Here is a 288,358-nt window from a genome sequence, read left to right as displayed (position 1 = left end):
GCATTTATTCATTTATGCATTAATCCATTTAGCATTTATTCTCTCATCCACTTTGTTAACAGAATTCTAAAAAGGTTCCAGGATTCCTACTTTTGTTGTGCACATTTTCTATAATCGCCACCCTCTGAATGTGTCAACGTGAGAAACACCCAAACCTGTAAGAATTTTTATGAGTTTATTTGAGCCAAACTGACAAGTTGCTGGGTAGCAAAATCTCAATGGATTGAGAAAATTACTTGGATAGTCCAAAGGTATGTTATCGGGTAGGGAAAGACAATGGACAGGCTCCAGTAAGGTGAAGATTGACCTTTGTTAAAGACAATGGACAGGCTCCAGTAAGGTGAAGATTGACCTTTGTTAGGGAACAATACTTCCCTAGGACGTGAGTACCGGCTATGAACTGCTTTTGGTAAGGAGGTCTTAATCTCAGACCATTTTATGTGGTTACTTTAGGTCTCTGAGTTTGTAAGGCCATCATGTAGGCCTCCTCTGAGCTTGGCAGGTTTAGTATGTGGCCCCCTTTTCATGCACAAATGTGGCAGGGATTTGTGATTATGATGAGCCATCACTCTTGCAATTATATTACATTATATGACTGACTTCGATTTAATTAAAAGAAAGATTATCCTGTGGGTCTGGCCTAATCAAGCAGGCCCTTAAAAGGGACCGGACCTTTCCTGCAACTAGAGAGTTGATGGATGACAGTGTGAGAGGGCACATGGAGGGGGCCACCTGGGGAGGACTTGACGGTAGCCCTTGGGAGCTGAGAGCGGTCTCTGGTTGACAGTAAGAAGATGGGGACCTCAGTCGCACTAGAGCAAGAAACTGAGTTCTGTCAATAGTCTGAGTGATCCTGAATGAGGATCCTGAGCTCCAGATGAGCACACAGCCCAGCTGAACCCCGAGTTCAGCCTCGTGAGATACTGAGCAGAGCACCTAGTGATGCTGCTGTGGAGGCTAAAAACTATTAATACTTTTCTCCCGCCTCCTAAGTTCTTCCCGCTGGGCTAATAACCAAGTTAACAGAGACCCATTAACAGGAGAAAAACCATGCCCATGGGGAATTCACACTGGCATGAAAATGCCAAAGCCAGTGAGGCAACATTGGGTCTACTGGACATTTTGGACAAAGGAGAAAAGAGGGGGAGTGGGTATTAGATTTCAGAAGTGAGAATGGGTAATTTACAGGTAGTTGAGGAAGAGGGGAAGACACAGGGCAGGCAAATTCTTGCCGAGTGACTCAGAAACAATGGGACACCACGGGTCATCTGGTAAACAGACCCCTGCCTGAAGCCCTCTATTCACCCTCCTCTACGCTAAGGCTAAGGCGACCTCCTAAGATCCCCTGGGTTCTAAAGCAGGTTTCTCCATCAGAATCTCTGCAACGTGGGGAGGGTCAAAGGCTCCCTTTGAGTCTTGTTTCTTAATGAACAGCTTAAAATCAATATCTCAAACAGGTGGCTTTAGGGTGGCAGAACTTCGGTCCCTTCACTGCATCCGGACTTTTGTGAACTAGTATGTGGGAGCTGTTTCAAGTCACTACGTTTTTGATAATTTGTTATGCAGCTATAGGCAACGAATACACTCACAAGTCCTTACTGCTCACCATGGGATTAGGCTTGCAGCCAGGGACAGATGAGAGACAGTGCAGGTGTGGCTCTCCCCCGGGAGCTTGTTTTCTGGTCAGGGGACAGTGCCCACAGTGTGAAGTGCAGGCCAACTGGACAGGAGTCAGATCGTCTCGGGTTCAAATTCTGGCTCTGCCTTTTGTCCCCAGTCCAACCTTAGGCAAGTGATTTAAGCTTCCTGTGCTTCGGTTTTCTCATCTGCCAAACAAGGGGAAAAGTTGTGCTACAAAACATTCTACAAAGACTTGGGGCAGAGGGGAATTAAATGGGAAACCATCAGCCACGTGCTTAGTTTGTGCCTGGTATCTAGTAGGAGCACAGGAAAGGTTAGCTGGTATTTATTAATATTCTCTTCCGGGACACATGGAATCTGAGTGGGTGGGAAACCCAGGTCCTCATTCCACCCTCAGTCTCAGCAGATAAAGGAAATGAGGCTCAGTGTGTCTTGTTGGTGTTTATAAAAATGCCAGGGCCAGGACGAGAATGTGAGTCCTGATGCCTTGGTCTCTGGCCTCTCCCTGCTCCAAGCTGCCACCAGCTGGACTCAGTAGCCATGGACTGTGAGGGTGGGACTGTGGGGGTCGGGAGCAAGCATCCCCAGATGTGCCACCCTGGCATGCAGGTTATTTCCCACTGAAAGCAATTGGAACCCAACCAACTCAGGAAGAGGTTTTTTTGTTTGTTGGTACATGCCCTTGACCGGAATCGAACCCGGGACCCTTGAGTCCGCAGGCCTACGCTCTATCCACTGAGCCAAACCGGTCAGTGCTTGTTTGTTTGTTTACTTCCTCCTTTTAAAAAAAGAGATCCAGATAAAAAACCTACTCTCAGAAGGGAACCTGGGTGTCATCACCTTAAGAATTTACACCCTAGCTAGTGGAGAGGACTCCAAGCACCGGCTAGACTCCCCCACCCCTTTGGGTCCGGCTGTTTCTGAGTTGTCCAACAAGAATTTGCCTGCCATATGTGTTCCCTCTTCCTTGACTCCCTGTAAATTGCCCATTCTCACTTCTGAAATCTAAAACGCCACCTCCACTTATCTCCTTTGTCCCCAAATGTCTGATATACCCAATATTCCCTCACTGTCTTTGGAATTTTTATGTTTATGTGAATTCCCTGTGTGCACGTATTATTTTTATTTTGTCCTGTTAACCTCCTGTATGTTGTTTGGATTATTCAACCAGCCAGAGGCACGGAAAGGGGTAAGGGGACTGTTTCCCCAGCCGACAGGACTTAGAGGCCTTCCACATACTGTCCTCTCTCTTGGTCATTGACAGTGACCACTCAGTGACAATCATTAAAGCAAGGCATTTCTGAGAAACGGAGAATTAGTGAGCTGATTCAATCAATCAGAAGTTGGTCTTCCGCCCTCTGCCTCAGGCTCTTTTTTGTCCAATGTCTGGTGCTGGTTCTTCTGCTAAAGAGAGGATGGAATTTCCACTGGAAAAGATTGGGCTAATCTGAGCCCCTAATTAATCTAAATCTTATTCATGTGGCAGAACTTGAGCTGCATCTAGTCACTTGGATGAAGAATGCTTTGGAGTCTGGTGTGGATAAGGATGTAGGAAGTATAATATGGTCCATTATTTTTGGAGGATAATCTTGGCCACATGTATCAAAAGCCTTAAATTAGAAATATACTTGACCCAGGAGTTTTAATTTTAGTTTTTGAGCTATTTAACTATAAGAATGTTCATTGGAGAATGACTTATAGAAAACATTGAAAATAACCTAATGTCCACTGATAGGGGATGAGGAAATGATGGTAGTTCTGAACAATGGAGTACTTTAATCACTCTAATAATTAAAAATGACACTGAAGGCGAAAGATATTTACAGGACATTTAGTTTCAAAGCAGTGAGAATGTTGGTTCTGGAATCAGATCTCCTGGGCTGGAATCCCAGCCCCACTGGTTCATTTGCTGGATGACATTGGATGAGCTACTTAACTTCTTAAATGGGCATAATAGTTACATCATCACTCGGAGTTATTGTGGAAATGACATGAGATAATCCACATGAAGCTTAGCCCTGCCTAGTACCACACAGATACATCTTGGGGCCACTCTCTGGATCCCCACAAGAGTAAGCACTTGCTCACTAAACATTATTATTATTTTGATACCACTTTTGCTTTTAAAGACATATTGAAGGGACCAAAGTTTTGCTAACCTGGAGCTGCCTTTTGGGATATTGACTTGAAGCTGTTTATTAAAAAACAAAAGACTTAGAATCATTGACCCTTTCCCTTCCTGCCTAAGAGACTCAGATGGAAAGACCTCCTCTAGGAAGGGAATCTTAGGGTGTTGCCTTAGCCTAATTTGCATAAAGAATGGTAAACAGGAGGGCTTTAGGAAGGGCCTGTTGGCTAGATGCCCCCTGTGTCCCATTGTTTCTGAGTTGCCTAGCAAGAATTTGCCTGCCCTACGCGTTTCTTCTTCCTCAACTACCTGTAAATTGCCCATTCTCACTTCCGAAATCTAAGATTCCATTCCCGCCCTCCCTTTACTCCTTTGTCCAAAATGTCTTCTATATCCGACGTTGTCTCACTGTCTTTGGAATTTTCATGCTAATGTGAATTGCCCATGTACATGTATTAAAATTTGATTTTTCTCCTGTTAATCTGTCAATTTGATTATTAGCCCAGCCAGAAGAATTTTGAAGGTGGGAGGAAAAGTATTTTTTTTTTTTTAGCCCCCACAATATGCATGAGAAAGGTAAGGAAGAAATGAAAGCAAAATGAAAATGGTTATCTCTGTATGATGGGATCACATGTGGTTTAATTTTCTTCTCTTTCCTTATTTTCAGAATGCTCTATAATGCATAGGAAAAAGGTCTTTGAGAACAAAGGAGGGAGAAGAGAGTTGTTTTGGATTGTTGAAGCCCTCAGATAAGTTGCTTAGCTACTCCTAGCTACTTGACTGACTCGACTGAGGAGCACCTGAGACTGGGCAGGGTAGGGAGAATGGGCTAGGAGTTGGGCCCTGCCAGCCCTCCAGACCCACTCACTGGCCAAACTTGGAGGGTCCAACCATCCTCCCTAGGAGGGCCCGGGACGGGCACAGGCCTGGGAGCTTAGCTGCTCAGGGAAGTAAACTGACCTAAATCCAGGAGACAGGAGAGGCCCCAGTCATTTGTTTGTCTGCATCTTATCAGCCTGGCAGCCAGGAAGAAGCCATTACAGGCCACCCCACCCCTTTTCTGCCCTTGTGTCTGCTCCTGCAGCCTGATTATTCATTAGCATGTGTGACAAACTCCTCAATGCAAACTGAAGCTTTAAGCAGAACCAAAGCGTTTCAATCTCTTTGGAGTGACCGCAGGGGACTTGCCCAGAAGTGACTGACAGAGCGGGCTGGGTTGGGGCTTTGAGGGATCAGAGAGGGTCCTAGAGGTGCTTTCGTCAGATAGAAAGGTGAGAGAAGGGCCTTGAGTAGGTGAAGGGGGTGGGTCCCCACTGCAGACCCTCCAGCGGTTGGTTGGGGACAGCTGATAAGCTGGGGAGGGCAGTTGGAGCCACACACTGAGAAGGGCAGTAGGGCAGGGGCAAAAGTAGAGCTGAGGGGCCAGCTTTTCCTTTCCAGTGACTCTGCTGGCAGGCTGTGCGGGAGGAACCTGAAAAGGCACTGAAGCCTGGATTGGGCTGGTGCCTGGATTGGTAAGACAGGGGTTGGGGTGGAGTCTGGTTTGCTGCTGACCACAGCTGCTCCAGCTGTGTTCCAGTCTCTGCAGCAGGGCGGGGAAGGGCCCAGAAACAGTGCTGCAGGAAATTCTTAGGGAAAAATGCTGATTCTGGGCAGATTTTGAAAATATAATATGTACATATTGACTATTTTGACATTTTAAGAATAATTCACATACAATAAATGGCACCTATTTAAAATGTACGATTTCATAAAATTTGACATTTTTATGCACCCACGAAACCATCACCACAGTCATGAGAGGGAACAACAGATCTGTCGCCCACAGAAGTTTCCCTGTACCCTTTGCAGTCTCTGTTCCTCCCTGTCCTTCTTATTCCCAGGAGGTCACCAGTCTGTCACTGTAGATTACTTTGCATTGTCTAGAATTTTCTATAAATATAATCATGCAGTATACTCTCTCTATTGTTGGCTTCTTTCAGTCTAATGATTATTTTTTACATCAGTCGTGTTATTATGTGATAACTTGTTCCTTTTTATTGCTGAGTAGTGCTCCATTATATGGATATACCACCATTTGTTTACTTAATCACCCGTTGATGGATATTTAGGTCCCAGTTTTTGGCCATTATAAATAAAAATGCTATGAACATTCATGTATAAGTCTTTGTATGTACTTACGCTTTCATATATCTTGGATAAATACTGTGGGTGCTAAAAATAATACATTTTCTCCCACTTTCTAAATTCTGGCTGGACTAATAATCCAATTAACAGAGACAGATTAACAGGAGAAAATAAAAGTTTTAATGCAGGCACATGGGGAATTCACATAAGCATGAAAATTCCAAAGACATTGAGGTAACTGATTATATAAGACATTTTAGACTAAGGGGAAAGTGGAGGATGGGGATATTAGATTTCAGAAGTGAGAATGGGTGATTTACAGGTAGTTGAGGAAGAGGGAATCACGTCAGGCAAATTCTTGCTAGGTGACTCAGAAACAATGGAACTGGGGTATCTAGCTAATGGGCCCAGTCTGAAGCCTCTTATTTACCATACTTAATTCAAATTAGGCTAAGGGGAACATCCTAAGATTTCCTTTCTGAAGCTTGTTTTTCTATCTGCATCTCTTGGGCAGGAAGGGGTGGGGTGGGGAGGAATTAAAGGTTCTTTCTGAGTCTTTGTTTCTTAATAACCAACTTAAAATCAATATCCCAAAAGGCAAAACTTTTGGTCCCTTCATTGGAATAGCTGGGTCATATTGATGCCCAAGGGGTGAATCCCTGAGGCAGGAAAGAATTCAAGATTTGAGCCAGACAAGAAGTTAAAGTGGAAAAGCAGGTTTCATTGAGCAGAGGGGACAAGCAAGAAAAGCACACCATGGACAGAGCAGCAGACTCTCTCAAGAAAAGGAAGAGAGATCCCAATCATCTCCAGAAGTTGAGCTTATATCTGTCTGTAATTTCTATGGAAAATCGCTGGTATGGGGAAATAGAGAGTGGGAGAAGGTTGAGATTAACTTTAACCTTTACAGGAAATGTACAAGGTATATTTTGTGGCCTTGTGATTTCCCTTTATGATGTGGGTAAATGATAAGGGGTGGTTGAGTAGCTACTGATCAATCTTTGCAGGAATTTTCTTTGTCCAGAGGCTCTTCGTGGTCTGTTTGCATTTCTGGACAGCTGGGTTCCATGTCAGGCAGCACGGAGCAGGCCCCTGTCTTTGATTTTAGTTAATTTATATAGTTCTCATGCCCCTCTCCTGTGTTAATATAGTGAGCATATGTTTAACTTAAAAAACAACAACAACCTTCCAAAGTGGTGTTCCATTTTACATTCCCACCAGCAAGTATAAGAGAATTTCACTTGCTCCACATCCTCTCCAACACTTGGTATGGTCACTCTTTTTTGATTTTAGACATTCTAATAGATGTGCAGTGGTATTGCTTTCAGTGGAAGTGGAGTTCTTGGGGGTGATTTGAAGAAAATAATTTCCTGAGGTCCCCATGGGAGGATGGGGTTTTGTGGAAAGTTTTATTGATGATGTAAAATTAAGGGAGTTTCCCTCCAAGGGCCCATCTCTGTCCATCTCGCCATGGAAGAAGTCCAATCTTATCTTCAGAAGGGCCAGAATTAAGGCCACTTCCCAGAATTTTTGTTCCATAGTAAAGACCAGTCCAGTTCATTGTGTTTCCAGCTGTAGTCCTTTGCGTGTGTGGTCCACAGGGCCATGGTCTGCTTAAAGCCATATGGCTATGGAGAGAGAACGCACACACACACACACACACACGGGCACATGCGGATCACAGAGCAAGAGAGAGCAGGTGCACGAGAGCAGGAGAGGAGTTTTAATTTTGTTGGCATCCACATTATAAATTTTTTTCTAGAATGGATCATGCTTTTGGTGCATTATCTATGAAAACTTTGCTTAACCCTTAGTCATAAGGTGTTCTTTATATTTTCTTTTAAGGTGTTCTTTATATTTTCTAGTTTTTTTTATAGTGTTGGGTTCTACATTTAATTAATGTCTGGTTGTGATATGACATATGGGGCAAATTTCATTTTTCTTTCCTGAATTGCCTTTGCACCTTTGTAAAAAAAATCAGTTGTCCATATATGTGTGAGTCTATTTCTGGATTCTCCATTCTGTTCCATGAATCGATTTGTCTGTTTTTACACCAATACCACACTATTTAAATAGGTGCAGTTTAAGAATAAGTCTTGAAATCAGGTAGTGTAGTACTCTAATATTGATTTTATTTTTCAAAGTTGCTTTGATTATTTTAAGCCCTTTGTGTTTCTATATGTCTTTTAGAATTAACTTTTCAATTTCTGAGAAAGTCTACTGAGATTTTGATGGGGATTGTGTTGAATCTGAAGATCAATCTGAGGAGAACTGACATCTTTAGATACCTAAAGTCATCTTAGATAGTATTCTGAAGGGGACCAAAAGTTTTGCTTTTTGGGATATTGATTTTAAGCCATTTATTAAGCAATAAAAGCTTTTCCCGCCTGTTCCTCTCTTCCCCCAAGTGCCACTGGGCTGCACTACACTGGCTCCTGGCTCCGGGCTCCTGTGGCTGCAGTTGTCTCCTTCCAGCCGCCATCGTGGTCATCTACAAGGACCTCATCAGTAATAATGAGATGTTCTCTGATATCTACAAGATCCGGGAGATCGCAGATGGGCTATTTCTGGAGGTAGAGGGGAAGATGGTCAGTAGGACAGAGGGTAGCCTTGATGACTCATTGGTGAAAATGCCTCCACTGAAGGCCCACAGGGTGAAATCACAATCATCACTGATGTTGATGTTGTCATGAACCATCATTGACAGGAAAGAAGCCTACAAGAAGTACATCAGAGATGACATGAAACTAATCTAAGGGAATGTGCTTGTGGCCTAAATTCTTTGCTGTATTAACTTTCCCCACCCACCTCCTTTTTAGCATTTCTGCCTCCTTTTTTCTCCCGTGTGCTCCTGAGGTTAAGGTAGATTTGAGACAGAGCTTTCTGTTTTTTTGTTTCCAAAAGCTTTAAAACTTTAAGAACAGTATTTGAGGAAGGAAGGATTTTATTCATACTAAAAACTAAACAAACAAAAAAGCAAAACTCAAAACAAAACACATAAAAAAACAAATAAACCAAAAACACCCTCAACAAAAAACAAACAACTACAACAAACCCTACAAGGAAACCAAACTTCCCAAGGTTGGAAGTAGCAGAGTGCCCTCTTTCCCACCAGAGCTACAAAGGAAGGGCTTTGCTGTGGGTCCCTGCTCCAAAGGTGGCCCAGAAGGGGGAGGGAGAGGCGTTCTGCAGATAATCTTGTGGACAAGAACAAGGATTAGCCGGTGATCTGGGTGGAGCCACGACTGAGACTGATGGGCCCAACTCCATTCCCACGTTTGCCCTCCATCTCCTTCTCCTTCCAACATGGGCCCTGGGAAGGGAGAGGGAACAGTGGTGTCTGCTGAGGTGGCTTGCAAAAAATAAAAAAATAAAAAGGAAAAGGAAAAAAGAAGCCCTGATTCATAGCACTTACTGATCCTGTGGTATAATTACACCCACTGGGCTGCTTTCAAGCAAGCAAGGTGAGGTCACCTCACCAAAGGCAGCATTGGGAGGATCTGTGTGCATCCTTTGAGCTGGCTCTGATACACCCCTGAAATCCTCCCAGAAATCCCCTTGGAAAGACCAGAAATTGTACTTCAAAACACATTCTAATTTATTTTTCTTGCCCACCTGATTTATGGACAAAGTTGTATCTGTTTCTTAATCTAAACCCCAAGAAAATGTCTGACCTGGGATTTGAACCCAGGGTTACCTGGCTTTGCTAGCCTTCTGATGGACTCTATTCTCTAGGCTGAGGCACTGGGTGGGTGGTGGTGGTGGTGGTGGGGGGGGGGTGCTTGGCCTGTGCTGTCTGAGATTCTACTCCCATCTCTCACTCTTGCCCTTCCATGGTCCTATGAGAAGGATATCCTTGGCTGGGTGTAAGGCAGCAGACGGGCATCCTCTTCAACCATCCCACTCTTTGCTCTAATCAACATTTCCCTGGAAATCACGGGGCCAGTTACTTTCAGATTCTGGACACAACCACCTAATTTATGAACATTAGGTAAGTGATTGCTGGCTAGGGTGGGGTGGGTGGGGTTCTGTGGGTCCTTATCTTGTCTTTGCAGCTCATTTTGCCTGCCCAGCTGTCCTTGCTTTTGGAAACTGGGAAGCAGCACTCACTTCTCATGTTCACTGTGCAGGTAATTTAATCGCCAGGGAAAGGCCAAATATGTGGCATTCATGCCACCATTTCTCTTCTGTAGGCGTATGGCTGATATCACCAATTAATCACAAGATTTTTTTCCTGCGGAGCCCAGAATAGGCCTCATAAACCTCAATGTTGCTTTCCAGGAAGCAATTACTGAATTTATTGAAGGTGATGGGGGCCACTTAATAAGCTCAAATGCTGTCTCACCTCCAGCCTCACCCTTCTACACCCGCTTTGTGATGCTGGGGCTGAGACTCTGCCCACCAGGGGGAGCCAGAGGGAGGCTGCCAGGCTGGAGGACAAGGAAGGGACTTGCTCCTTCCTGCTGCTTGTGTTGTGAGCATCCCAGGAAAGCTGCCTTCACTTGGGCTCCAGCTGTTTCTTCCAACACACTTGTAACCCCAGCTTCCTTGTGCCCCTTAAGAGACAGGACACCAGCCTGCCAGCCCCTTGCTCAGACATTGGAGACTTGCCTCTGTGGGCCCCTTGACCAAGCTTCCATGTTTTAATCATTCCCTTTGGGCCCTGGCTGTCGGGGAGGTAGCTGCTTCCTGCAGTTGTTACCTCCATGACAGCTTAGAGTTCTTTTTTTTTTTTTTTTTACCTTTTTGGTTACCTGGTTAGCAATTCTTTTTTAAAAGTATATATTTTATTGATTTTTGAGAGGGAAGGAGAGGGAGAGTCAGAAACATCAACGATGAGAGAGAATAATCGATTGGTTGCTTCCTGCATGCCCTACACTGGGGATTGAGCCCACAACCTGGGCATGTGCCCAGACCAGGAATCGAACTGGTAACCTCCTGGTTCATGAGTCAACACTCAACCACTGAGCCACACCCGGCGGGTGGTTAGCAATTCTTTATATGAAATTCTGTCAATTAAAATAGCTGGTATGATTTCCGTCCCCGAACTGGAGCCTGATGGATATAATGCAAACAAAATAAAACCTATGTGGCATCCCTGGACTGGAGCGTTAAGGCCATGTAGGCGACCAAAGCTTCTGCTACATAAAACTTAAGTCTGTTCTATGGTCTCAATATAGCACAAACCTAGCTCCACAAGCAGTGAGGCAAGATAAAGCATAAAGGCTCCCGGACAACTTTGCCCTCTTGGTTGAGGTATCCATATGGCAGGCTACCCTCCCCAGTGCACCAATGAAAACTCAAACTTTGGAGCTGGGGTGAGGGGAGCCTGAGAGATAAGCCTCCTCACCTTAGGAAGATGAACCTGAAGATCCCTACAGAAAGGGGAAGGGACTTGACTAAGGTCACCCGGCAGGTACATGACCCCAGGCCTCCTGCACCCCTGGGCCTCCTGGAGTCACCAGCTGGTTTGTAACTTTGCCCATTTAATGAGTACCTAGCTTAAGATGAAGGTCATGGTAACCTTTTTTTCTCTATTTATTTACATCCAATAAAAAAAGAGAAAGACATTTATTTCTTTAAATGTATAAAAATGGTTAAAACACTTGTTCTTTTTGCTGAAAATGCCTGATCACTCAGTGTAAATGCACTACCCCCAATTCTAGGTTTATAAAAAATAAGCTAATGTGGCAGTGTAATATAAGAGTATGCACACCCCTAAGTGCAGCTAGGTGTAAGATTGTGAGTGAATTTTTGGACTTTGCTTTCCTGTAAAATGGCAATTATAATCATATTTACCTCACAATGTAAATAATGGGACCAAGTATTCCCTTAATAGATGGGAGATGTTGATGAATGACTTTAATGCTGGTTTCAAATCCAGTCTCCACTCCCCTCCACCCGAATTGGTCTTTTTAATTCTGAAATAAGTCTTTTCTCCCTCCCTCCCTCCCTCCCTCCCTCCCTCCCTCCCTCCCTCCCTCCCTCCCTCCCTTCCTTCCTTCCTTCCTTCCTTCCTTCCTTCCTTCCTTCCTTCCTTCCTTCCTTCCTTCCCAGTAGCACTATTCCTGGCATAAAGCCTGAGCTCAGGAAGCACCGGAGATTATTACATTGTCAGCATCAGCATGTGGTGGGGTTTTTTTAGAGCTCTATCAACTACAATTTCCACCCAATGAGATAGTTGAGGCCATTTCTTTGGGGGAATGAGGACTCTTCCTCTGTCACCACTTTCTAACCCTGGAAAAAGTCCCTTCTGGTGACTGAGCAGGCCAGCAGATCTCACAGCCCTAGAGACCCATCAATGGGGCACTGAGTGTGGGGCCTGCTGGGCTTGGCCTTCAGGAGAAAGTTTCCCTGAAGGCAGTCACCCAGACAAGCTGGGTTCACACCCAGTGATGACCAAGCATTGAGGCCACTGACACCTTTTTTTTTAAAAAAAAATATATATTTTATTGATTTTTTACAGAGAGGATGGGAGAAAGATAGAGAGTTAGAAACATTAATCAGCTGCCTCCTGCACACTCCCTACTGGGGATGTGCCCACAACCAAGGTGCATGCCCTTGACCGGAATCGAACCTGGAGCCCTTCAGTCCGCAGGCCGACGCTCTATCCACTGAGCCAAAACAGTTAGGGTGCCACTGACACCTTTTATGTCCCATACTCTAGGCCAGTGGTCGGCAAACTCAGTCAACAGAGTGACAAACAGCGGCTTGTGAGCCGCCGTTTGCCGACCACTGCTCTAGGGAAGAGATGGCTGGGAACCCATCCTTGGGTCACCTCCACCAAACTCTCCCATCATTGATGGTGTCCCTTTGCCCTGGAAAACAAAACCTAGGCCCCTTGACTTTGGGTGACCAACATTTCGGCACCATCTTTGAAGCCATGATCTGAATTTACAACACGAGCGTGAAAGACTGTTTCAGGCTCTGCCCTCTTTCCCATGTGGTCCAGAGTCAATCACTCTAATGGCCCCTGGGCCAGCACTGCTGTGGGTGACATGCTTGGGCTAAAATATCCCACAGGAGTTGGAATCCCAGAGGTAACCCCTAGCCCAATATGAGCATTGTAAGCCAGCATTGAACTCCAGCCCAGGGAAGCAGCGATAAAGCTATCACCCCATGCTGGTGGCACTCCTCTGAGGGACTTTCTAAACTGGGCACGTTGTGAATAACAGTGGACTTTGTTGACAAAGCTGGCTATCAGTCAAGAAACTCCATCCTCCTTGGTGATATAAGTGACTATGTGGTAAACCACTATTAAAAATTTATATCTGTTTATGGACAGGTATAGTCTGGAAAGCTCTTTGAAGGACAAACACAAATTATTCAGTCACTCAACAGTATTTATTGCACCCACTCTGTGCCAGGCAGAGGGCCAGGGGCTAGGCTTACAATGATGAAAAAGACAGGATGGTCCCTCGTGGAGCTTACATTATTGTGGGGGACACAAACTAGAAACACGTGAGCAAAGAGTTGTTACTGTGATTAGAGTTATAAAGGCAACACATGAAGAGCTCAGTTAGCTAAGAGGGTGGTCGTGGTGGATTTCAGGTTGTTGCTCCAGTTGCAGTGCTTGTGGCTTTGGGATTTTACTAAAAAGATGGAAAATGCGGAGTAGTGTCAGGGGATAGGCGTTATTTGAAGCAGGATGCCTCTTTAATACACTGGAGCTTCTCTTGAAGAAAGTAACCAGCAGGAAGCAGTGGCGACCCCTCCAACGCTCTGGTAAGTACCTCTTCACAACCTCTACTGTGAAACCAAAGGGGTGGTTTCACCAGAACCCTGAGATAAAAATGGACCTCTTTCGTGCCTCAGATTTTGCTGATGGGGTTGTAAAGTGGTGCAACCTTTTTGCTAACGTTTCCCAATATCTACCAGGAGTCTAAGGGTAATCCTTTCTGAACCCAGCAATCTCCCTCTGGATAATAATCCCCCCAAGTATTCAGAATTGAGGACAAAAGATTTCTGATAAAAATATTCACTTCAGGATTGTTTAAATGATATAAAATTGGAAACAATGGGGACAATGTAAACAATTATGGTATATTTTCATGATAGATTATGGCACATTTAAAATATACATATATTTTTATTGATTTTTGTAGAGGAAGGGAGATAGAGCGAGAGATAGAAACCTCAATGATGAGAGAAAATCATTGATTGGCTGCCTCCTGCACGCTCCCTACTGGGCATCAATCCCACAAGCTGGTCATGTGCCCTCACCAGGAATTGAACTGTGACCTCCTGGTTCATAGGTCAACACTCAACCACTGAGCTTGCTGGTGGGCTATGGTACATTTTATTTTTTAATAAATCTTTATTCAGATTATTACAATTGTTTCTCCTTTTTCCCCCCATAGCTCCCCTCCACCTGATTCCCACCCCACCTTCTGCCCTTACCTCCCCCGCACTGTCCTCATCCACAGGTGTATGATTTTTGTCCAGTCTCTTCCTGAACCCCCCCATACCCCTTTCCCCCTGAGAATTATCAGTCCACTCCCTTTCTATGCCCCTGATTCTATTATATTCACCAGTTTATTCTGTTCCTCAGGTTTTTAATTCACTTGATGTTTAGGTTCACTTGTTGATAGATATGTATTTGTTGTTCATAATTTTTATCTTTACCTTTTTCTTCTTCTTCCTCTTCTTAAAAAATACCTTTCAGCATTTCATATAATACTGGTTTGGTGGTGATGCACTCCTTTAGCTTTTTCTTATCTGTGAAGCTCTTTATCTGCCCTTCAATTCTGAATGATAGCTTTGCTGGGTAGAGTAATCTTGGTTGTAGGTTCTTGCTATTCATCACTTTGAAAATTTCTTGCCACTCCCATCTGGCCTGCATAGTTTCTGTTGAGAAATCAGCTGACAATCGTATGGGTGCTCCCTTGTAGGTAATTAACTGTTTTTCTCTTGCTGCTTTTAATATTCTCTCTTTGTCTTTTGCTCTTGGCATTTTAATGATGATGTATCTTGGTGTGGTCCTCTTTGGATTCCTTTTGTTTGGGGTTCTGTGCGCTTCCTGTACTTGTAAGTCTATTTCTTTCACCAGGTGGGGGAAGTTTTCTGTCATTATTTCTTCAAATAGGTTTTCAGTATCTTGCTCTCTCTCTTCTTCTGGCACCCCCATAATTCTGATGTTGGTACGCTTGAAGTTGTCCCAAAGGCTTCTTACACTATCTTCAAGTTTTTGGATTTTTTTATCTTTTTGCTTTTTCAGTTGAGTGTTTTTTTGCTTCTTTGTATTTCAATTCTTTGACTTGATTCTTGTGTTCCTCTCGTCTGTTGTTGGGTCTCTGTATAATATTTTTTATTTCAGTCAGTGTATGTTTAATTTCTAGTTGGTCCCTTTCCATATCTTCGAGGGTCTCATTATATTTATCAGCCTTTTCTAGGATATTCTTTTTTTTTTTTAAATATTTTTATTGATATTTTACAGAGAGGAAGGGAGAGGGATAGAGAGCTAGAAACATCGATGAGAGAGAAACATCCATCAGCTGCCTCCTGCACACCTCCCACTGGGGATGTGCCCACAACCAAGGTACATGCCCTTGACCGGAATCGAACCCGGGACCCTTCAGCCCGCAGGCCGACGCTCTATCCACTGAGCCAAACCGGTTTCGGCAAGGATATTCTTGAAAAGCCTTATAACTGTGGTTTTGAATTCTATATCCAGTCGTTTGTTTTCCTCCATTTCTTTCATTTGAGATCTGTTTCTTTGTCATCACATTTTCTCTGCTTCCCTGAGTTGGTAGGGTAGATTTGTGTGCTAGGTTTCCTATGTGGCCCAGTGGGTCGGCCTCCCCAGTTAACCTGAGGTGGACACTCTTGGTGCACCCCTTTGTGGACTGTGTGTATAGCCTTGTTGTAGTTAAGTCTTGATTGTTGTTGGTATCACTGGGAGGAATTGACCTCCAGGCCAGTTGGCTGTGAGGATCAGCTGTGTCTATGCTGGGAGAGGTTTGGTGCTGGAGACAGCCTTATAGGATTAGACTTGCCAAATTGCAAAAGCCTTTGTGCTCAGCTTGGATGGGGTGGAGTCTCAGGAGCCTCCAGATCTCTGTCTTCCCTGGCTCCCAAGTCTCCGCCCAAGAGTCCAGATTCCCCCTGCATAGCGTGGGTCCCCAGGGGCTTGCCTGGAACTGGGGTTCAGTGCAATCAGAACTGGGGTTCAGTGCAGTCAGGAGCTTCTGACTCCCTTCTGCTAGGGAAAGCCTGTGGCAACCTCCGCAGTCCTTGTGCACACTGGCACGAGCGCCTCCAGACCTCTGCCCGCTGGGGCTCCCCCGGGTCTCTCCCGGGTCTCCGAGTCTCTGGGTGCCTTTCTCTCTACCTGACAGTCCAGACTCCCCCTGTATGAGCCTGAGTCCACGGGGTTTCGCCCGGAACTGGGGTTCAGTGCAGTCGGAACTGGGGTTCAGTGCCGACGGGGGCTTCCTTCCCCCTCCCGCCAGAGAAAGTCAGCCAGGCTCTCAGCCGCCCTTCCTCTCTGCGCGCACAAAGACCCTTTGCCGTACCTCCAATTCTCTGTGAGCTTCTCTCTTTCCTTCTAGTTGTAGAATTTCCACTCAGCCAGCTTTCCTGTGGTTCTGGATGGTGTCCGTTCTGTCTTTTAGTTGTAGTTTTGAAATTGTTGTGCGAGGCAGCAGTTTAGGTGCTTACCTATCCGCCATCTTGGTTTCTCCTATGGTACATTTTTGATGTATATCGAATCCTGGTAAATGTTCACTATATAAGTTAAATTACAAAAGCAAAACATTAAAATATAACAAAAACAATAAAAATGGTATTTTTATCAAATAGAAATCTATGCCTATGGAAAAGATTGCAAATGTTATTAGTGGTTCTCTCTGGGAGGAGGGAGTCAGGTGATTTTCATCTTCCTTAAACCTTTTTGTGTTTTCCCAAATTATCCTCAACAATCATGCCTCATTTATAATGAGAAGACAGACACTTAAAACCTGGTCTTAGGTTTTAAAAAAAGTGTGTTCACTGGTTATACTGCTCTGCTAGTTCCTCACCTGGAGTTGTCGAGGCTTGGAAAATAGGAAAGAGGAAAAGTGAATCTCCCCCAGGAAAAGTCCTGCGGGCTCTGAACCCCACGAAGGCTTGTTCCTCCCTTCTCTGCTGCTACTCACACACCTTCTGGCAGCAGTGGGAGAGTCTGCAGGGAAGAGCCAAGGAGTATGCCCCCAGGCCCGCTGGCCAGCCCACACTAGTGTAGGGGAAAGACGCAAAGGGACTGAAAGAGCAACGCTAACCTTGAGTGCTCCTCTGTGCCGGCCACGGTGTTGTGTACCACCCACCCCCGTCTCCTGAATTTGTTGGTGCATCTAATCCTCACAGTGATCTTATGAAGTTGGTACTGTTTTGCCTCCTATTTAAAGATGAGGATACCAAGACCCAAAAGGGGAGTGTGCCCCATATCGCACACCTAGTGGTACTGTCAGAATTCCGATCCACATCTGATGGTGCTAAGTTGGGGAGCAGGAAAAGCAATAACTGGGAGGAGAGAAAAGAAAGACAAAAAAGGGAGAAACCCAATGTGGGTGTGAGCAAGGGGCCAGTAACCAGTAACCGCAGGGTTCTCTCCACTCCGAAGAGAGCACCACAATGGGGTGCCAAGAAGCAATTTGCAGGAGGGGAAAGAGCACTACCTTCCCATATGTGGGCTTCAAGGATGCCAGCATGAGCCTGGACAAGGGCTTTTTCTCTCCAAGAGCAGCAATAAAAAATGAAAAAAGAAATTGCTTGTGACTGAGCATGAGTGTTGGTATTTGAGAAAGTTTTTCTTAAAGGTTAAGAAAGTTTCTGGAGCGATTCTGAAGAGAACTTCTGGGCATCTTCAAGACTTCCCAGGTTGATAGCAATGTGTTTTATTCCAGTTTCACTTCAGAACAGATGGCTTTTCTGTTCGGTGCTGCAGCTAGGAGAGCCCCTAGAGCTACCCTTATGCTCATCAGCCTCTATTGAGGTTGGTTTTGGCACCAAGATGGAACACAGATGGAGAGTGACGGGGGAGGTAAGAGGAAGAGTTTTCAGAGGTTTCTGAGTAAAAGAAAGGACAGAGAAGTGAGAGGTTTCATGTGAAAGGCAAGGCCTGTTCCCAGCAATAGAAGAAGAAATGGTTACAGGAAGAAGGGGGAGATTGCTGTGTGGTGTGAGCCCCACAGGGGAAAGAGGGGACCAGTTCTTCATACCTGTCACCAGTTGGCAGCACTGGCACAATGCAGCTTGGTTGTGTTTAATTTTTTAAAATTGATTTTAGAGGGAGGGAGAGGAATAGAGAGATAGAAACATCGATGGGCTACCTCCTGCATGTCCCCTACTGGGGACTGAGCCCACAACCCCAGCATGTGCCCTAACCAAGAATCAAACTGGCAATCTCTTGGGGCATGGGTCGATGCTCAACCACTGAGCCACACTGGCTGGATGAGAATGACTTTTATTATTTTTAATGATTATGCTGCAAAACAAAATGTGAGGGGTATTGCTACTATTCTATCATGTCGTGTTGTCAGAAAAATGCACCCAACCCCCTGAAACTTAGTCATTTGTTGTTTGCTCTATGAATTCGAGCACACATTATTTTCCAAATGTGGTTCATAGTTTCATTTCTTTTAGTTTGATTTCAGAGAGGAAGGGAGAGGGGAAGAGAGATAGAAACATGAATGATGAGAGAGAATCATTGATCGGCTTGCCTCCTGCACGCCCCCTACTGGGGATGGAGCCCGCAACCCGGGCATGTGCCCCTGACCAGAATCGAACCTGGGACCCTTGAGTTCACAGGCTGTTGCTCTACCAACTGAGCCAACCAGCTAGGGCCATAGTTTCATTTTTAAAATCAGTCTTGGTCACTCTTTATTATATCACTAGTGGCCCGGTGCACGAAATTCGTGCACATTAAAAGGGGATTAATTAGAGGAAATAATTTAATATTGGTATTTGCCCTTTCTCTATAATAGAAGTGTCAGAGATGAAAGAAAATTAGTAAAATGTATATGAAAACCTTCCTCCTGTCAGAGTCTGGGGCGCACCACACAACCCAGAGTCAAGTCTCTGCCCACCCACATGCGCCTCAAAATTGCGTGAGACCCAGACCCAGCCGCCCCCCCGCTCCATTGGCCTAGATCCAGACACGGCCAGTCCCACCCTTGTCAAGCCCCGCTGGGCAGGGGGCATAGCCTCAGGTCCCCTGGCCTGGCGTCAGGATGGGGGGTGTGGCCTGAGGTCCCCCATCAAGCCCTGCCAGGCGGGGGGTCACAGCCTGAGGTCCCCCATCAAGCCCCACCGGCAGGGGGGTGCAGCCTCAGGTCCCCCATTAAGCCCTTCTGGGCGGGGAGTGCGGCCTGAGTTCCCCCGACCCAGCACTGGGGGTGCACCTTGAGGTCCCCTGTCAAGCCCCGCTGGGTGGGGGGCACGGCCTGAGGTCCCCTGTCAAGCCCCGCTGGGTGGGAGCGTGGCCTGAAGTCCCCTGTCAAGCCCCACCTGGTGGGGGGCACGGCCTGAATTCCCCTGACCCAGCACTGGGGGTGCACTTTGAGGTCCCCTGTCAAGCCCAACCAGGCAGGGGGGCGCAGCCTCAGGTCCCCTGGCCCGGTGCTGGGGCAGGGGGCGTGGCCTGAGGTCCCCTGTCAAGCCCCGCCAGGCGGGGGGTGCGGTCTGAGGTCCCCCAGCCTGGTGCCAGGATGGGGGTTGTGGCCTGAAGTCCCCTGTCAAGCCCCACCAGGTGGGAGGTGTGGCCTGAGGTCCCTAGCCCAGCACCAGGACGGGAAGTGTACCTTGAGGTCCACCATCAAGCCCCGCCAGGCAGGGGGCATGGCCTCAGGTCCCCTGGCCTGGTGCCGGGGCGGGGGCACAGCCTGAGGTTCCCCAGCCTAACACCAGGGTGGGGGGCGCAGCCTGAGGTCCCCTGTCAAGCCCTGCTGGGTGGGGGCACAGCCTGAGGTCCCCTGTCAAGCCCTGCCGGGTGGGGGATGCAGCCTGAGGTCCCCTGTCAAGCCCCACGGGGGTTGGGGAGGGCGTATCCTCAGGTCCCTGCTGATTGCTCATTAAGGCTCCATATGGGAACTTGGCCTCAGCTGTGGGTGCAGCCATCTTTGTGATGGAGTGATGGTCAATTAGCATATTCCCTCTTTATTAGATAGGATTATTTACTAGGAAGTTTTAAATCATGTTTAAAGAGGAGGATTCACTTTAAGTATGATAATTAAATGAGTTTTTACATGTAAAGCATATAGACCAGTACTCTGCAATTTTAGTTATTATTGTTATTAAAGGTTAATATTTTAGCACCAATTATACTTGGATAACATGTTTAACATTTGCTCATACTAACAGTTACCATTTATTACATACCATTTATTAGACACACTTTACATATGCGGTTTCATTTGATTTTTACAACTCACACTAGGAGACAAATGCTATTTTTAGTCCCATCATAGATAAGGAAACTTATGATAAGTAGTAACCTTGAGTCTCACAGCTGGAAAGTGGAAGAGCCAAGATTTGAATCCCAGTTTGACTGCAAAGGCTAGACTCTTTCTCCTTTCTTTTCCTTTTCTTTTGCTTTCTTCTTTTGAAATTATTATACAAAAATCTTAAATCCTATATAATAAAAGGCTAATATGCAAATTGACCAAATGGCAGAACGACCGGTCGCTATGACACACTGATCACCAGGGGGCAGATGCTCAATGCAGGAGCTGCCCCCTGGTGGTCAGTGTGCTCCCACAGGGGAGCGCCGCTCAGCCAGAAGCTGGGCTCATGGCTGGCGAGTGCAGCGGCAGTGGCTAGAGCCTCTCCCACCTCTGCAGCAGCGCTAAGAATGTCCAACTGCGGGGAGCGGGCCTAAGCCATCAGTCAGACATCCCCTGAGGGCTCCCAGACTGTGAGAGGGCACAGGCTTGGCTGAGGGACCCCCCCTCCGCCCCCCGCCACCAAGTGCACAAATGTCGTACACTGGGCCTCTAGTATATATATATATTTTTTCATGAACCCCCCCAAATAGGTTTTCTTAACTTAAAAAAAGAATCAACTTGGAAAAAAAGTCAACTTGAGGCCAATCTTATTTCATCTGTACCTCCAATCATCCCTCTACCTGCAGATCATTTGCATAAAATTCCTGGTGTTGTATCATCTCAGCTGCAAACATGTTAGTGTATATTTATAAAAGACAGTGATATTGTGGTTGTGTTTACGTAAGTCCCTCTTACACCTAAAACAGGATAACAACAAAATGAATCAACATTCATACAGTCTTTGCAATTTTCCCGAGTGTCTCATAATTTTAACATTTGGTTCGTTTGAATCAAATCTGCACATTGCATTTGATTTGTATATTCCTCGCATCTCTCTTATTCTGTAAATTTCTTCTTCATTTTTTTTCTTGAGATTTATTTGTTGAAAAAAACTAATGTTTTTTTTTCTGTAGAATTTCCTGCAATCTGGATTTTGATTATTTCTTCCCCACAGCTCTTTAGCATATGTAAAATGGTTATTTACTTCTTAAAAAAACAACATTTTAAGAGCTTCTACTGTGTTTAAGGGGCTGGGTTCTCATCCACCTGCTTCTATCACATATCAAGCTTAGAATCCAGTGAGGGGCGCAGACACTAAGCAAGCAAACAAACACATAGGAAATTTTACTTATGTTTACATAACATATAAGTATGTATTGCTTATGATACAAATACAACTCTATTTGGTCTTTATAACATTGTGAAGTAAAAGGTTTTCTATTAAACCAAAGAAACCATTTGCAATGTCAGAGAAAACCAGACAAGCTTCAGGTCTTCCCTAGCATACCAATTACATGTGACCATGTGTGGGGGTGGGCTTGAAGGGGAAAGGGGGAGGATAAGGATGGGAGGGTGGGGGACTGTCCATTACTATCTCTGGACTCTGGTATCTTTAAAATGATAGGCTTTGATGAAATAAGTACTTTTTTAATCTTCTTAGAGCAACGGAATTCTTTTATCTCCCTTACATGCTCTCTCCTGCCGAATTCTAGGATATGAGCCAGGTAATGGTTGAGTTGCCCTGGGTGAAGCAGGGGGCAGCTGTTGATCCCCAGCTGTTAATCTCTCACCACTGAGGACATACACTGAGACACATCTTTAGAACCCAGGTCTCCATGCAGCAGTTAGGAAACCACTGGATTGGGTAATGGTTGATGTTCTTCTAAGCATTACCAAACCATGGGAGACCTGGGTGAGCAGTGCCTGGGTTTCCTCAGCGGGGCTGGAGCAATATGTAATTCTGTGTGTGTGCGTGTGTGCATGTGTGAATTTATTTCTCCAGGGAAGCCTGACATGCCAGCACTGAAATGCTCTAATCTAATCCAACCACTTTCTTGTAGTCAGCCCTCCTTCATTGGCAAGTGACAGAACCCAAGACAAACCAGCTTGTGCAAACAGGGAAATTATTGGTACCTTTAACTAAGCAGTCCCTGCATATATCTGGCTTCAGGCCAGGGGTCCAGGCAGTACTATCAGGATGCTTGCCACTTCTCAGTTCTATTGTCTTTGCTGCTTCCTTGTCTGGCACATGTTCCTCATGGTGTGGCCGCCAACAACTCTAGGCTTACACTCTACCAGCCCAGAAACCTTCCTGGGAAAAGAGGGCCACCTCCTTCTACCCTCATTGGCCAGTGTAGGCCTCATACTCAGCTTTGAATCAGGAGAATTCAGAATATTGATTGGCCACCTTGGGCTACTTAAATCGTATGGGCAGGAGGATTCCTTAAGAAACATTGAGGTGCTGCTCCCAGAAGGATGGGAAATAGCTTCAAAAGATGAAACTAGCTGGGTTGGCGTGGCTCAGTGGTTGAGTGTTGACCTATGAACCAGGGGGTCACGGTTTGATTCCCGGTCAGGCCTCATGCCTGATCTCCATTGTTGGGCGTGCAGAAGGCAGCTGATCAATGATTCTCTCTCATCATTGATGTTCCCATCTCTCTTTTCCTCTCCTTTTCTCTCTGAAATTAATAAAAATACATATTAAAAAATCTGGACTTTGGATGCTTTATGGTGATATGTGTAGGAGGATCTCTAGACAACGTGACCGGCACAGTGACCTGCTCTGTCTCTAGCCCACACCTGTCCAGGTATTTCTCCTCTGTGGCTAGCCCTTCTGTGACTGGATCAGGTAGCTGCAGCCCCAGCCTCACAGCCAATCAATTGAAGAGCAGCCAGATTGTGTGTGTGTGTGTGTGTGGCATCAATGCGACATTGAAAAGTGTTGGTCAGTAAACTCTGGGGATTTTATAGCATCTCTAGAGAATGTTAAACTGCAGGGAGGAAAAGCTGTCTAAAAGACAGTCAAAAATGTCATTAAAAAAATGAAGTCATCACCAGGGCTCTGCAGTTCTTGGTGCTACATTCCAAGCCCAAAAGAAAAATACAAAGCCAAATATTTGAACGAATGTCTTTAGCCTCAGACACCTGGTTTGGAAACACACCACCACCTGTGCTGCATTAAACCTGCGAAAAACCCAGGACGGAAATACAGTGTGTGAGGCCAGAAGAGGGTGGGCTCCTGGATCCCTTAGGTCAAACAGCAGGCTGTAAAGGAGTCTTTTCAAAACAGACATATTACTGCCCAAGATTGCGGCCTGCCACAAAGGAAGGCACACACAGCGGCTGTTCTCAGCAAGAGTTATACTATATGGCTATTAGGGGGAATGGGAGCAGCTTGATTCTTGCCAATGACAGGAAATAAGGTCAAGTAAAGATAACAGGTCTTTGAATTAAAGAGGCTTTAAAAACACATCCTGGCCTCACGGCTTTAGTAGCGAATGAGAATTATAGAATGAAGCCTCGGGTTTTCTTATTCCCTTTAAGCTAGCTTCCTAAAACATGTCCTTTCCCCGATGAACGCGAAGGAGACACTAGCTGCCTCGTGCCTTCGGCTTGTTTATTCTCTTTCTAAACAGAGCGCACTGTTGTGTTGCCAGTGAGATCTGGGCTGGGATCACTCCAGGAATCAGAAATCACAGGTAGCGTGTTTCATAGTCTTGGTGGTAAATCCCTTCCTTTTTAGAGGTTGAGCCTGCGTTACTTTCTAGGTAAAGGGGAAGAGAACTCGAAGACCCCAGGGGAGTGCGCTGGTGTATCTCTATGTTGTCATATTTTTCAAGGACAAGATATCCAAACAGGCTCAACTTCATTCAACAAGACAGAGCAGCAGCTAAAAACCAAAACAAATATCAAAAGGTTGTTTGTCACATTGAGAGACACCTGGTTGTTGGGCTGGGTTCCCTGGCCTGTTGTTCAGACTGAATTTATTATGTACCCACGTTGATTTTCTTCCTCCCTGGGTGTGTGTGTGTGTGTGTGTGTGTGTGTGTGTGTGGCGGGGGGCGGGGGGAGGGTGGAGAGGAGGGTGCAGGAGAAAGGGGAAACTGAAGTCGAACAACCAATCATAACATTAAAAAAACGCAATCTGGTTAAGTCAGTGAGCCAACTGGTTATTCTACAAATAATCAGCTGGTTGACCCAACACGACCTCTTCTGAGGCTTGCTGGCGTTGGTTCTGGTGCACGTGACTCTAGGTGCAGGAAGCGCGCAGATTCTTGGTGCTTTTAGGGTTTTCGTTTCTGATAATTAAAGTAGAGATAAAAAGGGCTTGATTTTGACAGGGAAGCCAGGACTCCCCCCTAATATGAATGAGAGCCACTATTTATTTTTTTTTCGGGATAAAATGTTGCCTTGTTATGAGAACCACTATTTCTTGGAGCCGTCTAGGGTGTGGCACTCAGAGAAGTCAAATGAGAGAATTTGCATATTTGCAGGATTTGGGGTCAGGGCTGTCTCTGTGCTGGTTGTGGATCCTTAGGCAAGTCATTATAGTCTCCAAACTTCAGTTTTCTCACCTGGGAATACTAATTGATAGTATTTACTTGTTACAGGATTAAATGAGATCATCCAGGGCTCAGCCTGGAGCCTGGCGCAGAGTAAGGAGAAGTTCTGGAGATGTTTCCTGTTCATCGTGTTATCACTGTGATTTCTATAGCTCACCCATGCTCTCATTGGTTCCATGGAGAGTCTGTACATCTCTAAGTTTCAAAAATATTATTTCTAGAGAATGGTTTGGTTCAGATAGATCTCTGGCTCCATGTTTTTTGCCTGCATTAAAAGCATAGTTCTAGGTTCTGGAGTGCTTAAAGATTTGCAGTTGTGTGAAATAACTTTTCTGCTTTTTTACAAAAGCAATTCGAGTTTGTTGTTTTTTTTAAAAAAGTAAATGAATATTAGTGTAAAAGATGAAAATGATTGGTAATTCTATCAGAGATGACCACTGTCCACATTTGGGAGAATGATTATTGCACATGTTTTGTGACTTTTCACCTAATTATATATCAAATGTCTTTCACATCATTAACTAGTCTTCAATGTCATGTGTAATGGTAACACAGAATTCTATCCACCGGGCATCTCATTTATTTTTGCAATGCTGTTATGGACACTCAGACCCTTTCTAATTTTTCCACTATGGAATAACATCATTGTTAAACTCCAAATCACCAAATTCCAAGATGCGGTTTCCAGCTATGGGCCTTCATTTCACCTCTGCCTAAACCTTTAGGTTTTCCCGAAAGTTGGAAATCCTCTAAATCCCCAAATAGCACCAAGGATGCCCCTTCAAAAGGTTGGGAAGTTAAATTCCTCTCTCACTCCCCAGAGAGACCAGGCAAAATTGGGGTCATTTTCACAACAGCTATTACTTGTGTGAGGTGCTCCAAAGGGGCTTTCCCATCCTTTCACCTTTTCTCCTAATCACGGGCAATTTCCTCACTTCAGCAGCAACCCCATCTTTCATGGGGATGCCAAAATGCATCATCCAAATAGGAGGTCCCTAAGGCCAGGGGAAAGTTCACACACGTGTGTTCTGTGCAACGCTCTAGCGCCTTTAGACAATGCCTCACCTTCTATTCTTGGGCAGAATTGACTGGGTAAGGCCTTTTCCTGTTTAACTGGGATCTGGACTCATTTGAAGGATATAGACATGACTTCATTTGAAGTTGAAGACAGGTTGTTTAATACAGGAGTGGGGATTTCAAAGAGATTTGGATGTGTGAGATGAGCTACTCAATAAAGAGATATGGCTCAGGAGAGCATGGGAGGGTTCGTGGGAAATTTGGGTTGGCTTCCCAGCCCTAGTTAAGACCTAGGCCAATGGTTGGCAAACTGCGGCTCGCGAGCCACATGCAGCTCTTTGGCCCCTTGAGTGTGGCTCTTCCACAAAATACCACGGCCTGGGCGAGTCTATTTTGAAGAAGTGGCGTTAGAAGAAGTTTAAGTTTAAAAAATTTGGCTCTCAAAAGAAATTTCAATCATTGTACTGTTGATATTTGGCTCTGTTGACTAATGAGTTTGCTGACCACTGACCTAGGCTAGTCCCCGGCAAACGTGTCAAGTAAGTGAGGGTTGTCTTCTGGGTCACACCTTGCCTTTCACTGCTCCCAAGCATTTATGAGCATCATGGATTTCATGGGGACCTCTGGCTCCCACAGAGCCAGCTGCTCAAGCCACCTTCTAGAGAAGGGCTCATTGCAGGCTTTTTCCTTTCTGCTGTCAGACAGTCCTCTGTAGGGACATTAAGTTACTGTAAGGATAAAACACCTTCCTGTGATACAGCTGGTATTTGGGGTTACTTAGAATGAAGAGTCACCAGTAGAGGAGCCAGTGAAATACAGGAAACTCAGTTAAATTTCAGATAAACAACAAATAAATTTTTTTTATAAGTCTGTACCTAGAGTACACAGTGTCTTATATCTATAATTTCTCTTATCTTTAAAAATTTCTTAATTTTAAAAATCTTTTTATTATTATTATTATTATTTGATTTCCCTTGTCTTTTGATTTGTTTCTCTCACCTAATTTGAAAGTTTTTTTCCATCTTGAATCTTTCCAATATTCTGAAAGGAGATTCAAAGAAACAGGAACTCTCTCTTATCACTCCTATTTCTTTGCTGTACCTAATAGTTAATTAGAGCACGCACTATAACAAGGATAACTGGCTCTTGAACCAACCAGGTTTGAAGTGCGTGGGCCCACTTATAGGAGGTTTTTAAAAAATAAATGCAGTTGACCCAGCATATTGGCAGGCTTCCAACCTGAGGATTCTACCAACCAGGCATCTACAACAGTATTTTTGCATTCCCAATTGTGGATTCCCAACCACAGATGGAAAAGTACTGCTTTCAGTCCCTTGCATCTCAGATATTCCTAAAATTTTGTAGATGAGAAGAATGAGATCCAGAGCTGTGCTGGAGCCACTGGCTTGTGAGAGTGGATTGCTAAAATTTCAAGAATTTTGTAATCTGGTTGTTAAACACAGCCATTATTAAAAATAAAATTACATGCACATAACTAAATTATAAATAGTCTATTTAGTAAGTAAACAAATATCACAAATACTCAAAATTCATCGCTTCTCAATTATTTTACTGTATTTTACTATCATTGAAGCTCTTGAGGTTATTAGTATCTATTGCATGTGTATGGTGGGAATACTAGCAAATGATGGGCTATTGCATGCATCTTACCAGTTTTGTGTTCAACGTGATGTTAACGCAGATATTGATGATAGAGTGATGTCATGTTACCTAGAAATCAGCTGCGGTGGAACTATTTACACCGTGGAAATAAGCAAGTAATACAAATTAGGGCCATGTTTTACCATTGTTAAATATTTATACCACTGCATTTATACCACTGTAGAGAAATGAAATAGCTAAGTAGCTTATGCCAGAACTGGAATTGGAATCCATTTTTCCTGACTCTATCAGGGCTTTTTGGACCATGTGTTGGTGTTTTTAAAATCCTTACCTAACTGGCATACCCTAACACCTATTAAAATCTCTAAACAATCTTCACCCAAAAGCATTAAAGTGTTTATAGGCTTTTGGGAAAGTCATAGAACTTTTTTTATTTTTTAAAAATAAATCTTTATTGTTCAGATTATTTCAGTTGTTCCTCTTTTTCCCCCCCATAGCTCCCTTCTACCCAAATCCCACCCCACCCTCTGCCCTTACCCTCCCCCACACTGTCCTCATCCATAGGTGTACGATTTTTTTCCAGTCTCTTCCCGCACCTCCCACACACCTTTCCCCCCGAGAATTGTCAATCCACTCCCTTTCTATACCCCTGATTCTATTATATTCACCAGTTTATTCTGTTCATCAGATTTTTTATTCACTTGATTTTTAGATTCACTTGTTCATTTGTTGTTCATAATTTTTATCTTTACCTTTTTCTTCTTCTTCCTCTTCTTAAAGAATACCTTTCAGCATTTCATATAATACTGGTTTGGCAGTGATGAACTCCTTTAGCTTTTTCTTATCTGTGAAGCTCTTTATCTGCCCTTCAATTCTGAATGGTAGCTTTGCTGGGTAGAGTAATCTTGGTTGTAGGTTCTTGCTATTCATCACTTTGAATATTTCTTGCCACTCCCTTCTGGCCTGCATAGTTTCTGTTGAGAAATCAGCTGACAATTGTATGGGTACTCCCTTGTAGGTAACAAACTGTTTTTCTCTTGCTGCTTTTAAGATTCTCTCTTTGTCTTTTGCTCTTGGCATTTTAATTATGATGTGTCTTGGTGTGGTCCTCTTTGGATTCCTTTTGTTTGGGGTTTTGTGCGCTTCCTGGACTTGTAAGTCTATTTCTTTCACCAAGTGGGGGAAGTTTTCAGTCATTATTTCTTCAAATAGGTTTTCAGTATCTTGCTCTCTCTCTTCTTCTGGCACCCTCATAATTCTGATGTTGGTATGCTTGAAGTTGTCCCAGAGGCTCCTTACACTATCTTCATATTTTTGGATTCTTTTTTCTTTTTGCTTTTCCGGTTGGGTGTTTTTTGCTTCTTTGTATTTCAAATCTTTGACTTGATTCTTGCAATCCTCTAGTCTGCTGTTGGATCTCTGTATATTATTCTTTATTTCAGTCAGTGTATGCTTAATTTCTAGTTGGTCCTTTTTCATATCCTCAAGGGTCACTAAATTTATCGGCGGTTTCTAGAAGATTCTTGAAAAACCTTATAACCATGGTTTTGAACTCTATATCCAGTAGTTTGCTTTCCTCCATTTCTGTCATTTGTGACCTGTTTCTTTGTCTCCGCATTTTGGCTGCTTCCCTGTGTTGCTAGAGTGGCTTTGTGTGCCAGGTGTCCTATAGGGCCCAGTGGCTCAGCCTCCCCAGTTACCTGAGGTGGACACTCTTGGTGCACCCCTTTGTGGGCTGTGTGCACAGTCTTGTTGTAGTTAAGCCTTGATTGTTGTTGGTATCACTGGGAGGAATTGACCTCCAGGCCAATTGACTGTGAGGATCAGCTGTGTCTACGATGGGAGAACTTCTGTGCTGGAGACACCCTTATGGAGCAAGACTTGCTTCAGTGGGGCTTTGGTGCTCACTGAGTCTGCCCCTTGAGTGTGTCCCTTATGGATCTGAGGAGTTGTAATCTGGATGGTCCCCCTCTGACCACTGGGTACACTGGCTCTTGGATCTCCAAGGAGGTGCAAGTTTAGCCTCTGCCTGAGGCCACCCAGCAGGAGGTATGGAGAGATCTGCAGATTCCTCTTCTTTGTTTGGGGTTTGGAGGTCCCTAGATGAGGCCCAGCTGTGACACAATGCAAGCTGCTATGGGGCTTGGGCCTTCTTTTGGAAGTTCTGGGGCTCTCTGACCCAGCTGCAGTTTGTTAGGTAATTTTAGATTGCAAAGGGCCAGGCCATTCATATGCAAAAGCCTCTGGGCACAGCTTGGGTGGGGCGGGGTCTCGGGGAATCAACAGGGCAGAGCAAACAGCTATGGCTGATCGTCAGCCCTGCCCTAAGAGGCCCCCTGGTCTCAGTGTCTCACGGTAATCGCTGCAACCACTTCTGAGAGAAAGCCGCTCTCAAGTTCCGCCCAAAGCCAGACAGTCCAGTTTCTCCCCATATGAGTCTGGGTCCCCAGAGTCTTGCCCGGAACTGGAGTTCAGAGCAGTCAGGAGCTTGTGTCTCCCTCCTGATTGAAAAAGACAACTGCGTCCTCAGTTGCCAGCCCTTTCCACGTGCACGCGCCTCTGTACCTCCTCACTTTACTTCCACAGCTCCTCTGAGTCTCAGTGTGCTTTTCTCTTTCCTTCTAGTTGTAGAATTTCCACTCAGCCAGCCTTCCTGTGGTTCTGAATGATGTCTGTTTTGTCTTTTAGTTGTAGTTTTGAAGTGGTTGTGCGAGGCAGCAATTTCAGGTGTTTACCTATGCCACCATCTTGGTTTCTCTTCAAAGTCATAGAACTTTTTTCAACAAGCATTTACTGAGCACCTGCTGTGTGCTGAATATAAGGAGGGCAATGATGGGTAAGACATAAACAGTGTTTTCAAATAGTGGGCCAGACTGTGGGTCACAGAATCAATGAAAGCCCTCAAGTCATTACCTTGTATTAAATTAAATAATATAAATTAATTAATATATACATATATGACATAATATAAAATTTTTATTAATATATTATGTAAACTATAAAGATATATATATATATATATATATATATATATATATATATACACACACACACACACACACACACAGTTGTTTTACTATCATATAGTGGTCTACACTTTAAAAAATGTAAATAGGGTCCTATAGTAGAAAAAGTTAAGGGGAGCAAAAAGTGTAGTAATTGAGAGCATAAGCTTTGAAGTCACACTAACTTGGGCTCAAGTCCTGACTTGATTCTCTGCTAGCTCCATGACCTTGAGGAAATTAACTTCTCTAAGCTTTGGTTTCCTTGGGGGAATAAAAATAGTAATCACACTGTACAGTTTATTGGAGGATTAAACAATAGTCTATATAAAGTGCTCTATGACTGGTATAGCATGACTGAATAAAGGTTTAGAGTCACACTCAGTAAATATAAGCTTACAACAAACCTTGAAGAAATAAGTCTTAAAAGAGAAGAATATTAGTTCTCTGGAATTACAAACAATTCATGTACATCCGAAGCTTGAATTTCTATGTAAATCCCAGTTTACTGGGGGAATGGTCACATCCAAACTTAGAGTGGCATCATATATGAGCTCTTTGCAGACACACAAGGTGCTCTTAGGTCTCTGTTCTTGTCCTGGTGCCCCTGCCCACATCCTCTGGTGAACTGACCCTATATATCATATCTTACTTATTCCTCACCTCTCCCTCGCTTCTTGCTGCCATCTCGCTTCCAACCCTGGCAAGTCACCCAAAGTGCTCTTACACAGGCCACCACACATTTTCAAATTGATCCTTTTATGGTGTTTGACACTACAATGACTTCTTCCATCTTTTGGAAAGGTTTGGCCAATTTAGCTTTTAACGTTATGTACCAAAAGGTGGAGAAAGTGAAGGAAGGGAGGCTTGAGTGAAGAGTGGTAAAAATATTTGTTAAAGATGTCTGTTCACTTTGATTTCTTTTAAGAATGAATATTACTCTCAGAAATTTTAGAGTGGAGCCTTGCAATATTTTTCAGAAAGGGAAGTGCCTTTGGTGGACATTACCAGTGGTGCCTTACACAGTCAGAATTATTTAGAGTTACTCCCATGTATACCGTGTGCTTCAGTCCCCTTCTTGCAGCTCAGATATTCTTCTAAGTGGATAATTTTAGGCTGAAAGTTATTTTCTCTCAGCACGTCAAAGGTTTTATTCAACTGTCTACTGACTTCTGTCGTAGAGAAGTCTGTCAGCTTAATTTTCATGCCTTTGAAGGATTTCTGGATACTTTGAACATCTTTTCTTTTTCTAGAATTTATCCTGCTTTGACTTCATTGGCATTTCTGAATAAAGGTTTAGAGTCACATCAATTTGGGAAAATTCTCAGCATTCTCTCTTACCTCTTCTGGATCATTAGTTAGTTGTCTGTGGGACCTTCTCACTATCCTCTTGTTTACTTACCCTCTCTTTCACATTTTCTCTCTGTGTTGTCTCCTGCATAATTTCTTCACATTTACTTGATTTCTTTAGTTGTGATCTTTTCCTCCCTGTGGTTTAACCCTACTATTGAATTTTAAATTTTAATATCTAGAAGTGACAGTTGGTTCACTTTCAGATCTGTTTTTTATTTGTAGTCTTGATTCTTTTATTTCTTAAAACTGTATTAGACATTCTTATTTTATGTTTTGTATCCAACAATTTTAATCCCAAAGTCTTTATGAATTGGGTTCTGTTAGCTGTTTCTGCTAACTTTCACACTTGGGGGCTTGTTTCCTTTTATGTGATGTAATTTTTTTTATTGTGAACTCATTTGCTGAAACTCTTCATTTGACTTTATATTTTTATTTATTTATTATTTTAAAAATTGATTTCAAAGAGAGATGAGGGAAATGGAGAAAGAAAGAAAAACCAGTGTGTGAGAGAAAAGTGGATTGGCTACTTCTGTACACACCCTGACCGGGGATTGAACCAGCAACCTGGGCATGTGCTCTGACCAGGAATCAAACCCGAGACCCTTCAGTGCACGGACAATGCTCCAACTGAGCCACACCAGCTAAAACTCTTTATTTTAAATAAAAATTTCCTTGCCCTTTTCTTGGGCAATGCAGGTAAATACAATTTGTGGCTCCAAACCTATGTGTGTAGCCAAATTTGAGTTACAAGGTCTCAGGGAAATTTTATGGTTATTTTTGTAATTGTTAGCTCCATCGAGAGCCAGGGCTAAGACGGACGGTTTTCTTTGTTGTCTGCCATAGTTGGGTGGGTTTTCTTTTAGTTCACCTTTTTCTTAGGGCGCAGACGACTTGAAGCCTGGCTTTATGCAGGGTGGTCCTCCAATATGAGATGCCTGAAGATCCACAGAAGGCCCTGTGTTTGGGCAGTGATGGCAATAGTCACTTAGCTCTGGTCTCCTGCTTCAAACTTGGAAGCTTAGCTCTCTATTTTAAAGTGGGACTTCTACATTTTGTCTAACATTTTAAACTTTCTTTGTAGCCCTAGTGTTTCCAGACAGCCAGGCCACTGTAGATGAACCCTGTGTGCATTTCTTCTGACGGCTGACACTCTGTGCTTTTATTACATTGTGTAGCTGTTATTTTTTGCTAGCTCCAGCACAATTAATTTCTGACAATGGAAACCAGGAGAAAAATGGAATTCCCTTAATGGAAACTTATTTTCTAGGAAACTTGACTCTTTCCACTAACTCTGCAATCTCACTAGCTTACATGGCAGTCATTCGGCATGTATTTTTACCAAGCACCCAGGACTGCTAAGTGATGGCAGAGCTATCTAGCAAACATAGGGCACCCCTCCGAATTGGTACAAAATTCACAAGCTAGCATTATACTAGTAGACCCCCATGATGCTTGAATAGGAAGGGACAAAAACCTCTCCTTGACTAGCTTCTCATTTTCAGATGAGTGGACTGGTGGACAGAAAGAGCATTTCATTCAAGGTCACAGGCTGGTTGGCAGTGCCTGGCACTTGCCTTTCTGAGATTAATGCAGAAACTCATTATCATATTTTTAAAAAAATTTGCTTGTGAATTCATTCAGACTGTTGTTTACTGAACATTAATTGAACACCTTTTCTATGTCAGATCCTAGAATGCCCTTTAGCTAGGAGGTACTCGGTAAATGGGTAATATACACACATATTTGCCTGTATGTAAAAACAGACCCTTAACTGCTTATTAGTATCTCTCTTCCCCCACCCTTTACTCCTACCCCAAAGTTTTGCTACAACATTTCACATATAAGTGAAAGGGTCTATGGCTGGTGGGGAGGTGAATGATGGAAAAGGAAAAGCCATTATGAAGCCAATGGGGGCACGGGTAGGATTGGTTGAGCTCACAGCCTTTATTCTTGGGAACATGATGCAGGGAAGCAAAGAAATGAGTGAGAACTGACCCCTGGCATGTATCCGAGTCCTGCCACTGCCGCATATTAGTTGTTAGACTAGCTCAGTGCCTCAGTTTCTTCCTCTTGTAGAACGGGAGTTACTACTACTGAGCACTAAGCACTTAAGTGACACTGTCCTTGCCTTTGAGAACATGTGAAAAAGAGTCAGAAAAGGGATTTCCACAATGTCCTAAGTAACAACAACAACAACAATCACCCTTAACCCATAATGCCAAGAAATCCGTGTGGCTCTATTGCGCTAGGACTGATGTTTCTGCAGCCTGGCTTGCACTGGCAAAGATCAACAGTATTCCTCTGAGTCCAAGTGTTGTTGTCTTTTGCTCTTGTTCCTCACATGGAGGCTACTGTCTGGCCCACTAGGGGGCCAGACACTTCCATAGAAGTTGCACTTAACAATGAAATCATAACAGCCTTAAAATATCTTGAAGCTGGGAACTAGCTTTTGCCAAACTAAGTCCTGCTGGAGTGTAGAAGCCAACACAAATAAACAACAAGAACAACAAATATCTTGACACCGCAGGAAAAAGCCATCGCTCATTGTTGCATGAATGAAGGGATCCAACTCTGCTCCCAAAGATAACTCAGCTCATTCAAAAACTGTCAAGGGCCATTTTTCACTTCAAAGTTAGGTTTTGATCTCCTTTCCAATTCCCACCATGGAAGCAGGATTTCTGGACAGGTCCATTGAAAGAGCTAATGTAGGAACTGAGTAGCTGATGTGGGTGGGGAATTGGCTGGCTGGGTGGGGTATATGTGTGAGGGTGAGCTTTGAACACCCATGGGCTACAGGAAATATGGGGTGAGATGAAGGGTTCTCCTGCAGTAAGAACCTCTTCTGCCCTAACCGGTGTGGTTCAGTGGATAGAGCGTCGGCCTGTGGACTGAAGGGTCCCGGGTTCAATTCTGGTCAAGGGCATGTACATTGGTTGCGGGCACATCCCCAGTAGGGGGCGTGCAGGAGGCAGCTGGTCGATGTTTCTAACTCTCTATCCCTCTACCTTCCTCTCTGTAAAAAATCAATAATAATAATAATAATATATATATATATATATATATATATATATATATATATATATATATATATATATATATAAAAACCTCTTCTGCCTCATGCCTGGAGGGTGGCATCCCAGCTGGACCTGTGCTCGGTGCAGCCTGATCTGTGCCCCACTCTGAGGGTAGGAAGAGAATTTGCTTATTGAGGAGGGTGAATCAGATGCAGAGGCTGCAGGCCGTGGGCTTGCCCTGGCTTGCCCATCTTCCTGGCAAGACAGGCAGTTATTAGAGGCTGGTGACGACTCCCTGTGTATGGGGACAAGCTGTCTGCATTTCTAGGAGCCGGCTCCTTCCTAAGGGGAGAGGAAGGTGCGGGGTTGTGGAAGGGTCCAATTATTGGCAGCTTTGAGTGAGTGTCTTTGAGTGAAGACCATGTTGTAGAATCAAACTTGGCATTTTTAATTAACATAAAAGACTCTTGGTTCTGACAAGTTGTGTGCATGTATAAGAAAGGAGGAATTCTCTCCACACGTGCCAGGGAACGACTCCAGAGCTGCGCTGGCACCCAGTCTTCTTGGACAGTGACGCATGGGCAACTGCAAACACTGCTTTTATAAATGCGGTTTTCTAATTAATTTGTCTTTTGAATGATACTTTTATTCAACTTTTAAAGGATTCTAGTATATGTGCTGCTGAAGGGAGCACAACTTTCTTTAGGGTTTAAAAAAATCTTTAATATTACTATCAAAGGTAGCCATTTCTGCTAACATTGTTGTAATCAGATCTGAGGGGCTAAATGAACCATGGGCATCTTCCCTGGACCAAATACCTGTGACAGAATAATTTCCCAAGGGATTTTGGGATATGTATGGCCCCGCATTACAAGCTGGAAAACTGGCATCCACATTACAGGGTCTCAGGGTGAGTCTGTGTTTGGTGGCTAGTGGTTGAAAGGACCGTTCTGACCTTGACCTTTGAGTCAACCAGTGAGCTAATGCCATTGACCTAGCACTGTGACTGCAACAACAAGCAACTCTGGATTTTGGAATTCCATCTGACTTCTAATCCGAGTTCTGCTATGTACAAACTGTGTGCCCACGTACAATTGAGTGAACCTCAAGCCTTATAAAATGGGTACATACCCCTTTTTCACAGGACGGTGGGGAGGAGAATAAAAAGATAATGTATATAAAGTGTCAAATTCAAAACTTGACAAAGGGAAAATCAATGACTGATAGTGTTCTAATTACCTCTACACTTTGAGGTCCATCTCACTTTGAAAAAAAGGGGCAAATCAGAAAGGCTGCAGGTTCTTTCTTTTTTATTTTCTTCCTTTGTTACCACCCCGCCTTTTTTTTTTTGGCTTTAGACACAGAGAACAATTTGATCCTCTTGAAGTAGGTGATGCCCAAATTTACACTCCAACCTTGACATCTCTTCTAGCGGATTCAGGCTTACATGGAATATTAAGTTCTTTCATGTTAAACGTAAAGTGTCCAAACATAAAACTCATCTCTGCTTCTGTCACCCCAACCCCAACAAACATGCACCACCCCCAACTAGTAAACTCAATTTTCCTTTCCCACTTCTTTTTTTCTGTTAATGGAAACACCACGTTCAAGATCCAGACTTAAACTTAGAGGCAATGATCTCTGTCTTCTCTTTGACTTTCATCCTCATCCAATCAGCCTATGGTAGAACGTGTTGTGGAGGCTGTTCATGTCTTCTCATCCCATCCCGGACTATAAACTCAGAGCCTTCTCTAACTCTGGCATTGGCCTGTCCCATCCACCCTGTTATTGTTTGCCCTCAGCCTCCTACCCCTCCCCAAGTCAGTGCCTCCTCAGCTTCCTTTATGCCATGTTCCTGCTCATGATCCTTCAAAGGCTCTACATGGTCTACAGAAAGATTCCTTGGTTTTTCTGCTCTACCTTCTCTTTCTGACCCAAAGTCTCACTTTCTCTGCTCCAGGCATAGATGCCTACTTACTGGAACTTTCATTTCTTTCCCCAGCCAGGATCTTCCATATTCCCATCTATGCACCTAATCCTGTAGTTCCTACCTAGTCTAAGGAGGCCTTTTAGACTCTTTATCAATTGTCTGGAACCACAATCCTTTGTGATATTTGAATACTTCCTTCAACATGCATTTCTTATTCCATTCTTGAGGCTACTATCCTAGAGTAAAATAAAATATGACTTGTCAGATGCCTCTAATAACCATGATGGTACCTGGGAGGTAATGCAGTTTAGCAGTTAAGAATTTGCTGCTCTGGGAGAAACCAAGATGGCGGCATAGGTAAACACCTAAACTGCTGCCTCGCACAACAATTTCAAAACTACAACTAAAAGACAGAACGGACACCATCCAGAACCACAGGAAAGCTGGCTGAGTGAAAATTCTACAACTAGAAGGAAAGAGAAAAGCTCACAGAGAATTGGAGGTACGGCAAAGGGTCTTTGTGCGCGCAGAGAGGAAGGGCGGCTGAGAGCCTGGCTGACTTTCTCTGGTGGAAGGGGGAAGGAAGCCCTCGACCGCACTGAACCTCAGTTCTGACTGCACTGAACCCCAGTTCCGGGCGAGCCCCTGGGGACCCATGCTCTTACGGGGGGAGTCTGGACTCTCGGGCGGAGACTCAGGAGCTGGGAAGGCAGAGGTCTGAAGGCGCGGTGTGCCAGTGCGCACAAAGGCTGCGGAGGTTGCCACAGGCTTTCCCTAGTGGAAGGGAGTCAGAGGCTCCTGACCACACTGAGCCCCAGTTCTGACTGCACTGGACCCCAGTTCCAGGCGAGCCCCTGGGGACCCACGCTTTTGTGGGGGGAATCTGGACTCTCGGGCGGAGACTCGGGAGCCGGGGAAGGTGGAGGACTGAAGGCGCACGTGTGCCAGTGCGCACAAAGGCTGCGGAGGTTGCCACAGGCTTTCCCTAGTGGAAGGCAGTCAGAGGCTCCTTATTGCACTGAGCCCCAGTTCCAGGCTAGCCCCTGGGGACCCATGCTCTTGTGGGGGGAGTCTGGACTCTCGGGCGGAGACTCGGGAGCCGGGGAAGGCAGAGGTCTGGAGACTCACGCGCAAGGGCAGGGCTGACAAGAAGCCAAGACTGTCTGCTCCACCCTGAGACTCCACCCCATCCAAGCCGAGCACAGAGGCTATTGCAATTTGGCAAGTCTAATCCTATAAGGCTGTCTCCAGCACCGAACTTCTCCCAGCATAGACGCAGCTGATCCTTACAGCCAACTGGCCTGGAGGTCAATTCCTCCCAGTGATACCAACAACAATCAAGACTTAACTACAACAAGGCTGTACACACAGTCCACAAAGGGGTGCACCAAGAGTGTCCACCTCAGGTTAACTGGGGAGGCCGACCCACTGGGCCATATAGGAAACCTAGCACACAAATTTACCCTACCAACTCAGGGAAGCAATGAAAATGCGGCGTCAAAGAAACAGATCACAAACGAAAGAAATGGAGGAAAACAAACGACTGGATATAGAATTCAAAACCACGGTTATAAGGCTTTTCAAGAAAATCCTAGAAAAGGCCGATAAATATAATGAGACCCTCGAAGATATGAAAAAGGACCAACTAGAAATTAAACATACACTGACTGAAATAAAAAATATTATACAGAGACCCAAAAACAGACTAGAGGAACACAAGAATCAAGTCAAAGAATTGAAATACAAAGAAGCAAAAAACACTCAACCGAAAAAGCAAAAAGCAAAAAAAAAAAAATCCAAAAAGTTGAAGATAGTGTAAGAAGACTCTGGGACAACTTCAAGCGTACCAACATCAGAATTATGGGGGTGCCAGAAGAAGAGAGAGAACAAGATACTGAAAACCTATTTGAAGAAATAATGACTGAAAACTTCCCCCACCTGGTGAAAGAAATAGACTTACAAGTCCAGGAAGCACACAGAACCCCAAACAAAAGGAATCCAAAGAGGACCACACCAAGATACATCATAATTAAAATGCCAAGAGCAAAAGACAAAGAGAGAATATTAAAAGCAGCAAGAGAAAAACAGTTAGTTACCTACAAGGGAGCACCCATACGACTGTCAGCTGATTTCTCAACAGAAACTATGCAGGCCAGATGGGAGTGGCAAGAAATTTTCAATGTGATGAATAGCAAGAACCTACAACCAAGATTACTCTACCCAGCAAAGCTATCATTCAGAATTGAAGGGCAGATAAAGAGCTTCACGGATAAGAAAAAGCTAAAGGAGTTCATCACCACCAAACCAGTATTATATGAAATGCTGAAAGGTATTCTTAAAGAAGAGGAAGAAGAAAAAAGTAAAGATAAAAATTATGAACAACAAATACACATCTATCAACAAGTGAACCTAAAAATCAAGTGAATTAAAAACCTGAGGAACAGAATAATCTGGTGAATATAATAGAATCAGGGGCATAGAAAGGGAGTGGACTGATAATTCTCAGGGGGAAAGGGGTATTGGGGGGGGGGGTTCATGAAGTGACTGGACAAAAATCATACACCTATGGATGAGGACAGTGTGGGGGAGGTAAGGGCAGAAGGTGGGGTGGGAACTGGGTGGAGGGGAGCTATGGGGGGAAAAAGGAGAAACAATTGTAATAATCTGAATAAAGATTTATTGAAATAAAAAAAAATCAATAAAATATATTTTTTTTTCAAAAAAAAAAAAGAATTTGCTGCTCTGGCAGGGGAGGTGAGGGGCGGGGGGTGGGGGGTGGAGTTAGAAATAAACCAAAGGACTTGTATGCATGCATATTAGCATAGCCAATGGACATAGACACTGGGGTGGTGGGGGCTTGCCCTCAGGGGTGGGAATGGCTGGGGGCGGGGTCAATTGGAGGAGGAGGGGAAAGAAGACATATGTAAAACTTTAAACAATGAGAAAAAAAACACACAAAACCCGCCCCCCCTCCCCCCCAAACAACAACAACAACCCAGCTACCTTTGAGCCACAAAAGAAGAAGAAGAAAAAAAAGAATTTGCTGCTCTGGTGTCAGATAGATGTAGGTCCAAATTCCAGCTCTACCATTTACTAGTCACATGACCTTGAGTAAGTTCTTTAGCCTCTCTCAGCTTCTGTCCCCTCATCTGTAAAGCTGAGTAATAGTAATGTGTACTTCACATGGTTGTTGTATGCGAAGGGGATAATGCAGTGGCTGGCAATCCATAAGTGTTCAATAAGTGCTATTATCTTTTAATTCTTGCTTCGTTTAACTTTCCATGTCTGGTTTATCAGTAATGAAGACTGAATGTGATACCAATTTTCTTTCTTCTTTTTTTTTTATTGTCTAAAAATTTTACATATGTCTTCTTTTTCCCCAACCAATTTTCATTTAGATCTCTTTATTTCTTATGGTTGTTTGAGAGAACTTTCAGATTGCTGGGATTCACTCACTCTCTGCCATTAAAAAAAGTGTGTGCGGTCTATGTGAGTGTTTGTATATGTATGTGTGAAAACATACACTTAAATTCACACTGTTCTAGTCTAGCTTTGCTGTGTTTAGTGTGTGTTTTTCTCTCTTTCCCACCCTAGATATTTTGGGCTTGGGTCTGTTTCTAGATCTCACCATAGGCTTGTTTTTGGAATATAATCAAACCAGAAGAGCTTTCCTGAAAGGAAAGCCACTTGCATCTGATTTACCTACGTTTGACGCTGGAGTTAAATCCTCAGGAATCCAGCTATCACAGTGAGCTGCAAGAGAGGGCCATTAGTGATGAGCTTTGCTGTTTTCTTGAAAATCTACTACCTTTGTTTCTGGGCCATTACCCTGGGCTTGTCACAATGGTTCATGTGGTTCACTTACTAGGTAAGTTCTAGTTGTAGATAGATAGCTGGGCATTCAGAGTGCTTGCTTTGTTGGCACTTCTTAGGTTCTGGGAGCTTTAAACATAGATGTTTAATGTATAAATTTTAATTCAATTCAACACATTCATTGAGTGTTTATTATGTGTCAGGCTCCATGTTAGGTACATTCTCTGGGAGGATGAGACACTTGTATGTAGGTACTAGGGTGAGGAGTGAATGCTACACTGGATTGTTCTTCCCCCTTTATCTCCTTCTTTGCTTTCCCTTACACCATTTCCAGCAGAGAAAAGGAGACTTCGTGAGGAGGACAATACATTCGAGTTATTGCCAACGTAAGCAGTTGTCTGTTTTCAACTGTGGAGAGAATAAAAGATCTGGTACCCATAGGGGATGGAGGACCTCAATAATCTGCTTTATTCTTCCAAATGGAACTAATACCCTGAGGGAGAACCAAGGTGGTAGGAAAGACCCAGGTGTTCATGAGGGGGGAGGAAGAAAAGAGACTGGAGAGGAAGCAAGGGAATCCAGAGAGGGACTTTAGCATTTTCTTTCAGTCACCATCATTGGAGGGCTGGCAACTCGAGGGTTTGGGAAGCGGGTGATTGAAGAAGCTTTTGTGGGTCTCCTGGCCAGTGCACTGTGGCCACTGTGGGAATGGGCCACACTCCTACTGTTCAATTTCAGATAACACCTTACTAAGGGCTGGTCATGTCATTCTTCCTTGAGCCTTTCCCCCAAACTGTTACTTCAGCTATAGGTTAACATTTCGTTCTAGTTCTGTGGCTTTGGCTAAGCTGACATGGGTGGGACCTGTGAAGCTCTTTGAACTTCCACATCTGAATTTTGGGTCTGCAGGCTGACTGCTGACCTGGGTGGAGGGTTCCTGAAATGCAGCCCCTCACTGTCCCTAGCCCTGCTGTCTGCCTCCTTTCCACAAAGTGGGTGAGCAGACTGCTATGGGCCCAAAGCTTCTCCTGGTCTCCTTAGGGAGAGCAGAATGGTCTTTCCTGAAGGATTTCTTGTGGGGAAGATGCCTTCTTCTTTGGTTGCAGGCTTTGAGTTAGACTGTCCTGGGCTCTTGTTCAGACCCTGCCAGCTATTGGCTTTCTGGCTTGACACCTCTGGCTGAGGGAAGAATAGGTGTCTCCAGCCTGGAACAGGCAAGGAGCATCCACCCAGTTAGGGGTGAAAGAAGAAAAAGAAGCAGGAAATGGGACTAAAACAATAACTAGAACTTGAATTTATTAAATAATAACAATGAGAACAAGAATTAGGAGCTCTTCACTATTTCGTAAGCCAAGGAGGAAGAACACTGCAGGGGTGTGCATCTTCCAGATTGCCTGCGGTGCCAAGCAGTCCAGAAGGGAGGGGGCCTGAGAGGGGTGCTGGGCGGTCACCAGAGAACATGGACATTGGAGGGTGTGGCCCAGGGAAGAAAAGCATATGTTATCACTCATGTGGGGTGACACTCAGGAAAACACAAATAAAAAATTGAGTTGTTTCACTAGGATTCATGCCCCAGGATTTACCACTGAGATCTGAAGCTCATGAGGAAACCCATGCCAGTGCATTTCAGGTCTGTTAAGGAGGAGTCTAGCATATGGAACAAGAACCCAGCTCGGAGTCAGATGGCACATGCTTAAATTCTGGTTATGCCACATGTTACTTGTGCAACGTTCTCCTCTCTACGTCCTAATTTTCTGATTGAAAAATGGATAGAATAATTATACCCGCTTTTATTGTTATTGGGAGAATTAATGGGTTAGGTTCTATAAACTGCTTGGCCTGGGAAGTGCTCCCCAAATAAATGGCAGATATTATTATATTAAGTTTTAATATCATCATGCACTCATCAGCAAACATACTGGTTGGGTGTTTATGTGTTAGTAATTCCTGGTCACACGGGGCCACCTTGCCCAGGCTCCAGAGTGAAAGCTGCCTCCTGGGTGTGCGTGCATAGGTGATGGCAGGAGGTATAGGCTCTGCTCTGGAATGAGACAGGGCTTTCTTTGTCCCCTGCCAGAGACGGCAGCATAGACTGAGGCCTCTAGGGAGACTTCCGAAGAAGAGCCTGTGGCGATTTCCACAAGGGAGTAGGGTGTTTGGGACTGGGGTGGAGATAACCATCTCCAAAGGGCTTCTGTATGCTCCGGGCACAAAGGTCTCTTATCATAGAATGTAATGGAAAGTTTTCTTTCATGGACCATTTAGGAACACTAAACTAGAGGCCCAAGTTCAGCTTATTGATTGGGACCTGGAGGGGAGACTTGAACTTGGCTCACCATTTACCGTTTGGACAGGTTAAGTTCTGTCTGATAGCCTGGGGAGGGGAGTCTCCAAAGGGAATCGGGCTTGAGGGAGGACCATGGAGTCGCGAGAAAGTCACCTGGAGCGAAGGTGTTTGGCAGAGGCAGTCAGATTAAGCAGCGGGGCTAAGAGGAAGGAGGGGTCCCAGGTATGCATTGGCTCCCTCCCCAACTCTCTCCCCAAAGGGTGCTCTATAAGAGCTGCGTACTAAGGTGAGAACTGTCTCTTGAGCCCAACATCTCTGCTGTGGGGACCCCAGGGAACAGGAGAAGATCCTGGAGGCAGGTGATCAGGGGAGCACAGTGGCAGCCCAGGCGCTGCCCTGTGGGAGTTGGGACAACAGCAGCCACAGCAATCACAGGGCAGTGAGGCAACACAGCCCTGAGCGAGAGGCTAGATTCATGAAATCTGAGTTTGCACCTCTCCATAAAGTACCCAGATTGTGGAGAGCCTGGCACAGTGCCTGGCACATAGTAGTTGCTCACTCAGTGAATGTTAGCCATTCTTGTTGGAAAGCAGTCTCCCAGGGTGGAACTCCTGGAGGGAATGGTTGGGAGTGAAAGCCTGGGGAAAGACTGGGCAGTCTGGAGTGTGGCCATAAATGTGACCCATTGGGCTTGCTGGAAGGTTACAGCAAGGGCATCTGAGCAAGGTGCACACAGGACCTGCTTCTGCACCAGCTCTCCCACCAGCTCTGGTCCCCATGGCCTCTGATCCTGGGGCTGGGCCCAGAGAAGACACTGGTGTGAATGAAACGCAGGGTCGATTTTTAAAAAAATATATTTTATTGATTTTTTACAGAGAGGAAGGGAGAGAGATAGAGAGTTAGAAACATCGATGAGAGAGAAACATCGATCAGCTGCCTCCTGCACACACCCTACTGGGGACGTGCCCGCAACCAAGGTACGTGCCCTTGACCGGAATCAAACCTGGGACCTTTCAGTCCGCAGGCTGACGCTCTATCCACTGAGCCAGACCGGTTTCGGCACACAGGGTCGATTTGTCTGTATCAAACTGATGGCTCTGATGTGGGCTTGTTCTGGGGTGATGGAAACAGTGTTCCTAAAAAGCCTGACCTTTCTATGTGCTTTGCATCTGGTGCAGGAGTAAATGTTAGGACAAACCTTGCTTGGTTTCCTGCAAACTGTTCTAGTAGCGGAAAGATTACTCTCCTCACTTCTCCATGATGGCAGCTGGTCTCCCTCCCCACCTGCTGATGTCCCCTTCCTGTGGAGATTCTACTCATCTTTCTTTTTTTTTTTTTAAACTACTTTTTAAAAATATGTGTATTTTATTGATTTCAGGGAAGAAGGGAGAGGGAGAGAGATAGAAACATCAATGATGAGAGAGAATCATTGATCAGCTGCCCTCCTGCACACCCTCTACTGGGGACGGAGCCCACAATCCGGGCATGTACCCTGACCGTGAATCGAACCCTGACCTCCTGTTTCATAGGTCGACGCTCAACCACTGAGCCATGCTGGCTGGGCCTACTCATTTTTCAAGGCCCAGCTCATGATGGGATAAATCATTCCTTGCTCCCAGAATTCTTTATTTATGCATTATACTTGCTCATTATCCCATTTATTCTGTAATAATTCATGTGCCTCTGCTTCTCTCATTGGGTTTTTAGTTTTTTGTAAGCACACATGTACCCATGTGTGTCTTAGTCATTATTTTATCCCTTTCATGATCATGTCATCCATACTAATAATAGAGGAATATGAAAATTGTCCAGGATGCCATCACAGTAACGACCGAACAGCAGGCTGTGTGGGGTGACCAGGCCGGCAGGGGGGTTAGTAAGGGACGACCAAATGACTGAATAAGCAGGCTGCGAGGGGCAACCAGGCCAGCAGGGGGGTTAGTGAGGGATGACCAAACGACTGAACAGCAGGCTGCATGGGGCGACCAGGCCGGCAGGGGGGGCAGTTGGGGGCAACCAGGCTGGCAGAGGAGGGCAGTTGGGGGCGACCAGGCCATCAGGGGGGACAGTTAGGGGCAATCAGGCAGGCAGATAGGTGAGCAATTAGGAGCCAGCGGTCCTGGATTGTTAGAAGGATGTCCAACTGCCGGTTTAGGTCTGATCCTGGGGATCAGGCCTAAACCAACAGTTGGACATCCCCCAAGGTGTCCCGGATTGGAGAGGGTGCAGGCTAAGCTGAGGGGACCCCCCCCATGCATGAATTTTGTGCGCCAGGCCTCTAGTATTTTATAAATATAATTCAAAGTCCTGTGATGTAAATAATATCATTATCCCCATTTTGCAGATGAATAACCTGAGGCTATTTGCAGATGAATAACCTGAGGCTAGTGAAGTACCTCGCCAGGGTCAGTCAGCTGGTGGGTAAAGGAGCCAAGATCCAGGCAATTCAGGGTCCCAGCCTTACCCACTACACTCTACTAACTTTTATGAGAGGAACCTAAATATTCCATGAATGAATAGGGTCAGCTTTACAGGCCTTGCTCAGAAGATGATCTACAATACTTACTCCTGCCATTTGGAGGTGATAGCCTATTTCCCCTTCTGAAAGGACTATGTCCAAAAGATTGCCAAGATCAGGATCTTCTTGACTTGCCTGTCATTGCTTATAAAACAAACAAAAAAATATTGCCAAAAAAAAAAAAAGAACAAGTCATATAGTGACAATGCTGCTTCATCCTTTGCACAGACAGGCTTCTCTGGGATACTGGATAAACCAGTGAAATTATACGCCTTCCAAGTTGAAAGATTCTGAATAATTCTGATCAGCATTTGGGAGGTGTTTCTTCTCTCTTCCCCCAGCTAACATTGCAGTTCCTCTTGCTGAGTAATTTATCCTGAGACCTTAATATATGGGGTCTATTAATGTCTTAGAAAAATGTTCTAGTAACTCATTTTCTCTTTTCTGTTAAAGTCATTGAATTGAATCAACCTCTCAATGAAACTCTTTTAAAATTCATTAATAAAAATGTTAGTGCATTACCAGAGTGCCATGATATCCATCTAGATTTAAACATTCATTGGGAGGAATGATTAAATGCCCTTATGAAAATCAATCAAACCTGGCCCCCAAGCCTTGTCTTGTAAATAGTGTCACATACCAGCCACACTCGCCTCTCATCTGCTTTTTTGGCACTAAATTCAGTCAGCTGAGACAAAGCGACCATGTAAGGAACAGATTAAACTAACATCCATCAAGGTGAAAGATAATTATTACTTGTGTCAGACAACACCTGTTTTTGCCACATTCCTCAACTGAGTTAAACTTGGAGACAGGCTAAACTTTCCACTGAATTTTCCACTTGACAGTGGCTCCAGGCGGTGTGTCTGCAGAACACCCTGGCTATGTTTACATTTTGAGGCAGATTAAAAATGTCATCTGTGAAATATAACCTGAGACATCTCAACCTGTAATATATTAACATATACAAATATAGGGGCGGAATGGGAGGCCGGCCGAAGGAGGAGGCAGACCCTCAGCTGCTTCAGGAGCAGAAATCTTTCATCGGACGTCTTTCACGGTGTCAGCCGTGCACCCTGTCCGCAGGTCTTCAGACTTCCAATCGTGGCGTTGTTGATCACTCTTCACTTCACAGTCTTGGGACTATTAATCATTTCTCAACAGCTTGTGGTGTGTTCTCACCAATGGAGAGCCACAAGTCAGGTGCCCTTTGGAACATGTGAGCTCGGGGTCTCCTTTTCATGGTCCCATTTCCATGCCTGTGATGCTATTTTTACCTGAGAAAGGAATCTCTGACCTGGGGCCAAAATCTAAAATGAAATGTTTTGTTGTTTTTTTTTGTTTTGTTTTTTTTGTTTTCTAATTGAAGAGTGACACTGGCGAGGCTACTGCAGAAGTGCTCATGTCATTGCCAAGTACACTGTTTAGGTTGTCCCTTGATGGAAAGCAGGAGAACAAAAAAGAAAGGGAAGGCCTTGGTGCACTTCCAGATGTTTAAGCTGGAACACGTTTTTGTATGTGTCCAAGAGACAGAAGTAGAAAAAAGGAGACTCTGTTGGCTCCCGGCTCAGGGGGGAGGTTTTGGACCCTGCAGCTTTTCTGGGTGTTAATCTTACTCTTAACATCTGTGTTGACTTCAATCACTGTTTCTTTTGACTCACTCTAAATACAGGCTGCAGCCCAGCTGAAAGTGGCGGGGAAGGAGACTTGAGGCTTCCCTGTAATACAGGTGTAGACACTAAAAGGCATTTAAAATTCTTAATTCTTGGGATTACAGTAATGAGTGTTGTTTTTAAACTCCTGTAGTCATCTCCAGCTTCTCATCCTCCACGTGCACTCAGGTTCCAAGCTCTCTGATGGGACTTGAATCTGGTCCCTCCTCTGATTCCCCTCCCGCAAGACACCCCTTTTGCTTCCTTTCATACCTTCAGAATCCCTCACCTGGGCTGTTGTGGGAACCCCTATCCTTCTCCATCCAGTCTCTCCCCTGTCCCATCTATCTTCTGTGCACAATCATTTATCCCCCACACAAGTTCCAAAGTCACTTCTCTGTTAAAAATATCTAATTCCTCCATGCATTTCTCATTCCTTATTGTGACCTTCAAGGCCTTTTGTAACCTGATCTCAACCTTTTTAAATGAGCTATGCCGTTAGGATGCTTTCAGCTGCAAGTAACAGAAACTGCCACTCAAGTGATACAAAAACGATTATCTCATGGTACAGAAAGTCCCCTAGCATGGCTGACTTCAGGTTATTTCAAGGACTCAGTGATATTGGTGAAGAGCTAGGTTCTTTCCACCTCCCTTCCAGGCATCACAGCCAGACCTAACAATGTACAGAGGGAGAGAAGAGGAAGGGTTCCTCAGAGCCCCCTTCCCTGGTAGATTTTCCTGTCTCTCCCATTGGCCCGACTGGGCTCATGCTCACTCCCCAGTTATCCACTAGTGAGAGGTTGGCATCACCCTCAGGCCAACTAGTCCCTTCCCACCCCAAGTGGGGAGTGGTGCCAGCTTCCCCTGAGGCACCTGCCTTTAAGGGGTAAGAGGGGGGACCTGAACAAAACTTCCATCTTGTTAGGAGGGAATTAGGCGGAACTGATGCGGGAAAGGTAACACCCAGTGTCCACCACCAGGTTTTCTGGCACATGGAGGAGTTTACTGTTTCCTCAAGACACCATGTTCTGCCATAGCCTTTGTGTTGGTTCTCAAAAAATGCCTGGCTTCCCCACTTTTTTTCCTGGAAAGCTCTTCTACATTCTTCATGACTGCATTAGTTTCTCAATGTTGCTGTAACAAATTACCATAGACTTTGTGGCATAAAACAACACACATTTATTATCTTACAGTTTGGGAGTTCAGAAGTCTGAAATGGGTCTTTCAGGGCTAAAATAAAGGTGCCGGCAGAGCTGTTTCTAGAGGTTGCCTGCATTCCTTGGCTCATGGCCACATCATTCTGACCTCTGCTTCTGTCATCACATCTCTCTTTCTGACTCTCCTGCCTCACTCTTAAAAGGGACCACGTGATTACTCTGGGCCCACCCAGATCATCCAGGATAATCTCCTATCTCAATATCCTTAACTAAGTCCATCTGCAAATTCCCTTGTAAGATAACATTGGCACTGGTTCTGGGTATTAGGACATGGACATTTTTTGCGGGGGAGGGGCATTATTTTGCTTACCACGATGACCTAGTGCAGTGGTCGGTAAACCGCGGCTCGCAAGCCACATGCGGCTCTTTGGCCCCTTGAGTGTGGCTCTTCCACAAAATACCACAGCCTGGGCGAGTCTATTTTGAAGAAGTGGCATTAGAAGAAGTTTAAGTTTAAAAAATTTGGCTCTCAAAAGAAATTTCAATCGGTGTACTGTTGATATTTGGCTCTGTTGACTAATGAGTTTGCCGACCACTGGCCTAGTGCAAATGCCACCTTCTCTGCAACGTTCCTAACTCCATTCCAGAAAGGTCACTGTGGTAGAAACATAAAGAAGAGATTAGAAAGAGGCAGGACATTTGCCAAACTTGGGGCACTGGTCTCAGTGCCACCTCTTCTGGTTGTCCAGGGAAGGCTGGATGGCAATGTTCTTAGGCCACTGCCTCTCTTGGACCTGCTCTCTGGGTATGTTCTCTCACCTCCCTCTTCCTGCTTTTTGACCTGACATTGAACTTCCTTCAGATCTGAGTCAGAGACTTCATACCCAACCCATTGTGGTTTGTGGAAGTGTTCACTAAAGGAAACAAAGAGGAAATTCTACCCACAGGACAAAGTATTGGCTTTATCTGTCCTCAGGTTACAATGGTTTTTCTAGAGTGAACTTTCTCTTCTGACCATATGCTGAATCCTTAGCCAGGCCTGGATTCTTTTCTATGGACAAAAGTAGTTCAAGTCTACCAGAATTTCTCTCTCTCTATATATCTCTCCTCAAATATTTATCATGCACCTATGAGCAGCATGGTGGACACCATTGCTGTGAGGCACACGATTCCCCAGAAACAAACCCTGAGATATGGAAGATCCTTCTCGAGTGATTTGTTCACAAGTATTCCTAGGAAAAGCCAGAATGGAGTGGGGAATGGGTTATGGAGGGGAGGAAGCCAACCAAGAGTGTGCTATCAAGCAAAGTCCCATAAAGGGTAACTATGGGTCAGTCACCCAGGGGCTCTCTGAGACATGTAGGTCACTCCCAGACTGTCCTGGTCATTGCTTACGGGCTGCCTCCAGGGAGACATAAATTCCCAGGCACTTCTGTTTCTCCAGGGCACCCAGCGAAAGCAATTCTGACAGCCTGAGGAGAGTCCTCCTTCAAAAGAGGCACAGGCGCTGCTGGGAATAAAAGTCCCCTGGGAGCCAGTGTGCCTGGAGATGGCTTTGGGATTCTCTGGATCCTCTTGGGATCAACAGACATTCTCTTCTCTACCAAGGAAGGTCCTGTGTTCAGGAATTTCCTTTCATAGGTGGCCTAGTCATCACCCCCCACCACACCCCAGCTGTCCCTTTTAGCCCTACTCCCACTCAGGACTTCTGTGACTCCCTGGTCTCTGGAGAAAGCTGATCTTCACAAGGTCAGATACCCTGGGTCGGCTCCTGGTCGTGCCATGCTTCTCGGGTTGTCCAAGCCTAGGAATCATGAAGGAAGAAGTCCATTTCCTTTCAGGGTCCTAAAATTACTTGTGACAATGTTCCAGTCACTTCGGGAAAAGCCTGTTTCCACCAAAACGACCTAATTGCCTGATGATGTGGATGTATTTGTCTCTGAGAGAGGCCAGGCTTCTACACTCTGTCTATCACTGTGAGCTGGCAGTCAGGCCAGCCTCCTGAGCGCCCAGGCAGAGGAGGAGGCTATTTCATCCTGTCTGTTCACATTGTCTCCCTTGAGGTTATCCCCTTGCTTTCCCATCCTTGTGGTTTGACCCCACTCTTGATCCTTCTCACTTAGTTTAGACTTCCCTACCACTCAGCAGAGGCCAGTTCTACATTTCATGTAGACAGTTTTACCCAAAGCTTCTAATTCCTTTCCCTTGAGGAGCTGCAGTCATTAGGCATTACATACATAATACTTGCTTGGGTACTGGCAAATGATGCTGTCTACTCAGGTGACCCAAATGGAGAACTTCCCTAAAACACATCATTGTTTTTAGTAAAAGGCGAAAGATTTATGCGATCTGAAGAGAAACCAGAGTATACATCATTGTTTTTAAAAATGCAATAGCATTTTTTAAAGTTAATAAGTATAACAACAGCTAATATTTGTATTCTATGCCATATACTTTACATGTATCGTTTCATTTTATTTTATTCTTTACCCCGCTCCCCAATAATCCTACAAGGTGGGAACTATTATTATCACCAGGTTAATGGTGGGAAGATTGAGGCTCAGAAAGGTTAAGTAATGCCACAGAGCTTGCAAAGCTGAGACTGGAATCCAGGTCTCTCTGAGTCTATGAAGCCCAAGCTCTGAATTATCACCCTATATTGCCCCCTACTTCATGGTGAGGAAGGAGTCTCTTACTCAGAATTGAGGACATTGAATAGGAAAGGATTTGGCAAAGGAGAGTGTTTCTTCAGAACTTTGGATTCCAATGCTGCTTAGTCATACCATGTATTAGATTCCCTACCCAAGATTAAGCAGAAAATAGGTTCTTTATCCCAAATACTTTTCAGATGTGTTGGCCACCAAAGCAGCCTCCATCACCCCAAAGTGAGTCACTATGCAAACCAATATTATTTCAATTGTGCTTTTCTGGAAGAGGGGCTTAGACCCTCCACATCTTTGTTTGTTTGTTTTAAGAGCTTTGCTAGAATCCACACCAGTAACTGGTGCTTTTGTCTGTTTGGCCAGACCGTGTCAAAGAACTACCCCTTCGTAGTTGCAAGGCAGGATGAAAAATAAAAGTTGGTTTGGGTTGTTTTTAAGCTTGGCCTTCTCAATGATACCAGTGTCTTATTAAGAAGAAGGGGATAATAGGTACTAGGTAAACAACTCACAGCATATGTTATACCTCACTTCTCTTTTCACTTCTTTTTCTAATTGAGAGTTCATGGCCTATTTTAAAAAATCTTGGGTCAACATTCTAAATTACCTGGTATCAACTCTTTTAAAACACATGTGGATGTCCCAAAGATGTCCAAACTTAATGTGTCCTCAAAACAATTTATCTTCTTCCTGAGTATATTTCAACTCATCTGTGTGAATGGCACTACTGTCAACCCAGTTACTCAAACCCAGAAATAAATACTTATTCAAACCAGAAATAAATACTTATTCTTCACTCCTCACATTCAACAAGTCACCAAACCTGTGATTTTGATTCCCATTTATCTGATTTCTACTTTTCTATGGTAATGTATGAAAAGCATAATATATCATGATCCAGTAAGGTTTATGCCAGAATTACAAGGATGGTTCAATTTTAGGAAATCTACCAATTCACTAAATTAACAAATTAAAGGAAAAACCATAAGACTGAAAAGCATTTAATCAAATTTATACCTTTTCTGTAGTTAAAAACAAATAAGACCAAAATACATAGGAATTAATTTAGCTAAAGAGATGCAAGGCTTGTACACCAAAAACTGCAAAATGTTGCTGAAAGAAATTAAAGAGAACCTAAATAATTGGAAAGACATCCTTTGTTCAGGGATTGGAGGGTTAATATTGTTAAGATGGCAATACTACCAAAAAGAGATTTTACAGACTGAATGCAATCATTATCAAAATTCCAGTGTCCTTTAATTTTTTGTGCAGAAATGGGAAAGCTGATCCTAAAATTCTTACGAAATTGCAAAGAATTTTGAATAATCAAAACAATGTTGTAAATAAGAACAAAATTGGAGGGCTTACACTTTCCAATTTCAGAATTAACTTCCCAATTTTGAAGTTACATAATAAAAACCAGTGTAGTCCTAGAATAAGGATAAAAATATAGATCAATGGAGTGAAATTGAGTGTCTGGAAATACATTCAACATCTATGATCAGTTTATGTTTGACAATGGTGCCAAGATTATTCAATGGGGAAAATAGTCTCTTCAACAAATGGTGCTGGGACAACTGGATAGACAAAAAAGAAGAAAGTTGATCCTTACCTCACACCATATACAAAAATTAACTTAATATGGATAAAAGACCTAAATATAGTTAAAGCCATAAAATTCTTATGAGAAAAACAGGACCAAATTTTCATTATATAAGATCTGGCAGTGGTTTCTCAGATACGACATCAAAAACACAAGCAACAAAAGAAAAAAACAGATAACTTGGATTTATCAAAATTAAAAACTTTTATACATCAAAGGACATTATAAAAAAAGTGAAATGACAACCTACAAAATGGGAGAAAATATTTGCAAATTACATATCCCACAAGGGTCTAGTGTCCAGAATATATAAATAAGTCCTGCAATTGAATAACAAAAAGGAAAGCAATTCAATGAAAAGATGGGCAAATGATTTGAAAAGACATTTTTCCAAAGGAGAAATGCAAATCACTAATAAGCATATGAAAAGACACTCAACATTCTTAGTCACTTGGAAATATAAATCAAAACCATGATGAGCCAAAACCGGTTTGGCTCAGTGGATAGAGCGTCAGCCTGCGGACTAAAGGGTCCCGGGTTCGATTCCGGTCAAGGGCATGTAACTTGGTTGCGGGCACATCCCCAGTGGGAGGTGTGCAGGAGGCAGCTGATCGATGTTTCTCTCTCATCGATGTTTCTGACTATCTATCCCTCTTCCTTCCTCTCTGTAAAAAAACCAATAAAATATATTAAAAAAAAAACAAAAAAAAAAACCATGATGAAATACCACTTCACATTCACTATGATAGCTATAATAATAATAATAAAAAGGAAAATAACAAGTGGTGGTGAGAATGTAGAAAAATTGGAATTCTTGTACATTTCTGGTGGGAATGTAAAATGATACAAATACTGTGGAAAATATTTTGGCAGCTCCTCAATAAATTAAACATAGAATTATCATATGATTCAATAATTCCATTTCTGGGTGTACACCCCAAAGAACTCAAAACAGGTGTTCAAACAAAAACTTGTACATGAATGTTCATAGCAGCACTATTCACAATAGTTAAAAGATGGAAACAATGCAAATGTCCATCAACTGACAATGGATAAACAAAATATGGATTAACAAAATATTATTTGAATAGAGTAATAAAGTACTGATACATACTACAACATAGGTGAACCTTAACATTATACTATGTAAAAGAGGCCAGATACAAAAGGCCATATTGTATGATACATAGGTATGAAAAGGAATATTTTATTTTCATATGTATGAAAAGGAGTATGAGTCCACATATCTGAAATATTCAGAATATGTAATTCCATAGAGACATAAAGCAGTTTATGGTTGTCAGGGGATAAGTGGGAAGCAACTGATTACTGGGCATGGATTTCCTTCTGGGATGATAAAAATGTTCTGGAACTAACGGTGGTGATGGTTGCACAACATTGTATATATACTAGATGCTACCAATAGTAAATTTTATGTGTACTTTTACCACAAAAAAGCAAAAATCCCAAAAGCAATAAAAATAATGGCAAATTTTCAATAAAATAGTTACAGAAGCTAACTTCCTCAAACTGATAAAGGATATCTACTAGAAACCTGTACTAATAATGCTAACTGATAGAAGTCTTCCCACTACAGTTGGGAATACACAAGGATGTTCTTATTAATCCTACTACCAGCATTGGACTAGAAATCTTAGACAATGCAATATGATAAGAAATAAAGTCCTTTGGCTCTTTAACACTGTAAAGGTTTTCAGTGTCCTCTGTGTGAAGGTAATAATTAAAGCCTCCAGCATAGGTGAATCCCAAAGGAGATATTGAAATGAAAGAATAACAAGAGGTCAAGCTTTAACTTTGAAAAATTCCCATGTATGAGAAAGTTGGGGCAGAGAATAAAGAATAAGAATCAGGAAAGAACAGAGGGAAAAAAAACCTAGCATAATAATGTTACCATAGAAGCAAAGGTTGGCAGTGTCGGGGGGAATTTCAAGAAAGTTATATACTTTTTTTTTCTTCAGAGAGGAAGGGAGAGGGAGAGAGACATAGAAACATCAATGATGAGGCAGAATCATTGATTGGCTACCTCCTGCATGTTCCCTACCGGAGATCCCGGCCATGTACTCTGATCGGGAATTGAACAATGACCTCCTGGTTCATAGGTTGACACTCAACCACTGAGCCACACCTGACTGGGTTCAAGAAAGTTATAAATTATACTAGAGGCCCGGTGCATGAAATTTGTGCACGGAGGGGGGGGGGTCCCTCAGCCCAGCCTGCACCCTCTCCAATCCAGGACCCCTCGGGGGATGTCCGACTACTGATTTAGGCCTCATCCCGCATGGGGCCTAAACCGGCAGTTGAACATCCCTCTCACAATCCGGGACCATTGGCTCTTAACCACTTGCCTGCCTGCCTGCCAGCTTGATCGCTGCCTAACCATTCCCCTGCCAGCCTGATGACCCCCAACCACCCTCCCCTGCCAGCCTCATGACCCCCAACAGCCCTCCCCGGCCGGCCTCATGGCCCCCAACTGCCCTCCCCTGCTGGCCTGATTGCCTCTGCCTTGGCCCCCACCACCATGGCTTTGTCCAGAAAGAAGTTGGATGGTAGAAAGATGTCTGGTCTCCTGGTCTAATTAGCATATTACCCTTTTATTAGTACAGATGGTCAGGATATAAATTCTATGGAGAGGTTAAAGAGAACAAAAACTGAAAATGCCATTTACGTTGTCCAGTGGAGGCTATTGGTGACCTTTGGGAAAACAGCCTTAGTGGAAGGAGTAGGAGCTGCCTTGAAGGTGAGCTGGGGGAAGGGGAAGCCATAGTGGAGATCATCCTTTGAAAAGCTGGGTAGTGATTGGTAAACACTAGAAATGCCTGGCATGGCTTGTGTGGCGGGGGATGGATGGGGGCTTCAGTTTACCCATCAGCTCTATTAACCTTTACAAACTACTCCAAATATACAATTTAAGCAAAAGTAGTGCTGGCTCTTCAGAAAAGCCTCCAGCTCACTCTTCTAACAAGAATACGTCATCAAATCACTCATCTATTGAAATCCTGCAGCTACTGCTGTTGAGAAATAATTTAAATTGACTTGTTTAAGATGCCCATAGCATCTCTATCAGGCCACACGTTGAGCCCAGTACAGGTTCTGAATTATTTGCTGTGCTTGCTGATGAATCCAGCTGCACAGGGGCAGCAACAGGGGTAATAAAGCCCAAGCAAAAGCCAGTTGGGGGCAAGGCACAATTTCTAAAACTTCTCATTTTCATCTTTCTGTATGATCTGATCAAAACTGTCTGCAATGTGCATATTTTCTTTCTTTTTCTGGCAACAGGTACATTCTTATTTAATTAATAGATTAATTTATATTTCAACTTGATCCATGTTTTCTATACAGTGCCACATCAACAGCCGGTCCTGATCTTTGTGACTGCTTCAATGATGTGTTCTTATTTGTAGAATTCATTTGTAATACTTTTGGTACAAATGTTAGTAGTGTATATGACCCCTGGAGAGCAGATTGTAATAATCTCTTTTGGTAAAGAAATATTGTGCCCCAGCTTATATTTACACAGTAGATTTTTATTCTATTTATATTAAATATATATTTGGTATAGAATTCTGTAATGGATTCGTAAGTAAAATTGCCCCAATCTCATTTCTCCTCAAGAAATGCTAAGAAATACATGCCTATTTACTTTGCTGACTTTATGCACGATTACTCTTGTGGAATGTTCTCTCCACCGTTCTCTTCCTTACGCCATTCATCCATAGATTTATATAGATCCAGTTGAGCTCAAGTCATCCATCTTCCTGATGGTTTCTCTTACTTCCCCAAACTGTGTTGACCTTTCTCCTCTTCATGTATTTAACTTTTTTTGTAAATTGTATTTTACTTTTCTGACACCCGAGTTTGTGATGATGGCATTGATGCTATTGCCTGCATTGGCCTGGGAGCTTCTTGAGAACAGAGATTCTGACTCACTCATCTTCAGGTCCTCCATGCCTAGCTCTTTGCCCAGACCTTGGTTTCTCATGATGTATTTGTTGAATTGGATTGCATTGAGTCACGCTTATAGGGATACATGCAAAAAGTTATGGGAACACAGAGGAAAGATAGGCCAGGCCTCAAATTCTCCAGGCATGGAGAAAGGGTTTTCTTGACAGAAGAAACAATAAGGCAAATACATGGAGATAAGAAAGACTTCCCTAACAGGGGTCCAACAGAGGTTTCTAAGCAAGATATTGACATAATGGGAATTGTTTTTATAAAAGCTAACGCTAGAACTCTAATGTAAACTATGGACTTTGGGTGAAAATGATGTGTCAATCATTGTAGGTTCATCAGCTGTAACAAATGTACCATTCTTGTGGGGATATTGATAATGGGGGAGGCTATGTATGTGTGGGAGCAGGGAGTATATGTGAAATCTTTCTACTTTCCTCTCAACTTTGCTATGAACCTAAAACTGCTCTAAAGAATAAAGTCTATTTTTTTAAAAAATGTAACTCTAGCAGGGGTGGGTTTCTAATGGATAGCCTTTGTAAGATCATTTCCTTTATGCATTCCAGAAGTGGGGGGGCTAAATTTTTTTATTGGGCATTATGACTGTCAGTTGTCATAGTCCTACAAATCACATTGGGTCTAGGCATGGTCTTCTGAAAGAAACCAGAACTGAAAAGGAAGACCTTAGAATGTCAGAAGTTTGAGCCTAGAAAAATAGGTCTCATGTTTTTCAGTGAGAAGTATTAAAATGGACAAGCAGAGGGCCAGAAGGACAAGGCTGTATCCAGAAGCCACTGGCCAAGAGACAACAGAGAATTGGAAAGCATGAGAACAAAGGCAAGAGTATCCGTGAAGTTGGGAGGTTCCTCAAGTGGCCAGAAACAGTTTATTTTAGGATTACAGATGTGGGTGTTTAATGACTCTCTTTGTTGCTTTTAAGGGAATTCTTGAAAAAGCACTGTGGTGTGGACTTTAGAACAAATAATCTTCATTTCTAACACTTTCCTCACCATGTCTAGTTATATTCATTGGGTGTGTTTCTTAATTTCTCCAGTCCTCAATCTCCTAATATGTAAAATGAAGATAATGTTAACTCACACAATGGCACGATTACTTAAAATGTAGACATTTAGTAAAGTCCTTGAAAATAATATAGGAATTGTTATTATTTTTAGTCTACATTTAAAAATTTTGACTTTCCCAAGGGAGGAAGATGTATCGGAGTCTCTTGTCTTTAGAGAATTGGCATGTTGTACACTTAGGAAAAGCTGTTCCTTTGCCAATATGTTTCCTAGAGTGGGTGGGTCATGGTTCTCACGCTACAACTTGTCTGTAGATGATACTGCTGGTAGCTCTGCTCCCCACTTGGGTTGCCTGAGGGAGGAGGCCTCCACATAGTGTGACTGTGGGAGGCCTGGCCTTTGGTTTTGTGTGTGCCCAGTGTCTGCTGAGGCTGCTTCTGTTTGTGGCTTGGCCTCTCTGCTTCCTACTCCACCTATGAGGAGCCACACTGTCTGTTCTAGGAGCCAAGCCTGTCTGCTACCGTGGGTTCCTGGGAACCAGATACTTCCCTCTTCTGGGGAAGCACATCATCACAGCATGTATGGCCGCCACTGGGAAATTCACCCCAGCCTGAAATAAGACAATTTCAAAGCAGCAATATGGAAAGGCAAATCATGAACCGAACATATTCTGGTGTATCTACTGAGTGTGTCTTCCCAGCTCAGCCATGGTGGATACCCATAAGTGGGCAGAAGAGTGAGAGGACCTCAGATCACCATGAAGTCCTCCAAAGAGCCAGCTTATGGCCACAGATAATATCCACGCTATAGGTTTGCTATAATGATGCAGTGGTTCCTAGACTTAAAAACTATATGAATCATTAAACTTCATTATCATTTTGGGGTCTGATATCACATCAACATTATTTTTTGTCAATAAGACACTCAAAACAGAACATACCCAAAATAAAACTTTCATCACTCTGATCATTACTTCATAATAGAAAAGGGATTTTAATGCAAAAGGAAATCTAGAAAGAGAACAAATCAAAGTAAAGAATATTTTTAAAAAGTTTGACAACTTTCAGTGTCAATAATTGTAGACTAGGTAATTTGGATCAAGCTTCCTGCTGAGAATAAATAGAAGAGCTAAACAAATATATTAAAATACTTTTTTAAGGCATCAAAGAGACAAAGAGATAGTGAATAAACTACTGGTCCAAGATCCTAGAGAAGAAAGAAATCCAGAAAAATGGTCCTGGCATTTAGGATCTTTATGGAATCTGGATGAAGTGGTTGAGAGGCTGACCAGCACTTTTAACAGTCTCATGTGGCTAAGGGAACAAAAGTTGCAATTCAAGATCTATGAAAGTGGTTGGCTGACCACTACCCCTTTGGGTTGAGATCTTAAAAGGCTGCACCTTAGGAGTAAGAGTGAACTTTGGGCTTTTGAAGTCCAGCTTTGAATGGTATTAGTTATTGAAATTAGATTAAGGTAAGCCTGGATTGCTAGTGTTCCTATGCATCCATAACAAGTATGTGTAAATCCTCTTTAGGGGAAGATAATAACCTAGGTCTCAAAATAATTGCACAAATAATTTTCCAAACACAACATGTGACTCAATAAAAAATAACCAAGCACACATGGAGAAAAGACAACATGAACTAAAACCAGGAAAAACAACAGATAATAGAACAGACACATAGAGGCTCTAGATAATGAATTCACAAGCACAGACTTTAAAATAACTTATGTTTTATATTCAAAGAAAAAAAGGACAAGATTGAGAATTTGGGCAGAGATCTGGGAACTATAATAAAGGACATAGAAGATTTGAAAAATAATCAGATATAAAATCTAGAACTGTATAAAGCAATAACACAAATTGAGAATACACATGACAGTTTTTATAGAAGACACTAGAGGCCTAGTGCACGAAATTTGTGCATGGAGGGGGTCCCTCAGCCTGGCCTGCACCCTCTCACAATCCAGGACCGCTGGCTCCTAACCGTTCACCTGCCTGCCTGCCTGCCTGATTGCCCCTAACCACTTGCCTGCCTGCCTGATTACCCCTAACTGCTCGCCTGCCTGCCTGATTGCCCCTAATTGCTTGCCTGCCTGCCTGATTGCCCCTAATCACTCTGCCTGCCTGCCTGATCACCCCTAACCACTCTGCCTGCCTGCCTGATTGCCCCTAACTGCTCGCCTGCCTGCCTGATCGCCCTTAACCACCTCTGCCTCAGCCCCTGCCACCAGGGCTTCGTCTGGAAGGTTGTTCGGCTGTCCGGTCTAATTAGCATATTACACTTTTATTATTATAGATAGCTGAAGAGAGAATTAGTGAAATGGAAGATAGGTCCATGGAAAATATCCAGGATGAAGCATAGAAAAACAAAAAGAATAAAAAACACAGAAGAGAGGGTAAGGGACATCAAAGGTGAGAAGATCTAACATACATGTGTTTGCAATCCCAGAATTAGAGAGCAGAGAAAATGGGGTAGAAGTAATATTTGAGGAGATAAAGGATAAGAATTTTCCTAAACTGATAAGATCATCAGGCCACAGATTCAAACCTAAATAGGTCAAATATAAAAAAAGCTCACACCTGGATATATTATAGTATCACTGCTATAAACCAAAGATAAAATCTTAAAAACAGCTAGAGGAAAAAAAGATAGATTACCTACAAAGGAGCAACAATTAGACTGATATCTAACTTCTTAAAAGAAACAATTAATGATTTCTCAACAGAAACAGTGGAAGCCAGAAAACAATAAAATAGTATCTTTGATGTACAAAAGAACTGCCAATCTACTATCCTAAGCCAAGAACCATACGTTTAAGAATGACAATTTAAAAAGTTAAGAAAATAGCCGAAACTGGTTTGGCTCAGTGGCTAGAGCATCAGTCTGTGGACTGAAAGGTCCCAGGTTCGATTCCGGTCAAGGGCATGTACCTTGGTTGTGGGCACGTCCCCAGTGGGGGGTGTGCAGGAGGCAGCTGATCGATGTTTCTCTCTCATCGATGTTTCTAACTCTCTATCCCTCTCCCTTCCTCTCTGTAAGAAATCAATAAAATATATTAAAAAAAAAAGTTAAGAAAATATATTATCAACATGCTGCAAAAATGGGTATATAAAGGTACAGTGTCTTCAGGCAGAGAAAACATCACATCACATGGAAGCTCAGAAAAGCAGAAAGGCATAAGAGCAACAATAAAGGCAAATATTTGGTAAATCTAAATTAATATTGACTGTATACAGCAAAATGTAGGGAGAGTTAAAAATAATAATCTAGGCATACATTGTGGAGGAGGAGTTCATAGGGAAGGGGTAAAAGTATCAAGATACACTAGAGCCGAAACCGGTTTGGCTCAGTGGATAGAGCGTCGGCCTGCGGACTGAAGGGTCCCGGGTTCGATTCCAGTCAAGGGCATGTACCTTGTTGCGGGCACATCCCCAGTGGGGGGTGTGCAGGAGGCAGCTGATCGATGTTCCTCTCTCATCGATGTTTCTAGCTCTCTATCCCTTTCCATTCTGCTTTGTAAAATATCAATAAAATATATTTAAAAAAAAAAGATACACTAGAACTTGATAAATTAAGAATGCACTAGTATCTTATAATCTGTAGTATAGCCCCTAAAATATAGTCCAAGTGTATATATTTCCAAGTAAATGGTGGTATGGATGGAGTAATAAAACAATATTCCATTAATCCAAAATGAGAGATGAAAGGAGGCAAAAGAAGCAATCCTGAGAAAGAAGAACAAAGTAGAAGGGATCTCAATACCAGATATCAAGCTGCATTACAAAGCCACTGTTCTCAAAACTGCCTGGTACTGGCACAAGAACAGACATATAGACCAATGGAATAGAATAGAGAACCCAGAAATTACCCCAAACCACTATGCTCAATTAATATTTGACAGGAGGCAAGAGCATACAATGGAGTCAAGACAGTCTCTTCAATAAATGGTGTTGGGAAAATTGGACAGATACATGCAAAAATATGAAACTAGACCACCAACTTACACCATACACAAAAAATAGACTCAAAATGGATAAAGGACTTAAACATAAGATGGGAAACCATAAAAATCTTAGAGGAATCCACAGGCAGCAAAATCTCAGACATATGCCGAAGCAGTATCTTCACTGATACAGCTCCTAGGGCAATAGAAACTGAAGAGAAAATAAACAAATGGGAGCACATCAAAATAAAAAGCTTCTGCACAGCAAAAGAAACCATTAACAAAACAACAAGAAAGCGAGAACAGTATGGAGTTTCCTCAAAAAACTAAAAATGGAACTCCCATTTGACCCAGTGATCCCACTTCTAGGAATATATCCCAAGAAACTAGTAACACCAATCAGAAAGAATATATGCACCCCTATGTTCATAGCAGCACAATTTACAATAGCTAAGATTTGGAAAAAGCCTAAGTGCCCATCAGCAGATGAGTGGATTAAAAAACTGTGGTACAAGCTCCCTTCCAAGGAGCAGCAGCTGTGCAAGCAGCCCACCCCCATCTGAGGAGCAGCAGCTGTGTGAGTAGACTGCCCCTTTCCGAGGAGCAGCAGCCACACAAACCGCCTGCCCCCATCCGAGGACCAGCACTTGTATAAGCAGCCCACCCCCTTCTGAGGAGCAACAGATGCACGAGCTGCCTGCCCACATCCGAGGAGCAGCAGCTGTGTGAGCAGCCCACCCCCTTCTGAGGAGCAGCAGCCACACGCAGCCTGCACCTGCCCGACGAGAAGGAGCCGGGTGAGCGGCCCGTCCCTGTCCGAGGAGCATCAACAACACGAGCAGCTCACTCCCACGTGAGGAGCAGCAGCTGCATGAGCAGACCGCCCCCCGTCTGAGGAGAAGCAGCTGCATGAGCAACCCGCACCCGTACAAGGAGCAGCAGCCCTGCAAGCAACCTGCCCTTGTCCAAGGAGCGGTGCCATCACGAATAGCCCATCCCATCTGAGGAACAGCAGCAGCCCTGCAAGCAACCTGCCCCTATCCAAGGAGCGGCGCCATCACGAGTAGCCTGTCCCATCTGAGGAACAGCAGCAGCACGCAGCCAGCCCCCATCTAAAGAACAGCAGCCACGCAAGCAGTCCGCCCCTGTCCGAGGAGCAGCAGCCACGTGAACAGCCGGCCCCTGTCCAAGAAGCAGCGGACACGAACAACCCATCCCCATCCGAGGAGCAGTGACCTCATAATCAGCCCACCCCCATCCAAGGAACAGCAGCTATATGAGCAGCCTCCCCCACTAGCCAGAGGAGGCACCACTGCTGCGAACAGCACCCACCAGAGGAGCTGCTGCCAACTGAGAAGCAGCTGCTACCATAACCGCCTGAGGAGCAACCGCAGCCAGAGAAGCCACTGCCACCCAAGGAGCAGCCCCTGCACAGCTCAACATCTAGATCAGTCGGTGAGACCAAAAATGGGTAGACAAAGATACTCCCAAAGGAAAGAAAAGGAGGAATCGCCAGAAAAGCAGCTAAGTGAAACAGAAGCATGCAATGTGTCAGAAAAAGAATTCAGAATAAGGGTCATAGAGTTCATAAACCAGATGGAAGAAAAAATCAACATCTTATGTAATAATCAAGAAGAAATGGATGAAAAAAATCAACAATTTATGTAAGAATCAAGAAGAAATGAAGAGTGATATAGCTGCAATAAAAAGCACCATGGAAAGTTTCAACAGTAGACTAGGAGAAGCGGAGGACTGAATTAGCGAATTAGAAGACAGGGAAGCAAAACACAGCCAAACTGAATTGCAACTGGAGAAAAAAATTAAAAGACAGGAGGAGGGCCTAAGGGAGCTATGGGACAACAGGAAATGAAGCAACATACAAATAATAGGGGTGCCAGAACAACAGGAAGGGGAATAAGGGTTAGAAGACCTATTTGAAGAAATAATGTCAGAATACTTCCCTGATGTGGCGAAGAAAAAAGTCACACAAGCACAGAGAGTCTCAAACAGGATGAACCCGAAAAGACCCACACCAAGACACATCGTAATTACAATGGCAAATATTCAGGACAAAGAGAGAATCTTAAAGGCAGCAAGAGAGAGACAGAAAGTTATGTACAAGGGATCTCCCATTAGATTATCAAATGATTTCTCAACTGAAACACATCAGGCCAGAAAAAAATGGAAGGAAATTTACAAAGTGATGCAAAGCAAGGGACTGAATCCAAAAATACTCTCTCCAGCAAGGTTATCATTCAAAATTGAAGAGGAAATAAGGAGCTTCACAGACAAAAAAAAACCCAATGACATAGAGACCAAAAAACAATACAAAAGATCAATGAAACCAAGAGCTGGTTCTTTGAAAGGATAAACAAGATTGATGAACCTCTAGCCAGGCTCACCAAGAAGCAAAGAGAGAGGACCCAAATAAGCAAAATCAGAAATGAAAGAGGAGAAATAACAACAGACCCCACACAAATACAAAGGATTATTAAAAAATACTATGAACAACTCTATTCTAACAAACTAGACAACCTGGAGGAAACTGACACATTCCTAGAAAAATACAACCTTCCAAAACTTACTCAGGAAGATTCTAAAAATATCAATAGGCTAATAACTATGGAAGAAATTGAAGCAGTCATCAAAAAGCTTCCAGCAAACAAAAGCCCAGGGCCAGATGGCTTCACAGTGGAGTTTTACCAAACATTCAAGGAAGAACTAAAACCTATCCTCCTCAGACTATTCAAAAAAATTCAAGAGGAAAGAACACTTCCAAGCTCCTTCTATGAAGCCAGCATCACCCTAATACCAAAACCAGATAAAGATAACACAATGAAAGAGAATTACAGACTAATATCTCTCATGAACATAGATGCCAAAATCCTCAACAAAATTCTAGCAAATCGGATCCAGCAGTACATCAGAAAGATCATACACCATGACCAAGTAGGATTTATCCCAGGAATGCAAGGATGGTACATTATTCGCAAATCAATAAACGTGATACATCACATAAACAAATTGAGAGATAAAAATCACATAGTCATATCAATTGATGCAGAAAAAGCATTTGACAAAATCCAACACCCTTTCTTGACAAAAACTCTCAGCAAGGTGGGAATAGAAGGATCATACCTCAACATAATAAAAGCCATATATGACAAACCCACAGCTAACATCATACTCAATGGGCAAAAACTAAAACCATTTCCCCTAAGAACAGGAACAAGAGGGATGCCCACTCTCACCACTCCTGTTCAACATAGTGCTGGAAGTACTAGCCATTGCGATCAGACAAGAAGAAATAAAAGGCATCCAAATTGGATAAGAAGTAAAACTGTCCTTATTTGCAGATGACATGATACTGTACATAGAAAACCCTAAAGACTCCATCAAAAAATTATTAGACTTAATAAATGAATTCAGCAAGGTAGCAGGATACAAAATTAACGCCAAGAAATCTATGGCATTTCTATACACCAATAATGAACTTACAGAAAGAGAGACTAAAAAAGCAATCCCATTTACCATTGCACCAAAAAAGTTAAGATACCTAGGAATAAACTTAACTAAGGAGATAAAAGACCTATACATGGAAAACTACACGACACTGAAAAAAGAGATAGAGGAAGACATAAACAGATGGAAGAACATACCATGTTCATGGATTGGTAGAATCAACATCATCAAAATGTCCATACTACCCAAAGCAATCTATAGATTCAATGCACTCCCCATTAAAATACCAACGGCATATTTCACAGACCTAGAAAGATCTTTCCAAAAATTCATCTGGAATAAAAAAAGACCTTGAATAGCTACAGCAATCCTGAGAAAGAAGAACAAAGTAGGTGGGATCTCAATACCAAGATATCAAGCTGTATTACAAAGCCACTGTTCTCAAAACTGCCTGGTACTGGCACAAGAACAGACATAGATCAATGGAATAGAATAGAGAACCCAGAAATTGACCCAAATCACTATGCTCAATTAATATTTGAAAAAGGAGGCATGAACATACAATGGAGTCAAGACAGTCTCTTCAATAAATGGTGTTGGGAAAATTGGACAGATACATGCAAAAAAAAAAATGAAACTAGACCACCAACTTACACCATACACAAAAATAAACTCAAAATGGATCAAGGACTTAAACACAGGAAGGGAAACCATAAAAATACTAGAGGAATCCACAGGCAGAAAAATCTCTGATATATGCTGAAGCAATTTCTTCACTGATACTGCTCGTAGGGCAATGGAAACTAAAGAGAAAATAAACAAATGGGACTACATCAAAATAAAAAGCTTTTGCACAGCAAAGGAAACCATCAATAAAACAACAAGAAAGCCCACTGCATGGGAGAACATATTTGCCAATGATATCACTGATAAGAGTTTAATCTCCAACATTTACAGGGAACTCATGTAGCTTAATAAAAAGAAGATAAACAACCCAATCAAAAAATGGGCAACTGATCTAAATAGACACTTTTCGAAAGAAGACAGAAGGAAGGCCAAGAGACATATGAAAACCTGCTCAAAGTCACTAATCATCAGAGAGATGCAAATCAAAACAACAATGCGGTACCATCTCACACCTGTCAGAATGGCTATTATCAACAAATCAACAAATGACAAGTGCTGGCGAGGATGCAGAGAAAAAGAAACCGTTGTGCATTGCTGGTGGGAATGCAGACTGGTGCAGCCACTGTGGAGAACAGTATGGGGTTTCCTCAAAAAACTAAAAATGGAACTCCCATTTGACCCAGTGATCCCACTTCTAGGAATATATCCCAAGAAACTAGAAACATGAATCAGAAAATCCCTATGTTCATAGCAGTACAATTCACCATAGCTAAGATTTGGAAACAGCCTAAGTGCCCATCAGCAGATGAGTGGATTAGAAAACTGTGGTACATCTACACAATAGAATACTATGCTGTGGTAAAAAAGAAGGAGTTCTTACCATTTGCAACAACATGGATGGAGATGGAGAGCATTATGCTAAGTGAAATAAACCAGGCAGAGAAAGCTAAATATCACATGATCGCACTCATTTGTGAAATATAATGAACAATATAAACTGATGAACAAAAACAGATCCAGAGACAGAGAAACATCAATCAGAACGTCAGTCCTCAGGGAAGGTAGGGGATGGTGGGGGTAAAGGGGAGAGATCAACCAAAAGACTTATATGCATGCATATAAGCCTAATCAATGGACACAGACAACAGGGGGGTGGAGGCATGAATGGGAGGTGGGGGTAATGGGGGAATAAGTACACATATGTAATACCTTAATCAATAAAGAAATTAAAAAACAAAACAAAACAAAAAAACTGTGGTACATCTACATAATGGAATACTACGCTGCTTTAAAAAGGAAGGAACTCCTACCATTTGCAACAGCATGGATGGACCTGGAGAGCATTATGCTAAGCAAAATAAGCCAGTCAGAGAAAGATAAATATCACATGATCTCACTCATTTGTGGAATACTAGTATAATGAACAACATAAACTGATGAACAAAAAGAGATCCAGAGACAGAGAAGCATCGATCAGACCATAAAACCTCAAAGGAAGGTAGGGGAGGGTGGGGGTAAGGGAGAGAGATCAACCAAAGGACTTGTATGCATGCATATAAGCCTAACCAATGGACACAGACACCAGGGGGGTGAGGGCATGAGCTGGCGGGGGGGAGGGTAGGGAAGAGGGGTTAAGGACACATATGTAATACCTTAATTGATAAAGAAAAAAAAAAAAGAAAGGAGGCAAAAGAAACAAAGAACAAGAACAAGTAGGACAACTTAGAAAGCAAATTATAGAATGGTAGATTTAAACCCATATAAATCCGTTTATACATTCAATGTTAGTGGATGAAGTGTCCAATTAAAAAAAAAAAATTTGGCCTGGTTGGCATGGCTCAGTAGTTGAGCATTGACCTATGAACCAGGAAGTCATGGTTCAGTCCCCAGTATGAGGTGTGCAGGAGGCAGCAGATTAATGATTCTCTCTCATTATTGATGTTTCTATATCTCTCTCTCCCTCTCCCTTCCTCTCTGAAATCAATACAAATATATTTTACAAAAACCAAAAACCAAAATTAAAAAACAAAATCTAACTGTATATTGTTTACAAGAAACATATGTAAAATACAAGAGAGGAAGCCTGTTGGATCACGTGTGGCTGGTATGTGTGTGTGTGGGGTGGGGTGCGGGGGCCGTGTACCAATATCCTGGTTTTCAAAGGAGGAATAATAAAAATGTAAAAATAGGTAATGTTGTTAAGTGTTTACTAAAGGACTAGACGAAGCATTCTGTGCAGTTTATCTCAATTATTAGTGTCTAGCAGACTTTCTGGGTTAGCTTTCTGCAGGGCAGTCATAACAAGGGTGGTGGTGGGCACATAGTGATAACAGGAGTTGGCACCACGCCGCAGGAATGCTTCCTGGGCCCAGTTCCTCCCAAATTCAGGAGGGAATGTTTTGGTTTTAAAATAAAATCTCTGCAGGAAACAATTTTATATTTATTCAAGCAAAACAAATCTTCCTTCTCACCCCAGCCTACCAACCCTTACTCTCATACTCAATCAAAATTTGGGATGTGAAAGCAAGGAAATCTGAATGGCATCACACTGACTTGGCAGTCACGAGGTGGAAGAAGAATGAGCTTTACAGTCGGGGATTTTATCCTAACTGTGCTCTTGGCAGCTGTGTGATCTTGGGTAAGTCACTTAATCCACCTAAATTCAATTTCTTCAGTAAAGTGGGGGAAACCCTACCTGCCTCACAGGTTGTTAGGGTTAAATGAGGTCCTGTGAATGAAATGTCTTCTGTCTTCTACATGGAACTTTCCTTCTCCCCTTCTCCCCTGTGTGTAAGCCAGAACCTAAAATCTCAAATCTGAGATCACTTTTGTCCAAAATATGTCTCGCAGATGAGAAAACTGAGGCACAGAGAGGCTATATGCTAGCTGTGTGATCTTGGGCAAATTGCTTCATCTCTCTGGTCCAAGTTTCCTCATCTATAAAATAGAGATGGTAATAGCAGCCTCATTGAGTTTTTGTGACGACTGAATGAAAAAAAAAAAAGTACTTTAAGGGTCTGGCACTTGGTGGCCATTTGACACATCATAGCAGCTACTATTTTTTAAATGAATATTATTATTTTGTGAAGCACTTGAGGAGTCACTTCACTCGGAGGTATTAAGAGCTGGCAGGCTGCAGCCATTCCGTCACAGACCCTGGAAGGGTGGGTTATCCTGGGGAGACCTCCTCACGGGGTCAGGTAGAGTTCAGTGAACTCACAGAGAAGTTTGATTTTAGACGCTCCGAGGTACATCCACTCATCTCCTCTCCACTCCCTCTGCCTGTTATTAAACTGGTAGTTTTTACAACATCAATAAAGAACTTTCCTACCCAATTACCCCAGACAATAGGCTGAAAAGCAGTTTCGACTATGAAAACTTCGTGTTGGGTTCATTTAGATTGTTTTGCTGCGTCAAATCCTCACTTGAGTTCAAAAGTTCAGCTGAACCATGAACTTTGTAATTTCACAGCAGGCAGTTCTGCAAATATAGTGGAAAGCAAAAACACACACACTGTTTAAGGTGGGCTTGTCGTTTTGTGTATAATCTGGTTAGGAACGGGTGCACGTGAAAGAGCCCTTCAGTTACCGCACACAGTAGCACATCAAAAAGAAAGGGAAACAAAACTGAACCCAACTGTTCCTTGAGTTACCTGAGCTCCCAGGCTTCTGAGGGAAGGCACATTTGTGAGTAATCATCAGTGGACAAACTGAAGCCAGCTAATCTTCTTGATAAATTGTCAAGTCTTGTATACCTCTTGGTTTCAGTGGTGGCTTTCTGCCTGCCTGGGACAGACAGCATATCAAAACCAAAGGGTCATGACTTTACGTATTTGTTAAAGCTAGAATCCATGTTCTCATACAACTCAGGCTTGATTTGACCTGGGTACACAAGTGTAGGTGGAGCGAGAGTTTCACAGGAGTGAGATTAATGCTGGGCTTTCACTTGTCTATTAATAAACACACACACACACACACACACACACACACACAAACACACACACAAACAAGTTCAAGAACCCTCATTTTGTAAGCTTGTGTTTGTGCAGCTTACATTCAGGAGCAAAGCAAACAAGATAACAAACTCACTTGGGTTTGGATGCCGTTCAGCTTGTTCCCAGCGAGTCCTCAGTACCGTGGAACATGACTTCACATTGCATCAACATTTCCTTCCTCTGTTACCTGGAGAGATGTTTCTCATCGGTTTTTACGGGGCAGCGTGTAAACCTGAAGGGACGGCCCGAGGCAGACAGTTTGGGGCAAGGGGGTGGGTTGGAGCAAGGTGCATTTTTATATAGCAGCTGCTTATTCCCCTTTGCTTCCTGAAGGATTGGTCTGCAGGGTCATGAGAGGAAAGCTATGCTGGGGCATTTGTGGAAGCAGAGAGGAAGAGAAGGGGTGAGAAGGTCAAGTCCTGTGACAGATGGCTCCTCATGAGTTAAAGGGGACTGGCTTTTTGAAAGCAGGTTCCCTTTCTCCTGACTTTTATCTCAGAGTTGCCAGGATTTGAGCTCTGGCCAGCTCAAGACACTTTTCAGAAAAATCATCCGGTGGAGAAAGTCCGATGCTACCTTCTTGTCCTTATGATAGGCTTTTCCATGCAGGAATGTCCGTCCAGGTCCGTCAAGAATCGGTGACACTTTCTGTGTGTTTTTTTTTCCTCTCTCCCAGACATAAATCATCGCAATAAATTTAGTGCCTCCAACAGAACCACGACAGTAAAGGGGAAGAGAGCGGAGTGAAGACTGTGAGTTGGTTGACCTAGTTAAAGGTGGTCCATCTTCCTGGGGTGGAAGGAAAAACAAGGGTCACCGTCTTTGTGGCTGAATGAACCGGGCCGCTCAGATTTTACGGCCCTGCTTCTGGTTGACCTGCCCTGCTTCTGGTTGACCTGCCCTCAGGGTGGGGCTGGTTGTCTCCCGGTGAGGCCAGGGCAGGAGGGGAGTTGGTGGCATTCTCTTAAAGGGCTCCTAACATATGAATAGTGATGGGAGTTTTTGTCCATTCAGAAAGTATTTGTGAAGAATGCACTTCAGGGGAACAAGGAGGGTTGGTCAGGCGGAAGTCGGCTAGGAAGAGGAGGTTTCTGTGGGGAGACACTGGGAGGCGGAAGCAGGGGATGGGAGCAGAAGCCAGGTCTTCACTCCCGTCATGTCTGTCGAATGATGAGATGGGGATCTGAGTTCTCAAGGAACAAAAGTGCACATGGCAGTGACTCCAGAATGAAAGGGAGGCTCGTGGGAAAACAGGAGAGAAACAAGACAGCTGAGGGATCAGGCTGAGAAGGTCCGGATGGGCTGAATTTAGGGTGTGTCTGTGTAGGAGAAAGGAGGGTGATAAGCAGGAGGAGATGGTCTTGCTCACTGTGGCTCTCTGCTCTGTTCCGGTGACCTAGCTGCCTATAGGGATCTCACCATGACTTAGTGTTTAGGATCCCTATCAGCTGTCCAAATATCACCATAACTAGCAGTTACTTGTCATGTACTCTGTATCAATATCTTTGTATATATTATCTCTAATCCTTAAGCAATCCTGCATGGTATGTCATAGGATCTGCAGCTAATGACTGAGGAAACAGAGGCCCAGCTAAAAAGTTACTGGGATGGTCTGGGAGCCAACCTCCTGATGTTAGGCTTCAAGGGGGGAGGGACCTCAGTTGAGTCCTTGGGTGGTGGGGACAGAATTGGCTGCCATTATGGATGGCCATGGGCCATCCTGCTTGGGTGTGCACTTCCATGCTCAGAGATGGATTTGAAAAGTCCCAGGCTGTCCTGGGGTGATATCCTTGGCCAGGAGGGTCCCAGCTTCCTTCCTGCAGCCACAATAGGGCAAGGTTTTGAACCTGGTCTTCTGTCCAAACAGGACTTTGTAAAAAAAAAAAAAAATCTCTTTTTAAATGGACTCACTGAGTCCAGTTTAGTTTGTGATATATGTCAGTGATGAGAAAAACAAAAGATTAAATCAGGTTCTATTTGCTCTGTACTCTTCAACTTCTATTCCATTCTCAGGGTCATTCACCTGCCACTGTGGTGCTCTAGGTGCCCAGGCACCACGTTTAAATTGTGTGATCCATCCTCCACACCAGAGCTGACTGGATGTGAGGGCTGCCATGCGATAGACCTGGCTGGAAAAATAAGTGGAATCCTTTGGGAGGCTTGGATTTGGGAAACTGAGCAACAGAGTGAGTGTAAGGGGGGGAAATTGAGGCTGAAAATGCAGGATTTGGAGGAACTGAGAGAAAGGGGAAGCCATTCTAGATAATGAGAACAGCAAGTTAAAATTCACAAAGGTGACGGCCTCTTGGTCATGTTTGGGGGACAGTCAGGTGACCACTTTGCCCAGAGTGGAAGGTTGATGCAGGGGAGGGATAGAAGATGGGGAGGAGGGTGTGGCTCACATTGGAGGATTGGGGCAGACCCACAGAAGCCAGGTGAAGGACTTTGGTCTGTAGATACTGAAAATTAAGTATGGGGAGGGAGGCAGGAAGTATATTTTCAAAATATCAACCTCCCAGCAGTTTGCAGAAGGGATTGAAGGACATGAATCTGGTAACTAATTAATGTCTGACAATAATCAACTGTCATAATCACAGTTTGGTCTGCCTCTTAAGCGAACACAAAGATGATCATTATATGAATAACTCGTGTCTCTGCTGCCTCCCCTATTCTCAAGCTGATTGCTGGTTTCTATGCATTCACCACATATTATTTAGCACTTCTCCCATTCTAACAGTGCGCTTGTCCCTCTGTTTAGCACTGACAGCCTCTGCTTCATATAGTTATTTATATGTCTGTCTCCACCACGCTAGCACCTCCCTGAGGAATCCAAATCTTCAATTTGAGTCTGTTTCCTAGAGCATGCCTGGACTAAGATTACTGGAGCCAAGGAGATCTCTATCAAAGAAATAGCAACCCTGCCTCCTCGTTCCTGAACTTGGCTTCCAGGGTGGACTCTATTATTAAATAAATAAGATATTAACCAAATCAAACAACTTTTAATGACCCAGAAAAAATAATTCAATTCACACACACACAAAAGTAAAGAGAAGACCAGACGTCTCAGTAGCATGGCCCACGGTGAAGTCCGAGCATGCTGGTTGCACTGTGATTTCAGTTAATCTTGCAAGACTCCCATGCAATTTCCTGGAGAAGGTGGATTCCTGCCCTCCAGACTTGGTTCACATGGAGAAAGAAGCTAGAGCTCATCATTCCCTCCTCCAGTCAATGTGAATTGAACTTCACCGGGTGCCAGGCACTGTGCTAGGATATAAAGACCAGGAGAGCCTCTCTGAGCCCTTGGGGAGTGGGAAGGCAGATGGACCAACTAATCCAGGGGTACTAATCCGGGGCCCCCGCAGAGGCCGGTGCACAGTTTTTAGGAAAGAACCATCAGTGCTGCCATTGGTGGAATGCTGGGGCCTCGAAGGCTTCCTAGAGGAGATCAGTTTTGAACTAGGCCTTTGAGGATGAGGTCAGGTGACATGGAGGGAGGGGGAGAGCATTTTAGGCAGGGGACACTACAGGAACAAAGACACAAAGGGGCTTGGGGTTTTTTAAGCAGGGATGCTATTGGCATTTGGGCCAGGACTTCTATAGGACACTGCCCGGTCCCTCATTACACTGCGCACATTTTACATCTTTTCCCTACCTAGCATCCTGTAGTGACAACCAAAGCCTTCCAAACATTTCTGAAGGCCCAAGGGTGAGAGGAGTGTGTGTGTATGTGTGTGCCACCCTGTATGAGAACCACTTGAGAGCGAGCGAGCACCGCATTGTACATAGGCCCTTATCAGGAAGTTGGACCTCTTCCTTAGTGTGGGGAACCAGTGCAAATTCTGGACACGGGAACGATCTGGTCAGAGGGATCTGTGCTTGTAAAGGTCACTCTGATGTCAGGGTGAGGGGCAGATTGGAACAGGCAGTGGCTGACAAGTCCAAAGTAGATTCCCTCCTTCCTTCCCTCCCATTATTTGTTCTTCTTTTCTTTCTTTCTTGGGGATCTAGTCTTACCTACACACTACTTGTAAGTTCATTGCTCTCTACTTTTCCTTGGCCATTCACCTGGGGATTTCAAAGGATGAAGCCTCTTTCCCATGAGCTGCCATGCTTCCGGAAAACGCGTTTTCCCAAGTGGCTGTAGCTGATCGCAGCGGCCGTGTCCAGGTATGGTGCTTTGTCTCACCTTTGCAGTAGGAGGCAGGGTGATTGCACCTATTGTATGGATGAAGAAACGGAGGCTCAGAAGGCCAGATCTAAACACCAGGCTTTTAACCACTCTACTGTAGTTAGTGTCTGGGAAGTTTTGCTGGCATTTCACTATTTTTAAAATATATATATATATTTTATTTCAGAGAGAAAGGGTGAGGGAGAGAGAGATAAAAGAATCAATGATGAGAGAGATTCATTGATCGCCTGCCTCCTGCACACCGCCTCCTGGGGATCTGCTGCTACCCAGGCATATGACCTGACTGGGACTTGAATCCTGACCTCCTGGTTCATAGGTGGACACTCAACCACTGAGCCCTGCCCGCCAGGCTTCACCATTCATTTAAAAAACAACAACAACAACAAAAAACAACAGGCGGCAGTGTGGTACCCAAGGAAATACCCCTGAAAGATGGAGCTGGTTCCTCTGCCTCGCTTTTCTCTTTTCCATCAGCTTTTCGGGATACTGAAAACCACCCCTGGAAACCTCAGCAGGCCACCAGGATTTAGTTAGGGGCTTTGCTTGATATAAGAGCCCTTAGGCCTTCCATTTCCCCTTTGGGGGAAAATTATTTTACTGAAAATCACACACTGCCCCCCACATCTTTAGCCAAGATGTTCTCATTTTCTCGGAGCCAGAATAAGCTGGCAGGGTGCTAGAATCAACACGGGCTGGAACCCGAGTGCTTCCGCTGGCTGGGGAGGCAGAGAGCAGTCAGCAGCATCCCTCAGCTCAGACTTTCTCCCGGTCTGATTTATTGCTCCCGTCTCTCGCTCTGGCTTTTCGCTAAGATTGCCTTCCAAGAGGCCTTCTCGGCTGATCCAATATTGTCCATGTGCGTTTTCGCTTTGCCGCTGTTGACGGAGCGCTTTGGGCCCACGCCCTGTCCCCACCCACCCCAGCCCTATCTGCAGGAGCCATCTTCAGGCTGTCAGAACCCAGATCTGTTCTCAGGCTGGGAAGGTGGCTCCCATCCAAAGCCACTTCCGCCCCTTCCCCTGCTCAGGCTGCAGGGCGGCTGAGCAACCCGCTTCAGAGGCTTGCGGACCCGCCCAGCCTCTTTGAATCCTGACCCAGGTCTCCTAGTACGCTCCCTGGTCCATTGCATCAGAGATCTGTCGTTGCAAAATGCAATAATGTTTTGTCAAGAGACCAGAGTAGCCATTTATTTTGGCTCCTCCATATCGATTCAAGGAAATCTCTTCCCTCGCCTTTAAATGGTTCCTGGAGTCGGCAAGGGTTTTTGTGTTCAGACATTTGCCCAGGGCAAAACCCCTTCAATCCAACCCCACTGGATCGCCTTCGCCAAAGTGGGAAGACTCTCAAGCAAAATATCTTCCCCGGGATGAGTGAAAGACTCCTTTTAAAGATAGTTAATAAATAGCAGGCCTCTCTTTGGGAGTAATTTTTCATTTCAGAAGCCAAAGGATAGCCTGGCTTTGAAGACATACAAGCGTCACAGGGCCTTGGCGCTCTGGCGTTCCCAGCTTGAGAGGAGCTTGTCTGTGCGCCTCGCGGTCTCTCACATAGTTCGCATTTTCCTGTCATTGCAATGTCACTCCAGCTGCATTGTCTGAAACTAGTACTTTCATTTTTGACCTTTGCAATTTTTTTTCTCCTAGTGCCTAGAGACAGTGAAGCTGGACTATACGTCTTCAAGGAAAAAAAATTTTTTTTTTTCTCCTATGTTTCTCCAAATTGCAGGGCGTCTAATGCTGGTCTCAAGATCTGCTTGTATCAGCAGCTGCCACTCAATCCCTTTTCTTCAGGGTGGTGGAGAGGGCAGGCATGTGTGATTTGAAAGAATTCTCAAGATGATTCTGATAAACTAGAGGCCCGGTACATGAATTCCTGCATGGGTGGGGTCCCTCTGGCCTGCCCTGATTGGGCCTATTGGGACCAGGCCAGCCAGGGGGAGGGGCCATGGGAGGTTGGCTGGTCCCTCCTCTGATCCGTCCTGTTGGCCGCCGCAGTGCCGTCATAGCTACCGGTGGTTCCAGTCACTTGGCTTTTATATATATAGACCCATTGAGACTCTCAGGTCTAAATAGAGGCATAACAATTTGGCTGCTTTGTCTAAACTCACAGGACTCTCCGTCGAGGTTTCCATTCTGAAACCTCAATCAAACCATTTAATAGTTTCGATATGATCAAAATAGTTGAACTGGTTATGCATGGCTGTCTAAATATGGCTATAGTTCAAGTTCTTCAGTCTTTCCAAGAGTATGCTAAACTTTTGCACAATTCCCACAGTTTCCGCTCCATTGGGCTTAAATCCTTTGTGATAACTTTGGCAAACTGTTAACCATTTGGACTGTCAGGTTCTTCATCTGTAAAATGGAAGGGATATGCACCGTGCATGGTTGTGAGGATTAGAGGCAGGATATGTATTTGTCTAGCACAGTGCTGGGAATATAGTAGAGTACTTGGTAAATGACTGCTATAACCAAATCAGTGATTTTTAACCTTTTTCATTTCATGGCACACATCAACTACTAAAATTCTGCGGCACACCAAAAAATATATCTTTTTGCCAATCTGACAAAAAATAGATACAATTTTGATTCATTCACACTGGATGGCTATTGTTGTGTTGGCTGTTGTCATGTTTTAATATGACAATCTAAGGGAAAAGAGGTCAGTGCCCCTCCCTAACTAGTCAGGTACTGCACGTTTTAAAAATTCTTGTGGCTCCCTGGTTGAAAATTGCTGACCAAAATGATAATAGTGATATTTACTACTGAGAGTAAAACAGCTTGGTTTTTCTCCTCTCTAACACATCCTGATCTGTATGGGTAAGGTAAGCTGAGATTCCCAAAACAAGGGTGACAATCCACAATATATTGAGATTCTACTACGTGCCATGGTGTGGGGTTTGATGCCTTCATGTGCTTTCGTTAGTCCTCCTGTCTGTGCTCTGAGATGGCACTGATAGTCCCATTTCACAGATGACTACACCGAGTCTGAAGAGGCTATTGATGATTTAGTCAGGGTTCTTGGTTGCAAGCAGCAGATTGATTTAAACAGAGACGGAATTTATGGAAGAGAATTCACTGTTGCCAGACCTTTCCCTCAACAGGTATTTATTTGGTTCTGTATAACTATTGGTGCTTATAATAAACTAGAGGCCCGGTGCACAAAATTAGTGAAGGGGTGGTGGTGGTGGTGGTGGTGGTGGTGTGTGTCCCTCAGCCCAGCCTGCACCCTCTCCAATCTGGGACCCCTCGAGGGATGTCCAACTGCCCGTTTAGGCCACCGGGATTGGGCCTAAATGGGCAGTCGGACATCCCTCTCACAATACAGGACTGCTGGCTCCCAACCGCTCACCTGCCTGCCAGTCTGATCACCCCCTAACCACTCCCCTGCCAGCCTGATTGATGCCTAACTGCTCCCCTGCCGGCCCAATTGCCCCTAACTGCCCTCCCCTGCCGCCATGGTCATCCCTAACTGCCCTCCCCTGCCAGCCTGGTTGCCCCTAACTGCCCTCCCCTGCAGACCTGGTCCCCCCCCCCAACTGCCCTCCCCTGCAGGCCTGGTCCCCCCCACAACTGCCCTCCCCTGCAGGCCTGGTTGCCCCCAACTGCCCTCCTCTGCTGGCCTGGTCACCCCTAACTGCCCTCCCCTGCAGGCCTGATCACCCCCAACTACCCTCCCCTGCTGGCCTGATCACCCACAACTGCCCTCCCCTGCTGGCCATCTTGTGGTGGCCATCTTGTGTCCACATGGGGGCAGCCATCTTTAACTATATGGGGCAGCCATCTTGTGTGTTGGAGTGACGGTCAATTTGCATATTACTCTTTTATTAGATAGGATAAAATACATGTTAAGAGTGAAAACAAACAAACAACCACCACACAACCACAAACCACTCCTTGGTACCCAAACACATGAGAGGGGCTGCAGGATGAGGACCCCTGAGACCACAGTCTTTGAATCAAGGATTCATGGGATACTTGGGTGGAAAGCATTCCTGAGCTATTCTAACCCACCTCTTCCCCTCTGGAGGAGAGAAGTACATGGGGAACACCATCAACTGTCACAGGCGGACTGTATCACTCAATAGCCTCACCCTGCCCTAGAGTCTCAACTCAAACACTCTGAGGGGAAGAAGCACACTTCCTTCTGGAATGAAATCAAGCTAACAGGTAGAGCACATTGGGTACAACCTTTCTGGAGGGCAATTGGACACTTTTCAACAAGAGCTTCAAAAACATTTGCATCTTTGATTCACTAATTCGTCTTTTAGAAACTAAGCCTGGGGAAATGTGGAAAGAGAGTTTATGTTTCAGGATGTTCATTTATAACAAGGTAATTTATGCTAGGAAAATATTGGTAGAGATTTTAAAAAATATACACCTACATTCACGTATAGTCCTATAAAGATCCAATTAAAAATATACCAATGTCAACTGTGAGGTTATCTCTGGGAAGAATTACAGTTGCTTTTTAAATGATCCCTGACCCCCCTTGGGACTTCCAGAACTTTCTACAATAATTTTATAATTAGAAAAATAGTATGTATTAGTTTTTTAAAAATTCCTTCAGGTAATACCATCTTCAAAGAAACCAAGGATAAAGAAGTTCAACCAGTTTTCAGGGGGGAAGGGCCGTTCCATGCATCCCGAGGGGCCATCTGGGTAGAGGGCAAATTAAAACCTGAAAGTTTAAAGTCAATCAGTTTGTCTTCATGGGCCCTCGATGGGGAAAAACTTCAGTCATTTCCCTTGCCTGGCACTCTTGTGGTTAGAGGATGAAATCCAATCATGGGGTCAGTTGGGTTTATACATTCCATGGCAAACCAATTTGGCTATTTCTCTGCATTTCCCAAAAGTTCTCTGACTTCCTAGACAGGAATTGTGAGCACAGGGAGACCTTTATGCTGGTTCCTGCAGCACATCTGGTTTGTAGCATATGCCAGATGGGCTCCCTTTCATCTGGAAGGAGGGGCAGGAGGGGGCATACCAGCCTCTGTAGGTCCAAGGAACTTCCTCAGTGGAGGCTCTAGTTTTTGGTGAAGTGTTTCAAGTTAAGAGGTAAGTAGATCATGTTGAAGTCACAGTGTCCTTTAAATTTAGGAGAATATGCCTTTTATTAGAGTTTGCCCACCTGACCTTTAGGTTCATCCCTTAGCCCAAAGACATATTAGTAGATTTTCTGACACCATCTGCATTACATGCATACTTATTGAGCATCTATTATGTGCCCTGCACTGTGCTCTGCACTGACATATAGCAATGAATAAGACCGATGTGGTTCCTATACTCAGGGAACTCATTTTCACCAGCAAGAGGGCACACTGGGGACAGACTGCTGACTTTCTACCCTCACTAGCTCCCGTCTGTGGTTTGGTCTATACTTAGCCTCTGACTGGACCAACCACTTCATCACCTTAGACATGCTGGATTGGAAATAAAACCCTAGAAAAGACATCTGCAAGTCCAGTGACAGTGAAAGAAAAAACATTGCTGGATGAGGGTGAGTGACTGGGTGCATCCAGTGGCTGAGAAGAAAAGGTTAAGATGGTTGAGTGGCCAAGGGGAGAGGAACAAAAGAAGACAGGGGCTGAAATGTAAATGCCAGTGCAGCCACGTTGGGCTTTGGTGAATCTGCAGCATGGATCCACGTTCAATCACTTTCCAGGAATTTCTAACCGTGCTTTTGCCCACTATCCTGTTCTTGAAGATTCTTTTTATTCTCCATTTCTTGCTGAAATTCTAGGGGAAAGGAAGCCTGACCCATACTCCCCTGCCCCTAGTTACCACCGAGCTCCTCCTTTCTCTTACCCACCAAGACCTGCATATTCCTATTGAGGCACTTTCCTACACAACCAGCCCATCGCAGCCTAATCAGTGTCCCATCACAGGACCTCTTTCTCTAGAAACCAACAGCCAGAAGTCTGACCACTGCCATGCTCACAGTTCTCTGTAAGTCAACACCATCTACATTGACTCTGCGATTTCCTGAGAGCTTAAAATGCCTTTTCAATTCTTAAAGATAGATAAAACACTGCTTTGCAAAACTGTTGACTTTCATGTTTGGTGGCATTCTTCAATTTTATTTTTTTTTAAAGCTAATTTGTATAAGTTTTAGGTACAGAACCACTCAGGTTTCAGGCAGGAAACAGAAATAACTCCCAAATGTTCAAATTAGGAGAATTTTGGGAAAGTGTATATGGTTGAAATCAGGGTTGGGGGAAACCACATGGTAAATTGAGGCACTAAAGACCAGCAACAATGGGGAGTCATTACCACCTTTGGGCTGGAAGGGGCACAAAGAGGAACTGGCGTTACTGGAGGGCAGGGAGAGCCAGGGCCTTAGAAGAGGGAGCTGGTGGGAGCCAGAGTTTCCCAGGGAAGCATCCTCCTACTGCAATCAAATGCTTAAGCAGAATGGGAGCAGGGAAGAAACACCTCCTCCCACCTCCTGATCTCCATTGGCCACCCCTAACCAGAAATGAGGAGGCCAAAGGAGAGGTTAAGGCAGGCAGATAATGCAATCCCTAGGGGTCTGCTTCCTAGGACACAGAATGGGGCAGAAAATGGTAGAGAATGGATCAGGTGGGCCAGGGGTACATGGAATTCAGAGAATAACCAGCACAGGTACTAACTCTCTCTTTCATACTCAGAGTATGGAATTACTCAGAGCATTGTTTTCCATCACTCTTGCTAAATGTCATTTTAGTGGTCCAACCTCCCAAGAGTTGTGGGTTGGTGTTTTGTTTTGTTTTTCCTCCCATAAATGCCTTCTGAAAGTCATGGCTGGTTTTCCCTGTAACATTACCATTTTTACTTATTCAAAAATATTTATTGGGTGATCACTATGTACCAGACACCATTGAAAAAGGTCTCATTTGCCCCCCACCCATCAATCCTATTCATGGGGATCATTCCACCTCTCATTTTCCAATAAAATTCTAAATAATTCTTACCATTTGGACCAGTATTTATAATAACCACATCTGCTTTACTCTTTGGTAAATCTCAATTTTGTTAGCCTGTCCTGGACAATTGAACCCAAAAGCCTCTCAGGAGCTAACAGAAAATTTACAGGTATTTCTCTGGACTAGAATTCAAGTTATTGGTGGATATATATATATATATATATATATATATATATATATATATATGTATATTCTATATAATAAAAGGCTAATATGCAAATCGACCAAACGGCGGAACAACAGGTCACTATGATGCACACTGACCACCAGGGGGCAGACGCTCAATGCAGGAGTGTCAGTGCACTCCCACAGGGGGAGCACTGCTCATCCAGAAGCCGGGCTCAAGGCTGGCGAGCCCAGTGGTGGTAGCAGGAGCCTCTCTGCCTTTGCAGCAGCACTAAGGATGTCTGACTGACACGGGGAGTGGGCCTAAGCTGTCAGTTGGACATCCCCTGAGGGCTCCCAGACTGCAAGAGGGTACACCGGGCTGAGGGACCACCCCACCCCCCTGCCGAGTGCATGAATTTCGTGCACTGGGCCTCTAATATGTATATATATCAAGGGCAGTGTTTTTGGTTCTATAAAGAACTTCCAAAATAAAACTTATTCTTATTGAATGGAAATAATACTTCAACAAGAAAACAGTCCTTTTTAACAGTCTGCCTATATCAGTGACTTTCAAATTTTTCTATTGCAGCTCACAATAAAAAATACATTTGATATCTCAACCTATTCCATAAAATAATACTCATCATTACCTTGTTCGATGTATTCTGTTATTTTTCATCTCATCCCATCTCATCCCATCCATTTCATCCCATTCCATCCCATCCATTCCATTCCATTCCATTCTATCCCATCCCATCCATTCCATCCCATCCTATCACATCCACCCCATCCTATCCAATCCCTTCCATCCCATCCCATCCCATCCCATATCATTCATTCCATCCCATTCTATCCCATCCAATCCCTTCCATCCCATCCCATCCCATCCCATATCATCCATTCCATCCCATTCTATCCCATCCCATCCCATCCCATCCCATCCATCTCATCCCATCCCATCCCATCCCATCACATCCCATCACGTCACATCCCATCACATCACATCACATCACATTTATTTTTTTTTGAAATGCTGACAGTAACCCAGTAAATTAGTTTTATACGGTATTAATGGGTTGTACTCTGAAGTTAGGAAAACATTGGCCTATATAATATCTTGAAATTATTTTTAAAATAGACCCAACACTGGAATCTATATTTAAAGAGTGATTAAGATGTCCTAAATGTTTATTTTTTAGCCATCATCAAATATGTCAGTCTCACCATTTTTCTTTCATTTTAAGAAAACCAGACTGGTTTGACCAGTAGCTCTCCCTTACTATCCTCTCATCCCAATCTGGTGGGAGGTGGGGGCGGGTGGTGCATTTACTGCCTGTTTGGCTTGTGGCTGGAACTGATTGGTAGCCAAGATGGTCAGCTGTGGCTTACCAAACCATCTTCATAGACCAAGCCAGTATTTTTTGTTCATTTGTCTTAACCTGAAGAAACCTGCCTATGCTTAACTTGCCGTTGGTGGGGAAAAACAGTGCAAGGGGTCCTGGGTGGGCGCCTGACTCACTGCCGAGGGGTTGGGGTAACTTAGATGAGAATGGAGCCCTGTCCCACCCTGGAGACTATGTAGGAGGAGACGAGGGGGATGAAAATCACTGCTGCTATTCATCAGGCCCATACCATGTGTTAAGGGTATCTCACTTAATTCTTATAAATATTCAGTGAGTGGGTGTTATTACCTTCGTTTTAGGGCAGAGGGGAGTATTGCCATTTAGAAATCAGGGAAGGAGTTCTCAACAGAGCTGGCAATCACTTCTATCTCTTACCCATGATACCATTAACACTTCCTTTTTTGTCTTTGGTCTATCTGAAAAGAGGAGCAGGCAGAACATTATCTTGTTGTTGTTAGCAGAGGTTTCTTTCTAGTTCCTGAGGTTGCATTGGGAAAGAGGCCATCCCTGTGTTCAGATTTCTCAGTTAAAATTTAGAATTCCAGGTATAACACAAATAATTGGAAACTGGCGGACAGCTAATAGTATCATCCAGTTCAATAATAAAAACAACAGAATTCTAAGAACCATTGAAGACTATATTTGCTTTATAACATGGTCTTTATGAAAAAAACAAACAAACAAAAGGACAACTGAATTTCCAAATAACATACTTTTGGAATATATTTAATTTGTGATCTGGTGAATGTGTGCATTTAATGTACACAAAGTGTGATTCCACATCTGGTTGTGTTCTGCTCCCCCAAACAATAATGTGTTACATATTTACATGGCTAGAGGAAGAGAATGGGAAACTGTGGAAATAAAACAACATCGTCGGCTTGTACTATAAAAATTAGAGCAGATACAGAGATAAAAGGAGGGGGGGAAGGGGGGGGGATGCTTCAGGACCTTCCAGGAAAGACTGATGCTGAGACTTCCAGAAAGAAAGAAGTTAGCAGAGACTTGACACTCTGAGAACCAGGGAAGAATCAGTATGAATATTAAAGATATTAATTAGCCATCTTTTGGGCTAAAACGTCTCAATAAGTAATGTGTTAATATGCTTTGTAAAGACCACCCCTCGGAAACTGCTGGAAAGAGCCATAGCAGTAGTTTTATATCCAGATCGGAGACCAGGTGGGCCTTTTTGGTTATTAGGATTTTTCATTTTCTTTATGTGATGCTGTTACTGTTGTTTGATAAGTGAATTAACTAGAGATTTTTAGGCTGAATGGATATTCATCTGTCCTATATAGACATTGGTGAAGTATCTCTCTGGGCTTTAGCTTTCCAGGACTTAAATTGTCCATGAATTAACTGTTTTGCTCATTACATTTGCCAAAAAGAAAGTAAGGTGGATTGGTTGATGGTTATAACCTGAGGTGGGGGTGGGAATAGGGCTCCTTTTGAGATATGTCTCCCCCCAAATTAATGGATAATAAAATTACCAAAAAGAAAGAAAGAAAGAAAGAAAGAAAGAAAGAAAGAAAGAAAGAAAGAAAGAAAGAGGCAAAAAAAAATCATATAAAATTATTAAATATTTAAATAACAAGTAATACAAGTTCCAAAGTTCTGGACCCCCCAAAATTAAATGTTTGTCGTGCCTGGGAAGTAACATGTATCCTCAAAAATACAGTGGCTCTGGAAACTTCTTTTTGTGTTAATACTCAGAGAGATGCCCAAAAGAGTTGTGATCCAAACAGTTGAGGCCATGGTTCTCTGCAGACACAGCCTCAGAAAATTATTCATAAAGACTTTCTTCTTGGTTTTTGGCTTTGATAACAAAGATGCTTCCATTAGTCTTGACCCATTGAGGATAAAGAGAGATGGTCATCACCCTATATAGCCTCATTCCAGCGTCCAGCCCAGACATCCTGTTTTGGGGAGTGGACTGTCATGACTCTCTCTCTGTAAGCCTGCTGCTTGGAAGCCAGAGACCAAGAAACCAATATTTATGTTCTCATCAAAGTTAATATTAAGGATTAAGTAGCAATTCCTTGGTCAAGCCACACTATCCTAAAGGTGGGTTCTGGATTCCAAGCAAGTTCCATTTTCTTCCCTATCTGTGGTCTTGGTACATATATAGGAAAAAGGACAGAAAGCCAGGTTTGGGGCCAATGTGAAGAAATGCTATGTAGATACAAATGTAGGGGTGATTAGAAGAGCTGGCTCCCATTAAATAGGATTTGCTTTCTTCCAACTGGACATGCACAGGACTCGGTTTTTAAAAGAGTATTAACTTTTTTTCCCCCCTTTAAGCTTAGCCAGAGACCTCATGGAGGTCTAAACCCAAGCCAAGCTTGATCTGTTTTAATTCAACCACTGTTGATTTATGGCTTAGCAAAAAATGTCTGAGAATTTTTTTAAGCTAAAAAAAAATTGTTTTACCCTAACTTGACTCTCTCACATCTCAAATACAGCTGAAAGGATATTCCTCAGAATTTCAAAAGACAAAGCCATCTTTGGAATGGAAGGTAGTTTTGAAAGCTTCAAATCCCAGTGAGAAATCCTGTGATAGTTTATGTACAAGCAAAAGCAAACACATTGAAAGGCCAATGACACTTTAAATATGTTCATTTGATTCCTCTTGAATAGAGACTAGAATAGAAACAACCCAAGGCCAAAGGGGAGGCATGGAATGGGTTGGGGGCATTCTCAGAATTTGCACTGAAAAAAGGGACACAGACATCCTCTCTCTTCTTTCTTTTATTTCCGCTGTCTTCTTCTTCTTCCCGACCCCATTTCAAAACAAAACACCCTCAAAAATAAAAAAAAATCCCTTTATTATCCACAAGAAAACCATCGTGATGCATTTCTTAAAAATTATGTTTAAGTACAAAAACCATTATGATGCGTTTTCTTTTCTACCTGGCTCTGGAATGTATGTCATTTCACAATATGAACAGGAATTGGACTAACTGCCAACCATGAGAAGAAAACCAACACCAAAGCACTTGCCCATTCCAGCTCTAACATTTTATGGGTCTAACTCAGTTCACAAGAAGCAAGTCTTTCTCGGCCCTCCTAGAGCACTCTGCCTGGGTGGCATCATTTAACCGTTCATTAGCTGTGGGTGTATAGTTTGCACTTTGTATTTTCCTGTGTGAGCATCCATCTTTCCCATAAGATTGTAAGCTCATTGAGACCAGAAAGTGATCATATATTTTGTCTTATTTCCCACAGCTGTGACCTCTGACCTCCCTCCCAAGTTTTCACACATTAGCCCAATGACTGTCAGAGTGCCTGGCCTCAATAGAGCACACAGTAGGAACAAAGGTAAAGGTGTCTTTCTTCCTGATGCTGAGGAAGAGGCAACCATATAATTCCAGATAATTGCATTGTGCTCTTCTTCCTGAGGGATCTTTGAGAAGTAGGGGCCTTCTCTGCCATCAGGTATTTGTACACTGTGTGTTTCTCTACTAAGTGCATCTCCTCATGAAAAAATTACTGCTTATACAACAGCTCTGCTCATGAATGTTAATATACTTCCACTACTTAGATTGACTTGGCCAGACCTAGAATTACTGATTTTACTTCTAGTGCTTTAAATTCCTTTCATGGTTTTAGTTTTCCAACTTCATGACTGCAGTTAACTCCTCAGAGACCAAAGCCACATCTGTGCTGTGCATTAGCTTTCTTGCTTTAGACGTCATCCTGGTTGCATATCAAGTAATGGATTAATGGCAAGAAATAGAGCTGATCATGAAAACAAACAAAATAATGAACCAGAATTATATTTAAATACATAAAAGTTTGATTTTTGGTATATGCACTTTTTGCCCAAACATGATATCAGTGTTAGTAAGTGAATTCATAAGAACAAAATAGCAGACGTTTATTGGCGATTTGTATTATTCTGTGTAATGTGCAAAGTACTTCATAGGTATTATTTCATTTAATCTTCACAACAACTCTAGGCGTTGTTACTATTTGCAAGTAGGTGCAATTGCTTTTGAACCTGTACCTCCAGTATTCAGAATAATTCATTTAGTCTTTACATGAGTTTATGATGTTTTCGTGTGTATTTATCTTGTACTATGTGAAGATTTTGTAGTATTTATTATATATCTCATCTGTGTTTGTTATATTGGTTGCTGTAAGAAGAAAGTTCCCAAAACCAGTTGCTTAAAGAGCAAAAACGTTGACCTCTCTCCCATGTAAAGCCCAGGAGGAAGGTTTCAGGTTGACTGGTGGCTGTGCTCCACATGATCATTCAGGGACTTTGGTTCCTTCTGTATTTTTTTCTCCACCAGCTCCTAGTATGGCCTAATGTTAAGGCATCAGACCAGAAGTGGAATATACATTTCTACTTATTTTGGAGAAAACTTGGTGGCATGGACACACTTAACTTCAAAGGAGGCTGAGGAATGTATCTGGTGAGCAGCCAGGTATCTAGCCACAGTTCTTACTATGAAAGAAGGGATGAATGGAATGCAGTGAGTGGCTCACTATGACCACCACAGTCTTCAATAAATAGAGTGTAAACAATTGGAGAGCTAAGCCCATGTGTTATTCACACTTGTTCCTACCACAGGGTTAAACACCTGCCACAGAAATAACAAATACTTGACTCACATGCCAGTACTCCCTACTCGGAACTTCATGGCAGACATCACTAATCAACCATGGCACTCTTTCTTGCAGAACCTGGATATGCGCACAGAATCCTTTGCAACATGGTGCCCCTGGAAGCCATTGGCAATAAGTGGGAATTGATGCAAACCTAGCATTCCATTAACCCTTCCTGATTGTAGGTATTTAAATCCTATATAATAATCCTATATAATAAAAGGCTAATATGCAAATAGACAGAACGGCAGAACAACCGGAGCAACTGAACAACCTGTCGCTATGATGTGTGCTGACCTCCAGGGGGCATGTGCAGAACATGGTGGGTGTTAGCTGTGGTGGGATGGTAGAGCAGGTGAGTGAGGGTGTCAGACCAAGGCAGGCCATTGGTCACTGTCATCAGGGTGAGCCTCTGGTGGTTACTGAAAATTCTTTGCTCTTGTGCACCATGGTCCCGCCCAGTGCTTGCACCTGCAGCTGGCAGCTGGCCCTGCTCACACCCACTGCTGTGTTGGAGCCGCCACTTGCACCCGTTGTCAGTGCCCAGTGCCGGTCCCAATTGCTTAGTGCCATCAGTGGGTGCGAGCAGCGACTGCCAGCCCCAATCACCCCTGAGGTCTTCTCCACCTCAACCTGCTCCTGAGGGGTGATCGGGGCAGCAGCTGCTGCTCGCACCCACTGCTGGCACCGGCCCCAATCGTTCTGTACCGTCAGTGAGTGGGGCCGGTGCAGTCAGTGCGTGGGAACTGCAGCGGCGGAGCAGGGCTGCCAGCAGATAGGAGACTAGGGGCCGCAGTGGGAGGGGCCGGGCAGGGGCGTAGAGGATGGGCCAAGATGCGCCCCTGTGCCTACTGCAGCCTCACGGCCCACAGTTCCTTTCAAGGTACATGAATTCATGCACTGGGCCCCTAGTAGTGAATAAATGGAAGAAAACAACCATAGTATTGTTTTTTCCTTTATTACCACAGAAACAGCTATGTTGGTTGCTGTGGTGATTTCAAAATATGTCTGCAAACTCTTTGATGGGCCTTTTTCCAAAAGGTAGAGTTTAATTTCCCTTACCTTGAATGTTGGCCATTGGTGACTCAATTCTAACAAATAGAATGTAGCATAATGTGTACAACTTCTGAGGCTATTATAAAAGAGATACAGCTTCCACCCAACTCTCTCTCACCTTTGAAATGCTCTCTCTGGGGGAAGCCAGCGACCATGCCACAAGGACACTCAGGCAGCCCTCTGGTGAGGTCCATGTAGAGAGGAACTAAGTCCTCCAGCCAACAACCAGCCTCAACTCCTGGGAAGTGGATCCTCCAGCCCCAGTCAAGCCTTCAGATGATACAGCCTCTTACTCTTGCTCTAAGTACAGCCTTTTCCTCCTACACCCACATTGTATTTCTACAATCTGTCTTCCCTTCCAGTATATGAGTCATCCTCACTTCCCAAGGAAATCTTCCTGAGGCTGACTATCAGTTTCCCCAAATCCAGTCTCATTACCCTTTCTTCACACTTCAGTCTCTCATGCCCAAGGAACCCCAGTGCACCTGCTTCACCTGCCCCTGGATATGACTGAGAATATCAAGAAAGAGTACTGTAAGCATGATATTTACAAAACATGGAGTAAAACAGAGCAAATACCTGAAAAGAAAGAAATTAGTTGCCTCTGGGGTCAAGAATTGGGAATGGGGAGAGATGGAGCTTTTTTTTTTTTTAATATATGTTTATTATTTCTTTCAGAGAGGAGTGGAAAGAGAGAGAGATAGAAACATCAATGAAGAGAGTGAATCATTGATCTACTGCTTCCTGCATGCTCCACACTGGGGATCAAGCCCACAACCGGGGCATGTGCCATTGGTGACCTCCTGGTTGGTGCTCAGTGGGTTGATGCTCAATCACTGAACTATACTAGCAGGGCTGGAGCTGTACTTTATGATAAATCTATTTGACTTTTAAATCCTTTTATTCAGTGTGATCCTAATCTTATATATGTACTAATACATATTATATACATGTTATATTATTTACCTGCAATAAAAGTATAGAAGATAACACACAAAAGTCAACTATGCTGTCTCTTGGGAGGGGGAAGTATAGTTAAGTTTTAGCTTTAGTTTGCTACTTACCTGAGAATTCATGCTAGGGAGAAACTGCTATCGCTATTTCCCAAGTTGTGAGAAAGACACATTGGTTTATCATTATAAATGTTTTAAAGGAAGAGAGAGAACAGACAGGAAAGGGCACCTTTCTGAGAACCAAAAGAGCTGGTTCAATCCCAGCTATGCCCCTAATTGACTGTGATCTTGGGCAAACTGCCACCTCCCCGGGCCCCTGCTCATTGGCTATCAGAGCAGGATTGAAGTGAGCTCTAACTAATATCAAGGCTGACAGCTACCGTTTTCCTGGTACTTACTATGTTGCTGGCTCTCTGCTAGATGCTTTACTTCCCAGTGGTTCTCTAACTTCAGAGGGCATTAAACTCATCTGGAGGGCTTTTCAGAACAGGTTGCTGGGTCCACCCCCAGCATTTCTGATTCAGTGGGTGGAGTGGAGGCCTGATCATTTGCATTTCTAACAAGTTGCCAGGTAATGCTGATGCTTCTGATCCGGGGAGCACACTCTGAAGACCACTGACTTTGACTCCCTATGCATCATTTAAGATTTACAAAAGCCCTGTGCGCTATTATATTCCCGGTTGTTTAGATGGGGAAGCTGAGGCTCCGAGAGCTCACCCAGATAGTCAGACCTACTATCTGAACCCAAGACTTTTGGACCAGAGCTCCTGCTTTGACCACAGAGCATTCTGTCTTCTGAGGTTCCCTCCCGGCTTCAACTCCCTGTGCGTCTAGTTTATAAACAACAAAACCCAGACATCCAAAACCAAACCACACCTCTTCGGAAAACCCCAAGAAAAACCTGAGCATGTGCAGCTTTTGCCTGTGGGGTTAATGGGCTCCGAACCCAAGAGCCCCCCCGAGAGGGAAAGGGATAGACTGGGGAGCCGCCTGGCCTGAGGGTCTCACCAACGGGCTGCAGCCTCATTAAGGCACCCCCACAACTGCCTTGAACTTTTCTTTCCCTTTTCCTACCGTTCTATGGGTCTTAATCCCCAGTCATTTGGGTGGCAAAAAATAAGAAAAGTGGAAATGAGTTTTCTTCAATGTTGACTTTTCTTTCAAATTCATGACAATGTGGTGTCCCCAAGAATGGTTATTTTCTTCCCTTTCACCCTAGCGTGAATTCTCAAGTAAGTAGCAAATGATTTCAAATGCCTGCCGAATACAGTGGACGGCTGCCAGGAGAGAAGTGAAAATAAACCGGTGACAGGAAGTGTCACAGTTCATGGAAAGGGCAGCGAGGGTATCATGGAGCCAGCCGGACACTCTGCGTCCACATGCTGAAAGAGTTACCCCGACGGACTGGGCAGCCACAAATCTCCCAGTAATTCATTAAGCAAGGGGAAACGCTCCCAGAAACACTTGTCTCTTCTCCCAACACCCTTTGTCTTTTAATTTCCAAACTGCGGGTTCATTCCTATGTCAAGCAAGCCTGGGTGAGCCTCTCTGAACAACCCCCTCCCGGATAAGCACACTGCAGCGACCGACCGAATGCTTTCACGCTAAGCGTTTTAACAGGCTGAGGAGGTTTCCAAGCCTTCGCATCACAGATGGATATATGATCCGTGTGAACTACAAAGTAGCACCAAAAACAGCATGAGGGACGGTGGAAACAAAAGCGAATCCTGGGGAACTTTGCCCGGGAAAGGGATTACACAGCTAGAAGGGAAAGGATAGGGATTAAAAAAAAATTATATTGAAAGTTAGTCACAAGATAAAATAAGACGAGAGTTGAGGTTAAGCACATGAATGAATGTAAATGTGGGCTTTATTCACCTGCTTTAAAAAATGATTTTCAATGTAGCTAACAAAGCAAAATCTGACATACTGGTCTACACAATAGAGACACCTAAGGCAAGAGATCCCAAAATGTTAACAATAAAAGGAGAGGCAAATATATTAAGGCAAATGCAAATTAAAACTTAAAAGCAGAGTTGCAATCTTGATAACTGACAAGATGAAATTCAAACCAAGAAGTATTAAAGAAGACAAAGAAAGAGACGATAAGATGCTAGAGGCAACAATTACAATGAATGTACAACCATTATTAATACACTAGAGGCCCGGTGCACGAATTTCTTGCATGGAGGGGGGGCGTCCCTCAGCCCAGCCTGTACCTTCTCACAATCCGGAACCACTGGCTCTTAACCACTCGCCTACCTGCCTGCCTGATTGCCCCTAACCACTCGCCTGCCTGCCTGATTGCCCCTAACCACCTCTGCCTTGGCCTCCACAGCTGCAGCTTCATCCGGAAGGATGTCCAGAATGACGTCCGAAAGGTCATTTGGCTGTCTGGTCTAATTAGCATATTATGCTTTTACTAGAGGCCTGTTGCACAAAGATTTGTGCAATAGGCCTTCCTTCCCCTGGCTGCTGGCACTGGTTTTCCTCCAGCACTTGGGACCCGGGCTGCAGCAGAGCCAAGTCTTCAGCCTTCAGCCTTCAGCAGAGCCAAGCCTTCAGCCTTCAGGCTTGGTTCCAGCCACAGTGGAACCTTCAGTCTTCAGTCTTCAGTCTTCGCTTGGGTGGAGCCTTCAGTCTTCGCTCCGTGCCTGCATATGCAAATTAACCCACCATTTTGTTGGATTAATTTGCATACTCACTCCTGATTGGCTGGTGGGCGATGCGGAGGTATGGTCAATTTGCATCTTTCTCTTTTATTAGTGTAGATTATTATAGATATGCACCTTACAATAGAAGATGCAGGGGAAATAGACAGAAATCTAATAATTGGTGATTTTAATTCATGTCTCTCATCCAAGACAGATCAAGTGGAAGTAAAGATATCAGGGGATTGAAATACATAACCAATAATGTAGCTCCTGTAGATCTGAATCCCAATACTAGAAAAATACCTTCTTCTCAAGTAACCATACCTTGGGCCACAAAGAAACCTTCAATAAACTCCAGAGATCAGAAAGAATACATTCTGATCACAATACAATAAAACCAATAATTATTAACAAATAGGAAAGCACAATGACCACTCCACTTAAAACATAAAAACAGCAACAAACATTAATATGCAGGTGTCAGTCAGTGGTAGAAGTGCAACATGCCATTACAGAATTTCTTGAAAAATAATGGTAATGGAAACACAAATAACTCTATGGTATTCAGCTAATAGTAGGAAAAATTTAGCATGAAATATCTATGTTGATAAAAATGAAAATAAATGAATCATTTACTCCATTTAAAAAGCTGGAAATAAACAATAAAGTAAGCTGAAAGAACCTAAAAGAAAGGAATCATTAAGACAAAAATAGAAATCAATGAATTATAAATAGAACAAGAGAGGCCCTAGCGGGTTTGGCTCAGTGGATAGAGCTTTGCACTGCGGGCTGAAGTGTCCCAGGTTCGACTCCGCTGAAGGACATGTATCTCAGTTGCAAGCTTGATCCCTGGCACTGGTTGGGGCATGTGCAGGAGGCAACCAATTAATGTTTCTCTCTCTCTCCCCTACCCTTCCACTCTCTCTAAAAATCAAGGGAAATATATCCTCAGTAAGGATTAAAAAAACAAACAACCAACAACAACAAAAAACAACAAAATGAAAAAGAGTATGACTAATAAATAAACTCAGGGCTGAAATAATCAACAAGAAATATACAACCAACTAAATTAATTAAGAAAATTAATGACAAAAAGCATAGACACACTAAATTAAAAATAGTAGCAGTGGTGGGTGGGAAAACCCATCAAAGCAGAAGAAATGTAAAATAAAAGCATGAGACTTTGTTTTTTTTCAAATTCTATGCAAAAATACTTTAAAACCTAGACAAATGGATAATTTTCTAGAAAATAAAAACTTACTTAAGTTGATCCCGGTAGAGACAGATAGTCCTAACAGATCAATTACCACAGGAGAAATAAAGTAATTAAAGGTCTCCCCTACAAAAAGGCACCAGGCCCAAATGGTTTCACAGAAGAACTCTACCAAACCTTTAAAAATCAGATAACCTCAATGTTACTTAAGAGCAAAGAAAAAGAAGAAAAACTTCAGATAATATGAACATTAATAAGAATAATAACTTCAGTGGACTGAAATGTATGTTTATTTCCATGAGTTTAAAATATAGATACCAATGGGTAATGATATTAAAACAAAACAATAAAACTTGCTTGTCACCTGTAGAGGATATTAGAGATCTTTATTTTGAAAGTTGGCCATAAAAGAGAAAGGATCAAGCATTTATCTTTCTTTTCTTATCTGGACTGAATATCATGATGAAAGTTTGTTTCTCTTTATAGAAAGGGTCCAGCTAAAAAAATGAAACATACTGATACTTTTTAGAATATCACTATGTTGTAACCTCTAACAAAATTCATGGACCTGATCTATGATTATTAAAAGCTGCTCACTTCTCAACAGGACAGATCAAGAGATATTACATGTCTTCCAATGGAAGCCCATTGTACCATAATGCATTCTTGGCATAAAATCAAGCATGAATCTGACCAAGCCTCTAGAACTACGGATTTCCAAGAAACATACGTTCCAGAGGAACATGTGAAGTAATACCACAGGGATGCAATCAGCAAAATCCAAACTATAGAGACTCTATAGGACAAGTGATTCAATTTCTTAAACAAATAAATTGCAAGGGGTAAGAGGGGATGGTGGGGGAATCTATAGATTAAAAGAAATTGAAGAAACATTAACCAATCCAACACATGGATGTAATTTGGATCCTGACTCCAACAAACTATGTAAGATTTATGTGACAATTTAGGGAAATTTGGACACTGACTGGTAATATGATATTAAACACTATTAGTTTTTTAAGGTGAGATATTGGTATTAAAACTCTAAAAAAAAGAGAGAGAAAATCCATCTATTTCAGAGACACATTCTGAAATATTTAACGATGAAATGACATGATGTCTGGCATTTTCTCCAAGAGATTGAAGGGAAGAGAGGAGAGAATTAAATGAGGCTATTACAGAAAACTAGACTGGACAGGAGTTGGTGTTTAAGGAAACTGGGTGACAGAACATGGAGGTTCACTATACTATCCTTTTTACTTTTGTATGCTTGAAATTCTACAAAGTAAAAGTTTTTTTATTGTTGTTTCTAATTCTGGGTGATTATTATTTTCCCCTTATACTTTTCTGTCTTTTCCAAAATGTTCACACTGATAATGATTTACTTTAAATAACGGGAAACTGTCTATTTCTTGGAGGGTCCCTGCCCTGTTATGCCCCTGGAAGAGGTAGAAATGAGAGGGCCAATCAGAAGCCCAGCTTGACCAAGGGGGACTTATGCAGCAGGACTTATGTGTCAGGCCCATGATGGTGGGAGATTTAGACCATGGCCAAAATTCCATGTGACCTGAACCAAAATGGAGAAAGGAACAAAAAGGAGGAAGGGAATTTGGAGATGGGACTGGGGAGGGGAGGAGGGAGGAGATGTGGACAAAAAAGGACAGTTATGCCCTAGAACGGCGATTTTCAACTCGTGTACCACAATAATTTTTAAAGCATGCAATACCTGACTAGTCAGGGGCACTGACCTCTTTTCCCTTAGATTGTCAAATAAAAAAAAATGACGAAAGCCAACACAACAGCTGTCCAGTGTGAATGAATCAAAAGTATACTTTTTTTTTTGTCAGATTGGCAAAAAAATGTATTTTTTGGTATGCTGCAGGTTTTCAGTAATTAGTTTATGTGTACCGTGAGATGAAAAAGATTGAAAATTGCTATCCTAGGACAATCTGCAGTTTGAGTGCTGTGGGCTAGAGCAGACATTTGGGCAAACATCCTGGTTACATAGATTGGGGTTTCCCAAAGTGGAGTCTGTGGAATGCTAGCTCTTTGGGATATTAAATAGGTATTATATGATAAAGGGGTTCCATGGCAAAATTAGTTTGGGAAGAAATATTAAATTGGATTTCATTTTTGACAGCAAGAACATTGAATATGCTAATATGGACTCTGCATTTTCAAGAAGAGTAAATAGTAATCTGTACTCATCAACTTGGCTGGGGCCACAGAAACTTTTTTCTCAGGAGCATCATGCAGGATGCCTTCAGAGAAATGCTGAACTAGGCAATGGATCACCCCATTGGGAAGAAACCCACACAGCTGGTGGACGCATTCCATAACAGCATTGGAAAGTTCCTAATTTACATAATCACCATATATCTCCTTCCCAGGTCTTCCCTCTGTTACTAGTATATTGGACTTGCCTGGTTTGTGAAACATTTCTTGATGTTTATGCCATTTCTTGGAAATGACTGATGAAATCCTCAACATTGATTACACAGCTGTTAGCAAAACATTATGTAAACTAATGATGCTACAGGCCTAGGGCCACCTTTGGACATGTATCCCACCCCTCTCAACCCCAGCCTTCCCCCACAGGGGGTCCTCTCTCACAAAGTGTTTGTGAGAGAGGCAGAGACTGGAGTTATGCTGCCACAAACCAAGGAAGGTCAAGAAGCCAGGAAGAGGCAAGAAAGGATCCTCCCTCGAGCCTTCCAGAGCATGGCTCTGCTGACACCTTCATTTTGGACTTTATTGCCTCCAGACCTGTGAGAGAATAATTTGTTGTTGCAAACCACCCAGTTTGTGGTCCTTTGTTTGGGCAGCCCTAGGAAATTAATCCACCCCAGAAGGTGTACAGCCCCCACAGCTCCCCAGCTGCTTGCAAAAGCCTTCAGGCAGAACAGAGTGTAGGTATTTGAGGTGGTTGCTGTCAGTGGTTGGAAACCATCCCAGCTGTAGTGAGCTCAGGGGTAGGACACGGAGCAGGACAGTAGCAGTGTCTGCTGCCGTAAGTGTTCTTATTAAGGGAGAGGCAGTATGTCACGGAGAAGTGCATGACTGTAGAAGGCAGGTTCAGACCTCTGCTCTATCACAAGTTTAAGACTTTGGGCAAGTTACACAACCTCTGTGAGACTCAGTTTTCTCTATCGGTATCAATGGGCAATGAGATCCTACTTCACAGACACGTGGTGAATATCAATGAGTTCACTTTTACAAAGCATTCAGCATGGTGCCAGGCATATGTCACCATTCAGTAAACATCACCTGTTATTATTAAATAGAAAGCGTGCAGGCCTTGGAGTCAAACAAACTTGAGTTTAAATTTCAGCTTTGTAGCTGCCTGACCTTGAGCAAGTTACTTATTTGAATTTCAATTTTTCCATGAAGATATTAACACTACATGTGAAACTTCTGCTGGTTTTAACTTTTCTCCGCTGCTCTAGGAAACATCAAAAGACTGTCCTAGAGGTGTCATTCAAAGCTCCCCCTCGCTCAGGGCTATGAAGTTCCAGGGATTTCTGAAACCCAGAGCCTCTCCCTGTCTCCACTGGTAGAGCACAGAGCCCAAAGTGGATGTGTCCTCTTGACCTTGCTTTCTGACGCTCACGTTTCACCTTCTGTCTCTGGTATCTTGTCTCTACCACCTCCCCACCGCTCCACCCACCATCACCCTGTATCTGTTTTGTGCTCATAAAGCCCACATCCCCGACGTGACACGTAGAGTCTGGGCTGCAGCCCGGGCTGGCTGCCTGGCGGGCATTCCTTTGAGTAAGGAAAGGAAGCTCAGACGCCTGCCCATGCCTTTGTGTCTGAGCTGGAAACGTGGCCTCTGCCTGTGGAAACGTTGGCAGCAGCTCCGTGGAAAGGAACCAGAGACTGTTTCGGTGGGCGAAGTGGGTCGGCTCCTTCTCTAGCTTCTTGGCACACAGACAGCGAGATGGTGGAGGAGGTGTTGACTGGGATGACATTGGCTGTGACACCTTTCCAATCCCCACCTCACTCGAGGCTAGCCGTAAGTCCAGTGCTCTGGGGGCGGGGGCAGGGGGTAAGCAGAGGGGAGGATAGCCCCCCAGCAGTCCCTTTTATATGCTCACATGCTCCAATCCCCACTGTCCAATATGGTAGCCACCAGCTGAATGCTGCCATGGGACACTGGAAATGTGGCTATTGCCACTAAAGACCGAAACCCTACATTTTATTTCATTTTAATTTAAAAACAGATGCTCAATTCAGTTATTGGAAAATTTTAAAAAATATGTTTGGAACAGCTTAGGTATGTGGATCATACCTTTCACTTTTACAACTATAAATTTTTATGAAATTGAAAAACAGATTAAATTTTCCAATGAAAATTTAGCGTTCAAATGGAGATGTGCTGTAAATGTAAAATGCACACCAGATTTTGAAGACCTAGCATGGGAAGAGAATGTAGAGTAAATCATTATAATTTTTAAAATGTTGACTACTTGGTGAGATGCTAATATTTTGGATATATTGGGTAAAATAAAATATATTATTAAAATGTATTATTTCTACCTACTTCTTTTGAAGTTTTTTAATGTGGTGACTAGGAAATTTAAAATTATGTGTGCAGGTTGCATTAAATTGCTACTGGACAGGGCTGGACTGGATGCATAGAAGCATGAAACATGAGATCAGACGAGGCCTCTGGCATCATCTGGAGCTTTCTCTCGTTTTCAAGGTGAGAATCTAACACACAAAGGGTTTGCATGGCTTTCCCACGAACTAGAACCCAGACCTCCCCTGGCCAAGGCTGCACAGCAGCTGAGGCATCACAAATAAGCCAAGGCACGTGAAACGAGATCATGGATTGAAAGAGCGTGATTAGAATTACATGATGACAATATCATAAGTTGTTTCAAATGTGAATTGGTGTTTCCTCGTATTTTGGCCCTTTTCTGAGGAGTATCACAGAACCAGAAAGTATCCCCTGAGATTACTCAGAGGGGCAGACTCCCCTCTCCCCCAACATCTGCTTCATTCTGGAACCTGGATACCTAAGGCTCCTTCCTGGAGTGAGATGCCTGCTCCTATGAGGACCATTCTTCTCTCCAAGGGGGACATGCAGGAAGCAGGCTCAGGGCAGAGAGGCCATCCTATTGCTTTGGGCTGAGTATCTCCTCTGCTTCTTTCCTCGTTTCTCCTCCTTTTCTCCTTTCCCATTTCCTCACTTTTGAGGGGCAAAGACATCTGTATGATTCCAGGTGGGAAGAGGGGGTGGCTGTGAACACGGTTACAGAGAGGGCTGGGGGCGTTGTCGTCTGGTCTGAGGGTCCTTGTAGGTTTGGCCTTGCTTCTACAGTGGGCTGTGTGCATGGCTGTAACCTTGGGGGTGCGGTTGTGTATCTAATAGTGTGAGCTGAGTGCGGTGTGGCAGCGGCAGTGACTCTGAAGTTGGAGGTGTCCATCCCAGTGCCTGGGTGAGTGGGGAATGGACAGGAGTGAAGAGGCAATTTTGAACGTTTTTGGAGACCTATGGGGAATTTTGGGGATTGAGATTATAGTGTGAGGCTGAACCTCACAGATTATAGTTGTGGGTGTGGCTGTGTGTGCCCCTGGAGTACCAGTGTTCTGTGAGCTTTTTATATCAGGATTCAGAGCATTTCCTGTTGGCACCAAAGCATTGCAAGAAATTGCAGTGAAATTATTATCTAGTATCTTCCTTCCTCCTTCCTCCTCTCCTGCCCTCCTCCCTCCACCCCTCACTGCCCTCCTCTCCCGCCTCCATGCTTCCCTTCTTTTCTTCTCTGTATTTCCTCAAACTTACAGAGCTCTTGCTTTGTGCCAGGCACTGCATCGGGATTATTTGTCACTTGTCTTTTCTTCCCATAAACATACCCCTTAACGTGCCATGACAGTGGACCTCCTCTTCAGCAACTTCTTCCTGAAAGGTTCTTCACGGTAGGGATTGGGTCTTGCTCTGCCAGTAACTTGAGGTGACCTTGCTCTGCCCTGTAACTCACAGTGGCCTGCTCTGCCCTGTAACTCACGGTGGCCTGCTCTGCCCTGTAACTCACGGTGACCTTGCTCTGCCCTGTAACTCACAGTGGCCTGCTCTGCCCTGAACTCACAGTGGCCTTGTTCTGCCCTGTAACTCACAGAGGCTGGCACTCTGCCCCTGCCAGTAAGTCCTTGTTGATGATGATATGCTGTGGTGCCTCCTCTCCAAGAAGAGGGGAATGTGTGAAAGGACTGGCAGGCGGGGGGGCGTGACTGAGTGACTTGTTGGGTGGGGACAGAGCAGCTGACCAGGCAGGTGATTTGAGCCTGATGGCTTATGTCCTTGCTGTTTGTTCTCCTAAGGGCCCATCGCAGACCCTGGAGATGCCCAGCCAGGTCTGCAGTGTCTCAGTCATGGTGAGAGCCATGTGTGACCTGAGCCGGCCCCAAGGCCCTGGGTACAGCTTGATTGTCTCCATCACAGGAATTCTGGCACAGGCCTAGGCAGCCTGGCTGGCTGCAGACTCTCTCATGGGTCTCAGCACCTACCTATGGGCCCTGGTCCCAGAGGGGATCCCAGGACCTGGCAGAGGCCCTTCATCCAGCCTGAGGGCCAGCAGCCACGGACTGTGTCCTTCCCCCGGGACACAGTGTGGTGTAGCACACTGTCACCCTGTTACTGACTTCCTTAAAGGGGCTCCCAGGTGCACATGGGTCTCAGGACTTAGTGGTGATGGCCACCTGACACTCAGAACCCTGGCTGTCCCCACCCTCCTGGGCTGTGCCCAGCCCAGCTCATTGCCCACACCTGCGACCTCATTGGCACACCTGCCCTGATCCTCACAGATGGGTTTGAGAAGCAAAAGGAATTGCTGTCTTAAAAAAAAAATCCTCTTACAAACCTGGAGCCTGGCCCCCCATTTGCCTCACTTTGTTGCTCAACTCCATTTTCATACAGCAAGTTGGAGAGAGAGAGGGAATGTCATGGATTTGAAATGTCAAGAGACCCGGTGCCTCGGAGGCCTTGGGAGATCTGCAGCGCCACCCTGACCCCGGGGTGAACCTGGTGAACTGTTTCTGACCCTCTCTGAGCCTCAGGTTTCCGTATCTGCCCAAGGAGAACATCTTCTCAGTGACTGCACAGGGCTGGCATTGAGGTGAAGTGAACTAGGCAATGTGAATGGAGTTTGCAAAAGAACAAAAGGGAGGAAGGAGACAAGTGGTGCCTTGGCCCTTACTGTAAACCAGGAAGTTCGTGGACTGGAACTGAATTTGGAGCCGGGCTTTGGAGACTGGCGGGCTCCCTGACCTCCACCAACCTCCTTGGCCTGAACGGTGTGTCTTATCTTTCCTCTTGATGAGATCCCCAAGGGGGTAGCCTAGCCACCCTGGGGACTTTTGTGCTAAAATAGCAATAGTGTGCAGATGACTCCTGGGAGTCAGTGTCCTGGACTCCAAGTCACTACTCCCCGTGTGACTTGGGTGGGACACCCAAACCCTCTAGGCTTTCTGATCACAAGTATGTCTGTGACCCGGAATGGCCACTGCCCCCAGACACCTCCCAGGGTTCCCAAGGCCTAAATATGAAAGCAGGTGCCTTAACTTGACATTCATAATTCTTATACTCTGGCCTCAATTTACCTTTCCCGTTCTTAAATTGCTGCTCCTGCTGGCCTGGACTTGCCTTGTGCTCCCCGAGCCCTGCACTTTCCCCCCTCCACACTCTGTGTAGTGCACCCAAGGGGCCCGGAGCAGTGCCCGCTGCAGACTCTGTGCTCTGTAAAGTGAAGCTTTGATTATTTCTGTCTGAAGGGCCATGCTTGGTCTCAGAACCTGCCGCATCCACATTGCATGAGCCATGCAGACATCTAGGCAAAAATGTTAAACCAGACTCTACCAATCAAACACATCTAGATTGTGGGACACTGGACAAGATAATTGGCCTGGATTCTTCAAAGACATCTATGGCAGGGCAGACAATAAAGAAAAAAGATGGGGAAGAGTGTTCTAGATTTATGGAGACATTCCAGACTACATTGACAACCAAATGCAACATGTATCCTTGAGTGATTCCTTCCTGAATTAAAAAAATAGGTATAAAGAATATTATTGGGACAATTACAAGAATTGTCCAAGGTGAAGGGTGGGTTGTGGGAATGACTGTTTGAGTTCACCCAGCACTGTCAGCCTGTTGGTGGCAGAGTCAGGACTAGAACCCTACCCACTGCTTTTCAGCTTATGGCCACCATGCCAGGGGAACTTGAGGCTCACAGGAATGCCTGAAGCTCTCGGGGTGCCCTGAGTTATGGGTGACTTTTGGATGTTCCCCTTATCCCAAGGGGACCCTATTTGATGTCACATCCCAAATCCCTGACTTCCCTCTGAACTTGAACCTTCTAGAGAAATGAGAAAGGAGAACAAAACCACTGGACATCAACATCTAACTTCCTGCCAAATGCCACACTTGAATTCATTTCTGATCTACTTATGCTAACAGATTTAAGAAAATCCTAAAGTTACTAAAAGCTTTTCAAATTAACTTTTTATCAGAATAATAATTGAACACCGTTTAAGAAGTCAAGTAATGCTAACAAGCCTAAAACTTTAAAAAGCACTAACACAGTGAATCTTGTTTAATGCTGAGCCAAGTGGTGTACTATTATGACTTTTTTTTCTTGTATAATTTTTTTAGTGTCCTGGGACTAATTACTGCCCACTTTTTTCTTTGTTTAGATTTCTTTGAACCTTTGGCTAAGTCTTCCCACATCCTCTAATACAGCAGAAGTGTTTCTCAGTACAATTTTTCCCATTAGGAACACTGTCAGCTAGTCTCTCAGTTGCATATTTTCCCAGAGATGGTGCTTCGGGAGGCACCGCTTCTCTCACTCTTTCCTAGGACCTGTGGCTCTCCAGGCCTCCTGGCCACAGTTAAGGAAACCAGGAAAGCTTAGAAGCTAGTGCCAGCCCCATCTTCATTCTACCTTGAGTCTTGGGCTCCACACCCCTGTCCGGCCACCTTCCCTTCCCTTTCTCCTTGAAAAAAAAACCATGCCAACATTTCACTGTCTACCAAAAAGCAGTGTGGGGTGGAGGGAGGAGGCATGATATTATACTTTGCCTAGGCCCTACCGATGCTTTGATCTGACACTGTGATTGGATGGCATATCTTAGGCATAATTGTGTGAAATTTGGGTCTGGTAGTTGCTGAAGTAAATTTCATGGTATCCCCTGCATTTACGCACACCATCACATTTTACAGTAACCCAAAAGATTAAATCAATTAGGAGGAAACAGATTCTTCTGGGCATCCCCCAAAATGTTGTTATTGCATTCAGAGCCATACTAATAAGTGGCTGGTGTCGTGATTGGAAGGACATCCTGAAGAGCCCTCGGCCCCTGAAGATCAACTCTACTTGAAAAAGGCTGCCTGAATTTCCACATTGTTGCTCTATCTAACCCCTGCTGCCTGGTATTGAAACATGCTTCTCTGAGAGGGTTTACACTTTAAATCACACTCAGGTTTTTACTTTAGAAAGAATGTGTAGTAACTGTTTTCTAGAGAGCAGGTGGGTGGAGGGGAGTGGAGCATGCTCTCCCACAGGGCCACAGCTGCCATATGAATGGCCCTCCATCCATGGGCTTGTCAGTGGAGAGCAGTACCACGGCGGGGGGGAGCGGGGCGGGGGGGGGGGGGGAGGGCGCACGCAGGAGGGGAGGCACATCTGCAGGAACAGTGGGCACATTTCTCACACCCAACTCAGAGGTGGGATTTTCTGGCTTTCTTTGACAGAAAGGTCTACCATAAAGTAGACCTAGAAAGAGGTCTTTTCTTTCTTCCCTGCCATTAGCATGACCCATGAAAGTGAGGAGTCCAGTTTGAGCTGACTCATGCCCAGAAGTCTAGGGAGGAGGTCTTACAAGGATGCCAGCACCACCCTGTGGCACCCTGATAACACAGGTGTCAGTCCTGCTGCCAGAGCTGCTACTCAAACTGTGGGTCATGGCTGGACCAGAAGCTGATGTCTGCAATTGTGGAGCACCAGGGCCTGCTGGGCTTCTCCCAAATGTCTAATTAGCCCAGACAGGAGGCCGGTCCTCCAACTCAAACACACCCTTCTATAAAGAGGAGGATTCAGCCCTAACTGGTTTGGCTCAGTGGATAGAGCATCGGCCTGTGGACTAAAGGGACCGGGTTTGATTTCGGTCAAGGGCACATGCCCAGGTTGTGGGCTCAATCCCCAGTAGGGGGTGTGCAGGAGGCAGCCAACCAATGATTCTCTCTCATCATTGAGGTTTCTCTCTCTCTCTCTCTTTCTCCCTCCCTCTCCCTTCTTCTCTGAAGTCAAATATATATATATATATATTTGGGGAAAATTCAGGAAAGGTTCATTCACTGCTGAGGCAAGTTGGGTTTTCAAGATCCTACATGGCCCCTGTTCTATGCCATTGTCTTCATCTCTGCTTTTTCCCTTTCTCTCTTTAAATCCTTTTTTTTTTTTTTTTTGTCTCCCTTCATTTCTCTGTCTCTCGTGTTCTCCATAGATAGCTTTCCTTTCCCAAATCAAAGAAGCATTAAAACAATAGACAAACCCCAGTGCGGAAAGGTCTGGGCTGGAGGACTTGCATTAGCACTACAGATGTGTGTGTGTTTGTCTTCTGATAGTTTTATGTCACGTGGAGGAGGCAGGGTCCTGATCCGTTTTCCTAGCAGGATGTGGCCCCTACTGCCCTCTCAGCAACTGAAAGACTTTTTGAGTTTGCCCTGAATTAGCAACATGGGTCTTTCCCCTCCAAGTTCTATAACCTTGAACTTGTTCTCAATATGTATTAAGAGCTTAGTTGAACCTAACTGTAGATCAAGTTGATAGTATAACCATGCAGAGGAAAACAAAGAACCGATCCAAGGAGCTTGTGAACACAGTTCTCTTACTGTACACGCTTGGTGGGATGCAGGCCAGAGACTGCACAAATCTCCCCCTGCAGTGGGTTGTGGTCAATAGTGATTGTGGTGAGGTAATGCCTAAACTATTTTGAGTATATTGTGGTAAATGAGTAAATAGACTGGTATTTAGGGGAACTGGGATTTTACTGTGGGAGAAGGGAGATATGGAATGGGAGAAGGAGAGGTGAACTTTCGGCATTGGATTGGAGTTAGAAGTATCAGTACAAATGTACACCTTAAAAATAGATTTGTGTTTCTTAGTTCTGTTCACTCCAAAGGCCTAAAAGCACTGACACGCCCATGGTAATGAGCTCTACACGGCACCGGAGCTCCTTGGAGAAATGGCTAATTCCAGGACTAAAAGAGAAAGTGCAAGCTGGGTCTGGAATGCCTTGTTATGCCAAAAAGTACTCAAAATAAGGAAGTGTTCCAAACTGGAGGAAATATCAAAAATACGTAGGAGTCGTATTGAAGGAGATTACATTGGTTAAACTGGGTCAATGGGAGCATCAAAAAGAAGAGTGAAAGTCATAAATAAATAAAATCAAATAAAAAATATCAACTTGCCCATTGAAATATCAAAATAATATTAATATTAATAATAATAATAAAGTGTGGACTCAGGTGGGAAAGTTCTTTTTAATAAAATAAAGCCACTGAAGAAATGAAAAAAGAATGATGATATTAAGAAATCATCATTTTCCAACCACTATTCAATTACTGAGGTGAGTAAAAGTGCAATGGATGCTCAACCACTAGATAAAACCATTAGGGCACTGGATAGTCACAGTCTTGAAATACCATCTTACAGATGTCTATTCATTCAAAGAAAGAATGATCAAACTTAACATCACCTAAAATGAGACAAACTGAACACATCGCCTTCTGATGTGAGGCATTGGAGAAGACACAAGTCACTTCTGAGGCACTCCTGCCAAAATGTGGAACTTGAATCTAATTATGCAGAAACAATCAGACAAACCTACATTTAAGGGATATTCTACAACCTAACTTGTATGTTTAAAAAATATCACTATCATAAAAGACAGAAAAGTATGGAGGATTCTCTATTAGATGATAGTACTGTATTGATACTACAGTTTCTGAGTCTGATAGTTTTATCATGTTCATGTAATTCATTGTCTCTGTTCTTTGGAAGTAAATGCAGACATACTTTGTTATGAAATCTGCAACTTACTCCCAAATGTTTTGGGGAGAGGGAGAAAAGTATTTATACATAGAGAATGGAAGAGGAAAGAAAATAACCCAGTGCTAATATGATGAACAGCTGAATTTTCTAGACAAAGAGTGTATAGATGTGCATTGTACCCACTATATTCAACTTAGCTGTAGGTTTGAAAATTCTCAAAATAAAAGTTTTGGGGAAAGCCAGCTTACAGCTAGAAGCAAATGCATGGAGGCTTGTTCAATACAATCCACTCGATCCTGTTGAACCCAGGTTTGAGTCTTGGTCCCTGTTGAGAGCCTCTGGCAGCCACACTTTCTGGGAACAGAAAACGGAAAAAGATTCCTACCTTCTAGATGATCCGTGCTGACCACCAGCTGCCTCAGGTTGAGATCTCTCACCCCCTTGGAACCGGTGGGGTGAGGAAACTCACCCTGAATGGCTGAGCCCCTGTCCTGAAGAGGCTATATCTGTCTCCTTTAAAATTAGTTCTTATAAATCAGACCGCCATTACTCAGAGTGTGGCATTCCCACAGGAATATTCCAGAATTCTAAGATAAGGTTCAAGGAAGTGTCTCATGAGCCTAGCTGCTCATCTGAATCACCCCCAAGGCTTGCTAAACCACAGACTGCTGGGCCCTACCACCCAACTTTCTGACTCAGTCAGTTGAAGGGTACCTCAGAATCCATGTTATAGAGAAATGTCCAGGTACGTCTAATTTCTAAAGGGGGATGGGAACCTCAGGGCAGGTGATCTTTAAGGAACTTTCCCACAGTAATGCATCTCGACTTAAAAATAGACAATAAAAATAAAGACACATGTGAGAAACAGGAAGAAACTTTTCTTTGGCCAATGGAGTCCTCCGATGGTAAATCTCTTCTGTCTGATTCAGTCTGCAATGCAAGTAATACTGACTGCATTGGAGTGGATTCAACCTTCGAGCCACAGCTTGGGTCTTGAAGTTGGAAAGGTCCTTTCAAATGTCGCAGACGCCGGGTGTTTGGATCGGGAATGTGGTCTGGGTGCCTTCCAGGCAGGGCCTGCCTGTGCCAGGCTGGCGGGCTCTCCGCAGGGCCCGGCCCCTGTCTCCCCTGGCTTCTGAGAGCTTTGTCTCTGCCATGTGGGAAGGAAACTGTCTAGCTCTGGAAATACAGCAAAGCGTTGGCTAGATCCCTGAAAGCTGGAAGTCTGGAATCAGGGATGATTAGCCCTCAAAAGAAATTAGAGATTGTCCTGTCCCCCTCTCTGACCATTTTAGAAGCAGGGAGCTAAGATCCAAACTCTGTCCCATGGCTGGGAAGTGCCAGAGATGGGTCTTTCTATCAGTGACTCAGAGTCCAGGGGTGCTACAGTGTACCCCTCAGTCTCTCCAGATTATCTCTGTTTGGTCCAAACACCACCCATTTTTAGGCATACTGTAAAAATAATGAAAATCAAGCATTGGGTAAAGTGGAAGCTGCTGAGAGCTAACTCAGGAAATTTAGACCAAGTTCTTGATAGTAAAAATATACCTAATAAATTTTGGAATTTTTCCCTCCTTTATGTCTTACTTGGATCTTTCCCCCAAAATTAATGCTTTCAGTGTCTGCTTGTCCTTAAAAGATAACAATGTTTAGGACTTCATGATAATTAAATGATTTCTTTTGCTATCAGGTTTTGCCTGATTTGGGTAAACTAAATATCAAAAACAAAACAAAACAAAAAACCCCAATCACCTCATATATAAAATCTTTTACTAAAATTATTAACTTGTAGCTCCATTTAAATATGGATGTTTAAAATTTATGAGTGAGATATTTATGTGCTGGTACTAGGGATATAGCAGTGAACAAAAATATTAAATTTCTAAAAGCACTTCCCTCTTGGAAATTATCATTCAGTGAATAAAATATTAGAGGTGAATCCAATTGGCAATTTGCATTGATAGCCTAAGTAAATATAACTTTAAATGTTAACCATCAAATACAATAATGTTATGTGAAAACAATGCTACATATAATACATTTTCTCAATCTTAAACAAGTCTGTGTAATTACTATACACTACCTAAGTTATTATATATATTTGCATGTCTGTGTAGCTTTTAAAACACTAGAACAAAAAACTGACGTGTTCAAGTCTCAATTTCCTAGAAATTTTACTTCTCTTAATAGGTTTTCCAGGATTAAAAAAAAAAATCAGTGCTATTTTCTTTGGGCCAAACTCTGATGGGGCAGTACCCACTTGTCCTCAGAGTTTGGAGAATTCTATTCGCAATCCTTTTGGTGGCAAAGAACAGAGACTTGAGTGTACTCAGGAAAAGGGATCTTAATTAGAGAACCCCAAAAGAAAATATAAAATCTGTGGACCAGAGACCACGGCCAGATATCACTGGGACGGGGATGGGACACCCCAGAGCCATCAGGAACAGGGGTTTGTCTCTGGGAAGCAGGTTCTCTCTCTCTCCTCTCTAATGGCTTCTCAGCTGTCCTCAGGGCTTCTACTCTTCCTCCCTCCTCTCCTTGGCTCTCTCTGTGTGGTTTCAATTTGTCCTCTTCCACAAATCTCACCTTGCACATGGGCCATCACGGCCACTCCCATCTCAGTTCTACTGGGCTTCTCCATTGAACCACTGTTCCCTGGCAATTTCCCTTGGAGGTTTAGTTTAAATTCTCAAGGGAGAAACCTGACTGGTCTGGCTCATTTTTAAAGCCAGGCCATATAAGGTATAGGTTGCTGGCCAGCTTCTGGATGGTCTCCTCATTGGATCGTATGTCACTCCGGATCGATTTGGCGGTGGCCAGAGTCAGATGGTCTAGAAATGACCAATGAGGACCACAGCACCTGTAAATGAGGCAGATTCCTCCAGAAGGCAGAATTTGGTGGCAGACACTCCAAAATTGTTTTGGTATTGTGGTGATATTTCTTCTCAGATCACAATCTTTGGGGATACTACAGTTGCCCTTAAACCCCATAGATATTGTGTCCTGGGTAAAGGGAGGGAATATCCCTCAAGAAGCCAAAACTGAATCCAGGAACTCGGCCTTATTATTATTATCTTTAAATCCCTAGGTGTCTATGAACACAAATGAAAGCAAAATGGCGAGGGGAGAATGACCTGATTTGGATCTCCTAGCATCCCTGACTGTTCTTGAGTCTGTATCTAAACTCAGGCAGAGAAACCAAGATGGCGGCATAGGTAAGCACCTAAACTGCTGCCTCGCACAACAATTTCAAAACTACAACTAAAAGACAGAACGGACACCATCCAGAACCACAGGAAAACTGGCTGAGTGGACATTCTACAACTAGAAGGAAAGAGAAAAGCTCACAGAGAATTGGAGGTACGGCAAAGGTCTTTGTGCATGCAGAGAGTAAGGGCGGCTGAGAGCCTGGCTGACTTTCTCTGTTGGAAGGGGGAAGGAAGCCCCCAACTGCACTGAACCCCAGTCCCGGGCGAAACCCCGTGGACCCAGGCTCATACAGGGGGAGTCTGGACTGTCAGGTAGAGAGAAAGGCACCCGGAGACTCAGAGGGGGAGACCTGGGGGAGCCCCGGCAGGCAGGGGTCTGGAGGTGTGCGTGCCAGTGTGCACAAAGGCTGCAGAGGTTGCCACAGGCTTTCCCTAGCAGAAGGGAGTCGGAAGCTCCTGACTGCACTGAACCCCAGTTCCGACTGCACTGAACCCCATCCAGGCGAGCCCCTGGGGACCCACGCTCTTACAGGGGGGAATCTGGACTCTCGGGTGGAGACTCAGGAGCCGGGGAAGGCAGAGGTCTGGAGGTGCGCGCGTGCCAGTGCGCACAAAGGCTGTGGAGGTTGCCACAGGCTTTCCCTAATGGAAGGGAGTCAGAAGCTCCTGACTGCACTGAACCCCAGTTCCAGGCGAGCCCCTGGGGACCCATGCTCTTGTGGGGGGAATCTGGACTCTTGGGTGGAGACTCGGGAGCTGGGGAAGGCAGAGGTCTGGAGGGGCGTGCGCAAGGGCAAGGCTGACTGGAAGCCAAGACTGTCTGCTCCGCCCTGAGACTCCATCCCATCCAAGCTGAGCACAGAAGCTATTGCAATTTGGGGCAAGTCTAATCCTATAAGGCTGACTCCAGCACCGAACTTCTCCCAGCGTAGACACAGCTGATCCTTACAGCCAACTGGCCTGGAGGTCAATTCCTCCCAGTGATACCAACAACAATCAAGACTTAACTACAACAAGGCTGTACACACAGCCCACAAAGGGGTGCACCAAGAGTATCCACCTTAGGTTAACTGGGGAGGCCGACGCACTGGGCCATATAGGAAACCTAGCACACAAATCTACCCTACCAACTTAGGGAAGCAGTGAAAATGTGGCGCCAAAGAAACAGATCACAAACGAAAGAAATGGAGGAAAACAAATGACTGGATATAGAATTCAAAACCACGGTTATAAGGTTTTTCAAGAATATCCTAGAAAAGGCCGATAAATATAACGAGACCCTCGAAGATATGAAAAAGGACCAACTAGAAATTAAACATACACTGACTGAAATAAAAAATATTATACAGAGACCCAACAACAGACTAGAGCAGCTGTGGGCAAACTACGGCCCATGGGCTGGATCCGGCTGTTCTATCCGGTTCTCTTGCTCTCCCCTCCGCTCCTTTACTTTGAATTTATATTAGTTCACACAAACACTCCATCCATGCTTTTGTTCTGGCCCTCCGGTCCAGTTTAAGAACCCATTGTGGCCCTCGAGTCAAAAAGTTTGCCCACCCCTGGACTAGAGGAACACAAGAATCAAGTCAAAGAATTGAAATACAAAGAAGCAAAAACACCCAACCGGAAAAGCAAAAAGAAAAAAAATCCAAAAAGTTGAAGATAGTGTAAGAAGCCTCTGGGACAACTTCAGGCGTACCAACATCAGAATTATGGGGGTGCCAGAAGAAGAGAGAGAGCAAGATACTGAAAACCTATTTGAAGAAATAATGACTGAAAACTTCCCCCACTTGGTGAAAGAAATAGACTTACAAGTCCAGGAAGTGCACAAAACCCCAAACAAAAGGAATCCAAAGAGGACCACACCAAGACACATCATAATTAAAATGCCAAGAGCAAAAGACAAAGAGAGAATCTTAAAAGCAGCAAGAGAAAAACAGTTACCTACAAGGGAGCACCCATACGATTGTCAGCTGATTTCTCAACAGAAACAATGCAGGCCAGACGGGAGTGGCAAGAAATTTTCAAAGTGATGAATAGCAAGAACCTACAACCAAGATTACTCTACCCAGCAAAGCTATCATTCAGAATTGAAGGGCAGATAAAGAGCTTCACAGATAAGAAAAAGCTAAAGGAGTTCATCACCACCAAACCAGTATTATATGAAATGCTGAAAGGTATTCTTAAAAAAGAGGAAGAAGAAAAAAGTAAAGATAAAAATTATGAACAACAAATACATGTCTATCAACAAGTGAACCTAAAAATCAAGTGAATTAAAAACCTGAGGAACAGAATAATCTGGTGAATATAATAGAATCAGGTGCATAGAAAGGGAGTGGACTGATAATTCTCAGGGGGAAAGGGGTATGGAGGGTTCAGGAAGAGACTGGACAAAAATCATACACCTATGGATGAGGACAGTGTGGGGGAGGTAAGGGCAGAAGGTGGGGTGGGACCTGGGTGGAGGGGAGCTATGGGGGGAAAAGGAGAAACAATTGTAATAATCTGAATAAAGATTTATTTAAAAAAAATAATAATAATAAACCCCAACATCTGGGTTCAGGGTAAGCCTGGGCCAGTGTGGACCCCTTGGTGGCAGTTAGAAGAAAAGGCACTTCATGTGGGTAATTTTCAGGCTAAGCTCATGGTGGGACATAAGTCTTATCAGCAGATTTCTGTTTAGAATGGCACCAAGGGAGCAAGTGAAGTACAGATAGTGAGCTTTGGTTTAATCCATCTACAGAGCACAGCTGGGACCATAGAAAAGTATAAGAGGCCCAGAATTAATACCAGCGTGTTCTTCTTGTCAGAGAGAGTTTAGCTGAGAATTACACCCTAGATACCCAAGTGGGTGCAAAAGGGGATGGACTACCTAGTATTCCAGGAGAAACAGGAGGGCCAATTCGATGGTTTTTTGATCAGGTGGGGCTCCATTCAGCAGGTTTCTGAAGCAGTAATTAACAAGGCCTGAGCTTGACCATGAAGGTGGTTGAGCAAGAAGTTGAGTGTGTAGACTTTGGGGTCAGACAGAAACTTCCAGAGCTGCATGATTTGTATACGCCTCCGTTTCCTCATCGGTAAACTACGATAATCAGTAACATGCAGATAATAGCGATTTCTCAGGGCTGTTAGAAGGGTAAAATATCATGTTATCTGTAAAGTGGAAATGTTAGCTATTTTTAAACAAACTACAATCCTTGTCATCAGATATTTGTCCATGACCACTGACATTACCATGCAATATTTGTTTTTTTGCGATTTGGACCTGCATTTCCTGACCGCAGCAATGAGCGGAAATTAGGAGAGAAGGAAAATGCTTTCAATACTTCTTTTGAAGTTACTTTTTCTTTCTTGAATTCTCTTTAATCTAGGCTCAAAGCTTCTATTCTGGGGCTGAGGGCTAAAACCTCGGGGAAAGACAAGACTTGAATAAAAATTCAGACAGGTTTAAATGACTGATACAAAATTTTTTTTCTGTGAGAAATGTTTTTGGTGGTAAAGGCAGGGCTGGGGAGGAGGAAGGCAGAAAAATATTGGCTGTTTAAAGGAAATAAAAATCAATGAAAATAGGTCAAGGAAACCAAGGACCAAGTCGCCACTTTTTCTTAAGACCCATTTGACCTCGGTGTTTCTCAAATGGTGCTCTGTTCAATTCTATGACCTTGCTCAGAAATTCAGAATGGGAACTAGTTCTGAGAAGTCCTGCAGCCAAGAAAATGTCCTCACTTCAGTTGGCCCAGCATCCCCACACGTATTGCCCACAGAACTCCTTTTCAGAATAGATTCCATCAGTCACCCGAGGAACCAGGAAATTCTGCACCACAGCTCATCAAGGAAGGGTACCTCCAGCCCTAACTTCTCTGTCTTCTCACCTTGACTTATCTTGGTACATTCGACAAATAAGGTAATTGTCTTCAAATGAGTGGAGGGTTGGCACTTAAGACAGTGGGCTTTAGATTTGCTCTGTTAGCTCTGAAGAATAAAGTGAGAGTCAGAGGCTGGGTTCCAGGAAAGCAGAATTTACTTCTGAATGAGAGAAAATTTTAAAAAATTGCCTTATTTTTGAAGAGGCATTATAAGCATATGGTGCAAAATATATTAATAGCAAGTGAAGGTCAGTAGAAACCTTACACAGTGCTGGTGGCATAACCATTTGGAAAAAGTGACCATTTACATACTCCATGATTTAGCCATTCACCTTGTAGAATATGACCCAGAGAAATGCTTGTACACATATCCCAGGAGATTATACCAGAATGTTCTGGGGAAGACTATAAGAGCCTCAAACTGGAAATGGCCAAATGGCCACCAACAGGAGAATAGATAAATGAATTATGGTAATTTCATACAATGGAATAGGATCTAATAATGAAAGTAAAAAATTGCAGATATATGCAACAACATGGAAACATCTTCAAAACTTAATGTTGCTATGAAAAAAGTAAGTTGTAGAAGACTACACATAGCATGCAAAACACAATAAAGTTTTATAAACTCAAAATTAAGCCAGTTAAAACTATACTGAGTAAAAATCCTATATAATAAAAGGATAATATGCAAATCAACTGAATGGCAGAATGACCGGGCTCATGGCTGCCTCCGAGGCAGTTAAGGATGTCTGACTGATGGCTCCTGGTTTGTGAGAGGGCAGAGGCCGGGCTGAGAAGCCCCCTCCCCCAAATTTCATGCACCAAGCCTTTATTTTTTTTTAAGTTTTATTCAATGTATACTTTATTTTTTTAAATTTTTGTTTATTATGGTATTATATGTGTACATATCTTACCATTGCCCCCCCCACCCCACTCCCATACATGCCCTCACCCCCTAATGTTTTGCATCCGTTGGTTACTCTTATATGCATGCATACAAGTCCTTCAGTTGATCTCTTATTTCCCCCACCTCTCCCTAACCTTCCCGCTGTAGTTTGACAGTCTGTTTGATGCTTTACTGCCTCTGTATCTATCTTTTTGTTCATCAGTTTATAATGTTTTTTATTATCCACAAATGAGTGAGATCATGTGGTATTTTTCTTTCATTGACTGGCTTATTTCACTTAGCATAATGTTCTCTAATTCCATCCAGGTGCCTACAAATGGTAAGAATTCTTTCTTTTTTATGGCAGCATAGTATTCCATTGTGTAGATGTACCATAGTTTTCTGATCCAGTCATCTGCTGACGGGCACCTAGGCTGTTTCCAAATCTTAGCTATTGTAAATTGTGCTGCTATGAACATAGGGGTGCATATATCCTTTCTGATTGGTGTTTCTAGTTTCTTAGGATATATTCCTAGGAGTGGGATTACTGGGTCAAACAGGAGTTCCATTTTCAGCTTTTTGAGGAAACTCCATACTGTTCTCCACAGTGGCTGCACCAGTCTGCATTCCCACCATCAGTGCACGAGGGTTCCTTTTTCTCCACATCCTCGCCAACACTTGTCGTTTGTTGATTTGTTGATGATAGCCATTCTGACAGGTGTGAGATGGTATCGCATTGTCGTTTTGATTTGCATCTCTCGGATAATTAGTGACTTTGAGCATGTTTTCATGTGTCTCTTGGCCTTCCTTCTGTTTTCTTTCGAAAAAATTCTGTTTAGGTCCGTTGCCCATTTTTTTATTGGATCATTTATCTTCCTTTTATTAAGTTGTATAAGCTGCCTATAGATGTTGGAGATTAAACCTTTATCAGTGATAACATTTGCAAATATGTTCTCCCATACAGTGGGGTTTTTTGTTGTTTTGTTGATGGTTTCTTTTGCTGTGCAAAAGCTTTTTATTTTGATGTAGTCCCATTTGTTTATTTTCTCTTTGGCTTCCATTGCCCTAGGGGCAGTATCAGTGAAGAAGCTCTTTCGGCATATGTCTGAGATTTTGCTGCCTATGGATTCCTCTAGTATTTTTATGGTTTCCCATTTTATGTTTAAGTCCTGTATCCATTTTGAGTTTATTTTTGTGTCTGGTGTAAGTTGGTGATCTAGTTTAATTTTTTTGCATGTATCTGTCCAATTTTCCCAACACCATTTATTGAAGAGACTATCTTGACTCCATTGTATGTTCATGCCTCCTTTGTCAAATATTAATTGAGCATAGTGGTTTGGGTCGATATCTGGATTCTCTATTCTATTCCATTGGTCTATATGTCTGTTCTTGTGCCAGTACCAGGCTGTTTTGAGAACAGTAGCTTTGTAATACAGCTTAAAATCTGGTATTGAGATCCCTCCTACTTTATTCTTCTTTCTCAGGATTGCTGTGGCTATTCGGGGTCTTTTTTTATTTCAGATGAATTTTTGGAGAGTTCTTTCTAGGTCTGTGAAATATGCCATTGGTATTTTAATGGGGAGTGCATTGAATCTATAGATTGCTTTGGGTAGTATGGACATTTTAATGATGTTGATTCTCCCAATCCATGAACATGGTATGTTCTTCCATCTGTTTACGTCTTCCTCTATCTCTTTTTCAGTGTCCCGTAGTTTTCCGCATATAGGTCTTTTACCTCCTTGGTTAAGTTTATTCCTAGGTATCTTAATTTTTTTGGTATGCACCAAGTCTTTAGTATCTATACTAATAAAAGCCTAGGTGGCCCTCATGCTCTTGCACCCTTGCACAACGCCCTCACATCATCACAAGATGGCCATCCCATGTTGTCACAAGATGGCTGCCCCCATGTCATCACAAGATGGTCCCCCCCATGTTGTCACAAGATGGCTGCCACAAGATGGCCAGCAGGGGAGGGCAGTGGGGGTGATCGGGTTGGCAGGGAAGCAGTTAGGCATCAATCGGGCTGGCAGGGGAGCGGTTAGGGGGCGATCAGGCTAGCAGGCAGAAGCAGTTAGGGGCAATAAGGCAGGTAGGCAGGTGAGTGGTTAGGAGCCAGCAGTCCCAGATTGTGAGAGGGATGTCCAAGGGGTCCCAGATTGGAGAGGGTGCAGGCTGGACTGAGGGATACCCCCCCACACACACTCCGCAGTGCACGAATTTCATGCACTGGGCCTCTAGTATCAATATAATAAAATTATTTTAAAAGATAGCAAAAGACAGCATTATTCATTATAGACAAAAGTTGGATACAACCTAACTATCTTTCAACTGAAAATGAACTGTGGTATATCCATACAATGGAATATTATGTGGTAGTAAAAAGAAACAAAGCTCTGATACATGCAGCAACAAGGATGAATTTTGAATACATGATGCTAAGTGAAAGAAGCCAGTCACAATTATTGCATTTATAGAAAATTCCAGAATAAATAAATCCCTAGAGACAGAAAGTAGATTTCTGGTTGCTTAGGGCTGGGCTGGGGGTCACTTAGAGGGGATGAGGAGTGATGGCTAATGGGTGTAGAGCTTCTTAGGGGGGGTAAGGAAAATGTTCTAAAATTATTTATGGGTGATAGTTGCATAATTCTACGAATATAGCAAAAACCATCAAACTACTAGTACACTTTAAATGGGTGAATTGTGTGGCATGTAAAGTATATCTCAATAAAGGCATTATAAAAAGTAGCAAGAGAATAACAGACATGACATTTAAGAAAGCGATGCTTGGGGGAGGAGACATGCACGAACAGGTAGGATTTCCCACAGGGCCTTCATGGAGCTGAGAATGTTCTAGTGGCCAGGTATACGCCCTGGCAGGGTTGTGTTTTTTTTTAATTATACTACATAACTTGCATATATGTTGTACATATCCTTTTGTAGAAAAATCTATAATAAAATCTTCATACAAAATGTACAAAAAGGCAGATAGTAAAAGCAGGACTCACTCCCTTTGCCCTGGTGTCCATCAGAGAGTCTGCGTGTTTACAACGATGACAGGTGTGTGCATATCCAGAAGTGACTGTGTGTCCTTCACACTGTCTTACACAAACCTAATATGCTTTGGAGAACTTTCCAAACCTGTGCACAGAGTCCATGGCTGTGTCCATGACTGAGAGGCTTCCAGTCCTATTTGGGACGAATGTATGTTCCGGAGTCAAGCTGCCCTCGGTGAGCCCGCAGGGTGCCCCTCTGCTGCACCCAGACCTGTGAAGCAGAAAGTCCACCTTATCTAAAATGGCACCCCTCTGTCATCCTCTATCCGCACCCTGCATTGTTTTTCTTCCCAGCATAACCCAGCGCAGCATGTACTAGTACATATTGTTGTTTATTCTTCATCTCTCCCAATAGGAAGCAAACTCTATAACAGCAAAAACTTTGTTCTACTGCACAGGGGGTGTTTTGCAGCAGGCACACAATAAATATTTGTTGAATGGTCGAGTGAATGAATGAATGAATGATGAATGAATACCTGGGTTGAAATTCCAGCTTCATCATGCACTAGCTGTAAGATTTGGGCAAGTTATTAAATCTCTCTTTGCCTCAGCTTTCTCATCTGCATAAGAGTATAATAGTCATAAAGATTACAGATGTTCAGAAGACTTAGAACGAGGCCTGGAACATTGTTACACTCTTTATAGGTTGGCTCTTACTGTCAGAGTATCCCAGTGTAGGGATATACCACACTTTGTTTAGCTGGTCTTCTATTTAGGTTGTTTCCAAATAGAACTGCGATGTAGAGCTTTGTACATAACGCCATTTTTTTCATATAGGCCAGTATCTTTTGGGTGAACTTCTAGAAGTGGTATTTCTGGGTCCAAGAGTACATGCATTTTTATTTTTTTTATTTTGAGAGACGTCAATTTAAAGAGACAAATCGCAATGAGCTGATCTGGACCACCCTGGGCGATGGTGTTCCCTGACGCTGGACAGCTCATTTAGTCACTAGGCGTTCAGGGATGTGGTGGCAGCAGTTTCTTCTGTAGACGAGAGGCTGGGCTGCAGGAGCTGCAAAGCCCCTGCAGATCTGGAACAAAATAATGTGTTCCATACCGTTATTGGCTAAGTGCCAGACATATTTGCAATATAAATACGCAAGCCTAAAATGTCCCATTTTACATCCAGTTGGTGGTAAAGAGGGGACATACTCTTTCTTGTAATTTATTTTTAAACCAAGTCAATTTTTAGTTCACATTGTAGTGCGATTTCTTCTTTCTGGTTTGTTTTTTTGTGAGTGGAGTTTATTTTATTTTTGGACTTTTATGAAGGCCATTGGTGTAAAAAAAATTTAAACAACCAGTGTACCATTTAAAAAAATGTGTGGTCAATTATTTGAACTCTCCCTATACAAATTAAATTTTTATATAATGATTAGGGTAGGGGTGGGTCAAGAAATATTGTATTTCTTTTTTTAACTTTATTGGCTTTTTTTTTTTTTTTTTGCCATGTTGAGTCTAGTCAATAATCCACATTCTACAGCCACTCAAATGTCAAAATGTTTCAAAAACATAAAAAAATAAAGAAATGAATAGAAGCGTCCTTGTTCTTTAAATTATTTCTGTGTTGCCCTGAACTGTAAGTGAACCCTCCTTGCTTATAAAAGAAGCAGCTGTTCATGCAATTGAAACCATGGTTCATTACAAGCTGACCTCAGATTCAGGAGTAAAACTTCCTCTATTTTACTACAACTATTCAGACAGGGACTGGAGATAAACAATAATCAAAATCAGGATGGAACTTGACTGGGAAACCCTCTATGTTCTTTGGCAGAATTATAGCGGCTCTGGCTTTGCCAGGAGTGAGGCAATGTGAAATGACCCTCAAACATTCCCCTCTGAAATGCAGTGGGTCCAGGCTGCCAACTCCGAGCAGACAAAGGCTGATTGTAACGACTTCTTAAGCATATACTTATAGAAACATTAATTATCACCAACCCTATTTTAAACATTTATAGAAAGTTGAGATGAAAGGGCCCTTTCATATCCATTTTTATATTCCCCTGTGCAAGAAACTATGATTACAGAGAGTTTTATTTTTGTATTTCTTTTTCTCCTTGGAATTCTTATTTCTGGGTCTTATTCTTAAAATACTAAGTTCGGTTTGAGGCTTGTGTGCTCATCAAGTTAGATCTGAGACAATACCAGGAGAATGACATGGGTAAGTTGGCGTGATGATGGGGGTGTGGGAGGTGTGGGCACCTTACACATGGAAATGACCCATTTTGGAAAAGTGCACATTTAGTTTGACAAGGTGCCAATGGAAACCAAGTCTACATTGAATTAGCTCCACATTAGAATTCATCAGAATCTTAGGGAAGGACTGTTTTCACAGTGAACATTATGGGGTCCCATCCCCAGAGCATTTGATTCAGTGTGTCTGAGTAGTGTGTTAACCAACACTCTGGCGATTCGAATGCAGGTGGCTTGAGGCCACACTTGGAGAGGAAAGTGGCTTGAAGGTTAATTACCCCCAGCCTGTCCCTCAAAGGATCTTTAGTCATGTGTCTACTCATCGTACATTTAAATCCTCCCTTTCTGGAACCCCACCCTACTGTCTCTCTCCCAGGTCTCCTCCATGGCACACTGGACCATGGCTAAAGTCTGCTCCAAAACTGTGTGTGGCAGGCGGTGTGCAAGGCTGTTCTTGGCTGAGGCCATCCTTGAAGAATGCTTTGACCTCTTGAAGTGAATCGTAATTCTTTATAGAGTCATGGAAAAATAAAAGAGGAGAGAGAAAAAGAGAGACCTCAGGCCAAACCACTAACAGGGAGTAGATGTCATTGGCATTTCAGAGGCCGAACCGGGCATGGAGACATAAAGGAGAGACCTGGCCTGCCCTAATGGGGATGGTGGCTCAATGGGCACAGTGCAGATATGGGAACTAATAGAAAGAGCCAGGCTGTTTGTTTGAGGGATTCATGAGGCTGCACAAATGCCATCGAGCCTACAGAATGAGACTTGGCTCTGCTCCAGTTTCCCAGTGCCTACCGCCTCCCCTCCACCCTCTGTCTTCTGTACCCCACCACCGGGCAAGAGAACACGCCTGTCGGTACGTCACCTTCTCATCCTCTGCTCTGTGCCTGTGAACACAAGGAACTGGAAATCCCAAATGGGTGTCAGGAGACCCAGGATTTGCCTTCCATCAAGTCCCATCTCTCTTCTAACCAATTCCAGTTTCTGAGCATAGACTTTCTCTTCCCCCTCCTCTGCCTCAGCGTCCTGCTGATACTGTGGGTATTCCATCCAACAAGGCTCTGCGGTGTTCACTGTGAAACAAAGGTCTTTCCCAGGAGTGCCACAGCCAAGGGGGCCCCATTTAGGATCGAGAGAGGGGACTGTTATGTATTAGGTACCAACTCTGTGTTTTGCATCTTTATTACATTTACTCCTAACAATAACCCTACAGGGTAGGCAACATCATCTCAGTTACAAGTGAGGAAAACGAGGCTGAGAATTCGGTCGCTTGCCCACAGTTGTACACATAGGGCTAGACTATGTGAGGCAGAGAGAAGGGTTTGTGTTTCATATTTCTTGTTGCTTTAATGACTTGTCAAACTTTGAACCATTTACCATAGCTGCATTTTATGACCAGTTAGGAGGCAGTCTAGTGGAGAGGTTAAGAACTGGGCTCTAAGACAGACTGTCTAGGATTCTGCTGCTCATTAGCTAGGTTCTGCCCCTTATTTCTCTTGAGATAACAAGAATAATTTTAATATAACACTTACCTCCCAGAGTTTTGAAGACAAATAACAAGAGGCAATAAGATGTTTAGCACAGGGCCTGGTATATTGCAAGTGCCTCAACTAATATTAGCTAATTACTATCATTGCTGCCACCACCACCACCACCACCGCCGCCACCACCATTATCTTTGCAAACTGCCTTAAAATAGGGTATAAATGCATGCTGAAAAAATGGGACAAATGTGGCTGAGTGAATGCATGAGGAATGCATGCATGAACCAAAGGCAGTGCGGGTTGGATGATGGAAGAGAGGGGTAGGTCACAGCAATACTAAGATAATGCCTCGGCCCACTGCTCTGCTGACCTACTTTGTGGCCAGCCTCCTGAGGACCTCCTCCTCCCCCTGAGTGGCCCTGGCAGGCAGATCCAGGTTAGCACAATTACAGTGGCCGCTAATCACCTCCCAGCTGTGCTGCGAGCCACTGGGTGGTGGCAGTGGGGTGTGATGAAAGAGCAGACATTTCTGAGCCTGCCCAGCCTGGCAGGTCCTTGATCGACTGTGGGTGGTCCCAGCCCTGGTGCCAGCCAGAGGAGAGTGCAGCCTGGCCTGGATACCCTGGGAAGGGAACCCGGGAATGGATGGAAGAGAGAGATCCTGAAAGGTTGTGATTAGAGATTAGACCAGGTGAGGAAGGGGGAAAAGGTTCTGCCCATGAGAGGAGGGGTAAGGGGGCAGCAAAAGGCTCCTCATTTTCCAGCCTCCGAGTCAAGGATTAGAACATTAAGTCATTTACCCAAGTGTGACCTCACAGAGGCTGAGTCTGAAGCAGGGCATTTAGAAGCCAGGCTGCCTCCAAGACAGGGGACTCCTAAACCTGCTTAGCTCACCTTGCATGGTGGTATGAGATCCATGAGTGATAACCTTGGGCAAAGAATTTATAAACTACATCTCTCTTTCCTCTTCCATGCATCCAGTTCTTATTATGAATCTGTGAGCCTGGTAAATGATTATTACTATGTCCAAGACCCTATGGGGGATACATTTTCCATCCAGGTCCAAGAGCAATAAATATATTAAAAATAATAGTGCTAACTATCACTTACTTAATATCTACCATGTATCAGGCATTTTATGCTTATCTCACTGAGTTGTTATAACAATTGTAGTGAAGGGGCTATTATCAGCCTATTTTATAGATAAAGAAACTGAGGCTCAGTGAGGTTAAGTAGCTTTCTCTCCATCTAGGACACACAGTGGTGGTTCCGTGCCAAAGCCAAGGTTCACGCCCAGACTCGAACTCCACAGCCCTTGCTCCTAATTGCTGGTCAAAAGAGGAGGGGAGAGGGGAGGATGTTCAGCTGTGAGAGCTCACCCACTAATGGAAAGTGGATTTGGAGCCATTACTCTCACCAGAAAGGTCCGAGAAGGCTTTGTGGAGGGCAGGAGGCAGGAAGGTTCTGCTGGCTGAGGGGTGGGAGAAGCATTTCAGGCAGGGCAAGGGGTCAGAGGAAGGACCAGTGAGATGGACAGTGAGGACAGCCACAGACGCCACTGCCTCCTCTGTGCTTCCCTACAGTCCCCTGAGGGAGGAGGGGCGGGTGACACTTATATTTTGAAACGACAGACTGACTCTCAAAGAGGTTATGTGATGTGCCAAGATCACCCAGCTACTAAGTGATAGAAACAGGACCTCCGACTCCCAGACTCCTTTCCTTTTACAAGGAGCAGGGGGCTAGGGAAGCTTTGGGGGAAGCTTCTGGGAGATGGGACGTGGCCCGCCTGTATCCCTGAATGTGTCATTTTCATTGTTTCATAAAGAGCAGCTTAACCTTTTCTTGTATCACAAACTCTTTTGGCAGTCTGGTGACTTCTGTGGATCCCTTTGCCAAATAACCTTTTTTAAATTTTGATTATGGTAAATACACATAAAATGTACCACCTTAATGATTTTGAAGTGTGTGGTACAGTGACATCAAATACATTCCCATTGTTGTGTTACAATCAACAGAACTCTTTTCATCTTGCAAAACTGAAACTCTGTCCCCATTAAACACTAATCCCCCATCCCCCCTCAGCCCAGCCTCAGCAACCACCATCTACTTTCTGTCTGTGAGTTTGAGTACTCTAGGTACCTCCTATAAGTGAATCACACAGTATTTGTCCTTTTGTGATTGGCTTATTTCACTTGGTGTAATGTCCTCAAGGTTATTACATGTTGTAGCATCTGTCAGAATTTTCTTCCTTTTTAAATCTGAGTAATATTCTATAATATGTTTATACCACATTTTGTTGATCCATTCTTCTATCAGTGAATAATACTTGGGTTGCTTCTACCTTTTGGTTATTTCAAATAACCAAATAATGTCTTAAATATGCCAAATAATGTCTTAAAATGCATAAAATTATAGATAGGTGTGTATATATGTGTGTATAATACATATATGTGTATATATGTATATAGGTTTGATATAATGTGATTACAAAGGAAAACAATTCTATTGATAAACAGTTATTAATATACAGTTTAAAAACAAACTGTGACATGAAAATATATTAGTTCTTTTGCTAATGCAGTGAATAAGATCCAGGAGCAGACCTAATAGCTGCCTTCATTCTGAAGCAGTGGAGTGTGAATGATAATTTGCGACGTGTGCAGTAACTAGACTAGGATATGAATATATTCGCGATCTTAGCAGTGAAGTCCCGGGTCCTGCCAACGTTCCTGTAGTTTGTTGCCTACATTGATCATTGGAGGAAACGAAGAATTTTACTTAGAGACTCACGAAAGAGAGATGTATTAGTAATTATACTTCCCGTACAAGTCCGGGCTGCCTGCATGCTCTTTGCAGGCCCTTGGATAGTGCAGCAGCCTGGGCCGTGATGAGAGCACAGCTTTGGGCTTGAGGAGGTCCTTGAACCACCCTGGCCTGAAGTGAGGGCTCCCACTTCTAAACTTTTGGTTTGGGGTGATCTTTCCCTGGAGTGCTCCAGCTGGGTCACCTTAGGTTTGACGTGCAGCCGCTCTGAGCCTTGGTTTCCCCACCTGTGGTTAGATACCAATATGCACCCCTCAGAGGTCGGGTTTCCTGTCCCTCCTGAGGGTCCTTGAAAGAGATGGATAAAGCCAGGCGAGCGTTTGGCTCGGGTTTATCTAAATCTCAAAATCTCCTCCTCTATCTGTAATGGATGGCAGGATGGCAGGCCTCTTACGCTCATGCTTTCCAGAACCTCGTTTTCTTCCTGCCGTCCAGGTAAACAACACAGCTAAGCCAGACCCTGCCTTTCTGACCACCCTAGCCTTTTGGGAGCCAAGATTGGCATCTGTTTTCACAGACCCTACGTTGTCTAAAACTTTTACAAACCAGAGGGTGGTCTGGGATCCTATCAGGGGCCATAAAAGACCATAGTCAGCAAAGATAGGGGATCAGAGGGGATATTTGTGAACAATTAGCTGGAGAGGGGGAGCCACAAAGGGAGGTTGAGATGCAGGTGTGCAGGCATTCCAGCAATGCACCCTAAGATAACCAAATCCCTGGCCAAGCATGACCGATGGATCGGCTTGGTTTGGTCTAACAGCGACCATCTCTTCCTATCATACTTTGTAACTATCTACGAAATGGGATGATGCAGGCTAGTTCACAAGATTGTGACTGATTGAGATGCTGTTTGTGAAAGCTGTTGCTCAGGCTGAGCTGAAGCTGAGAGCAGCAGGGGTGGGGAATTGGGGGGCCCCTTCACCCCAAGGCCTGTTTGTATGAGTTGATGGGCATAGTGATTTGGTTCTTGGTTGAAGAAGGAGGGTGAAGAGTTTGGTGTTTTCATTTTTTGGTTGTTTTTCCCCCTCAGGAAAGCCTGTGACGGGAGAAAGAATGGAGGAAGTGACCACAATTTCTGTCCCTGTGTTGCAAATACTGGCTCTCTGTAGGGGGAAGGAGCTGCGCTTATCACAGACTTTTTGAAACTGTGCCCAAGTACTGTTGGTTTAGAACCCAAGGAACACAATGTCACACTGAGTGGGGAGAGGGCTAGTCTCCCTCATCCCCCATCCCATTCTGCCCAAACTGATGGGCAGCACTGCTGGCCCAAGGGAGCCACAAGTAGAGTCCCTGTGGAGGGCAGTGGCATGCTGGGGACAGGGCATAGGGCCAGGCAGAGGCAGCAGGCATGAGCAGACTCACTGTTGTGACATGGAGACCAGACTCGCCTGGGACTTCTGGAAAATAAGTGTTGGGGATCCAGGGGGAGATGTGAAGCAAGGCCTAATTTGATGAGCAGATAGAGCTAGGAGCTAGCATGAATTAACTATGAAGTCCACATTACCTTGTTTGCTCCACTTCTATTCAGTCTGGGACATAGCAAATAAAGCCTCAGCCTCATTAAAAAACAACAACAAAAACACAAAAAACTGAGAGAAATTCCTCTTGTTTTCTGAGTCTGGGACATAGTGAAGCATCACACACATAATTGCTTACTAGTAATGCAGCTGTGGCCAAGGTACTGCTCTTCCATGAACTGGGTGGGAGGAAGGTTAATCTCAAAGAGCTGGGATTCAGTCAGGTTTCTCTGGCCCCATAGTTCATACTCTTTATTCCAACATAACTTTTTGTTGAGATTTATCATTGATAAAAAGAAAGCATCTTCAACAAATTCAACAGAACTACCATATGCCCCACCAATTCCACTCCTAGCCACATACTCCAAAGAACAGAAGATGGTTGATCAAACAAATACTTGCTTGTGAATGTTCATAGCAGCACTGTTCATAGTAGCCAAAATGTGGAAACCACCCACACATCCACAAACTGGTGAATACATACACCAAAAGTGGTATATCCCTACAATGGAATATTATTCGGTCGTGAAAAGTAACAAAATATTGATCCATGCTGCAACGTGGATGAACCTTGAAAACATGATGCTAAGTTAGCTAGTCACAAAGACCACACATTATAGGATTCCAAATGTATGTTATGTAAAAAAAAAAAAAAAAATAGGCAAATCCTTAGAGACAAAAAGCAGATGAGTAGTTGTCAGTGTCTGGCAGGTGGGGGGATGGGGAATGGTTACTGATGGGTGCAGGATTTCTTTTGGGGTGATAAAAATGTCCTAGAATTCCATAGCAATGATGGTTACTCAACACCATGAAGTACTAAATGCCATGGAATTGTACACTTTAAAATGGTTAAAGTGGTGAATTTTATGTTATATTCATTTTACCACAGTTATAAAAAAAGAAAACAGCAAGGAAAAAAAATTTAAATAGAAAACAGTGAACATATTTCAGGTGCTTTCTTTCTCAGCAACCCATTTTCTTGATTTTTTAGTACAATGATATCCCCTGCCACCCCCATCTTGAAACTCCATAGGCAACCTCACCTCTGCAGAGCACAGTTGAGAATCAGGAAGAAAACATGGCTCTAAGGACCTCCTTCAGTGCCTGAGAAGAAGACCTGGAGGTGAGCCTGTGAGCTGAGTCCATCCGTGGATTATAACCTAGTACATGCCTGGATCATAGCGACTCCCTGAGTTATCAAAACAAGAGTAATTCCAGTCTGGGTCTCCGGAACTCAATATTAGGCCTCTTGATTTGTGTTCTGCCTTGTTACATAGCAAAGTATGTGTTCCTTGATCTCTTTCTGAGGACTTTGAAGTTTTTAAAGGACTTTCAGAAACAGTTTTGTCAATTTTGTGATAATAAATTCATGGGCTTCGATGACCTGGTTAGGACATAACTCTGAACCGAGGACCAAGTGTGGGAAGACCAGGGTCCCACCTAACAGCCACAATGTCTCCAATATGGTGTTGGCCCTCAGGTTTCTCACCTGTGGAGCAGGGCAGTCTCAACACAGGGTCATTATGAAAATCAAATATAATAATGTGTGGAAAAGCATATTGTAAGTGATGAGATGCTATACAAACGTAAACTGCTAAGTATTGTGTTGGCAGCAAGAATTCCCTGTCTACTAGTAGCTCAATGCTAATAATCAACACTAACACATACTAGACATTTTGCAGAGCACTTAGGTTGTTCCCAGTTTGGCTCTTCTAAACAATGCTGTGTAGAACCTACAGCCTTGTGCTCTTGTGCAAGTGCATTCCTAGAGGGGAATTGCTGGGTCAAAAACTGTCTCATAAAAGCACCATTTAAAAACTCAAATATTAAAAGAGCTCAGGTGAAACCTTGGCTAACGACAGTTACCTCAGAGGCAAATACCTCAAGTACCTTTTCCATGGACATGTTATTTACCTGTTCTGACTCAATATAAGCGTTCACAATTCTTGTAACCCAGTTTTCTCTGAGATTGACATTGCAGTAAGCCCCAGGAGTGGGGAGAAAGGAAAGACAATGTCAAGGGCAGCCAGAAAAACAACACTGAAAATATTGAAATAGAACAGATGGCCTGGGGCTGAAAGGAAGGCATGATAAAGTCAAAGAAACAGGGAAAATACAACTAGTTTCTACCTGAAAAGATGATCTTATAACCATTTTTCTTAGAAAAACCCATAATGCTAGTAAAGGGGAAGGTTCTTGTAGGGAAAAACAAGGCTCTGAAGGAGGAAGAGATCCTCAGGATTTATCCCCTTATTTCTTTTTTAAAAAAAATACATTTTTATTAATTTCAGAGAGGAAGGGAGAGGGAGAGATAGAAACATCAATGATAAAAGAGAATCATTGATCCGCTGCCTCCTGTACGCCCCCTACTGGGGATTAAGACTGCTACCCAGGCATGTGCCCTTGCCCGGAATTGAACCAAGGACCCTTCAGTCCACAGGCTGACACTCTACCCACTGAGCCAAAGCAGCTAGTATTTATCCCCTTATTCCTGTATGAAGAAACAGGGGCAGAGGGGTTAACTGACTTGCTCAAGGACACGCAGCTTCGCGAGGACCCGGGCGCCTGCTTCTCCGTTGTGCTGCGTCATGGCCTTTATTTTTCCTTCCATTTTTCTCCACCTATCCCTTTACAATGACTCGACTTGGGCAATATGGATTATTCATTCAGACTTGGAACATTGTTTTCTCATTTCACTGAGTTTAAATAGAGATGACAGGGCCTATTCTCAATGTTTAACAATCAAAACCAATTATGACTCTTTCTTTCCCTCATACAAAAAAACACACTGTCCTTTTCAGAATGTATTGTTTTTATTCCACGACATTAACAGACCAATGAGAACAATAATATGGCAATGAAACCTCCGGAGAAGACATATACGAAATATAATTAAGTACGCCCAGTTAGTCAGAGTTGGAGAAATAATGCTATGGATACAAAATAAAGAAGAAAAATAGCTCAAAGGACACGACTCATGGGCATGAGTCAGGCAGGGCACACTCATGTGTGTTCAGCCCAGCAGTATGATCAGCTCCAACAAGCTCAGTTTCCTTCTGTCTTTGGAGGGAACTAATAAACCCCTCCATAGCTCATGAGTATTGAACCCAAATTCCCCAAACTGCCCAAGTTCTGCTTGGCTAGACCAGGAAATTCTCCCACTTTGTCCCTGCAGCAGAGGAAAACTGAGTCAAGAACTGCCCTGAGCATTAGTTTAATTAATTATCCATCCGTCGTTCCATCTATTATTCCATTCATCTATCACACCTTTGTTGAGCTCCCACCATGTTAAAGTTCAGTTAGTGAATTTGGAAATAGCTTCCTGATTGGAAATAGCAGCCAAGCCTTGACTTTTGGCTTTATAATATCCCTGGGTATTTGTTTCTTTTTTTTTTTATACAGAGCGACAGTCAGTCCTATGAGGCTTTTGTCCCTCTGTGGAATTTATATGGATGTGTTGTGTGTTTTTTTTCCTTTATCAGCTGAAGTAATAGAGCTAAAAAAATGAAGCAAATATACGTGTATATATATATACTATTTTTCTTGTACTGAATCTTGAAAAAGCCATTCTTTTGGCAACCCAAGGAGAAATATTTACAAATGAGACCTTCAATGAGGCAGAAAGAATTCCAGAGGCGTGGACTGCCCCAGGAAGACAATTCTTATTTAAGAAAGAAATACTCTTGACAGTCCCTTCCCCACATATTAGTGATCCTGGCATTTGACACTAGTGTCTTTGGGAAACTTACATCCTCAGGTGTCCAGGGGACGCTGGCCATGGCCCTGCCCTTGCTCCTCCTTGGCAAAATTGCCTGTGCTTCCAATCGAGTACTTGCCTAAGATCCTGGGATATGTTCATGAAATGTGACTACCTGAATTGGAAGAAAGAGAAGTGACACAAAATGGATAAGCTACCTCCTGGACTGTAAGCTCCATGCGGACAAGGGCTCTATTGGTTGTATTCATTGTCTAATCTCCAGTGTCTATCTATATGATGGTCAGTGCTCAATAAATATTTAATTAATAAATATCTGCAATCTTCCCAGGAAATACTGTAGCACTGAAGCTGCTAAGCAATAGAAAGTACATCAGACATGGAGTAAGGAAGCCCAAGTCTGATTTCTGGCAATTCTACTTACAATCTGTTGAGTATCTGTTCTCATATCTTTTAAATGGGGTCAATAGCATCTAGCTCACAGAGCTATTGGGAGGATTAAATGGGACAGCATATTCAAAAAGTGCATGCACCGTGGCTGGCACAGTGATATGTGCTTCATAAATGTGGAGGCGTTGAATAAAATGAGAGGACTGCGTAGATCTTAGCAAGAGGGCTCCAGTGACTCTCAAAGTGGAGCCCCAATGAAACCAATGAGAGAGAAGCTAAAATCATGAACCTCCCAGCCTGTCCTAAGGAAGTTTTATAATAGCAGAAACATGTGGTGATGGACACAAAGACTGTCTTAAAATGGGAATCAGTGGATAAAATGTCGCTAGTGTTTCTTTGGCAATTTTAAGTGCTAACTTTATTTTCATGTGAGCAAATCAGCTTTTCTGAATTACTAAGTGATGGTTCATTAAAATTTTCTTTCAAAGTTCTTGTTAAGAAAAAGTATCTAAAGTCTGGAAATGAAACGAAGACGTTATCCCATGTTCTTGTTTCAATGGCATAGTAGAGAATTATCTAACAAACTCCAGGTTCACCTGTTGCTCTGGGGAATTATCATTTTGTTTGACTTACTATGTATTATCTGTTACAGACTAAATGTTTGTGTCTCCCCTCTCCCCAAATTCATGTTGAAACTCTAATTCTTTTTTTTTTTTAAATATATTTTATTGATATTTTACAGAGAGGGAGAGGGATAGAGAGCCAGAAACATCGATGAGAGAGAAACATCGATCAGCTGCCTCCTGCACACTCCCCACTGGGGATGTGCCCGCAACCAAGGTACATGCCCTTGACCGGAATCGAACCCGGGACCCTTCAGTCCGCAGGCCGACGCTCTATCCACTGAGCCAAACCAGTTTCGGCAAAACTCTAATTCTTATTGTAGCTATTTCTCAAGATGTGGTCTCTAAGGAAGTGATTGAAGTTCAGGGAGAGTGGGGCCCTGATCCAATAGGATTAATGTCCTTATAAGAAAAGACACCAAAAGTAGATAAATAAATAAATAAATAAATAATTTTTAAAGAAGAGACACCAAAGAGCTCTCTCTTTCCACCTCTGATTTCCTAGTTACCTGCACCAAGAAAAGGGCATGTAGCTGGTTTGGCTCAGTGGATAGAGCATCAGGCTGTGGACTGAAGGGCCCGGGTTTGATTCCGGTCAAGGGCACATGCCTGGGTTTCAGGCTCAATCCCCAGTAGGGGGCTTGCAGGAGGCAGTGGGTCAATGATTCTCTCTCATCATTGATGTTTCTATCTCTCTCTCTCTCCCTCTCCCTTCCTCTCTGAAATCAATTTTTTTAAAAAATATTTTAAAAATTCTTTTTTAAAAAAAGAAAGGGCATGTGAGGACATAGTATAAAGGTGGTTATCTACAAACCAGGAAGAGAGCCCTCCCCAGGAACTGAATTGGCCAGAACCTTGGTCTTAGACTTCTAGGCTTCAGAACTGTGAAAAAATAAATTTCTGTTGTTTAAGCCACCCAGTTGATGGTATTTTGTGGTGGCAGCCTGAACTAAGTAAGACAACTATTGCTTAAAGTCCAGACACTGTAACTTTGGACATTAACTTGTAGAAGATTGATAAGTTGTTTTTCCAGAGGGATGTAAATGATTTCTGTTTGTAGACGTAAGAGCCTCAAAGGTTACAGTTTTATTAACTTGTTGGACATTGACCATTTTTATCTACTGTTGTCATCTGAGCTTCTATTCTCCTGCTCTGTAAATGTCACTAGTAGTAGTTTTTCCTTTATAGGGTTGCTGCAGGATTAAATATAAAGCATATAGTACTTGGCCACTGCCTGAGGCATAGAAAGCTCTCAATTAAATTTATTCACTATAATTATTTAGATCAGAGGTCCACAGCTATATTTTGTTGGTTTTATACAGTGTCAAAATATTAGTGGCCAATAGGTAAAAGCCAGGGTGTTTCATATACTTTGCATTTTGACTTCTCTTGAAAAATCAAAATGTCATGCACCACAAGGCTTAATTTCCACATGGTAACCAATGGCTCTGAGTGGGTGGCAGCTTCCCTTTGGGATGGGCAGGTATTGTCCCACTTCCCAGAGGCACACCCAGGCCCCTTTGTTCCTTTGCATTACCTGCCTGGCCCTTAAGGATTCAATCTCTAGTTCAGCGCATAATTCCTTTATTGTCTAATTAAAATAACCTTCAGCACAGTTTTCAGAGGCCTCAGAACCCAGGTTTCCACCCGTGGAACCCCAGTGACTTTAGGGGAGTCCATCAGGGGCTCATGGTTCAACCTTATGGTCTCGGAGGTTTTCCTAGCGCACCAGCCCCTTCTCTCTCTCTCAGCCCTGCAGAACAGGCACAATATTCTCAGGCTGTGTGCTAGGGTAGGACCTCTTCCTGAGGGCCTGAGATTGCTACAGCCTGTGCAGATATTCCCTGTGACTTAACAGCTTATAGCACTGTGGTTGAACATCGTGCTGGGAGATAATAATAGTTAACTGTAATATAGAGCTCCTACACGGCCAGTCTCGTCATCTTGTAGAATCTTCCAAACCATTTCAAGGAGGTACTACAGGTTCATAATATGAAATTTCATAGCTCTAAAAGACAGAGTCTTCTTAGCAAGATCTAAGGTTAGCAGGTTAGCAAAGTCTGCCCTGCACCATCATGAAGCTCTAGACAGTCCTTATTTCCCCTACTTAGTGTGAATACCCTCATGTTTTGCTGTAGAAATATAAATATGTTTGATTCCAGGCTCTGCCCCAGACCCTGCGGAGATAGGTATTTACACCGAGCTTTCTAAGGTTTGAATTCATGGCTCCAAGGGTTTTCGATAAGGTATTGAGATGTGTATTCTTCCCATTTTATAGGTGAGAAATTTGAGTCCTTGAGAATTTTTTAAAGATCCAAATAAGTGCTTAACTGTCATGACCACCCATCCGACAGTCCTTCCTGGATGACCTTGAGCAATGAGCTCTCTGGACCTCAGTGAGCCCATTTGTGAAATGACGGGTAGCACCACCAGCTCAGTGCCCTGCACTGAATTGGCTTTAAGTCATTTCATTCTCTCTGTACCATCCTATCACATGAGTGGTATCGTTGTTATTATCCCAGTTTTGCTGATGAAGACACGGAAGTTTGAAGAACTTAAATAATTTGCCCAAGGTCACCCAGCCAGTCACTGGCATGTGAATCAGGTCTGTCTGACTTGGACGTCACTCACCCTTTTGTGATGTCCAAGTGTCCTCCCGGTTCTGAAAGGAGCCCCTCCCTCTTATATCCCTATCAGATTTCTTCACTGAAAAAATTCCTGGCCCATTTCATCTCTCAGTCGTCACATTCCAGCAGTCATCAGCTTGACAGACGGGCCAGGAAAGCTTTGAAATGGTGTTTACTGTTCCCTACCTCTCACACCCCAGGGGAGAGTCCCAGCCACTGGGAAATGCCCACTCTCAGACTATTGCAGGCATTTTCTAGGACTCACTGGCCCGTCTCTCCCTCTTCCTGCTGTAAAGGTTTCTGCAAGTAGGTGCAACATTTCTCTAGGGGCTTTCAGCCCCAATAGGTCTGAGCCCACAAGGCCTGGTTCCCCAGCTCCTGTTAATGAGGTCTGTCCCTCCTCCTTCCTTCCATCTCTCCTGGATGATGGCTCCTCCTCTTACTCAGGGGACACAAGAGAAATCACAGGAGCTTCTGGGTTGCCCGGGCATGGGAATCCTGGCCTCACGGAGGGCCCTGCTGGAGGAGCTGTCATCTTTCAGGAGTTCAAGTGGCCGGGGAAGGTATGATTCATTCCCATAATGTCTTGTTTTAAAACCCAATTGCTGGAAGGAAATGTCTCTTGGCAAGAAATACAGTGATTTGGGAAGTCAGAGGCCTGGTGCATTCACTCTCCACCGATACAGAGTTGCCACCTGGGCACAGAGAGCACCAGTGCCGGTTACCTCCCTCCCATTCTTTGCCCTTCTGACTTTGAGCAAGACATTTGACCTCAAACTGCCCCCTTGACTGGAAAATGGGGATAAATGCATCCAGTTCTGCCTATCTTCAGGTGTTATTGTTGTAATTAGCTAGTTAATATTAATAAGGGAGTCAGACATTGCTGAGCACATTCAGCTGGGGCCACTGAGCCTGCTTGCTTCACCAGGAAGCTACAGCTTCACACCCCAAGGAATCGCAGCGTTGTCCCTCCAAGGGGATTAACACCCCTTCCTGCCCCTCTCTGGTACTGGATACTGGTGGTGTGTTGAGCACATGGGTCCAGGCAAACGGAGCACGGTCCTTGCTCTCCCCGGAGTTTATAGTCCAGTGGGCTGGGGAGGAGGTGGAGGGAGACGGGACAGCTAGCAGGAGTCAATGGCTAAATAAATTTTGATAGATTCTCGGGGAAAAGAAGAAATCAGCAAAAGGGTTGGCAGAGTAGTAACAGCAGCGACCTCTCCTGCAGGCAGTGGGCAACATCTGTTCTGTGGTGTCAGGGATGGATGACCCTGGAGGCCCTGCCCCTGTGTTCCAGTCCCTGCCTGGTTGCAAGTGCTAAGACTCACTTCCCAGCTGCCATCCTTTCTGCTGCTGCAGGAACCCCTGCCTCTCAGGGCACCGGCCTACCAAGCTCTTCCTTGGGGAAGGGGACCAAAGTGGGAACATGGTTCTTTGAGGTGCGGGGCCTGTGGGAGCTTCTGTTTTCTTCTTTATATTTTTGTATGCTTTATAAGTTTTCTACCTTATAAACTCATTGCTTTTAGGATTAGAAAAAAATAATTAAAATAACTTTATAGAAGTATTTCTTTAAACTACTGATATGAACATAGGTATCAGATCCACAGATAAATATCTACAGTATATGACTGAGTGGAGAAAAAGAGCAAGCAGCCCTGGCATAGAGGCCTGTGAACCAAAATGTTGTGGGTTCGATTCCCAGGCAGGGTACATGCCTAGGTTGCAGGTTTGATCCCCTGTTGGGGTGCGTCCTGGAGGCAACCAATTGATGTTTCCATCACGCATCAATGTTTTTCTCTCTCCCCCTTCCTCTCTCTCTAAAAACCAATAAAAACATCCTTGGTGAGCATGAAAAAGAAAAAGAGCCAGCAAACAATCTATAGGACAAAACATATAACACTATCATTGTAAAAAGTTCTATATATGTATTTGATCATATATACATGTAATACATATATGCACTTAAACGTTTAGGGAAAACCTACATTATACTCTGCTGGGGGGAGGGAGGTTTTACTTTTACACTGTTCTATAATGTTAGAATGTTTACAGTAAGGATGTGCTCTTGCCATTGTTAAACCAAAACCTCCTTAGATACTAGGTATCCCGTACTAGTGCCTTTCTTCTCCCTCTTGATGGCTTCCACTCAGTCGTCCTAGTGTCTGGGCAACAAGACCCTTGAACTCCTGCCTGAGCCCATCCCACTCAGGCCAATGACTCTGCAGATGGACCCTACTCTTCAGTTTGGGCTCCTTGAATCTTCCTTCCAGGGAGGAGAGGATACCCCTTCTCCCCCCCGCCCCCCAGGTGTGGCCAGGTGTTGTGCAGCAGGAGACCTGTGGTGGTGATTTTTCTGGCTCCTCTGTGGCTCTCTGCCAGATTTCTTTGCCTGGAGAAGAGCTTATGATGGAGATGGTGACAGGGGAGTGGGCTGCAGAGACCCCTCCGAGTGCGGGGGAAGGGGACGTGGGGGCAGGGGGGGCCACCACTGCTTCTCCTACCCCCTGGGCCGAGGGGGATTAGGGAGGTGTGCCCTGGGCCCCCACCTGTGGCCACAGCCCCACCCAGGCTTTCTTCCTCTCACCCTGCCCAGCCCAGGAAGGAGGTGGAAATAATTAACACCTAAGTGGAAACTCTTTCACCAAAGACGGTGAGCCCCTCTGTGAATTTGCATTTGTAACCTGCTGTCCCTAATTGTGGAATGCAAGCCTTTATCTCCTCTGAAAGGAAGGGCCAGCAGTGGAAATTAGGTGAGGTAAGGAGGGGGTCCTCTTTGTTAGGGCCTCCCCAACAGTCTACCTCGAAGCCTGGTGCAGATGAAAAACCTGGGTGGGAGGTGGGGTGGGGGGGGTCACCCAGAACAGTTGGTTTCCTCCCCCACAATCCCCACAAGGCTTCTGGGAGTGAGCACTGTAGCCCAGTATAGCCCGTCTGTGACCTGGGGCCCTGCAGTCCCCTCTCTAAGCAGGCGAGGCCCAGCCTGGCACCCCGCCCTCTGGGCAGTTGGCCAGAGAGGAGTGACCAGCATGAGCTGGGAGAACCTTTCAATTATTGATCAATTTTTTAATGAATAAAACATTCACACAAAAATTTCAAAGGTTCAGAAGGGAAAAGCAATAGTTCCTCTTATTCCAGCTTCCAAGTCCCTCTCTCTGCATGTCTGCATGTCTGTGTAGTTACACTCCATGTCTGCACATCTGTGTATATGTCTCTGTGTAGTTACACTCTGTGCTCATCTGTAGTCTGTGTATATGTCTCTGTGTAGTTACACTCTGTGCATGTCTGTGTATATGTCTCTGTGTAGTTACACTCCATGTCTGCACATCTGTATATGTCTCTGTGTAGTTACACTCTGTGCTCATCTGTAGTCTGTGTATATGTCTCTCTGTAGTTACACTCTCTGTCTCCACGTCTGCGTATATGTCTCTCTGTAGTTAAACTCTCTGCCTGCACATCTGTGTATATGTCTCTGTGTAGTTATACTTAACTAGAGGCCTGGTGCATGAAATTTGTGCACGGGGGGTGGGAGGGGGAGGTGTATGTCCCTCAGCCCAGCCTGCACCCTCTCCAATCTGGGACCCCTTGAGGGATGTCCGACTGCCCTCTCACAATCCAGGACTGCTGGCTCCCAACCGCTTGTCTGCCTGCCTGCCTGATTGCTCCTAACTGCTTCTGCCTGCCAGTCTGATCACCTCCTAACCACTCCCCTGCCAGTCTGATCGACACCTAGCTGCTCCCCTGCTAGCCCGGTCACCCCTAACTGCCCTCCCTTGCCAGCCTGGTTCCCCCCAACTGCCCTCCCCTGCAGGACTGGTTCCCCCTAACTTCCCTCCCTTGCCAGCCTGGTTACCCCTAACTGCCCTCCCCTGCTGGTCCAGTCACCCCTAACTGCCCTCCCTGCAGGACTGGTTCCCCCCAACTGCCCTCCCCTGCAGGCCTGGTCCCCCCAACTGCCTTCCCCTGCAGGCCTGGTCCCCCCCAACTGCCCTTCCCTGCTGGCCCGGTCACCCCTAACTTCCCTCCCTTGCCAGCCTGGTTACCCCTAACTGCCCTCCCCTGCTGGTCCAGTCACCGCTAACTGCCCTCCCCTGCAGGACTGGTTCCCCCCAACTGCCCTCCCTATAGGACTGGTTCCCCTCAACTGCCCTCCCCTGCAGGCCTGGTTGCCCCCAACTGCCCTCCCCTGCAGGCCTGGTTGCCCCCAACTGCCCTCCCCTGCAGGCCTGGTCCCCCCCAGCTGCCCTCCCCTGCAGGCCTGGTCCCCCCCAACTGCCCTCCCTTTCAGGCCTGGTCTCTCCCAACTGCCCTCCCCTGCTGGCCTGATAACCCACAACTGCCCTCCCCTGCTGGCCTGATAACCCACAACTGCCCTCCCCTGCTGGCCATCTTGTGGCGTCCATCTTGTGTTCACATGGGAGGGCCATCTTGTGTGTTGGAGTGATGGTCAATTTGCATATTACCTCTTTATTATATAGGATTATATAGGATGGCAGTCTACAGAGCACACTCGCTCTTCTTGCTTTTTTTCACAAAGCAGTGCTTTCCAGGCCACCCTCGCTGTGAGACCGGTTCATGTAACTCATTTGCTGGGCTCAGTCTCATCTGTAACATGGGAAACAATAAAAATAGTTAACTCATGGGGCTGCTGTGAGGATTAAATGATTTTATTCGTGTGAAGTCATTAGACCAGTGCCCGGCACACAGAGAGCATTGTGTCAGTGTTAGCTATTGCTGCTATTGCAGTCATGGGGAATTAACGAAGAATTTTAAGGTGTGTAAGGGAGTGTGCATGTGTGTGTGTGAAGAGAGAGAGAGAGAGAGAGAGAGAGAGAGAGAGAGAGAGAGAGAGAGAATTACAATTTAACATTATTTTAAAAAGAGGTGATTGATTCTGAGATTCTGATTTTGAAAGCTAGAAAAATGACAATGAAAATACAACAATAACTAAACAGCTTCTATTTATTACATGTTAATCATGTGTCACGTGCTACTCAGGCCCCTGATCGGCCTTATTTAAGGCCTGCAACAAAGCCTTGTGGACAGGTATTATTATTTCCAAATTTTGATTGATTGATTTGAGAGAAAGAGAGAGAGACATTGATTTGTTGTTCCACTTATTTAAGCATTCATTGGTTGATTTTTGTATGTGCCCTCATGGGGTATCAAACCTGCAACCTTGGAGTATTGGGAAAACACTCTTACCTACTGAGTTACGCGGCCAGGGCTGGGAAACTGAAATTTTGATTAATTTGTTACCAGAAAGCAGACTAAGTAATATAAGCTCCGTCTTTTTTCTGTTTATGCCACCACGTAGAGCAACAGCCACCGCGTTTATGTGCAGGTCAGGGCTGTAAGTTTTATTCGATTCCACGCTGTCCTCTGAGTGTGGCTCCTTAGTTCTCACATTAATCCCGCAGCATGGTCTATGCTCAAAACAAAAATCAGTAAATAGGGGAACTACTGACTGAGCCTCATCAGTACGTGTGTATTAAAATCCCACAGTATGTGATTTGAAGGCATTCATTCATCAAGGCTAGTTCTTCCCAGGGAAAAGCAGGACTTTATTTCTCAGTGTGTGACACCGTCTTGCCTCCGTAAACACAGCCTGGGTAACCTCCTTTGGCCTTTCCACCTGTCCCTGAGCCATCACCTCAATGGCACCCTCACTTGCTTTTTGTGTCTTTGACCGGCCTTTCTGCCACCAGTCGGTTTACTGACATAACCCCTAGTCTGCAGTTTCTAATAGGCTGCACTCGGAGAAATCAGTGAGTAAGAAGTCTTGGTGGGACTGTGCCTAAATCCAGCCTGGCCAGGGCCAGGGGAGAGCGGATCCTATGGGGTAAAGGCGGACAACTCTTTAAGAGGCAGCTGCCTACACTCTGGGTTCTCTGCTTTCTAGGTAGTTGGAGTTGCAGGAACCCAAACCATGGTGAGTGTTCACAGTCCATTCCAGGCTCTGGCTGTTATGGGTGCCAAGAGCAGTAGAGGGAGCCATTAGCAGGAGGTGGCACGAATGAACGTTTGGTGACTCTAAAATGCTGCGGGTTTTGTCTGGTTCCTCAAGTGCAGGAGGCCAGTGAGGCATCTGCCCAGTGGTGCCCTCCTTTCCCACCGCAGCACGGAACCTTGGCTACCTGCAGGAGGATTGGCACCAGTGTCGGAGGCTGGCAGGCAGGGGAGGTGGCCACTTGTGCCACCCTAACTTCCGTGGCTGTGCCTGGAACTCTTCCCATTGAAGAGCTGGTTCAGGGAGCAGTAACAATCTTAAGCAAACACACAACTAAAGATTCCACTGATGGGTTTTCAGAGGAAGGTGAGTCATAGGAAAGACCGTTCGATGAGCTGGAGTGGTGCCAGCGTAAGTTCTGCCAAGTTCCTCTGCATCTTCTGTTCTGTGACCTGCCCGTCCACCCCCTTGGCCTATTCTTCTATTGAGTTATGCTCGCCAACCTTGCTGATTGGGCTGCACTCTTTGCAAAACAGGAAACTAGCCTTTTATCAGCTGCAAGCCATTTCTCCCAGTGTTACCTCACTTTGTGTGTGGCATTTATTTTTGCCATAAAGAGTCATTTCTATGTAGTCAACTGTACAATTGTTAGGCTTCACGGTTTCTCTGCTTAGAAAGATCTTCTCCACTCCGATTATACATTTTACATGTTTCCTTTGAGACATTTTATGGTTCCCTTTTAAAAATTTAAATCTTTCGTCCAACTAAAACGTATTTTGGTGTTAGGGCTCCAACTTCATGATTTTCCTCCCAACTGATTAGCAATAATCCCCAAATCATTTAGTGAATGATCTCTTTCCTCACTAAATTAAAATGCCACTTTTATCATAAACTAAATTTCCATGATTTCATTCTATTCATGGTCCCCTCCTATTCTGTTACACTGTCTATTTTTTTCTCTACCATAACTGTTTTAATTATTGTTCTTTCATGATGTATTTTAATAACACACGGGCATAGTGCTACCTCATTAGTCTTCTTTGCACCTTTTCTAGCTATTTCACATGCTTATTTTTTTCAGATAAAATTTTATATCATTTTATCGCACACACACACCCCAATCCTCTTGGTATTTAAATTGGCACTGAGCATCTGTATTAATTTAGGGAGAATAACACCCAAAAAAGGGGCATGTATTCCCATTTAGTCTAGTTTTCTTTATGAACCTCATTCGAGCTTTAAAGTTTTCCTCTTATAAATCCTGTAGATTCTTCTTTAAATGTATCCCTAGGAATTTTATCTTTTCAGCCACTGGAGCAAATGAAATATGTGCTTCTGATATTTTTGATGGGCTGGGGGACTTTTGGCAAATCACACACCCTCTCAACGGATTAGCAATAACCCCCAAATCATTAGTGAATGATCTTCTCCGAAGAGAAGGGAGAGGGCTCCTAAGATCCGTTCTCCTAAAGCTGGCTGAGGAGTTTATAAGCAGTCCTTAACTCTCTGCAAGATACTGGTATTTTCCAGAGCACTGTCCTCATTGCATTTTCATGAGAAAGATGCAGGGTCAGCTCAGTTTCTCTGGTCCCAGCTGTGCAAACATACCTGGGTCGACCCCAATTAAAGTCCCTACGGGTCCTCTGCCCATCCAGTGATTCACTAAGAGTCACCTACACCCTGACTCCACTTCCTGCGGGCTGGATACCCCGGGCAGGATGGGCAGTGGCTTATCCATCCCCACTGCGCGGTGTGCCAGGCACCGTCCTAGCCTCTGGATGGAGTCCTAGGCTGCTTATGTGATCAGCATGGACAACCGGCTGGCATTCAGGGTTTGTTTTGGCCTCCATGGAGGCTGAGCAGATGAACTAGCCAAGGGCCTTTCTCCAGGGCGCAATGGAGACACAGCAGGTCGTGTTGGGAGATGCTGGGCGTTAATGGGCAGCACTGGAGGGAGAGGATGCTCGGGGAGAGCATTTCTTAGACTAGGACTCTAAGACTGGGAACTTCAGGGCTGGCCAGCCTGGGAAAGCCGGTTCAGCCTCCCTCGGCGGAATCTCTTCCACACTTTCCTGCTGCCTGTGCACCCCACCGTGCTGACCTTCGGGTGACAGACTCACACTCCCTGCTAATTCCAGGAGGGTCACCCTGGGGCATTTATCAGTTCGCCTAATTGTTCCTTTAATTGAAAGTCAGCAGATAAGCACAGGTTTCTTTCCCATGCAAAAGAGGCTTGGGATGGAAGAAACAAGGCAATGGCACAAAAACAACAAAAAACAAAGAACAGATGCTAGCTCTCCCCTGGCTTTGGGGAGGGAGGGCTTGCATCATAATGTATTTGACTTAATTTGACTGGTGGGGGTGCTAAGTTGGCCAAACACTTTAATAGGATTGAAGCAGGCTACTCTCAGGCCTTTGCAAGGATAAGAATGGACTAGCTAAGCCCTCTTTTCTTTAAGGAAACAGCCCCCACACTTGTGCAGGCCAAAATAATTAAGTAATTAGCAAAGGCATTTGTCAAAATGCCCAGTGGGGCTGACGAAAATGACAGCTTTGAGGAGGATGACGAGTTTGCAAATAGCATTTTCTCCCAGCTCCTGGCTGAGGTCAGGCCTGGAGCCCGCGAGGAAAACGCCTGCCTGGACTCCGGGGTCCCAGCTCAACCTTTGGGGTTCAAGTTCACTTCCCCGTGGCAAAAGCCAAGCTCCTATTTCTAAGGAGTCTTTCTTGAAAGGGCTTTGGAACATCAAAGGGATCTTAACACACAGCAAGTAAGTGAAAAATAAAAGAGTCATTTTCCTTTTCAAAGGACTGAAACCGTTCAACAGCCAAGTCCGCGGTGAAAAAGGCATTTGAGGTTTATTGAAATTAAAAGACTGGGGAAGTAGCTGGAAGTCATAAGGCAGCCATCATGGCCAACAGTGGACTAATTCTGTACCTACTGTGTGCAATGAAATTCCTGGGTTGTCATAGGGTCATAAGAATCTCCACCCTTAAGAGGCTTGCAGTGCTGGCTGTTGTAGGGTGGATTAAATCAAGGGATTCCCTCAACATAAGAAAAAGGCAACTCTAATAGTAAAAACCACTTAGGGGCGCCCCTCAATATGTCAGGCACATGGTATTTCATTCAGTTCCCACAACCCTAGGTTGTTGGCATTCCCCTTTAATGGACGGGGAAACTGAGGCTCAGAGAAGTCTGAAAGTTAGAGCAAATAGGCAACGCAAAGGAGAGGTTAAGAGCAATTGAGTCATTTTTTAGCTGATTTGACATCAGCTTCTATTTGAATAGGTCAAAGGGAACAAGGACCGAAGAGACATCTAAATCTAGAAACTAGTTGTTGGTGGCTGGGGAGAAGCATCTCTATTAGTCCAGATGGGGAAGTTTCCCAAGCCTGGGGCGGGGGGAGGGGAAGGAGAGAAGCTCGAAGAGAGGGAGATTTGGAAGAGGTCAGAAGGGGAGGGAATATTTGAGAAAGATAGGTTCTTCCTGCGGGGAGGGAGGTGGCCCCAGAGTAACTTGCAGCTTGGATAGGAGGTAGCCTTGTGGGGATGGGGGTTGGGGACAGGAGAGTTAGCAACATCTCCTTCACTGTTTCCTCCTTCTCAGGAGAGACTGTGTTAAGTTATTATGGCATTTGCCGTTGGAAAGGAGAGGGTTGATTCAGAGGTCCTTGGGGAGCAGGGGAGGAGAGCTGAGGGGACTTGGGTGGAAGAGGCCAACATGGGTACTGTCTATGGAGGAAGTCAAGTTAGGCCAAGAACCAGTGGGGCTGGATGAGGGTGATAAAGGGGTGGAGGTTGTTGGCCTAGATGGGGCGTTGGAGCTCATGATCTTGGAGTCTTTCCATTGGTATAAGTGGTGCCTGGGCTGGTGCTTAGAGTGGGGGCAAGATCGCAAGTTTCAGGATCTTAGAAGACCAAAGGTGGGGGGGGGGAGGGGCAGGAGGCTTCTCCATAAGTATTGAGTGAATGATGATGGGCAAGGGTATATCAGGTACCAAAGTCTTCCAGGAACACTGCCAAGGAAGGTAGATGAGGATGGCAACACAGGTGAGGTGAGGACTGTGCAAGTGGTCATGAGGGCTTACAATGGGAAGAGTCGGGGCAGAGGTGGTGGCTTCATGACCTGGAGGACAGACAGTAAACCTTTACCTCTTCTTTAAAAGGCGGTGAGAAACACTGGGGCTTTGGGGATTCAGACCGACCGGGCTTCAACTTACTAGTTGTGCGTCCTTGGAGAAGTCACCTGGTATATCTCTGAGTTTTAAAACTCGTCTACAAAATGGGGGCACCACACCGCGCTCGGGATGCATGTGAGGATTAAATAAGGCAATGATTGTGAAGAATCTCAATTGGGGAGAGGGGGAGGGAGGGGACAGCACACGAGGTCAGGGTTGGGGGGCTGGGGGAGCTCCATAAATGGCAGCTGTCAGAAGTGTCTGAACTGGAGGAGACCTCAGGTTATCTAGTCCAACAGAAGAGGACAAGGCGGCCCAGCAGGACCACAGATTAGGGAAGATGATGGCGTGCAGAGCTCCACTGGAAGCCACATGGGGATGATGGGATCTGCAAGGTCAGGCCCTGCCTCTGGGGACAACCCAGTTGTGTGTGTGTGTTGGGGGGCGGTGGTAATGAGGTCATAACTCTTTCCAGGGAGATGAGTGCTCACGGGGACGTAACGCTGGCCTTTTAAGCATGGTGACGTCTTCTAATCAGCCAAGCAAGCATGTTGTCTCTAAGTGAAGGCAATTGCTCTTGATCTAAACGGGACATTGGCCTCCCTCTTTGGGGAGAGGGACATTCCAGGTCTGTTCACACCTCTGGTCCCCAAGCTTGGTGGCAAGTCCTCTGCCTGGAGATGAATTTGCTGTTGACAGCCCTTACTTTGTATGCCTGCTGTCTGACACAGAGTGGGTGCTCTATAAACACTGACTCAATGAATGAATGACCTCTCCTTTGTTTTGGTGGCAACCTGCTTTCCTACCCATTTCCACAGTTGGTTGAGTGTGGGGTGAAGGATCCAGGTTCAGGAGTTTGGTAAATGAGGATCCGAAGCCCGCGGTTATCACTTAATACCAGCGACTTTCTCCAAACTGCTTACCTCCACGGAGCCCCATTCCTCATCTATAAAGTGAGGACAATAACCCTTCTTCCACCTTCTTGCCGATTCAGTGATTTGTGGCTAGGATGTCTTAGCATCCTGTGTGCCTGCACTCTCAGTCATAGTGGCTATTTTTATATTGTCATCATAGCACTGGGTATGGCAACACACACACCTTTACCTCTTCTTCATTTATTTAAAGCTTGGGGGCCTCTCCTGTCCCACTTTCTAGAAAGCGCCATGGGGGACTAAAGGCGTATTCCTGTTTCCCACCTCCAGCTCTTGGTTTGGTGCTTTGGTGAAAGGAGAGCCAAGCAAGCCGGCCCCTCATCACAGCCCTGAGGTGCCTCCATCCTCAGGTGTGTCTGCCGAGTGGGGCGGCCAGGTAAAGGCTTGCAGCAAAGGGCCCTGGCTTTTGGGGGTGCTCACCGCCAGCAGGAGAAACCTCTGCGTGGAAATTACTTTAATTTGCAGTTGACAAAAGGCAAATTGCTGGCATTTTTTTGCTTGGAGACTGGAATGTAACCTTGCACAGCTGCCCCAGACATTCCAGGTGACAGCTTCCATTAGCCCAGCCCAGATTTCTAGCTTAAAGGAGAGAAGTAAGTAATTTTACAGGGGGCAAACCCCCCATCATAATTCAGTTTACCAACTTCTATCACCTCGAATTCCCTCCCACTCTTTTGTTGTTGTTATTGTTGTTAATCCTCACTGGAGGGTATTTTTCCATTGATTGTTAGAGAGAGTGGAAGGGAGGGAGGGAGACCCAGAAAGAGAAACATCGGTGTGAGAGAAATACATCGATTGGTTGCCTCCCCCACGCACCCGGACTGAGCCAGGGACTAGAGCCTGCAACCAAGGTACGTGCCCTTGACCGGAATCGAACCAATAACCCTTGGGTCCAGGCGGAGGCTTGATCCACGGAGCCAAACTGGCCAGGGCTCCCTCCCACTCCTGCCAGCATACAAAGCAGAGTCACTGAGAACTTCCTATCACGTTTTTCTTTGCTAAACCTCGAATCACCACAGCCGGAGGGCTTGTACTAGTACTTTTTTAGTTGGATGGGAGACTCCTTCGCATGACCTACAGTGTTTGATTCGTTTTATTCCTCCTTTGCTGTATTCCTTCGCAGGATGCCCCAGTACATATCTGTGGAAGGAAGGAAGGAAGGAAGGAGTGAATGAATGAGTGGGTGGTTTCCAGTGTTTCCCAAGGCCCGAGCATCTTTGTCTAGTCACAGACTTCTATGGCATTTCAGAAGAAAGGGTATCCTTCAGATGCGGTGCTGGTTGCCTTCCACTTAAAATATGTCTCCCAGATGCCTGTCTGGGGCGGTTCCGTGGAATGCAGGCTGAATGGGATGCCTTTCCGGCTCAGTGAGAACCCGAGGCCGCTGCTGCCATCGTGTGGACAGTATTTGAAACACAGGAGAAGTGGCAGCGGCTTCACACCCTTTCACTTCTCCCAAAGAAACCTTAGCTGATTCGAGGATGGAATATTCCTCTTTGCAATGTGTTAGGCCATATTTACAGATCCATGCTTAAGTTGTTGATATTCCTCTGTGGAAATTATAATTACAACAACTCACATTTATTGAATTCTAGGCACTGGGCGTTACATGAAAAACCTTCTAACGCCTGTGCTATTATTACCATCTCTACTGGAGAAAGGAAATCGAAGCTCAGAATGGCTGCACGACTTGTACCTGGCCAGTAACATGGACAAGAGAACCAGGACTTGACTTCAGACTGGCTCAGGGCCATTATGCCACACTCTTTCCTACACTTTTAAAAAGATTTTTTTATTGATCTTTGCAAAGAGAGGAAGAGAGAGGGAGAAAGAGAAATATCATGTGAGAGCGGAACATCCATTGGCTGCTTCCTGCATCCCCCACCCCCCTGGGGATCCAGCCTGAAACCCTTCTGTGTACAGGACAATGCCCAACCAACTGAGCCATCCCTGCCAGGGCACTGTTTTTTTAATTTAGTTCTTCTTCCCTTTCCAAACCTCTGTTGCGACAGGGCATCCGTATCTGTAGTCACACCGGCTCTCAGTAACTTATGTGTTTGCTTCCCCAGCAAGGCTCTGAGCTCTGTGAGAGTTGGTCAGAGCTGTTGAGTACAAAGATTCATATCTCTCTGTGCACCCACTGTGCACCAGGACTGTGTAGGTTAGGACAATATAAAGATCTGTTAACCTGGGGTTTCCGCATTCCTTGTGTATGTGTGCCAGGGGGTTGCAAAGCCACAGGGAAGACATGGAGTATGTTCTTGGAATGCAATTCACAATGACGACTGACAAAGCTGGTGAGTGGAGAGATTAGGAATTCAACTAGTTATTTACCAACTTATTTTTATTTGAACTGGCCTCCCCAGCAATGCTCAGATGAGCCTTAGCCATTATTCATCCATTCACACAAGCCTTTCTTTGCTCCTTACCCTGGAGCAGTTGACGCAGTGTCGCCCATGTGAGAAGCCATTCCATTCGCTGGCAGATGGGGAGGAGCAGGGGAGGGAGAGCGCCGGCTTCTCTCTTTGAGGGTCTCCGGGACTGAAGGGGTCCACACGATTGCACGCGGCCTAGCTTCTGGAGTTGGGCCACCCCAAACATGTCCTCTGTGTTTTCATTGGGTGCAGTTCCAGACCGAGTGACAATGTTAAAGAGAAAGATTGTGAAGTGGAGGGCAAACATTAGAGTAAATTTATAAATCAAAGCTAAACTCTTCAAAAAGCTTCACCCTTGTAGGTAAAGCCCACGGCGCTCAAGTCCGTTTCCCGGTGTATTAGGGCTCTCCGGGTAAAAGTACACAAAGTACCCATGTGTCCTTCCTTTACGCAGACGCAGCGTCACGTGGCACGACCGGCCACAGGACGGCTGTCCTTTTCACTTTCTCAGGAGTCAGGATCACGCCAAGCCCGAGGCTAGGTGCTTCCGGGACCCGGAGATGGTAAGACAAGGTCTTTGCTCCTGTTGGGGCCCACAGGTTTCACAGCTCTGGGTACCAGCGTCCTGTGTAATAACACCCACAGGGGCTAAAGACACACACACACAGACAGGAGATACTGAAGGAAAAGGGGAGCCTAAGAGAGAACTAAGAAGGGGAGAGGGGAGGAGGGAAGGAGCAAAGAGAAGAGAGAGACTCTAGAGGAGGTGATATAGACTCCCAGAGGCCTCAGAGGCCCTCCTGGAATGTCCACCTGGGCCTTGAATCCAGTTCAAACAAGCAAGTGCCCTCCCTGGGCCCTTCTAACACGCCTGGCAGCAACCATCTCCCGCAGTTACTGCCAAGACATCCTACCAGCTCCCCGTGGGTCCCAGCACTGGTATCTTTGTTCTGGGGTCAAGTGCTGCAAAGGAAATATGTTCACTATTATTAGTATTTTAAAAAATATATTTTTATTGATGTCAGAGAGGAAGGGAAAGGGAGAGAGAGACAGAAGCATCAATGATGAGAGAGAATCATCAATCAGCTGCCTCCTGCATGCCCCCTACTGGGGATCGAGCCCACAACCTGGGCATGTGCCCTGACTGGGAATTGAACTGTGACCTCCAACTTTATAGGTCAACGCTCAACCACTGAGCCATGCCAGTTGGGCTTATTAGTATTTTTAGAACCTCAAGCAGCCTTCAGGTTGGAGAGAGAAGGTAGGTGTTAATGGTGACAACAAAGAGAAGACCTCTGAAATGAGTAAGACTGCAAGAGACTGACAGAGCATGTGGCCGGGGCACTGGCTCACACCCACTTCTGTGCAGAGATGGCGTGGCTCCCATCCAGGCGTGACTCCAGGCTGCTAGCTCATCTACCTGCAAGGCTCACAGGGACGTCACAGCCCCAGTCAGCAAGGGGCCCAGAGGCCACACCTCCCCAGACAACATGGCTTTGATCTTTCCACCATCTAGTTTGTTATCAACCAGGTAAAAACAGCAATATGATATTCCCTCTTCACCTTAGCTTCCTGAACTAAGTTCCAAGTCACTTTTTAAACCTAAATAAGAGCAACTAGATTGACTCTTGTAATTGACATATTTGTTTCTCTTCTCTTACCCTTCTTTTCACTTTGTGAAAATTCTATTTGACTGCTTGATTCTGCTTTTCTTTCTTTCTTTCTTTCTTTCTTTCTTTTTTTTTTTTTTTTTTTTTGTGAGCTAACTCAAAGCCCCTTCTTTAAAAAGAATGTGGAGACATTTTATTTAAAAGTTGGTGAGGTTAAAGATGGACTTGGGTCTTAGTTTCCTGGTTGGGGACTCCTGCTCGGGTGATGGAAAGCACTCTGAGAGTTCTTTAGCAGAATTCACATTTTCTAAATGAAAAGAGTCCGAGTAGATGCTCTTTCTGAAGGGTGTTGGAGGATTTCTCGGCCTCTTCAGTCACAGAGGGGAGACTGCTGTCCCCATAGGAGGTCCTTAGGATAGACACAGGGCAGCCTTGTTATTAAGACCTGGCAGCCCCCGCTTCTCCCTGCACTGCCCTGGAGCGGGGTGGGGGGCAGTAATCAGTGCTTGGGAAAGGCACCCCATAGGGCTGGAGAGTGGCTGAGGGATGGCCATCAGTTCTGGCTCGAACCCTCTCAGACTCTATGGGGGGCTGGGTGTAAATTAGTACCACATTTCAGGAAAGCAGTTGGCAATTTGTCTCAAGAACCTTATATATACTCCTGACCTTTTGCTCAGAAATGTTTCTTCTGGAGATTTAACTTAAAGAGCTAGTGAGTATCTTTATAGGATATACATATGGGATATAAGGAACAACGATACAATGAATGGGCTCCCCTGTACCCACCACCCAGTTTAAGAAAAAAAATGTACCATCATCTTTGGGCCCCTCAGGGAGCCCCTCCCTGCTTCCATCTCCCCCTCTTTCCCAAAGACCTCCACCCTCCTGAACCTATCATCTCCTTGCTCTTCTTTGTGGATTTATCACATCTCTATCCCCTAAACAATATGTTCACTTGTACATGTTTTTAAACAAACAAACAAAAAATATATGTGTATATACTAAGTGTACCGGTTAATAATGCGGATTTTTTTCACTAGATGGAGTTACACATATGTTGATATATATGCGATTTGATATGTATGCTATTTTGTTGTATTGACAACAAGCTTCAAAACTTCATATGTCAAGTTTTCTGAAGGTGTTAACATCATAGGTATTTTTACGCTTAAAAATGTCGAATTTCGTGCCAAAAAAAGAGCATTTGCTGAAAGTTTTAATTCACTACTTTATTTTGAAGAAAAGTGCTGCTGAAAGTTATCATATACTACGGGAAGCTTGTGGTGAACATGCTCCATCTCAAGATTCTTGTGAACGCTGGTTTAAACGCTTTAAAAGTGATGATTTCTATGTGAAAGACAAAGAACGTCCAGGGCAACCGAAAAAGTTTGAAGACCAACAATTACAAGCATTATTGGATGAAGATGCGTGTCAATCTCAAAAACAACTTACAGAAAGATTAAACATTGCTCAGCAAACAATTTCTGATCATTTACAAGCAATGGGAAAGATTTTAAAGGAAGGGAAATGGGTGCCACATCAACTGAATGAAAGACAAATGGAAAACTGAACAGTCATCAGTAAAATGTTGCCTCAACAGCACGAAAGAGGGTCTTTTTTTGCATTGAATTGTGACTGGCAATGAAAAGTAGATTTATTTTGAGAATAACAAACGCACAAAATCATGGGTTGATCCAGGTCAACCATGAACATCGACTGCAAGGCCAAATTGCTTCGGAAAGAAGACAATGCTCTGTGTTTGGTGGGATCAGGAAGGTGTGGTGCATTATGAGCTTCTAAAACCAGGTGAAACCGTTAATACTGATTGCTACCGACAACAAATAATCAATTTGAACCACGCTTTAATCGTAAAACGACCAGAATGGGCCAGAAGACACGGCAAAATAATTTTGCTTCATAATGACACACCATCCCACACTTCAAATCCAGTTGAAGACACGTTAAAAGATCTTGCCTGGGAAGTATTCACCCACCCGCTGTTTCACCAGACCTTGCTCCTTCAGATTACCACTTGTTCTGATCGATGGCACACGCACTTTCTGAGCAGCACTTCAAAATGTACGAAGAAGTGGAAAATTGGGTCTTTGAATGGTTTGCCTCAAAACAAGAGAAGTTCTATTGGGACGGTATCCACAAAGTACCTGAAAGATGGGGGAACTGTGTAGCTACTTTTGATGTTTCCCTTGAAATTATGGTATTTTCTTTGATTACAAAATCAGCCATTATTACAGTTAATAATACGAATTAACTATTAACCGGTTAATAATGCGGATTAACTATTAACTGGTTAATAATGCCGATTTTGTAATCCAAAGAAAACATGATAATTTCAAGAGAAACATCACAAGTGCTTTATTCAAAGTGATGTCCATTGCTAGCTACACATTTCCCCCATCTTTCAGGTAATTTGTGGATACCGTCCCAACAGAACTTCTCTTGTTTTGAGGCAAACCATTCAGAGACCCAATTTTCCACTTCTCCATACGTTTTGAAGTGCTGCTCAGAAAGTGCGTGTGCCATCGATCGGAACAAGTGGTAATCTGAAAGAGCAATACAACAAAATAGCATATATATCAAATTGCATATATATCAACATATGTGTAACTCTATCTATTGAAAAACATCCACATTATTAACTGGTACACCTAGTATATGTTTTTATTTTATTTTATTTTATTTTTGTTTTTATTGATTTTAGAGAGAGAGGAAGGGAGTGGGAGGGGGGAGAGAGAGAAAGAGAACCATCAATCAGCTAATAGGCTGCCTCCTGCACACCCCCTCCTGGGGATCAAGCCCCAAACCTGGGCATGTGCCTTGACCACATACCCTGATGGAGACCGCTCCATGCATGGGATGACGCTCAATCCAATGAGCCACACGGGCCAGAGCATGTTTTTGAACTTTATGTAAGAAAAATACCACCACAGGTATTCCCGCCTGACTTGTTCTTCCACTCAGCACTGTTTCCAGGGTTTATTCCTGTTGTCGCATGAAGCTGAGTTTCATTCACTTTCACTGCTTTATAGTGTTTTATTCTAGGCCTACCCCTCAATGCATCATCCAATTCCTGTTAATGGACAGCAGGGTTTCTCCAGTGTTTGGCTCTTTCCAACATTTTATAATTTGTCTCCAGGTACATGTGTGTTGAAGTGTCTCTAGGGTACAGACCCTGTAGGAGTGGAGTGGAGTGGAGTTGTTGGATCAGAGGGCAGGGATGTCACCGGATGATGCCACACTGTCTTCCACTGGGACTGATTATCAATGTATCTTCCTACCAGCTGTGTCAAAAAGAAGAAGAAGATATTGTTCACATCCCTCTTGAGTCCCTGATGCCAGGCTTTCAAGCTTTTTGCTGACCTGGAGGGTGGGAAATGATGTCTCTTTGTGGCTGTACTTGGTATTTCTCTTCTTACTGAGAGTGGGTTTCTTGGCATCTTGGCTGTTGGAATTTTCTCTTCTGAGAGAAGCCTATTTGAAGGTATTTACATTTCACTGAACCTTGGAGTCATGGCTGACTTGGGAGAGTGGGGAGTAGAGGAGGGTCCAGGAGGGATAGAGGAGCTTCTCTGAGGTCCCCGTGGAGCAGGGCGGGGCCATGGCTGCCACGGTGGAGATAGGCCAAGACAGCCCTCAGCTGGGGGCTTCCAGTTGATGCTATGCTGGGTACTTTGACAACAAAAATGTGTCTGAGTCCCACACTCAGCATCTTGAGGAGGTGGGCAGGGTGGCAGGTACCTGGGGCTGTGGTGAATTGGCAGGCATGTGACTCCAGCCAATTTTGTACTGTACATCTTTTAAATCACTTTATCTCCATAATCATTCTATGGAAATGATTGTCCCAATTTTTTAAAAATATATATTTTATTGATTTCAGAGAGAAAGGGAGAGGGAGAGATAGAAACATCAATGTTGAGAGAGAATCATTGATTAGCTGCCTCCTGCACACCGCCTACTGGGGATCGAGCCCACAACCCGGGCATATGCCCTTGACTGGAATGGAACCTGGGACCCTTCAGTCCACAGGCTGACACTCTGTCCACTGAGCCAAACCAGCCAGGGCTATTGTCCTAATTTTATAGATGAGGAAACTGAGCTACAGATAAGCAGAACCGTAAAACAAAACAGATGAGATCACAAAGGAGGGACAGGAAGCCAGAGAGGAGATGTGCATAGTCGCAGCGTTGCACTGTGACGTGCGGGGGTGGGCTTCCAGGCTTCCAGACGTCTGAAACCCCCAGCCCCGCACTCCTGCCGCCTCAAGACAGGATTCCATTCATTCATTGTGTTTATCCCGCTGACCCAGGTGCCGCCTCCGAATCCAGCTGGATACTCCTGGTCCTCCTCCTGATAATTGCCGGGGCAGGACTTCGCTGAAATATGATGGGGAGAGGATTACGGGTTTGGCTCTAGGATTTTGTGAAAACACATGGAAGTAGCGCATTAATATTAGTCAAGGACTGAATGGGCCTTTTTAAGGAGTTGAGATAAATTTTGGCAAAATCAGTTTGCCTTGAGAAGCATTCAATTTACTCCGTGGGAGTCAAAAAATTATGATTTTTCTTTCTCGTTCAGTTTATTTAAGTAGTAAAAAGTCTCGAGTCCGCATGTCCTACACGGTCGGACTCCTGAAGTTATGAGTTTGGCTGTGCAGATGGCGGGCCTGTGTTTTTCATTATGTTCCCTCCTCGTTAGGGTTTTGCTGTTAGTCTGCGTTACACGTTTCTCTTGTGTTTTTCTTGAACTTCGTGAACTCTGGCATTTCATTTCGGGTATGTACATCCACGGGGAAAGCAGCCCTCCTTTGATCTTCCGTGGGACCCCCCCATTCTGCTTAACCTAAAGAAGTAGGGAGTGGCCATTCAACGCTGAACAAACACAAAACTCAGCTGTAAAGATGGCGGGTGCTTCATCTATGTACCACATCGACTCCATGCTGGACCAATTCCACACCCAGCCGACTTTGAACAGCCTTCTTCGGAATGGAATTCCCATCTGCCGCGGGAGGCTGCGTGCACACGGTCCGGAGGCCTGAACGGGCGGGCCTCACAGAGCAATCGGTTTAGCAGGAGATCTTCAGCTGGAGAGGGCTGTCAAGCTTTGCAGTCACTGTCCATGTTGGTTCCCCATAGGGCAGTCAGGCTGTACTTTCTCGGAACTGCACAGACGCTTCCGGAAAGGCCCCCTCGCCTCCTGGTTGTGTTTGTCATAACATCTGCTCAACGCAGGGAAACAAGTGAGCTCCGGTCTTCGGACAAACGCTCCTCTGAGCCGGCGAACTCGGAGGGCAGGGAGCTGGCCTGGGCAGCACCTGGGGCCCAGACTCTGCAGCTCCCTCCACTCCCTCTTCTAATGGGTTTCAGAACTCTGCCCACCCGCCAATAGCTCTTGAAAGCCACCTACAGGTCTAACGGTGACTTCCTCTTTCTTTCTTTTGGTCCTTAAGAGGAGAAAGGAAGAACGAAACAAAATCAGGTGTCGGGCTGCCAGGATTGTCAGCTTCCTGTCGCCCTCAAGACAGTGATGGAGATTTGTTTTCCTCATGAAGGCTCCGGCGTGAATGGTGGCACTTGCTAGAGTCAGTCAGCACTAAGTGTCCTTGAATTCGCGGTGAAGCGACAATCTGACTGGACTGTGATGAGTTCCAGCTTTTAGCGATCATTTATAGGTCACCAGGCAGCTAACAACCTCAAATGAGGGACCATTATCTTTTGACAAGATGGAGCTTTCTCTGCAGCGGGTGTGGGGAGGAGTGGGGAGGGGGCTGGGAGAGGAAAGGGAGGAGTATTACCTGAAAGCCCCGCTGGATATTCTCTCTGGGAATTAGTTCATTCCCAGAGCTTTGCTGCCATACACTCAAAGGAACTGCACTGGTGGCTCCCAGTTAGGTAGCTGGAGAAAAGGAGGGAAAGGCTTCCCTCATAGCCAGGCATTTCTCTGCTCAGCAGGCATGACTGGAGTGGGGCATGATGGGAGAGTGTCCTGTGGGTCCCTGCAGGCTAACGCTCGGGTTGCACACACTAGTATGGCTGTTCTCATGTTTTTATAGCCATTATCCATTGTGATGGGTGAAGCATCTGCTCTGATCATACTGATTGTTAAATACTCCAAATAGCAACTTTGCCTGGAACAACTTGGTTCTTTTGCAGAGCCTATTTTTTTCCTTAGTAAACACCATTTAAAAAAAAATTATATATATATATATATATATATATATATATATATATATATATATACTTCAGAGAGGAAAGGAGAGTGAGAGAGACATCAATGATGAGAGAGAATCACTGATTCAGGGGTCAAGCCTGCTACCCGGGCATGTGCCCTTGACTGGAATTGAACCCAGGACCCTTCAGTCCGCAGGCTCTATCCACTAAGCCAAGCCAGCTAAAGCAACAAACACCATTTTAAATAAAACAGCCTCCCTTTGATCATTAGAGTGTACCTTGAATTATATAAAAGCTGTAGACTTTGTGTTAATTGTAAGCAAGATGACGTGATCTTGTTAGAACAACCTGCGCGGACTGTGGGAGGAGACTGCAGGGGCCCGGAGATGTGGCAGGTGTTCCGATTTAGCTCGCCCTGGGACTCAACCTTTTCATGTGTTGAACACACTTTGAATGCTAAGATTTTTGGCAGAACCTTGAAGGGAATTAAAATGTTCAAAATATGAAACAATCAGCAATAATGCCAAGACAGTCAACTGTGGTATAACACTGTCTAAATGTTTTAAAAAATCACCATTTTCATACCATTTCTTGTCCCCTCGGTTCTGTGTTGCTCCTTGAATAGAACGGTTTGCAGATCTCACCACAGTCTGGTATATGAACAGGACAATGTATTCACGTGTTTTATACCACATGCTGACTCAGATGGTGTTGGCATGGGAGCCACACTGGGTTTCAGCTGCCACTCACCACGTGACCATCTTAGCTTCTCTGGACAGCCCTCCCATTGGTGGTATTGTATTGTGGTTAAAAGCAGTTAAGAAGGAAAGAACCCAGATTGGCTGGGCTCAAATTCCAGCTCTACCATTCATTGGTAGTGTGGCCTTGAGTGAGTTACTTAACTTCTGTCTGCCTTAATTTCTTCAACTGTAAAATGGGGTTAATAATGTTACCTACCCTTACTGAGGATTAAATGAGTTACACATGCAACACTTAAAACAATGTTGTACACGGAATAAGTATTTTAAATGTTAGCTTTTGTTATTTATTATATCAGCCTCAGTGTGACCCACTGGCCAAGGTTTGGCAACACACATATAAAGGGCTTATGGCCAGGTGGTATGCCATGGCATTTCATCCCCTGAGATCCAGAGGACTAGAAACTGTCTCCTTCCCAACTCGGCCCACAGCCACACCAGACAGCTATGTGTTCAAAGTGCAATGTTTTTATTTGGGTTTATCACAGAGGTTGATAAACATGTATCCATACAAAATATCATAACAAGGATTGCAAGCATAAATAAGAATGAGTCTAACTATTCTGTTTTTATAATGCACAGTCCTTTCTGTTGATTATAAGTAAGAAGACAATTAGGTCAAGATGCAGAAATTTTAAATTCAATTTCAGCATTTTCCAAAGATCGAATTATGGAACTAAGGACACATACAAAAAAAGACGATTTCTTAAAATGGAACCAGCCACCTTGAAGAATATTTCGAAAAACATGGTAAAAGTTTTAATACTTCAGAAGATAAAAGTGTTGCTAGTTGGCCTGGCCTCCAGGACCCGCACCCCCTGGGAGCTGCCGGGCTTTGGTGAAGTAGTGTAAGCTGCTCTTGGAATGTCGTCTCAGACACAGACAAAATCGCTCTTGCTTTTGGTCCAGAAACACAGACAGAGCTCCCTCCTTGCTGATGACTCTTGAATAGAAGCTTTGGCTTTTATTATGCATTTGGCCTCACGATCTTCATTGACAAATAGTTCTGGAAAGGAAGCAAAGACAGCGTAAAATATATATATTTAAGCGAGGGGTTTCTAGGCCTTGACACTATTGACATTTAGGACCAGATGATTCCTTCTTGTTGAGGGCTGTCCTGGACATTGCTGGATGTTCGGCAGCATCCCTGGCCTGTCCCCTACCCACTAATGCCAGTAGGTAGCACACCCCAGTTGTGACAACTAAAATGTCTCCAGACATTGCTAAATGCCCTCTGGGGAGCAAAATCTCCTCCAGGTGAGAACCACTATTCAAATCAATAGGATAGGTCAAGCAAAAGAAATAACTATGAGGAGTTTTTTAAATGGTCAAGACAGATTGACCTATAACTAGAAAATAGTGTACATGTACTTACAGTGAAACTGAAAGTATCATACTGGGGGAAACAAAGACATGACATCTCAGCTGTTGTGGTTGTGTGACTATGCTCCTCAACACAAACTACTCTATTACGATTAATATGAATTGAAGTAAGAGTATCTGAATGCCTGGCAAACTGGTCTTTAATGTCCCCACCTTGTTGAAACCATTCTCAGCAATTGGGTCTTGTGTTCATATGTTGATATCTCTATCTCAGTTTGCCTCTCATAGTAGTTTACTTGTTCATATGTCTGCTTGTCCCTGGGCTATGAACTACTTGTGGGCAGAAATCATGCCTTGGTTATGTGCGTACCCCAATTCCTAGCCTATGGTAGATACTCAATAAATTCCTTGAATGGTGGAATGAAAGCACTACTTGTAGGCACACTGGCAAAATCCCCACTTGGATTTTCATTTATGACTGGGATGATCAAGGGAAAGTTATGGGGAGGTTATGTGATGTGGGTCTTAAACAATGAATAAGATGTTGATAGGTAAAACATGGGCAAAGGAACAGCACTGGCAAAGACATCCTGGCAGGTAAGAGCAATACTTGTGTGTGTGTGTGTGAGTGTGTTGTAGGGGGGGGAGGCGGTGTTATCTAGTTTGGGTGGAGTTCAGGGTTTGTGTAGACCTACAAGGGTCCCAGATTTGGGGATCTGTGAGTGCTGAAGGCAGGTAGATCAGTTAGAAATGCTGGCTATAGTCCAGCCATACATTGATAAAGGCCCGAGAGATTTATCCTAGAATTCCTGACACCAAAATTATTTTCAGGCCATAAAGTTTTGCCTGGAATTTGTGAAACTCTAAGAATGCAATTCTAACCACAGGACACATTACTTTAAATTTTCCAAAGGCTGAACGGTTGTGAGACCACAACTCCTAAGTAAGTCATTCTTCTGAAGAGCATCCAAGGCAAGTAAGTACCAAGTTAGATGACCAACCACAGTTCACACACACACACACACATACACACACACACACACACACACACACACACACATGGCCAGGACAAGGAGCAGGGACGCGCACCGGTAAGGAGTACAGGAGCACAGCCACGAAGAGCAGCAGGATCAGCAGGAACAGCAGGCCGATGATGACCCACTTAAATCGGCGCCACACGATGAACTTCATGGTCTTACATGGGTTGGTGAACCAGAGGAAGGAGGTTTCTGGTCGGCTGCATTGCAAAGAAATGGTTTACCTACCCAACTCAGGAGGGACAGATATTTTACTGCAGGGCATACACCATTTAAAAATATATTAATAACACTTATAAAGTCAAGAAAAGATATTATTCCCTTTAGTTGGCAAAGAAAGATTCTTGAACCTTTTATAACTTCCTAAGATGTTGAAGGCACCCTGGACTTTGGTTTCAATGGAAAGGAGAGTGATCAAAATAAAGCTAGATCACCAGCCTTTCTACCCCAACCGCCACTATTAAATACAGAATTAGAAGGACAAGAGCTAATCCAGTCTATTAAGCCAATTGGAAGGGGGGCTTTCAGTCTGCAGGTGTTTAGGGACGAGAGGACACCGAGAACAAAGAGGGCTCTCACTTTGGTGGGTCCAGCTTGGGGTTCATGTTGGGTTCATCCCTTCCCTTCCCGGCTGGCCTCTCATCGGCCTCCTTCTCATTAAGGATTTCCAACGTCATCTCCACTTTCCCCTTCAGTAAAGCAGAACAGGTTAAACACATGACATCATGCTTCACAAATATTTTCACTTCAGCCCAAGGAGTATTCCCCGAGCAACAATTTTTATTCTTGTAAAACAATCCCAAGATTGCCTTAGATTTTCCTCAGGAGATTTCATCACATTTCCTCTTCCATGTGTTTCTGAACTGGCTCCTTGTGGGAACCCGAGAGGACAAATTGCTTCCCCTCCTCCCTACTCCCTGCCTGTCGCTCTCTGTATCCCCATCATTCTTTCTCACATCCATCTCCTTGCCTCTGCACACACCTTCCTTTGTAACTCTACTTGGACACAGATTAACCTGAGTGCTGCTAATAACAATGTCTGATATTTATGGAGCATTAACTGTAGGCTCCAGGCAGCCCGCATGCTTCAGGCTTACCAGGGACCACCCACAGCCCAGAGCTGTGCATACTTAGTGGGTCCTCAGTGTATGTTAACTGAATCAACGAATGAGTGAGTGAATGAATGAATGCTGTCTCTCTGGGCCCTGCTCACCCCTTCCTTATGGATAATCTCGTTGCAATCCTATAAAGCAGGTACTGTTGCTGTCCTCAAGTGCACATGAGGAAAACAGGCTGACAGAGGTCTAGAAACTTGCCCACTTGGACAGCCAGGCTTAACGAAGGTTGTAACAATCTAAGTCAACAGCAATTTAAGAACCTCGATCCCGAGATTCGTTTAGGTGGTGGAGCACTGATGCCTCCTATGCTGATGAGCCAGACAAAGCAGGGTGTCTGACTATGGCAAGGTGCTCCATCTCTCCAAGCCTGTGCTTTGAACCTATAAAAAGGGGATGATGTCTAGTTGATGGGGTTGTTAGCAGAACTAAGTGAGATTATGTGCAAAGTCATCTCTAAGTGGCAGACAGCAGCTAAGTGACTTCCTGGGCCAGCGTGGGGGGAGCGATGGACTGCAAAGGGCACAAGGAAACTTTTGAGGTTAATGGGAATATTCTCGATCTTGATTACAGTGGTTTCATGAGTGTATGCAGCTGTCAAAACTCATCAAAGTACACTCTGGATGGGTGCATTTTATTTATGTAAATTATACCTCAAAGCTGTTTTAAGAAACAAGATTATGAATGTAACGCCTTTAGCATGTTGACTGCTTCATAATTAGTGATGTGAAATCTTAACTATTATTAATACATAAGGAATTAGGTAGTCTTTTGTGCCAGAGCATAGTGACCTGCACTCTTTTTTGTTTTTAAGTTTGTTGATTTTTAGAGAGAGAAGAAGTAGAGGGAGAGAGAGAGAGAAACATTGATGTGAGAGGGTAACATTGATCGTCTGCCTCCTGCATGCCCCCTGCTGGGGATAAAGCCCACATTCTGGGCATGTGCCCTTGACCTGAATTTGAATCAGCCACCTTCTGGTGCACGAAACAACATCCAACCAGCTGAGCCACACTGGCCAAGGTGACCTGCACTCTCGCTTCTATGTCAGAATATATCTAGAGTTCTCCAAACTTGCTTGTAAGTTAAGGCCTTCTTGCTCAATGAATGTCAGCATCTCCACTTCTTTCATCTTTTTTTTTTTTTTTTAAATTTATGAAAACAGCTCAAATGTGAAGTTCCCTTTTCTGTACTGAACTGCACTAATAGCTAAGCATAAATTAGCCTTCTTGGTGAAGGAGGGTCCCACAGCAGTGCAACCACTCTGGCTCTCAGTTTTTTGACAATTCCTATCCCTCCACCTTCCACTCAACCCCAAACATCTGCTCATGGACACCTTCTCTTGTGATCCCAGGTACAAGCCATTCTCATAACCTAAAGTCCCACCAATTTAACTCTTCCTTATCTTATCTAGAGTAAATCTGTTGAGGAAGAGCAAAACCTAAATGATAAAAGGCGGGAACGACCCCCCCCCCCCCCCCCCCCCGGGCCAGGAAATGCTCCTACCGCCATCACCCGGGAGCCCTCTTTGTCTGCGTAGCACGGCCACCAGCCTCGCATGGACTTCTGCTCGAAGAGGGAGGCGGTTTTCACTTTAAGGGGGTCCATGGCTTTGAGGTCCGGAATCATGTCCAAATGGCACTTCTCGGATGATTTTGCTGGAATGATGGTGCGATGCAAATCAAGTTCCAGGAAACCTAGCCAGGGAAACAGTGAATTCCAATAAGCTTTGTGTGGATCAGCTGTCCTTTACACGGGAGCAGAATGCCCCTGCAGGAGAGGCAGACAGTGGTCTTGAACAGGTAATGAGTGCGTTAGAGAAAGGAACCCTGGTTGACATAGAAAATTCTTTCCAGATAGAATGGAAAGTGGCAGGAGATATACCTGCCCACCACTCGCATCTCACAGAGGACTAGATGTTTTATTTCTCAAAGACAGGAGCATAAACAGTTTGTCTACAAGCTCAAAATAGTGAAACGTCTATAGACAAAACTCCCATGAACCTGGATCTCAAAGTTGCTCATATTTGTTCTGAACGGCCCTGAACACCGTCACGTGGCTTTGGGAAAAGACGCCTGGTACTTAGAACATGGGACGCTCTATGGAACAGTCCCGTTCAAGTCTCCCAGGGTAAACCTCAGAAACAGGAGCTTGAGGAGGAACAAAACAGCTCAACAGAAAATGCTCACCAGGAGCTAGGAAGCCCACCAGGCTGCCTGGAGAAGTGCATTTTCTCTTCTGTGATGTGAGGCATTAACTCTTTAGTAGTGCTTTAACAGACTGTCTTTGGGGTTTGGGGCCTCCCGTGAGAAAATGGATGTGTTATGGACTACTGGGACAAGAGCTGGCCTTCAACAGTGGCAGCAAAGAGCAAGAGGGCGATTGGGGCAGATTCTCTCCAAACCGCAAGCTAAGTAACAGCCCTTCATCTTAGAATGAAGCCACAGTCCACAATTCACTCAGCTTTTCTTGAGCTCATCCCTGCTTATTTCTCCACTCTTCTTTGGGTGATAACTATAGTCATTTATCCATTAGCCATTTTAAAATATACTCATTCTCTTTACTTGTTGTCAGACTATTTTGTTGAAATTCCAAAGGAAAACTCTTCACTATTCTGAAATTTCTGGCCCATATGCTTTATTGAGTTAACATTTTTGCATATAAACATATGCAAACATATAAGTTTGTTCAGCTCTTATAAAGCACCATGTCAAAGCCACTGCTCTCCATGCTGTGAGGGGTAAAGGGATGAACAAGTCACAGCCATTGGCCACTGTGGGCTTTCCCTTTACCAGGAGAGGCTCTGGGAGCAGGGGCATGAGTTAGGAGCTGCCATAACAGTCGGTTATGAAAAAATGAGGTCTGAATGGCAAGTGGCAGAGATCCTGGAAATAAGAAATAGATGTGCATGATGAAGCAGATTATTTTGTTAGCACCACGTGGGGGGAAAGGGTGGACCCACAGAGGACTCCGGGTGCTTTTGCTTGGGGACTGGGACAATGGAGGGGCTGTGAACAGCAAAAGAAGCTCATGAGGAGAGCAGGTATGAGGCCAGGGAAGAAAGGCTGAGTTAGATTTTAGTTGAGGATCAGTTGGAGGTGCTGGCCAAACATCAAGGTGAACGTTTCTGGTGGGAATTGGGGCTAATCATCATAATAGTATATATATACATACATATACATATACATATATATATATATATATATACATATACATATATATATATGCTGTATATATATATATGACACATAACATGCGTAAGTTTAAGGAGTATGGTGTGTTAATTTGGTACATTTACACAGTGCAATGTGATTTGTCAGAACAGTTTCTTATTACCACGTGTCAGGCACTGTGGCGGTCAGGCTTAGGAGTCAGACCTTGCTGAAAGGTAACAGTGGGAAAACCACTGATGGGCCCTAGGGAAGAGCCAAAGACCCCAGGGAAGGCAAGGGCCTGTATTTATTTTTAATTTAATTTTAAAATGTTTTTATTGAGAGAAAGAAACAGATGTGAGAAACATCCTGACAGGGAATCGAACTGGCGACCTTTCGGTGCACAAGACGACGCTCAACCAACTGAGCCACACGGGCCATGGCCAAAGGCATGCATTGAAAGAGTGGGAGGAAGAAATAGAGCCGGCCAATGAGACAGACCTGGGAGAGAGATATCGGAAGAGCACTGTGCTACTTGGGTGGTGGTGGGGGGGATGAGTGCCAAGAAATAGACAAGCCCAGGATGTGTGGATGTACTTAACAGGGTACCTTTAGCCCCAGAGGAGGCTGAACCTGGGGGAAAGAATAATGGCTGGGCATTAGGGACCTCAGTGATGTTTGAGAGCAGCCTGGAGGAGGAGATGCTGAGGAGAGAGAGAGAGTGGATGGTTTGGAAGTAAAGCAGGCAGGGGTGTGGCACCCTTTTGTGAAAACAGGATTTGAGTCTTAACAGCAAGACAGAAGCTGGTACAAGAGCCTCCACGGGGCCTTTGAGCCCACAGAAAGGGGTGGTATTCACTGTGCCCCCTGCTCAGAGGACCCGAGACAGCAGATGAGGAGGCCACAGTGCCCAGAGGACATTCAGGCCGTGAGTGAGCCCCACCCCCACTTCCCCGCAGCACTGGAGATTTAAACACTTGATTCCAAGCTTTAATTCATTTCACGAATTCCAGGCACAATTTCTTAGAGAAAAATATCCAAATGGAAGCCCTACCCAAGTAGTCATCCAGAGAAAACTTGTCATTATCCCAAATCTGGATGATCAGTCTGGGTGGCACCCGAAATTCGGTTTGGTCGATACTCCAGAAATGCTCCTAAAATGACAAGAGAAACAGACAAACCAAATTACACCGATGAGTGGATTGTGAAACCCTCCCCTTGGAAATTCCAGTACCAAGGCATTGGGGCCTTCTCTTTCCTTTGCACCCCCAACCTGGAACCCTCTCCCCTCAGCCCTAGCCCTCCACCCACGCGTAAGGAGGACATGTGGGCTCCCCAGGACAACTCAGGCCACCAGCCGGGTGATAAAAAGGATGTTCCAGGCAGCTCCCAAACAGAAGGCTCCCTGCCATGTCCCCATCTGTGTGACTTCCTGGAGTTTGGGGAGTGTTCTCCCCCCCACCCCACCTTATCCCACCCCACCCCCGAAGACCACTGAGGCTTGCTTAGATTATCCTCCAAAGCCAGGAGGTTCTAGGCCAGCCACAGTATCCCCTACTGGGGTGTTACTTCTGCTCAGCCACCTTCACACACCCACAGATCTTCCTCCCACCCCCCACGGATGTCTGAGCACACTCATTTCACTGGGGCACAGATTTTGCTCTTTTATTGCCGCAGATTTAAAATGTCCTGGCATTTTGGGCTTTTGAAAAATATTGCTGGGTTTTACATGCAGTGGTCAACTAAGACCCCCAGATCCCTCATACTAGTCAGGGGGAGGGAGGACTGGGTAGGGTTTCCAAGTTCTCACCGCTGGTCCCTGCCTCTGCCTGGGCACTATGAGCCCCAAATAGTCACACCTCCACAGCCTAATTACACCTGAGCGCCTCTGGCCCCAGGAGAAAGGGAAGTCCCCCCAGTGCTTCGGGAATTTGAAGGAAGATTGTTGAGTTGCTTCTTGTTTTTCAAGTGAGATTCCAAAAATGTGCCCCTTTGGAGGGCCCAGCAGGCCTGGCTCTGAGGGGCTTGGAAGTCCACTCTGCTGTTGTCCGGCCCCACCTGACTGTCCCGTGTGGGCTCACGCTCCCAATACCACCAGGGCACGGGAGGTCCAGGTCCAGATTCGGGTAAATAGGAAAGGTAACTTAACTAAAGGCCCACCTGACCCACACCCTCTCCTCCCCCATGTCAGTCAGCATGATTCGACATCAGGTTGAGCCCAGTGTCTCTAGAAAGTGCCCTTTGAAAGCATTCATCTCACCTGGCACCGAAAAGTGCTCCCTACAGCATCAGCACTGAGTAGGGCCACATGGGACAGAGGCAGGTTTATGTCAATCAGATGTGGGGAGAGAAGGTGACCAGAAGAGCTAGGGAAAGTCTATAGAATGTGGGGGTAGAGGTGGGATGGAGGACCTATATGAGACATCTGTTATTATTGCCTGCCCAGGTTTTAGGCCCAGGTGTTGAGATGAAAGCACCCAGATTTTTCTTGGAGAGTCCCTTCCTCCCATACATGCGATTTGGGGAGAACTGACTCCACCCTTTACTCCAGAGCCAGGCCAGTCAGAGCACTGCATCCCAGGCAGCACTGGTTGGTGCAGGAACTGCACATGACTCCTAACAGGCAGAGTGAGGTCCAATTCCAGAAGTCTGGTTGGCACCATCGGGGGTTTGTCCTCTTTCTGCTGAGTTGCTGAGAGGGCAGGATGTGAGCCGGGCCTCCACCAGGGAGTGAGGCCCACAGAAGAAGGCTGAGCAGAGCGGTGGAGAAGTGAGAGCAATTTCTAAAGATTCCAGTTCAACCTGGGACCCGGGCATTCCTTAAACCAGCCAGCCCTGGACTTCCCAGTAATGTGAACCAACAAATCACTTTTTGGATATAAGCTGGTTTGAGTTGAGCTCTGTAACTGCAAGTCTTACAAAGTAAGACCACCAGGGCCCTGAACCATCATGAAAATGCCTCTGAAGAAGGGACATTTCACATAATTGAATATTTTGCCTCTGTTTGGTTAATTAGTCAAACAGTTCTGCTTATCACGGGAAGAAGTTGGTTTCCCTGTGGCATAAACATACACTTGGGTTGTTGTATATATTGATACAAGACCCCCATGTCTACCCTTCACCAGATCCTTCCCCTGGCCACCAACAGGAAGGGAAAGGAAAGTTGTATTCCATATACGTCTAACTACACAAATAGCTGTCGTAGCTGTGTGACGCCTAACTACACAAATAGCTGTCGTGGCTGTGTGACGCTGGGCAAGTATCTACCCCGCTGTGAGTCTCAGAGTTGCCATCTGTACCAAGAGGGAACTCAGCTCACGACTGCCAAGGTGCTGAGCGGCTCCAACATTCTCTGAGTGTCTGTGTTAAGGAGGACCCAAGACATCCACTTCCCGCTGGCATATTTCAGAGCTCACTTTTTTAGCCACGATACACAGTTGTTCAGCTGGGAGGTAGTCAAATGGGAAAACAAATCTCCAGTTAAAATTCCCTTCACCATCCAAGGACCTGTAATGGACATCTGTTTTCTGTTTGTTTTCTTCATTGCCAGGAATCCAGCTGAAAAGCAGAGGCAAACAGGCTTAGCTTCGTGTGATTGACAGGTAATCTAGCCGCAAAATTGTGCAGTGATTAGGGGAGTGAAGGGCAGGAGAATTAATGCACTTTTCTTGGGCAGCTTCCAGTTATCTATGGAGCTGGGGGCTGATTTATGAAGGGGAGGCACTCTGTTGCATCCAACACAGGTTGTAGCCAAATAAAATACAATTCCTCTAAAACCAAAGCAGGAAACCCTTTAGACTTCAGTTAACAGGGATAAGGTGAAATTTTCTGGAAAATATCAACAACTTAGCTTCTATTTTGGGAACATTGGAGCTTGCTGGCTATGATTTTAGTCTTCATAACTATAAATCATCACTGTCTGTCATCAATGCTGATAGGGCTCAATGAATATGAGTTAGTTCTAAATCTCAGCATTTCCTTTTCCATATTTTACGTAAGCAAACAAAACAGACATGACTTCCAGCTTCCTTTTTTATTATTCTTAGATCCACTCTGATCATATTACTGAGTCTAGCAAGGAAGATATGCTATTTCCATACTCATACCTATGAAAATTCATTTCCATCAGCAATTTAACATCTCAACTTGTGACATTCCCTTGACTTGTGCCTGGCACATAGCAGACACTAATTAAATAATTCCTGTTGAAGGAATAAGTGAATGAACACGCCTAGGAAGAAGTTGCTGTCACCTCTGCCTGCTACTGGAAAAACTCCTGGTTCGGAAGCAGGGGTAACACTGGATTTTAGGCTGGTAACATGGTTGAATGCATGGTTCTCAACACTGAATGCACATTAGAATTGCATCGGAATCAACTGGGGAGCTTTTAACATCACTGATGCCTGGACCTCACGGACAGAGATTCTTGGTAGGAGGTAGGCCTGGCTGTGAACTTGCGCTGCCACTGGTTCTGAGCTTCATCTCCCACTGGTAAATGAGGTTGGTGATGTGCGCTCCCTTCACATGGTCAACAAGAGGACAGATCACTACTTGGAAGGGCCAGAACGGGAAGGGGGAAATCCTTAACTCATGTTTACAATCATCTACTGTGAACCAGGTAATTAGCATGCCTTATTTCACTCTTCCCAATTGTATATCTATCTCCATTTCGCAAATGAGGAAACTGAGGTTCAGAGAGGCTATCTAACTTACACAAGCTCACACAGCCAGTAACAGACAGAATTAAGTATAATTCCCAGTCTGTCTGAATCCAAAGTCCAGGCTTGTTACTGTGCCTCAAAAGACCATGGAGATTAGAAAGTGCTAATATCAGGTCCTATTAATAGTAGTGGTATTAACATCAACCAACTACAATAGTTTTACTTTTTACTGGTCAATTAATTGACTAGATAATTTAGCTGAAAAATTCCTGTTGACAAGTTAAAAAATTCCTTTTGACTATTGACTTTTAAGCTTTTAACTAATTCACTGAAGAGAGTCCACACTCTCTGGCTAGGACCTCAGTGGCTTCACATCTTGATACAAGACCCCCAAAGCGTCACCATCATCTTCCCCCAGGCCGCTCATCCCCCTTTTTTAGTGAATCTTTCACATTTAATTTTACTTATGAATCTTTTCATATTTTATTTTTAAAACAAGTTAACTACCTTAAGTTTATGTATTTGTGTATACATATATATAACTTTGTATGTAATATCCATATGTGGGTAGTACTACGTATGTTATTTAAGCATTATTTAACTTTTCACATATAGCATTTAGATTTTAATTGCAAATATGAATAGTACTTTAGATTGTGCTTCATTTTTTGATTACAAGAGTTTTAGTCCAGTATTACTTGAATTTGTTTTCCTGACTTGAAAAAATGTAATGCTTATGATAGTCAAATAAATTTGCAAATATGTAACTAGCTGGAATTAGTTTTCCTGGGGGAATGCTAATAAGAATCAGAAATGAGAAAGAATAATGAATCTGATAAAACACTCCCTGTTTACAGCAAACTTAAATGACAGTAATTATGTTTTTAACAAAGTTTTGATTGAAGGCCACTTGGGATCACAAGTAAAACTTGGTTCTCACTTTATGAATATAGTCATTTCACACGTATTATCTTTTTACATATCAAGGATCCTAACTTAGGCTATGTGTAATACTAATAATACTAGCTAACACCCACATAGTAAGTATATTGGTTAATTTTATGTGTCAATGTGACTAGCTATGGGGTGCCCAGATGAAACATTATTTGAGGTGTTTCTCAATGAGATTAGAATTTGAATCAGTGGACTCAGTGAAGTAGATTGCCTTCCCCAACGTGGATGGCCATTGTAAGGCAAAGGAAGGAGGAATTCACCCCCTTTTCTGCTTTACTAATTGATCTGGGATATCTCATTTTATCTTCTCCTGACCTGCAGATGGCAGACTGTGGGACTTCTGGTCTCCATGATTGTGTGAGCCAATTCCTCATATCCACTCTCTCTCTCTCTTTCTCTATCCTCTTGCGCCCCACCCCCTTACTTGTCCTATTTCTCTGGAGAACCCTGACTAATACACATAATGTTTACTATCTGCCAGGCACGATCCTAAATGCTTGTAGTAACTCAATCTTCTGAATATCCCCAAAGCAATAGGTACCTTCATTATCTCCATTTTACACATAAGGAACAGTGAGTTTACTAACTTGTCCAGCTAGTAGGGAGAGTACCAGGATTTCAACCCAGTCAATTTGACTCCAGAGTCTAGCGGCCTCTTAATCACTATGCCATCCTATACTCAACATCCACGATCAAGGCACAACACGGAACTAACATCCACATGAACTGCTCGGAATTGATTATGCAAGTACCAGAATAATGAACAATAATGCCTCCTCACAGGCTGGAGGCAGGCACTTCGTAAAGGTTGGGGAATCAACAATTGTAAAAAATTCTGCTAATGTTCCCTCTTTTCCATGGACATTAGCTACTGGTAATAAATATACAGGAAGTGAAACCTCCGAACCTTTCCTTGTTTCTAAAGACACTTATTCAAGGTATCAAGAAGAAATAAAAATGAACTGCATGACTAAGATGTCTCAGAAATAACAAATGTGCTTAATAAACTCAACAAAACCCACTTCTAAAAAAGAGAAATGGAGAAATAGGCATCAGTTCCTATAGTCATTAATGCCTCTGCTTGTAAACAAGATTCATACAGGTTTTCTTCTCCTTCTGCTCTCTCTGCCTTTGTCTCCCTGGACTTTCCTAAGTAGACTACATTAAAGAGATAACATACTTTCAGGTAACCAAGAATCCTACACCTCAACAGTGAAAACTAAGGAAGGAGAGAGTGTGTTTGTCAAAGGTGCTCGCATGCTAACCTTACCCTTTGACATAGATGTCGCTCATCTCCTCTCCTGTGATGCTTTTCTCGTCCAAGATAACATCCTTGGTGTTCCAGATGATCACACGTAGGTAGAATCTAAAAAGGAGCACATTTTGAAGGTGCTTTTTTCCTCTGGTCCTGCCCTAAGACACTAGGCCAAGGTAGCAGGGTCTCAAGATCACTTACTTCTTGGCTTTCCGGGGTGTGATGTTGAAAGGAGGGCCTGGTGGGCCCAAACTCTTGGGGAAAACATCCACCCACATCTGCAGTTTTCCCTAAGCCATTCAAAAAGGAAAAGGGAAATAAAGTTACTTATAGGTGGCAGAGAATACGGTTTTCACTCATGTTTCCTAGGTGAAACTCTGTCTTTGGGCCTGCTAATTTATTAGTCCACATAAAGCAAAATAAATAGATAAATAAATAAGAGTTGAAGAGCAAATCCAGATGAATTTTATACCTTCAATGTCATTTAGGCCACCCGCTCCCTACTCTCTACACCTGTATCAGAGTCTGAGCCTTCCTGGTTAATAAAATGAGGGACTTCTCATGACTAACAGCACCCCCAATGCACACATACATGCACACAAACACACTCACTCACAAATACAATCACACACATACACACCCCCTCCCTTACAGCCACTTCAAGTTGGGCCCTTCACTCTCAGAACTGTTCTCAAGCTGTCACTCTATTCACCACCACACTGTCTACTGAATGTCAGTCTCAGTTTTGTGACACCCAAGGGTGTCTCCATTTAACTCAAGATAGAAAATAAAAATAATGTAAAGTGGTATTTAATTTTGTGAAAGAAAGACTTACAACGTAGTGCTTCCAAAGCAGAGACTCAAACGATGACAAGACCATGACTGTTCCCCCAGGTGGAGGACTCCCTGACATTGGCTCATAGCACCCACAGCCAGGAGGATGACTGGCAGGTGTGCCACCATCTCCGTGAGGCCCTACTCAGGCCTTTGACAGCCACAGACAGGCCCATCCATCTGACTGGAGTGTTCTTCCAAACAGACGAGGAATGCCATTAGCAAACTATATCGACCATGTGAACCAATTTAAATTCCCCAAACTGCTTTTGGAAGTTCTGTAGACTCTGCCTTCATGACAAAAACAGACTGGCCTTTAAGAAGGTTGCCAAGGAAACCACTAGATTGGCTTCCTGGTGCATTGTGAGCAAAACGAATTAACTGGAGCTCTTGAAAAAGGATATATTTTACTGTGATCCTGACTCTCTTCTAACGAATCTCTTGGGCTCAAGGTTCTACAGTCCATCAAGCCCACTGCAGAACATTAGGCATCCAGGTGTCTCCTAAGACCCAGCCGCAGTCCGTCCAAGGTGGGGCAAACCTATCCTTTCCGCATTTGGAAGTAGAAGGGACTACATTATAGCCCAAAAGCTCAGAGGTCTCTGACTGCATTATTCTTACACATGGGAAGGTACCACAGGAAGAGCGCAGACTCAAAGAGACTCAGAGAGAGAAACAGAAAAGAGACAAAGAGAGGCCTTGGTCCAATTTTGTTCTGAGTCATAGTCACTCTCCTGGCTGGATTTAGTGAATTGATTCTTACAATAAATTCCCCTTTGGGATGAAGCTAATCTGAGTTTCATTTCTATTTCTTGTGTTTCTAAAAATATCCAAAAGAGACAAGTCCGTGTCAACACTGCCACTACATCTGGGGTTTGAATGGTGGGTCCTGGAAGGTAGGGAGCCCCTTACCTGGGAGATGTGGGGCTGGAAGGTGCTATGCAGAGTCCTTGTTTCCACATGCTCAGGGACCAGCCCCTGAGTCCTGAGGATGTGAAGGGCGAGGCGCTCGTCAGGGGCCCCGAGGTGCTGGTGCAGGATTTTGTTGGCTTCTGGAATGGAAAGCGGCATTGAAGCAGGGATGGGCATCAGGGAACCATTCAGCCAGATGGCCTGAGGGGCTTTCAGTGCGTCATCCCAGACTTTGCAAAATGGTCAGGCAGTGCCCGTGTGCAAACTTCGACTTGAGAAGGAATCGTTGATAGAAATAGCGCCTGACCAGGGACCCTGCCCCATCCAGGCTCACACCTGACTTGAAGGCTGCAGTAGCAAAGGGACCAGACACATGAGAATGTGTGAGGCAGCCCTTGTGTATTTTGTGGCCGAGGCTCGCTGCCAGACTGTTTCCCAGACTCCCTTGTAGTTAACCGTGGCCATGTGACCAGCCTAAACTAGAATGTAATGCAGGTGGAAGGGACATGTGTGTCACTTCTAGAAGTGGCACGTAAAACCCTCTTGTGCAGAATCGTATATGTGCCTTTCTCTTCTGGATACAGAAGAAATCAGCAACCTTGACACCTGGGCTGAAGAACGGCTGGGCTGTAAGGTGGGAGGGCCTGCGTCCATGCAGCACTACGTGGAAGAAGGCCACCGACCTGTAGGAACAGCTGCTTTGAATTTATGAGGAATACACTTTTATTGTGTGAAGCTACTGAAAGTTGTAAATTTAACTGTCCCAGCTGCTAGCATCACTGTGGCATTTAAAACACACAGCTCCCAAATTCTTCAACACTCCTCCTGTATCTTCTCTGAGTCTGGAGACTTATTTGACCACTAAAGAAAGGATGCTGTGTGACTTCGGAGGCTAGGCGCAAAAGGCCCCGTGGCTTCTGCCTGGTCCTGCTACGGCACTCACTCTGGGGGATGCCATCCACCATGGAAGGAACATGGGGACCCAGGGTTGCCCTATTGGATAAGCCTGAGTAGGTACTCTGAGAAGGTGCCCCAGCTGAGCTCCTGGTCAAGAATCAGCATCAACTGCCGGCTCTGCGAGTGGGCCACCTGGACAATCACCTCGGTTGAGCCTTTGGATGACTGCAGCCCCAGCTGACACCTGCCAGCAGCAGCTGATGAGCAACTAAAGTGAGAACTGCCTGCATGAGCCCTTCATGGATCCCTAACCCACAAAACTGCGCAAAACAAAATGGTTGTTTTCAGCTGCTAAGTTTTGGGGTAATTTGTTATGTAACAATAGTAACTGGAACAGTCCTCATGACTGACAGCTTTTGGGGGGTTACTTCTCGATTGTTTGGGGGTACTCTTCTCCACAGGGCCGTGTTGCTTGCCAGTTCACTCCCGACCCCTTTTGCAAGTTCTCGTGTTAACAGCAGCATCAAGATTTCTTCAACATCCAATCATCCCTAAAATTGACTAAGTCTTCTTCTTCAAAGGGAAAAATAAAGTACAGTTTCTTTCAATGTCAGGAATAAACAGCTGGGGATCCAGAAGCGCGTTCATTCCCAGGTGTCTTTGCTCAGCTGTTTTTGGTTATCTCATGAAACCTCAAGGCCAGCCCCACTGCCACCCCCTCTGGGAAGCCCTCCTTCCCTACACAATACTGAATCATACCGTAGCTCTTATGCTCTATTAAATTAAGCTTATTGTCATCATGCAGAGAGCTGTTTATGTGTCAGGACAGACTGTATTAGAAATTACTGCTTGGGAAAGAGCAAGACCCGAAGCTCAGACGTGAACCAGATGTGAACTCAGCAGATTCTCTGAACCAACCCCATGCATCCCGGAGCCTTCTCAGAGAAGGGCTGGAAGAATGATGGCATAAACTGGGAAGAAAAATTCTTGCTTTACCATCTGAGCACTCTGCATTACATGGAAATTAGTCAATTACTAGAGTTTTGTGTAAAAGATCGAATGGCTATGACCTAAAAAGGTCAAGTGGAACATAAGACAGACAAGAAAATGTGTCCACTTTGACACCTGACATGACAGCAAAACTCTACTATAATGGGGCTTTTGTTAGAGCGTCGTGTGTGGAGTCCCCTGTGGTACAATTAGGGTACTGCTCTGCCGGAAACCCTCCCCAAAGCAAACCAGCAATAGAAAGAGGTTGTTATACTTTGTAACCAGCTTACGGTGCTTACCAAATTCACCCAAACTGTAGTCTCGTCCTCCATATCTGATTCTACTTCCATCTTCGGAAAGGACGGGTGGTGGGAATCCTTTGAATCTGGCTACATTTTTAAGCAGCTGTGTTGGTCTCAATTGATCTCGCCAGGTATTCACTCCAGAGCTGTGAATAACATCCCACCCCCGAGTTACTGAGGGCACATGGTTCTTCTTGGATTCACCCCACACACATACTTACAGGTGCCCATGTAACAAGGGAGCCAGGAACGTGTTCTACACTTTGGCTTTGCCTAGAAATCTGTTTCAAAGACCTAAAATCCTCAGTTATTTTGGGCTCAGCCAATTGATCTCTTTCTCCCCTCAATTTCCTCCTCTGTAAAAAATGAGTTTGACTGAGACCGCCATAATTATAATAGGCAAACTCATAAACTAGAAATCACGAGCTGTATCTCATTGGAAACTGTAGAAAAGCACTGGGGAAAGAGGGACATCACAAAATTGATCAATGCGGGGAGGAAGGGTCAGGGAATCCTTGTTTTCAAAGGGCAGGGAATTCTTGCCATCAAACATTGCCTGCTCTCAGTGCCTGGCATCAAGGAGGGGGGTTCAAAGAACGGGAGCAAGGGGACCAGTTCCTGAGTACTGCTCCCTATGCCATCCCCACAAAGCAGGCTCTACTCCAGGGGCCAGCGTTTTACATCCACTCCAATGTGAATGGCGCCCCCTGGAGTTGGGTAATGATATGGCCCTGGTTCTCCCTAAAATAATCCTATCGTGAAAAACAGTATGTGTCTGACTCAAAGGAGCCGTGGCTCCCGGAAGACAAGCGCTGCGGTAGAGAGCCAAGGCTTCCCGGGGTTAATGTTTAGATGGAGCAAACGGTCTACTGGTACATTTATGGCCAAAGCAACTTACACACAGTACTGCTCCGGGATGCCGCAGTGGGACCCAAACCGGGAAAGGAACCGGTTTTCCAGATCAATGATGGTTTCTCCCACTTTTTCATCACGGGTAAAGGTGTCATAATCATAGACAGAGATTTTCAGATCTTTTTCTTGAGGTAGGTAGCAGCTCAGTTCATACATCCTAAATAAACAAATGCAAGGTTAGCCTCCCCATGATCCCATGCGGTCCTCTCACAAGGCTCTGCGCAGAGAACCCCAGGCAGGGCTGTGACTGCCCCGACTAGGAAAACCAGGTGGGGGGTACGGGGTAGGGGTACTCGGTAAGTAGTACATATTCCTAATAAGAACAAGAGATTATACACTTGCTCAGGAGAAGATCATGGGCTTTAAATCGTGTGCCTAAGTTTAAGTTCAAATCCCAGCTCTGCTGCTTACTAGCTGGGACCCCAGGCTGATTACTTAACCTCTCTGTGCTCAGTTTTCTCATCTGTAAGATGGTGATAGTAATACCCAACATCACGGTCAAGTGAAGAAATGCTTAGAAAGCATTTGGCATGAGTGCATTGCTCCAAATGCAACAGTTATAATAAGAATTCTTCATTATAATAGTATGAACATTATTATCACGTGCCTATTCACTGGGAACCCCAGGCATCTGCCCAGCTGGGAGATTAGTAGGGCACAAGCACCCTGATGTACAGCCCCGAGCTGTGTCTCTGCTCCATTCCCTCTTCTGCCTGAGCAGAGACCACTGCCCCATGGAGCATCCTGACTCGCCCCACAGGGCCCCTCGGGGCAGGGGGGGGGGGCAGTGAGAATGCAATTTGCCAACGCAGCGTGATATGCAGAGCGCCAAGAAGGCTCCCACTCTCCTCCCAGGCCCTCTGATGCACCACCAGTCCTTACAGGCCTTTCTAGAGCATCCATATTAAAATGCAAACACTTCTGAGATAAAGGTAAATAACCAAACAGCACTTCCTGTGGGAGGGGAGTAATGTGTAGGTTCTGAGAGCGAGATAAACTGAACAGCATAAGCTCCAGAAGGGCAGGGTTTGGTTCGGTATTTGCCCCATTCACAGAGGAACGGGTCCCATAGTGGGTGCTCAATAAATGGCAGAAAACTGTGGGAGGCCTCTCCCATCCCCGCCCGCCCTCTGTGTCTCCTCCCTTCTCCTTGCTCTCTGGTGTGTGGACTGGTTCCTGCCCAAAGAGCCAGGAATGTTCATGAATCCATATAAGTAGAGGGTGTGTGCCAATGGGGTTCTGGAGAAAAGCCACCAGGGTGTCTCCTGGATAAATCCCAGACTTCTTTAGACCTCGGCAGCCAGGCAAGGGCCTACAGGGGGCAGCAGCCACACAAGAAAAGGAGCTTGGATCACGACCACCCAGGATGCCCTGTAGCCACGAGTGCCCCATAGCAACACAGTTCCAATATTGGATTCCAAGGGATGGGCAAATAAGATGAGAACCCCTTCTGATGCACACTAAAGGCTCTGACGAGTCCCGCAGCTATCCTTTTCAACCCAAGTGTCTTGGTTTGATGAAGAAGTACTTTTTTCTTGGAACACATGAATTAAGATTTTATGGAAGACACTGACATTCCATTGCATATGAGCTGGCCATGACGTGGTCAGAATATGCTGAATGATGACTGAGGACAGGCATTTTGTCTCTTCCTGAATTCCTCTCCCAGAGTCCCTGAGAGTCTTGCTGAGAAGAAAGCTACTCTCTAAGACAGGCCAGGGACCACAGCCACCTGAGGGGCTGCAGAGCGGCGTCTCCTTGGCCCCACCTGGCTGGACGGGGGCAGAGGGGAGGGGGGTCTGCACACACGCCAGACAGGGATTGGCCGAGCAGAGCCCGACAGCATCACTTCCTCCCTGGGTGGCTCCGAGCAAGACTTTTCCTGCCGCTTAATTAAGCTTGTGTTTGGCTCCTCTGAGACAAGCGATTCAGACAGGGCCGCCTTTCTTCCTTAAAAGCTGGCTTCCTCCGCTTCCCTGTCTCCCTCACATGGAGCCCTCCTTCCTGCCCTGCGTGCCTTTTCCTGTCTAGACCTCAGGGCTGGATCAGGGGGAGAAAAGGAAAACGATCATATTGCCGAGCCAGAGGATTACTTCCACTCCTTGGCCCGGCACGTGGCCTCGGGCTGTGCAGCACAGAGGGTGTGCGCGTGTGTGTGCCCGGGCGCCGAGTGAGTGTGAGGTCCCCTATGCATGGGTGTGATGGGGTGTGAGCGAGAGGACAATGGTGTGTGTGAACCTGAGAAGCTTTGAGTGACAAAGACTTTCTTGTGTGTGTGTGTGTACACGCGCTCGCACGCACGTGTACAGGAGAGAGAGAAAGAATGCCAAAGGTCACAAACCAACCAACATGGATAGAAATGATGATAAAGCTAGAAATGAACAGGTAGGCCACACGTCAACCTAGTCTCCCACTTGGCAAGGTTCTTGGGAAATGACCCTGTTTACACAAACGTTTTGTACAAAAAGAGCATTTTTCTGTAAGTGGTGGCTCTGCCATGAGTATGAAGCATTACCAGGAGTGTTGGGACAATCTGGGGCTTGGAGTCAGGAATTTCTACCTAAATCTTGACCCCATCATGGAGTAGGCCTGCCCACAGAGCTCTGGGTTTCTCCTTCATCGGTACAGCGGACCGCTGGTCCCTGCCCTGACACGGAGATGAGAATCAGATGGCGGCGGCCACAGAGAGCGCCGTGTGGACACGGTGCCGATGCTGCGGTCAGGTGGCCTGGGTTTGATTCCCGCCTCTGCCTCTTAGCAGCTGGCACTTTAGGCCCTGATTTCCTCTGCGCCTTCGTTTCCTCTGTGTAAAATGGGGTAAACGGCGCCTGAGGGCTGTTCAGTTTTTGAGATGTCTTGTATAAAACAGCTCAGCATAGCGCCTGCACACAGGAAAAGCTTAGCTAATAATAGCTATTGTTAAAAGTGCACGCAATTTATAACTGCAAAGTGCCAGTCCTAGTCAGAGGTCATATGGGTTTGTCTTACCCTTGAGGAGTTCTGATGAGAGCCATGGCACCGCCCAGAAACAAGTCTAAGTGGCCACAATGACGGAAATAACGCTATTTCAAGAATCTTTGGGAACTGAAGACAGAGCGGGCAGGACATTTTGACCCCATCACTTTCTGCCCCCTCCTCAGTCTTGATAACAGCCAATAGTATGTATATTCGCTGGATCATAATGGAACTTGAACGTCCCAGAAAACAGAGCCCAGGCTGGATTCAGGGAGGGAGAACCACATTGTCAGTGCAGGTAAGTCACCAGTCACCCTGCCTACCCTTCTTGTCTAGAACCCACAGACATAGCAGCCTCCCAGGCCTTGGGCCACCCCTGCCCCCACCCTCGCCCCCAGGTCTCAGAGCAAATCTCTCCCAGAAGAGCCCTTCTCATGACTGGGTTATTTTCTTCATGACACTTTTTACTCCCGTGAAAGTCTTTTACTTGTGCATTTTCATATTTATTGTCTGCTCTAAAGACTGGAATTTTTATAAGTTTATTGTTGAAAATATTACAGATGTCCCCCTTTTCCCCCCCAGTGACACCCTCCACTCGGCCACGGCCCCCTCCCCAGGCCTTCCCCGCACTATTGTTTGAATATTTGTCCTGTTCATGGCCGCAGGTTCAGAGCCTAGAACAGACTTTGGCACAGGTATCATTCTTCATTTGCGTGCCAGGAAGAAATGAAGGACTGGGAAATGTTTAGACGGGCACCTTACCTGCCGAAAACCGGGTTGAGGGTGTTGGGTATGTAGTGGTCCCGATCTTCGATTACTTTTTTGCCCAGCGATATTTTTATATAAGGGTCACACTGTGAGGACAAAACAGATGGCAGGTTATGTCACCGTGGGGTGCCAGTCACTTTCTGGGACAGATGCAGGTGGGCCTCCTTAGCCACTGCCAAAGGCCGTGGCCCTGCGCCCCTCAGACAAGGTCTGAGCAATGTTTCCCCACATGGCACACGGCCAGCCGCCTTCAGAGCAGGCGTGTGGGGGCCAAGGCGGTGGCAGGGAAGAGTGATAGAGCAGATCTCCTCTGAGGTCACATCTGTAACGTGAGGATGAACCAGAGCAGACGGATCCAAGCCCCTCAAGCTCTTAGGTAAATGCCCCTCTTGAATGCATTGTTTGGATGGAGTATCTTTCCCCCAATGAGATAACAGAAGCCCCAAAAGAAAGAACATGACAATTACTGTGGTTGATGACTGTAATTATCTTGCTACAGCAGAAGGCCCCACACCCAAACTCTTACCAGGCCATTGTTGTCCTGGGGCTGTAGCTCTAAGCCTCGAACAATGTAAATCCGAACCGTGCATTCCTGTGGGACGCTGTCAGGTAATTCCCGAAACTGCCTGGGAGGGGGCGGAACACTGGGGTCATCCGGCAGCGGGTAGATTCTAAAGGAGCCCTAGAGAGAGACACGCAGGTGGACTCACAGGGCCCGGGTGACCTGGGCAGAGGGCACCTGGGCAGTGCCCTCCCGCCCCATTCCCCTTCCTCCTCCCCCCCCACCTGCCCCTGCCACACTCCAGGAAAGCTGCAGGGGTGTGGGAGTGGGTGAGAAAGGCTGCCTTTTGTGAAAAAGACAACATGTATTGAAATTTGCATTCTTCTGGTAGGGAAAGTAAAATAATGATAAAGTAATTATTTAATAGGTTACAGGGAGAAGGGAAGGGCAGAAGCAGGGAGACCGGGTAAAAGTTGGAGGTAGTTTGGACCAGTATAATGGCAAAGAAGGTGGTAAGAAGTGAGCCTCTGCACATATTTGCAAGAAGGAATAAGGAAATTATTTTAAACCCCAACTAAAGCACTAGAGTACTTTCCCTTTTTCTTGGGTCACCCCGTAAACCCTCTCCCACTCCAAGGCGAACTCCTGTTCATCCCTCAGGTCTCAGCTGAAAGGTGTTCCCTCTTCCAGGAAACCTCCCTGACTGCCCAGGGCCTGGTGTGTCTCCTGCATGCTCTCATCTAACTCCGCACTCACTCCTGCCTCAGTACTGACTTCTGGGTTATAATTGTGTATTTATTGTCTATATTCTTCACTGTTATACTCTCCAGGACCTAGCACAAGGTGAAGTGTTCCCTGATTGCTCCTGGCAATTGCAATCCTAGGTACTTACTCAAGAGAAATAAAAACAAGTCCACTTGGTACAAGAATGCCCATAGCAGCCTCATCACCAGGTTTCTCAATTTGGATAAACAAATCATGGCCATCCACACAAGGTGTATAGCAGTGGCACAAAGAATGTTTTTTGAATGAGTGAGCCATCAGGCCTGCTTAAGAGACCATACTGTATATTTTATCCTGAAACCAGCTTAAGCACAAGAGAAAACACTAAAGTTGGATTCAGAACACATGGATTCCAGTTCCAGCTACACTCAGTCAGCCAAGCAGCATGAAGTTAGCACCTAATATGTGCCATGTACTGGGGACCCAAAAATAACCTCAAGAAACCCAGTGTGGCACAGGGATGCTATATAGGTTTGACTCTCATGCCATCTCTGATTGCTCGGTGGGATGCTGTAATGAGGACTTTGAGACCACGTGCAGGGTTCAGTGCTCTGGTCGACTGGCAATGTCTGCTACTGGAAAGGACTGGGAAACTACAGCACAGTTGCCAAGGATTTGCCAACAGCGCTCGGAGGGAGGAGCAGTCATGAAAGCAGATACTTACAAGTGAAAGGTGCTTTAATAGGGGCAGGAAGGAGCCCAGGCCTGTGGAAGCCTGGAGCAGCAGTGAATCACTTTGCCAGGAGCAATCAGGGAACACTTCACAAAGAATGGGACATTTGAGCTGGCTTAAAAGAATGAGTAGGAGTTTGTCAGACCACAAAGAGGGAAGGGAGGGCATCGAGGGAAGGAAGGGAGCCTGGCCCAAGGCTCCGAGTTGTGAAAGGACAAGGTGTGTTTGGGGCTTGGGAGAGGTCCTCACCGTATGGGGGAGACAAGTGGCTAAGTCCCTTGTGAAATGCTGGCCCCACCTTGGAAAGGAGTTGAGACTTGATCAGGTAGAAAACCAAATGCTATCTCTAAGTAGTCAAGAAGCATGATCAGGTTTGGTCGTTCGGGGAAATGGGCTGGAGTGGGACGAGAAAGGTGGCAAGGACAATCAGTTGGGGAGTTGCCACATCGGCCCTGCTGAAAACCTGGGAGGGGTGGTGGGCATGGGGAGGGGGCACTCGATCTTGGAGAGGCTGAATCTATAGGATTCCAGTCTGCTTGGCATGAGGAGGAAGAGAGAGACTGAGAATGGCTTTGAGTGTTCTGTTCCTGGTCCCCATTGCCCTTTCCTAGTTAGCGCCTTCTAGCATCTTTCAGATGTCAGAGGACATGACCCTATCTGGAGGCGGGTTGTCCTTTATCCTAGGCCTATAAAGAAAATAGAGATGGATTTTAAACAGGACAAACACACATTGTACTCACCTTAAACTCTCCTACCACAGAAGGGTCTTCATTCTCGTCTGATTTGCCTCGATACAGCTTGAAAGTGTTTGAGAAGTCTGTCAGGCCCTCAAATTCTGCTACATCCTCTAGTTCACAATCATATATCTGAAAACCATCAACAGAGCCTTAACTTATCATTAAAATACAGGTGGAGTATAAAACAATAAAAGAAGACTGATGATACCAAATGGGCATGAGGATGGAGATGGAGCAACGGGAAGTCTCAGATTCCTGGCAGGACTGTAGAAAGACGCAATCACTTTGGGAAAAGGTCTGCCAGTTCTTATGGGGTTAAACAGCCACCCATTCTATAATGCAGAAATTGCAATCCTAGGTACTTATTCAAGAGAAATAAAAACAAGTCCACATGGTACAAGAATGCCCATAGCAGCCTCATCATCAGGCTTCTCAATTTGGATAAACAAATCATGGCCATCCACACAAGGATAAAAAAGGACAAACTAACTGCACACACACAGCATGATGGATCCCAAAGCTACTATGTTGGGCTAAAGAAGCCACACACAAAATCCATACTGTATGCAACCATTTACATAAACATCAATCTATGGTGATGAAATCAGATCTGTTGTCCCTGGGAGTGAGAAAAGGTTGTGGGGAATTGACTGAAAGGGGTACAAAGGAGTTTTCCATGATGATGGGAATGTTCTTTGCCTTGTTTTGGCGGTGGTTTACACAAGAGTATACAATGACCAAAACTCACGGAATGGATTACTTTGTGTGTAATTTATACCTTGACAAAAAAAAAAAAAAAAAAAAAAAAAAAAACTAGAAGAGGAGGAGGAGGAGGAGGAGAAGGGACGAGGAAGAGGAAAGAAAGAAGGGGAGGAGGGAAGAAAAGAATGAAGGAAGGAAAAGGGATAGACCGTGGGACTGATCGATCAAACCTGTCTGATCATTTTTCTAAATTACTGGTTCTTTACATGCCAGTATTTCTTAAGCTGCAATGAGCTGTTATGACAATAACATGAAAAAATGTGGGTTTTTCCACTTTGATGGGGAAATACATCATTTCTCATTTTAGAGTTTCTTCTCCTATGTATTGTTCTGAAAATTTTCCCATTTGCTTCTACTTGAGTGTATTACAGTCTGAAAAATTGAGTGAAGAATTGGAAAACCCAAACATTACCAGAAAAATCATGGATAGTCAGACCTGCCTAGCTTAAGAGCTTGTCTTCTTTCCCCTGGACACACGTGCCCATGGTTGTGATTGTATGCTGCATACGTGTAACAGAGTCAACTTATTAGCTAGTGAAGCTGATGACTGTGTGCAGGACTGAATGAAGCATGTTGACATTTCATGCGGTTCATGTGACTGTGACTTTTAGGTCCCCGTGGGTCAAAGCGGACAATTGTTGACCTAATTAGTGTGGAACCAACCCATTCCCAACCCTCTGCCAGATGCCCCAAAGTGGCAGTCACGTAAACAGATCAACAGGTGTCCTTAAGCCCCTGGAATCGTGGTCAAGCCAAAAGCCATTGCAAGAGGGCTCAATAGGAGGCCAGAGGTGCTCGTGCCGCTCCCGGTCAGCACGCACCTTTGGACCTTTCTGTCTTCTGCTTAGCTATGCCTGTGGCCAATTTCAGTGACTGTTGTTCCCCACCCACAGCAGCATAGGCCCAGATACCTTGAGTTTGGAATAGCCTTTCTGAATATATTGTCCACATTTTTCATGTTCCCCTGTGGAAGCATAAAATTTACTCCACCAGTCAACGATTTCTTCCTCCTAAAGAAATACATATCAAGATGGAAAAATCTTTAGGGATGACCAAGATTTCTAATCAATGCAGGAAAACTCATATGTAATAGGCAATAGAAATAGGTACTTCTGAAGCCAAAACAGGCAAGATTATATGACTTTTGTTTACATGTACAATAGATAAAGCATTCACGACTCTTCTAGAAGCTGGAGGTGAAATGATCCTTGGCCAATAAAATGTGTTTGGCCTTACTGACCACAGCTATACCAGATGATTTTCTTACATCCTATAGATGCAATCAATTCATTTGTCTGCTTTTACTTTTTTACCCTCTTGACTTGATAGTTGCATATACAGATAATAGATTAAAAGAAAGCCTTCAAAATAGGTTTTCTACTATTTTATTTCCTTAGCCCTGTTAGCTGGCAATGCCTTGTAAAACAAAGCTCACTAATCTAAGAGTTGGAAAAACTGGTTCTAATTCATGTTCCATCCTTTACATTATAAGCCATATCCTTATGTTATAAGCCATACCAGCTTGAGCACACCCTTTAATGTCTCTGAGCATCAGTTTCTTCATCCACTGACTGGGATAATAACACTACCTGTCTCCATCTTCAGAGGTAAACAAAATCATTATTTTTGTAAATAAGATCATTAGAAGAAAGAGCTTTGCAAGTGATAAAATGAGAAACCAAAGTAGGAAAGTGCTATGGTTCATTTAGACCAGGGGCTCCCAGCCTATCCTTGGAGATTCTGACTTGATCAGCCTGGGAGAGACCTGGGCACCCAGTATGCTTCGCTAGGTCCCCAGGCAACTCCAATGCACACCCATGTGGAGGGCTTCTGGTTTAGCTGGGTGGTTCTTAATTGGGCAGAAGAAATAGCACATCAGAGTCATTTGTGGAACATTTTCAAACTGCCAAAGGCTATAGTTTATAGAAGCTGCTCTATTCCCACTCAGATTTATAACAAACAGATCCTCATCATGCCCACCAATTGCTTATTTTAATCTACCTATGAAAGAGCAGTGATGTCCTAAATACAGTGTCACCTGCAGCATAGTTTCCTACGCAGTCTTGGGGGAAGGAAGAAGGAACACTCGAGAAAAGCTACTTTTTATCTGTGTATAGTATATGTATGTACACACACACACACACACACACACACACACACAAACACACACACACACACAGAGTTATTTCCCCGTTAGGGGTCAGTAATCTATCCTGGATTTTTTAAAAATTTCTTTATATATCAGCTATCAGCAGAAAATATAGGAATCTTAAATCTAGTACAGTATATACAACAGTTACCTTTTCTGTCAGCTGCTCATCACATGTATGGGCAGGAAGAGGGCAGACCACACAACAGGTCACACAGATATGAGACCCCATGAGCATTGGGTTGAAGAAAAAGAGAGAAGGAAAAATTATTCTCATGCATGCTTTCTATCATCAACATTCTGATGGACCATTTAAATTATTCAAGATGATCCTAATTCAACAGATCTTACTGTTGTTGTTTTTTCTGAAAATGTGCAAAGCGTTATAAACAGTGTTAAAATGAAAGGCTCAGAGGGACCCACCACATCCCATGGTTACAATTGACCTCATTGTTGGCAGCACAGTGGTCACACAGGAGGGGCCCTGAAGCTGCTCATCTTCCTGTCCCAAACCTCCATTCCATCAGCCCCGAAGGTATACCCCAAACTTAGCCTAATTCTTATCCCTTCAAACACTCTTTCCCAAGGCATTCATGTCTAGCAGGACCCCAATATCATCCTGTGGGCCCTTTTTCTTGGTTTTTCCCTGCGCCTGTATTATAGCTCCAAATACATATTCACCCATCAAAATTGCTCTAAATGTCAAATTTCTCATTGGCTCAATCCTTCCTTTTGAGTTTCTGCATGGAGAGCCCAACCCTGATCTCGGAGCACATCCAGGAGATGAGAGAACAGGGAGCTAGGATGTTGGGGCTTCAGTTTTCTCTTGGCACCTGCTGCAACTTGCCCTTGGGGGCAGTTTGAAGGATTCTTACCCAGACCCCCTCTCTGAAACCCTAACTTCAAGTTCATCTCCAATGTGAGGAGAGAGAAGCCCCTCCCAGCAGGCGCTCCCTGCCGCTGCTGCGTGGGTGGCCACAGGGCTTCTTCCAGCTGACTTTGTTCAGCACACAGAATTGCCAAGAGAGGCAGAGAGGCATGATAGACAGAGGTAACACTTCTTTCTATTAGATTCAAACCAAAGCGGGATTAAAGGTTAAATTGTCACAGCCGAATTGAGATTTTGGAGAGAGAGATTTTTATGCCAAAAGTGCTTTCACTTTCTGAACGGTTCGTGAATTCAGATTTTTAGAGTTTGTTTATTCACTTCTATTTTTTGCTTCTCAAAATCATTTCAAAGAAGAGAACAGTTCATGACTGAAAAGGCATTATTCAAAACAAGCTGCTGATTTTAAAATGTAGGATTAATGTGGGAGAATTTATTCATGCCGCTTGCTCATCAATTCATATGGAAAAGAAACTGAAGCAAACCACTTGCTTTATCACATCCAAACAGAAGATTCTCCCCTTCGGCTTAGAACAATTGCATTTGCTTAAAGATTGCCTTTCACTCCAAAATCTACTAATAGAAAGAATCCAAAAGGAGAATTCAGGTCTTTAGACGGAGCCCCCGCAGCCCCAGGCAGCCTCATGCGTTTTCTTATCATACATACATGCACTGTCGTTGGAGAAACCATTTTGCCGAGTGCTGTTGACATACTGCTTAAGTACTGGAATTGGAAGGCAATTGTTGAAATGCCATGTAGCAACATCCATGTTATCTGGCTAGCACTTACCAATTTGCCCTGAAGACTTACTTCTCACTTTTCTTGTGATAGTGCTAAGCCCATTGGTTAAGAGCTCCTACCATAAATCACAGGTTTGGGTCTCTGTGAGGCCGAGACTGCCACCCAGAGCCACAGCCCCCAGCTCCCATCAAGGGCACAGTTAGTTTTGACCCACCCCCTCGATTGACCCATATAAAAGGCTTGAATAGGGTTAGTGGTAGTAGATGTTACATTACACACTCATCGCATGTACATGTACTCATGCCTATCATGCATGCATGTATATTACATGTATGCATGTACAAGGTTACATGTACATGTCATGGAGGACATCAGCAAGCTTATTACTGGCTCTTCCAAAGCTCAACTTTACTCATCTGATTGCATAGATTTGCACGGCCTTCCCTTACGAACTGGTAGAGGCAGTTTTTTAGAGGAGATTCCAACCAGTCTTTCTTATCAACACAGTGTACCTCAGCTGGGTGTTAGGAAAGCAAGCTGATCAAAGGCACTTATAACACAGTGGGATATTACCCACCGATGACTGCTGCTACCATCCCCAATGGCTAGGTTGCCATTTAAAAGCTATGATGTAAACTGAACTTTCGCCCTAACCGGATTGGCTCTGTGGATAGAGCGTGTCGGTCTGCGGACTGAAAGGTCTCAGGTTCGATTCCGGTCAAGGGCATGTGCCTTGGTTGCAGGCTCGTCCCCAGTAGGGGGTGTGCAGGAGGCAGCTGATCGATGTTTCTCTCTCATTGATGTTTCTGACGCTCTATCCCTCTCCCTTCCTCTCTGTAAAAAATCAACAAAATATATTAAAAAAACAAAACTGAACTTTCACAGTGTGTTGCTACAGTAACCCAGTCATCTGTTAACTATTTTTAAGAAACGAATGAGAATAGTGGCACAGATTGGCTTTATTCTTCTTCTTGACCCTCCCACCCCCATACCTAGGCCTACTGAGTACATAGTGGGCACAAATAAGAACTGATTGACAATGGGAGGTAAAAAGGCTGGAGGCAGATTATAGAGCAGGACCCTAAACTCCTTTTTTCCAGAGTGTTGTAAAAATGTTCATAAAGGATCTTAAGTGTATCATACTTAACTTCTCCCTAGACTACTACTGTTTTATGGGGAATGTTTGGGGTAGTTTACAAAGGGAACCCAATAGTTTTGCAGATTTGATACTGTCATCTGCGATGGTGGAGGAATCTCAGGGAATAGAACCTAACACACTGCTACACAGTGCTGGCTGTGGAGACCACATTTAACACGGTCCAATTGGTGAGTTTAATGCTGTGGGAAGGAAGTGGACTTTTTTTAAGGCACTGTTTATGGACATAACACATTAAAATGCAATCATGTGCATTTTTTGGCCAGTTTGCACATTAAAACATGCTGTGAAAGCCCATCCTAAATGCCAACAGAAACAGGGAGATATTTGATGTTTTCTTTTTTGTGGGCCCAGACCTTCCACCGCTCCCCCCTGCCCCCTTCTCATACAATTGGCTGAATGGTTTTAAAATAGGATCCTGAGTGAGCACTTCCATCAATTTCTTGACTTCAAAACCACAGTGAATATAAGAATCGGGGATATCCCATACACTGACAAATAGGGCCATTAAAAATTCATGACCCTTCTGCTTCATGTAGGGAAAAAATCGGTGTGCTACATGCATCCATCTTCCCAATGTGGTAATGCTATAAACTTGCACTTGAAATTTCTTTTGCTAGCAAATGATATCCCTCAGACTGCCCACACCAATGGTTCTCGGACCTGCCTGCAAATTTGAATTATTTGGGGAGATTTTAAAATATACTGATGTCTTGCCCAGCTGGTGTAGATCAGTGGTTGAGCATCAACCTATGAGGTCACAGTTCGATTCCATTCAGGGCACATGCCCGGGTTGTGGCGTCAATCCCCAGTAGGGGGTGTGTAGGAGGCAGCTGATCGATGATTCTTTCTCATCATTGATGTTTCTGTCTCTCTCTCCTTTTCCCTTCCTCTCTGAAATCAATAAAAATATTTTTAAAATACAATAAAATAAAATATACTGATGTCTAGGTTCCTCTTGGAGGGTATTTTAAGTATCTGGGGTGACTGAGGGTAGAGGACATTAATCCACACAGCATCACCATAACTTTTGATGAGTGCAAGATTCAGATTCTTTGCGTTGGAAAGTTGATGGTTATTATTTTAATTGCATTGAGTGCTTGTTTGACTAAATTCACCAATGCTTAGATACCTGGAAGATAAAACTGACGTTATCCAATGGCCATTTCTGAAGCCTACCTTCGAAGCCAGTAATGGTTTGGTGTCTTCTATTTCAATAATGACGTCCCGGCAGGGTGGGGTAGACATAAAGGAGGCTGCAAGACAATTTCATAATCTAAGATGCTTACAAAAATACAGTGGTGAGTCTACTTCAAGTTCAAGTTTAACAGCCAGAGTGGATGGTAGAGTTTCCTCCTGGATGAGACTATTGAATGGAGAGGAGCACACTCCAATGTAGAAAATAACCCAACAATTCAACACTTTTCCCAAAATATGATAAGATTTTAGACATTTTCAGGGGACTATATGGCCCGCTTTTTTTTTTTTTTTTTTTTTGCCTTGGACAGTTAGCCCAGTGCCTATACACAGCAAGTGCTCAAAAAAGAATTATGTCAGTACACGTCTTTCTTTAGAGGATGCAGAAGTCGGGGGGAGGGTTGGGGAAACCTACATCTAAGGGAGCCTCCTTTTCGTGGAATCTGTTCTAAGACACAGAAAAGCTAAGCAGGGTGAAGAGTTGCAGTCAGTCCTGGTTTTTGTAATATAAGCATAGGGAAGCGGCACACGCCCTGACGTTATGTAATTTCCAGACTATTTGTGGCTCTGGATTTGGGGGTTACAGCAAGGACTCAGGGGCAGCCCCCGGGCTCACTAGGTTCGTTCAGCTAAAGGTGTGCCAAAGCCTCAGCCTAGGGTGAGGGTGAGGGTGAGGGTGAGGGTGAGGGTGAGGGTGAGGGTGAAGGTGAAGATGAGGGTGAGGGTGAGGGTGAGGGTGAGGGTGAGGGTGAGGGTGAGGGTGAGGGTGAGGGTGAGGGTGAGAGGTAAGTTTACCCTTTATGGAAGAAGCATCAAGCAGTCAGACATTCAACAGAAGACCAGAACCCACACAGAGCCAACTCTGCCAAGCCAAAAGAACTCTCTGCATAATCCAATGGGCAACTGACAGATAGGACATAAAGGAGTGGAGGGAAGACACATTTTTTAGGTACCTACCATGTGCCAGGCAGTGGGCTAAGCTCTTTACATATAGGATCTCATTTAATCCCTCAACAATACTGTAAAATATGTACTATTGTCCCCATTATAAAGATTAAAAAACAAACCCAGTCTAAGAGAAAGCAAACCACTTGCTTTAGGCTAAACATTAGTGGTAAGTGGAAATAAGTCATCTAGGTCTGTCTGACCCCAAAAGTTTGTGTTTTAAGCATCATACCAGAGCCCAGAGCAAACAATAAATGTCAGAGAAATGATCAGGGCGACACTGGGGTGGCAGGGCAGACTGGCATTTATTGGGTATCCAGGGCACACCAGTTGCTATGCTAGATCATTGTGTATCCATGTGGCACCCCCAGACCTATCAGCAGTCTCTACTCTTCCAAAGTCACTCCCCACAACCTGGACAACTGCAACAGCATAGAATGTGACAGCTAGATGGGTAGCCACGTGGGAACACAACTGTATACAAATTCCTTCTTATAGTGTTAGTTCTCCACTTTCCCATCCGCAAGTAAACAAAATCTCAGGAATGGGAGGAAAAAGTTATTCTATGTGCTTCCAACATTAGGCCAACCAAGTACTTCCTCAACTCTTACCCTAGCATTATTGATTTTAAGGAAGTACCAGGTGAATCTAAAATAATAGATTCCAGTCTTGGGAACTTTATGCTCCCCATATTCCTTAAGGATTTTCCTCTTTGGGGCTCTTTGAAGCACTGACCACAATTTATATTCATCACATAGAATCACTACCAGGCCCAGCCTACCCCTGAGCAACAGACACAAATAGATCCACTCAAGTGGCTTGGGCCAGAGCAAGTATGCAGCATTTGTAACGATTTCTTATATTTGCATCAGAGAACTTTCTTTCATGGAAGCAGTTGGAAAAACGCGAGGGAGATGGTTTCTCTCCATTGAGTAACCTCAGATAAAACAATGCCTACAGTTCCTTTAATCCTTTTTGTTATAAAAATGTTGCTATTTTAGGCACTGTCAATTCAGCACAAAGCGCTTTGCCTGGGAAATTTATGGATAAACACATGGAGGGTTCTGCTCCAGTGTGACTGTGGGTTTTATTCTTTCCTCCTCTCTGAATCAGGGATGCAGGATGCTCAGGCCCACAGAGCAGATGAGTTTCAGAGGCTCTGTAATGTCCATACCAAACCTTATGGAAGATTAAATAGAGCTGGTTAGTGGCCCAGCTGCTGAAACAGAAGACATCCGCTTCAGGCCTGAGGCTCCCAGTGACCAGCTGAATGAGTGCCAGTTCTCTGTGGGCTCTAATCTCCTGAGGCCAGGAGCCCTGGGAGTTCGTTCACTGAGGCAACCCGGTCCCCAGGCCCAACACAGTCCCTGGCACAATGGCAAGGTAAAAACAAGTCTTTATTGAATGGACAAGAGCAAAATGCTATTCATTAACTATTTATTATGGAACTCTGAGGTAAGTACCATGCCCACTCTATCACTTACTTATTAGTTATGTAATAAGGTAAGTCATTTTGACCTAAGGTAAGTCATTTAAACTCAGCAGGTGTTATTTTTTTCTTGATGGATAACAACGAATAATACCCTTCAAAGTACATCTCAACAATGCTGGGATGCATTAATGAGGTGGGACAACATGTCAAAAGCAATTAAAAAAAAATCCCCTGCAAGTGTGCACACGAGGCATAGAGAGGAGGGCCTTGTCTTTTGCCATCAAAATACTGACCACACCAGGCCCAGCCAGCATGGATCAGTGGTTGAGCGTTGACCTATGAACCAGCTGGTTGCGGCTTGATTCCCAGCCTGGGTTATAGGCTCGATCTCTAGTGTGGGGCATGCAGGAGGCAGCCGATCGATGATTCTCTCTCATCATTGATGTTCCTATCTCTCTCCCTCTTCCTTCCTCTCTGAAATCAATAAAAATATATATTTTTTACAAATATTCATCACACCAGACTGCAATCACCCATTTCCTTGTCTATCTTCCCTGCTGGACTAGATAAAAAGTTCACGCAGCACTCAACATTTCTGACAAAGAAGTCTTCTGTTCATTCCAGAGCAGCATGCCTCTGAAGGTGACAGCTTGAGCACTGGGTCCCCCCAAAACGAGGCCAGGATTCACGTCTAGCTCTGCCACATACTAACTATATTATCTTGGGAAAGTTACACAGCTCACTCTAACTCAAACTGTTTCCTCATCTGCAAATCTGGACAATGAATACTTTCCTCGAGCAGGTTTGCAAAGATTAAGTCAGATCATGCATGAAAAGTCCCATGTGCTATTTATAGACTTCATTATACCTTTGAGCTGTGGCACGATATCTTCCTTCCCTGCATACGGGTCACAGCGAAAGCGGTCCAGGTGGTTGATGGTGCACTGGCCGACAATGGGCTTCCGTCCAAATTGCCTGTGATCAATGACCTTGATCACCAGCGGAGGCATGTACAGTTCCTCTTTGGGCAAGAACTGGGGGTCACAGAGGTAAGCGTCACTTCTCTCTACAAGACCTGACAAGAGCAGCTTTGCCAACAAACACCTCCCAAAGGACCAACCCAGGATCTTTTTGTCCGTTTGGCACAGCCCAGGGGACTCACAGTTAAGTAGCTCAGTAACTGACACGTGAGGCAAGCAGCACACGCTTGAAGGCATGAACTCTGAGCCAGACCACCTGGGACGGGCAGAATCCTGGCTCTGCCACTAGGAGCCGCATGACCTCAGGGAACTTTCTCTGTCCCAATTATCTTCTCAATAACAGTAGGGTTTTGAGTTAATACATGTGAAGTGCCCAGAATAGTACCTTAGTACCTGGCTCTGCTCTGTGACAGGATGTGGAGTTAGCATTTAGTTGGAATTTAAAAATGCTCACACTAAAACGGAACCTTCAAGGGAAATAACTGTGGCTTGGGAATCTTTTAGCCCTGGAAGTTCAGTGCCAAAATGGGATGCTCATTTTTCCTCGACGCCTCTCGGTTCCTCCATGTGGAATCTGGAGGCCTTGGTGACGCTGTCTGATTGGGGAATCATTGCTGGTCTCAGGTGAATTTCCACCTCTCAGCTCGCAGAGGGATGGAAGAAGCTGGGGTCAACTGAGTAGCTTCCCTCACCTTTGCCGCCCAGGGCTAGATTCCAGACTAGAACTTGGGGTGGCGGGTAGGGCGGGGCTGGGGAGTGGACACGGATGGTTGGAGTGGCCTGGCAGCGAACACTTCGGGATTCTGGCTTGGAGCACCCAGGTGGTTCTCCATCTACACCATTGTCGGGGAAGACCATGGGCTTTGGTGTTGGAGGGACCTAAGTTCAAACTCTAGCCACCCACTTGCTAGCTGTGTAAGTCACCTAACCTCTCAGTTTCCCCCAAAGTGAGCGTAAGAGGAGGAAAATGCCTGCTCTCTACAGGATTAGTTCTAGACTGCTGCTGTAGTCCTGCCACTCACTGCGGGACGTGGGTAAGACATTTCCCCTCTCTCGGCCTCAGCCTCCTCATCTATAAAAGGGGAATTTAATCCACAGGACCCTAGAGTTCCAGAGCAGGTGTGTTGGAGACACCAAATGACTGGGCTGGGGAAAGGAACGGGAAGGTTCTGGACCTTCTACCCCATCAAATTGAAGTGCTTTTATTTTTATCTCTTTTTATATAGTAGAGTGAAACAGAACGATTCTTCTCTTTTAGAAAGTTAAGGATTGTGGAAAGACTGAGTGACCTCATCTTCTTCCAAACTAGTTTGTGTCTACGATGGAGGACTGTGAACCAGAGCTGATGCTATCACATTTCTAATAACCAGAGGGTAACTCTGACTCAACAAAGTAGATGTCATTGCAGGGGTGCCTGGAGGTGGGGCCCAGGCCCAGGCTGTTAGGATGTGGCCCCATTACCCCATGTGGGTTCCTCCATGACTGCTCTTCCCCAGTCAGCCAGTCCCTATGTGGAGGGTTCTGGTCCCTGTGCACCTGCAGGGCCACAAGGGAGGGTTAACTTTCTGCCCTCAGGGCATTGAGCAAGGGCTTGTCACAGTGGAATAGATGGAAAGTTTACTGGAGAAATACATTAGTATTGCTCATAGATAGTTCTGTCTCATTGGGGTTGTTTGAAACCTTAAGAAGCCTTACAACAGTGTAAGAGTGTAAGGGGGAAGAGGCACTGCCCAGTGACTCCAGCGCAGTTTTTCTATTTGCAGTCAGACTTTGGAAATATATAAACTATGTATAGGTGAGTGGTGTCAATATATTTCATATTTCAAATAAAATCCAGCTACTCAGCACACATGAACAATTACAGTCTTGATACTGTACCACTTTCATGAAGAGAACAGAACCCGGAAAGTTGGGTGTCTTCTTAAGGTTTTTGATGACCACGGACTCTACCCTCTCCCCTCCACACTCCACAATGAGACTGGGGGATGTGACAGAAGCCATCTGGTAGTTCTTCATATTTCTTAAGCCCCAAGCTAGAATCTAAGAAAACAATGTAAAGAGAAGGGAAGGCAACCCAGCACATTAAAAATAATATTCAAAAGGAAAGATGCTCTCTTGATACCCAGTACATTCTTTAAGAGTAACTTGTGCGGATTTGCTAAAAATCTCTGAGAACATTATCCTAGAAAGCCTGCAGGTCATGCCACGGAGGCAGGCCTGCCACTCCTTCTCCTGGCTGAGCTGCTGAAATAGCAGAGCAGCTGAGTGCATGAACCAAATCTTGGCTGTGCCATAGAACAGGATGTGAACTCTGGCAAGTTGGTTAACCACTCTGTGTCTCATCTATAAACAGGACTGATAGTTTTATCTCTCCTAGGGTTATTTTGAGGATCAAGTGTAAACTTCTTAACAGTGTCTGACATACAAGCATTCAAAAATGACAGGTGTTGCTTAAAGCCATCTGCCTCAGTCTTTGAGAACAGGAGCATGACAGCCTAAGAACAGAAATCCCAAAGTGGCTGCTGCTTGACTAACAAGGCCCCTAGAGTAGGCCAGACCCTGCCCATCGAACTACCCAGTTGGCTCCATTGTCCTGTATCTGCTCCATTGTTTGACATCTCACCATTTTCATTACTCCCTTCCCACTCTCCATCTCCACCTCCCTCTGGGGTCCCTTCCTCTCTCTCTCTGACACACAGGCATGCTGTTTTGAGTCTGTTTCCCCTCTCACAGTTCTTTAGTTGACACGGGAAACTCAGAAATCTACTGACTCGTAGTAAATGAGAACTCTAAAGTCCCTCAGTAATGCTAGAATTGACCTTTCCTGTTGCTCTGACAAGCTTTCTATTTCCATGAATATTTCAAAATTTGAGGCAAATCTATAATAATAAAAGCATAATATGCTCATTAGACCAGATGTCTTTCTGGATGTCCTTCCAGACAAAGCCAGGGCTGTGAGGGAAGACCAGTCCTGGGTGCCTGCTGGCGGCCGGGGGGAAGCCCGGGTCCTGGATGCCAGAGGGAAGCCAGTGCCAGCAGCCAGGGGAGGGAAGGCCTACTCATGCACGAATTTTGTGCATCGGGCCTCTAGTTCTATAATAAATTGGAGACAGCAAGATCCCATTTCCTATATGAAAGATTCCAGCTCTATAGCTATATCCATTTGATTTGATCACAAATCACAGAGAGCAGCATACCTCAATAGCAGTGAGCTGAACCACTGGCCGGATCCCCTGGGGGACCATGTATAGATTTGGTGCCCTTTGTGAGGGAAGAATGGGAAGGTTGGAGCCATCCTGTGAAACAAAGATGCAAATGTCAATGCCCACCTGTTAGTTCAAGTAAACAGTGCATGGAGTTGTTAACAGAATTTTAAGCAGCTACTCTGAAAGCATATATGAGTGAGGACTCAGGAAGTACCTTGTGTCTCAGAATCAGCTCTGCAGTTACAAGGACGTCCCCACAAGCCTTGTCTCCATTCATTACTGGGTACCAGAGAAGTTTGGGCGTGATGTCCATTTCTGAGTTTAGTTTCACCAGAGGAGAGCACATGCTTCGTCCTAAAAATTCATCTTTGCCCTAGAGAAACAAACAATCCTTTAATTCCCCAAACAACATCCCTACACATCTCCATCAATCTCCAAAGCCATCATAGAAAATCTAAATTACCTACCACTTGATCACTGTCAAAAAGTTCGATGACAACTTTGGGTGGGTTCTGTAGGATTGTTTGGGGTTCCCCATAGATTTCAATTTCATCAAATATAATGGTTTGGTCCCATGTGGGATTCAGAGTACAGTGGATGATCTCTGTGGTTTTACTTCGATGGAGGAAGGAGACATGAGCATATGGGTCTAAAACCGAAAAGAGTAATAGTGGGGTCATGGACAAAGTCTGAAGTCATAAAACTCCTAGAAGAAAACATAGCTCCTTGACACTGGCTTGGCAATGATTTTTTTAAAAAAATTTGACACCAAAGCAAAGGCAACAAAAGCAAAAATAAACAACTGGGGCTACATCAAACTAAAAAGTTTCTGCACAGCAAAGAAACCATCAGCAAAATGAAAAGGCAACCTGTGGATAAAGGGATAAAGATAATGTGGGATATTTATAGATATGGATACATATACATATACGATGGAATATAATTCAGCCTTTAATAAACAGTAAATCCTGCCATTTGTGACAATATGGATGGACCTTGAGGGTATTATGTTAAGTGAAGTAAGCCAGACAGAGACAGAAAAATATTACATGGTGTCACTTATATGTGGAATCTCCCCCAAAAAAGTCAAACTCATGGAAAAAAGAGAGTAGAGTGGTGGTTGCCAGGGCCTGGATGGAGGGGGAAGTGGGAGATATTAGTAAAAGGGTACAAATTTTTGTTATGAGATGAATAAGGTCTGAGGATCTCATGTATAACATGGTGACTATCTATAATAATAAAAGCATAATATGCTAATAAGACCAGACAGCCGAACGGCCTTCCAGATGAAGCCGCGGTGGCAGGGCCGAGACAGAGGCAGCCACTGCAGTGGGCAGGGGGAGGCAGAGGCAGTTAGGGGTGATCAGGCAGGCAGACGAGTGGTTCAGGGTGATCAGGCAGGCAGGCAGAGTGGTTAGGAGCCAGTGGTCCCGGATTGTGAGAGGGATATCCAACTGTTGGTTTAGGCCTGATCCCACGGGGATCCCTGTGGGATCGGTCCTAAGTTGGCAGTTGGACATCCCCCAAGCGGTCCCAGATTGCGAGAGGGTGCAGGCCAGGCTGAGGGACAACCCCCCCCCCCCCCACCGTGCATGAATTTTGTGCACTGGGCCTCTAGTAGATGATAACACTGCGTTGTATAATTGAAATTTGCTAAGAGAGTACAACTTAAGTGTTCTCATACACACAGACACACAAAAGGTAAATATGTGAGGTGATGGACATGCTAACTCAAATATGAAATTGTACATATTAAGTATAACTTTTTCAATTACACCTCAATAAAGATGAAAAAAGGTAAGAAAAAAATCCATCTCTTCTCCATGCTAAATAATTTCACAAAAACTTTTTGCATTTGCATAGAACAGACCTATCTGAGCATAACCTAATCTCTAAACTAAAGCTGTTTTACATGAGCCAAAAAGGCACTTGGTTTTTAGCATTGTAGCATCGTATGGATGGGACTCTTTGATTTTGCTCCAGCAATATATCTTATATCTATCTCAAACTGCAAGGAATGTGCTTTGAGTTTTATGCAACTTCAGTTAAGAATTTTGATAGGATTCTAACTTTGACTTTCAATGATTGAGTGCCCCCTGCTGGCAAATATTTGGAAATGTCTTCAAAAGCCATTTTGGAGATGTGTATTATGAGGATAACTTGGAATGTGCTCTAATTTGTAAGAAAAGGAAATCATTCATATATGCTTGGAAGACACCTCACATTGATGTGGCCTGCCAGAGTGTCAGGCGCCTGCTTTAAGGCCCAAGCAAGCTCTGCCGGCCTTCAGGTTCTGAAGTGGAATTCAACAGCACAAACCCCTGGATGGCAGGACCCCTGACCTTCCTCTCCAACCCCCCCCCCCCCCACACACACACACACACAGCCTTCTCCTTAGAACCAGTCCAAAGGTGACAAACTAGCTGAACTGTCAGCGTGAAGCTTCATGGTGCTGGGAATTTAGGGAGTAGGCAGCAAAGGAGGTCAGGATGGACTCCAAACTGCTTCAAGCCTGTACTGTAGGTAAATAGGCAAATTTGTGATCTTTTTGTTAACTTGAGAGAATTACATATACATATATATATTTCTATATATGGTCTTACATGCATATTTATGATTTTAATTTACATCAACGCAAGAGTCCAGGGTATATGGACGCAGCTATGTGTACTAACAGAGAGCAGAAAATGCTTTTCTTCTTGGTGCTTTTTTTTTTTTTTTAAATATATATATTTTTTAAATATATTTTTATTGATTTTTTTACAGAGAGGAAGGGAGAGGGATAGAGAGCTAGAAACATCGATGAGAGAGAAACATCGATCAGCTGCCTCCTGCACACCCCCTACTGGGGATGTGCCCGCAACCAAGGTACGTGCCCTTGACCGGAATCGAACCTGGGACCCTTCAGTCCACAGGCCGACGCTCTATCCACTGAGCCAAACCGGTCAGGGCTTCTTGGTGCTTTTCATTACTTAATGAATGATTATTAGTATGAAAAGGCCACGTATGTTCTGTGTACCTCCAGCATCAGTAACAGTGCTCACCATTGAACTCAGTGCTTATTGATCTATGACTGAGCAATTTACTTCATGCACATCAAACTAGTGTCAATATGGAAATGCTTTTTGTTGTTGTTAGAAATAACTGGAAGCATCCAGTTGGAGAAAAGTAGAATCGAGCTAGTCTGCTATGTAATGAGGTGTGAGAGGGAGGGTTTTTCCCTTTACCTGAAAAGCTATCCTTGTCTAAAGCCATGAGGTTCCTGGCTTGGTAGATATAGCAGCGCAGATGGTACATGTAGATTCCTAAAAAGAACAGGATGGAGGTTACTTACAAGCAACATCATATTGCAAACTACTATTCCCCTGGTATATTTGGAGATAATAACATGTTTCAGATAAATGGGTCACCCAAATCTATTTCTACTAAGTAATGAACACATATACAGCAGTTCTGTTTCCTGTAAACGGAAACATTTAAAATACCACAGGAAGCTCAATGCAAATGCATCAATCAGGAGACCATTCATTACTCCTGGTGTCTGGATTTAGGGCACAGCTTGTCATCATCGACCTTTGAGAGGAGACTGGGTCTCCAGGAGTTACAGAAATAGTACTTCCTATACTATTTCGGCACCAGATCTAGGAAACAAGTTGTTTGTTCAAAATCTTTATACTCTTTATCCTTATTTATATTAATACATATACATCCCCACCCCATTCAACATGCGCCCCATCATCATACCTCCCCCCGCCCCACATAATTTGAGGATAGTAGAGCACTGTGATTCACTGCACAGATTCTAGACTACATGAGCTCAAATCTTGTCTCTATTGCTTACAAGCTGTTAAGACCTCAGTCAAGTTATTTAATCTTTCTGCACCTCAGCTTGCTCACCTGTAAAATGGGGACAATAATAGGCCCTAACATATGTACAGTGCCTGGAAACTGCTAAAGACTTACATAACGATTTGCTATTGCTATTATTACAAAGTAGGTCTGCCTCATTCTAAAATTCCTGAAGGTTATCATGGAAACCAACCTTAACTGTTTGAGTATTTTTTTCTCTCATTATAATCATCTTCTGGGGGGCTTAATAGACAGGATGAGTACAGAGTATATTAAACAGAGTATGTTAAAATGAATGATGTGACCACTTTCTACCCAAATATGATTTTAAAGCTGCATTTTAAAAATCCTCTTCCTCACCCTAACTGGTTTGGTTCAGTGGATAGAGAGTCAGCCTGCAGACTCAAGGGTCCCAGGTTCGATTCCGGTCAAGGGCATGTACCTTGGTTGCAGGCACATCCCCAGTAGGGGTTGTACAGGAGGCAGCTGATTGATGTTTCTCTCTCATCGATATTTCTAACTCTCTCTCCCTCTCCCTTCCTCTCTGTAAAAAAACAATAATATATATATATTTTTAAAATTCTCTTCCTCAAGTGATAAAAATGAAAGTACATTTTTATTATATTTGGTGATTTGAAGAGTTTTCTTGAGATAAAAATCATACTATCAGAATGCATGAATACATGCTATAGACTTACTGTCAAAATTACAGGAAACGATGGGAGTGTTGGCCCCGAACACAGTGGTGGCGCTGTGCTTCTGCTTTTCTGTGCTTTTTTCATCTCCGTCCTCAGTCGTGTCTGCGCCCTAAGAAGGCAGAAAATCAATGAGCCATGCCTACAACTGAAGAGGCAAGAATCACCAACAAATGGAATGGTGGTTGTTAGAGAGTTTTCTCATCCAATCACATTATTTTTAGAGATGAATACAGCCCAGGACAGTAAGCAATATCACTTAGCTGGAAAGTGATAAGGCAGGAAGGTGAAGCCAGACCTTCTACCTCAAGTCCAGGCTTATCACACCCTGCCACTGAAAGAAAAAGAGGAAAGGAAAAGTGTAAAGGATAAATAAGGGGATTAAAAGGATGCGAGGAGGAAGAGAAAGAGATCGGAAGAGGAACACAGCTGGTCAGCCTGCAGAAACATAAGAAAAGGCTGTTCCTGATCACCACATTGTTTTAGATCAACCACCACCATTTTACTAATCACTCCTTCCATCTTTCTGCTTTTTCCCTCACTGCCTCCTCCTCCTCCTCCTTCTCCTTCTTCTTCTTTTTTTTTTTTTAATCATATTTTTATTGATTTCAGAGAGGAAGGGAGAGGGAGAGAGAAATAGAAACATCAATGATTAGAGAGAATTGCTGATCAGCTGCCTCCTGCACGCCCCTCTCTGGGATCAAGCCCAGTGTCCTTGACCAGAATCAAACCCAGGACCCTTCAGTCCATAGTCTGACACTCTATCCACTGAGCCAAACCAGCTAGGGCATTCCTCGCTGCCTTCTTTATTGTGCTTCCATATGAATTATTCTCTAATTCTGTCAGCCATCCTTCTGTCCTTCCTCCCCCCGGCCCCATATCTGTATATTTAATTTCCTCAGTTTGTTGAACAGTTGTAGTTTACAAGCTATGATCCAAGACACTGTGCCTTGGGTGTTAATAGATGTGCCTGCAACAAGGGTTTAGGAACAGATATATTTGGAAAATGTTAGGAGAAGCAGCATTAAATAGGTGTGTCTACAGCAGGACTTCTCAGCACTTTCAGGTGTTAATGGTGCATTCATTCTACAAAAATGACTGAGCACACAGGATGTGGAGCTTTCTCCCAAATTACATGCAGTCTTGCAGTCCTGGAGGAACCTCTGTGAGATCAGTGGTGTTGTCTCCAACACTCATATGCTCTTCCTCGACCAATGTTATTTGAGGTTTGACTACTTATTACTTACAAGGGCCCCTTCAAGTTTAAAGATGGCAGCTGCACCATGTGTTTCTGAAGGAGCCATTTTTCTCCTCCAGCGTCTGCGGCGAAAGGTATCTGAACTACGGTGTTTCCAGTGAAATTTCCAGCCAATTAAAGAAGCATATTCCCAGCCCTCCTGGTCTTCAAGTTCTTCCATGGCCTAAAACAGGAGTAAAAGTTTTAATGATGATCATCATGATCATGACCATCATCCTTATATTGATAAAGCAAACTATATGGTCAACCAATAAATATGTGTTGGAAATCATGTCTGTGCCAAGCACTGTGCTAGGAACCAGGCACACAACAAACAACACAACAGACAGGCTGTCTGCCCTTGCAAAGCTGATAGGCTATTAGAACACAGAGATAACCAGACAATTCCCATGGAATGAGATGTTACCAAGGTGGTGGCTGTACTATCAGTAGAGGCATCTTATTAAGACTTTGTGGGTGGGTGGGTAAAGCAAATTGACTCTTTCTCAAGTTGCTTTCTTTGTCCTCACTTCATTAGCTCATAAGAAAACACTGCTATTGTGATATAGTTTGGAAACCATTATTATCTCCATTTTATATGTGGAGGATAAAATGATACCATCCTCCCCAGGGTTTAAATTAGTTGCCACAACTAATAATTACATGAATAGCAGGGTATATTACTCCTGTAATAATTAATAACTGAGTATAGTACTTTTTATCTTAAAACTATTTACATATAAATGATCTCAGTTTTCAATTTTTGATTCAATTCCCTCGGCAAATATGAGTGCCTAGATGTGTCAGGGACTGTGCCAAGAGCTGAGGAAGCAATGATGAGAAAGGCAGAAAGGGTCCTTGTCTTCATGTAGCTGACATTTTAGTGGTGGGAATTTTATGTAAACATCTTAAAAGTCTGACTAGATTTAATAAGTGTAGAATACTACTGAGTAACATTGGATTGTAGAAATACTAGTAAGAACTCCATGTGGGTTAATATCTTTGTAGGGGCTATTTTTTCCACTTTGAATGAACAGAAAATTCAGGTCAAGCACAGTCTTGTAATTGGCCCTCTAGTCGTGTTAACAGTAGCACTGAAATAGTTCACATAGCCAGGAGTAAGGCAGATTAGGGAACATGATCGAAGTCTCCACAAGACCCTGGCAGAACGGGGTCAAGTTTCCAGTCCTCTGACTGGTGGCTCAGTGTTCTTTCCACGTCACCTTGGTGCTCTCACAGGGAAGGAAGACGTCAATGCCTCTAGGAATTTCTCACTCCATTAGGATAGGGATAATCAAACAACAAATATTCCTTGATCAGCTCATTCAATTTATCCCATCATTTATTAGGAACAAGTTCCTGAGCTGGCAAGAAGGATACAAAGATGACTATGGATCCATCTTTGTGCCTAAGAGGCTCACCATCTAATAAAAAGTAACTTCATTCATTATATCTACTGTGTGAGTCAGGAACTTTGTGGGACAGAAAGAGTTCTCGTTAGGAATTAGCCTAGTTTGGGTTCAAACACCAGTTGTATTGGTTATTAGACATGTGACCTAGAGCAAGTCTATTTAATCTCTGTGAAATGGGGATAAAATGTTAACCTTGTGGATGGTAGGTAATGCATGTTCAGTATCTAGCATTATAAAAGACATACAAAATGTGCTACTTATTACTGTTACTAGAGGCCTGGTGCACGAGATTCGTGCACTGGGGTGGGGGGGTCCCTCAACCCGGCCTGTGCCCTCTTGTAGTCCGGGACCCCTCGCTCCTTACTGCCCACCTGCAGCGGAGGCAGGAGAGGCTCCCGCCACCGCTGCTGTGCTCACCAGCCGTGAGCCCGGCTTCTGGCTGAGTGGCACTCCCCTTGTGGGATCACACTGACCACCAGGGGGCAGCTCCTTCACTGAGCATCTGCCCCCTGGTGGTCAGTGTGTGTCATGGCGACCGGTCGTTCTGCCATTTGGTCAATTTGCATATTATGCTTTTATTATATAGGATTAGTATTATTGTTCCACTTAATTTATTATTATTCCATTTAAGCCCTACCATTCCCTAATTTGCAGCATGATGTGATACCCATTTTGCAGATGAGAAACAAAATGAAGCCAGGATTTGAATCCTTATGCCCTTATTCCAAGTCCTGAGCTATTGCCACTATTCCATTATGCTACCAAATAATTTCTGTTTCTGGTACTACCTCTTGAATGGTTCCCAATATTTAGCCTGCCTCAGAATCACCTGGTTGCTGGGGTCCACCCTCAGAGTTCCTAAATTAGTAGGGCACTTCTAACAAATTCCTGGGTGATGCTGTTGTTGCTGATCAATCGGGGCGAGGAGCACACTGAGAACCCTGGAGCAAGGTAGTAGGCCCCTGATTGGCAAATGGCTTCTGTAGAAATAGCGAAGTAGACTTCTGTGTGGTCTGAAAGGCAGAGCCCGGCCCAGATCCCTCCCACTGCCCCTCTTACCTTTGCAGTACTGGCAGTGGACTGTGTTGAATCTTTCTTGCGTTTTCGGACCAGCCTTCGTCGTCTATGAGTATGATACATTTTCTCTGCCGCAACCCAGGATTTGGGCTTATTATCAGGAGGAATAGTAATTCCATACTCCCAGCCTGGAACAGAGAGTGTGAATGGTTATTGAGAGGAGATACACTTGCCAGATGGCCAAATAAACTTCCAGGAAACATTTAGTCATTCTCTCTGCCCCTAAATATTCTCTACCATCATGACTGAAAGCCACTGCTCCTTTCAAACTGAGTATAGCTTTATTCCCCTGGCTCCCTCTTCCTCAGTGGCCATGGGGTTCCCCTCCACTTTTTTATTTTACTTCCATTCATTCATGGTAATTGAATGTATCTAAGAATACAGCACAGTACAAAAGGCAGAAGTAGATGGTGGTTAACAGCATGCAGTCTGTATGGTCACTCAGCTTGAGTTCAAATCCCAGCATCCCCACATGCCGCCGTGAATTAAAAAAAAGTTTCTTGCAAGTTAGCAAACCTGCCTATGGTCTAATTTCTCCAGTATCATGGTAAAATACACAATTTTAAAAAAGAATCCTATATAATAAAAGCGTAATATGCTACTTAGACCAGATATCCTTCCGGATGACCTTCCAGACAAAGCCAGGGCTGCAAGGGAAGCCCGGGTCCTGGGTGCCAGAGGGAAGTTGGTGCCAGCAGCCGGGGGAAAGGAAGGCATACTCTTGCACGAATTTCATGCATCAGGCCTCTAGTTAATCAATATAATGCATGCAAAGCACTAGGGCCAGGCTCATCACGTAGGTTGTGTTCAGTTAACGTTAACTCTTATTACAAGGCCCATGCATGTGTCAGGATCAGCAAAGAACTGGAAATCTATTTGAAAGCTAGGTGTGTCTGTGTACTACTCCATCTTGCAAGAAAAAAAAAATCAGTGTTTTCTCTTTTGATAATTCCAAATGTTATAGTTTCATTTAAACTTTAGATTACTATTCATAGAAAAGGATACACCTCATTAGCAGAGGCTACATCAGTAATCTGCACTATTGTTGAATAGGACTTTGAAGGTAATGTATAGTCTCCAGGGAGGGAATGGGGTGTGGTTAGAGCAGAGAAAATATCTCATTATGGATCCCTGGTATCCCAAAGTCCAGCCACCCAGTCCCCTTACCTTACATTTTTATCCTTGACAGTCCCCGACCTGCACCTGTCCAAGCACTAGCTTGTCCTTCAGATTTGGCATCTGAACAGTCACAAGTAAAACCACATGACCTGGTTGTCACAGACAAACCAGCAGGGGTAAGACCCCTCCCTCTGAAGGAAACTTTACTCTGGCTAACCAGGGCTGGGCTGAGAGCCCCTAGTCAGAAAAGAAACTAACATCTTACCTTTCTCTACTAGGCTTATCGGGGTGATCATTTCATAAGGTATATAAATGTCTAATCTCTATCTTGTACACCTGAAACTATTGTCAACTGTAATAAAAATTTTTAAAAATTAAAATAAAAAAATGAAATAAAATGTTACCTTTCTCATCCACTGCACGATTTATGTCATATACCCATGCATCGTCTTCCCACTTCCAACCTGGAGGGCACGTGAGCTCACTGGGTGATGCTGCTTTGTCACCGTTCTTTAAAAAAAAAAAGCAAAAAAATGAAGACTTACAACTAAGCCATAATGTCATCTAAGATGCAAAGATGAGATATGATTCCTCACACTTAACTATGGTATTCACATGGTAACTGAGATAGCAGCTTAGACATGAATCTTACTCAGACAAATCTCTAATCTTTATTTAGACACAATTACTATACAAAGATTAGTTTAAAAAGAGAACAACCTCTGTTTCCACCATTAGGGAATATGTTAGGTTGAACCATGGGAAATTGTTTTTGCAGGTCAAAATGGTGAAATATCAGCAGTTTCATATGGTTCAATTTAATATTATGAAATGGTGTGACTCTTTTTACGAGGGGTTATATTGGAAAGAATCCATCAGAAATGGGTAAAGCATGAAAAACACATGTCTTCAAGTATGGGGTAATGGTGCTGGAGGTTGTAGATAATAATCATGTACGATTGAAGAAAGTTTATTTTAAATATTGACTTCAGTTCTGCACAAAAACTGATGGGAGTGTTATGGGGGGAAAAGCTCATAGTAAAAGGAAGTAAAGAGGGTCCATAAACATATGGAGAAATACTCAGCTTTACTTTAAATTAAGAATGTAAAAATTAATATAGCAACAGGATACCAGTTTTTCAAGTATGGTCAAAGATGTTAAAGTGGGATGGTGAGTGTTTAGAAAACAGCCCTCTAATATACTGCTGCTGGAAATATAAATTTATACAACCTCTTTGAAAGCAGTCTGGCAATATTTATCAAAACTTTATGTGCATCAAAACCTTGACCAAGCCCATCTAGGGATGTCCCCTACAGATCAACTTTCACAAGTGAGTAACAATGTATGTCTAAGGACATTCACTGTCACATCACTTAAAATGCCAAGACTTGAAAAAACTCCTAAATGTCCACAAAAAGAGCATCAATTATGTTATACTGGGTGCATATACCAAAACACTGCAGGCATTTTTTCAAAAGCTCATTAGAGCAAGGTGATTCTGGTCGGATTGTGCGGGTCTACTGCAATTCATTTCTTTAACTTGTAATAAAACACTTATTAAAGATTCCAAAATCAAGACTCCAAAATCTGATAAGAGCAAACCTAGATTTTAAACAGAAAATGTCTTTCTTTCTTGGGGGTCCATAATTATTTCAAGTCTACTTTTACAACCATCTTTTCTCTAATAAAAGCTAATATACAGGGAAAAAAAAGCGCTTCATAGTAACAGCATTGGGTCTGGCAAAGAAAAAATGTACAACAGATCTATATGTATTGATATCAAAAGATGTTCAAGACATATTGTCATGTGAAAATTACAAGTTGTAGAACTGTGCATACAATTCTATTTCGGTGGGGAGAAAAGTTATATACTTGTATATGAACAGAAAACTAGGAATGGTTACCTCTGGGGAGTGAAATGTGGATCATGAAGAAGAATTACTTTTCATTTCTTTTTATGCTGTTTGAATATTTTAAAAACATAAGCCTTCAATTTGTAAATCTTTTTAAAACTATTAAAAAAATAAACATTTACAATCTTAAAAATTGCAAAGCCTTTACCAATACCAACATCTAGTTAAATAGGCCAACGTCTCTTCTACAGAAAATAACTATAGGTGCACTTGTGTGGCTTGTTATGAATGCAAGGCTGTTAAGAACACGAGACGGAGCAGAGGAGAAGGGGAAACCAAGCCTGTGGTTAGTGGATTCACAGACCATGGGTCCAAACAGCTAACGTGTAAGGCTTGGGAGCACGCCTCGGGAGCACGCCACTCACCGCGTCGGTGTAGGTGTCTTCGGCTGGCTTCCACTCGCCCCCGGGGTAGCGACTCTCATTCTGATATACTTCATCTGTGAACTCCATATGACCCGCATCAGCCTCAGTCAGCAAGCTGCAGGCACGGCTCATGTTACCAAGGGAGAAATGGTAGCTGACAAGCCCAACTCTTTCCAATGGTCCAGAACCATCTATAGCCTGGGTGGCACCAGTTCCCTCCTCACTCTGGCCCTGTGGGTGCTCCCCTCCAAACCCCTCTTTGTGCTAATAGCTTTTGACATTCGTTTGATGAAGGGGCCGCTGGAACAATGAGACCTAAATTACAGAGAACTCCTCAGACTAGCAGGGTTGCTGCTTCGCAGTAGTTAGGGTGCGGACTGGGGAAAAGGATTGTGGGCAGCATCTTATAGGGACCTCATATTCCATATATCTGTTTCAGTTTAGGGCTGTTCAGATTTTTCTCAGCAAAGCTCTTGGCTATCAGTTCAAAAGAATAGGCAGTCATCCTTCCTCATTCACCCTATTTTAAAAAATGGAGTGGGAACAGCCCCGTGGAGCCAAGCATGGAAATTCTTACTCATGGCTTGCTCAGTCTTCAACGGAGTTTAGGTTTTCTGGATAGTTCCTAGGTAGGCAGCCAAACCAGGTCATTTAAGACTCCAAACTCCATTTGGGCACTTGGGAAATCTATACTGACTCTCTGCTATGCCAATTTTCCTCTTGGATATGAAACTATGTTGACAATCCATAGAGGAAAGTACAGAGGCTCCAACTTCGACTTAAATCTTCTGCCAGGTGTTCACTCAAGTGAGGTTTCTTTTTCCTTTACCGGTGCTACATCTTTTCCCTGCTGTGTTCTCCCCTAGAATCAAGCACTGGAAAGAAATCAGAAAACACAGAGTCCCAACCATTTGTAAATTGGGCTCATCCATCACTTTTCTGGGCCCCAGAGAAGGAGAAGACCCGGTAGCTGCCTGTGAGGTCCCATTCAGCCCTGACAGGCTTTTACCTTCTGCTTTTTCAATCACAATGCCCCCTGCCTTTCCCTGTCCTCACTAACCTTTCTCCCTTCTGTCCAATCAAATCTCATTTCCCTTCTCCTTACTAGCAACCCCAACTCCATCCAAAGTAAGCCGCCATGGGTTAAAAGCAATCATGTACAAACACTAGGTCTTAACAGAACAGATCCAGCACACCCATTTCCCTCCTTCCTTAATGCCTATGTGATTACAAGAAACAAATGTGGACAGAGATCGCAAACTAGTTTGAGGTCTTAAAATCTAAGTTCACAAGCTTGGTTCCTCCACACTCAAGCGCGCCATCATGAAGTGGAAGAAGAGGGACCTCCAGTCCTGATGCTGCAGGCAACACACATAAGCCAGACTCCAGGGAAAACATGCTTGCTATTCTCTGCTGTTGTTTTCATTTTTTCCCTTTTTAATAACAGCTTTTGAGATATAATTTACACACCATACAATTCACCCATTTTAAGTGTTTCCTCTACTGTTTCTTACAAATATTCCAGCATAATAGCTGAGTGCCAGTTTTAGTGCTCAGACTAGACTTGTAACACTCACAACCTGTATGCCTTTGGATAAGTTAATTATTCTCTCTAGGTATCAGTTTCCTCATCTATAAAGTGGAGCTAATACTATTATTTGTTGGGACATAAATCTCTGTGTGTCTTTTGCATTTCTGCACACAGGACCCTTAACTTTTGTTACAGACTGTCTTTTCAAGGATGTTTACATGGGAAACAAATTTGGAAGACAGAGAGGATATTTCTTTATGGAGCAAAGAGCTAGCATGCTTGTTACCCATTATAAAACATTTGGGTTCCCTAAACTCAAGGTTCCTCTCCTGCCACATCACCCATTGCATGTGCAAGTGTCATCTGACTGTCTTCTTGTTGCCCTGTGGGAATTGGGGCTCAGAGAAGTAAAGTAAATGTTAATACTCTGGTATTGCTATTGTTGTGGACAATAAAATCCTTTGTCTCTGAACCAGGAGTCTTGTGTCTCCTACCTACCAGCATCCATGACACTGGTAAGTTACTTTGCTAAGCTTACAAGAAGGTAAAAATCTCAGATATTTGATAATTTTTGACACTACCTATCTTGTAGGGCTGCAGTCTAGATTCAGTAAGATGATATCAGTGCTTAGTACATGGCTCGACACATTCACACAAAAAAGTTCTCAATAAATGTTAGTCCCAGGGTCTTCTTATATTTGTTTGCCTTGTATGGGACGCTAATGAAACCTTTCAAGTTTCTATGAATTTCTATAGACTTACTCCTGCTCATTGGGTGTTACATAAATGTTATAAGAAATGGTGGGGAAGATTCATTTACCAATTTCTAGGGAAAAGCTTCATTGACATCATTTTTTTTTTCCAGAAAATGGAAAACTTACCTTCTTTCAGGATCAACTGTCCAGCTTCCTTCCCATTCCCAGCCTTTTGGAGGCAAAAAGAACTCCCTCTTGAGTTTTATTTTTCCTGTGACATCAGAAAATTTATGGCGACCCACTAATCCAGAAGTGCCCCATTTTCCAAACATAAGAGCTTGATTTTCATACTATTAAAAAAAGAAAAATGGAGAAACACCATCAGAGAGCAAGAAATAGAACCAGCTCATAAATCTTTAAGCCCATCTAAGACTTAAGCTAACCAGTAATAGAAAGTGAAAAAGCTCAGAAGGTATGAACCAAACTTGGGCTGTTACTGATTATGCAATTTAGGATAAATCCAAGACTCAGTATTCCCAAATATAAACCGGGGATAATCTAATACTATACATCTTATAAAGTTCAAATGTGCAAATGATTGGGAAAGTGCTTTGTGAAGAATGGTATATCATGCTAGTTGTTTCTGTTATTATTTCGAATGGCTCCATATTGATCTCTGAACCTAATCTTTTAGATACCTATAAAAAGTCCTCAGCTTATGAATATGCAGGCTTCTAAGTTTATTGGCAAACCTACTGCCTAGAAGTTGGGGCACATTTCCCCATAGAAAGAATATTATAACTGATGCTACATTTCCCAGACAATCCACAAAGAACTTGTCTGAAACACGAAGGTTGTTTAGCACCCAGCCTTTACGGGGTCTAAAAATCCTGAGCCTTCATGCCCACTGGTGGGTAGACCAAGACCTTTTTGGAAGCAGGTTCAGTGGCAATAGCAGACTCTGGTTTACAGGGCACTTCTTTCTACGTTAGCATTTATAAATCTATAATGATCTGCCCTTTATTATGTCAACTATCATAAAGGACTGAAATTTGCTAGAGTGAGTGTGTCTGTTTAGATGAAGCAAAAAAAGTTCCATTTGTCTGCTGATGAGCTCATTGAGAAGATGATTGGCATAAGTGATAAGGAAGTTTTTGGCTAAAGGAGGAGGGAAGAAGCTTGAGCAGGGGCTGATGGGGACATTGGACCCAAGGACACAATAGTGCCTGTCTGAGATATTGGCCCTGAGCCCTGAGAGGAGATGAACTTGAGGAAGAAAATAGGGAACCTGTTGTCACGGGGGCTGTTAGACTTGGGGGCTTGTGCACAGCTCCTCTGGTTTCCAAGTGACAAGGACACAGGAAGAAGGAACAAGGCATTCATACCACTTCTGCTTGGAAGCCGGCATGGCTCCAGTGAAATCCAGGTTAGAAGCTTGGCACGGACAAGAGGGCATCAACAGCAGTAGGGATGGGGGCCTCACGTGGCTCTGAGCTGTGGCCTTCAACTAGCAGTTTGGGGTAAGGATTGTTAGCACAGGTGAAGCACCTCAGAGACTTCCAGAAATCTAGGGTGGGGAGGGATTTTGTAGAGAACTGAGGTCTGGTATTAGCACAGGAAGGAAAGAACCAGCGATATTTCCATTATTGTTATAAGTGTGCCTCTACTGGTACTCACAGGCTGTTAGAATCTGGAGAAACGAGAGTCACACAAAACAAGTGAAATGGGTGGATTATCTCTTTACAGGAATCGAAACTCCAGTTCCCTCTAGGCAGGGAAGGATCTGGAAATGGGAAAGGGTGAAAGGGAGCCCTGGACTGGTCGATCCTTGCTCAGTGCTAGCTTCTCCAGGCTTAGCTCCAGCCACAGAGCTGGAAGGTAGGTGGAAGCCAAGAAATGCTAGAGGACTGCAGAAGCAAGCCTCTCCTATGTGTGCCCTGATGAACCTCCACTTCACATTACCCATCTGACTGCACGTCAGCATCCACCACTCCTCCCCTGCAACCTCCAGCACACCCACTATTTACATCCAATTGCACTTCCAAGCCTGCTCTGTAAGGACTCTGTGTGTCTCCCATGTGTTTCATTGTTTCTCAAATAACGTGTTCCCTGATACCTCTTATCTACCCACATTGGAATCACCTCTAGTGCTAATCCCTCACTCAGCAACAGAATGAGAATCCCTGAAATGGCTCTGGCAGTCAGCATGTTTAACAAGACACCCCGTTTTACAATCACTGCAATAGATGATGAGATCCTTGAGGACAGGGCTTGGCTTCTTCATCACCTGCCTCTGTGCCTGGGATAAAGCCACTACTCCCTAAAAACTTGGATAGATGGATAGATGGGTAGATGGGTGGATGGATGGATGGATGGATGGATGGATGGATGGATGGTTGGATGGATGGTTGGAGAATATGGGTGGATGGATGAAGTCTGCTATCATGTATTTATTTATTCATCCAATAAATATTTATGTGTCAGGTACTGCTAAATGAATAAAATGTAAACATTGAAGATAGCCATGGGTTTCTTGCCCAGCAAGCAGATAAGAGCCACAATCCTGAACCAGTTGTCAGGTAGTGTCGGGCAGCAGGAACACGTATAAACTAGCTAGAAAGAAGGTAATCTCCCCATTTATTTGAGTATGAAGGCCCATCTGCAGAAGAAGGAAATTCATCTGAAAATTATCAAAAGAAACCCACTGAATACATATAATAAATTCACCTCAAAAAGCACGTTGAGTTTAAAATAGTATATAAAGAACAAATCCAAATAACTGTGTTTAGCTGTCCAGTTTGTGAAAATTATTTCCATTGGTTTAATTGTAATGAAACTTTTAATAACCAAAAGTCGATTTTTAACTCAGTGAAGGTTTTACAAATTATCTCTATTGTCTTTGAAGTACTCAGGCAGCATTTTCTTTGGCCTCAGGCAAACCCACCTGAGGCTTCCCCTCAGCGAGAAGGGAGTCTCCTGTGGTTTACAGGCTCCTGACCCAGGCAGGCTTCTCAGGGTCTGCACTGACCAGTGCCCTCACTCCTGGGTTGTCTTTGTGTTAATCACTCGGTCTGTGTCCCAGTGATGACAATAAAACCTTAAGTCAATCTTTCCCTATTCCCTCAGGCTCGGGTCCTTTGGCTGGGATTTTAGGCAGTAGTGATGAGGTTGGTGGTTTCAAATACGTGTGTTTCCCCTAAGGATGAAAGGCAAATGTACCCCCACAAAGAGGAAAAGAGAGTGATGACGTGAAATGTACCATTTCAGCAAAGACAGTGAATGTTCCCTCCGCGAAGCTATTGAACTTCTTCTCAACAGCACTTAAGCCCAGCCAGATGTTCACTCGCAACTCCACAGGCACCCTTGGCCCATTGCTTTTTTCCTGTGGATACTGTGAGACGCACAAAGACATGATACATTATGGGGGGCACAGCATGGGCTGTGACATTAACATGAAGCCAAAAGTAGGCCAAACATCCAACCATTGCTCTCACCAGAAATTTTATGTTTTCACAGTTAAAATATTTCAAAAAATGTAAAACAGTATCACTTTGCTCTCTGATTTTTAAAGAAAGTAGTTATATTGGATAAAAACATGCAACTTACGTTAACATGTAATGGGGCTATTATTATTCTTTTAAAATGAATTAATAAATATTTTTAAATGGCTCATTTTTAATTTATATAATGGTAAATATTAATAGTCACAATCCACATAAACAAAAGCTCTCTGGGGTCTTCAACAATTTTTGTAAAATTATTCTTTTTGTGGAAAGGAGTCCCAAGATCAAAAAGAACCCCACTGAATTAAATAATTCCCTAAACTGGATAATGAGTATTAACAAAATCAATAAATATATAAAACATTCCCTTAAAAGCATTTTGCTGTGTATCCACTGAGTTCTAAAATCTAACACAGAGAAAAGCACTCTGCCTCCTCTCTCACCCCCTGTGAAATTTTATTTATTAATCAGTTTGCTTCCAGCCACTTCTGAGGTCAATTATAATTGTGCTTCTATCTTACGTAATATTTATCCCACCAAGAGGTACTTGAGAGAAAATAATCACTCCAGTTCTATTTTCACCCTAAAGAGCAATGAGTACATTTTTTAAAAGTTAGCAGATTCCTCCTTGTTTTAAGAGAACACTCTCCCCTGATGGTTTTTTTTTTTTTTTTTTCCTCTTCTTGCTCTTTATTCCTCCCCCGCAAATCCAAAGAACCCATTGGGTTCAGGCCATGGAGAGGAATGTCAAACATGCGACTGAGAACGATTCTGGTCTCTGCTGCCAGTCCCAGGGCTTCCTTTGGTTCTCCATACGCACACACTGAGCAGGTCTTAATCCAGGGCCCTTGGATGGGTTTATGGGTTCTGAATCATATGCAAAATACTGGATGAACGTGAGATGTTAATTATTCTAGAGGAGAGGGCCAGCAGCTTTTACCAGGTATTTAAAGGAGTCCATGACTCTAAAAAATGCCCGGAACCCCTGCCCTAAAGTAATAATTCTCCCAAATTTTCAATTTGAGAACCCATTTAGATAGGGAATAGATTCCATGGACTACCTATATGATATATACTTTTTTCTACTCCCAAACACTCCCTAGAAAGGAAGGGGAGAAAGGCATTGGTTTGCATGAGGCTTTAGAAATCAGTGGAAAAATTCATGCCAGAAAGCAAAGCATTCACAATGCCATGTAAATATCAATGCCGCAAAGACCTCTCCAGAGTCCTTGATTGAATGCCAACAAAACTTGGACCACTCTCTGGGAATTACCACCCCAGAGGAAGGGGCCAGGATGGGCTGGAATTGATCACCGGTGCCCTAGCCATGCAATGACTGGCAAACTGTAAAGCAGCCCTTTCTTGGGAATATGGGCTTTGCATTTAAGTATTTCACATTACGCAGTGATGAAGCCGTACCTTCAGAAAGATGGTTTGGATCTTCCCACAGTACTTCCCAGATGCATTCTCCCCTCTGGTGGAGTACAAAACCTGATGTGCGGGAATACGTGCATAGGCCAGTCTTTTCTCTCCCCGGATCATCCAGATGATAATGTCAGGCATGCTGTTCTGAGGCTGGTCACGTGGGTGGAAGGAAAAGGAAGCAAAGCTAGCATTAGTCTAAATGCACATGGACTTGCAGGCTGGACCTGCAGGGCTCCGCTTGGCAAAGAAACACTGTGGTCAGGGGTTGTCTGGCCCACATTCCTGAGTCTCACATCTTTTGGGACCACACCGGGAGCCCACGGGGCTGGGAGAGGCTGTGGATGGCCAAAGAGCACAGCGGGAAGCAGAGGGGGCTTCACCTGCCCAAAGCCCTGCCTGCTCGCTGGGCTCCGACGGGTGTTTTAGGAAATACCGCCTCTTATCTGGCCCATCATTTGAAGAAAGCCATCAACAGTAGTCAAAGGGTTACAAGTTTCATATATTTTCCAATATGAAATATTCATTTAGTTCTTAAAAACTACTTTTTTATTATAAAGGTAATACAAGTTCACTATAGAAAATTTGAAAGCGCCGAAGTATAAAAAGTAGAAAATAAAAATTATCTGTAATCACATGTGTTTTTTCAAATGTATTTCTATTTACAAATACATCAGTCCCCTGCCCCACCTGTGAAGGTCAGTAGGAGGAGTCTTCTGTTTCTTGCTCTCTCAGTCCACAGAGGTCAATGGCAATCAAAATTTATCCAGCCCTCACTGTGTACCCTGCACCGTGTTAAGCCCTTGACACTCATCATCCTCTTTAGTCTTTATGAAACAGTGCTGTGAAGTGAGTACTATATTTACCTCCATTTTACATTAAAGGAAACTGAGGCTTAGAGAGTTTGGATACTTTGCCCCAAGTTTACACATGGTAGATCCAGATTCAAAGTCAAGTATTCCCAATTCTAACCAAAGGTGGCATTTGCTCCTTATCTGCTACTTTATCACTCTACTTGAAATACTCTCTGTTCTGTGATTATGATAATGATTTTTCCACTCTGAAGACCTTCCTAGGACCACCAACTCAAAATTATTCTTCTGCCCTGACTACAATGATGTTCACCCCATTGCCGATTAGCATCTTGGCCAGCAACTCCTTGATTTCATCATCCATCAGATCTGGCCAAAATCCAAGGCAATGTACTAGGTTTCCCTACCACAATCTCCATCCTATGCCATTCCACAGAATCCTTCTTCTAAATAAAGTGACATTCGTGCAGTTTAAAAGTTTTACCTCTTCAGTCAGTTGCATTAATTTATCAAGCCAGTCCTCAATTTCCCCCACTGTGGACTTCACGTCTGTGGCCTCAGACCTCATCTTCACAGCTGCCTCATGAATCTGGGAGAGAGACCTGGACCGCAGCTTTTGGATCTGAGTATCTAGAATTGTGACATTAGGGTTTCCTTCCATTGGAGGCAACGTGTAGCTAAAAAACACAAAACAAAACAGAGTTTGCAGGATAGCTCTTTAGGCTTCAGAACTGTCAAAGTCATTTATATTTGGTTTCCATCTTTCAAATCACACCATTTTCCTAACTGCATGGGCAGGTGTAAGCTGAATAGATTGTATATGGCTTTGGTAGATCAGATGTTGCAGTTAAGACTCTCTTCACTCTCAAGAGAAATGCAGGGGGATTAAAATTTCAAAGCGATTCCTTGGATTTGACCCAAGGCCCATAGAAACACTGGAAAGAAGATGGAAACAGCAGCAGCAGTTTGGAGAAATGGCCTTTCCTTCCTATAATCATTGTATAGAACCACAAAATGAAGGAGGAGGGAGATTAGAGACCATTTAGCCAACGGGTTCTAAACTTAGGGTCCATACACCCCTACATCACCTGTGGGTGAGCCTGAGGAAGTGTGTGAATCCCTGGAACCTATAAAGAAAAGTGTACATTTGTGTTGACATGCAGTGTAACATAACAAGGAAGAACACGGGCTTTGGAGCAGGCTACCTGGTACAAATCTTGGCTCCATCATTTACTAGCTCTGTGATCTCTTATCTTCCTATCTTCAAATGTTGTGGGGGGGGGAGGGGGGAATATCTACCTTTTGGATTGTTGTGGGAAGTAAATGAATTAATATATGGAGAGCATTGAGAGCAATGCCTGATACCAATTAAAGTCTAAATAATATTGCCATCATTATCATCATCTCATCAGGTATTCAAAGGGGCCCAGGAGCTCCCAAGAGGTTAAGAACCGCTTGTGCAGGCCAAGCTCTCATTCGAAATGAGAAGTCAAGAATAGCTGAGCTGGGGCCATAAAGGTCATCTTCTGCCAGCGCTTCCCTCTCAACATGGCAGCTGGCGGGGACACAGGGTAAAGTTGTCACCAATTCCAGGAAGTTCTATTCACATTGTCTCTCCCTGGAATTTCCATTGGTTTGAATTTCACCCAGCTTCTTAAATGAAGGAAATCCAACCATGACTTCCCGTAAACACAGATTTCCTGTTACATAAAGTTTCAACGATTCCAATTTAAATCTTCAAGAAATAGTTCACATGCATTTGATTCTTTAAAAAGAGATTCTTCAAGAATAGTGAACATAGATATTTCTGTGTTTCCCTCAGCAAACCTTAAAATTCGCATTTTTGACATGAAAGGCATTATGAAATATTTGTGTGGTTACATTAGTAATTATGGCAATGCATTGGAAGGGTTAAGTCCCTAGAATGATTCTTTGATGCATAAATAAATACAGAAGCTGCTAGCTCAAAAGTCACATGTGAGACTTGCAATAAATACATGCTAACAGTGTGAAACACGTAGCAAGAAGAAGAGTTGCACTTATAAACCCAACTCTGGTTTTCCTAACTAAAACTTCATAACTAAAAGCATCAGATGCATCATTTCACCTCCTTGGGCCGCTGTTTTCTCATCTATAAAGTAAGGAGACTGGAAGAAATGACCTCTTGGACCCAGATTAAAATTCTCTGAGTATAAACCAGTACCCAGCAGTACTTTGATCTTAGCTGCATATCAATTACCTGCTTACACCACTAGAAGGCACAAGAAGACAGGGAGACTTAGAGCATTGGCGTTGGGGTTGCCGGGAGGGAGAAGATGACTCTGATTCTTGCTGCTTGTGAGAACTATTCAATATGCTTTTCTTTTGGAACTTCCCTGTCCACTGCTTTATTAGCTAATATTTAAAACGAGTTTGAAATGAATCACTTCCCCCTTTGATTTCCAAATACCCAGAGATCTGAGCTGTTTCCCCAAGTCACGGTTATGAAAGGTTCTCTGGCTCAAGTCAAAGTTACTGACTTTACCTAAAGGAGGCTGGGCCAGAGTGTTCACTAGGCAACCAGTAAATGAGCACGTAAAAGAGTTATTTCTGAAAAATGTGTTGAAATTACAAACGTGTTCTGAATGGCAATATTGATGCTCTGCCCCCAGATCCTATTCTCTGTAGGAGCCGGGAGATTGGTGGGAGGCAGAGGCACAGCCCTGCTCCCTCCCACACCCCTGGCCTGAGGCTGTGCTGGGATGTGCTTCCTGGAGTCAGGCCCCAGCCTCCAGGGCTGCTTTAGAATTGGCACCAAATCCGAAAGTGGAGTTTTTCCTGTGGTGATTCAGACTCCTCCCAGTGCCAGCCTTTTGAGAAGCCTGACTAATTGAAATTTATTTTTCCGACGAACATTAGGAATAATTCTAGAGGCTCTTCTAGTCGTATAGTTTAAGAGAGGGAAGCATGTCTGGAAATTCTGAGATACACAAAATCAATTTACCTTGTGTCTTCTATAACTTCATCAATCAGCTTCAACCATATTTCTGCCAACTGGTTTGCAGGAATTTTACCCTGTAACCCTGATTTTAGAGCCTCTATGTTTGATTGCTGGGAAAGAGAGGAAATAGTTGGTAATTGTGCATTATGCCATTATACCCAGTGAGGTTTAACTTTAATTTTCAATTTAGAAAATACACAAAAGACCTAACAGAAAAACAGGGGATTTTTTGTTTGTTTAGCTTTTTATAATGCTCACCATAGCCTAGCACTATTTATTTTTCTTCAAAATGCAGTCAACACTGATATGCTTAAGTACTAGGACGACCTTTTCATATGGCTTTGGATCCTTGAAACTGTGGACAAAAAGGGGGCCACATACTAAACCTGACAAGCTCAGGGCGGCCTGTATAGTGAGTGGGCCTTACAAACTCAGAGACCTAGAGTAAACACATGGGAGGCTCTGAAACGAAAACTTCCTAACTAAAAGCAAGTCATGGTGGGTTGTCATGTCCTAGGCTGGTATCTTCCCTGACAAAAGTCAATGTTTACCTTAACTGAGCCTGTCTATTGCCTTTTTGTATCTACTCTATCAGACATTTGGAATGTTAGAGTAATCCCTTTTTCCCAGACTCCTCAGGGTACAATCTCCCACCAGAGCAGGAGACCACAGAACCCCTCACTATTATCTTCTTTGCTTCATGCCATCTCTTAGTGCTGTAAATGTTAATTGTTAACTATCCTGTACTCACCAATGTAAAAGCATCTTTCCATTTCACTTTTTATCCAAATCCCAGAGATTTCCCCACTTTGCCTTCTCCTGCCCCCTTACTCTACCACCAACGAATTTCATGTAACCCTATTTATGTCTCCTCCTTTTATTCTATGTATAAAATAAGATGCAAAACTACCATTCTCTGGAACATTTTCTCAATCCATTAAGATTTTGCTTCCTGGCAATTGTCATCAGTTTGGTTTAAACAAACTCATACAAATTCTTACAGGTTTGAATGTTTCTTATGTCAACAAAACCATGTAAATATATTATGTACTCAAATAGCAATAAAATAAAACCAACAAAGATGGGGGAAAGGAACCCTAAAATGGAATATAAAACAGGAACAAATGAACCTGAATTATATTTCAGATGAATGACATAACTATAATGAACTCACCAAAGTAACTTTTCAACACAATATTTTCACTATATATCCTCTGTTTAAAGGAAAGAAAAAATCATAAACATATCAAACTCTAATTAGTTTTTTTCATTGTGATTTATCTTTGGATTTTAGGACTAAATAAATAAGTTACTATATTGAGAATAATGAAAATCAAGTTTCTCACTGCTGGAGAAGGGAGTTGTAAATATAGAAATAGAGAAGACTAGTATCTTTACCTCAACCATGTTCCCTTTCTCCTCATCAATGTCCAGGTGTATAATTACAGATACTACAACTATGCAGCTTTAATCACAGTGAACCCCCAACCTCCAAACAAGGAGGGTTCCTCTCGTCTACAGCCAGAGTGGAAAATGTCAGGCTCTGGTTCCTTTGAGCCCATCTCTTCCACCAGTAGAGATTTTTACTACTTTAACAGCAAAACTCTAAGGGTTGCATATTTCTATTGGAATGAACCATTCTCTACACCATATTCACATACAAATGTGGCAGACACTGTGAGTTTTGCCCCCTCACCTTCAATATCCATCCTCCCTATTCCACAATAAGGACAGTTTTATCTGGCCATATGCCAGCCCAGATAATAGTGCATTTCCCAACTCCCTTGCAGGGAGATGTGGTCATTTGACTGGATTCCGGTCAATGGAAAGTGGGTATAAATCAAGTGTGTGACTGCTGGGTCTTTTCCTTCAAAGGAAAGACCTGTGTCATCTTCTCTCCCTCTTTTCTCCTTCCTCAGTCTGGAGGGTAGGTGTAACAGTGAGCTGCCTCTTCCACAAAAACAAATGACAACTCCTTAGTGATGGTAGAGCAACAAGAGGGAAAGAGCCTGGTTCCCCAGCACAACTGAACCTCCATAACAGCCTTGGATCACCTACCTCAACTGTAACTAAAGAAACTGCTTTTATCTTGCTTAGCACTATATTTTGAGGTCTTGTGTTAGAGTGGCCTAGCCTGTATCTTTACTAATACCTAATTCTGTCTCGTGAAAAGAAAATGTAGAAAAGATAAACTTACCAGCCTTTCTGCCATGACTAAGAGAGTGTTTACTGCATCCAGGCGATGACTAATATCCTCCCAATATGAAGTCAGGGTAACAACTGGCTTTGTGTGGGCCCAAGGCAGGTAATAATAGTAGTTCCCTGGTGTAGAACATTGAGGGTCAGTGACATTGTACACTTAAACAGCATGCTTATTGAAGAGATGTGCAAACTGGGTTATTGTTTAGTTGTTTGCTTAGGAAATGGTCTAGGGTGGTAGGGTTCTTTAATTTTATTCAATTAAGCAACTGAGGGATAGACAGGAAGTTCTTATTTATTCAGCCTGTTTTGAAAAACTCTCTAAAATGCCCTAGTAAACCAAACATAGCAATCTTTACGATGTTTAGTGGTTTGGGATCATGTACCTGAACATCACTGATGATTATATAACACAGTAGCAGACAATATAGAGAGCACAGGCGATTAGATTGAATGTATTTGTCCCTGAAAACTGCTCTTCTAAATGAATATTTTTGTTAGAAGTGGGGCAACAAAAAAGAACTTTCTGTTTTTAAAAAGACTTAGCTAGATACATGGGGTTTGGTATTACTTAGAATTATTAGCCAAGTTTCTAGCACATTTTATATTTTAACATTGCTTCTTCAAAAATTAGGTAAAAACTATATGAATCTGTTGGAACATTTGATCAGAATTTCTCCCTCATTTCTCTATGCTCTTAAACCACTTGTCAATATCTTTATTAGGGCATTCTCATACTCTGCCTTCTTATTATGATTTATTTTATATACTAGAATGTAACTTCCTCAAAAGCAGGGACTGTTTCTCATCCATCTTTGTGTAAGTAAAGCTACTTAATCCGCACAGCATCTCTGAAGAAGATAAAGAAACTGATGTTAGAATTCAGTGATGTGGCTAAGGTCATAGTGCTGGTGAGTGACCGAGCAAAGACCAGAAGCTTGATTTTCCAGGCTCTGAGCAAGAGTCTCACTTCAACTACTCAATCTAAGAGTGACTGGGAGCCTGGCAGGGCAGAGGTGACAATAGGCAGGAGATGTTTTCAGGGAGCTCAGTGATCAGCAAGTTGCCATCTTGTGACTTTACAAAACAGAGCCAGTGTAAAATTTGGGCATGAGATGGGGTAAGGGGGCTCAGCACAGGGCCCCAGCTTCTTTGGTTTGACTAGTCTTAAAGGTGCCTGAACTCCAGCCACCTCTCCTCCCCATTCAACCTTTTCCTTCCCACTAAGCATTTTCCTTCCCACTGGAGATAACGGCTGCCAGAGGGAGAACACGCTGCATGCTTCTTGTCCTGTGGTGCACCCACTCTAAACGCACATGGGAGAGAACCTCAGTCTTACCATCAAATATGGCACGGCTGTACTGAGTGGTTGATGCCAAAGGCTTACAGGTTGAGTCAAACTTGTTGCCATAGTTCCCAATGCTGACTTCAAACTGAATGGCCTCGCCAACATCTTGCAACATGGTGGCCGAATGGAACACAGCAGATAGGCTGTACTTTCGCCTTCGCTGATATTTCTATAAAATATGAGCAGACATAAGGCTCAATGAAATGCCTCTTGCTCTAATTTACATGTAGATTTCTAGCAAATATAATTCGGAACCTAATAATTAGTGTTGAGTTAAATGCCAGTGAAGACTGTCCTTGAATCTAGCAGTTTCCCTTGTACTCATACAAGTAGGCAAATATAGAATGTTCATTGCAGCACTGATTGAAATAGAGATAAAAATGAAAACCATACAAATATCTATTAATAGGCCCCTGGTTAAACAAATGTTGCCTTCATATAAATGAATAAAAGTTCATAAAATATTTACATACATTGACATGTGCAAACATGGAAAAAGGGTATTTAAAAGTGAACCCATTAAATATACATTTTAATATTGGCATATGCATGAAGAAAGTCTGGAATAATATAAATCAAATTGTTAACAGATATGTTGGGGAATGTAGAGAGCTTATGGTTAACTTTCTAACATACATTTTTAATTGTTTGAATTGTTTAAGTATTAATTTTCTAATCAGAAGCAATAAAAACTTTTAATGTCAAATTTAAAAATAAGTGAAATTAGTCCAGCTGTTGTGACTCAGCGATTGAGCATCGACCCATGAACCAGATTACAGTTCACACATGCCGGGTTTGGGGCTCGATCCCCAGTAGGGGACGAGCAGGAGGCAGCCAATCAATGATGTTTCTCTCTTATTAATATTTCTATCTTTTTATCCCTCTCTCTTTCTCTCTCTTAAAATCAATAAAAACATATTAAAAAATAAAAATAAATGAAATGAAGTGAACTTATTTTTTCTGAAATAGAAATCAAACATTGTTTCCTTCCTTCTTTCTTTCTTTTGTTTTGTTTTGTTAATTACAGGTTTACTGAGTGTGTGTGTGAGGGAGTGGAACATAGGGCCAACAATGAATGATCACATTGAGTATCTATGAGCCTAGCACAGTGGTCGGCAAACTCATTAGTCAACAGAGCCAAATATCAACAGTACAACGATTGAAATTTCTTTTGAGAGCCAAATTTTTAAAACTTAAACTTCTTCTAATGCCACTTCTTCAAAATAGACTCGCCCAGGCCATGGTTATTTTGTGGAAGAGCCACACTGAAGGGGCCAAAGAGCCACATGTGGCTCGTGAGCCGCAGTTTGCCGACCACTGGCCTAGCAGAAATGACCAGGAGTTCTTGAGGTTTTCCTTCATGTGGGCATCAAAAGTCTCTTGAATCCACATCCTGCCCCAAATCCTGTTCAGATTGCTTCTCTCCTCTATGGATCACATCCCTACTTACCTGTGCATCCTTCAGTCAAAGTGAGCCATGCAATGGTTTAAATTGCTGTATTTGATTATTTAATACTGTCCACATCTAGAATTTGTTCTGGATCCCTGTAGATACCCAGTCTCTGTATGCAGTGGCCCAGCTTGGGGGTGAGAACATCAGTGGTTACTATAGTGCAGCCATATTGGCTATGTGCTCCATTGGTGAACTTGTGAAACTCACAAGTGCCAGTATTCAAATTGCATGACAAATTTCTCACCATAGCAAGTTTAGCTCAAAAGCCTCTCAATTTTAGAACTTGCAGCTCTGTAGTCCTTCAATTTGAGATTTGGAGGCCACATGACTATCAAACTTTAACATATGATGACTTTTTAGTATTGTATTTGTTTTTTTTCCCATTTCTACCTTGCTACCAATTTGTATGTCACAATTTAAGCAGTAGAGTAGTGATATCTTTCACCACTACGAAACAAATAAAAATTACTTGATCCCTGTAGGATATTTATCAACTGATTTTTCTTTTTTTCCTTATTCATCTATACCATTACCTTTATTCTATAAAATGAATCACAGTCATGGCTGGGTCTTCTGGCTTGTATGATGCAAGAATGCGGTCATTCATTTAGAGAAGTACTCAGATAACTGTTTTGAAATTTTTTTGTTTGGTAAAACACACAACGTAATATTCATTCATCTTAGCTATTTTTAAGTGTACAATTCAGTGACATTAAACACTCACATTTTTGTCCTACCATTACCCCCCATCTATCCATGGAACTCTTTTCCATTTAGAAAACTGAAACTCTGTACCCATTAAACACAGCAACAAACCAGAAATGGTTACCACTGACAGGAGCAAAGGGAAAGGCTTTTATAGAGCAGATGTAGAAGGCAGGCCAGGAAATTATTTGACTGGTTACAGCTTAAATGAATGCATTATTTGGGATTGCCTCATTACCTATTTGGGTCAAGGAGACTGTATGTCAAATAAAATTGCCCAACTTGTCATCTTGGTCTGTTTACTAAATATGACTGACAATTGGTGATAAAACAAATCTCATCACCTTCAATGGGCTGTTGTAGACAGGTCAAGAGGGCGTTGAAGGGCACTTGCTATGACTCCAACTTCAGTTCCTGGATGTCCCCTTCAGGCCCATTTGTTCAGGTAGACCAGTATTAGCCATCCCACCACCAATCCTCTACAACACCCTTCTCTGTACTAAGCATTATCCACACTCCAACGCTTACCTCAACAACCAGCAGGTCATCATTGGAAATGGACTGAAGCCTTTTCTCTGGTGGTGTCTTTTCAAGAAGAGTGCTCAGTTCAACCAAGATTCTACCTCTGTAGGCAACTCCTTCTCCCTGAAAGGCAACAATACAGGATTATTCCTCTAGGCATGAACAACAGCAGAAAGAATGGTCTCTCTACTACAGCTAATCCAGCTACAAAAAGTTTCTCCTTCCACAGCCCTAATTTCCAAAATGAATCAGCAACTCTCTCAGCTGGATTTAGATCTTTGGTATCTGAAAAAAGAAACAGTGACTTCAGGTGGCAATCCAAAGAGAGACAGGAGAGCTGGACTGAAAGAGATCTTAGCAATGACTGAGGTGGGGGGAGTGGCAGTGGAAGGGACTCAAAGTTTCCCTCACCCCACTTCAGCAAAACAGCTCTACATTTACCACAGTAACTTTTTTCCTCTTTGCAGAATAGGAAGGCTGCCATGTTGCAACCAGGGCAAGTCTCAGAGTAGCCAGGAAGCAAAGGAGGAAGATGTTCTGTGCAGCTGAGTGTGAGGATGGATATCAGATACTCCCCCACTATGCCTGGCCGTGTTGGCAAGAGAATCTTCTGAGAGGAAGAGAAGTCTCCACCCTCCTCCTTCTAGGGCTTTTTTCTTTCTACCTTTGTCCCTTTCTGGGTTTGGGGAACTAACTAAAAGATATTACTTCAGCTCCTAATGTAATAGAAAGATCACTTTCCATATCTGGATCTCCATGTCCTCACCTTCAAAATAAAGAGGTTGGATCAGGCCAGAGATAGCAAAGAGGTTGGACCAGGCATGTCACCTCCAATCATTTGGTAAATTCTTTTTTTTTTTAAATATATTTTATTGATTTTTTACAGAGAGGAAGAGAGAGGGATAGAAAGTTAGAAACATCGATGGGAGACATTGATCAGCTGCTTCCTGCACGCCCACTACTGGGGATGTGCCCGCAACCCAGGTACATGCCCTTGACTGGAATCGAACCTGGGACCCTTCAGTCCGCAGGCCGACGCTCTATCCACTGAGCCAAACCGGTTAGGGCTCATTTGGTAAATTCTTAGAACATGGTGTTGAACAGAATTCTGAGGCAGCACATTTGCTGATTAGCAAAGAAATCCAGCATTAATTCTCGACATCTGTTCTAAGTATAGGGAATAGCCATGCAATGTACTGGCAATTACCAAATCAGACCTCCAGAATCCTTTTCTATTCTTGAAATCTAAGACTTGAGCATGAGACGTCTATCCTTCAACACTTGATCAGTTATGTGGTAGGTCTGTGTGTGTGTGTGTGTGTGTGTGTGTGTGTGTGTGTGTGTGTATGGGGGAAGGTCCCCTAAATTTGAGACTTCATTACAACCATTACAAGAAGGAATCTCATTAACAGTGTTCATTAATAACAAACCTTAATTGAGAAACCAACCTTTCCAGTATTTAGCTCATCATAGGGGTCTGGGAATCCTGTGTATTCTCTGGGGCTTCCATAAAGGTTCAGATAACAAGGTCCAAATGTTGGAATAAAGCCCACCTCTGTTTCTCCTGTATTTGCTGAGAGATAATATCATCATTAAATTTTAGGCTTTTAAAGATTTGATCTGTTGAAATAAATATTAGTTATTAGTTGGCTGGGTGAGACTATTTTTCTCCATTTTGTGAGTTAGTTGTATTAGTGGAAATTATAAGTACTTGTGAGACTTGCCAATTTCCCTTTTCTTATTGCTATAAAATATTAAATAAAAACATTTTTAGGTAATCCAGTAAACACGTTATTCTTAAAAAAAGACAATGTTATTCAAATGAAAGAATAATAAGGCTTTCAAGATGATCTTCACATTTTTTTGTAAGTTTATAATTGGCATCATGTTAAACATGTCATTGGCAATTGGGGTAAAGAGTATATTGTTTTGGGAAGTCATTTAAATGATATATATCAGATTAACTTTGTTCCAAAAAATATGATTTAGTCTCAAGTTAAATCAGATTTAAAATTTTTATATGTAACAATAAACTGCCTGCCTATGGTGATAAGACCATATGGTATTCACTAAATAGCATGAAGTCGCCATTCACTACATTCTGTCTCTGATGAACAAACAATATGCTCCTTAGTTCCGCTACCTGGTCTTAGCAAGAGTATTCGCCAATGAGGGGCACTGAGGGCAAAGTCAGGAATTAGCAAGGTCAAAGGGAGGTTGTGGGGAAATGTAAGCGCTGTATGGGTTTGATAGATGACAAACCTATCTGAACCTCAGCGCCCTCATCTTTTGGGGGAACAACATCTGCCCCAGGAGAGTTGTGATGGTCAAGTGAGAGAGCACTGAGCAAACTTTCAATGAATGGTGAGAGCTGTGCAAACCAAAGGGCAGGTTATGACCCCTCATGTTTGGAAGATGAAGACCTTCAAGGTACAAAGCGGAAAACAGTATCTTCCAACCTAGAGATCCATGTTGAAAGTGGGGGAAAGTCATTTCATACATTTTGAACAATTGATTTAGTGCTCCATATCTCTATGTATGAAACATAAACAACATTAATAAAAAAGTGTTATGTCTCACAAACAGTTATTCACAATGAAGCCAATAAGATGCTTTGCATCTAGGTGAAAACATGAGACACGGAGCAATGCCTGGGTGCACATCTGTTTTAAGCTAAGCCATGCAGGACAACTATACAGCACTAACACACAAATTATTTTTAAGACAGCAAAATGTTGTTAAAAAAGGGTTTAAAGGCAATCAAATGATAATAGTAAATAGGAAGCTCTAGAAGATAGCAAAATTACAAAGCATAAACCTGTATATGATGCAGCCCCAGATCCCGAAGATGAGAAATCTACATAGTAAAAATACAATTGGTTAAACAACATGAGAAACACAGCATTACAAAAGAGACATTGGAACGTTAACCAAATCCAGACCCAAGCAACACCAGAAAAATCCCAAATTCAGACCCAAGCCACATGACCCTATTGTAATTAGTACAAATATCACTGGTTAAATGCAAAATGGCTCAATACTTTGTGACAATGTGAAATAACCCAGTCTCTCCAGTCCCAGGGCCACCAGGCATCTGAGAAGGGTAAGCTTCTCGCCACCAAAGGAGGCCTGGTGATGCTACCAACATTTCGTGTTTTTAATAAAACGTTTGCTTGTCTTATATCTCGCTTAGTTGCGACCAAGGCTAGAAAATCCAAGTTCATGTAGTCTGGGGCCTGTAGCTTATGATACATTGTTTGTTTCTTTTGGGGAGATGCGTGCTGCTCATTGTTATTTAGAGACCCTGAAACAGACTGTCTGAAGGGCCTGCAGGGAGAGAATACCTCAGAGATGGGCTAAAACTAACTATTTCTGTTTTTATGGGTGATGGCTGTTACCACCCTGTCACCATGAAAAAGGCTCGTTTTAATATTTCTTGAATAATTGTCTTTAGGTGATTATTTAATAACTGCTTGCTAATGATAAATGAATTTAGTAATATTTACCTTTCCTCCATATAGTTACAGCACGATTTTAAATTACTCCTTTGGTTACCTTTAACCAATAGATTTAACCTAGTCTTTAACCCATCTTTATCCAACCAATGATTTCATCCAGTCTTTATATCTGGATTCCTCACGTGATAAGAGGCTAGTAGCCCATCTACTTTTCCCTCCACTCCCCTTCCTTTTCTTCCTTCTAATCTCTATTTTCTGTACTTTCACTTTTACATCGCAATGGGTGGTGAAATTTACATTCTGCTTAGAGCTTTGACTACCAACTTAATAAAAAATAAAAAAATAAACATAAATAATGCTTACATTATAACAACCATGTAAATATTGTTCTCTGCAGAGAAAAGGAGAGTGTAATTACATTTCCTTTGTTACCTGCTGTTCCAGCAGCATGGTCCCCTATGCCGCTCAGCAGAGATTATTCCGATGAAATCTCTTTCCTAACTCCTACCATTTGCCTAAAATATTTGGACTTTATGTTTGGACTATATCTACTTTGTTCAGTTTTTCTCAGAATTTCTAGTTGCCCTATTTTTCCTTCTTGAGAGAGGAAATCTGTAGCTTCTTTACCATATCTCTATTATCTTCCAGATTCTTATTCATGCTATGTATTGTTTGGATTAACATTAAAAAAACAACAACTCACAAACCTATAAGGTCCTCTCTTGAACAACATGAGAGACACCTTAGGTTTCCAAGACAAAATCTTATCTCAAATTCTCTCACTTTACTCAATATGTTGAATCTATTAGCAATTATAAGAATTTTCGTTATTTTATTTAGACAACAAAAAATAAGCTGCTGTTATTATTGCTTAATACTAAATATTTTACCTTACCATCTTAATTTTTCTCCTTCATTTCCTATTATAATTTCTGACATATACACAGAACCATAAAGCCAGGTATAGGCAATTAATTCTCAGTATGGAAAACATCAAAAAGAAAAGTGTAGTGGTTATTGATGCCTGTTAGCACAAAATGCATGAAAACAAAATACACATGTTCTTAGGGAGCAAAGATTACATGGTTCGTTGCTGTCTGGCCTCCTGGTTCCTGCCAAGGAAATCAGTTAAGAAAGGGAATATAATTTATATTTTGGTGAAATTGTTTCAATGCCAATATAAAATAAGGTGCTAAGCACTCTGTATTGACACTCAACATTTATAAAACAGCTCCTGGGAAAGAATTTTTGGATGGGAGCAAGAAAGCTAAAATCTTCCAACTGTTAGTTGCCTCAATTACTAATTACAAATTAGTTGTTTTCTGGTCATCACCAGAACATCCCTGAAATGGTTCACTAGGCTCATCACCTTTGGCTTTTAAGAAACCAAGTCCATTGCCATGGGGCTACCCCAGCTCATTCCTTCAGAAGTTCTGCGCCTTGTCTTATTCCAGCTCTGTTGTGTGACTTACCTTCCACTTCCCCACCAGAGGCAGCAATTTTAGAAAGCTGTAGATATGTTGTTCCAACTACATCATTTTTGGTAAGACGGTCCCTGTGTAAAAAAACAGGTTAAGGCCTTCACTATGAGGATGTATCTTCATTTCAACAATAATAAGATAGAGCTGGAAAAGACCCTAGACCTCAGAAATCATTGTCCAGTGGGCCTCAGCATTACTGTACTTTTAAAAAATCACTTGAACCACCCCCCCCCCACTCTCATCTCCTATTCAAGCTTTTGATTCACTAAAAGTAGGGGTGAAGAACAAGTCTGCATTGATAACAAGTATATTTCCTAATTCATTCTGATGCAAATGGTCCTCCAACCATCCTTTAAGAAACACTGATCTAGTTGGACAACTCATTTCATTTATGGAAACTGAGATTTTTACAGAAGTCATGAGATTTGCATATGGCCACACTCAATACTATTGTCATAAAAGGAATGAACCAATTATAGGCACATTGCATAAGGAGTGTAATGTAATCATATTACATAGAATAAGTGCATGTCTTATTTTATCATGTTCATACTAATTACTGTGCTGGCTTAATAACTACAATGGGCTATATCTAAGGGTCCTTGATAGGGAGAAAAATTCCTTTTCAATTGGATTCAAATACTTATTGAGCACTACTGTGTGACAGATACTATTTTTCTGACTACAGTTGCATGCCTATAACCAAAATCTTATTATCTATATGGTAGGGACAAATTTGTCCACCATAAGTATATAAAACTTTGTGTATCTTTCCATGAGTACCTTAGTCTGTGAGCCTAACTCATGAAATGCTCTCTGGCCAAGCACATAGTAGGTGTAAAAAATAAGGTTTATATTAATAACATCCTCTCTTTAATTCTTCCTCTTCTTTATACCATTTAGTGACATACCCACTCTGAAGATTAGGACTTCATGGGAGGGAGGAAAGGCTTAGTATTTTGAGGAAAGATTATTCTACAATATAATACTATATATTATAGTATTATTATATATGATATACAGGGTTGGGCAAAAGTAGGTCTGGAAAATAACACAATAGTATGAAAAATAACACAATAATTTAATAAATAGTAATACAAGAATAAATTCTGTGTTTTGTGCACTCACAGCTGTAAACCTACTTTCACCCCACTGTTATACATCATATAATACATTATATAGTATATAATAATATTAGGATGTAGAAAATTACTAATTAAACACAATTGGCATGAGAGCTTGCAGCTTTTCTGTCCATCCAGAAGGGTCTAGACTAAAAGAATCCTTTTTAGCTTTCCTTCAAGATATTGTGCAAATATCCTACAAGGTATGTAACCTCAGATCTGGATCCAAGAAATTCCCAGTTAAAAGGGTTTCTCTGTGCATCCTAATTTGCACTATTGCTTTGGAGAGGGTAGACTAGGTCAGGAAAAAAACCTACATGTGTAGTGACCACAGGCAACTCTGGTTCAATCAGCAATGAGCCCACTGCAGAGCCTGTAAGCCAGAGTGGTCACCCGAACTACACAGAGTTCAAACCCATACTCCCAAGGGCTCTGCGGGCTCCTGGAGCTCCTTCATAATGTCACCCAAGGGTCCTAAGTGCCTTAAAACTAGCTCACACTCACTGGAAAGGACACTTTGTCCCTTCCTGGCTCTCAATTAACTGATGTGATGGGGTCATTGAACAAAATGAAGTCTTTTCTCTTCCCAAAGTGCCCTGTTGCCATAGTACCAAGAGGGTATTGACATGAAAGTCAAAAACATCTGGCTAAGGAAAAACTAAGGCCAAACAGGAGGCCCAACTGACTAACTATCTAAGTGACTATGGGCAAGTTACCTCTCTGAGCTGCAGTGTCTTCATCTGTAAAATGAATTAATCATAGTCACTATTTAATAGTCACTCTTCTAAAGACTAAATGGAATAATGCCAGGAAGGCATGAGGCACAGCACCTGGCACTTAGTGGTGCTCAAAAAACAGTAGCAAACATCATAATAAACACTGATAATGATGATGATGATGATGATGATGATGATGATGATGATGATGATGATATTTGCCACTCTCAGGGAGCTAAAGGCTGCTAATTGAATGCCCCATCTAACTAGAACACACTCAAGAATGGTCTCATTGTGGCCAATCACCACTAGGAGGGTGGTCTAGTAAAAATGCCATCAGAACCTTTCAAAGAATTTCCTGCATTCAGATAGGTAGCTCTGTCCATTTTCCTTTCTAACAATAATAGTAACAGAATGTTTTGGTGATTCTTCCCAAGAAGTGGTTTACTCCATGTCTGAGATCCATTTGGGGCAGCCTAATGGTATTTCATTCCTTATCTTGGGCATTTTCAGATCATTTCTTCCTTCTTTGTTTATGAACAGTTGAACTAAGATATTCAAAATTTTTCTGTAACAACACTATTATCATTTTTAAAGAAAACATACAGTTCCAATAACAGTTTATTCCTTCCCTCTGGGAGAAAAGCAAATATGCTAAAATGTAAGAGTCAGGTGATCTAGAGTAATGTTCCTTAATATCCAAATGTTTAATTCTTTAATTCTGAATTAGACACAAGTCCATTTTTAACTCACCAGTCATATACTGTTAGTTTTATTTTTTCACACACTGATGGAAACTGTGCAAAAGAAATAGAAAAGGTAGTCATTTCTCAATTTACTCAGTAACTATGAAAGTTAGCAGTCTTATTTTTCTGAAAGAAAAGGAAGTCAAACCTTGATCTGGAGATTAACGACTTGATTCCACTCAGGGTTTGCATTTTTCTCAATTACATTTGTGCAAACCTGTAAAATCGTCAAAGCAAAACAGTAGGTATTCAAGTTTCTAATTTTTAAAAGTTTATAATATATGCATACTAGATCATGACTCTAGCAGTTTACTTATAAATTATATACTTAGTAACCTGGTTAAAGGTTATTTTTCTTGATAATGATTTGGTAAAATATGACATGGGTTTAAGATCTCTGCTACTTTTGCGGCTAAAAGTTTTCATTTGCCAGATTTCTAACATTGTGTGAGCATAATAAGGCAAAATTAATGTTTATTGAGCACTTATTACATACTGCCTAATAACCATATCTTCATTAGCATGTCCAAACAGGTCTTTTGATTCTGCACACCCAACCCCTCCTCTGTCTACCCAAACTGGCTCCTGTCCCAATCTTTCCATCATTGTTCACCAGGTGGCTTAGGATTACAACAAAGTCAGTCACCTCTCTCTCCCCATCACACACCTCATCCAATCCATGAGTAAATCCTGACACTCTTATCTTCATGTGGACCCTGATTGGCCCCAGACACCTGCAGTTGGCTCCTACCTAGATGGTCACTTCCTCTCCTGCCTGCTCACTGTCATGTCACCCCTCTGTGTAGCATCCTCCATGAGCTCCCAGTTGCACTTAGAATAAAGTCCAGGTCCAACCTCTGGCTGATAAGCCCTACTGCTCCACCGCCCACATCTCTCTGACCTTCTTAGTTTTCCCCCTTACTCGCCAGTCCAGCCACCTGGATGTTCTTTGGCTGCAAATGTGTCTTCTCCTTGGGGCCTTTACATCTGCTATTCCCTCTGTCTGGAAGCTTCCCCACCTCCCACCCCCCACTCCAGACCTCTGCATCATCCAGGCCTCTGCGCAAATGTCACTTCCTCAAAGGTGGCCACATGATCTCCTAGCTTAATACCCCTTCAACCCCACACAATCACTTCTTGTCCCCTGCTTTATCTTCTGTGTAGTACTTGGCACTATCTGGAATTATTTAATGACTTGTTAGCTTGTTTATTGTTGTCCCTTAAGCTCCACGAGGGCAATGGCTCACTTCTATATCCCAGCACATGGGACAGTAGCTAATACTAAATAGACTTCCAAAAATTACTTCTCAAACTGATGAACCCTTTCAACACTCCTATTAGAATCTTATTACCCCCATTAATATTTCAGGAAATTGAGACTCAGGGGTACAATATTTGCCTTAACTGCCTATGGAGTGGGTAAAATCTGATTTTAAATCAGGCCTCCTCTCACTCTGGACCTCAGGGCTTTTCGGCTGCTCTCCATCGACTCTCCCAGGAAATGACACCCAGTCCATGTGTCATTTGCCAAATCTCCCTTTCATAAACAAATGGCTAAACTACGTAGAAAATACTAGTTTTTCATGCCTACAATTGTCCATTGAGGGGTATTATTCTACTATGGAATTCCACTCTCCAGTATTTGATGACGTCTGTAGATAAACATGGTGGTTACCTGTGTTTTTACACCAAGATTCCCCAGTGGACCAGGATGGGGTCCCATGTGTGACCCTCCAGTGTTAGCAGCTCCCTGGGGCATGGGAGGTGGGAAACATGACAGGAGTGGACAGCTGGGCACTGGGGGGCTAGACTCTAGAACATTTACCAGGGATTATGACAGCTAGCTAGGGAGCTTGCTTGAGATTAAGATAATATTTGGACCTGGGAAATAATCCAAATAATTCAGTAGTAGCTTTCATAATTTACATTTTTCAAAAGATTGAATTTTCCAATTTGAGTCCTGCATACTTTCCACTGCAAAATAAACCTGTGAAGAAGTCTGGAATGTGCAGGCTCAGATAATCCGCGTTCCTACAGGGTGCCCACTCATCGGGGGACACTTCAGCAAAGAGTTAGCAGGAACTCACACCAAGGGAAGCACAGAGGTTTATATAGTATTTATTTCTGGAGGCATCTGCATTTAGATCACATACAAACCTTTTTTCCAGCAAAGGAAACTTCTACAAAGGGATCCACTAGGTTCTTCTTATCTGCACTGCCTCCAAAGATTTCCTTTACCGTCTGAGAGAAGGCATCGTCCACTGGAAAGTAACATGTCACACAGCAGAGATTAAATCTGATTCTTTTAAAGAATTAGAAGTCACCCAATAAAATTAAAAATGTTCTCCTATCCACGAACACTGTCGCAACAAAAATTGTTCTCAAAAGTAGCACTGTGTTGCAGAAATTCCTTGTGTTTTAGTTGAGAGAGAAAATATTTTCTCCCCAAAGAGTTTTAAAATTAATAGGAACACCTTGAAAAATAAATTGATAAAATATTCTGTTAAGGATCAATCATTTATTGAGGAGAAAGTAGAAATAAAAAGAGACAACTCTCAAACTCAGGCCTGGTTTTAATTTGGAAAAGGTGCTTTAGGCCAAAATAATATTGGCCTAATCTGACTTTTCAGATAAATTCAGGGAAATTTGACATAATCATAAATAACACATTTAATCACTTATAAACAACAGATTTCTTTATTTTAACAAACTCAAGTAGGTAAGAATTTTAATATGTTTTAATTTATTTACTTCATTCAAAATATTTCTGAGGAAAATATGCTATGGGGGGTCATTAAAAAGGGAAGGGGGTGTTCCCAGGAAAAGTAGCAATCCTGAAGCAATCATGGCCTGAGTAGTGGGTGCTGTCCCCTGAGACTTGAAGAGGAGTCCTTTGTCCCAGGGCCCAACAGGAAGCACATAAGCCAGGCCAGGAAGATAGGATACTGGGCCTCAGCAATGACATTGGACTAACTGGACTAGTCTCTCTAAACATCAAATGCATCCAATCTCTTAAAACACATATCTCCTGATACAATACTGACAGACTTTTACTTATTGGCATTTAATCACCCTTTGCTCAGCTATTTTTAATAACCCAATGGCAAACACATTTATTTGTTTATAAAATTTCACATTTTCATTTGGGATGAAAGGAGTTTGAAGTGCTGACTGCTGACCTCTCTTTGGTATTCTCTAGAACAAAGAGAAGACATGGAACATTAAAGAAAGAAACTATGGAGAAGAGCGGGCCAAAAGACTCAACCAAAAACATGTAGCAGTGACCAATTGGCTACCTCATGAACCAGCTCAGGTAGCTTGCAATAAGGCCAAAATGAATGAAAATAAGTCATGTAAGCAAATAAATAAATAAATAAATAAATAAATAAATAAATAAATGTGTGTGTGTGTGTGTGTGTGTGTGTGTGTGTGTGTGTGTGTGTGTGTGTATGATAGGGAGCACTAATCCCTATTTGGAGTATGATTTTAACACATCTAATCATGAAAATAACTGATAATCTGGAGCAGGATGAAATCAATACATACTCTGGGGGATGTCCTCTGCTCGGTAGATTTTCAGCAAGAAGGTCACCCACCGGAGGGCAATGCCAGCAGGGAGCAACAAATTACTCTCCACATCATCACCATCATTATCACGATCCGGTTTCTCAGGCTGTTGGGGACACACAATAACAAATTACACGCACAGAAGAGCAGTGCTTGGAAGAACCAAACTGATGCCTGTAAAACCACACCAATCAGAGCCGTTTCCATTAGGATTTCCTGTTTCAGGCTTAAGAGTTCAGCCACCAATTCAACAAAACTGCTCTACAAAACTCAATGTGCATGTTTCTTTAATCAAGACACCGTGAGAAAATAATGTGTTCTGTAATTTTATGATCACAAAATAGTAGAGGGGCGAGAGAAAGAGAGAGAGAGAAAGAGAGAGAGAGAGAGAGAGAGAGCCTGACATTCTTCTGATTTCTCTCTGCCCTCTCATTATTCCTGGGTTTGCTGCCCAGTTTTCCAGATGACACTGTCCTTTTAGGTAGCAATGTCTGATTCTGCAAGTGAGCTATGCTCTATAGATAAACTCATGCAACAAAGTCCTAAAAACACACATATCTATACTGAATGAAACACCCACTCAGACACCATGAAGACGTCTAAGTTGAGCTAGAAAATAATTCTGCCACGAAGAAAAGAAGTGCTTTTGAAAAACATTTCTTAATTAGAAGCTGGGCTCCACTTTAAGTACTGGCACCCCCTTGCTAACCTTTGGCCCTATTTTGCAGTGAAAAGCGTAAATGGCAGAAAATGCAGGGGCTCACCGGAGGCTCATCTCCGGTTCCCAGGACAAACATGCTGACTTTCATGTAACCTTTAGCGCCCGAGCTGGCATCTTCGGGGTCATTGAGAAGAAGCCACTTTCTCATGACAGCATGACCTAAAATGAAAAAGGAGTAAAAGGACAAGGACACTTTAAAGGGAAGCCGACGGGTCTCTGACTTCATCTGCTGTAAGAAAACAAACATTTCCTCTAAAGTGTCATCATAGCACGCCAGTTTCCCCAGATGAGTGTCTGAATTAATGTCCTCCACTCTGTATGGCCTCCATCCCCATCCTGTCCTGTGTGACCCAAACAAGGCTCTCTACACTCTATGAATGGACTTCATCATTTGACTTTGATAAGATGCAAATATCCTCATAAAACAGAGGAATTACCTATTTTTGAACATTAAGATAATTACCATTAGATTTTTAAAAATAAAATCCATACTATTATTCATTCCCGCTAAGTATCCTTCCCCCTTCTCAATCAAGAAAACAATATTTTTTATTCCTTGATCCTCCCAACTTCCTTGATTCTCAGAATCTTCCAGTTCATGGAGAGAACATTGCTTACCAGGTTCATCATAAATGAATCCAACATCAATCTGGGAAAAAATAATTAAAGGAGTTTGGATTTTAAAATCAGTTTTAAAATCAAAGAAACCATCATTATTATATTTAAATAGAATGCTCCTGACTAGACTTAAATTTCTTTGGGACTCAACATTTCCATCATATTCTCTGTGTGTGGCATATAGGAGAACCTCAGTCCATCATTTTGAATTAATGAGCTAGTCTTAGAGCAGGAAGGAACCACGGAAGTAGGGTGATCAGGGTGTCCTTTTTTGCTTGGGACTTTCTGGTAGCACAGAAAGTTTCACATTCTATGAAACCCCTCAGTCCCAGGCAAACCTGGACTGGTGGTTAACCTACAGGAAGTCTCCTGACCCAACTGCCTATCCAATACTCTACTCCTCCAACTAATGCTAATATCAATGTAATCATTGATTGGGCACTTTAATGTGCCAGGTGCTGTGCTAGATATTTTATGTATTCTATCTCAATTATTCTATCTTCACCATGATCCCATTTTACAGATGAAGAAACTAAGTTGATCAGAGAAGTTGACATGTGGCTGGTTAGTGGCAGACAGGCTATGAACACAGGTCTGCCTGACCCAGATCAACCTCTAGGACCTCTCATGACTACAAGCTCCTTCCTTTGAGATGCAGCCCATTCCATGTAGAAGGCACCAAGTATGTGTCCTTAATTCCAATGTTCGTTACTTAGAAAAGCACCCTGATTCTCATCCCTGGTTTGGCTTGCCTTTGTACTCCAGATTTATAAGAAGTGGCTTTGCAGATGGTGCCCTGGGGCCACTGGTAAATGCAGCTGTGTGATGGGCTTCTTCCCATAAATCACCCCTTCCCTTTGAAGCAGTGTACTGGCTTCCATCCACTGCTGGGGTGCTGGGAAGGGCCCGATGTGGCAGTTTTGGGTTATCTTGCTTTAGGGTGCTGCTAAGTGTTGTTACTTTGGAAATCACTACACTCAGAGGATATGCAGCTGGTTTCTGGTCCCTGGGGCATTCATGTCCTACTGGTATTCCAGCCCTCAGCAAGGATCATGGCATCAATCCCTGACACATAACCTTAAGATGTCACCAAGATGGGCATCCTGAGATCTGGCCAGGAACCTGAGTCCTCATTATGAAAGTGCCCATCTTTGATGTAAGTTGAATGAAACTGACAGTTGTCACCCACCTTAAATTCCCCCATCAGACAATCTGCCCGCAAAGAATGGGAATTATAAACCTGGAAGAAAGAAGAATGGGGGAAAGATTAGTGGCTCTATCTGGCAGATAGTGGGCACCACCTTCCTACTCCGTTGCCCCCCTTACCCGAATGCTGATGATCTCATCCATCAATTCAGAAGGGGTTATGTGGACATTGTAGAAAAATAACTGTCAAAACAAAGAGAAGATTGTTTGAATGTTAGGAAGAATGAACTCGGGTTTAGTGTGTACGATACTATAATTTTGAGGGTCCTCCCCAAAAATACAACAAACTCCATATTAGGTTTGACCATGTGAACACATTGCAAGACCTGAGAAAAGGCCCCAAGACTTACGCTTCATAGGCTTGATAATAAACGCACCTCTGCATGTTGAAAAGGAAAAAAAGGTTAAGTAACAGCTATAGTGTTTATTTACCTAAATAAGATTATTCTTTTTGAATCAGATAGCTACTAGCTTAATTAAGTAAAGAGTTAAAGTTGCATTTTATGCTTAGGGCTTGTATGACCTGGCAAGTTGAGTTTAATTCTATCATTTTTAGCTCTATCATTTGTGTTTAGTGACTCTAATTTTGTTCTTTCTAACAAAACACCTTCAAAGTCAACTTTGCCCATCAGATAATGTTAGTTCCTCAGGAGAGTCAATATTGACCACATTTTAACTCATTGTACCAGCTAAGTTTATGAAAGTTGATTCTTGGGAGATAAATATTGGATACATAGAGGTTGTACATAAAACCAAGTTTTATGTACCAATAAAGTTTACTTCTAAGAGAGAAAGATTGAGCATTTACTTAAACTGACACATTTTTCTCCTACTTTTTACTTATAAATATTTTCTACAAAGAAATAGAAAAAAAAACAGTAAAATAAATACCATCTTTCATTTATGTTCACCAATTGTTACCATTTTGGGGACATTTCAGGTTTAGTGAATTATTTGAAAGTTCTAGGTACCATAACACTTCACTCCTTAAAACAGATTCTCATGCATCTCCTAAGAGCAAGACATCCTTATATACAATCACACTACTATTATCACACCCAAGAAATACAACAGCTAACATATAGTCATTCAAATTTCTACAACTGTCCTGAAAAAAGTTTTTTAAATCTAGGACCACTCTAATATCATACATTGCATTTAGTTGTTGTGTCTGTTTAGTCTCCTTTTATCTAGAACAGTACTCCTGCCTGTTTTCGTTGTTTGTTTTTGTCTGTCATGACTGGTTATGCTAAAGAATACCCCACAATCTGGATGATTCCTCACTGTTAGATTCACATTGACCACTGGACAAGAAACAACCCAGGTGAGGATTACTCCATGAGATCACATCAGGACACACATGTCAGTCTGACCCATGATTGGTGATACAATTTTTAATCTCTTGGTTAAGAACATGTACATAAACTAGTGATGTTTTAGTAAAATTCCTTTCTTGATGTATAAATTGGCTCAGTTATCTGATTCTTCCCTTTTGCCAAGAGATCTAATCTCAAAAAAAAAAAATCATTAAAATGGGAAAATTCTGAGATGGTGAATCATGCTGGGCTCCTGAGAATGTAACTGAGTAAATATTTACCCTGCATTATAAACGCACTCATAGGTCTTCCGCCTTTGGCATCCAGTACCTTGTCCTCCCTGCAATCCAGGCTTGTCCTCCAACATGACCTCCCAGCCTTTCCCCAAGTCCATTTCAAATGCCCCATCTCAGTGAGCACCCACCCCCCTCTTAAATGAACTCTGGAACCCCTTATCTGCAGGCTGCTGTCTGCGATACACTGCAGGAGGAAGAGAGGTGAGAAGGAAATGGGGCTTTCTCCAAAGCTGGGGGCCAGCTTGAACAAAGGGGCAGAAGCAGGAACACTAGACAGAAGAAACCAGTTCTTTGTGAACAGCGGTCACCAGCATCTCTAGGAAGCAGAAAGCTGGGGCTGGGATTAGAAGCTTTAGGGAACTGAGAGGAACTGTGATAAGAAACTGTGGTAGGAAAGGCTTGGACTCAGAAAACATCATGAGATGCAGGCCACAGGAATCTTAGAAATGCATCTCCTCGGCTGGCCATGGTGGCTCAGTGGTTGAGCGTCGACCTGTGACCCAGGAGGTCATGGCTCGATTCCCAGTCAGGGCACAAGCTCGGGTTGCGAGCCTGCTCCCAGTTAGGGAGTGTGCAGAAGGCAGTTGATCAACGATTCTCTCTCATCATTGATGTTTCTCTCTCTCTCTCTCCCTCTCCCTTCCTCTCTGAAATCAATAAAAATATATTTTTTTAAAAAAGGAAAAGAAGTGCATCTCCTCAATAGAGCAAATCTGGACTCTCAAAATTCCCCAAACCTGTAATTTCTCTTCACAGGCCTAATTGTGGAGTTTTGTGGCATTTGAGTCAGGTTTTCAGCATTTTTGAGGAAGGTATTCAGTATTTTTTTTTTGAGGAGTGTTACAGAAGAACCCAACAGAACCAAGCTATATTCTCAGTATAACAAGAGAGAGAGAGAGAGAGAAAAAAAATCTTTTTTGCTCATCATTGCGTTCTTTAACATCTATTATTTTTATGGCCAAGTAAGTTTTGACACTGTTACAAAGTCAGGTCACTTAGCCACACAGAGCATCCTGCTGATTGGAAAGACCAAAGGCAGAAGTAGATGCCGTCATGGGCTCCACATAGGAGTACCAGGATCCATTACGAAGGGCTCCGTCAGGAGATTGTTGCAAGAATCCCAGAGAGACCCCAGCAGCTCTGAGAAGCAATGATGAAGCAGGCTGTGTGATTCCAGCGGTTCTTACCTTTAACACTGGAACTTTGTATTGTCTTTACCAGTTAAGTTGTATGTGTTCCCCTCCCACATGGGACAGGGGACAGGTGGGTGGAAGGTGCATGTACATAGAACAGACTCCCTGAGCCCGTTTACCTCATCGAAAAATGGATTGTTCCCTCTCTTGATTCTTGTTCGGTGCGTCTGGCCACAAACGTAGACTTTGACCACAGGTTTTATGTTGTTGCCACTTAACTGCCGGCCCTCAATCACTCGAACCCGGATCTGCAAGCACAGAAGGGGTGCTGTTACGGGTGCTTTCCCAGCCCACATTGTAAGAGAATCCTCAGGCCCTGCCTCCACTTGTTCACCTGGGAGGATGGCTGAACCCGGCCGGGCGGCTTGGCAATGTCCCGGTGCTAACGGATTGGGAGCAGCCACCTGTGCTCATTCCCAAGGTGGGGACAGGGGTTGGGTCGCAGAAACCAAGAGTGGGGTTGAAATACTCCAGAGCTGGCCTGGGGAAGGGCAGGCAGGGCTGAGGCCACTGCTCAGACCCCAGCTGAGCCCTGGGATGTACAAACTCACTCCACAGCCATCTCTGCGAAGAAGGCAGTGCCCAGAGCTATGAAAACGTAGTGCCCGTGCTTCTATTCCTACCCCCGCGGGAAGCAGGGATGGTTTTATTTCCCATCGAGCTTCACTACACCTCCTCCCGCACGAAGAAGAACGATGGAGAGCTCTTCTTATTGGGTTAAGGACCTGATGTCCTCTAACTAGCTGAGCCACTGCCGATGGAGCAGGTCCTCCCGGCAGCCCTGCAATGGCAGAAGCTGGACACTGTGGTGAGACAAGGCCCCGGGCACTCGGGCTCTCCCTACCTGGAAGTCCTGTGGCTTGTTGGACAGCAGCCGCCGGGTGTTCTTCCCTTTCGTGATCCTCCGGGCAAGCTGAGCTTCAGACACCGTCCTACCTGACACCTTGGGCCCCGGGTCCCTGACCGTGCTGTCCAAGCCATCTTCCTCACCTCCACTTTCCTCCTCCTCTCCTAAAACAAGCAAAAGGAACCCAGTCAGAGTTGGCCCTCCCCTGTGACTGTCTGAGCACTCCGGCTTCCTGGACAGAGAGTTTTCTGTGTTCCTGAGGCTCAGGTGAAGGAGGCGCCTCTTGGTGACATTGACCTGGGCTTGTTTAGACTCAGATTCTGGAGGAAGATGTGTTCGTGGTGCATGATGGCACTCCTTTAGGCTGTCTTCAAAATGACAGGGAGACTGCCTGAGACCACGGGAGAGGGTGTGAGGCTCAGTCAGACCCAGCAGAAATCACCCAGCTCTGATCTCGGAGCCCAGCCTGATGTTAAGGGGCCTTACAGCGGTGAGGATGGAGGGATGAGGGTATCCATGGGAAACTGGAGCCCTGAGAGAAGGCTCCAACCCCACCCTTCCCACTGCAGGTCTCCTCCCGAGATGTGCTCATGAGGTTTGTACTGTCTCCTTCCTGCTTGCGCCTCCTGATGGAAGAACGCCCTCTCCACCCGCTTGCCAAGCAGACCACGGTGGTCATCCTGCTCTCCCTTTTGTCCCGGTTTGTCAGTTCCACACACATCTGTGCCCTCACGTACCCCCTTCCCCCTCCCCCCCTCTTCCCTTCCATTCAGTGGAGAGCTGTTCCTTTTTGGTAGAGTGAACCCCCTTCCACTGCCTGAGAGCCTACTTCCTTCTGATTCTTTAGGGACCCTCCAGATCTCTCTCTCTCTCTCTCTCTCTCTTTCTCCTCTCTCTCTCTCTCTCTCTCTCGTTCTCTCTCGCTCTCTCTCTCTCTCCCTCCCTCCCTCCCTCTTTCTCTTTCTCGCCTCCAGTGGTCCCTTCTCCATGGTCACCTTCCCTCTGCATTCAAATATGCACAAATCTTTCACTCCTTAAAAAAGCAAAAAACAACTCCACCTACTGTGTCTCCCCTTTCTTTCATTCACAAACTCTTGAAACTCACTGACAAACTTCAGCTTTTCTTTTCCTAATAGACAAAAAGTCTGAACTCCCAGTAATTGGTGCAATATAATTTAAGAGAGACTAGGAAAAAGTCCTGCATTTGAACTCCCCACCATTACAATACAAAGTCAAGTAAGAGGTTTAATTTCCACATGGAGTTATCTCACATCACAGTATGAATTAGTTCAATCAGCTTGCTATGTAGCACGGCTCTTAAAGCTTGGGGTCTGGAGTCATGCTGCCTGGGTTCAAATCCTAAATTTGAGACATGAGTGTGAGTCAGTTTTTTACTTTCCATTTCCCCATTTACAAAAAGGGGGAAATCACAGTACTTACCACAGGGTATTGTAAAGATAAATGTAATCTACACGTAAAGCCTTCAACACAGTGCCTGGCACAGAGTAGCACCCAATAAATTAAAATTTAGGTGTTGTTGAGAAATCAGTTTGGGTTGGAGCACAGAACGCTGGAACAGTCCTGGAGAGCAGCAATGGGTGGGGTGGGATCTGAAGCAATCAGTGGAAGCATGGGGGCTGGGAGCACAGAGGGAGGAAGGAGCAACCATGAGGAAGTAAAAGGCCTCCCCGATGTACTGCTTCAGAGTTTAGCCCAGCATGAACCCTCCTCCTCAACACCCTTCCATTCCTGCTGAGCCCCTCCAACCTGGCTTCTGCTCTGCAAAGGTCAACCATGACCTCTTCTTACTACTTTAGGAACCTTTCTGAATCCTCATGCTTGATCTCCATAGCATTGGACACTGGGACCCACACCTACGTCTTTGAATCATGCAGCTCTCCTCCTGGTGCTCCAACTAAACCTTTTCAGGCACTTCCGTGGGCCTCCCTTCCTGTCTCCTACTCACCAAGTGTGACTTCCCACTCTGCTCCCCAGCCAGCCCTCTGCTCCTTTGACACTTCATGGTCCTTCAAGGAGCCCCAGACCCACAGAATGTTAGACTCGAGGGGACCTTAGAGAGCCTGCCTCTCACCCACTTTACAGATGAGGTCAATAGAGCTGAAGTGACTTGGGTTACTAGGAGCTGAGCTGAAACCAGGACCAAGTCTTTGCCCTACCTCACTGGTGCAAGAGTAGATTAAAACCAGGCTTCAGCTGAAAGAGATGCTGTCCTCCTAATCCTTCATCACTGCTGTCAGGGTCAAGAAACCCCATAGAAGTCAAGGGTATGGAATAGCTACCTTTGACCTTTGCAATGTAACCGGGGCCTCACCTTCCCTATTCTTGAGGAGGCTTCCAAAGAAGGGATTTCCCACTACCCATCTGCGGCACTTGGCTCTTAGAATGTCCTTTCTCCTATTCTCCACCAAGTGAGCTCCTCAACTTCTCAACACTTCAAGTTCCAGAGGAAATGTACTGTCTTGGAACAGGCCCTCCCTGCCTCTCCTAGAGGGAGTGAGTCACCCCTTCACATGCCTTCTACACATTGTTCGACCCAGTCCTTCCCACAGAGACTTGCGTCTATTGTTAACCCGTAGGTTTCCCCACAACCAGCCACTCTCAGAGGCGGAGGCTTGACTTTCCTTCTTTCTACCTGCCCCCTGCCTGACATAAAATCCTAGTGTACAGCAGGGGCTCGATGAATGTGGAATGAGTCATAAACCAGGCATCCTGACCGCTGCTCCTACCTTCTCAAGTTCTCAGAAAGAGTACCCAGACACCAGGGCAGCGCTCCCACAACCTGCGCACCAGCTCAGGGAAGCACAGAGGCTCAGGCTTGCCTTCTGCAAACCTGTTCCAGACTGGGCAATGCACGGCTTTAAGCTCCTCCAACAACTAACTCTAACTTCCTGGCCCGAGAGGGAGTTCCTCCCGCTGTGGATTGTTCCTTTTGGGGTTGGTGGTTGTTTAGGGCAGCAAGCAGGAGAAGGGGTAAAGCACTCCTTTGCTGCACCGACTCAGAATGAGCCCTCATTAAACTCTTGATGGATGCTTCAGAAACAGACTGCAGGTAATGATGAGCCAGTTTCTTCTGGAAACACCTTCTGTTATCCAGACTTTAGGCTGGAGGGACCGACGTGAGGGACCAGCCTAAGTCATGGCGGCCGCCAGCATCTCTGCATAGCAGCGGAAAGATATTTGAGCAGGAAATCACTCCTTTATGTGGCAGGAAGCTGCACAGGTTAAACAATGCTACCCTAAGTGTTCCACAAAGAATGAGGGGGGCCCCTAAGGCACTGCCCAACGCACCCTTCTGCACAAGCCCTTTCATTATCCAAATGTGAGTGTGTGTGCTGGCATGCCCTGTACATGAGACCCAGGCATGGATCTGAACCACAGCCACGTGGATCTGCAAACAATGACTCTTTCATGACCACAGCGGCAACTGAGCGGGGAGCCCCTGACTGAATAGGAAGTTGCTGGTTGTATTTGCTTCCTAGAGCTGTTGTAACAAAGTACCACAAACTGGTTGGCTTAAACAATTTAAATTTATTCTCTGATAGTCCTAAACCCTACAAGTCCAAAATCAAGGTGTTGGCAGGGCCATGCTCTCTTGGAAGCCTCTAGGGAAAGATCTTTCCTTGACGCTACTAGCTGGTGGCTCCTGAATCCTTGGCGTTCTTTTGCTTGTGGCTGCATCACTCCAGTCTCTGTCTCTATTGTCACACGGCCTTCTCCCCTGTGTGTCCCTGTGTCCTCACCGCTTCTCATAAGGACACCAGTCATTGGATTTAGGGCCCTCCCTAATCCAGTATGACCTCATCTATAACAATAAAGGCATAATATGCTAATTAGACCAGATAACCTTCTGGACAAAGCCGGGGCTGCGAGGGCCGAGCCCCTTGCATGAATTTCATGCATCGGGCCTCTAGTCTTAACTATAAAGACCCTATTTCTAAATAAGGTCACACTCTCAGGTTCTGGGTGGACAGGAATTTGAGGACACTATTCAACTCATCATAGAGGACAGCTCTTGTGTCCTTCTCTTTGCTCCATCTATTACTCTAGTCCGCAAGTCTGCAATCAGAAAAGAATTCCCACATCCTCCCAACTCCAAATCTACCATCCTCCCTGCATCTGTTGTCTGCCTTCCCTCCTGCTACAACCCCTGATCTGTCGATGGGTCCTGACCTGAGGCCAACCCTTCTGCATAGGCATGGATCCTATCTCCTCTTGCTACTCAAGGATTCTCCTTCTGCAATTTCTGCCTCTGTGTCTGCTCATTAGGTTCCCCCCTGTACATGAGCATTCCCATCAAGCTATAAACATGCTGTTCAGTGAAGGAAACCATAACCATCAACAAAACGAAAAGGCAACCTACTAAATGGGAGAAGACATTCACCATTGATACATCCAGTAAGGGCTGAATGTACAAAATACATAAGCAACTCATACAAATTAACACCCCCCAAAAAAACCAAACATTAAAAAATGGGCAGAGGACCCTAATAGACATTTCTCCAAAGAGGACATACATGCCCAATGAACATATGAAAAGGCACTCAGCATTACTAATCATCAGGGAAATGCAAATTAAAACCACAATGAGATATCACCTCACACTCTCAGAATGGCTATTATTAATAAATCAACAAAGCTGCACTTTAAAATAATTTAAGAATATAAACATGTGGAAATATAGCCCACAATTAAAAAATAAAACTTTCCTGGACCTCACAGAGCCTCGATAGTTACTGCTCATCTTTACTGTTCCTCTCCAGCTGCAACACGCCCTTCACAGTTCCTGTGCTGAGTGCCATCCTGCCTCCCCAACAATTACCATGTCACACAGTCAAATCCTCCCGAGCTTTGACTACAGCCAGCACTGACCTGCCTTCTTTCTGAATGTCATTAACCCCCTCTGTGACCCACACTTGCTCACAAGTGATGTTTTTTTGTTTGTTTGTTTTTTTTAAATATATTTTATTGATTTTTTACAGAGAGGAAGGGAGAGGGATAGAGAGTTAGAAACATCGATGAGAGAGAAACATCGATCAGCTGCCTCCTGCACACTCCCCACTGGGGATGTGCCCGCAACCAAGGTACATGCCCTTGACCGGAATCGAACCCGGGACCCTTCAGTCCGCAGGCCAACGCTCTATCCACTGAGCCAAACCGGTTTCGGCACAAGTGATGTTTTAATGAACACTTAGGAATGGCTCTCCATCACAACTCCAGCAACTTAACAAGCCTTCATAATTCCTGAGATGTACTGTTGGCCTCTTTCCAGAAACTCAATAGCAATATTCCTACACACTACCTCTGTATGTAGTCACCTGTGACAATGGCACTTCCCTATAAGGCTACTGTTTGCCCACCCAGTGGGAAAGAGTTGGTGGCCTTATGAATCAGTCAGATTTGCCTTTGCCATGCCTAACAGTACCTTTCCCCAGTGGGTAGCAACAACCCCTCTTCTTCCTCCAGCCTCCCACCTTCTCCTCATCTAGCATTTCTCCTCCCTATCAAGCACAAGAGAGTGGACTACTAGTCACTCAGATGTCATCAGATCTGCAGGCTGTTCCTTCCCCACCTCCATCACCTCCGTCTAACCACAGGAATGTCCTGTTAGCAATGCCTAAGAATGGTGGAAGAAAAGGGACACTTGCCCAGTCACCCTTGGGTTTCTCTTGGCCTGGAATATAGCCACCTCCCCACAAGCCGCACCCCACCCTGCCTAGCAGGCAGCCTTATCCAAACACTCTTCCCACTCATTTTTTTTTAGAGTCCAAGAATGCCAACCACTGCCCGTGATATTAATTTTGCTTCTCATGACAAAGTCTTGATAAGTGGTGGTACTGGTTAAGGCAGAATTTAATTACGAAAGGTCATGGGAAAGAACAAAGGGCTGGTATAATATCATCAAGGACGGGGGGGGGCAGTTGGGGGCAACCAGGCAGGCAGTGGGGGAGAGTTGGGGGCAACCAGGCCGGCAGGGGGGCAGCACTTACATCGTAAAGTTGTTGCAATGATTAAATGATAACACCCCCTGATGTAAGCAGGGGGTGTTAATTTGTATGAGTTGCTTATGTATTTTGGATATTCCCTTTCTCATGAAGTTAAAAAGTACAAAACAGAATAGGAGAGAGTAAGTTTCTAAGCATGAAAACATTTGGAGATAACAGCTGATTTAGCTGGAATGTTGAATAATAACTTCTCTGGGTTTCTAACATGCTACAGTATATAAATAAATGTCTGTATCCAACCATAAGCAGGTGGATGAGGGAGGAGGAATAAAAAACAAAAAACACCACATTAGCAATTCACTACCCTCCACCCCAATTCTTGGGTAAATGGTACTATACGTGCCCTAAGAGTCTCCTGGAATGGTTCCAAATCATAGACCAGAACAAAGGTACCACGAAGAGCTTCTAACCAAACAGCAACACAAACACATGTGGGAAATAAAGCCAGTCTGGGAAATATTGCCCCAAGAGCTCTGTCGGAGTCTGGACAAGATAATGTTAACAGGTAAACACAACTCCAGGACTCCTCAAACTGAGCTCCAAAAATCTATCTGCATCACGATCTCCTGGAAGTTCCTGTTAACCATACAAATTAGGGGGAGGAGGAGTTCCCCTTTAAACCAGCTAAACTAGACTTTCTGGAGGTAAGTGCCTGAAATCTGAACATTTAAATAACTCCCTTGACGATTTTACTGTGTCTAAAATTTAAGAACCACTGGTCTATTATGATCACTTTGATTTTCTTAAATATCCTGGAAAAAAGTTGGCCTAATCCAATCAGTTTGCTGGCCACAGTCATTTAGAGGTCCTGCAACAATCTCCTAGCACATTGATCATTTTCCAGCTCAGCTCTGACCAAGTCAGTCCATGTCCAGAAAACAAACAAGGTGTCCATCAAGGACAAATGTCCCAGCCTTGCACTCCCAGCCCTCAGGAACATGCTTCCCTTTTATTACACCTCTGAATGGATCAGTCAAATTTGTTTGTTCCCTAGTGTTCTCCAAAATGACTTTCTTGGAAAAAAAATATATAACCATGTCCATTGCCCTTCCACCGTTCACCCATCCATGCATTCACTCAACCAACCAATCATTTATCTACTACTTATGACTTCCCAAGTGCTGCAGTAGGCACTAAGAATCCACAGCTGAAACAAACAGCTGAAAGAAGTTATTTCCATGTAATAATCTGCCTACTCTTCTCTTGAGTAATTTATTATATTCAGCTATGACCTATATTTATTCATATTTATACCTTCCCTTTCTCGTGAAATGCAAACTCCTTGGTGGCAAACAATGCCTTTCTCACCTGTGTATGTCTCCAAACAGGTGTCAATAAACGCTTTCTGAGTTGGATATAATTTAATTTCAAGCAAAGTGACTTTGGTGTTTGTGGAATTAAACCAATTTGAAGCACCAAGTCTGGCTAAGCATGACATTTTGCATTTCTATCATTGGATAAAGCACAATTTTAACAAATGGTTCTTTAAAAATAGATGGGAGATTTTAAAAATAGTTTAATCCGAGCATGAGAATGTGGGCTCCAGTCAAGCTAACTGACATCTTGCGAACTGAGTGGAGAAAGTAACAGGTTTTCAGGAGGTCAAGCCTGCAGCCTGGATCATCCCACGCATCTGTCATGGGAACAGTCTCAGAAGTAGACCAAAGAAAGGGTACCTTTAACACCACACACTTTAGTCAAGCCACCTAAAATCCCTGCTCTGCAAAAGACAATGTCAAAAGAATTCAAACACAAGTCACAGACAGAGAGAAAATATTTGCAAAAAGACATATCTGACTAAGGACTATTATTTAAAATATACAAAGAACTCTTAGAACACAACAATAAGAAAACAAACAACCTGACTAAAACAGACCAAAGACCTTAACAGATACCTAATAAAAGAATATATACAGATGGCAAATAAGCATATGAAAAGATGCTCCACACCAATTGTCATCAGGGACCACTACATGCTTATCTGAATGGCTCTAAATCTGGCAAGGATGTGGAGCAATTAGAACTCTCATTCATTGCTGGTGGGAATGCAAATAGTACAGACACTTTGGAAGACAGTTTGGAAGTTTCTTACAAAACTAAACCTACTCTTACCACATACAATACAGCAATCATGCTCCTTGGTATTTACTCAAAGGAGTTGAAAATGCATGTCCACAAAACAAAAAAAACAAAAAAAACAAAAAATGCACATTGATGTTTACAGCACCCTAATTCATATTTGCCAAATTTGGAAGCAACCAGGATATCCTTCAGCAGGGGAATGGATAAATAAACTGTGGTACATCCAAACAATGGAGTATTATTCAGCACTTAGAAAAATAAGCTACAAGCTGTGAAAAGACATGGAGGACCAAGTGAAAGAAGCCAATCTTAAAAGGCTATATATTGCATGATTCCAACTCTAGGACAATCGGGGGGGGAGGGGGGAGGGGAACTATGGAGACAATGAAATGACCAGTGGTGACCAAAGGTTGGTGGTGGGGAGAGATGAATATGCAAAGCACGAAGGATCTTTAGGGCACTGGAAATACTCTGTATTACAGAGAGGAAGGGAGAGGTAGAGAGAGTTAGAAACATCGATGAGAGAGAAACATCGATCAGCTGCCTCCTGCACACCCCCTACTGGGGATATGCCGGCAACCAAGGCACATGCCCTTGACGGGAATCGAACCTGGGACCCTTCAGTCCACAGACCGACGCTCTATCCACTGAGCCACACCAGTTAGGGCTGGAAATACTCTGTATTATATTATAATGATGGATACATGTCATTATATTTTTGTCCAAACCCACTGAACTATGATGTGTCAAAGTAGGTTCATCCTTCATAAAAAATGTACCATTCTGATGAGTGATGTTGATTATGGGGGAAGCAATGTATGTGTGAGGGCAGGGAATATTGAGGAAATCTCTGTACCTTCCTCTCAATTTTGTGGTAAACCTAAAACTGCTCTTTAAAAAAGTCTTTAAAAAAACTCACAGGAACCCCTCAGGTATTCAGTTCCTGAGATCCATGGTCATATTAGTTTCTACAACTTGTCATGGTGAATTTTCCTGAAAATCTTCACTTCTGTGTTCTATCATTAATATCTCGTTTCATCTTTGTGGTACCCACTATGTGGAGGATAACTTTTAACATCAATATTGGTAGCTGTGAACAGTCATTATCTGAGAGTGATTTGAACTTTCTAAGTCTTATAATTCTGTGATATTTACATTTTTACAAGCAGGTATTGCTTTTGTACATAAAAACAAATCAACAAGCTCAAATTTTTAGGATTTGAAAAGTCCTATATAAATTAGAGGAAATTTACTCACTACTTATATATAGACTAGAAAAGGGGTTTTTTGCTTGTTATTTTTTGGAGTCAACTAAAGGGAAGGGGAAGATATTCTGGGCCAGCCATCTCCTTAACTTCATTAAGGTACACGATGGTAGGAGGCAGCCTATCTGGCTGTTATTTCTCTGTCTCAAGTTGTTGGTCTTACCTTATCCCAATATTGTAATTGTTGTGGTGTGATGTGGTGTGGTATGAGTGTGTGTGTATGTGTGTCTTCCCTAGCATGGAGTAGTAAGTACTCAAAGATATCTTTGATTAGTTTAATTGAATTGTCACACAAAAAGTGTTTTCCCTTGAAACATCCAGATGATCTAGGATATTGAAAGTTTTGTTTTGTTTTGTTTTGTTTTTAATACTGAAGAAAAGTTTCTGTTAGATTATGAAGGCAACATTCAGAATGCTGCCCTTGACCCAGCCTTGGTGAATATTCATCCTACAGAACAAAGACGGCCCTTCCAGGTCAAAGAAGCCTGTTTATTTTTTAAATAAAGAAATTTCCCTTTGTCATCTCACACTTAAAATAAAATAGCCCTTCAGACACAGCTCATTTGGAGGCCAGCACTTAGTAACATTCTTTGTTTGAAATCCAAACAAAAGGAACCCAAGTTCTGGTTCACTTCCTACCTCCATCCCATAGTGTCAGGAATTCTAAAGGACTGAGGAGGACCTTGCCAATTGCGTGGAGCCCGCTGAGAGTCAGCTTCCTAAGAGGACGGCGACTCTCAGCCCCCAGCACTGCAGGAGCACTGGTGACGAGCCAGGAAGTGAGGAGGAGCCTGAGCACAGGGAGCCTCGATGGCAAGGGTTTTCTCCCCAGTGGGTTTAAAAGTTCACCAGTTGATGCTTTTCTCATGTCCCAGGAAGCAGCCTTTGCTCCAGGGAATGGCATGTTTTCTGAGCTGGGACTTACACAGTCCATCCCAGGCAAAGGAACCTCCCCTACATGTCCTATAGCTTTATAAACTGGTTATTGTCAAAGTCTTTCGGGTCCATTTAAAAATTCTTTTAAAGATATTTTTAAAAGAAAGCATTTAGTCATTTCAACATGACACTGAGCCAAACCAGAACACTTTTTTCTAATAGCTCTATTTTTTAGAGGAAGAAACTTCATACAGAGTGTGCCAGCCAACTAGACTTGTTTTTGAATAATCTATACTAATAATAGAGGAATATGCAATTTGCCCAGGACTCCATCACAGTAACAACTGAACAGCAGGCTGCGTGGGGCGACCAGGCCAGCAGGGGGGCAGTTGGGGGCAGCCAGGCTGGCAGGGGGGGGCAGTTGGGGGCTACCAGGCTGGCGGGGGGGGCAGCTAGGGGCAATCAGGCAGGCAGGCAGGTAAGCAGTTAGGAGCCAGCGGTCCTGGATTGTGAGAGGGATGTCCGACTGCCAGTTTAGGCCTGATCCCTGGGACATCCCCCGAGGGGTCCCAGATTGGAGAGGGTGCAGGCTGAGCTGAGGGGACACCCCCACCCCCTTGCCCCCCCGTGCATCGGGCCTCTAGTAGTAATAATAATAACAGTCACCATTAGGATAGCACTTACTGTATGCCAGGCACTGTGCTAAGTACTTTACATTCATTATCTCATTTAATCCTTGCAACAACTTTACTATGTAAGTGCTGCTATTATATCCCCATGTTATAGTAAAGAGAGGTTAAGTGAATTATTAACCATAGACACAGAATTCAACCTGGGCCACTTTGACCCCAAAGCTCTTGGTCTGATCCATAACGATAAAACTTCAGGATAAAAATGTCTTGTATCCAAACCTGGACTGAAAGTCACTGGAGGGCAGGGCTGTGAAGCATTGGGCACCCCCAGCACAGCAGCGTCTAGCAAGGGGTTAAGAAACCCAGCAACTGTCTTCTTTACTCCATAAATACTAAGAAATGGTGCAACACCAATTTACTATGAAGTACAAGTTTACTCTTTTCATTTGAATGAACCACAGTGTTATTTGTTCCCTAAGGGGTGACACAAAAAGGCTCATTTAACATTTCAGTTTTTTGAAATGGAATATACATAATAAAACTGCATTTTATCTACCAGGATACTGGGTTGAACAGTGTCCTTCCCAAAGTTGTGCCCATCTGTAACCTCAGAATGGGACCTGATTGGAAATAGGGTCTTTGTACATGTAATCAAAGTTAAGATGAGGTCATACTGGATTAGGATAGGCCTATCCCAATGACTGGAGTCCCTATAGGAGGTGAATTCAGACACACACAAACACACATATATACACACACACACACACATATGGGCACACCATATGAGGATAGAGACACACAGGAGGACACATGATGACAGAGTTAGACTGGAGAGATGGCCAAGGATTGCCAATAGCCACCAGAAGGGAGGAGAAGGGCATGGAACAAATTCTCCCTCAAAGTTTTTAGAAGGACCCAACCCAGTTGACACCTTGATTTCACACTCATAGGCTATGGAAACGTGAGAGGATAAATTTCTATTATTTAAGCCACTCAGTTTGTGGTACTTTATCACAACTAGGAAACTAATACACAGGGTCCGGCTTAGGAAATATGTCAATGTGAAGAAAGGCATGCTGGTCCTCCCAATTCAGAGGCTATTCCTGATATCCTACCAGTTGGAGCTGCCTTTTGTGGGTCAGAAAGTACCTCTTTCCGATGCAATCGTCAGTGAAGGAGGTGAGAAGGAAATGGGTAGAACGACTCAGTTCAGCCCCTGATGGTGTGTTTTTCAAGACCAGAACGTTCCCTCTGTGTTTTATTGGTCATCTCTGCTGTGGCAGCACATGGGAGCCACTGCAGAGCTCCTGTGGGACGGAGAGAGTCTGAGGACCTAGCAACAGCTCCTGGTGCTGATGGGCACAGGGTGACTGCAAAACGTGTGGCTGATGTGCTGGGGCTATGTCGGCCCCCACTGTTCCCAAGGAAGAGGAGTCAGCTGACCCTTGCTGGACTCTCACAACTACTTGGCCAATAAATGGGTCAGATCCTGAATGCTGGGCCATCGGTGGGGTGTGGGTGAGCCGGGCAATGGCTGGGGTCAGGCTGAGGTGAGATGAGAAGTCAGGGAGGAACAAGCAGGGACCCCACAGGGCAGGAAGGGAGGTGCGTCTGCGGATGCTGAGCAGACCACTTAGGCAGGTTCAGAACCAGCAGAAACAAAAAGAAATAGAACCTGAGAAGCCAATCCTGGCAAGAAAAAGCACCAGGGCGCCCTCCCAGGAGAAGACTTTCAAAGCAGCAGGTGAGTGGGTGGGACAAGGGGCCTCTTCCTTCTTGGGCACATGCCAAGGCTGGGGAAACAGGGAGGGGTTTGGTGACGCATCTCAGGACAGAGGAAGGGACAGAGACACTTCAGTATTGCATCTCCCTGGAAAGACGCTAAGAGGAGGTCAAACTCAGCTGTGCGAAGGGCCTGACTATCTTGTAGACTTCCTTCCACGTGTGACCCTAAGTCCTCCCCCGAGGCCCCTTTCCCAATCCCATCCAGAGCAGCACCCGATGGCTCCAAATGACTGACAACACATGTCAGAGAACAAGGAGAGAAAGGTGGGTTATGTAAAATTTCACTTGCTTAAAGGACCAAGGGGCTGTCTAGCGGTGGGGAGTGGGGCTGGAGATCAGGGCCAAGGGAGAGAAAGAAAGAGGTTCCAAAACAAGGGCACTGACCAGGACACTGGCGGCCAAGAGCAGCCTGGTGGTTGCACACTTGGAGGGAGACAGATACATGAAGAGAGTAGAGTTCACTCCTGGAGCCTCACAACCAGCGGACATTGTAAGGGGTGGAAGCTACAAATGTGTAGCAAAGCCTCACTTAGAAACTTCTGCTGGAGTCTGTATGTACTGGATCAGCTCACTGTGAGGCGCTGTCTTACTTCCTCCTCTCCCTTGAAGGACAGTTTGCAAACAGTTGTATGTCCCGATTCAAGGCAGCTCCACCTGCCTCACGAGGCCCTGTCTAGGTGAGCAGGGAGCTACAGACAGTGTAATAACAAGGAAGGCTTTCTTGGAGACACCTTATGTGTCTTCTGTAGAGTCCCCCTGGGGTAGTCTGGGCCTTCAGAAGGGTCAGCTTACCTCCCATGCCTGACACGCTGGTCCCATTGAAGTCATTTGGATGTGGAGTTGAAGGTGGATCATAGCCAATCACCAAGTCAATGGTGGCCTGGGTAGAAACAATGCAATATAAACAGAGTCAGTGCAGGGCGTTGGAATGCTATGGACCAATGCAAACCAATGCAGCAGGAGTTAAAGTTCTAGAAGGGGTGAGCAGGGCGGTGGAAAGTGGGAAGAGAAAGAGAGAAGGATGACACACTCCACTGTTATATCTTCCCATGTGTGAGCCTAGGTGGAGTGGGAACGCCTGGGAAAGGAATTACCCGTTACAGGTGGCCAAGTGTCTCAATGCTAAAGGGCGACCTCATAAACTGGAAGAATGTTGTGACAGGCAAGCATGAACTTGTAATCAGCAGCCTTCATCCTAGACCGGAGATCGCCTCCAATCACAGAATTACAGTGGCAGAGACTCCTTGTAAATGATTATGTGTTTGTTTGCTCACTGACTTCTTTAATTGCTAAAATTTATTTTCACACTTCTTTCTAAAAAGAACTTTAAGTGATGGATAAAAAAATTATATAACAATGTGATCCATAAAATAGGATAAAAAAAGGAATCAAGTTTGATTAGAGGAAATGAATATGCAAATCAGGAAGTTCAAGATTTGCATAAAATGTGACCTTAGGATGGCTAGAAGCCAAGGCAAGATTGGAGAACTGAAAACGCTATTCAACTTCCATTGTCAGAAAGAAAAAAAAACATGTAATTCCTTACAGGAGATAGTTATTCCACTTTTAAAATCTGAGATAAATTTCTCACATGGAGCATTATTTTACAAAAAAGTTTCCTATACATTTATATTTCATGAACCTACAAAATTTCAAAAACATTGGCTAGGGGGAGTCACCATAGGGATGTGAACACATGCCCACAACCATATCAACCAAACAGAAAGGAATTTTAACTGCAAAAAATGAGGAAGTATAAACCTCAAAATAAAGGTTCCTTTGCAAATAAAAATGGCACACACCCAGGTTTCCAGTTAAAATACAGACAAAATATTTAGGACATACTTATTCTAAAAAAACCATTCATTGTTTATCTGAAATTCAAATGTAAAAGGGCATCCTATACTTTTATTTGCTTCTTGCTACATGTGACTTTCTCTTTCTAAAAAGTAATAGAAAAAATATCTTTGGGTGATGAATGAATGAATAAATGAATGAATGAATGAATGAATGAATAAATAAATAAATAAATAAATAAATAAATAAATAAATAAATAAAAAGGCAGCCAGAAAAAAATCACTGACTTGTACCATGTTTCCTAAGTATCATTTTGCTCTGTCAAGTTTTGGGTAGATAGATGATAGCCAACATTCTGAATTTATGTTGCATGGTTAGAATGCTGATTCACAGGAAACCTATCAGAAAATTGACATTCCTAATGGATGTTGAGAAGCCTAACCTGTATTCTTGTCTACAGGAATGGCCTTTTTTTAAATAAAATTTTCTCCCTGTACCCAGACTCCCAAGCAAAATAAATTGATTGGAAAATGACGGTGTTAGAGGTTAATGACTTAAGATTGGTAGCTTTATAAAAGCATGTTAGCAGTCATATGAAATCTCAGAGCTGTGATGCTTGAGTCAATGTTTTTTACACGCACTTGAAGAAGAGAATTCTGGTCTCAATACCACATCAATATGGACTTATTTAGGAAGACTGTGATCGGAAAGCATATAGATGCTAATGCAATAATAAAGATCATGCTACTAACTTATTGATATTCCAAAGTAATATTAATAAGTTACCCTCTATAGAATGTTTCAAAGAGTGTCTGATACACACAGTGATGCTCACCACACAAATGTTAACACCCAAGAGAATATGCACTTGCTTTATAGTATTTTGTTGTAGAAAATCAAATTTATCTCATTTGCCAGTTCTGTGATTGAGAGTATAGGATAAGGCCAATATCATTTGCAAATGGACTAGTTTATCTCAAAATCAGTAGGCTTGTGTGTGTGTGTAGTGAGCTAATTATAATTTCACACTCTTTTTTGCTTCATCATCTCACTTTGAAGCCATTCAACACAAGGGGAAATGCTCACCCCAGTATCTTGCCCCCTTTCGTTTAGCAGGGAGATCAGTTTGTACGGCAGCGATCTGCTCTGGTCGCCAATCAGGTCCTTCAGGGATACAGTGGCTGTGCCAATTAATCTGCAGAGGAAATGAGAAACAGTAACCTAAGTAAGAGGCATGTTTCCATGACTCACCAGACCTCCTAATTTCCTTCCTATCCACCTGTTATCAATGAAATCACTCCTAATGAAATGTGGGCCATTTTGTTCTCACCCTAGTAGGGTAACTTGGCAGTCAACATTACATATCAGTCATCACTTCTCCATAACAAGTAGTCATTTCAAGAGTCTAACTATGGTGCCTATGAAATATCAAGTCATGATGAGATGGGTGGGTGAGAGGCAAAGACTGAATACAGCCCCCGCTACACCCCCAAATCCTGGAAGAGAGAAGAGCAAGAAAAGATTCAAGCATTCCTCTGTGGTAAAAATTTGAAAGGAGTCATAAAACTTGCCCACATAAAAGCATCCCCCCAAGCAGACGTTGAACTGTAAATAGGTTGCTAGTTTTTACTGAGGGGACTACCTGCTACCCCATGTACTCGGGAGCAGCATTCAAAAGTTTTCTTTCTTCTCCATAGACTATAGTCTATAAATTGAGGGTGATAACACCCAGGAGGATTTGAGACTGGGTGAACTGAAAAAGTTCCCTCTGTGAAATGCAATCAAAAAGCAAAGAGAGCCGAAACTGGTTTGGCTCAGTGGATGGAGCGTCGGCCTGCAGACTGAGGGGTCCCGGGTTCGATTCCGGTCAAGGGCATGTACCTTGGTTGCGGGCACATCCCCAGTGGGAGGTGTGCAGGAGGCAGCTGATCGATGTTTCTCTCTCATCGATGTTTCTAGCTCTCTATCCCTCTCCCTTCTTCTCTGTAAAATATCAATAAAATATATTTAAAAAAAATAAAAAAAGCAAAGAGAGCCCAGGGGTGTGCTCTCAGTATGGATACCGAAAATGGAAAAAAGAAATAGTAAGATTTTAAAAATGTTATTTATTAACACCTCGTCTACATTTGCAGCAACATATACTAATAAATAGCAGATACAATAGCATGGAATATCACTAGCATAAAAATACAACACAAGCATCAAGTCCTCAGTGATAAAATAGATTCCTTATATATAAAAAAATAAATAAACACAGATTGAAGAAACCATAGTTGAGTATAACACATAACTCTGGGCTCCAAGCAAAAATAATCAGAAAAGTTCATGTTATGGAAAGATATTCATTTTATTTTGAAATGCAGTACATTTTCTTTAAAAAATCAGGAAGTGGAAGTTGATATCAACCCAGGCACATCATTTTTGAACTGACATATACCCGTATTCTCCTCCCTGACTCAGGCCTCAGAAATAGGACTAGATTGGAAATCTGGAGTCTGTAACCCAACCACATACATTCAGCAGGAATTAATACTAGTAATTAATATTATATTGCACAAAACCAGAACATTGCCATGGCATTCTGTTTCACCAAATGACCCAATGACGTGAACCATTTGCATATGGTTTCTTGGCAGAGTACACTTTCTTGGACAGAACCCCAGAAGAGACACTCAACAACCCTGATGGATTCTAATCTCTTCTAATATCACATGTAGAGTCAGTTAATGTCAATGGAAAAGGAAAGTTCTGTCTCCAGAGGGATGAGTGAGCTTCTCAGCCCTTTTAAGTCAATATAGAAATTAGGTCTTTCAGGCGATGCTGAGAACTGATAGGACCTTCACAGAAAACATTTTCAGACCAGTACGTTTACTCAGTGTGTTTGTTAGATTTTACGTGCGTATGGTTTCTCCTCGCTTGGATTTTTATTCCCCTGGCATATTGAGGACAAGCACCTACACATGACTCTATCTGCACCAGATGAAACAGGTAAATCTCCCACACAAAGTGAGAGTCCCTGGCAAAATCTCTTCCGCGTCTCATTTAGCCCCACATGGTGTGAGCCTGAGAATTTCTCTCCATGTTTTAAAAATAGGGTAGTAAGCCAAGGCGTTGTCTAGTTGAGTTTTTAAGAGGAACAAAATGTGTAAATTGCAGCTTTCAAAGTCATCTGACAGGTATTGCAAGTCTAAATGAGGTACTGTCCTGGAAAGATATGGAAACACACTGGATTTTATTTCTCACAATTCCATTATTCAGAACCTAACTTTATGGTTTAAATCATGACATTGCACCTTTAAACATATACTGATCTGCTTTTGCTAATGTCAAGATGACCTGAATCTCTACCAGCAATAAAGTATTGGAACAAAACAGAAAGTACAGCTTGCTGGGATAACGCTGAAGTGAAAGAAGATGGCCTGGGGCTAGACCAGCATTTACCAACCTCAGCACTCCTGATACTTTGAACTGGACCACTCTTTGTTTTGGGGGGCTGTCCTAGGTCTTATCAGATGTTCAGCAGCATCCCTGACCTCGACCCACCAGCAACTCTACTCATTGCCAATTGTCCCCTGTGAGCCAAATCACTCTAGGTTGAGAACCTGTTCTAGCCTTAACACTGTGTTCCAACGTCCTTCGAGGCCTTAGCTAAGTCATCTAACTCTCTGAGCCGACTATTACCTACAAACGAGTGAATTGAAATAAGTAATTCCTCCGACCCTTCTCAGCTCTAAAAATCTGCCACGAGGCTTATGTATTTGATGTCTTCTACATGTATCTATTTAGAAAACCTTACCATGTTAAATATTTGTCTTAAAGTCCTTGTTCATTGGTTTAGGGGTAAAAATATCCTAGATGGGTCCATAATGGGCAATCCAGAATACTAGGCAAAGGTTATGCCTTCAAAGGTATTAGTCTATAATGTTGCAAGTCAAACTTCAATTCACACAGGGTGCCAGGAGGAAAAGTTAGGCCAATAACAGAAACGTGAAACACAGTGAGTTACAGGTAAGACAATAGGGAGTGGTGGGACTTGTGGCTAACTGGAGAGGCCGGGCTTGCTTAAAACACAAAGCCTGTCTGCTGGCCTTTTATGGTCCTGAATGGTTTTACAACTTCATTCTGACTCAACCACTATCTGCTGCTTTCTTTTCCCCATGAGAGAAGGTGATAACAGATAACTGACCAGGAATGGAATAAAATAAATTAAGCCAATTATACAGCCTCACTGCCATTCCTTCTTCAGAAACCTTTAGTCCCATTTCTTATGATTTTCTTTTCTTCATAAAAGTCTGATGCTTTTCTGTCAGGGGGAAGAGGGGTATGGGGAATGTAAAAGAAAACTTGAATTTCTTTTTATCTGAAGTATAGACAGTGTGTTTAGATTAAATCTCCAAGATATTTTTAACAGCTGGGTTCAGCTGAAGAAAAATGCAAACAGTTATAACTTCTAGAGCTTTCACTGTAAGTTGAGGACAACAGCCCCTATGGGGAAGTCTGAGCTCCGTAGGAGCAAAGGCATGCCGGCTGGCCTGGCCTATTTTCTCTGATGTTGCCTGGATACAAAATACTGTGAGTCTGGGAAATGATGACTTGGCCTCCTACACGGGCCTAAGAACAGTTCGGTCGGACCACAAACCAATTTCCTTTAAAGGAGATGACAGTGAACCAAGAACCCTTTTTCTTTTGTATTACTAATACTATAAATATGTTAAAGTGTGACAGTAATGTGGAGGTCTTGCCCTGTATGTTCATGGAAAAATAAGAGTCTCCCCATGGACTCCACCCACCACTAAAACAGATGGGCCATGTCTCGAAAGGAAACTTTATAGTGAAAGAACCTCAAGGCCCTTTGGCTCGCGGGCTTTACTGGTGGAATTAATAAAATGCAGATGTATTCTGACGTGCAGAAAAAGCCAGTCCTGCTCCTTCCTGTTCCATCGATGTCCATGCAGTTTCCAGTTGGGACTCTATGTGACTAGTTCTTAGCAGTGGGAGTAACGACTTGAAACTTAGCTGTTAGGATTGGGGGAACAAAAGAGTGTAGTTGGAAACTCGTCAACTTAGTCGCGCAAGAACTTCTTCAACTGTTTCTCTCTTGTTAAAACAGAGTCTGTGTGTTTGAAAAAGAGCGTTAGCGTGGACACAAATGTTAACAGCCGCATGCCACTATGGTGAGTAAGGGCTCTGCTGGCTGAGTTCTTAATCAGGGAGCTCGCGGATGCGGAGCTGCCTGTGCAGCAGGGACACAGCCGCACGGAGTACATGAGGGAAGGAAAACTGTTGGAGGCTGGAAAGCAATCACATGTTGCTGCACTGTGTCTGCCCCTACAGACATCTCGACTTCCCATCCTCTGGGGTGGAGAACAGTCCCCAGTGGGGCTGGGGACAAATACTTTTCTGAGCAGCTCCAAGGTCCCCGCAGAAAACCTGAAAGGACCATTACCTACCCACTCTTTGACGCACTGGGCTCTCAGCCAGCTGAGACTAGTCATGTGGGCCTTGTTGCCTTTGGGAAGGGTGGGGGCGCTGACACCCTTCCCCACACTGGCTCCTCCCCTGGGCCAGTATCTGGCAAGCTCCTCCCAGGCTCCAAGCAGAAAGCGGAAGAGCCTAGCAACGCAACCTCAAAGGGCACTCCCCGGCCACCCTCCTGAGTCTCCAGCCAGCCCACCTTCACTCCCTGAATTAGTTCATATAGCATTCCTCAAAATGTGGTTCCCCAGACTTCCCCGTGACAGATGACAGAATAACCAGGCGGTTATAGATTCCCAGGACCCTGAGGCAGAGTTTTCTTTAGTTAATTCTTATACCAGGAAGATTGAGAAACAATGGTTTTAGTGGGACAGGGAAAGGTGGAGGGGTGGGTGGAGGGCTGGGGGTTGGAAAAGCGGCTGCCAAAGCTGGATCTTGGGAGAAGGGGGTGTGTGTACTTTTAAAAGCACACTCAATATGATAACATAGGCTCATACCTGAAAAATGGGCATAGAAATCCAATTATTTAATAGAACAAAATATACACAAAAGTCCATTAAAATCTATGTGGCAGGTCTAGCCACATGCACCCTTCCTATGGCTTCCTCTTCTAACATCACACCAGGATTAGAGAGCCTTGAGGTCTTTGTCCTGTTCTTTGAAAAGGGGCAGGGGTTTTTAGAATATGTATATATAAACGCTGGTCCACACAGTGGTTCCCAAACCTGGCTGTCATTAATCCATCTACCCTTTGGGACCTTATAAGATAAGCATAACATAGGGATTAAGATCTTGGAGCAGGGCAGCGCTGGCTAATTTGTACTCATCCTTGTACTATAGGTTAACTTCTCTGAGACTCCGTTTCCTCATCAGATGGGCACAATGAAAGCTCCTACCTAATAGCATTGTTGTGTGGGTAAAAAGGGAGCCACATACTAAACCTGACAAGCTCAGGGGAGGCCTGCACGGTTGGCCTTACAAACTTGGGAGACCGAAAGTAACCACATAAGATGGTCTGAACACAAAAATTCCTGACTGAAAGTGAGTCATGGAGGGGAGACAAAGGTCAATCTTTATCTAAAGTGAGCCGGTCCTTGTTTTGCATCGAAGATAACATAGCTTTTAAATGACAGAGCAATCTCCTTTTCCAGATCCCTCAGGGCAAGACCAGGAACCCCTCATGGTTATCTAGTCCCGCCCCCCCCCCCCCATACCACCTCTAGGTGCTATAAATGTTGTTAACTATCCTATTCCCACCAAGGTAAAAGAAATGAGTCTTTCCCTTTAACTTTTTATCCAATCTCCTGCCCCCTTAATCTACCACCAATGAATTTCATGTATCCCTCCTTATGTCTCCTTTGATTCTAATGTATAACATAAGCTGCAAAACTATCATTCTCTGGAGCATTTTCTCAAACTGTTCCTGGTAATTGTCAGTTTGGCTCAAATAAACTCTCAATAATCCTCTACAGGTTTGGATGTTTCTTACCTCGACAGTTGTAAGGATTAAAAGAATGACGTGGGAAGTGCTTAGCAGCCACTTTTTATTATTATTTCACACCCTGCTCTAGAAAAAGGGACCTAAAAAAAAGCATGTGACTGCAGGCCAGGATTTGCAGGGAAAGCTGATCTGAACTCATGCACAGCCTAACTCACAGGAAGGCAGCTTTACCTATCCAGGGGTATGGGCAAGGGGGCATGAATGAACAGGTAAGAATCCATTGTGACCTGGCTAGTATGGCTCACTGGTTGGAATGTCGTCCCTTGAACCAAAGGGTCATGGGTTCAATTGCTGGTCAAGGGCATGTGTCTGGGTTTCAGGTTTGATCTCCACCCCGGTTGGGGCGCATGCGGGAGGCAACCAGTCAATGTGTCTCTCTCACATCGATGTCTCTCTCTCTCTCTCTCTCTCTCTCTCCCTTTCCTCCCTCCCTTCCACTCTTTCTTTTTTTTTTTTTTTAATATATTTTATTGATTTTTTACAGAGAGGAAAAGAGAGGGATAGAGAGTTAGAAACATCGATGAGAGAAACATCTATCAGCTGCCTCCTGCACACCTCATATTGGGGATGTGCCTGCATCCAAGGTACATGCCCTTGACCGGAATCGAACCTGGGACCTTTCAATCCGCAGGCCGACGCTCTATCCACTGAGCCAAACCGGTTAGGGCCCTTCCACTCTTTCTAAAAATTAATAGAAAAATATCCTTGGGTGAAGATTTAAAAAGAACCCATTGTAACTACCCACGTCCATTTCTATTCAATCATTGTGCAAAGTTCTTCAAGCCAGTCCTTTCTCTTACATACATCCAATAGCTCCTTCCCCATCCTCAACACTATACATACCATGAATCTGTTTGGAAATAAGTGTTATTTTCAGGGTTAGACCAGAAGTAAACTTTAAGCTGTAGTTAAGTTCTAATGAAATCCAATTTAGTGGAACCTGAATGAAGTTTTCAAAGTCTTACATCTCATGTTGCATTATAAAACAGACCCAAAACAAAAACCATATCTAACCCAGCAGGCATGTGCATGCACACACACCCCTCACCCTATCGTTTTCTTCTGTTTTCCCTGCTTTACTTTTCTTCTTCATACTTACCACCATATGATGTACTACATGTGGATTTATTTATTACCTGTTCCCTCCACTCAGATGTAAGCAACCCACGCCCCCATGCCTGGAGCAGTATCTGATGCACAGCACACATTAGCAAATATTTGCTGAATGACTATATTAACTGATATGTCATTGAGGATAGTCCAATGACCTTACAAATGATTTACAGGTTATAAAGCTCCCTCTTCTAAGAGATGGTCCTCCAAGTGCAACTGGAAGATAATTACAGCTCTTGTCATTATGAAATGACTTTCTCTTCTGGTCTTTCTGGATGTCTTTCTCCAGGGCTGTGGCCATGTTTACTTAAGAGCTGATAACAGATGCCAGCAGGACCGCACACCTAATTAATTGGCCTCCCCAAACAGTGGGCTTCGGCCTGAGACAGCCCACCCAAACCAGCTTTGACCTTTTCCTAGCTTTGCCGCTCTACTGAAAGGATGGAACTACATAGAACTCACAGCTGAGAATCCTAGTCCACAGTGACATCTGCTCCTAGGGTAGATCCCCACACAGCCAGAGACCTACTCCAGTTAGAAAGCCTGCCTCAACCGTGGGCCGTCCCTCCCTCCTCACCAGCCACACGAGGAGAAGGAAAGGTCATGGGGACCACCCGAACAAATCCCACTCCCATGTTTACACGTAACAATGTCAGAAGAGAGTCTCATTGCTGGGAGAGATGTAACTGAAGACAAGGTCTTTTGTGTACATACCGGGAAGTGAAAATTTCTCATAAGCAATACCACACTGTTTCCCACCAAACTAACTCCATTCTAAACCAGTCTTTCATTTCCTCTAATTAAAAAATAAATAAATAAAACCTTTGCCCAGGGAGTTAGTATTTTCACAACCCAAACTTGTCCTTTTTCTTTTTCTAATTCTATAGCTCCCAGTACCACCGTGTGCGTGTGTGTGTGTATGTGTGTGTGTGTGTGTGTGTGTGTGTGTGTGTATTTCCTCTCACTTTCACATCCTGGCACCCTGGCCCTCAACCCAAACACACACACACACACACACACACACACACACACACACACACACGGAATAAATCTTGGAAGTTCTGAGCGTTGTGTAAATTAAATCCATGTGTTTCTACTCAAAGAGCTGGGTGACTTTCAGCGATTTGGTGAACCTCTCTGAGCCACATTTTCTCATCCATAAGTTGGAAATGAGTCTGCTTCAGAGTCATTACAACAATCGAATGCAATTATCTGGGGAATAGCATTAACACAATGCCTGGCACATGGTAAGCCCACAAAAGATATTAGCTCTTATGTTGTACCTCAGGAAATTGAAGTGAATTTTCCTTAACTACATAAAATTTTCCCTTAGTCTACCATTTATTGAGGAAGTATTACAATCCCCTTATAAAGATGAAGAAACTTTTCAAGAGTCACACAGGCAGTAAGAGCCAAAATCCAAACTAATCGCATGATCATACAGCTGACCACTTGCCCACACCTCCTCTTATGCAAGAGCTTGGGTGAATTTCCTCCTAGACATATTATTAGGTCTTAGGCATCTCCCTCTTACTCATACTACAGCAGAACAGATGCCTGGCTCAGTGATTGATACTCAGATGATGTTTCTAACTTTGCTCTGCATTTGTGTGGGGGTGTATGTGATGGTGGTTTGAATGCACAAGTGCACACACGGAGGGATAAAGGAGAGTACTAGGAATGTAAACTCTAAGGGAGATAATTATGGTCTTTTATCTCAGACATTGTAATTTGCATCTCTAGATGTTCAATTTGGTTCTTTTTTATATCTTCCATGTCTCTACTTAACGTGCTCAAGCATACTTCTACCTTCTTGAACCATGGAATATGAATATAATTATAATACTTGTTTCATTGTTCTTGCCTACTAATGATATTATCTATTAACTAGAGGCCCGGTGCACGAAATTCGTGCACAGAGGGGGAGTTCCCTCAGCCCAGCCTGCACCCTCTCCAACTGGGGTCACCTTGCAATCTGGGACCGCTGGCTTCTAACTGCTCACCTGTCTGCCAGCCTGATCACCCCTAACTGCTCTCCCTGCCGGCCTGGTTGCCCCCAACTGCCCTCCCCTGCCAGCCTGATCTCGCCCCCAACTACCCTCCTCTGCTGGCCAATTTGGTTCTGATTGGTTGGTTTCTATGCCAGTCAGCGTCAAAAGCTCCGCCTCCTAGGCAGCCATTGGTTCTTCACAGCACCCACATTTGGTTCTGATTGGTCAGTTCCTATGCCAGTCAGCGTCTCTGGGCCTATCAACAGGGCCTGATCAGAAAGGCAGGGCTGATCAGCACCCCCCATGGAGGCCTGGAGAGAAATGGAGGCGTGGCTGCTGGCCAGACTGGGAGAGAAAGAGAGAAGCAAGTGCTGATCAAAAGCTGCCACAGAGGCAACAGATCAGCTCCTGCTTCTCTCTTCAGGCCTCTCTCTAGCCCTGATTCGCAGCCCCCTCAGCAGTCAGCGCTGACTGCACTGAATTCCGGTTGGTCAAGCCTTGGTCATTACAACCCAGGGTTTTTATATATTAGGAAAATAAAACATCTATTGTTTTTTCACATTGCTAAAGTAAATCTTTCTGGGTACTCTCCCAATGCTCATAAATTAGGTTTCCCACTCTGGCTGGTGGGAGCATTACCAATTCCCAGCCCTGTGTGTGTTTCAAGGAATATTCAGATGGTTCTTTTTCCTGCCTCAGAGAGTAGTTTCCTCACTGCCCAGTACTCAATTGAAGTGTTAAGAGAACCCTCTGAAATCAGGGGTCGTGTGTGTGTGTGTGTGTGTGTGTGTGTGTGTGTGTGGCTCTAGACTCCCATCTGCACCTCCCCAACACTGGGAGACAACCAGGGTGGATCTGCTGAGTTCACTCTCCCTGTAGCCTGGTAATGGTCTCTGGGCATTACGTTGGATGCTCACAGTTATCTCCCCTCTCTCTTAGGGATCATCGTCCTATGCTGCTGATTTCCAATATCCAAAACTATTGTTACATATATTTTATCTAGTTTTTTGCTTGTGTCAGGGAGAAGCTCCACATAAAACAGCATGAGCTTTGGGACAGGTATTTGTTCCTCTTGTGATCCGACCCCCTTATGTTCTGACTCCTTTGCAGCTTCAACCCAAGTTGGAATCAGAAAGCTCTTCCAGAGAGCTGAGCTGGACAGTATTCATATAAATGGCCCATTATCAGTGGGCTAGTTGTTAGATGCAAGGTTCTTTAGAAATGTTACATTTCATTGATGTGGTTGTATCATAAATTCACTTGTTCATTCATTCATTCAACAAACATTTATTGAGGGCCTACTAAGAGCCAGGCTAAGTGCTGGTGTTTAAGCATTGAACACCATGACTGTGGACCTTCCTGTCTAGTAGAAGGCCAAATTAGTAAATAAATTGATAAGAACATTTCAGATGGTGGTGAAAGCTGAGCGAGGTGAAGCAGATGCATGGACCACACATATCCTTGAGTACTTGTCTAAAACCTAACCCACACACACACACATTTGTAAATATCTCTCATTCCTACATTTCCAAGTTCCTGAAGATGTTTTTTCTTTAGGAACTCAAGTGGAGTTCAACAGGACCAGGATGCCAAGGGATCAGTGTCCCAGGCTCAGCCCCTCTGAGCCTCAAATCTCGCCTCTGCTTAAGGTCATTGTGAAGATGAGCTATAGTCTCCGAATTTATCTTGTCCATTGTGGAGCATGAGCATGAGTGCTTTAGTATTCAACAGTATAAAAATGCCTACTTAAAATGTTCACCTAGGGAGGAGCTACCAGTAGATAGTGAGTGCTCTTATTTTTTTCAAAATTAGAAAAGTTACTTCCATTTTAGCCAAAAGATAACCAATCATTGCACCTACATTTTGGTTCCTTTAGGTTTTCAGTACAGTGTAAAAGTCAAGAGTACAGGCCTGCCCTGGCTGGTGTGGCTCAGTTGGTTGAGCATCGTCCTATGCACCAAAAGGTCGCCAGTTTGATTCCTGGTCAGGGCACATTCCCAGGTTGCAGGCTCGATCCCTGGTGGGGGGGCATGCAGCAGGCAGCCAATCAGTGTTTCTCTTACATTGATGTTTCTCTCTCCTTCTTTCTCACACTCTCTTTTCCTCTCTCTCTAAAATCAATAAAACCATACACTTTTGAAAAAAGAGTACAGGCCTGGATATAAATGCTGACTCTGACACATACCTACTGTGTGACCTTGAGCAGATCACTAACCTCTCTGAGAAAAAACAAGATCTGCCTCCTAGGGTGTCTAAGAGGATTAAAAGGGATAATGCATTCAAAGGCTCAGCATAGTCCCTGGCACTCCCTAAATCCTCACTGATTGGTGGCCATGTTTCAAAGGGAACTCTCATTCTTCAGCTGCTGAGAAAACTCTTCCACTCTGACGTTTCAGCTAAAAATATCATTTCATGCTCGTCATGTGACCAAGAGGCTCCTCCGGCTCTTCTCTTGCCATCATTCCGTCTGGCTGGCTGGTTGGATGACTATAAAGTGAGGAAGAATAGAGCCTGCACTGAATGCCCAGCCCTCTCCCAATGCCTGAGGAGGGATGCTAGTGACACACAGGCACTGTACTTCCTTGGATTGGATGGGGCAGTCTCTGTGAGTGTGGGCATGGACGCACAGGCAAAGCCAGGCAGCCTGGCACTGTTTGCTTACAAGCCCCGGAGCAGCAGATGTGAGAGCCTAGAACAGCAGACATATTTGCACAGCCGGTCTCCACAGCAACAGGAAAGTTAACAGGCAAGGCATTCCTTAAGCTGGGAGAAAAATCCTCTGCCCCCACCCTGTGTTTCCAGGTGAGGAAAACGTTCCAGCACTGAGCGGTGAGCAGTCCTCAAAGGCTGAAGCTTTAGTAGAAAAGCCAAGAAGAAGATATGGGGCCAAAACACACAAATAGTTTGAACAATCACACAGTTATGAGTATAATTTTTTCCCTGCAGGTAATGTGACTGACATTTACGCATTGTTTAGTTGGAGGAAACAAGGCCAAAGGTCACAATTGCTGGCTGAGGATGGTAAGAGGACAGGCATCCCAGGGCATCATTATCACACAGTGTTCACTCCAGAGCAGATAGGGTGGGCCTTTCATGGAAGACAGGAAACAACCATGCAGGGAAATCTGCGGGACAGAGAACTAATCTCCTAACTGAAAAGACCAAAGACCTCCCCCAATGGTCCTGCCTCAGGGCCCAGAATTCCCATATTGTCCACTCCTTCAGATAAGTCATAGTGATCTCAGTCCCAAGGTCATCGTTCCTGGGAAGTTAACACAGTGAACTCTTAGCAGCCCTTACACCATCATCTATTTCTGGAAAGTTCCTTTCAGCCAGCAGGACCTTGAAGGACTAAGACACAGGACAGACAAGTTTTGTTGGAGAAAAGAATTGGCAGATGGTGCACATGTGGCCCAGGGGGCAGGCCCAGTGGGAGCCGGGAGCAGCAATAAGGACACTGGGTGCTGGGAGAAGTCAGGGGGAGGAAGCCTCCCAGAAGGAGGAGAGGGAAAGGTTGAGAGCGTAATGAAGACCAGCTTCAGGTTTGGCCTGGAATCTGCCTTTTTCCGTTAGGCCTAAAAATTCCCCTGTCCCAACAATGCCATAGGAACAGCTGCTCATTTTGTGTTCCTGCTCAGCACACACCATGGCACCACGTGCAACCTACCTCAGAAAGACGCACGGACCCCCAACTTTAGGACCCTTATAACAGGGCCCACTGTCATTTTCTTTGTTCAAAGTTGCAAAGAAAAATGTCCAGGACCAGATAGACCGCACATTAACTCTGTCTCCAGAAGTACACACCCAACGCTCAAAGTAGGTGCCAACGTGGGCCTTGGTGGGGATTTGTCCTCTTCCATCACTGCTGTCATCCAGGGGCCCCACTGTGTTTCAACAGGTGTAAAATGAACACATAACAGTCTCCCGGTATTGTTTTCCCTGCTTCCTAACTGCTTTCAACTACACAGAAAGCCTGGGTGATTTTAGAATCTAAAATATAAGTCAGATCATATTCAAAACCCCCTAATGGATTCCTGCTTGACTAGGAATGAAACCCAAAGCTTGTGTTGTGGCTCACAAAGCTGTGTGCTGTGGTTCTGACGACCTCCTCTCCTTTCCCTGTCCCAGCTTCTGCTCTCTAAGCTGCACCTGACTGGCCTCTTCAGTGCTTCTCCAATATCCCAAGTGATTAGGGCGACCATCTAATTTAGTGGCCAAACCAAGCCACTGCTGACAGCAAAAGAGGCATTATTTATCATTGTGCTGCAGCCATAAACCAGGGCTGTCCTAAGCAAATCTGGGCACATGGTCACCCTACCTGAACATACTGCTCTCATGGCAGCCCTCTGATCATACCAAATGTCCTGAGGCTAAGGCATACATTTGTAAATGCATTCTCGTTCTACTAGGAATGAAATTACTACAAATTGGGATGCTCCTTACAATTGACACAGGTATTTAATATCAGGCTTCCTTCTCCCCCAAACCTGTTATTAATTTAATAGTACTTCTTATGGTCAATGACATCTTACAATCAAGGATACAGAGTAATGTGGTTTCTTATGTGGTATGACATAAAGGAGAATTCAGTGATCAGAGAGCAGGAATGCCCTCCTGCCAAGCATTTATTTCCATCAGAAAATAACAAGGAAGTAACCTGGTGTTAAGCACAGGTTTCTTATAAGCTAGTTTGGTTTGAGTTGTTTACCTAAGACTGGCTTCTGAGTCTATATAAGGCCCGAGTCCAGATCAAGGAATGGAGTGAATTTACTGAGGTCACTCTGTCCCCTGGAAACCTAGTTGGGAACCGCCAGCTTTACCCAGGGGACTACCCTCGGTGTCACCATGGCGTACCATCACACCCCCTCCCCCATTGGAAATTGATAGTGGCAATAAGGCAAGGAAACTGCTTTAGGTCTGTTGGGTTTAAAAGGCTAATAAGACATTAAAATGGAAGTGAAGCTGGAAGTATCACTTGAATGAGATGTATAAGGGTCACACATAATTGGGAGAAAGTATTTTGCCTGTGTCTAATATAGCTGCAGTTCAGATAAACCACCAGAGGTAGGAAATGACTATATGTAATTAACAAAGAAGTTTCTGGAGTGTAAGTAGCTTTCAGACTAAGTGCCAAATTGGATAGACTAGTGGTGGCTTAGTGTCTGCAGCCTTTTAGGAATATACTAGTAGACATTTGAATAAAAGCACCGTGATTGATTAACCACAGCTGATATTGGCTCAGAAGTGGGGGATGACATGGAATTAAAGTATGATTACATTGGAAGTATTATAAAATGTTATTAAAGATGTGTTCCTTCAACAAAATAAACAACAGTAAGATAATATGTCAAATGAGAAAAAGAGTTGAAATCAACTTACTTATTTTGTCCAATTGTCTCAAAATCTTTCACAACAATTCCAAGGGAGGATGAAAAGTCGAGTGGTATGCCCCTCAAGTCAAACTCCAAAATCTGTCCACAGAAAGGTTACGAAAACAAAAAGGCTGTTAAAAGGATCAGGGAATACAATGAAATGTACCAACACTAAACGCTGGGTCATCTTCACCAATGTCAATCTTTCAAATTTATAGTTAGATGGAAGTGATTAAATTATAAATTAAATTCTAAGCCTGGAGGCTGCTGAGGGTTGTGAGAAAGCAAACCAGACTTAGCCTCTGAGGAACCGGTGGTGACTCCTGGCTTCCCATTTACCAGGCTCTGTGTCCCTGGACACGTCACCAACCCCTACCTCATAGTCAGAGAACTGACAATGCCTACCACAATGTTGCAAGAATAAAATAAAATGTAGACGTGAAAATGTTTTCTTCAGTGGCTATTTTTAAATTACTTGCTCTTCCTAAACATAATATTATCAAAGAGATGAATGATCTAGAAAACACTTTCTAAAATACATCAGCCCCTCATTCAATGTCCCACTATGGCCAGTGCTATAGTCAGATGAGACTTTCATCTTAATGCAACAAATCACTGTCTACTGACAAACGTAAAAAAAGAAAAAAAAATCAACACAGTACCACTGATGCCTTTGACTGATTGTGTAATAAATGAATTAAATAAAGCAGTATCTACTGAAGATTTAATTCTCCTTGTAATGGGTCTGGAATGGATGGAAAATCGTCTCATAGCTCATATTAGAACACACCCACTAATCCTAATGGGTTTGGGGTTGGCATTTCATTTGGTTAGGTTTCAGTTATAAAACTGCAATTAAGTTTACTTGAGCCCTGGCTGGTTTGGCTCAGTGGATAGAGCATCAGCCTCCAGACTGAAGGGTCCTGGGTTCGATTCTGGTCAAGGGTATGTACCTCAGTCGCAGGCTCCATCCCATACCCTGGTTGGGGTACGTGCAGGAGGCAACCAATCAATATGTCTCTCACATCAATGTTTTTCTCTCTCTTTCCCTCTCCCTTCCACTCTCTCTAAAAAATCAATGGAAAAAAATATCCTCGGACAAGAATTACTAACAAAAAAAGTCTGCTTGATAAATACTTTTGCAATATGAGGGGGGAAATGGGTGGTAAACAAAATGGGGTCAGATGAATGATGCCCTGCAGAGGATACATCTGCTCACATGATCATACACCTCTCTGCCATTGCCCATGTGGTCTGACCTCAAATATAAAAAGGCACCCTAGCATCACTCAGACCTGAAGCACTAAATGCACACGTACATGTACTTTTACTTATTTTATTCTTGGAGCTCTGTGTGAGGGCTTTTCAGAAAGGCATTAAGAAGCTTTTTGCCTTCACCTCATTCAGTGAGAAGGTATGGTCTTTATCATATGGAGATATTGAAACTAGTTGGGAGAGGAAGTCTTCACAGCCTCCTGACTTAGTGAAAATATCAAAGACATTTATCACTGCACTTACTTACCCAGGGAGGTGTGACTGGCTATTGGAAAAAATAATGGGGCTGACAGTCAACTTTTCAAAAATTAGCCCGCATAAGAAAATCCTACTCAGTGGAAAGAATTACAATTTTCACATATCTATAAATATATTAAATACAGGGGAGGGAGGTAAGTAAATTACATTATATCCCTTCAATACAATATTACATAGTCATTAAAAATGCTTTTGAATGAAATGATATAGGTATGTGCTTAGGATATAATAGTAAAAAAGTAAGTTAAGAAACTGTACTTGCTTTATGAAGCTAATTTGCTAATTTTAAGACATCACATTTTATTAAATATATTTACTCAATAAACATTTATTGATATATCCCATATGTTAACAGTAGTTGCTTCTGGATAGTATGACCAAAAGTAATATATATTTTTTTGTTGTTGTTAATCCTCACCTGAGGATATTTCCTCCATTGATTTTTTAGAGAGAATGGGATGGAGGGAGAGAAAGAGAAACATCTATGTGAGAGAGACACATTGATTGGTTGCCTCCCACTTGCTCCCCAACTGGAGCTGGGGATCAAACCTGCAACCCAGATATATGCCCTTGACCAGGAAACAAACCTGTGACCCTTCAGCTCACAGGCTGAGGCTCTACCACTGAGCCACACCAGCCAGGGCCAAAGGTAATTTTTTATGCTGATCTGAAGTTTACAAAATTTTTATGTTAAATACTGGTATATATTATTTTGTCAAAATAAAAACAGTAAATATCTTGACTCAGTCAGACACACAAAGTATCATGTGATACACTCTTGATTAGTCACAAGCAGATACGTTTTTAATTATGGAGCGTTCCCCCTGGACTCTGAAGATGTTCTAATACCACCCCTTGCTCTAAAGATGTGCCCACACAGGCAACAAGACTGGACCAAGGCCGCATAGCAAGCTCAAGGCTGCTCCAGGCTAGAACCCAGCCCTCTTCACCGCACCGCTCACCACACCTCCACTGCACAGGACATGCCACTGTGCTCTGTCTCCTTGAACTGCTCTGCTGTCTCCTTGGCCACAAAGGGAGACGGGAGGGGTGGGGGTGAAATGCAGAGATTCTCCTTCCAAAGGGAAGTGTTCACCTCTGACCAAAGATGGGGTAACCAGATGTAGTTTATCCATTGAAACAAAGATAAAAAAAAAAAAAATGAAGTCACCTCATTCCAGACAGGGTTGAGTTCATTATCAATTTTCTTTGTTTTCTTTTTCTCATCTGCAAATAAAAAATAAGAGATACCAATCAATTAGAAGTATTTATAGAGCAGGTACCATTCATTTGTTCATTCAAAGAACATTTCCCTGAAGGCCAACGATGTGCCTGCGTGTCCCTTGCACCTGTCTAGGGTAGGGGCTATCTGAATCAAAGTTTTCCGAACCCAACAGCAGGTTTCGGTCTAAAACGTTTTTCCCATCCCCAGGTCTAGGGATGGGGGACTCAAAATCATAGAAATATGGGAATACCGCAATCCCCTGCCTCTCCCTCACCAGTTCCTGTAGACCAAGATTACCCAGGGCCTTTGTCTCTCCAGCTTTTTGCAGAAAGAAACCAACAAAGCTAACCTCTGGCATGCAGGTGTCCCCATTTTATAAACGAGGACATGAGACTCAAAGGAGTTAAGAAAGGTGTCTGAGCTCACACGTGGCAGAGGTGCACTGGTAGGACCTGGAGTTCCAGCTCTGAAGTCCATGGTGCCTCTGTGTGTGGTCAAGACCCTGATGCAGTTTAAAGATTAAGCTGGACTCCCTCCCACAGGCCTCAGCACAAGTAATTCACACATAAACACTTTCCAGGACACAGAGAGTTGGGGGGGGGGGGTTGTTGCACTTACTCCTGGTCCACCTTATCTGAAGACCCAAGGTTGTCTTTGTGTCAGAGACTCGATAGCACGCCTGCCTGGTCGAGTCACCGTCAATCCAGCTGGTGTGTAAGTTTTCTTGGAGCGAAGTCCCAAGAGGCAGGGGCTCCTATTAGGCCCCTCTGTCTCCAGATCCTTACCAAAATCAAAGCTAATGTTTGCTCATCTGTTTTCAGAAAACAAAACAGCGTTTCCTCCTGTGTGTCTCTTTTGCCATCACACAAAACACAGCACTTCTGACACCAGATGTATGGAGCGGAGTTCCCCACCAAACAATTTTCTGCGATACCAGATGGGTGGTTCTACAATTTAACCCCTTCAGACGCTATCTACCTGGAGATAGCTCCAGGTCTCACAGGTTAAGGGCTCGTCCCACAAGACGGCTGCCCCTCCCACTTCAGACACCAAAAGCAAGTCCAGGTTGTCACCTGTGCTTCTGACAGTTCACTTATAAACCACCCCCTCGGTGGGTTCCATTAATTAGCTAGAGCGTCTCATAGAACTCATGTCACCAGTTTATTAAAGGATATGATAAAGGATACTGATGCACAGCCAGATGAGGTACATACAGCCAGGTCTGAGAGGGTCCCAAGCTCTGTCCCCATGGAGTTAGGGTGCATCACCCTCCCAATACATGAATGTGCTCCCCTGCCTAGAAGAGTGGGGGGTGGGGCTGAAAATTCCAAGCTTCTCATTCCGGCCTGGTGTTTCTGTGACCAGCCCTCATCCAGGAGCTCCCCCGCCCCCCGCCCCAGAATAACCTCTTGAGAACAAATGATGCTCCTAGTGCTTTTATCACTTAGGCATTCACACGGGTTTTCGGAGCCCTGTGTCAGGGACAGGGTCAAAGACCAGCTACTAGAACAAGACATGCTCCTACTGCTTGTATCACGCAGGAATTTACAAGGGTTTCAGGAGCCCTGTGCCAGGAACAGGGTTGCAGGGGGACACCAACATATGTATTTTCTATTCTCTCACATCATTGATTCCCCTTAAAAAACCCTAGGAGGTATGTACAATTATTTCCATCCCTCTTTCACAGCTAAGGAAACGGAGAAGCTGTGTAACATACTCAAAGTCACCCAGTTAGTAAGAAGCAGGGCCACGTTTTAAACCCAGGCAGTCTCCCGTTGGTGGCCACACTTTGAACCAACCCTCAGCTTCCCCTCCACTACAGCGAAATGTAGGAGGTAATGTGTTTTGCTCAGCAGAATGTCACATTGCTAAGGCTCCCAGCACATGGCAAGCAGTGGGACTCACCACCTCATTCTTCCAAGACCTCAGCATAGCAAAGCCATGAGTCATCGCCCTCCCTCTGCTAAGCATTAACTTTTCCACTTGAGTGGGCTTCCAAAGCCTCACTGGCTTCCCTTTTCAAACTGCAGCATGACCCTACCCTCAGCTCCTACCTGGACCCATGAGCTCTGACTGTGGCCCTTCTGGGGGCTCACAGCCTCTCACTGGATCTGAGTCTGATGTCACTAGCAGCTGTCCTGGTTTCCTCTCCCACACTTCCATGTTGAGCCCACTCACCCTCCCCTCATCCACAGAAACCTCTCAATCTTCCTCTCTAGTTACAGTACAAGTGCTCTTGAGAGAAAGAGGATCCATGCAAAGGATTTTTAAGCATAAGGAGCTGGGTAAAATGGCTTTTACCCACAATTACAGCAGCTTCCCCTAAATATCCACCTACAAGTGCCAGGCCGTGCTTTCTACTGCATGTCTAAATCCTGAAGACAGCCCTGCAAGGTCAACATTCTCATCCCCATTTTACCGACAAGGAATTGAGAGAAGCTAATAAGGTCACCCAGCTAACAAGGAAACAGAGCCAGAATCTGAACCTACATCAGGTACCAAACCTGAGTGTGTGTTTGCTACCACACCGCAGTGCCTCACTGGAAGCTGCCAGAAACATTAGATAAAGAAATCACATGAAATGAAACATCCACTCAAAGTCCTGATTTTACTATCTAATTTAATATTCATTAGTGTGATTACTTAATTAATAACTCTATACTATAAATTCAGTAAAGAACTGTATTTTTAAAAAATAACTGTTACATCTTGAGTACAAAAAGCAATGCCTGGCATAAAATAGTTTGTTAATAAAGTACTGATAAACGAATAACTGGGTGAATTGTTACATAGTAAGGACTCAATAAACTCATAGTGAGGACCACGTAGGAATTCCTGGGGTAAAAAAGAAAATGCATAAATATCATATGTGGTTTGGCATCCTGGGCAGTGGCCACAGGGAAGTCCAAGATCAGGTTTCAGGGCATTCTGAGACTCTCTAAGACTATTTGCTCCAATACACAAAATATTACATCTATGATTTTTGGAGACAGAGTCTGTTGTTCTCATCAGACTCTCAAATGAGTTGGTAACCTTGACAAAGGTTAGGAATTCCTGCATAAACTGATACTATTAATCACTCATTCTCCAGCTCACCACCACCCTTGCTGCCATGACCTCGGCTGCGTAGTTGGAGAACTAAGTTGGGAGGGAGTGAATCTGGACCCTGAGACCACAGCAGACCTTCAAGGGAGAAGGTGGGCAATTGCAAGAGGTCCCAGCAAGTAAATAAAAGAGAAGACAGCAAGTAATTTTCAGAAATTGGACACAGGAGCTTGCAGTAGTAGTACTTGAATCACTGAAGGATGGTATTGAAGCAAATTTCAGTTTCTAATTCCCCAGGATTCCAGGCAGGGAGCTAAGGGAGGAGCCAGAGTACCAGAGAGGCTGTAGAAAGAGTTGGTACTGCTGTAACCAGTTTGGCTCAGTGGATGGAGCGTCAGCCTGCGGTCTGAAGGGTCCCGGGTTCGATCCTGGTCGAGGGCATGTACCTTGGTTGCGGGCGCATCCCCAGTGGGGGGTGTGCAGGAGGCAGCTGATTGATGTTTCTCTCTCATCGATGTTTCTAACTCTCTATCCCTCTCCCTTCCTCTCTGTAAAAATCAATAAAATATATTTAAAAAAAGAAAGAAAGAAAGAGTTGGTACTTGCTCATTTGAATTGAATCCCAAGCCTAGTTATTGACCTGGGAATCAGAATAGGAGAAGACACACTGCCAGACTATAATGCTGAGGGTGGTATATACTGGCCCTCCTAGCCCCCAGTAGGAACAGGGCTGGTCCAGAGTCAGTAGTTGAGGAATGTAAAAAAGGTCACTTGTTTATTCATTCATTTTTAAACATTTATTAAGCACCTGCTGTGTGCTGGTAACTGGGGAAAGAGACGAGTATAAGATAACTCCAGGTCTCAAAACATTCTACAAATGGCGTATATGGGCTTTGGAATAGAGGAACCAAACAAATCCCTATGCACATTTTCACCCAGTAGAAAAAGCCTACCATGCTCTTGCCTGCTTCATTTTCATGTTGGAGTTTCCTCCTGTAAGAGGATCAGTGATATCTATATATAGAAAAGGCTAATATGCAAAGTGTCCCCTCGGGAGTTCAACCAGGAGACCGGGAGTTCGATCGCTTGCTATGACGTGCGCTGACCACCGGGGGTGGCACAGAATGAAGGAAGGCCTTGGTCGGCAACTGGCAGCTGGGGAAGGGAGGCCCCGGATGACCTCTGGGGAAGGGAGGCCCTGGCTGGCTGCTGGAAGGAAGGCCCTGGCGGGCAGCCAGGAGGCCCCGATCGGCCCTGATTGCTGGCCAGGCCTAGGGACCCTACCCATGCACAAATTTTGTGCACTGGGCCTCTAGTATATATATAAAAAAAGAGGGTCGGTGATGGGAATAATGAGTGGCCAGGTCAGGCAAAGGGACCTCATAGCTCAGCCCATGGGAATGGTCAGTAAGTGAGTTCTTCCACAAACCTTAATCAACATCATCATTCTTCCATCCAACAAACATCTTTGAAATATCACTTGTCAGGCACTGAGCTGGACACTGTGCAAGATGCAAAGATACCTAAGACATGGTTCCTGCTCTCAGGTGCTCCAGCAGGGAGGTAGATGTGACTGATATAGACAGATGGCTTCAGTTGGCATCAGAGAGGTACAGATGAAAATACAAATTCAGGAGAAGGGGAGGTGACTTTGGGCTGTGGGCACCAGGTAAGCCCTTGAGGAGGAAGCAGAGGCTGAGCTGGGGATCACAGGACAAGGATGGACCGGATGTGGAGCTGGGAGAAAAGGTAACTCCAGGTGGGGGAAATGGGGTGGGTGGGTCAGCCACGGAGGCAAAGAGAAAAGGTCATGTCTAGGGACACTGCACAGCCCAATTGGCTGGAGCCAAGGGATGTGGAAGGGAGTAAAGGCAACCAAGCTGTGTGGGAAGGTTATGGTCACACCATAAAGACGTGAATGCCAAGCTAAGCTTCATTTGGCTGATACAAGCAACTTGGGAAGGAGGGTGTTAGAAACTGGACTTTTTAACGTCAAAAAGTTCATAATCCAACAACAAAAAAACCAAGTTGCCCAACAACTCTTCCAATATATGTTCCTAAAGACATGATTCAGTTGTGTGTGGAGAACAAAGGGGACCAGTTGAGTCCCAGCTGCTGTAGGTTGACCACAGAACAGATGGGACTATTCAGGTGGAACTTTCTGTGCTCCTGCACTTGCACACAATGTTCATGCTAAGGGCACTGCCCTCTATCCTGAATCACTTAATGGAGCCAATTATACCTTCAACTTTACTCAGTTGAATTCTTCCTTTAAAAGACAAAACATCGCAGGACTAGTACATTTAAACACTGACCTCTTATCTCCCTAGCTAATAGGGGAAGGTTAAGTCGCTGTCATTAGCTCCTCTCCTCCTGGAAAGCAAACCAGTTCTCCCTTCTGGTGAATTCCTTTTAAGGAGGAGATTGATTTCTATCAAAATATGTGTACGTTGCATTTTGTTAAAAGCCTATTCTTACACATAGACATGTCAGGATGGGGGTGGGGGAAGATAGATACATTCTTTTTTTTTTTAAATAGATAAATTCCTTTATTATCAGAAGCCACAGAGTCACATGTTTATATTACTAGTATTCAGTTATTCAATTCTACCTCTTTATTTAAAAAAAAAAAAAAAAAAAGGTTGAAATTGCAGGCCCAAAACATCAGATTAAATTATGGAAAATTTCCCTTCTCCATTATCACCACCTCCCCTTGTTCCCACTCTGATTTTATTAAGATGACTATGTCTTCCTATGGAAAGGAATTAAATACTTTCAGCCCAGAAGATAACAACAGATTCAAATGCAGAATACACCCTAGACCAGAACTCAAGGCATTCTTTGGGGCATTTCCTGTTTTCTGATTAGCTACGCCTGCTTCTCTCTGAGTTTTGTGAAGGTCACCATTGCAGTAATTAACCTGCATGCCAACTTCTGAGTAACATTTCCCTGAGAACTGAACAAGCACTCTTTGCCAAGCCAGCATGCTCCCTCTTGCACGGAACCATTTCCTTTGCTATTCATCTACCAGACAGTGTGTTGGACTCTTACTGAAAAGGTTCAAGAGACACTGTGACTCCTAAGGCTGGATTGCTGAGCGGACCAGTGTGATTAGTTAATTTTGTGTGTCAACTTGACTAAGCTGTGATGCCAGTTGTTTGGTCAAAAACTAGTCTAGATGTTGTGATGAAGGCATTTTATAGATGTGATTAACATTTATAATCAACTAGAGGCCCAGTGCACTGGTAAGGTCCCTAGCGGCTGCCAGCTAGGCCTGGTATTCCCTCCCTTCCCCAGGCAGGCCCCGCCCCCTGGTCGAACTCCCAGACAAACTCCCGGTAGAGGGGACAATTTGTATACTACGCTTTTATTATATAGGATTGTCTTTAAGTAAAGCAGATTACTCTGCATAATATGGGTGGGCTTTGTCCAAATACTAGTAGTTGAAGGCCTTAAGAGAAAAAACTGAGGTTTCCTGGAGAAGGAATTCTGCCTCAAAACTGTAATCCTGCCTCTGACAGAAATCCTGCAGGGTTTCCAGCCTACCAGCCTGCCCCACAAATTTCAGACTTGTCAGCCCCCTATAATCATGAGTCAATTCCTTAAATTAAATCTCTCTATATATATATGCTAGTATCTCTCTCTCTCTCTCTCTCTCTCTCTCTCTCTCTCTCTCTCTCTCACACACACACACACACACACACACACACACCCTATTCTCTGGAGAGCCAGGTGCTCATGGAAGTAACAGCTATAATGGTAACACATTTTAAATATTTTCAAAGACACACCATCGCACAGAGCCTTAACAATTCTGCAGGGAAAAGGGCAGGTGTTGGCCAGCATTTCTGATTGGACTTTCACATCAGTTAACTCTCCATTTCTTTGAGCTGCTATCTCTGGGAGACATAAGGTTCAGCCATTGACCTCAGAGTCCCTCATGTGAATTTAGAATAGATAATCCCTAAGTTTTCTTCCAGGTACATGAGTCTTATGAAGTCCCCCTGAGTCCTGACTGGTTAGATTGCTATGTCTTACCAAAGGGCCCCAGGAGACGTGGAGGTGTCATTTACAAAGCTTCCTTAACTCAGCTCTTCGGTAGGCAAAGTAAGCAGGTCAGCCATGCAGCTAAACCTGACCTCCCATTCAGAAGTACTTCTTCATCTCTGCGTCCCCAGGCCACGGACCCTTCCTTTTGAAAAATATTCACACATACACACGAAGTCACCCACTATTTGGCCTAGAATTTCACAGACCCCACCCCCACCCCTGAAGCCCACTCATGCATGGTTAACCGTTATTACGTACTATGAACTAGTCGCTGTTCCCAGTACTTCCATGGACTGTCTCATTTAATCTTTACAACAAACCTAAGAGGTGAATTCTGTTACTGATCATCCCCAGTTACAAAGGAGGAAACCAAGACACAGAGAGGTTAAGCAATTTACCAGAGGTCACATGGCTAGGAAATGGTAGAGCTGGGATCCAGACTCCGGCAAAGAGACACAGAGCAGTCTCCAAAGTTGGAGATTAATACTAGATAATGATCCCTTGAAGGCTGAAGCTGTATTTTATTAATATTGTTATTCTCCCCAGAGTGCTCACTACATAGTACTCCCTCCATGATCTGAATGAATTGGACTTCATAAGCTCATAAAAGTATTATTACTAGAGTTGCTAGAGGATGACTGTGAAGTGCTCAGCACAGGGCCCAGCAAGCTCAACAAGAGCTAGGATTTCTGTCGAAACCGGTTTGGCTCAGTGGATAGAGCGTCGGCCTGTGGACTGAAGGGTCCCGGGTTCGATTCCGGTCAAGGGCATGTACCTTGGTTGCGGGCACATCCCCAGTCGGGGGTGTGCAGGAGGCAGCTGATCAATGTTTCTCTCTCATCGATGTTTCTAGCTCTCTATCCCTCTCCCTTCCTCTCTGTAAAAAATCAATAAAATATATTTTTTTTAAAAAAAGAGCTAGGATTTCTTACTATAGCAGCTTGGCAGCAACCCTTGTGGACCCAGGCGGTTGTCCAGGCTGTGGTGCCCTTCCTGGAGGGCAGGGCCCAGAGGAAGTGCTCAGTGGCACTGGGCACAGCCCTGGTGGAACCGTTCTCTCGCCTGGCTCCGTTCCAGAGCCCTGAGGCCCCCTGGGGCAGCTGGTATGTGGGCAGTGTCTACCTCTCCCCGGCAGCCACCAGCATCTGGGAGAATTTCCACAAGAACCAGGAAGGCTCTGGGAAGGGCTAGCAGAAGAGTCTTCTGTCCTCAGGACTTAGAGGAACCCGGGGCAGTTCGAGACATGTGGCCTGCCCAGGTCAAGCTGGCTAAAGCAGTATCTCTGACTTTTTATTTCCCAAACCTGGCTGCCCTGCGGCTCCAGGAGAGGTTGCCAAACGGGTTCTAGGGGAAAGGCATTTTGGCCAAAAGGCAGCTGTGATACAAAGCAAGGCTGTGTTTGCACATTTCTGAAGCAGTCACTGATATCACTGATCAACAGGAACGCCCAGACAAAAAGGCAGGCAGGGTCCCTGCTCTGCTTTCCGCATCCAGTGCCCCACTGGCCTCTGGAGATGCCCTTTCAGGCATACAACTCCTGGATCAAAACCAAATCCGAGGGAACTGCGGTCAAGCTGAGTGGATCTGAATGACTCACACAGAATCTTCTTCCTAAAGGCTGGCCCCAGGGAGTGGTCATGCTCCAGCTCTGCCAGCTGCCCAGCTGCAGGTGGAGGAAGCCCAGGTAGGCAGGCACCTGGACTGGCTGCCTCGATCAAGAACGGAGCCTTGCCCTAACCGGTTTGGCTCAGGGGATAAAGCGTCAGCCTGCGGACTCAGGGGTCCCGGGTTCGATTCCGGTCAAGGGCATGTACCTTGGTTGCGGGCACATCCCCAGTAGGAGGTGTGCAGGAGGCAGCTGATCGATGTTTCTCTCTCATCGATGTTTCTAACTCTCTATCCCTCTCCCTTCCTCTCTGTAAAAAAATCAATAAAATATATTAAAAAAAAAAAAAAAAAAAAAAAGAACGGAGCCTTGTGCCCTTCTGGTTTGTTCATTTATTTTGCATGTGAGTATCTATTCTGTGTGTGGCATGCTAAACACATTCACATCTAATCCTTACAAGGGAGGTGTTAGAAATCCCCATTTGACTGATGAGGAAACAGAGGTTCTGTGATGGGAATTGACCCCGGAGCTAAGTAGCAGAGCTGAGCTGCAGCCCCAAGTCAGTTTCATTTCCAAACCTGTGCTCTTTACCAACTCCTTGAGCTGAGGGTGCCAGGCGACCTGCCACATTTTCACCATTACAGCTGAGTGACTTTGGGCCATTTACTCCAACTCTCTGTATCTAGACTTGTTCATTAATAAATATTGATACCTAATGCCCAGGAATAATGGCTGCCATATATAGGGCTCCTAATATGCCAGGCACTCTTCTAAGGGCTTTGTATATATTACTTGTTAATTATTATTAACCTTCTTTTGAGTAAAATTAAGTCGCTTGTCCAGGGTCATTTGCTATTAAGAAACAAAGCCAGAATTTGAATGCAGCTGTTCTGGTTCCCAAGCCTCTTAGCCTCTCCTGCCTCTGCCTATGTTTCTGAGGCAATATTTGCTAGACGATGGATGAAGGCTGCTATTTGGCAAATTCCCTTCAAACGCAGCTTGAAGAGATGGAGAATTCCTAGAGTTTCCAAGGGGCAGCTCAAGGCCTGAGTGTCCTTTAAGAGGGGATGGAAAGCGTACTGTTGGGTCTATAATCAAATGAGAAAGCGTGAAAGTGCCTAGGACACGGGGGACACTCCCATGTGTTGGCTGGAATGATAAACTGCCTCCCTCAGACAACGTGAAGAGGATCCAGGTCCTCTGCTCTTCCTGTCTCCGAGAGATGGTATAAGAGAAAATAAAATAGCCTAGCTGGTTTGGCTCAGTGGATAGAGCACTGGCCTGAGGACTGAAGGGTCCTGGGTTTGATTCCAGTCAAGGGCATAGGCTCAGTCCCCAGTAGGGGGTGTGCAGGAGGCAGCTGATCAATGATTTTTCTCTCATCATTGATGTGTCTATCTCTCTGTCCCTCTCCCTTCCTCTCTGAAATCAATAAAAAATTAATATTAAAAAATATATACACATATATATTTTTTCTAAAAAAAGAAAATAGTCACAGAAAAGAACTTTGAAAATAAGCACAAAGCACTGAGTTAAAATCTTGCTCATTTAATCCTATCCCTCCCGGGCAACAAACGTTTAGATAAATTAGGCTCCAGCCTCAGCTCCCACGTCCCATGTTAATCATCTCTCTGAAGAGGATTTTTGCCATTGGCAGCAGTTTTCATGCATGTCCTCAGCCCTCCTTCCCGTGCGATGCATGGCTTTGACCTCTGGGCTCCTTGGCGAGCTAGGCTGGTCAGTTGCTGCAGGTTTGAGGCAGTGCTGGCATCGGGAGTTTGTGGATTGCTGCTGTTAGTGGGATGGGGTGGAGATAGACTGAATGAAGGGAGATGTCAAGCACAAAGAAAGCCAGCCATGCACGCAGCACGGTAAAAGTGTGCAGGACCAAGAGTCTCGGGACTGGGGTGCTAGTCCTTCCTTGCCTCTTCCTGGCTGCCCAGCTTCGGACACTCTTGCCCCATCTGAGACTCAATCTCCTCACCTCAAAAATGAGGACAGCCCTGGCTGGTGTGGCTCAGTTGGTTGGAACATAGTCCCATGCATCAAAGGTTTGTAGGTTCGATTCCTGGTAAGAGGTCATACCCAGTTTTTGGGTTTGATGCCTGATTGGGCGTGTGCCTAGGGACACAGGGATGTCACCCCCTCAGCTGGGTGTACGGGTCCCAGCTCCACCTGGAACCTGCTGTGCGACCTTGAATGAGGCAACCCACTCTCCCCAAGACTTGGTCTCTTCAGTCACAAAATGAAAATTTTCATTTTTTTGGTGAGAATTAAATGAATAAATGTATGTGACGCTCCAAGAGCAGTGTTTCACAGCTAGTAAGCTCTCATCTTCAATATGACCTGCAAATAATGGTCATGCCTCCAGGAGTTCACTCAGAACTAGGACTTGCACTAGACTGTAAGCTGCAGGCAGGCAGGAGCCATGTCTGGCTTATTCCTCATCTGATTTGCAGTGCTGAGCACACAGTCTGGCAGAGTGCGCTCTTGATCAATGCTTGTTGAGTGAATTGATGTTTGAGAGAAGCAGTAGGAAGAAACAGCAGCAAGACAGCAGGAAGAGAGAGACAGTGACGGCCCAGGCAGTGAAGACAGGAAAGCAAAAGGAAAAATTTTGATTTTTTTAATAATGAAAGAGAGAGAAAGAGAAATATATTTTTTAACTTACAGGTTGTACTACTGGGATGTAAAAAATGATGACAGTTATAAACCAGAGAACTGAGGAGAGGTGAAGTAAAGATTCACCCTGCCAAAAATATTAAATTTTTAATCCTTTACATGTACAGTAATAAGTCAGAGCTTTGGTCACTGCTAATACAATGGCTCTGGCGTGGAATTCAGAGGAACTAATTCACTGCTAAGCTATGTCAGCTCCCAGCTTCTGAGTCACAGCATGTCATAAAGGCTTTCCTCGCCCTGTGGAAACTTACCCCAGGAGGGCTGGGTTTTATTTCTTTTTTTTTTTAATCCTTTTGTTCTTGGTACACATTCTTCCAGTTACAGACTGGGTCCAAATGACCCCAACATACCAAACAACCCAACCCACTCAGCGTGGGGAGAAGCATTCATAATGTAACTTGGTTGCTTTCAGCACAGGTTGTATCTCTTCATCCATCATGACTCAGGGAATACGCAGAGACTCTGGAGTCAGATGGTCCCGAGTTGAATCCTGACCTGTCTCTGCCTCAGTTTCCCCATGGGTAAAATAAAGATGATAATAATACCTATTCCTAACAATGATGTGAGGATTAAATAAGATCATACACACAGGAGTAGATAGTGTAAGAATTTAATAAATGATGGTGCTGGTATATAGTAAGTGGCTGTCACTCAGGCTGTCCACCCACCTAGAATCTCCGGGAGACCCAAGTTGCTCTAAACATTTAAAGCACTTTCTACACACTTTCTGTTTACTCATGCTCATTGTGGGACTATTGATCTTTCCATTTTGCAGATGAGACAGCTGAGGTATAGAGATGCTGGGCAACTGTGAGTGGGAGGAAGTCCTGGACTCTTAACCACTGTAGCTGTTCTCCCACTCTCTGTGCTGTCCAATACGGTCACCAACAAGCACTTGTGGCTATGCACATTTAAATGAACTAAAATTCAATAATATACATCATCAATTCCTCGATTAGAGACATTGAGGTGGTAGCTGATGTATAATCAAGACCAAGTCACCTCCATGGAAACCCAAAGCCCCATGCAGGTCCCATGTCAATTATAGGGGAGCAGGAGGAGGTACCACTAAGGCAGCCCAGGAGCAGACAGGAAGTGGATGCCAGTGCAGGGAAGGGCAAAGGCATGAGGCCACTCAGTCCCTGAGTGAATGGCTCCCTACCTGACATGACTCTGGCTTCTCTGAGGCCCATGACCTGGGCACCATTTGAAATGTATATTCAACAATTGTATGGTAATGGATGGATTTACAAAGCACTTCAAAAGGCAAAAGTCTTTAATTTACTGAGTCATTAATGGTGTGCATGTTGTAGTATATACAGATCTCAAATTATAATGTTGTACACCTGAAAGTTATATAATGTTATAAACAAATGTTACCTTGACAACAACAACAAAAAACTAAACTAAATTTAAATTAAATGTATATTCAACCTGTGCTAGGTGTTGCAGAGGTATGAAAATCCCATGCCTCTTGGCAGGGCCAAATCCCATGGGGATGGAGTAACTCACCAGTAAACCCAAGCCCTCAAGTGCCAGCACCTTGAGGGCATGCACAGGAGATGCTGTGGACAAGGAAGAAAAACAAGCCACACTGATTGATTTTTGTAAGGCAGCGGTGGTTTCACAAATGACTGAGAGCCTGTAAAATGTGCTTTGAGAAATGTGCCTTTGAGAGTTCCCATGCTTCAACAGGGTGGGGCCACTTTCCTTAGTGGTGAGTGTCTAAACTCTGTTCTCCCGGAAGTGAAGGGAATGGATGACTCAGTAGGTTAAACATTTTTGCCTTCTGAAGTGTTTTGCAAATACATGAATATCTTGGGTTTGGTTCCAGACCACCACAATAAAGAGAGTATCATAAAAGAGCAAGTCATATCTTTTTGCTGGTGGAAGATCTTGCATTTAATTTGTAAAAATGCTAAATCTGCAAAGCAATAAAGCAAAGCACAATAAAATGTGGTATGCCTGTACAATACAGTGGTCCTAGGGCAATATCAACACGACGTGATTGTCAGTTTGAGCCACTGGGAATCTCTTTGACTAGTCCTATGGTGCACCCTGGGTAAACGAAGGTGCCCTGCGGGCCACTCACCAGGTGCCTTCATAGATGATGGTGAATGAGACCCACTGGATCTTTCTCCCCTCATACTTCACCATCCTTAAATAGAATCTCACAGATTTTCTGCTTATTTAAAAGGTTATTTTTAAAAATTCAACTGTATATTTTCACATAACAAAGTAGATTTTACTAAGAATAGTCAGAAAACCCTCTATTGCATAAATCACGGCCTTGGGGAATCTCTACAAATCACGGCCTTGGGGAATCTCTACTCCCTTTCAGATGCGGGGGACGAACAAAATTTCTCTACCCACAAGGTTCTTCTGGCTGATGTAAGCAAATAAACATGAGACAGATTAGCAAGAGAAAATAATCATATTTAACACATATATATGTGAAAGAGCCCTTCATACATGAGAGAATCAGAGACCCCACAGGCAGGAGAAGTTCAGAGACCGAAAGGGGAATTGGAGTGTGTAAGACACCCTGAGCTAGGGGATGAGCTAATGCACCTTGGGGGCTTCAAAGGGTCATTGCAAGACGATAAGAAGAGCAGTCCTTTAGTAAAAAAAAGTTTGCTCTGCCATATAGGTAGGTCAAAAGAAGTTATCTCTGATAATATTTATTAAGGGCAAGTCCCCTAATTCAAATTCTTTAGGTAATTGGGGCAGGATGGAGAGACAGAAGTTTCTCTTGGGCCTGTGGCTAAATTTGCCTTTAGCTCAAAGTAATTGCATACCACAGAGATACATCTTGGGGTGACTCATTCTGGACACCCAAACAAATAAGCCATCATAGTCACATTTTTCAAAAGAAGAAAAATAAGATTTTCAAAGAGGTCAAGTGATTTACTCCAGACTACAAAGTTGATAAGCTCATTAGAGGGGGAGGGGTCCCAGCAATATCTAGGGTTTCACTCCAAAAACAGGTCCAAATGAAATAAGAGGTATTTGGAAAAATAAGTAATAACATGACAATTCATGTTTTAAATTTTTATTGATTTCAGAGAAGAAGGGAGGGGAGAGAGAAATAGAAACATCAATGATGAGAATCATTGATTGGCTGCCTCCTGCACACCCCCTATTGGGGATCGAGCTTGCAACCCAGGCATGTGCCCTGACTGGGAGTCGAACTGTGACCTCCTGGTTCATAGGTCAATGCTCAACCACTGATCCACGCTGGCCGGGCTAACATGACAATGATTTGATAACCATCTGGACAATAGCAGCAGCCAGTCCACAAGGCAAAGATGTGAGAGACAATTCTACTGACGGAATGGACAATATCATAAGGATGGAATGAGAAAATCGCTATAGTTGCAACAAAATGCTCCCTAGGAGTCTGATATTTCATATGAATACAATGATGCCACATTGTAAAAGCACAATTGATTGAGAAAATGTCCTCTCAATCAATCTTTTCAAGAGATTTGACACAGAAGTAAGATATAAGCAAAAGGAAAATGGAACTTAGTGGCAATGTTCAGCAAACCCATCTTTAAGAGAAAAGACAAGAAACACACACACACACACACACACCAGGTAATCTGACTTCAGAAAGATTCACCACAGTATGTACTGTAAGGATGTAATCTGTTACAACACTGTTGTAACAGGAAGTGGTTGAAACAACTTACCAGCACATGTCTATACCAAAAGTCAGGAATAATTCAAACTGTTCAGAGTGTATACCTTTAGGTGGTAAGCATGGGGAGAGAAAAAGAATAGGAGGGGGGTGATGAGAATTTTCACTTTTTTAGTTGTATAATCCCTTCTGGATTGTTAGTTTTTGTTGTTGTTTGTACATTTTTAATTTAAACTGACAATTACATATTAGTTATTGTGATATATATGTATGTATATATGCATTACACAGTATAGCAGCCATAGTCCAGATGTTCCCACTCTGAGTTCACAGTTGTTTCTTCTGTCAGGTTGCTTGTCAGATGAATGAATGAATGAATGAATGAATGAATGAAAGACTAGAGTTAATATAATAAGTGTAATTGTTTGGATAGACTATATTTGCCCAACTTAAATGAAGTTTTCCACTTTCAATTGAATGTTTATAGCCTTAGACATGTTTTTAGTCATTTAAAATTTTTGACAAATAAGTCAAATTTTAGTATAGTGTTAAACTCTAATTCCTTTATAATTTACTTAATGTGCCTCAAATAATGACATCACCCAGTTGAACCCAATATGTATTTACATGTCTTTACATATCAGTGGCAAATGATACAAACTTTTCATGTTATGTCTCTATTATGTAATAGTTTCAAGGGAAAAATTTTTAACTTAATACAAGTCAATAAACTCTGATATAATATGACTACATGATATTTAATAACAAGATTCTCAAGATACATTGTCCTTTAAGAATCCAACTTTTAGCCCTAACCGGTTTGGCTCAGTGGATAGAGCGTCAGCCTGCGGACTCAAGGGTCCCAGGTTTGATTCTGGTCAAGGGCATGTACCTTGGTTGCAGGCACATCCCCAGTGGGGGGTGTGCAGGAGGCAGCTGATTGATGTTTCTCTCTCATCAATATTTCTGACTCTCTATCTCTCTCCCTTCCTCTCTGTAAAAAATCAATAAAATATATTAAAAAAAAAAAAAGAATCCAACTTTTGCCCTAACTGGTTTGGCTCAGTGGATAGAGCATCAGCCTGCAGACTCAAGGGTCCCAGGTTCGATTCCGGTCAAGGGCATGTACCTTGGTTGCAGGCACATCCCCAGTGGGGGGTGTGCAGGAGGCAGCTGATGTTTCTAACTCTCTATCCTTCTACCTTCCTGTCTGTAAAAAATCAATAAAATATATTTTTTTAAAAAAAGAATCCAACTTTTGCTCTCAGGTTCTTTTTTATTATTGATTTTAGAGAGAGGAAGAAAGAAGGAGAGAGAATGCAACATTGATTTGTTGTTCCACTTATTCATGCATTCATTGGTTGATTCTTGTATGTGCTCTAACTGGGGATCAAACCCACAACTTTGGCATATCAGGACGATGCTCTAACCAACTGAGCTATCTGGCCAAGGCCCCCAAATTTCTTCAAACAAAACAACCATTTGGCAACTTTGAGTTTCATTTCTTTCATTTTTTGCTTATACTCACAGGAAGAAGTTTGAGAAGAGAAATAGAGAGATAAAATATACAAAGAAAAGAGGCAGGCATAGATTAACCAGAACCTGGAAGAGAGAAGCAGTCAGGTTCCTGAGGAAGAGAGAAAGGTGCCGAGGCGCGGTCAGGAAAGCTGGGCCCATCAAGGCTCCCACTCTCTATGCCCTCCTTTCTCACTCTCACCCTCCTGCCCTTACCAATGATCATGGATAAACAGAAAATGATAAAGACTCTTAAACTCAGATTTAGACACATCAATCCAGTCAAAACTGCAATCATTTTATAATGCCTGGGAGAGTGCCGTCACACCAGCCACTCCTGTCCCCTTCCACTGCAATTAAACGTCATAGAATAATAACCTTTTGGAATTACAATGGGCCTTTTGAAGATGATCTAGTCTAAAATCTCCTTACCCATTTTGCAGAAAGAAAACTGACATCCAGATAAATTGGGTCACTTGCCCAAAGTCATTCAGCGAGACCAAACTACAAATAGATCCCCAACCTGCAGGCGTGCTTTGCCATGGCTCTTTTCCCTGTGAGCAACCTAAGAGCTACAGAACATACAAAAAACATCCCAACTTTGGAGAGATGGACAATTACAAAGAGGCACAAAATAACGGGAAAACAAACTAATCCAAAATAACAGCTTCCCCCCACCTCCTTGGTGAGTGACAAGCCGAGAGGGGCTGTTTTTTACAGAGTAATGGTACCTTGGACAATTAAATTGCACTTTTTCCTCTTTTACCCATTTCTCATTGGCACGGACTATAAGAAAGTGCATACTACTCTTACTTTGAACCAACACAGACCTTTTTTGATACCTGAAATTTGGGGATTGACAAATACAGTTTTTCCCTCCAAGGGCTTACAGAAAGTACCTTATTAGAGTTAACCTAAGAGGTCAATCAATGAACTGCAAAGCCCTGGGGAAAATTAAATGCCTTCCACGAGAATCGGTCCCCTCCCCTGACCTGCACAGGTAAACCAACTCCAGCGAAAGCCAGAGATTTGGTCTTGTCAGTCGCCTAAACGCAGACGTTGAAAGAACTTGCGTTTCTTTCACGGCTGAGAAATTTGAGACCCAGCTGGTTAACACTGGGTCATCAGATTATAGCAGCCAGAACACGAACATTCCGAAACAGGACTTGAGAAAAGGAAGAAAACTTTGTCTTACCCTTAAAAATAACAGAAACAATAGGATCCGGTTTCCCAAATTTCGTTTTAGGGATATTGATGGCAGATTCCACAATCACACGAAGCATGGCTCTGAATGGGGTGAAAGCAAGTTTCAGCGAACGAGGTTTGGAGCCGCGGTCGCTGGCGCTCCGGGCAGCACCGCCCTGCGAGAGGAGGCTGGGGAGGACCTGAGAGAGGGAAGGGGAAGGCCAGGGCGATGGGTGGATCTCTGGCGGACTATTTACTGAAGGCCCGTGTAAACTGATATCCAAACTCCCGGGGCCTCCTCAGTGCCGCAGGCACCACTTATGAATTGGGGAAATGTGGAAGTGAAAAGGACCAAACCCCAACTAAAAATAGTTATGTGTAACAAATGAAACTGAAATGGATTGGGAACTAATGAATGTGGGCACGTTAGGAGACCTCTAAGTAACAATTCGTGAAATCACATCAATTGGTTTTCTGCCACTGCTTTTATCCTTTTCTGAGCTTCATGAAGCTTTAAAACTTTACTTAATCATTTTTAACTTTTTTTTTTTTTTTTACTTTCTCTGTTTCTTCTCTCATACTGTCAAACACACATTCAGCAACTACTTAGAGAAAAAAAAAAAATGTTT

The 288,358-nt window shown here is 43.8% G+C and overlaps 1 protein-coding gene across 1 annotated transcript; it reads right to left on the bottom strand.

The window, feature by feature from the left end:
- Nucleotides 1-153,438: 153,438 nt before the first annotated feature.
- Nucleotides 153,439-287,908, bottom strand: MYOF (myoferlin). Its single transcript, XM_080687487.1, has 54 exons — nt 287,740-287,908; nt 269,950-270,005; nt 267,253-267,344; nt 252,880-252,988; nt 250,788-250,875; nt 237,330-237,496; nt 236,605-236,733; nt 233,801-233,863; nt 233,664-233,714; nt 232,475-232,505; nt 231,900-232,015; nt 231,115-231,241; nt 229,726-229,829; nt 227,717-227,785; nt 227,576-227,619; nt 224,974-225,056; nt 222,862-222,900; nt 221,492-221,616; nt 220,050-220,166; nt 217,355-217,532; nt 216,014-216,138; nt 213,820-213,926; nt 211,321-211,513; nt 210,022-210,177; nt 208,359-208,490; nt 205,286-205,449; nt 202,874-202,988; nt 200,999-201,104; nt 199,458-199,603; nt 196,997-197,170; nt 195,753-195,861; nt 194,433-194,510; nt 191,673-191,854; nt 191,420-191,578; nt 191,197-191,295; nt 189,878-190,039; nt 187,888-188,053; nt 184,625-184,701; nt 180,813-180,824; nt 179,424-179,522; nt 177,754-177,879; nt 175,582-175,737; nt 175,050-175,141; nt 171,319-171,489; nt 170,418-170,566; nt 168,232-168,371; nt 166,687-166,775; nt 166,501-166,596; nt 163,032-163,173; nt 160,670-160,769; nt 157,970-158,160; nt 155,931-156,040; nt 155,404-155,551; nt 153,439-153,997 (listed from the first exon to the last, which is right to left on the bottom strand). Exons 1-54 carry the CDS (start codon nt 287,825-287,827, stop codon nt 153,959-153,961), a joined length of 6,186 nt encoding a protein of 2,061 aa, XP_080543613.1. The 5' UTR covers nt 287,828-287,908; the 3' UTR covers nt 153,439-153,958.
- Nucleotides 287,909-288,358: the final 450 nt, after the last annotated feature.

This window comes from Plecotus auritus (genome assembly GCF_963455305.1).
Source record: "Plecotus auritus genome assembly, chromosome: 9".
NCBI classification, from domain to species: domain Eukaryota; kingdom Metazoa; phylum Chordata; class Mammalia; order Chiroptera; family Vespertilionidae; genus Plecotus; species Plecotus auritus.
Note: the sequence above shows the minus strand (reverse complement) of the source record. Positions and strands in the feature narration are given on the sequence as shown.

Bases quoted from the DNA above. Each gene is read 5' to 3' on its own strand.
- MYOF (XM_080687487.1), bottom strand. From the start codon at position 287,827: ATGCTTCGTGTGATTGTGGAATCTGCCATCAATATCCCTAAAACGAAA. The intron at 221,617-222,861 runs GTTTATGCTTTG...ATTATCTCTCAG, and splicing joins TGGGGCTGCATCATATACAG to CAAATACAGGAGAAACAGAG. The intron at 184,702-187,887 runs GTATAATGAAGT...ATTGTCTTGCAG, and splicing joins TATCGTGCCACAGCTCAAAG to CCTCCTTTATGTCTACCCCA.